The 288,358-nt window shown below is 45.1% G+C and overlaps 3 protein-coding genes across 6 annotated transcripts in view; 1 reads left to right on the top strand and 2 right to left on the bottom strand.

The window, feature by feature from the left end:
- CMTR1 (cap methyltransferase 1) overlaps positions 1 to 126,338 on the bottom strand; it is a gene marked incomplete at its 3' end in the record, with an annotated part of 151,237 nt that extends 24,899 nt beyond the window's left edge. Inside the window, 13 exon segments of the mRNA XM_030195764.1 lie at positions 2,121 to 2,300; positions 15,932 to 16,064; positions 22,892 to 22,988; positions 23,147 to 23,265; positions 47,584 to 47,782; positions 57,944 to 58,016; positions 62,028 to 62,122; positions 77,018 to 77,089; positions 82,472 to 82,564; positions 84,990 to 85,148; positions 88,827 to 88,975; positions 100,172 to 100,306; positions 126,229 to 126,338. Of these exon segments, the coding sequence (XP_030051624.1) occupies positions 2,121 to 2,300; positions 15,932 to 16,064; positions 22,892 to 22,988; positions 23,147 to 23,265; positions 47,584 to 47,782; positions 57,944 to 58,016; positions 62,028 to 62,122; positions 77,018 to 77,089; positions 82,472 to 82,564; positions 84,990 to 85,148; positions 88,827 to 88,975; positions 100,172 to 100,301 (1,499 nt within the window).
- A 16,206-nt stretch (positions 126,339 to 142,544) lies between these two features.
- Positions 142,545 to 188,794, bottom strand: RNF8 (ring finger protein 8). 3 transcript variants are annotated; one of them, XM_030195761.1, is made up of 8 exons: positions 188,482 to 188,793; positions 183,799 to 183,927; positions 176,152 to 176,895; positions 170,181 to 170,243; positions 167,762 to 167,851; positions 166,320 to 166,427; positions 158,445 to 158,649; positions 142,545 to 144,968 (listed from the first exon to the last, which is right to left on the bottom strand). In XM_030195761.1, the coding sequence occupies exons 1-8, from the start codon at positions 188,587 to 188,589 to the stop codon at positions 144,844 to 144,846; spliced, it is 1,572 nt and encodes a 523-aa protein (XP_030051621.1). In that variant the 5' UTR covers positions 188,590 to 188,793; the 3' UTR covers positions 142,545 to 144,843. The 3 variants fall into 3 exon arrangements, with proteins under 3 accessions (XP_030051621.1, XP_030051622.1, XP_030051623.1); XM_030195762.1 differs by having other exon boundaries at positions 176,173 to 176,895; XM_030195763.1 differs by having other exon boundaries at positions 144,842 to 144,968; positions 158,438 to 158,649; positions 188,482 to 188,794.
- A 611-nt stretch (positions 188,795 to 189,405) lies between these two features.
- Positions 189,406 to 263,669, top strand: AARS2 (alanyl-tRNA synthetase 2, mitochondrial). 2 transcript variants are annotated; one of them, XM_030195759.1, is made up of 22 exons: positions 189,406 to 189,626; positions 195,390 to 195,578; positions 204,940 to 205,085; positions 214,093 to 214,284; positions 215,166 to 215,310; positions 217,584 to 217,729; positions 218,427 to 218,535; positions 218,880 to 218,918; positions 219,857 to 219,968; positions 223,619 to 223,746; positions 226,686 to 226,830; positions 227,558 to 227,727; positions 232,553 to 232,666; positions 233,685 to 233,825; positions 244,468 to 244,605; positions 250,718 to 250,827; positions 254,219 to 254,327; positions 258,933 to 259,055; positions 260,905 to 261,015; positions 261,690 to 261,773; positions 262,310 to 262,420; positions 262,998 to 263,669. In XM_030195759.1, the coding sequence occupies exons 1-22, from the start codon at positions 189,411 to 189,413 to the stop codon at positions 263,160 to 263,162; spliced, it is 2,943 nt and encodes a 980-aa protein (XP_030051619.1). In that variant the 5' UTR covers positions 189,406 to 189,410; the 3' UTR covers positions 263,163 to 263,669. The 2 variants fall into 2 exon arrangements, with proteins under 2 accessions (XP_030051619.1, XP_030051618.1); XM_030195758.1 differs by having other exon boundaries at positions 226,683 to 226,830.
- Positions 263,670 to 288,358: the final 24,689 nt, after the last annotated feature.

Raw genomic sequence — 288,358 nt, 5'->3', positions numbered from 1 at the left:
CCACCTAATCTGTACACATGCAACATACCACCAACTCCCCACACCCCCATCTTGTCCTTTACCTGGCATCTCTGCCTTCCCACCATCCTCCACAGCTGTCTACAGCATGCCCAAAATCTGTTAGTGATGGCCTTCATGGTTAGTAGACCATTTCAAGCCTTTTCATCTTTAACTTTGTTTCGTATAAAACCATTAAGTTAAATCAAATTCCCATACCATCTTCTACATCTTATTACCAAATTTTATGATTAATACTCAAGATACCAAGATTTCATGGTTAAAATAAAAAAAAAATCCTACCTCCATGCTCACTTAAGTTTGGACTTCAACCATGGAATCCCTGTGTTCTTCTACCACCAATGTTTAGGGTTGTAACCACTATTCTGCACCACAAAGGTTACCCCCAATACCCTCACAGAATCGCCAAACAGTAATACAATTGCTGTTTTGGGCTGAATTGCCACTTATTGCACATTACCCCTGCACTTTTATTTTTCCATCCATGTTATAAATTTTAAGAAGTTACATTATTGGGCTCATTTTCGAAAGAGATGGACGTCCATCTTTCGACATAAATCGGAAGATGGACGCCCTTCTCCCAGGGTCGTCCAAATCAGTATAAATCAAAACCCGATTTAGGACATCCCCAACTGCACTCCGTTGCAAGGACGGCCAAAGTTCAAGGGGGCATGTTGGAGGTCTAGCGAAGGTGGGACTTGGGCGTGCCTAACACTTGGACGTCCTTGACCCATAATCAAAAAACACAAGGACATCCCTGACGAACACTTGGAGGTTTTCCCCGGACCTGTTTTTCTTACGACTAAGGCACAAAAAGGTGCCCGAAATGACCACATGACCATTGGTGAGAATAGGGGACGACTTCCCGTTACTCCCCCAGTGGTCACTAACTCCCTCCCACCCTCAAAAAACATCATTAAAAATATTACGTGCCAGCCTCTATGCCACCCTCAGATGTCATACTCAGGTCCATGACAGCGCATGCAGGTCCCTAGAGCAGTTTTAGTGGGTGCAGTGCACTTCAGACAGGCGGACCCTGGCCCATACCTCCCCCCCTTTACCTGTTGCTTTTGTGGAGGAAACAGCGAGCCCTCCAAAACCCACCAGAAACCCACTGCACCCACATCTAGGTGCCCCCCTTCACCCGTAAGAGAGCTATGGTAGTGGTGTACAGCTGGGGGTAGTGGGTTTTGGAGGGGTTTGGGGGGGCTCAGCACACAAGGAGTGGAGGAGTGCCTAGTGGTTAGGGTGGTGGACTCTGGTCCTGGGGAACTGAGTTCGATTCCCACTTCAGGCACGGGCAGCTCCTTGTGACTCTGGGCAAGTCACTTAACCCTCTATTACCCCAGGTACAAATAAGTACCTGTATATGTAAGCCACATTGAGCCTGCCATGAGTGGGAAAGCGCGGGGTACAAATGTAACAAAAAAAAAAAAAAAAAGGTAAGGGAGCTATGTACCTGGGAGCAATTTATGAAGTCCTAGGGTGCCCGGTTGGTGTCCTGGCATGTCAGGGGGACCAGTGCACTACAAATGCTGGCTCCTCCCACGACCAAATGGCTTGCATTTGGTCATTTCTGACAAGGACCTCTTTGGTTTCGAAAATCACCAAAAATCAGAAACATCCATGTCTAGGGACGTCCAAATCTAGGGATGGCGAAATTTAAGGATTTGGACGTCCCTGATGGTATTTTCGAAACGAAAGATGGACGTCAGCGTTTTGCAAGGACTTCCAAATCGCAACTTGGATGTCCCTTTCGAAAATGCCCCTCGATATCTTCCTACAAGCTTAAGAATTCTGTATGTCAAGTGGCAAGATAAGAAACCAGTTAGTAAGATACAGCAGCAATGGTGACCTGGATGGTTTGAGCACCTACAAAGAAAGGCACATAACAAGGCACACCATGAAAGGAAAAGAGGTCCAGGAAGATCAAGTCAAATGTGGCGTCAAAAAGATGAAAAGGGCTTCACTGAGCTGGATATCAATTGGTCAGAAGCAGTTGATGAAAACATAAGACCAACAAGTGAGCAAGATGAAGGCATAATAATAATAGTATAAGTTATAAAAGCTTACATCATCTGCAAACATTTGCTAATACTCACTTCTCATTTGATTTGATCATATACTCAGAAAACTCAAGGTCTTCCTTGATGACTTTGATGGGAGTAACGAGATTGACATCTTGATCAGAATTGCGTAGGTGGTTAAGTTTCATATTCACAGAGAACAGATAATCCCGCACATCGTCAATGCCCATCTTCAAACTTCGACACACTATGTACCTGCCAAGCAAAGAAACAAGACAGACATAAGGAAATCTGAAATGCTCCCAAACTTTTCTGAGACTCGCTAACAGCAGAAACTGGGTTCTCTCCTACTGTAAAACAATAACTGGAATCTGTGAATTCTTAGGCCTTTTCTCTTTCTCTTCTGAGTACATAATTAAAAGCCTTTCCTAATCAATCAAGAGAAATATTTCCATGTTCTATAAAACCTTGGAGATCTATAACCAGAAGAGCATCTTGCTTTTGTACAAAAGAAGGACATTTGAGTTCAATACATTAACTGTCTCTCCTCAGAAGACATGAGAAAAAATGAGAAAGGATATACACCAATGTGCAAAAGTAACAACTTAAAATATTTCCATTGTATTGTCAATGACTAGTTATATGCTTAAGTCTAGAAAGTTATTGAGAATTTTTCTTTACTTGTATGAGCTTATGTTTGTTAGATGGCATCACAGCCTAGATAACTGCAAGATGATTATACAAATTTTCAAATATCAAATATCAGTCTGCTGCCCCTCACTATCTTTCTACCCTCATCTCCCCTTACATTCCAGCCCGTAACCTCTGTCACAGGACAAATCCCTCCTCTCAGTACCCTTCTCCACCACCGCCAACTCCAGGCTCTGCTCATTCTGCCTCGCCTCACCCTATGCTTGGAACAACCTTCCCGAGCTCTTACGCCAAGCCCCCTCCCTGCCCGTCTTCAAGTCTTTGCTTAAAGCCCACCTCTTCAATGCTGCGTTCGGCACCTAACCCTTACCGTTCAGTGAATCCAGACTGCCCCAATTTGACTGCCCCTATCGGACCGACCGTTCACTTGTCTATTAGATTGTAAGCTCTTTGAGCAGGGACTGTCTGTCTTTGTTAAATTGCACAGCGCTGCGTAACCCTAGTAGCGCTCTAGAAATGTTAAGTAGTAGTAGTAGATCAATGTAGTAATATCACTATGAGTGTAATTAATCTTGTATAGTCATCAATCACTCTTTCATTCGGCCTTGGCATAGGCTTTTTCATTAGTAGTAGCATTCAGGTACATTAGGAATTTCTCAGTCTCCAGAGGGCTTACAATCACATCATGTCCAATTTATCTATTGTCGTTATAATGGAGTGCACCAGCAGCAAAATCACAGCTGTAGCCTTCTGCCCAATCCCAGTAGTGCTGTCACAGTACAGCAGGTACATAAATCTTTCTCTTGTACCATTACAAAAGGAATTAATACAAATATTTCCACACACAAATATCATCCTATATAATAATTCTCACCATCAACGTTCTAAAGTAGCTGCCTGTGTCCGTGGCTCCTGAGCTAGGCTCCATAGCTAGGCTGACGTCACTCACAGCTGATTCCCAGGCAAGGGGAGGAGTAGGGAAACATTGGAAGTGTGTTTCTCTACTCTTCCCCCTGCCTGGGAATCAGCTGTGAGTGTGCCGCTCCTTGCAACACAACAAGCGCGGCACCGCAGACAACCCCCCCTCGGTGAATCACCCAAGCCCCCCCCCAGGCACCACCCAAGTCCCTCCCCCCAAGCACATCAACAGCCCCCCCGGGCACCACCAAAGCCCCTCCCACCCAAGCACATCAACCCCCTCGCCACCCGCAGCTGCCAGTTCAAGACCCCAACTCCCTCCCTCCGATTTCCAGAGCCCCCCTCGGAGTTCCTGACCCCTGGACCCCCCTACCGCGACCCTCTCGAGCCCCACTTCCCGCCACCAACCCTCCCCCGCCGCAGTCGCTTACCTGTGCTGACTGGGGACCCGAACCCCTGCCAGCTGAAGTCTTCTCGGCTGCGCGGCGTGGGCGAATGACATGATCAAGTTGGAATCAGTTTGTGTTCGTGCATCTGACGTCAGACGCACGCACACAACCAGATTCCAACTTGATCACGTCATTCGAGAAGAGGACTTCAGCTGGCGGGGGTTGGGTCCCCCGCCAGCACAGGTACGTGACGGCGGCAGGGGAGGGTTGGCGGCAGGAAGGGGGGCTCGAGAGGGTCTGTAAATCGGAGGGAGGAAGGCAGGGAGGTGGGGTCTGGAACTTGGAGAGAGGGAGGGGGGTCTGCAAATCGGAGGGAGGGAGGTGGGGTCTGGAACTCGGAGAGTGGGAGGGAGGGGTCTGGAATTCGGAGGGAGGGGACGAGAGGGGAGGAATGCACCACCTGTACAAAAACTTTAAAAAAATAAAACCCGGGGGGGGGGGACGACCCTGGAACTCGGAGGGAGGGACGACGGCCCTGGACCTCGGAGGAAGGGGGAACACTGGAACTGGGTGGGGGGGGGGGGGGGGCCCAGGCACACACACTCTCTCTCTCACAGACACACACTTGTAAATTCACTCTCTCTCTCTCATACAGTCACTCTCACACACTCTCTCTCAAACATACACACTCCGAGGAAAACCTTGCTAGCGCCCGTTTCATTTGTGTCTGGAACGGGCCTTTTCTACTAGTTAACAATAATAAGGAGGAATATAACAATGAACTGTAGGTGTATCTATAAATAGATGGAAATACATACATACATAAAGATATGTATAGAGGTTATCTCCTTGGAAATCAAACCCAAATATAGAAAATAAGGGGATATCAAATAAAGAGCATCTATGCATCCGAGTGTAGAAAAAGACTTCAATATTATTATTGAGGAAAAGGCCTCGAGAAGCCCCCAGCCTAAGTATTAGCTTTGGGGACTGGACTTCCTCATCATCGGCCAAAAACCTCTTTTCTTTATGACTTGTCTGTTGTAACTTGTCTGTTATAATAGGTTAGTTAGCAAAATTACTTAGCTTTCATAAATTGTTTTTGCTTGTGGGGGGTCTTTCTTGCACCACTACTCTCGGATGCATAGATGCTCTTTATTTGATATCCCCTTATTTTCTACATTTGAATACATACATACATTCAGAAATACCACCCTTCACTCCTCTCTGGAGGAGGCGGCTGCAGAAGGGTGTATGGAAGGAAGGTAGGCAGGGTGGGTTGGGAGGAGGGATTGGGTGGCTGGTTTGAGATGAGTAGGTGTTTGAGGATTTGTCTTATGTATAGTTTCTTGGAATGGGGTAGATAGGTGGCACCGTTTTCTTTGGGGTATTATTTCTGAGGGATGTTTGTATAGTTCTCTTTATATCTATATTGTTGTTTCTTTTTTTGTTTGTTGCCTGAAATAAATATTTAAAGTAGAAAAAAAATATCACCAAGTAAGAATGTACAAAATGTGAAAAAAAACCCAAAACAAGGACCAACTCGGAAAAAAACACAACACAGAAAAGGGAAGATTAATTTCATGGTAGTGCATCACAGATGAAAGTTAATTTTTCCCTAAAATTGTACTGTTTTTGTTTCATTTATTTATGGCATTTGTATCCCACAATATTCCCGCCAGGAGGCAGGCTCAATGTGGCGTACAATAGTCTATTAAGCAAAACAATAGTACGAAATACAGTATTCAAAGTCATAAGAGGGAGAGAGAAACAACTGAGGGAGGAAAGGGAGAGAGGAGGGGTAATGATATGTCGCTGAGATAGCCGTGGTTCAGAAGGATGCGGTGCCAAGCGGGCTTTTGGCGTATGCTCTGCCAAATAGGAAGGTCTTGAGTCGCCTCTTGGTCTGATGATCTGGAGTGAATTTGACCTCTTGGGGCAGCCCGTTCCACAATTGAGTACTGAGATAGGGGAAAGAGGAAGCATAGACGGTCTTATATTTGAGGCCACTAAAAGCTGAGTAGTGGAGATTGAGGAATGAACGAGCTGACTTGCGGGAGTTCCTGAGCGGCATTAATGAACTTCTTTCAAATTTCCATTTCTAGCTGCTCTGACTTTTCAATTCTTTTCCACACTTTTTAAGTTGCAACAGTCTTTCTTGATGACACACCAAAATAATGAAACAAACATGTAGGTACAGAAATCGTCTAGAGTAAAGCACAACAAGAAAGAAGCAAGCTGCAAACTGTCATCAAATTCTCCCCCCCCCCCAAAAAAAAAAAAAAAAAACCTCCCTCTCCCCCCTCACCTCCTGCCCCTCTCCTTCCCATGCCCTACCCTCCCAAAGTCCATCAAATCAACATCCAGATGAATACCACTGATTACAGGGAGCGCCAAAGAGTACAACCAGCAAACTAGAAACATTCAACTCTGAAACCTCATGTAAGAACAGATATATCCATGTTAGTCACACTTTTTAAGTGTAGAATCTTTTTTCAAAATGTTGTTCTCTCTCATATATGAATATACAAAATCAATATTTTAGGGTAGACATTGAGCCGGCAGGCAGTCTGTGGTTTTTAAGCCACTTATAGCCACAGGATAAATTAACCCCAGACACTCAATGCCAGGCCATGTCTGGGCTCTAGCATTGGATATCTGGGTACGTGTGCTCAACTAGAAGTTAACTGGGCACCAACCAATATTCAGACTGGTGCCTGGTTAGCTCAGCAGATAAAGTTAAGAGGGCCTTTTTGCTATTCTAACTTTATCTTTACTTAGAGGCAGATGCAGCAACCAAACGTAAAAAAATCTAAATCGTTAAAGTCCCTAACGATTTTTAAAAAATGAAGAATGCACCAAAAAAAAAGTCACACATGCTCAGATCGGTATTGAAATGTACAATGTATCAAAGAATCACAATACACATCGGTAATCGGCCCCTAAATCATGCGCAGAGCAGCCAAGCGTTTTGCTGCCTGCTCTGCGCATGCTGCAAACGTCAAAACAAACAAACAAAAAAGCCACAACACATACACGTGGTTACCCGGTCAGCAAAATACAAAAACAAAGGATCAGCAGGGGGCAAGGGCGCTCGTCCGGAGCGTCCTGTATGGATGGCCTTGCCCCCCCCCCCCCCCCCGCCGCTTCCCCCCCCCCCCCCCCACACACACGAGAAAGCGAAATTCTAGCAGCCCCGGTCCCCCTCCCTTCCTGTTCTTCTGCTTTGCAAAAGCTAACTCCGCCTCCCGTCATTCTTCCGCCCCCGTGCCCTGCCCCCGCTGACGGGAGGCGGAGTTAGCTTTTGCAAAGCAGAAGAACAGGAAGGGAGGGGGACCGGGGCTGCTAGAATTTCGCTTTCTCGTGTGGGGGGGGGGGGGGGGGAAGTGGCGGACAGTGGGGAGCAGGGGGGGGGGCATGGCCGTCCATACAGGACGCTCCTGATGAGCGCCCTTGCCCCCTCCCGATCCTTTTTTAATTTTTTTTATTTGATGTGTTTTCTGACACCTTTTCTTTAAGCTTAAACACAGCTCTTTTGGACATATGTAATGCTACGTCCTTTGGACCAATCACAGCGCTTTTAGCTCTGCTAATGCGCTGGGATTGGCTCAAAGTTTGTTTATTTTTTCACGTTACGATTTTTCCTGGCACAGAGCTCTCCTAACGAGAGGTCCAGACCTCTCGTTAGATTTCCTGCCTTTTTCCTGCGTAAAGGCAATCGGAAAAGGTTAGTGCATCATGTTTCAATGGGGTTTTTACACTAATTGCTCATCTCCATTCCATTTTCGTTAGCTGCTAGCTTCCTCGGTAAAAGCCCTTTGATGCATGCAACGGATCAAAATTTCCTCGTTGGAGAGTCATTAAAGGCTCATTAAGCTTAAGTGCATCTGCCTCTTAGCTAAGTAGTCTGAATATCCCCACTAACTGGTTAAGTAGCTGCTGGGCGGGATGAGGCAATAGTCAACGGTACGACCAATTTAAGTGTCACAGAATAATGCCAGCTCAGCAAGGTTTCACTAGGTAGGAGCCTCTCATGCCAGGTTAAACCCTTTTGAAGAGGTCAGTCATCCAGCTCTATGTCATAGACTAAGTCATTCACATCATACTTAGATACACACATCAGGGTCAGTGCCGGGATAGAGTCTGTTTAATGCATTTGTGAGAGACATTGTTGAAGGGTTAGAAGGAAAAGTTTCTCTTTTTGAAAATGACACGAAGATGCCCAATAGAGTGGATACCCTGGAGGAAGTAGAAACTATGAGAAGAAATCTCTAAAAACTAGAAGAATGGTCAAGAGTCTGGCAGATAATTTTAATACGAAGAAGAGCAGAATGATACGCTTAATGTGAGCAAGTGCAAAATGATGCATGTGGGGAAGAGGAACCCAAATTATAGCTACGTCATGCAAGGTTCCACGTTAGGAGTCACCGACCAAGAAAGAGATCTAGGTGTCTTCGTTGATATGTTGAAACTTTCCGCACAGTGTGCTGCGGCGGCTAAGAAAGAAAATAGAATTTTAGGTATTATTAGGAAAGGAATGGAAAACAAAAATGAGGGCGTTATAAAGTCTTTGTATCGCTCCATGGTGCGACCGCACCTCGAATATTGTGTTCAATTCTGGTCGCCGCATCTCAAAAAAGATATAGTGGAATTAGAAAAGGTGAAGAGAAGGGCGACGAAAAAGATAAAGGGGATGGGATGACTTCCCTATGAGGAAAGGCTAAAGCAGCCAGGGCTCTTCAGCTTGGAGAGAAGACAGCTGAGGGGAGTTATGATAGAGGTATATAAAATAATGAGTGCAGTGGAACGGGTAGACGTGAAGCGTCTGTGTACGCTTTCCAAAAATACTAGGACTAGGGGGCATGCCATAAAGCTACAAAGTAGCAAATTTAAAATGAATCGGAGAAAATCTTCACTCAACATCTAATTGAACTCTGGAATTCGTTGCCAGAGAATGTGGTAGCTTAGCAGAGTTTTAGAAAGGTTGGACGGCTTCCTAAAGTAAAAGTCCACAGACCATTATTAAATTGGACTTGGGGAAAATCCACAATTTCTGGGATAAACGGCATAAAATGTTTTGTACTTTTTTGGGATCTTGCCAGGTATTTGTGACCTGCATTGGCCATTGTTGGAAACAGGATGCTGGGCTTGATGGACCTTTGGTCTGTCCCAGTATGGAAGTACTTATGTACTTATGTATTTATGATACACTTGGGCTGCAAAAATCCAAAGGAGATGTATAGGATAGGAGATGAGAGATTGATAAGCACAGCTCAGGCGAGGGACCTTGGGGAGATGGTGTCTGAGGATCTCAAGGTGATGAAACAATACAACAAGGTGGTGGCCACGGCCAGAAGGATGCTAGGCTGCATAGAGAGGGGTATAACCAGTGGAAGAAAGGAGGTGTTAATGTCCCTATACAAGTCATTGGTGAGGTCCCACTTGGAGTATTGTGTTCAGTTTTGGAGGCCGTATCTTGCTAAGGATGTAAAAAGACTTGAAGCGGTTCAGAAAAAAAGCAACAAAACTGGTATGGGGCTTGTGTAGCAAAACACATGAGAAGAGATTTGATGACCTGAACATGTATACTGCGCAGGAAAGGAGAAACAGGGGCAATACGATATAGACAGTCAAATATTTATTAATCTACAAACAAACCTTTTCCAGAGACGGGAAGATGGTAGAACTAGAGAACATGAATTGAGGTTGAAGGGGGCCCGACTCAGGAGTAATAACAGGAAGTACTTTTTCACCGAGAGGGTGGTAGACACCTGGAATACCCTCCCACGGGAGATGGTGGAGATGAAAATGGTAACGGAATTCAAAAATGCTTGGGATAAACACAAAGGAATCCTATTTAGAAGAAATGAATCCAAAGAAGCTTAGCAGTGATTAGGTGGCAACATCAGTAATTTGGAAGCAAAGCCAGTGCTTGGCAGACTTCTACGGTCTGTGCCCTGATCGTGGCTGAACAGATTTGAATGGGCTGGAGTGGGGCTTTTCAGGGGCTTCTATGACAACTTCAGTAGTTTTAGAACAAGCACAGTGCCAGGCAAACTTCTATGGTGTGTGCCCTGAAAATGGCAAGGACAAATCAAGACAAAACAAAGAGAGAGGACAAATCAAGATCAGGTATGCATATGAAATATCACATAATACCTTATGCTAGGAATGTAACTTGTTAGGCAGACTGGATGGACCGTACAGGTATTTATTTGCTATCATCTACTATGTTATATACTATTGTTTGGATGAGGACAGACTAAATTCCATGTTATGGCATTTCATATCTCCTCAATAAATGTGACTGATGAGAAAAATTTCCATAGAGTACACATGATGTATATGAAGTTCCTTCATACACATTCATTTGTGGATATTCTGAAAACCTGACTGGGTGGGAGTTGACCAGGACAAATTTGGTAACCCCTAGTCAGTAAATTCCTTCCTAAATAGCAGATGGATTTGAGACACTAAATTGCAAAGCAGAGAAGAACAGATTACTTTTCTTTCAACATTCAAGCCATGAGAGAAAGAAGTTGAAAGTTAGAGTGAAGCAGTACTCCTTGATTCTGCAAAATTGGAGTTGGAAAGCTCTCCATGTTGACAAGTCCTTCAACAGATAGATCCTAGAGGAATGAAAATCAGATCTCTCTTGGTCCTTTGTGAGTTTTATTATGTTTGTTCCTACCAGAAATCCTTGAACTTCTACCATGCCCACTGAGGAAGCAGAGGATTAAGTAGGACATCCTACTACAGGAATTGCCTGCAGGACAAGACCAGATGGTCAGTCCATCGATCTTCTAGACATATGTGGCGCCATGGCGGGACTTGGCCTCATGAACAATAGTGTGGCACAATGGGTCCGCTACACAGTCAGCCTCCCCCACAGACTTAGACACTGCATTGCCACCACACAAGCAAACCTTTTAGCAACTGAGAATTCCTAGGACTTCCATCAGGCCCACTGAGAAAGTGGAGGATCGAGCAGGACAGCATGCCACTGAGATTACCAACAGGCAAAGACCAACTGAGCAGTCCACCAAAAGACGACCACAAGACGTCATCACCCATAGAAGAGCAAACCAGGGACCTTTACCAGAGGCTCCAAGCTGCCTCCAGGCGACGAACCAGTCAGCACTGCTCTAAGACAGTACAAACTGTCCTCCCCTCACCCCCACCTTCCAAAGCATGCGAAGAAACCCCACTGACACTGCCATCACCAAGGACTGAGTAGAACAACCACATCTGGCCGAAACCCCTAACAAGGAAAGACCAGCCGAACCAATGAAGCAATTTTCCGAGAGGCGACCGTGAGACCATTGAGAAGAGTGTAGACCAATCCCCCCCCCCCCCCCCCCCCAAAAAAAAAAAAAATAAATTCCAGATTCCAATAAAAAAAACCATGCAGTTTGGCTGATCCCTAAGAACCACTGGATGCTTACTCCATCTCTCAATAGCTTGTAAAGATGACACAGAATTGAACTAAAAAAAAAAAAGATGACTCAGTAAAATCAATCCTGCTGCTGAAGCAATCAACAACAAAACTGAGAAACCAATTGAATCACATGATCAGAGGACCTGCCACTTATCTCGTGTAAAACAATACAAGCAACCCTAAAAGATCACAGGCCCTAACAATAAAAAAGTTCTCTTCAGCCCACTAGACGCATGCCCAAACTATATCATGAAAACACCCCCCAACCAATAAGCTGAAGACCTTACATCCCATCTTAACTTTATGTTTGGCGAAGGAAAATTCCCAATGGATAAGGGAAACATCCTACTTACACCTATCCCAAAATATCTCAAGAAAAAAACCAATGATATCACAAACTACAGACTAGTTGCACAATACTATTAATGACCAAGATGATGGAAGTTATGGTAGCCAAACAACTAATTGACTACATCAATCATTTCTCAATACTACATGAATCTCAATCAGGCTTTAGAGCCAACCACAGCACTGAAACGGTCCTAATCTCATTACTGGCCAAATTCAAACAGGAAATTGCAAAAGGCAACAACATCCTACTACTCGTTCAACATGGTGGACCACCACATTCTTCTAAGAATACTAGACAAGTTAGGAATCAGAGAAAAAAATACTCTCCTGGATAAAAGGATTCCTGACCACCCAAACTTGGAAATTCCCCCCCCCCCCCCCCCCCCGGAAAATGGAATGTGGGGTAGTTCACCACTCTCTCCCCCATTTTATTCAACCTAATGATGATCCCACTAGCCAAGTCCCTATCAAACCAAAAGCTCAATCCGTTCCTATATGCCAATGACGATACAATTTACATCCATTTCAAAAACAATCCATCAGAAATCGACTCCGAAATCACAACCTGCTTGAACATCATGGAAGCTTGGGCATCTGCTTTCAACTAAAACTTAACAGAGAAAAAACTCATTGCCTTGTAATCTCGTCCCCGTACGCTACACAATTTAAACCAATCAATGCACTGGGTTCATCGCTCCCAATCTCAGACAACCTGAAAATCCTAGGCATCTTTAATGACTCCCTATCCGCTTCCATATACAGTTCAAACTCTTTTTACAAACTTTCAAGCGCATTCATTCTGCAGCTCCTCAGTATCTCTCCTCCCTCTCCATACATCCTTCCCTGGGAACTCCATTCGTCAGGTAAGCCTCTCTTATCTGTACCCGTTCTCCTCCACTGCCAGCTCCAGGCTCGGTTCCTTTTATCTTTCTGCACCATATAGAAGGAATAGATGTCCTGAGTCAGTACATGTCTCTGTTGTATTCAAATCTAAGCTAAAACCCCACCTTTATAAGGCTTTTTAACTTTTAACCCCCTGAGGATCACGTGATGTGTTGAAGAGAGCGGAGGTGGTACAACTCTCCTCCTAGGCCGAACCCTCCCTGCCGACTAGAACGATTAAAATTACATTCCAAACGAATAAAAATTCAAAACGCGAAGATTGCGCGAGTGCATGGACAACTTTGTTACTCGCCTTGTTTCGAAGATGCCGCCGAAAACTGTAAAGAAAGATGTGGCCTCGCACGGAGGAAAATAAGATGGCGACAGATCCGCCGACAGAAACGCCTGCTACGTTGTTCACCACGCTGCAACTGGAACAAATAACTGCGGCGGTGAAACAAGCGCTGGACCCACAGCTACAACTTTTAACCCCCTATTCACCTTTTCAGTACCCATTCCCACAATAAATAACTCCATAATCCCTTATTTGTCGTTTGTCAGCCTTGAATAGGTTGAGCAGGGACTGTCTCATACGTTGTCGAGTCACTGGTCCTTGTCGAGAATGCTCCAATTGCCTCGCCATATTTGTCCCTTGCCCAGTTTTTGCCCTCGGTCCATTTCTAAAAATCCCTCTGGGTTCCCTGATGAAGTACTTCTCCTTCTCCTCCACTGGAGTCTGAATCACATGAATAATTCAAAAACGGAGCTAGTTTGGAACGGAAGGCTCTTACTTGTTTATTCAGCCATGAATCCCTCTCATCTCGAGTACATTTCTTATCATAATCAGCCAATGTTTGTTTCAATTTTCCTCCTGCACCAGAATTTCTTCCTTCAACGCCACCGTTTCCACAAAGCCATCAAAAGTCAGTGGCACACTTGTTTAAAATAGGGGAAAGGGAAAGTGGGACTTGATATACTGCCTTTCTGAGGTTTTTGCAACTACATTCAAAGCGGTTTACATATGTTCAGGTACTTATTGTGTACCAGCGGTCCATAAAGGTTTGGGTTTTTTGAACTGAAGGTTTGTATAAAATGCTGGCAGCCATCTTTGTTCATTTAGTCTCCATAAAAGAGTATACAGGGTGTAAATGAGCGAGTGTTAAGGATTTGGGGATTTTGTATTTAAGGACATTTAGATTTAGATTGTTAAGTTAATGCATTTGTACTTTTCTGTGCATTTTGTATTGCAGACTAAATGAGTGCTTGTTGAAACAATAATGCAGAGCTGTTACTGACTCAAAACATGATCGCACTGGTTGGTTTTCGGAAATATAATAGAAGCAGCTGGCATGATCAGATGAGTGCTAATACGATAAAGTTTTTTGCATTCATTGTTTTACAAGGGATATATTCAGTGATGTACACGTAATTACGTAGTACGTAGTAATGGTCTATGGACTTTTCGTTTAGGTAGCCATCCAAACCTTTTTTTAAACCCCGCTAAGCTAACTGCTTTTACCACATTCTCTGGCAACAAATTCCACAGTTTAATTACACGTTGAGTGAAGAAACATTTTCTCTGATTCATTTTAAATTTACTACTTTGTAGATTCATTGCGTGCTTCCTAGTCCTAGTATTTTTGGAAAGACTAAACAAGCAATTCACATCTACCCATTCCACTCCACTCATTTTTTTATAGACCTCTATCATATCTCCCTTCAGCCATCTTTTCTCCAAGCTGAAGTGCCCTAGCCACTATAGCCTTTCCTCACAGGGAAGTCGTCCCATCCCTTTTATCATTTTCATTGCCCTTCTCTGTACCTTTTCTAATTCCAATAAATCTTTTTTAAGATGCGGTGACCAGAATTGCACACAGTATATTCGAGGTGCGGTCGCACCATGGAGTGATACAAAGGCATTATTATGTTCTCATTTTTGTTTTTCCATTCCTTTCCTAATAATACCCAACATTCTATTTGTTTTCTTAGCTGCCGCCACACACTGAGCAGAGTTTCAACGTATCATCGACGACGAGTATCTAGGTAGGTGATTTTAATTCTGGAAGGCAACAGAGGAAGTCTCTATATACTTGAAGCCAGCCTCTTGCCTCGTATAGGATTATCCCAGAACTAGAAAGATACTTCTCTCCATTGATTAAAGAACCACTTGACTAATATGGAAATATCTGATATTTTTTAAAGAATATTGTTCACAGTATTGCTTCCTTTTGGATATTTGGTGTGTGTTTTAAAGGTAGCATAGGTGGGTGTCTGTCTCTTTACAAAATAGGCTCTCAGAACCATTCTGAGAAGTGCACAAATGACATGTTTCAATGCAGATGTAAACATTACATACATCTTTTAAAAGATACGCAAGTATACTGCAAATCCGCTCCAGTCCCACTCAAAATACTCCCTAGGAATCCATACACACAGCTCACGTAAAAGCAGACACTATCTTTCACTGCATTTCTGTACACTTTTAACAGCCATTTTCCACATGTAACAAAATGCTGTACACACAAAAAAGCCTTTATAACAATAACACAAGTAATATCTCCTTAATGTTTCCCTGTATTAAAACACATTCCTGTTACACCAAGCACATTAAAAATTTATATTAAAATAAAAATGTTTTTTAGAATCTACCCTCGGATAGAAGACAGATATCCATAAATGTTTCCATTCTGGGACAAACCAAAGGTCCATCAAGCCCAGCATCCTGTTTCCAACAGAGGCCAATCCAGGTCACAAGTACCTGGCAAGATCTCAGAACAGTAAAACTTGATTTTATGCTGCTTATCCCAGGAACAAATGGTGGATTTTTCCTAGTCCATCTTATTAATGGCTTAGGGACTCTTTTTCTAGGAACTTGTCCAAACCTTTTTTAAACCCTGCTAAGCTATCTGCTTTTACCACATTCTCTGGCAACAAATTCCAGAGTTTAATTACGCATTGAGTGAAGAAATATTTTCTCCCAATTGATTTAAATTTACTACTTAGAAGTTTCATTGCTTGACCCATAGACCTTGTATTTTTGGAAAGAATAAACAAGCGATTCACATCTATTTGTTCTACTCCACTTAGTATTTAAAATACTTTATTAAATAGTAGGATTCTAATAGAAAAGAAATGGCAAACAGTTGTTTCACTTAATTTAATATATGCTCTGTAGTGCGATGGTAAAGAAAAGCCCCTTCCTACTGTGTTTTTGAAACAAAAATTAAACAAGTATAAATTTCCTTTTTCAATCGTACCTTTCTGAGTTGGCAGGACGGCTGGTAACAGGTTTAAAAAGAGACACTCGCTCGAAACAGCAGTACAATAAATACACAAGGCCCACACTGAATGGCGTGAAGAGGTCAAACGTCTTACAGACAAAATGTCCTCCTGAATCCAAAGAATGGAGAGAGTCAAGTTGATACACAACAGCAAAATATAAACACACACACGCTGCTGGATACAGTAAAGAGGAACAAACAGTACACAGTTAGAAATCTGCATTCAATATTTTAAATTGAAAATAGGAAAAGCTCTTAATAAGCCAAAGGAATCATTTCAAAATTCTTATTTGAAGGCTATAAACGTGAAAATGAGAATGAAACTGTGGATGTTAAGTAAGTTGGGGACATTAATGAAAGATCAAATTTGCATGACTACATTGGATTCATCATTTGTTGTTGCTGATCGATGGACAGAATTCATATCTGTAAAAGTACTGATTCGATCTGTGATCCTACTGGAGCTGTGTCTGATCCTCAGATATATTGTGGGTATTATCAAAGGAAATCACCCCTATGATTCAGTATATATATAGTGAATATGTCTTTGCAAGAGGGAGTTTTTTTTCCCACTTCTTGTAAGCAAGAGACTGTAAAACCTCTGTTGAAAGGCTTGGGTATATTAAGGAACTGAGTAATTACCGGCCTCTTTCTGGTTTACTATTTGTTGGGAAGATTACTGAAACAGCAGTTTGGAAACAGCTTGATGAATTCATAAAGTTGAATAATGTTTTGGATTCATATCAATTCGGATTTCGGAAGGCACATAGAAGTCGAATCCCTGTTGGTCTCTACTGTTGATGTGATTAAGAGAAAGATAGAACTTGTTTCTGTTTGGTTTCACTAGATACCTCTGATGCCTTTATAATTAATTGATTTGATTAATTTAATTAATTGATTTGATTACTTTATTTTTTGTCTATTAGATTGTAAGCTCTTTGAGCAGGGACTGTCTTTCTTCTATGTTTGTGCAGCGCTGCGTACGCCTTGTAGCGCTATAGAAATGCTAAATAGTAATAGCAGGTGGGGGGGAAGAGGGGTTGGTGGTTGGGAGGCGAGGACAGTGGAGGGCAGACTTATACGGTCTGTGCCAGAGCCGGTGATGGGAGGCGGGACTGGTGGTTGGGAGGCGGGAAATACTGCTGGGCAGACTTGTACGGTCTGTGCCCTGAATAAGGCAGGTAGAAATCAAGGTAAGGTTTACACATATGAGTTTATCTTGTTGGGCAGACTGGATAGACCGTGCAGGTCTTTTTCTGCCGTCATCTACTATGTTACTATGTTAGTAGTAGTAGTAGTAATGCCTTTGATTCACTTGATTTAAGAGCTTCTGCTTGTTAAATTGAAACATTTAGGAATAAGTGGGCAGCTGATAAAGTGGTTCCAATCTCATTTGTCTGGAAGAACTCTGGTAGTGCAATGCTGGCTTTCAGGTTTCTGTCGTAGTCGTGGAGCGTGGTCTACTGCAGGGTTCAGCTCTATCGGCCTCTTTATTTAACATCTTTTTGGCACAGTTAGGTGCAGTGTTTGAATTTCTAGGTGTCTTTTACCGTTTATTATTATTATTATTATGACATTTGTATCCCATTATCCCAAACAAGCTCAGGTTCAACGTGGCTTATATTCAAGAAAAAGGTTGAAAATATACAATCAGATAATTATAACATTTCATATGCTGATGTCCAGTTTTCTTTTCCAGTAAAGGCTTCGGGTCATAGTTAAGCGAGGAATTGGATGACGATGAATGGTTTGCTTTTGAATATTGCTAAAGATCGAAGTAATGATTGTGGGAAGAAGTGAGCAAGATATGTGGCCTGATTGTGTGAACTTACGGGATAGATATATTGCTATGCAAAAAGAGATGAGGTTATTAGGAATTTATTTAGATAGTACACTCAATGTGAGTGTGCAGGTTTCTAAGGTAGTACAAACTGGTTTTATTCAGCTACACCTCTTCCACAGATTAAGCCCTACATTACCTGCATAATTATTATTATTGTTACATTTGTATCCCACATTTTCCCACCTATTTGCAGGCTCAATGTGCCTTACATATTACCGTTAACGGCGATAGCCGATTCCGGCATGAACAAATACATGGTGTGAATAATACAAAGTGATATTGTGGTGGGATGAAGTACATGTATGGTAGGTTGGATTGGGGGGTCTTAGAGAGGGAGAGGGGAGGAAGAGTCAGGTAATGTTCATTAAGGTCTTTGGTTTCATTATGACGTAGGTGTCCAGGTATTTTATGTTGAGACGGTGGGGTATGCTCTTCTGACCAGGTCTGTCTTTAGTGCTTTCCGGAAGTCTAGATGGTCGAGCGTAGTTTTTACTGCGTTTGGCAGTGCGTTCCATAGTTGTGCGCTTAAATAGGAAAAGCTGGTTGCGTAGATGGATTTGTATTTGAGTCCTTTGTTGCTTGGGTAGTGGAAGTTCAGGTATGATCGTGTAGATTTTCTGGTGTTTCTGGCTGGCAGGTCTTTGAGGTCTGTCATGTATCCCGGTGCCTCGCCGTAAATTATTTTGCGAACAGTCGTGCAGATTTGAAAGTGATGCGTTCTTTGATTGGTAGCCAATGCAGTTTTTCTCGTAGTGGTTTGGCGCTGTCAAAACGCGTTTTTCCAAATATTAGTCTGGCTGCTGTGTTTTGGGCGGTTTGAAGTTTCTTTATGACTTCAGAACTGTTGTGCAAAGTTTGATTATTGTCTCAGTTGGATTATTGCGATGTCCTCTGTCTTGGTTTATCATCTCCATGACTCAGGGCATTGCAAGTGGTACAGATGCTGCAGCATTTTATTGCTGATTTATCAAAATTTTCACATATATTACCAGTTCTTAGGAATTTGCATTGGCTACCCGGCATATTCAATATACATTGTTGGTCTTGGTTCATCAACCTATTTACGCCCAGTTCTTAGGAATTTGCATTGGCCACCCGGCATATTCAATATACATTGTTGGTCTTGGTTCATCAACCTATTTACGCCCAGTTCTTAGGAATTTGCATTGGCCACCCGGCATATTCAATATACATTGTTGGTCTTGGTTCATCAACCTATTTACGCCCAGTTCTTAGAAATTTGCATTGGCCACCCGGCATATTCAATATACATTGTTGGTCTTGGTTCATCAACCTATTTACGCCCAGTTCTTAGGAATTTGCATTGGCCACCCGGCATATTCAATATACATTATTGGTCTTGGTTCATCAACCTATTTACGCCCAGTTCTTAGGAATTTGCATTGGCCACCCGGCATATTCAATATACATTGTTGGTCTTGGTTCATCAACCTATTTACGCCCAGTTCTTAGAAATTTGCATTGGCCACCCGGCATATTCAATATACATTGTTGGTCTTGGTTCATCAACCTATTTACGCCCAGTTCTTAGGAATTTGCATTGGCCACCCAGCATATTCAATATACATTGTTGGTCTTGGTTCATCAACCTATTTACGCCCAGTTCTTAGAAATTTGCATTGGCCACCCGGCATATTCAATATACATTGTTGGTCTTGGTTCATCAACCTATTTACGCCCAGTTCTTAGGAATTTGCATTGGCCACCCAGCATATTCAATATACATTGTTGGTCTTGGTTCATCAACCTATTTACGCCCAGTTCTTAGAAATTTGCATTGGCCACCCGGCATATTCAATATACATTGTTGGTCTTGGTTCATCAACCTATTTATGCCGTTACCTCTTTGTAACATGTCCTCAAAGTGTACCATCCAAAAAGGAATTTAAGATCAGAAAACGCAATGCAGCCATCCTTAGATCCAGTGGCGCAGAAACGCTATGTGAAAACTAGAACTTCTTCCTTTCTTGTTGCCCTTAAGCAACTGTGGAACGCTCTTACAGGACACTTGCGGCTTTGAGTAATGTGATGAAATTTAAGAAACTTCTCACGGTTGTTTGTAGCTGCATTTTATTGAGTTTTTGGCATGTTATACCCTCTGATGCAACATGAATTGAACTGTGGTTTTGTATTAAAAACGTGTCTGTCTGTATGTATGTTCTTTTGTAAACCACTTTGTCAATTAAGTGGTATATAAGTTTTTAAAATAAATAAAATAAAGCACGTCTTAATTCTGTCTGGTCACAAAGGCAAACATGATGCTCAGCTTGAGAAACTTTTGGCACAATGTGCAAGACGATCACATGACCAGGGGTTATGAATCCACTGACAGATCATAAACACATTAATAAGACTGGGCTACAACAATATAGAGATGGGTGTCCTGCAAGTCCAATGAAGAAAGAAAAACTGTTTGACCTCTCCCCAGTCTGCAGAGATTCAGTCTTAAAATCTTTAAACATTGCAAACCTGTTCAGGTTCTTTTGAGATTCAGAATTTTACAAAATGCTCATGTTCTTCAGGACAATAAAACAGTTTGCATATGTACCTTTGACCCTCTCTCCCTGGTGCTTTTTGAACTTTATACTTAATTTCCAACTGTCTAGAGATTGACAATGCTGAGAAAGGCGATTGCCAGTTGGACAGTTTAAGGTCCTGGTGCACCTGGTGGACTGGTAAGATGATCGTCTGTTTGGCAGGAGCCATCGAAGATTTGAGCACAGCCAGGAAATCTATTGAGCTTACTGGTGTTAAGTTCCAGGAGGTTTTACAAATTTTCAGCAAGAAATGGGTGCAGGAAAATCCTCCTCTGTCTGTTCCTGGATGGACTTAGGGCATCTTTTTTTTTTTTTTTTGGGGGGGGGGGGGTGTTAGCAGCTGTGGTCTGAGGCTGCAGCTCTTCATCATGGTCCAAAACAGCATCCTAGGACTGAATAAATGGATAGGACACAGTTCGGAGAGGGGTCGCTGGAAGATTGTGAGAAGGCGCATACTAGCCTGACCTGGATTAGGGAAGTGAATCCAGCAGGTGAATGGAGGTGTAACATGTACAAGAAAGCTGAGGTGGCACCATGTAGGAATGTTCTGTAATACAGTGGAGGGCACTGATGGCTGTGTCCGATAGCTGTCCAGTGGGGATAAGCCATGAGTCTGAAGCTGAGGAATGGGAAGATGCGGCGAGTTGCTGGAACAGGACTGCACTATCCTGCATAAACCTCTGCAGCAGAGAGAAGAGGCAACTTCATCCTGCATGTGTGCAAAGGTTTGGACAAGTTCCTGGAGGAAAAGTATATAGTCTTCTATTGAGATAGACATGGGGAAAGCCACTGCTTGTCCCTGGGATCAGTAGCATGAATCCTGCTACTATATGGGATTCTTTCAGGTACTTGTCACCTGAACTGGCCACTGTCGGAAGCAGAATACTGAGCTAGATGGGCCAATGGTCTGAGCTATTCTTATGTTCTTACGTGTGGCAGGGATGAGGGCTGAAGAGTAAGAACAAGCATGGACACTGAAGGGTTAACTTTGGAGGGCAGAGCCTCTGTTGGGGGGAGGGGGAACACATCTGATGCAATCTTGGTAAGATGAGAGGGCTTCTAGTTCCATAAACTACATAAAGTCAAGTTTCATAATAAAGAAAATTACTGAAAGCAAGGCTCAAAAACTTAAAAAAAAAAACAACCCAGAAACCTTACTGGCTGCCAAATGTTTTCAAATTGCCAACTGTAAACAGAATATCAAAAATCCAACTAAGCCATCCTTCTAGCCCCTAGCCCCCTTCCCTTTTTTCTCCTATGCCCCTTCTTTTCACCTCCTTATACCTCTTTTCCTTTCTTTACCGTTCCACTTATACCTTCCTCCCTATATCTCCTCTTCTATCACCTCCTTCCTCTCTGTCTTCTTTGCCTCTTGCCTTCCATCTCTCCCTTGTTCCAGCTCCTGTCTTACCCCCCTCCCCCCAACATACACAATCTCTTCAATCTCTACTACAGCTATCCTTCTCCCCCAACCACAGGCCTTCCTGTCCCTTCTCAAAAACCTCTCCATACCCCTCCTCTGGCCCAGGCAGCCAAAGTTGCCAGGGCTACGGGTTTCTCCCCCAATTGGGCTCCTTTCCGCGGCCCACTGTGGCTTTTTCACGCCGCATGCGGATTGCGGGATTTTGGTCGGCATTTTTTTGCCCTGCCGCGATTTTTTCGCCGGCTGTGGTTTTTTCGCACGGCCACAGGTTGGCTGGTTTTCCCGCAGCCAATAGAAGCCCCACGGAGGCGGGCTTAATGACGTCATTTGTATGCAAATGGACTCATCAATATTTATTAATGATATCACTCATATGCAAATGACTTTATGCGGTTTTTGGGATGGTTTGGTGCTGGATTTGGGCGTGGAAATGTTTTTCCATCTGGCAACACTGCAGTCAGCTCCTGTGGCTTCTTAGGGAAGGTAGGTGAAAAAGGAGAACTGCAGTTTCTTGGAGTTGGACACATAGAAGAGGGAGAACTGCTTCTCTTCAAGGTGGGGAGGGATGCCAGGGTGGAGAGCAGGCTGGGTGTGGCAGGGAGAAAGGGAGGACTTCATGAAGCATGCTGGAGAATGTTGAGCAGACAGGCAAGCCTTTCCACAGCATCGCGTGGATGGTCAGTCCTAGTGGAGGGGAGTGAGAAGGATGCCTATGCAGGTCAAGGAGTGCATTTTTTTTTTTAAGCCCTGGCTGACTATAGAAATTAAGTTACTCTAAAGCATAAGAAACAGAGCAACTGAGATTTTGCACAATTTAAAAGCTAAAGCATAAAAGATGCACTGTCATGCCCAAAGTCATGTGTTAGTAGTAGAGTTGAGATTAGAACTCAATATGGTAAGCAGAGTGCTTAATTCCAGTCCTAACATTTAATTTCCACTGCCTGTCACTACCTTTCAACAATAGCCTAAAATGTCACTTAGTAAATGTAGTGGAGCTCCTGTACACCAGTTACATATGGCTCTACACGGTGCTAGAATGTGCTAGAAGAGATGAACTGACTAGGAAATTCAAAGGAAGGAGAAACAGTAAAAGAGGCATTGGGCGAACTCACCTGTCCGCACCACCGACAATCCCATGAGGAACTGGCAAAGCAATAGCTGCTTGCTAAGAATTTCTTGGAGGTTCTCCTGACCCTCCACAGAAAAACCCTGAACAAAACACACATCACCACACAGTTTAAGCAATTAGCTAAAAAAACACTCTATCAGAAACCAACATTACAGATTGAATAACTGCAACACTAAAAGCATTCAGACAATTAAACAGGAGGGAACAGGCAGCAAAGACAAGGAGGAAAAACACTTACCCCGTCAGCCATTAAAAAATGCACCCCCTTCCGTTCTGTGTTATCTAAAACAAAGTTGCGAAAGGCTGTGATGTTTTCTGGACGTGTAATATCTCCATCTCCATCGATCCCTCCCTCACCTGTCAGGAAGATTAGTTACAGCTACAATAATGCAACAGCTGTCACAGTTCCTCTGTGAAATACTGAAAGAACACTCCACGAAAAAACAGTAAATGAATCACTCCAAATCTGAAAAAATTGTTACAATCAATTTCAAAACCTCAAAAAATTCAAAATGATGGAGGAAAAGACCTTAAGCAATTCTTCACAGAGACATTACTTTTTAAAAAATTTATTTTCTAAAAAAGTTAATAAAATGCTAAAGATGAGAGCAGTGGCGTGTTTGAATGCTAAAGGAGACTATTGTTAAGTCAGCACATTTCAATCCCCTGAAGAAGCCTTGGTGAAACGGGACCCCACTGGGATTTTTCTGAATAAGATAAATGTGCGCTTTTTCTTGCATGCAAAAAGGGAATGAATTTTGAATAAAAGACTGAGAATATGCAGTACAAAATCTCTCTATATAAAACGCACCTCCAACGTTCTAATGAAGCCGGAAGCCTGAAGTAGTCTGTAGTTGTGTAGATCGCTGTTTGCCCATGAGTGTCTGTCCCGCCCTCGGCGTAACAACGTGATGATGTCGAGGGCGGAGCAATGACACTCACCGAATTGCATCGCTCACCCTATGCACGTCACACGCAACAGCTGACCAACCACAGGTGGGAGGGCAGGTGCACAGCGGCGAATCGATGCGGCAGGGGAGACAGCAGATTCACCGGGTGCCTGGAAGGGGGGGCACGGCCCAGGGAGAGAAGAGCATCAGTGGGGACAAGGGAAAATGGAGGATGGCTGGAGAGGGGCCACAGGAAAAACTAGAATCACTGGGTGTCTGGGGGGGGGGGGGGGACAGGGGAGAGAGGACAATCGGTGGGTGGCTGGAGGGGGGAGCCGGGGAGAGAGGAGAATCACTGGGTGGCTGGAGGGGGAACAGGGGACAGAGGAGACTCGCTGGGTGGCGGGAGGGGGGGGCAGGGGAGAGAACAGCATCCCTGGGTGGATAAGGGGGGGGGGGGGGCAAGAAAAAAGGATAATCGCTGGGTGGCTGCAGGGGGAGCAGGGGAGAGAGAATCGCTGGGTGGCTGCAGGGGGGGCAGGGGACAGAGCACACACACTCGCACCCAGCAGTCTCACTCTGTCACAAACACATTCACTCTCTCTCTCACACACACAGTCACTCTCACACATACACACTCCGACAAAAACCTCGCTAGCGCCCGTTTCATTTGTGTCAGAAATGGGCCTCATATACTAGTATAAAATAAATTAATAAAGTAATGAACTGATTCTATGGAGGTTTTTGGCCAATGATACATAGTAACATAGTAACATAGTAACACAGTAACATAGTAGATGACGGCAGAAAAAGACCTGCATGGTCCATCCAGTCTGACCTACAAGATAAACTCACATGTGCTACTTTTTGTGTATACCTTACCTTGATTTGTACCTATCCTTTTCAGTGCACAGGCTGTGTAAGTCTGCCCAGCACTATCCCCGCCTCCCAACCTCCAGCCATGCTTCCCACCACCGGTTGAGTTGGTTGTCTGTTGAGCACTGTGTCTCTGTAAAGAATCACTGAGTGCAGCAGACTATTGAGGTCTTTTCCTCCACAATTTTGGATTTTTTGAGCTTTTGAAATTGCTTCCAGTACTTTTGTGCTTATGACCCACAATTTTTGAGATTTTGACAGTTCCTCTGTACCCACACAGGATTACAGCTATTCTGTCTGAGAAACAAGCAGTTATTTCATACCAAAAACTCCAAGAAGTGTCCTAGTAGAGAGTAACTATTCCCAATACTCATAAACCTGAGCTGCTGAGTACAGCAACAGTACTGCTTTTGACCAGCTTTTCTTCAAAATTCTAGATTTAGAAATATAGGCCGGCTTGCTGGCTTAGGTGGCTAGTTGCATGCACTGCCACGTGGAAGGTCCCTGATCTGATCCCCGATCCAGGGCTGAAAAAAACACACAGCAAAACTCATTCTAAAAAGTCTGGAAATGAACATCATTAAAAAGGAGCCCACTAGTCTTTAGAGGGGTATGGACGAGAGGTACAGGCAAGCAACTTTGCTCTCCTGATAGTAACAGGTGTTCTCTGAGGACAGTAGGATGGAAGTCCTTACAAGTGGGTGACATCATCTGACGGAGCCTGGGCTGGAGAAATGTAAACAAAGCTGTCAAACTGCCAGAGCTTTCTAGAGCTTCTATATAAATTGTTCCTATGCAGTCCTCCTGCACTGGCATCATTGTACAGGGACACCTCAGTTCCATATATAGCAAATACTCCTAAGGAAGGCAGATGGGCAGGTAAGCAACTTCGTTTTCTCTGAAGGCCAAGCAGAATATATACTTCTCACTAGTGGGAAGCCCTAGCTAAAATCTGTCTTTTAATAGAAAAAGGGGACAAATGCAAAAACAGAATTCCAACAAGAAATAAACTGTAATTTTGGTGACATAGATTTTTTACGAACAAAGGCAACCTGAAAATAATTTTTAAAATAGGCCCTGGGGAATAGCTAAGGAACCAACAGCATATATATAATGGGAACATGATGCGTGGTATAGGGTCAGTTGGGATAAGTTGATGGTTAGTTAAACTCAAGGCAAGTAATGGCACATGTACAGAACAATTCCCAATTGAACGAAGCACCTACCAGGGTTGCCCCCTATCCCTGCTCTTATATGCATTGTACTTAGAGCCCCTCTACAATCTAATTGGGTGCCTTAAGGCAATGACAGATAAAGGGGGCAGTTCTATAACTGGGTGCCTGGATTCTAGAACTTCCTGGCTCCAACATTCCATTTACTAGTCCTATATAATAAAACGCACCTCCAACATTCTGAAACTGACTGCATGGCTGAGACATTCCTGCTCTCTGTATCCATCACGTACTTCCGGGTTCGTCACAAGCAGAAGTGACCAACCACAGTAACGCTCATACACCAGAGAGAGGGGGGGGGGGGCTGACACCAGAGAGGTATCTCTGTCACACACACACTCTCTCTCACTGTCACACACTGTCTCTCACACACTCTATGTCTCACACTGTATCACATTCACTCTCTATGTGTCACACAGTCACTCACACACTCTCTTCGTCTCATACACTCAGTCTCACAGAGTGTGTCTCACACACACTCTCTCTCTCGCACACACTGTATCTGTGTGAAACACACTCTCTCTCTCTCTCTCTCACACTGTGTCTCACATATGCACTTGCACACACTCTCATTCTCATACACACACCTCTCACAGACACACTCGCACCCAGAATCACACTCTCTCTCTCTCACACACACTCGCACATTCACTCTCTCTCACACACAGTCACTCTCACATACACTCTCTCAAACATACACACTCCGAGGAAAACCTTGCTAGCGCCTGTTTCATTTGTGTCAAAAATGGGCCTTTTTTACTAGTATTCTATAACTTTGCCTACAGTCAGGCTCACACACTGTGCGTTATCAGAAAGTTTTTCAACCTCCCATTTTTTGTTTGCTAATGCAAGCACTAGTATTTTTGAAGATATATTACTGCAATATTGTGTATTTAGGTCTTTTTAAGACTTCTATGAAAAAAGTTCAAACAATTCAGAATGCAACCATTCAGCTGAATTACGCAGTTTCAAAAGCTGATAACATTTCTCCGCTTTACACTCAACTGGTTACCAGTTCAGGCATGAACAGAGTTCAAACTCTGTATAACAATTTTTAAAATTTTTATTGGTTTTGCACTCTCTTATATGCAGTCTTTCATTAATTTTTCTAGAGGCAGAAACATTTATTTACTTTGCCATCAGTTTAAACTTTGCTTTCCCGCTGTTCAGAATGTTAAATCATTTAAACAATGGTCATCTTCCATGTTTTATCAGACTTTCAATATGGAATTCGCTGCTTGTTTCTCTCAGACTTGCCCACATGCTTTTCGTAGGAAAGTTCTGAAAACATACTTATTTAAAAAATTTGTTTTATAACAAGTTTAATTATTACATTGTTAAATACTGTGTTATTAAGATTTTAATGTGTAAGCTCTTAGGAATGCCTATCTCTTGTTATCCGCAATGAATTGCATAGGTGTTTACAGAATAGAAGTACTTTTAATATAATTAATTAATTATTATGAGATCCAAAGAACATATAACATTCTTATTCTGTAGTTTGAATATCCTTTCCTGGGTTGTCACCACTTTTTTGACTGGGGTTATCTAGTTCCACATTCTGACAGTCTCCCAGTATAGAAGCAACAGTCAATTTCCTCCCTGCTTGTTCATTGTTTAGGATGATTTTGCTGGACAGCTGTTTTCTGAAAGTCTTTAGAGCATTCCAGATCATCCTTCGCTCTAGGAAGTTTGAGAACACTAGAGGCACTGGATATAAAGACCTTCTATACGAGTTCTCCAGCCAAATTTGGGTGCATCCCCATGGTCAGGACAATTTGGGTTAGAGAAATCTGGCAAAATTTACATTTATATTTATTACTAGTAAAAGAGGCCCGTTTCTGGAGCAAATGAAACAGGCGCTAGCAAGGTTTTCCTCCCCAACACCCCCCCCCCCCTCTTCTCCCTCCCTATCTACCTACCAACCCCTTCGTCATTCTGACACCATTGCTCCGCACCTCCTGAACGCACCGTACGCCATTGCTCTGCCCTCGGTGTGTGACGCCATTGCTCCACCCTCGACGTCACGTTTGACGCGAGGGCGGGGCCCCGAGACTTGGTGATTTCGGTGGCTTCACCACCACAAACCCTTCGAACCCGTCTTGAAGGAAGTGACGGAAGTGACGACAGTGTCTTCAGAACGTTGAGGGTGAGTTTTATTATATAAGATATCTCTATATATAAAAGGCACCGCCAACGTTCTAAATGAAGCCTCCAGCCGGAAGTGTGAAGGGGGAGAGATATCCGGTTTCCCCATGAGTGTCTGCCCCGCCCTCGCTCTCTCTGTAACACAAACAGTGAAGGAAAACACAGCAAAGCACGAAATCAAATCGCTCTCTCTGTAACAGTGAAGGACTCAGAGGGGGGAGGGGAGAGAGGGCAGAAGCCCTCACTATCTCTGTAACACAAACACAGCACAGCAGGAAACTTAACACTGAAGGACTCGACTCACTACGAGGGGGGAGGGGACAGAGAGCAGAGGGGAAGGGAGAGAGGGCAGAGGGCAGGGACACACACACTCCCATATGCACACAGAAGAAAACCTTGCTAGCCCCTGTTTCATTTGCATCAGAAACTGGGCTTTTTTACTAGTTTCATTATAAACTCAAACCTACCAACAAAAAAAGTCCCACTCACAACCAGAGAGAAAAAAATTAAAGGAAAAGGGAAGGAAAAGCCTCAAAGAGCTCCAAGTCACCGAAGACCTATAGAGCTAGATAGATTGATCAAACAGATCTACTCTTCATCATTGGCAAAAACCTTCCATTTCAGGTGTATAGTCCCAGCATACAAGACCAAAAATCAAAAACATCCGCAAACAGTGTGAAATATCATCAAACATCTTCATCTCAAAAATAACAATAATATTCACTCAAACAGTTAACTAGATGCACACTTATCTTGTGAGAACCAGTTTCGTTCATTTCAAATGAGCCAGCTTCTTACTTCAGACGTTCACCGTGACCGACGATGGCCAGCGTTTCGCAGCTGCTGCATCAGGGTCGAGTCTTCTGGGGCTGTCAAGAAAACAAAACATCAGAAGAAATCAGGCTGTGTGTGCAACAGTAACACCAAAAACATTGCACTTACTTCCCTTAACAGCACGCGCACTTTGAGCCGCTAGCAGACGGCTCACAGCCATAAACAAAATGGCACTCTTTAAAGAAAAGATGACATCAGATGCCTATAAAAATGTCAGCCAATCAGTCTCTTCCAAAATGTCCTCAAACGAAATGGCACCATTCAATTCGGGAATTTAGACCCCCCTCCCCCCCACACCGTTTCCAAGGAGTTTAAATAAAAATCCACCTCTGTTCCTGCCTTAATGGAACTTTCGTACAATCACCTCCTCTCTCTAGAAGAGTGATCCACTGTAAGATAACACAGCACAGATCACTAAAACTATGCCAGATGAAGTGGGGCATGTGAATGCAGTAAAAACTGATCTGCTCACTAATAAGCAATATGATTTGAGGACCAAAACAACATGCAAGTCTGACTATGTAGTGTATTGCCTGATCTGTCCATGCAGTAAATCATATGTTGGACAATAAGATTGACTGAACACAGAAGTTCTCTGCAGACACGTGGGCTGGGGACTACCAGTGGCAGTCCACTGTTCCCAAGCTAACCTTATTTTTAGTGACCCACGTTGTGTTATCTTACAGTGGATCGCTCCTCTAGAAAGGGGAGGGGATTGTAGGAAAGTTCTATTAAGGCAGGAACAGAGGTGGATTTTTATTTCAAACTCCTTGGAACCGGAAAGAGACTGATGGCTGAAATTTTTATTGGCATCTGACATCATCTTTTCTTTATGCCTGTGAGCCGTCTGCTAGAAGCATGGAGTGTGAGTGCTGTTAAGAGAAGGAAGTGCAATGATGTTTTTGGTGTTACTGTTGCACACGTAGCCTGATTTCTTTTGATGTTTTGTTTTCTTGACAGCCAAAGAAGACTTGACCCTGATGCTGCAGCCAGAAAATTGATATTTGCAAAATGCTGGCCAACGTCGGTCATGGAGGATGTCTGAATTAAGAAGCTGGTTCATTTGAGACGAACGAAACTGGTTCTGACAAGATAAGTGTGCATCTAGTTAACTGTTGGAATATTATTTTGAGATGAAGATGTTTAACATTTTTTGACACTGTTTGGGGCGTTTTTCATTTTTGGTCTTGAATGCTGGGACTATACACCTGAAATGGAAGGTGTTTGCCAATGATGAAGAGTAGGTCTGTTTGTTTGATCAATCTAGCTCTTTAGGTCTTCGTTGACTTGGAGCTCTGAGGCTTTTCCTTCCTTTTTATTTTAATTTTTTTCTCTCTGGTTTTGAGTGGGACTTTTTTTGTTGATTATTTATTATATTTGCCATATATTCTTTCAACTTAAACAATGTGGTTTACAAAAGACTACAAAATAAAATTACAAATATGAACAATAATTCTATTGGGACAGGAAGGAGAAAACAGCAATAAGGACAAAGCAAACAAGATGGACAGACATTAGGCCACCAATGCCAACCACAACTTCCCTGACCATAGCTTCACAGAACCATCAGCTCTGAATGCCACGGTGAAGAAGTATGTTTCGAGGTTGGCTTTAAATGTCTTCAAGAGGACTCTGTCTATAATTAAGTTTTATTTCAGGTATATTGCACTATTTCCCATCCCCTAAAACTCTTTTTTTCCTATCAGCTACATGAAGGAATTTCTGGCTGGTCACATGCTCTGATGGGGTCTCATGTTGCTAAGGCAACTCAGATACCTGGTATATCCTGTTACAAAAGTTATAAGGTGTGGCAAGGACAAATTGCAAGCTTCCAGCACATATGAAAGTCCCAATTACAAGTCTGCAGCCCATGTGCAGCCCCTATAATTGGTCCAGGTAGAGGAGAGGTGGATGTTCCCAACAGCCTATAAAATCACACTGCTGACAAAGGAACTCTGAAAAACTAGGCATGGAGAGAGAGTTTCAGATCCGTCCAATGGCCTATGTTTTTCCCGAAGGGGTCAGCTTCCCCCCCCCCCCCCCCTTCATACCTGATAGAATCTAATTCTCTACAGCTATGAATCTTTCTTTCATTCATTCTTTCTGTCTCTGCCTTCTCTCTGTTCTGTGACCTTTTTGTGAGGAAAGCGAATGCTACATACCTGTAGAAGGTATTCTCCGAGGACAGCAGGCTGATTGTTCTCACTGATGGGTGACGTCCACGGCAGCCCCTCCAATCGGAATCTTCACTAGCAAAGTCCTTTGCTAGCCCTCGCGCGCCCGCGCGCACCGCGCATGCGCGGCCGTCTTCCCGCCCGAAACCGGCTCGAGCCGGCCAGTCCAGTATGTAGCAAGACAAACTCTTAAGGGAAGACACAACTCCAAAGGGGAGGCGGGCGGGTTTGTGAGAACAATCAGCCTGCTGTCCTCGGAGAATACCTTCTACAGGTATGTAGCATTCGCTTTCTCCGAGGACAAGCAGGCTGCTTGTTCTCACTGATGGGGTATCCCTAGCCCCCAGGCTCACTCAAAACAACAACCATGGTCAATTGGGCCTCGCAACGGCGAGGACATAACAGAAATTGACCTAAAAAAATTTACGAACTAACTGAGAGTGTAGCCTGGAACAGAACAAACAGGGCCCTCGGGGGGTGGAGTTGGATCCTAAAGCCCAAACAGGTTCTGAAGAACTGACTGCCCGAACCGACTGTCGCGTCGGGTATCCTGCTGCAGGCAGTAATGGGATGTGAATGTGTGGACAGAAGCCCACGTCGCAGCTTTGCAAATTTCTTCAATGGAGGCTGACTTCAAGTGGGCTACCGACGCAGCCATGGCTCTAACATTATGAGCCGTGACATGACCCTCAAGAGCCAGCCCCGCCTGGGCGTAAGTGAAGGAAATGCAATCTGCTAGCCAATTGGAAATGGTGCGTTTCCCTACAGCCACTCCCCTCCTATTGGGATCAAAAGAAACAAACAATTGGGCGGACTGTCTGTGGGGCTGTGTCCGCTCCAGGTAGAAGGCCAATGCTCTCTTGCAGTCCAATGTGTGCAGCTGACGTTCAGCAGGGCAGGAATGAGGACGGGGAAAGAATGTTGGCAAGACAATTGACTGGTTCAGATGGAACTCCGACACGACCTTTGGCAGGAACTTAGGGTGAGTGCGGAGGACTACTCTGTTATGATGAAATTTGGTGTAAGGGGCCTGGGCTACCAGGGCCTGAAGCTCACTGACTCTACGAGCTGAAGTAACTGCCACCAAGAAAATGACCTTCCAGGTCAAGTACTTCAGATGGCAGGAATTCAGTGGCTCAAAAGGAGGTTTCATCAGCTGGGTGAGAACGACATTGAGATCCCATGACACTGTAGGAGGCTTGACAGGGGGCTTTGACAAAAGCAAACCTCTCATGAAGCGAACAACTAAAGGCTGTCCTGAGATCGGCTTACCTTCCACTTGGTAATGGTATGCACTGATTGCACTAAGATGAACCCTTACGGAGTTGGTCTTAAGACCAGACTCAGACAAGTGCAGAAGGTATTCAAGCAGGGTCTGTGTAGGACAAGAGCGAGGATCTAGGGCCTTGCTGTCACACCAGACGGCAAACCTCCTCCAATGAAAGAAGTAACTTCTCTTAGTGGAGTCTTTCCTGGAAGCAAGCAAGATACGGGAGACACCCTCTGGCAGACCCAAAGAGGCAAAATCTACGCCCTCAACATCCAGGCCGTGAGAGCCAGGGACCGGAGGTTGGGATGCAGAAGAGCCCCTTCGTCCTGCGTGATGAGGGTCGGAAAACACTCCAATCTCCACGGTTCTTCGGAGGATAACTCCAGAAGAAGAGGGAACCAGATCTGACGCGGCCAAAAAGGAGCAATCAGGATCATGGTGCCTCGGTCTTGCTTGAGTTTCAACAAAGTCTTCCCCACCAGAGGAATGGGAGGATAAGCATACAGCAGGCCCTCCCCCCAATCGAGGAGGAAGGCATCCGACGCCAGTCTGCCGGTGGCCTGAAGCCTGGAACAGAACTGAGGGACTTTGTGGTTTGCTCGAGATGCGAAGAGATCCACCAAGGGGGTGCCCCACGCTTGGAAGATCTGGCGCACCACTCGGGAGCTGAGCGACCACTCGTGAGGTTGCATAATCCTGCTCAATCTGTCGGCCAGACTGTTGTTTACGCCTGCCAGATATGTGGCTTGGAGCACCATGCCGTACCGGTGAGCCCAGGTCCACATGCTGACGGCTTCCTGACACAGGGGGCGAGATCCGGTGCCCCCCTGCTTGTTTACATAGTACATGGCAACCTGGTTGTCTGTCTGAATTTGAATAATTTGGTGGGACAGCCGATCTCTGAAAGCCTTCAGAGCGTTCCAGATCGCTCGTAACTCCAGAAGATTGATCTGTAGATCGCGTTCTTGGAGGGACCAGCTTCCTTGGGTGTGAAGCCCATCGACATGAGCTCCCCATCCCAGGAGAGACGCATCCGTGGTCAGCACTTTTTGTGGCTGAGGAATTTGGAAGGGACGTCCCAGAGTCAAATTGGTCCAAATCGTCCACCAATACAGGGATTCGAGAAAACTCGTGGACAGGTGGATCACGTCCTCTAGACCTCCAGCGGCCTGATACCACTGGGAGGCTAGGGTCCATTGAGCAGATCTCATGTGAAGGCGGGCCATGGGAGTCACGTGAACTGTGGAGGCCATATGGCCCAGCAATCTCAACATCTGCCGAGCTGTGATCTGCTGGGACGCCCGCACCCGGGAGACGAGGGACAACAAGTTGTTGGCTCTCGTCTCTGGGAGATAGGCGCGAGCCGTCCGAGAATCCAGCAGGGCTCCTATGAATTCGAGGTTCTGCACTGGAAGAAGATGGGACTTTGGGTAATTTATCACAAACCCCAGTAGCTCCAGAAGGCGAATAGTCATCTGCATGGACTGCAGGGCTCCTGCCTCGGACGTGTTCTTTACCAGCCAATCGTCGAGATATGGGAACACGTGTACTCCCAGCCTGCGAAGTGCCGCTGCTACCACAGCTAGGCACTTTGTGAACACCCTGGGCGCAGAGGCGAGCCCAAAGGGTAGCACACAGTACTGGAAGTGGCGTGTGCCCAACTGAAATCGCAGATACTGTCTGTGAGCTGGCAGTATCGGGATATGTGTGTAGGCATCCTTCAAGTCCAGAGAGCATAGCCAATCGTTTTGCTGAATCATGGGGAGAAGGGTGCCCAGGGAAAGCATCCTGAACTTTTCTTTTACGAGATATTTGTTCAGGGCCCTTAGGTCTAGGATGGGACGCATCCCCCCTGTTTTCTTTTCCACAAGGAAGTACCTGGAATAGAATCCCAGCCCTTCTTGCCCGGATGGCACGGGCTCGACCGCATTGGCGCTGAGAAGGGCGGAGAGTTCCTCTGCAAGTACCCTCTTGTGCTGGAAGCTGTAAGACTGAGCTCCCGGTGGACAATTTGGAGGTTTTGAGGTCAAATTGAGGGTGTACCCCTGCCGGACTATTTGCAGAACCCACTGATCGGAGGTTATGAGAGGCCACCTTCGGTGAAAAGCTTTCAACCTCCCTCCGACCGGCAGGTCGCCCGGCACGGACACTTGGATGTCGGCTATGCTCTGCTGGAGCCAGTCAAAAGCTCGCCCCTTGCTTTTGCTGGGGCGCCGCGGGGCCTTGCTGAGTCGCACGCTGCTGACGAGAGCGAGCGCGCTGGGGCTTAGCCTGGGCCGCAGGCTGTCGGGAAGGAGGATTGTACCTACGCTTGCCAGAAGAGTAGGGAACAGTCTTCCTTCCCCCGAAAAATCGTCTACCTGTAGAGGTAGAAGCTGAAGGCTGCCGGCGGGCGAATTTGTCGAATGCGGTGTCCCGCTGGTGGAGAGACTCTACCACCTGTTCGACTTTTTCGCCAAAAATGTTGTCCGCACGGCAAGGCGAGTCCGCAATCCGCTGCTGGATTCTATTCTCCAGGTCGGCGGCACGCAGCCATGAGAGCCTGCGCATCACCACACCTTGAGCAGCGGCCCTGGACGCAACATCAAAAGTGTCATAAACTCCTCTGGCCAGGAATTTTCTGCACGCCTTCAGCTGCCTGACCACCTCCTGAAAAGGCTTGGCTTGCTCAGGGGGAAGAGCATCAACCAAGCCCGCCAACTGCCGCACATTGTTCCGCATGTGTATGCTCGTGTAGAGCTGGTAAGACTGGATCTTGGACACGAGCATAGAGGAATGGTAGGCCTTCCTCCCAAAGGAGTCTAAGGTTCTAGCGTCCTTGCCCGGGGGCGCCGAAGCATGTTCCCTAGAACTCTTAGCCTTCTTTAGGGCCAAATCCACAACTCCAGAGTCGTGAGGCAACTGAGTGCGCATCAGCTCTGGGTCCCCATGGATCCAGTACTGGGACTCGATCTTCTTGGGAATGTGGGGATTAGTTAAGGGTTTCGTCCAGTTCGCAAGCAATGTCTTTTTTAGGACATGGTGCAAGGGAACGGTGGACGCTTCCTTAGGTGGAGAAGGATAGTCCAGGAGCTCAAACATTTCAGCCCTGGGCTCGTCCTCCACAACCACCGGGAAGGGGATGGCCGTAGACATCTCCCGGACAAAGGAAGCAAAAGACAGACTCTCGGGAGGAGAAAGCTGTCTTTCAGGAGAGGGAGTGGGATCAGAAGGAAGACCCTCAGACTCCTCGTCAGAGAAATATCTAGGATCTTCCTCTTCCTCCCACGAGGCCTCACCCTCGGTGTCAGACACAAGTTCACGAACCTGTGTCTGCAACCTCGCCCTGCTCGACTCAGTGGAGCCACGTCCACGATGGGGGCGTCGAGAGGTAGACTCCCTCGCCCGCATCGGCGAAGCTCCCTCCGCCGACGTAGTCGGGGAGCCTTCCTGGGAGGTGGCCGCTGCCGGTACCGCACGCGGTACCGACGTCGGGGACCTCAACCTGGGCGATGGGCCAGCCGGCGCCACGCTCGACGGTACCGGAGGCGCAAGCACCGCCGGTACCGGAGGGGTAGGGCGCAACAGCTCTCCCAGAATCTCTGGGAGAACGGCCCGGAGGCTCTCGTTTAGAGCGGCTGCAGAGAAAGGCTGTGAGGTCGATGCAGGCGTCGACGTCAGGACCTGTTCCGGGCGAGGAGGCTGTTCCGGGCTGTCCAGAGTGGAGCGCATCGACACCTCTTGGACAGAGGGTGAGCGGTCCTCTCGGTGCCGATGCCTGCTGGGTGCCGAATCCCTCGGCGACCCAGAGCTCTCGGTGCCGACGCGGGGAGGAGACCGGTGTCGATGCTTCTTCGACTTCTTCCGAAGCATGTCACCGGAGCTCCCCGGCACCGACGAGGAGGACGTAGAATCCATCCGTCGCTTCCTCGGGGCCGAGGCCGAAGAAGGTCGGTCTCGGGGGGGCTGTACCGCAGGAGCCCTCAGGGTGGGAGGAGACCCACCCGAAGGCTCACCGCCACCAGCAGGGGAATGGACAGCCCTCACCTGCACTCCTGACGATGCACCACCGTCCGACGACATCAGCAGACGAGGGTCCCGGTACCACCGACGTCGATGCAGCTATCCGATGTCTCGGCGCCGATGCAGAGGCCCGATGCCTCGATGCACTCGATGCAAGGGCGGCCGAGGAAGATGGTCTGGACGCTGACGACGTCGATGCACTCGAAGATCCCGGTGCCGATGCCGACGAAGAGCCCGAGAACAAAACGTTCCACTGGGCTAGTCTCGCTACCTGAGTCCGCCTTTGAAGCAGGGAACACAGACTACAGTTCTGAGGGCGGTGCTCGGCCCCCAGACACTGAAGACACGACGAGTGTCGATCAGTGAGCGAGATAACCCGGGCGCACTGGGTGCACTTCTTGAAGCCGCTGGAAGGCTTCGATGTCATGGGCGGAAAAATCACGCCGGCGAAATCAAAGTCCGAAATGACGGAAAAAGAGCACCAAAACTTTAGAGGGAGAAAATCTCGACCGAGGCCGAAAAGAGGCCTACCCCGACGACGAAAGAAAACTTATCGGGGCCAAAAGCTGGAAATACGGGGAGGATTGAAACGAAACCCGGTGGAGGGGTTCCGGAGCACTTCCCGAGTACAAGGAAAGCTTTTATGAAGAAAAAACACGTTCAACAATATGGACGCGTGAGGTCGACTCTCCGGGGCTCGACACGGCGAAAAATACGACCGTACCGAGTGCGGACAAAAGAAGACTGGCCGGCTCGAGCCGGTTTCGGGCGGGAAGACGGCCGCGCATGCGCGGTGCGCGCGCGAGGGCTAGCAAAGGACTTTGCTAGTGAAGATTCCGATTGGAGGGGCTGCCGTGGACGTCACCCATCAGTGAGAACAAGCAGCCTGCTTGTCCTCGGAGAACAAACTTTATAAGTAATTAGACTAATTAGATAAAGAAGAGAGAAAGGAGGAAGAAAGTTTGTTCCTCACAAACTTACAAAATCTAACATCAGTACCTCTGGTAATTATAAGTAATTAGACTAATTAGATAAAGAAGAGAGAAAGGAGGAAGAATTACCAGAGGTACTGATGTTAGATTTTGTAAGTTTGTTGAAACTGATGTCTGATGCTGTGATGGTGGGTGAGTAATTAAAGACTTAATTCTCTCTAATTCCTGTACAATTGTTCCTATAATATTTGATACAATTCGTAAGTGTTTTAGCGAATAGCAAACCAAATCGCGCAGCCTAGAACAACTCTTTCCAAAGTGATACTTGAAGAGCATTCCAGAAAGATGGAGCAAGAAAGCAAAAGGCTGAATTCTTTAGCTGAATCATGATAAGCATGAAAGAGATGGATTTGACTAGACAAGCCACCAAAACAGAGTGCCAGAGCTGTTGGGTGACTTGTATGGCTTCTCGAAAGCTGAGCATCTTGGAGATATGGTCCAGTGTACAATATTAAAAACCATAAATGAAGAAAGAAAAGAACTCCATTATAGTACAGGAAAGAGAAAACAAGAGAGAGGGAGAGATTATGAAAGAAACAACACCTTAAATAATGGCTTAAAGTCATTAACTAAAAGTCAGTAACCAGTTTCAGCACTGTCACCAGCCAGTCTATTCTGGGCACATTAATTTAGGGGAAAAAGCCATCAATAAATAAAGTTTTTAAATCAGCCTTGAAATTTGCTAAGGATTGTTCCATCCTGAGGTGGGTAGGTAAATCATTCCATAAAGTGTGACCAATGACACTGAAAATCCTAGTACGGACAACATCAGAACAAAGTTGTGGGACAATTGGTAAGTTTGCTTGGGAGGACCGGAGGATTCTGGAGAGACACTATGGAATAAGCGCTCGGAAAAGGTATAGTGGGGATCCAGAGTGATGAACTTTATGCACTATCATCAATATTTTATGAGTAATTCTATGAGTTACCGGGAACCAATGCTCTTCACGTAATAGAGCAACATGATCGAATTTGCCTGAATCTATAATTACTTTAACTGCCATGTTCTGAACACTGGAGACGTCGGATATCAGTTGCATGAATTCCATATAAAAGACTATCACAGTAGCTCCAACTTATTAGAATTCTCTTCCAATTGTTCTTGGATTAGAATACTCCTATCAAAAATTTAAGAAAGGACTGAAAACTTGGTTATTTCAGCAATTATTTAATGTATAAAGTATTATAATTTAGAATTTTAGGAACAAGTAAGAACATGTAACTTGTGTGTTCTGGTTAAACAGTGTCTTTGGAAACAATTGTTGTGCAATTCACTTCCCTTTCCTTTTTGTTTCACTTAAGTGTTGTTGTTTTTTTTAACGTTCTGGATGCTAATTAATCTAATCTACTGTAAACAGCTTTGGTATTTATTTGAAAGATGGTATAAGAAATGTACAAATAAATAAATAAAATCTAATCTTGCAATAATGAGTGAATGATCAAGGAGAATTAGGAGGTTTTGGTGGGCAGCCAGAAGATTAATAATGCTGATATTTGTTTTTCACCATGGCTACCAAGGTGATTTTTTTCTAGTAGAAGAAAGGCTTTTGCCCGAGTCATGTCTAGCAGAGCTCCTATAAATTTCACTTGAGATAGTCAACAGTGGGATTTAGGGTAATTTATGACAAACCTAAATCATTCCAACAGCTGGATGGTTGTGGTCATTGATTCTATGGCTCCTTGAGATGTGCTCTTAATCAGTCGGTTGAAGAGGTACTTATGTTCCACATTAGGAATCACCGACCAAGGAAGGGATCTCGGCGTCATTGTTGATGATACGTTGAAATGCTATGCTCAGTGTGCTGCAGCGGCTAAGAAAGCAACTAGAATGTTAGGTATTATTAGGAAAGGAATGGAAAACAAAAGTGAGGATGTTATGATGCCTTTGTATCGGTCCATGGTGCGACCGCACCTTGAATAAAAGATATAGTGGAATTAGAAAAGGTACAGAGAAGGGTGATGAAAATGATAAAGGGGATAGAACGGCTTCCCTATGTGGAAAGCAGAGGGTAGATATGATAGAGGTCTATAAAATAATAAGTGGAGTAGACCGGTTAGATGTGAATTGTTTGTTTACTCTTTTCAAAAATACTAGGACTAGGAGGCATGCAATGAAGCTACAAAGTAGTAAATTTAATACGAATTAGTGAAAATGTTTCTTCACTCAACGTGTAATTAAACTCTGGAATTCGTTGACAAAGAATGTGGTAAAGGTGGTTAGCTTGGTGGGGTTTAAAAAGGGTGTGGACATAGACCATTATTACATTGACTTGGGAAAATCAACTGCTTATTTACGGGATAAGCATCATAAAATGTATTGAGCTTTTCTGGGATCTTGCCAGGTACTTGTGACCTGGATTGGCCACTGTTGGAAACAGGATGCTGGGCTTGATGGACCTTTGGTCTGTCCCAGTGTGGCAATACTTATGCACTTATGCACTAGTAGTGGTCTAAATTGGGAAACACAGTTTTATTAGATGAACTGCTACCAAAGCTAGGCATTTTGTGAATATGCAAGGTGTAGACTCTAGGCCAAAAGGCAGAATGCAATATTAAATGTAGTGTTTCTTCTATTATAAATCTAAAAAAAATTCACTGTGATTTTTTATTAGAAAATTATCTGCAATTAAAAAAAAAAAAAAGATAAGAAATAAAAAAAGCTAATCACATAATACAAACAAAACATCATATAGCCCACTTCAAGGAGATAAGCTGCAAATCAACTGGGAGAAAAACATCCATTATCAAAATAAAATAATCAGGTAGTAACAGACACCAACATTTTTTCTACAACTGATGTTAATCAAACAATTCCAACCACATTCATAAGAGCTTAAGAATAGCCACACTGGGTCAGACCAATCGTCCATCTAGCCCAGTATCCTGCTTCCAACAGTGGCCAATCCAGGTCACAAGTACCTGGCAGAAACCCAAATAGCAGCAACATTCTATGCAGAAACCCAAAGAGTAACAACATTCCATTCAGAATCTCAAAGAATAGCAAGATTCCTGAATCCCAAAGAGTGAGAAGATTCCATGCAGGATCTCAAAGAGTAGCAACATTCCATGCTACCAATCCCAGGGCCAGCAGTGGCTTCCCTCAAGTCTATCTCAAGAACAGACTATGGACTTTTCCAATAGATCCCTCACCTTCTACTTTATCTTTAACTAGCTTATTCACTAAAAAAAAAAAAAAAAAGATTCCAATTGTATGGGATCAATCCTATATAATAATTTTCACCTCCAACGTTCTATTCTTGCTGCCTGTGTTCGTGGCTTTCTTCGGAGTTGGTCTGCTAGGCTCCGTAGATCAGGCTGACATCACACGCAGCACTGACCAACCGCACGATACCAGCACGAGGCCCTACCCCTGCCGCCCTCGCCACCATGCCCCCCAAGGTCGCCGCCGCTCCCCCCTCCACCCCCCCCCCCCGAGGTCACCTCCACCCCCCCAGGGGTGCCACCATTTCCCCCTCCACCCCCCTCCCAAGGTTGCCGCAGCCACTGCTCCCCCCTCCACCCCCCCCCCCCGAGGTCACCGCTGCTCCCCCCCCCTCCGTCTGCCACCCGGCCGGGCCTCCTGCATTGCAATCCCCTCCAGCCACCCATGCCCAGCGACCCTCCTCTCCCCCTGTCCCCCCTCCAGCCACCCATATCCAGCGACCCTCCTCTCTCCCCTGCCCCCCTCCAGCCACCCATGTCCAGCGACCCTCCTCTCCCCCTGCCCCCCCTCCAGCCACCCAGGTCCAGCGACTCTTCACTGCTAACTTACTCTATTCAGAATGAAAGGTAATTAATAAAGAAGACCACTTATTTGCTTTACTCCTTTAGGTAAATAATAAATGTTATCAGAGAGTTTGGGTTAGGAAATTGTAGTACATCTCTCAAGTGGGAGACAAATACTGAGTTACAGGAAAATGTAACAATCACAAATTCCGTGCCCTAGCTGAGTTTTCCAAAGATTCCATCTGCATATGAATTAACAAATTATCCTTTGTAACCACACAGACTGCAGATTGAACAGTTTTAAACTGAGAATCCAGTCTCAGTCCTTGCTGTTGTTGTAGGAAGCGGAAGGCCTCAAATTATTTAATATATAGAATTAATTCCTCATATTTCTGGACAGAGAGAAATGAAGGTTTCTCTCTTTCTAATCATGGGAAAACTTGCTGGAATAGCAATTACACTCTACCCCTCCTCTTGCCAAGTCAGGTGATTGAACCTGATTGCCCAGGATCTCTCCCATTGAATATGGTCAGGCCCCAGGGAGTTCAGGAGACAGAATTCTTTCCCATGCCCTTTGAAGTAAGGCTACTTCAATCCAGGAGAGAATTACTCTTTTTGTTGTAACCATAAGAGGACATAACACATAACACTTGCAGAAGACATCTTTTTGTCTAAAACAAAAGATCAATACTGTATCTCACAAAGGAGAGGCAACTGAACTTCTCTGAGAAGCTCTTGTAGCTTTCTTTATTATGCATTTCCTTGTAAAACAAGAGAATCTATGTTATGACATAAACACAGGGTCTGAGCTGACAGAGAGATGTAACACCTCTAAAGGGAAGCAGTTTTTAACTCTTGTCTTTAGAATAAGAATGACCTGGGCTGTCAGAAGGAAAGTAATTAACTCTTGCCTCCTCTTTTTAGAATTTGAATAAAAATAAGAATAAAGGGATATACTAAGATAAATAGATCAAAAGTTCTGAGAAATATACTCTTGTGTGAGAAAAGCTGTAAAGATGAATAGAAGAGATATAATATCCGAAACATTTGGACAAGAGACCAACTGCATCTTCAAAGGAAATGTAAACAGATGCTAGGTATTTCTTTATTGATAGGAGCCTGACTGACTGTGATGCTAATTAAGGGGGTGAGAGAAACCCTCCTCCTTCCTGTGCTCCTTTTGTATTGAAAGGGAAAAGAAACACTATATAATATTTCTCTGCCAGATAGGAGGGTGGGCAGTGTACATCTCTTTTGGCTCCCAAGTTTGAAAGAATGTCCTGTTTCCATTTTCCATTTGTAATTTCATTTTCTGTAACATGTTCTTCTTTTCTATTCTATACTGTATCTATATTTATTCCTTATTTTTCCTAATCTTGGGAAAATAGAATAAACTTGTGTTTTTCCCCAAAGGAAGCTTCCTTGGTTCTGTTCTTTGTTTTATAGTCCTTAATCCACCTGTCAGAGTTTCTTAAAGATACAGTTGAGAGGATTGTTTTGCGTGACTAATGCTGGCTGAGTAACGGCTCTGAAGCGCAGCATGAAAGGCGCTAACACTGTTCAATTATATCCAAACTATTGTCATGTTTAGACAGTTTGGAAGAAGCAGCTTCTGAGAATCTAGCCAAAGCAGCATGATTATCCTGAAGCACCTTCTCCATCCTGAATACTGCCGAACCAATGTCAGACAAGAAAAATACCTCAGGTTGAGTTAACAATTCTTTAACAGGCAAAGAGATAAGTGCAAGAGAGCTTACAATATTTACCTGCTCAGGAACAGGAAGAAACACACAAAAACTCACTGTGATTTGACTGTGATGGTATGTATAACCTTCTTTAAATTTTAGCAGCACAACCAGTCTCCTTTCTGGAGGAAAAGGATTAAAGTGCAGAATTATGAGCACAGTCATGCACTATGGAATGGGTCAAAAGGCCAGAGATAGGTCTGTGTGACTCTGGAATTTATGATCTATTATGATACCCTTACGGGCAAGCAGGCTTGGGAAAGAAACTGGTGTAAACAAAAGGAAGAATGTGGTTTAACAGGTTTAGTAAAGCAGATGGTGAGAACCAGATAATAATCTATGAGAAGGATAATTTGCAGAAAAAGTCATGTAAATCATTGTCTGAAACAAATGATATAAGCTGCCGTCTCAGAACAGTATTTCAGAGACGCAGTCACAGTGAACATCTTTTTATGTAACTGTACTGATCTCTCAAGAGAAACTATAATTGTATCTGTATTTGGTAAGTAAATAAACAATTGACTTTCTCCGAACTGGCGAATGGCATTACGGTACTGTGTAAGCCATATTGAGCCTGCAAATAGGTGGGAAAATGTGGGGTATAAATGTAACAAATAAATAAATAAATATGCACATAGCCCTGGTTTCTTATATCCCCCCCCCCCCCCATGTTGTTGATGGCTGGTATATGCTAATTTGGGAGGGGTACAAGGGGCCTAAAAACAAAAGGTGCCCAGGGAAACCTTTTGAACTTTTCTCTTATAAGGAATTTGTTCAAGGCCCATGAGTGTAAGGCAGAGTCAGCAACAGAAAGCAAAATTCCCTCCCTCTTTCACCTGCATTGGTCTAAGAGGAAGGAGAGTTTTTATGGAAGTGCATCCCGGGGCTGAGCACTTGATCATACTCTTGGTAGGGAAACTGGCAAGATTTCCAATAGATGTAGGTTATAACTATTCCAAAATATGCTGAAAACCTAAGTGTCTGAGGTTATACATAAAACCTTAGCCTTCCCCCCAAAGGGAAGGCTCTCTGGAACAGATACAAGAATACTGGCTATGTTTGCCTAAATCCAGTTAATGAGCTTGCCTAGGGTGCTAGATATGGCTTTTAGACCGTCTGATTCTGGGATAAAAGAGAGATCCCTATTGTTGATGGGACCAAGGAGGTGGAGAATAACTCCTCTACAGTAAACAAAAGCATTTCCTCAGCATCATATTCGAATATCTCCTGGATATGGAGAGAGGGAGAAGTGGTTGCAGAAAAGGATTGAAGTACAGCATAGTGACCTTCAATGTGATCTACTACCCCTTGACCTTCTCTAAAGAGATTATCTCCCTTGCAGGGCACATCAGCAAGATCTTTTTGCGTGTTATATCTGAGGTTCAAAGTTCGCAGCAATGAGAGTCAGCAGGTACCAATAACCATGGCAGAAGCTCTCAATGCCATCAAGAAAAACTTGTAGGACAACTTGCCCACATGGTTTTTATACTCCTTTCCCTTGCCACTAGTGATCCAAGGTCATCACATTTCCCTTGAAAAACAAACCATGGCAGACCTACCTTGCCAAGAAAGTTTCATATATATTAGCCCATGAAGGGCTGGTGAGTAGCTATATGGGAGGTGAATATGCTGTTCTGATAAACTTTCCTCCCAAGATGGTACAGGGTACATACATCCCTTCCAGGGGGCATGGAAGAATGTATTCTTGTCCAGTTAGCTTGCTTTTTTTGATAGCAGGATTCAACCACCATCTACTAGTTTGGTCATTGGTGTTTCTCAAATCCAGGAATGTTCTGGAGTTTATACATAGTCAGCTTTCTTGTTCACAAGTTTCACAGGGGAAGGTTTGTATGTGTGGGGGGGGGGGGGAGTCTCCCATATTCTTATTTGCACAACCTTAAGGATGCTGTGAATGGACACTGTCATGCTTTCCTTGATGGGTGGGGGTAGGGGGGGAGAATTGAAGTCCAGGAACTGAAACATATGCAAAGTGTCTGCCCTAGGCTCAACTGTCTCCTCTAACGTACACTGAATTTCTCTACCATATTCCTATCAAAAATCAGTCCGCTAGCAGAGACTTCCTCCTTTTCCATAAATGAGAGGGGACTGAGAGGAGACCAGCAGACTTTTCCTGATTAGTCTTCTAATCCATATGCAGATTCCAAAGACTTCTCTGTATCAGAAAAATTCTGTAGGAAAATACTAAGCGTACACTTGATTAGCAGATGAAGCTCTGTGAAGGCTCTTCTTGTCTATGGAAGTGATGGGAGCCCGGAGTCTTGGCAAAATATCCTCTTCTAATGCATAAGAGTAGTTGGTATGGTACCAATAAACTGATGATGACTTTCATTGCCTCAGCATTAGCATTATGCCTCCATGACTAGCCACAGACTTCAAGATTGGCTGAACCTCCTTTGGCAGTGTTGTTACAGCAAGTCTTGTCAGATAGATTATTTTGTACAACTGCTACTGGCAGATCACTGATGCCATGGCTGCTTGGGATGCATGAGAACAGGCAACACTGTACTGGTATATTAGTGGCTGGACCCTGAACCCTTGAAGGCTACTGGATTCCTCCAGATGCCTTATAGGATCAGTAGTCCTCTGAGGAAATGTTTTGGGAGGTGGTATGACCATTATCAACATCTCTACTCTTGGCATTGTGTTCTGGCAAGAAACAAAGCCTCTGCCTTTCCTCAGCACCAGAATCTCTCGATGCTGGTGCTAATGCAGCAAAATCTTTCACATGTATTGGGAAGAATTTAGATGGTAGTCAGTCCCGATGGCCTCCTATTGATGATCAACCTTGAGGGGGACTGATGTTTTCTTCAATATCAGTACGTTCCCTGGTCCCTTGGGGATCAATGCTAATAAAGTTGATTGGCCTTAGAGGAACCAAAAAGGAGCTCCTTTTGCTCTCGACTACAATGAAGATTCCTAAAGCTGACCCAACTAAGAATTTTGTGTTCAGGGCATAAGTGACCAATGTCTTCCTGCTGTACCACCTGCAGTTCTTGAACCCACCGGGGGATCTTCAGCTTCTGGGACATTAACAGAAAAATAGCCAAAGAAAAATCAATGGCTCAGAAACATAAACTCTGACCAATGCCACTGAAAGCACCAATGCCATGGTGTGTCTATATGCTTTTCTATTAGCATATTTTTATAATTGTATTATTATATTGATTTTATATGTACATCGCTTTGATGGTATGTCCTTAGGCTGTTAATCAAATAAATGTGCCAAAATCAAGGACATTCAAAGCGCTCAAAAACCTGAGGGAGTTCCAAGAGAGGAAAAACAAAAACTTGAAGTAATGCCAAATGAAACAGCTTCCATGACCCAGTTGAAAAAGCCATACACACAAAAAGAAGCCCAGTCGGCTCCACAGAAAGCCTCAAACTGAGGTAGTCCCACACAATATCAGTACAGAAGATTCTACAAACATGAGGTTCACTACTCTAGAAAGCTCTGGCTCTAGAAAGATCCATCAGTGTGTGAGGACTATATATCCTGCTTGTCATCAGATAATGATAAGAAAAACAGAACTGGTCCTTCCACATCACAGAAGAAGAAGGTTATTAGTAGCTACTGGTACAAAATTAATTCATAACTAATTCCATCTCCTCTGCCAAACACCTGTGCTAGCTGGTGAACAGTCAGCCATAAGCGGTTTTACTACCCAGACCCAGTGAAATGAAAAAATAATCATCCCCATATATGCTCAATATGTTACAGAACTATCAAACATATAAATGGCAAGTGACCGACTCACCTGCAAATGCGCAGTAGAGACTTCCCTCTCTGTCCCGCCCTCGCGTCAAGACGTGATGAAGTCAGAGGGCGGAACAGAGAGGGAAACGGAGTCGGACTGTCGGACGCTGCTGCTGCAGCCTGGAAACGAACATCGTGCGCACCAACCTCCACCCCCATCCCCGCCGCCGCCCCTCTCCGTATCGGGCCCCCTGCACTGACCTGACAGCGCCTCTCACCTCCGTGTGGAAGCGCTGCAGGCAGCAGCAGAGCGATCTGCTGCTGCCTGCAGCGCTTTCACACGGAGGTGAGAGGCGCTGTCAGGTCAGTGCAGGGGGCCCAGCACGGAGGGGGGAGGGAGCGGTGGCGAGGAGGGTAGCTGGTAATCTCGCCCGTTTTAACGGGCTTAACAGCTAGTTATACATAGGAGTGGAGCAAGCAGTTAACTTTATTACCCACTTCTACCAATGAGCATCCTTGCTTCTAATTTGAGAATATGTCTCCACCCCATTACTGCAAGCACTATAGGAGAAGAGGAGGCCTCACTAAGAGCCTAAGATAAAATAGACACTCCCTGTTGATCATAGTAGCATAGTAGATGACGGCAGAAAAATACCTGCACAGTCCATCCAGTCTGCCCAACAAGATAACTCAGATGTGCTACTTTTTGTGTATACCCTACTTTGATTTGTACCTGTGCTCTTCAGGGCACAGACCGCATAAGTCTGCCCAGCACTATCCCCGCCTCCCAACCACCAGCCCCACCTCCCAAACACTGGCACTGGCACAGACCATATAAGTCTGCCCAGCACTATCCCTGCCTCCCAACCACCGGCTCTGGGACAGACCGTATAAGTCTGCCCAGTAATATCCTCGCCTCCCAACCACCAGCCCCGCCTCCCACCACCGCCTCCCACCATTGGTCATTCTCTTGACATACTCTAATTATGCTCTTGTTCTGTTTTAGACACTAACAGCTCATCAAAAGCTGAGGATTTAAAAATAATAAATTTCTACTCATCTATAACCTACCATAGTATGGTTCAAAGAGTTCACTGGAAGCAGAATAGAAATCTTCTAGCTTGAAATCATTTGGTCCTTTCAGCGTCATCCCAAACCCCTTTGCATGCCACTTCTTCTTCCAGAGCACATACTCCGAGAATCCCCCAGGTCCAGCACACACGTCTGCAAAATACAGTAGCTCTGTATCCCGTTCCTTCATCTGTGGCTTCTACAGCAAAGGAAAAGAGTCAGAAAAAGATTAGCAGCACTGGACAAAAAGGATTTCTACTTCTGATTTGATGACAGTTTTCCAGACACCGGACAGGAAAGGAACCTATTCTACATAACTCAATTCCCAGTCTAGAGGAACTTGTAATACAAAGAGGCCCAGAGCATTTACAGCAGTTCAGAATATGGTTACTATAAATCTATAGTTAAATACTGAACCTATGTAATATTTACTGGCTCACTGGAGGATAAAAGCTGCATACCTCTGTCATACAAGACCCGCACCTGTAGCTTTCAGAACCTACTTCATATGCTCTTAAGAGTTGCCTTAAAAGTGTTCTGTGATAGACAGTATCCAGAGCAAAACTGAGTGATATTACAATAGAACTGTTCACTATAAATTTATTTGTAGCATTTATACCCCGCTCTTTCCCGCTCGATAGCAGGTTCAGTGCGGCTTACAATGTAAGGGTACAAAGTATCACATAGATAACACAATGTATGGGTACAAAGCATCGCAGAGGTAACACAATGTATGGGTAAGAAGTATTACAGAAATAACACAATTGTATAGAGAAGGACAAGAGGAAGAGATGTGGGGGGAAGGATTGAGGTATGTTTAGTGTTAGTGGTGTGGGTTAGGTTCGTAAATTAAGTTGGGTCGTTTGGATAGGCTTGTTTGAGAGAGCTTTAGAAGAACCGTCTACCAAGCACAACCAGAGCCAGAACTCTATAAAGAAAAGAAGTGGGCTGGAAGTCCTGGGAGGAAAAGGGAAAAGGCTGAAGCAGACAACCTGAGGGATCAGAAACCACCCTCCAGCCCAGCGTCTCCAAGGAAGACATTGGAGCGATGGAAGCCCTCATCCCCATGAAGGCACCAGGCACTAGTGAGGTCCGATTTATCAATTCATTTTGGTCGAATCGATTCGTTTTGCAAAAAAAAAAAAAAAAAATCGGGAGTCTTGATTTGGGCTTTCCCCACCTCCCTCCCACCCACCCGCTGTCACCCAAGTCATTGCTTCCCTCCCTCCCTCCCGCTGTCACCCAAGTCACTTCCACTCCAGCCTATTAAACCTCCTTGGGCAGCTCTTTCTCCCTTCTCCAATCCCCCCCCCACCCCCACCCCGAATCTTACATCTTTCGCCTACTCTCTCCCGTCCGCGTGGTCATTTTCACTGCCCTAAAGAGTTCTCCCTCCGGTACCGGCGATTCACATAGTCAGCCTTCTGCCAGCGTCGGGGCCTCTCCTCAGGTGCGTCCCACCTCTGAGTAAAACAAAGTTGCATTACAGTACGCGCCTGAGAAGAGGCTTCGACGCTGGCAGAAGGCTATGTGATTCAACGGTACTGGAGGGAGAACGCTTCAGGGCAGTGAAAATGACCACATGGAGGTTTAATAGACTGGAGTGGTAGTGAGCCTATCTAGTCCACTGTAAGCAAGGAAACCAATTTGGTTAATCTGTTTCCACTCCCCTGCGCAGCCGTCATTGCCTTCACTCAGAACAAAGAAAAACTTATGAGCTGCTGCATCCACGTTGTCATTTTTTATTGTTGGTCTATCTGTAACAAGCCTAAAGCTGTTTCAGTTGGATAGGCAGTGCCTTAGAAGATGGAAGAGAAAAATAACAATTAAATATCACTAAAATAGCTTCAAAAATTATTATAGCCAATAGAAACCGCAATTATAAACTCTGTTGGTTGTGCACATTTTTCTTCACTGTTCTATACAGCACAGATGTTCAGATTTCAGTGAGGATAACCTGATTCCTGATGGGTTCATCTTAACTGTTGTTGTAATCTGCCTTGGCAAGCCTGGTGTTATAAAGGTGATAGAATATATTGAAATTAAATGGAAGTAGAATTAAACTCTCCTTTCATTGGGGCACATGGAATCACATCGTCATCTGTTTTTGTAGAAGTTTACCTTTTAGATAGACAAATGGATTAGTCTGTTTTTGAACGTGTTTCTGCTGCCGGACAAATTATAGCTGCAACACGCAGTTGTCTAAAGCCAGCCAAAGTGGACAAAATTATTTTTCTTTTGGAGTGGAGGAGTAGCCTAGCAGTTAGTGAAGTGGACTTTGATCCTGGGGAACTGAGTTCGATTCCCACTGCAGCTCCTTGTCACTCTGGGCAAGTCACTTAACCCTCCATTGCCCCTGGTACAAAATAAGTACCTGAATATATGTAAACCGCTTTGAATGTAGTTGCAAAAACCTCAGAAAGGCAGTACATCACTTCCCATTTCCCTTTCCCTATTTGAGATTCTGCCAGAACCGATACACTCATATCACCCCTCTCCTCAAGTCACTTCATTGGCTTCCGATCAGGTACCGCATTCAATTCAAGCTTCTACTACTAACCTACAAATGTACTCGATCTGCAGCCCCTTCCTACCTCTCAACCCTCATCTCCCCTTACGTTCCTACCCGTAACCTCCGCTCTCAAGACAAATCCCTCCTTTCAGTACCCTTCTCCACCACCGCCAACTCCAGGCTCCGCCCTTTCTGCCTCGCCTCACCCCACGCGTGGAACAAACTCCCCGAGCCCATACGCCAGGCCCCCTCCCTGCCCATCTTCAAATCTCTGCTTAAAGCCCACCTCTTCAATGTCGCTTTCGGCAACTAACCTCTACACCTCTACCCAGGAAAGCTATACTGCCCCAACTTGACATTTCATTCTTTAGATTGTAAGCTCCTTTGAGCAGGGACCGTCCTTCTTGGTTTATTTTGTACAGCGCTGCATAACCCTAGTAGCGCTCTAGAAATGTTAAGTAGTAGTAGTAGTAGAAAGGCAGTATATCACTTCCCATTTCCCTTTCCCTATTTGAGATTCTACATGGAATGTTGCTACTATTGAGATTCTGTTGCTACTATTTGAGATACTACTATTTGGAATGTTAATGTTGCTATTCCACTAGCAATATTCCATGTAGAAGCTTGCCCTTGCAGATTGCCCCTGGTACAAAATGCGTACCTGAATATATGTAAACCGCTTTGAATGTAGTTGCAAAAACCTCCAAAAGGCGGTATATCACTTCCCATTTCCCTTTCCCTATTTGAGATTCTACATGGAATGTTGCTACTATTTGAGATTCTAGATGGAATGTTGCTACTATTGGAGATTCTAGATGGAATGTTGCTACTATTGGAGATTTTACATGGAATGTTAATGTTGCTATTCCACTAGCAACATTCCATGTAGAAGCCTACCCTTGCAGATCAGTAATTTAGCCGCGCAGGCTTCTGTTTCTGTGAATCTGACGAGAGTCTCGGTATTGGTTCTCATTTAAGGTGGCAGCCTTTGATTACATACTTGTCCATTTAGTCCGTCTATGGCAATCTTTGGCTGTGATATTAGCTCTTTTTCAAGAATCTGGACACTATCCGGGTTTTCGTCTAAACCTTCAGAAGTCAGAAGCGCTGCCCTCTTCCCCTATAGTGCAACAACAGTGGGAGGGAGAGTTCCCATTACAATAGGCGCATCACTCCTTTAAATATTTGGGCATTCAGCTATCACCCTCCACTACAGATCTTTATCGCTTTAATATTTCAAAATTAAGGGCTGACACGGAATGCCATCTGTTTCAGAGGATGGATTTGCCACACTCCTTAACAGGCAGAATGAGTGTTATCTGCACGATTATCTTTCCTAAATGGCTGTACATGTTCCAAACTTTGCTGCTGCTGCTGCTGCAGAAGAACCAGAGACAAATAAACTCTTTGCTATCCAAATTCTGTTGGGCCAAACGAAAACTCAAATTGAAATTTAACTTTTGGGGGGCACATGGAGGTGAGGGGATTGGGGTTGCCCAATTTGCGTTTTATAATCATGCTTGCTTGTTGACATACATTCATGATTGGCTTTAAGATACTGAGTGCTATACACCCCTGGCTTTAGAAAGGGCCTACTGTGCTCCTTATCATTATCTTCTCCCTCTTACAAGTCCCACTCAAAAACATACCTCCTTTCATGGTTTCTAGACTTTTGTTAAGACCCTTGAGAAAGGCTTGGAAATATTTGATTCCCCACTTGGGAGGAGTCCCTTCCATCACCGATTTGATCCCTATTAGAGGAAATGTTGACTTTAACCACCTGGGCTTAGACAACATGAATTTTTAGCTTGGGACACTGCAAATATTACTCTGTTAGAGCACATTACTGTACAAGATAATTCTATTATCCCTTTTGAGGAACTCCAGTTATGTATTGGGGAGCGCAGGGGGAATAGATTCAACTATTGTCAATTGAAGCATTATGTGCTTTCCTTGGATTGGCGTGCTCTTAATCTCCAAGTTGGCAATAAACTACATGCACTTTTTCATGATATCTTGGAAGAGGGAATCTTGAGTTTCCATAATTTGCTCAATAAATTGGAGGCAGTTAAAGAAATGAGTGAAGTTCGGAGGCGATGGGTCAAGGGTTGAACGGTTGACTATTATTAAACAAGATAAAAGGTTGGGGATAACAGTTGAAGACAATGTAGAGGGAGTTCCAACAATAGGTTGGCTTTGTATTATCCCGCAGTAGCAGAGTGGAATGTTTGGAGAGGAATCAAAAGAGCGAAAACCATGAAGGTAGGGAAAAAAAAGGAGCGCGGCAAAACAAGTAAGGGGGGAGGGATAGGAAACCAGATAGGGTACCGTAATAATTATAGCATGGCCATAGGTTGGACAAGTCTGACTAATGTCAATGTGTCAGGTAGGAGTGGCCAAGGGAGCATTGTTGAGGAATGTCCGTGCTGTCTTCTTCTTCAGGTGTTGAAACCTGTGCTGTCCACCACAGCTCCTGTCCACCTGCTCTGTGTTTGCCCAGCTGTGCATGTAAAATCACATGTACAGAAAGACATTCTCATTTTTTGTTAAATGTGTCTAAAAACTATCCATATAGACATCAGGGGGTCAATATTCAAATACTAGTTATATGTTTTGTGCTGTGATTATGAATAACTGCTTTTGTCAATATCCAAGGGCTTTATACATATAGCTCTATATATAGAGACAGAGCAAAAGGGATAGAGCCACAGAAACATAAAAATGATAGGTACAGGCGCCAGTATTCTGCCTCTTATATTTATAGATTATACGTTTGACTCAAACATGGGAAAACCAAATGTAACTTGGGAACTCTGAGCCAAATGTAGAAATTATCTATACAGTGCCAACATTCAGGCTCTTATATGTGTATTTTATACATAGAGGGGCATAATCGAACGCGAACGCCTATCTCCATGGGGGTCTATCTCCGAAAACGGGTATGTGAAGAGGCGGGACAGACCGTATTTTCAAAAAAATGGACGTTTTTCAGCTGGGCGTTTTTTTTTTTTTTTTTTTTTAGTGATAATGGAAACTAAAAACACCCAGCTCAAAAACGTCCTAATCCAAGCCATTTGGTCGTGGGAGAGGCCACGATTCGTACTACACTGGCCCCCCTGATATGCCAGGACACCAACTGGCCACCCTAGAGGTCAGTGCGGTGGACTTCAGAAAAAGCTCCCACATGCATAGCTCCCTTACCACGGATGCTGAGCTCCCAACCCCCCTCACCCAAAACCCACTACCCACAAATGTACAACACTACCATAGCTCTTAGGGGTGAAGGGGGCACCTACATGTGGGTACAGTGGGTTTTGGAGGCCTCCCATTTACCAGCACAAGTGTTACAGGTGGGGGGAGGACGGGCCTGGGTCCACCTGGCTGAAGTGCACTGCGGTACCCACTAAAAGTGCTCCAGGGACCTGCATACATGCAGGCCTCTAGGACTTGTTGCTGCTGTATAACATTGGCACACCAGTTGACACCTGAAGACTAATCTCTCCAAAAACGTCCTTTAGACGGAATAAGCACGCTTACTCACAGTTAACTGCAGATCAGAGGTTGTGCCCCACTGGCAACGAGTCTCCCTGGTACTGAGATTAGCAGCAAGTCAGAGCTGGCAGAATGGCGTACAATGCCCTTTTTCAGCCACATTCAAGGTAAGAACTAAGTTCTGTAACGTGGCTAACACAAGAAAGGGAACTAAAACTGGCTTACAAAAATGGCAACTACCTCATGGACTACCGGAAACAAAACAGGGCACACTCTGACCCAGTCAGCAGGGGGAAAAGCACCATGGGAGTAGAGCCTACCAACTACCAACATCATGAGCATTTAACACAAGCTAGTGGAATCACGGAGCCCAATACCCTACACCCACCACAATGCATTGCTGATGTGACTCTGCAGTGCGCATAACAGAAAAGGTGTCATACTCACCCGACAGCCACATCAGAACCAGGGAAAGGCTGTCACAGGATAGAACACATTCTGCTGTCATGGAGGTGAGTACGGCATTTGAGGCTGGCATAGAGGCTGGAAAAAAAGTTTGTAAAGTGGGGTTTTTTTGGTGGGAGGGGGTTAGTGACCACTGGGGGAGTTCAGGGAGGTCATACCCGATTCCCTTCAGTGGTCATCTGGTCAGTTGGGGCACTTTTTTGGGACCTGTTCGTGAAAAAAAAGGGTCCAAAAAAAGTGACCCAAAATCACAGTAAAAACGCCTTTTTATTTTTCGATTATCAGCTAAAGACGCCCATCTCTCCTCGGCCGATAACCACGCCCCCGTCAACTTTACCCGTTTCCGTGACGGATTGCAGTTGGAAACGCCCAAAATCAGCGTTCAATTATACCGATTTGGGCGCCCACTGGAGAAAGACTCTCATCTCCCGATTTGGGTCGCAATATAGGCGTTTTTCTCTTTCGATTATAAGCAGGATAGTCTCTGCTACTCAGATATTCTACGTGTGCGTGCGTGCGTGTGTGTGTGTGCACGTGTGCGGGTGTGCGTATGTGTCATTAGCAGGACATGCCGAAGCCCTAGAAATCCCTTTCCCTAGAAAAACTGTTCCAGCATCCCAGAGTATATCATGAGTTAGGGAATGCCTGAGCTGGAATGGAAGGGGAGGAGAGGGAAGGTCACAAGTGCATAGGAGGGTGTGCAGGGGCAGGATTAATAAAAAGAGAAGCCCTGTAGAAAACGAGCCTCCCTGGATCCATAGACAGTATATAATTGCTCCAAGCATGTCCAAAGAGGGGGAGCTCTTGGCCGGTCCCGAGAGGTTTGAGGAACCCACTCCTATGGAAGTAGAAATGCCCGGGGTAACTGAGAAAGAGAATATGTCTAATTCGGAGTACATGGACTGAACTGAGCAGACGTTTTAATGGACCTCCAAGGTATGGAAATATGAAAAGGATAGAATGAATTCCCAGTTCACAGAGAGAGACTTACCTGCTACCCGTGCATGGCAGCTATGGGGTGGTAGATAGTGCCTAGAACGTGAGAAAAAATATCCCAAGGAGAGGAGCTGTCAGGGGTCCCAAGCCTACTGAAGCTGAAAAAGACCCCAAACTAAAGAAGAGACTGAGAGAAATAAAGTACCTGTCGGATTAAAGCAGTTTTGGAGGGCATTCTTCCTTTTTGCGATATTGAGACTAAAGGAGAGCTTTCTGAAAATTCCTGGAGGAAGCAGGACACCAGAGAAAGCACTGGAGTTTTCCAGAAGCTCGTTTGCATATAACTTGTGGACAGTTTAAACCTCTGGCTCACAAGTTGTGGGAAGAGCGATCCAAGTATCGGCCTGTTTATCCGACATTGCGGCATGGATGTCTAACCGCCACCTGAAGCTGAACATGTCCAAGACCGAGCTCCTCGTCTTTCCTCCTAAACCCACTTCTCCTCTTCCTCCACTCTCTATCTCTGTTGATAACACCCTCATCCTCCCCGTCCCATCTGCCCGCAACCTCGGAGTCATCTTCGACTCCTCCCTCTCCTTCTCTGCGCATATCCAACAGACTGCCAAGACCTGTCGCTTCTTCCTCTTCAACATCAGCAAAATTCGCCCTTTCCTCTCTGAACACACCACCCGAACTCTCGTCCACGCTCTCATTACCTCTCGCCTGGACTACTGCAACTTACTGCTCACCGGCCTCCCACTCAGCCATCTATCCCCCCTTCAATCCGTTCAGAACGCTGCTGCACGTCTCATATTCCGCCAGAACCGATATACTCATATCACCCCTCTCCTCAAATCACTTCATTGGCTTCCGATCAGCTATCGCATACAATTCAAGCTCCTCCTCCTTACCTACAAATGCACTCAGTCTGCGGCTCCTCACTACCTCTCCACCCTCATCTCCCCCTATGTTCCCGCCCGTAACCTCCGCTCACAGGACAAAGCCCTTCTCTCAGTACCCTTCTCCACCACTGCCAACTCCAGGCTCCGCTCATTCTGCCTTACCTCACCCCATGCCTGGAACAATCTTCCTTTACCCATACGCCATGCCCCCTCCCTACCCATCTTCAAATCTCTGCTTAAAACTCACCTCTTCAATGCTGCCTTCGGCGCCTAACCGCTCGAGATATATAGAATGCCCCAATCTATCCACCCTATCAGATTAACTGTTCACTCGTCCTCTAGATTGTTCACTTGTCTTTAGATTGTTCTCTTGTCTTTTAGATTGTAAGCTCTTTGAGCAGGGACTGTCCTATGTTTAAATTGTACAGCGCTGCGTAACCCTAGTAGCGCTTTAGAAATGCTAGTTAGTAGTAGTAAGTTGGATTTATGTTATAGATTAATGCCAACATATTTTGGACATATACAGTATTTATGAGGATGTCTATTTTGAACTTGTCTGTTCACCCTGAGTATGAAAGGGACCCTTAACAAGGACCTTGCTGAGGAGGCAACAAAATAAACAATAGAGGCCCACTGAGACCCACCTGGGTGAAGTAGAATTCTCTACCTGTTATGGAGTACTGTGCCTTCCTGTGGGAACCCCTTTTACAGACACAAGACCCCACTACCTACTACAATATGTATGTTTACATACAGCTAGCCCTGCTAAATATGTATATGTTTCACTAAATATAGGAATAACTGAAAAGATTAGACATTTCCAATTATTCCTACTACTACTACTTAACATTTCTAGAGTGCTACTAGGGTTACGCAGCGCTGTACAAATTAACAAAGAAGGACGGTCCCTGCTCAAAGGAGCTTACAATCTAAAGAACGAAATGTCAAGTTGGTGCAGTCTAGATTTCTTGAGTAGAGGTGTAGTGGTTAGGTGCCGAAGGGGACACTGAAGAAGTGGGCTTTGAGCAATGATTTGAAGATGGGCAGGGAGGGGGCCTGGCGTATGGGCTCAGGGAGTTTGTTCTACGCATGGGGTGAGGCGAGGCAGAAAGGGCGGAGCCTGGAGTTGGCGGTGGTGGAGAAGGGTAATGAAAGGAGGGATTTGTCTTGAGAGCGGAGGTTACGGGTAGGGAACGTAAGGGGAGATGAGGGTAGAGAGGTAAGGAGGGGCTGCAGATCGAGTGCATTTGTAGGTTAGTAGGAGAAGCTTGAACTGTATGCGGTACCTGATCGGAAGCCAAGTATCTTGGACAGGAAAGGTAGGAGGGAAATGGGGCGGTAGTTGGAGGGACAAGTAGGGTCAAGTGATGGTTTTTTGAGGAGTGGTGTGACTACGGCCCAGAGGTTTCACTGAAAATAGATCTGCAGCAAATGAACTTAAGTATTTAAACAAAAGTCTTCAATACAACTGATATTTGGCAAATATTAAGGACAATACGTAAATTTGTATAAATACTAGGGCTACATTTATGAAGTAGGCTGTGAAAACTTTAAGGCAGTTTATAGCTATTCTGCATGCTGCTTTAGATTCTTTTAATTTGTAATTTTTCAATCTGTATTTTGTATTTCTTATCTTTTCATTACTTTTTATTCTTTAATTTATTTAGGGCCGCAGATTGTTTAAAATTGTAACTGTGATTAATTGCATATTTAAAGGTATGCTATGTATTTATTCCGTCTCCCCCCCCCCCCCCCCCCCCCCCCCCCCACTACAGCTCCTTGTACCTCTGGGCAATGTAGGGTTAAGTGACTTGCACAGAGTTACAAGGAGCTGCACCGGGAAAATAAACAGACCCATTGTTAATCGCAATTAAATTTGTAATCAAAACGCAGCTCTAATAAATACAAAACATTTTCTAATCCTTACTGCATAACCCATCCCTGAACTGTGGCAGCAAACCAGTTACCTTCCTCATGGTCAACCTCTGTTCTAGAGACAGGGAACCATACAATTCAACAAAAAACATGAACTACAGGACATGGAGACACTCACCCCCTCAGAATCCTTGGGATTTGTAAACATGTAATCAAACACATGATCTATGTTTGCCATTTTCACTGCAGCTCTGGAAAACAAACAAAAAAAAATACCACAGTTACCCTCAGTGTTCTCTTGGGTATCTCTCAAGAACCGACTATATGAAGACCCAGCAATACCATCCCCAAGCAAGCACCAACTTCACTGGAAGTTGCTGGGGGCAGACACAATATTATAGCAGTCAATTTACATGTTGGCTAGATGGAAGCAGCTCCATGGATATGGGCATAAAAATAATCCTCAAAAGAAATGTGCCTTTTAATAAACTTATTTTCAGGTCAGCCCAGAGGCAATAAATTTGGTTCATTTTACAGGTTAGTTAACACTAGGAACAGAGCTGCCAAGGGGTCCTGATTTTTGAAAGGGAGATTTCAGTACACGCTCCCAGCCCCCGCTCCACTGTACCTCATGGTCCTGGCACACCTCAATCCCACAGCCATTGCAGAAAATATTTTATTTACACCAGTGACAGCGGGGATAGGGAGGGAGTGTTTCAGTTCACTCTATTATACCCCCTTATCCAGCAGCTATTGCCTCCAGGGGCATAACCCCTTTCAGCTTAAGCACACTCCAGGTCGAATCGCTGGCGGAGATGCCTAGCCCCGCTAGCTGAAGAGGATCATTACATGAGCCCCCTACTGTGCTGTTTGAGTAGTGCAGCAGTTGGCAGCGTGCTTCAGCCACCAAAGCTGGACTTTCTGCATACGCTCAGTTCAGGCACTTGAAAATAGAAAATAAGATTACACCTTTTTATTGGACTAGCCTAATACCTTTTTCCATTAGCTTTCAGAGGCCAAAATCTCCTGCCTCAGGTCAGGGACTGCTATTATAGTATCCTCTCCTTGAGGAAAAAGTGTTGGTCTCTGAAGACTAGTCAAAAATGTATTAAAATTAGTCCAATATAAAGGTATCATCTTATTTTCTATTTTATTTGTATTTATTAACCTTTATTAACACAGCTACATTACTTTATCCTAAATTAATAATAAAATTATTTTCTCTACCTTTGTTGACTGGCCATTTACTTTTTCCAATTGTGTTGCTCCTGTTCTCGTTTCTGCTTTCCTTTGTCTTAACTCTTTTGCCAGGGTTTCCTATCCATTTGTCATTTTTCTCCCTCTTGTTTCTTTCAGTTTTTTTCAATTTATTTTTCCGCCTCTCTGTCCAGATTTAATTCATTCTTACTATCCAGTCGTTAATTTCCCTCTTTTTCCTTAATCTACCTATGGCTTTTCATCTTTCCCTCAACCTTGCTCTCCCCTATGCCCCTTCCTCTTATTCTCCAGTCTTTCACTAACTCTATCCACTCCCCCTTTCCATCCAGCATCTTCCCTCTTTCCCCCCATTCTTCCAGTGTCTCCCCCTCTTTCTCTTTGCATCCTTCAATCCAATGTCTTCTCTTCATACCCTTCCATCCAGCATCTTCCTTCTCTCCCTACCCTTCCATCCAGTGTCTCCACTCTTTCTCTCCCCATCCTTCCAGTGTTTTCCCTCTGCATCCTCCCATCCAGCGTCTCTCCTCTTTACATCCCCATTCCTCCAGTATCTTCCCTCTTTCTCTCTCCCTCCCTCCTTCCATCCATCATCTCTTTCTTTCTCTCTCCATCCTTCCAGCCAGGGTCTCTCCCTTTCTCCCCATCTTTCTTTTTTTGTTATTTGCATGAAGCCTTTATTTAATGTTAAAACATGACATAAAGCTCATTGAGCAAAACTAGCAGTATACTATAACTTGATTTATACAAACAAAAGCACCTTGTGCACCGCTGTCCAACAGTTTCAACGTCTATAAAATACCCCCAAAGAACTTCAAAGTTTTAAATTTTATCATTAAAATATATCCCCCCTCGGTACCCACTCTTCCCCTTTCTCCCCATCTTTCTACCCAGAATCTTCTCTAGCCCTTTTCCATCCGTGTCCCCTCTTTCTCTTCCCATCTTTCCACTCATCATCTCTCTCTCATCCTGGTCTCCACGTATCACCTCTCTCAACCACTCTTCCATCTTGGTCCCCACTTTTCTATCCTTTTCCTTCCCTCTCGCCATTCAGTATCTCCTCCTCTTTATGCAGTGTCTCAGCAGTGAGCTGGAGAATGTCCCGCTTTGGCGGGAGTGCGGGAATGCTACTACTACTACTTATCATTTCTATAGCACTACTAGACGTTCGCAGCGCTGTACACTTGAACATGAAGAGACAGTCCCTGCTCGACAGAGCTTACAATCTGCATGGACTGCATTTACAGCTCCTGGGTGAGGGGGAGGTTTTCAGGATATCCACAATGAATATGCATGAGAGAGATTTGCACACCAAGAAGGAAAATCTCTCTCAAGTATATTCATTGTGGATATCCTGAAAAATGACTGGCCAGGTGGTCCCTGAGGACTGGGTTAAAAATCACTGCTCTATATGTTTTCCCAGTTTTTTGGCTTGTTAGTTTTTCTCTCCAAAGATGAGTTTTTTTTATGAATGTCACTTTATAGAAATGGTCAAACTCCAACTCAAGGGAAAAAAACAGGACTATTTACACAGTCTCTAAGGAAACAGGTTCATTTCACAAGTCCCCAATGGTTTTTCCAAGTCTGTCCTATCCTGGTCACAAGTCTCTAGTTAGGGAGATCCTTCTTGTGGGCCACTTCCGGTCCCACTCTCGTTCCTCAGCCTGGGGCCACTTCTTTCCCACTGTGCTGTTACCATCCACTTCGGCTCTTGCCTGCCAGCGGGGGCCGAATCAATGCTTCCTCCCAGCAGAGTCTCTTTGATCAAACCAGGATCCTCCTCTGTTACTCCAGAGCCTTGGCAGGGGCTGGGCAACCAAAAGCCCCACATCTTTCCCGCTCAATAAAGTTACAGCCCAACCTCTATGGGCAGAGTTTATGAAACATCCCTCCCTCCTCCTACTCAGGTTCTTCCCTTTAGTGACCTCTGAGGAGAGAACACGACTTTCAGAGGGGGTTACTTATGTTTATGGTATGATCACTTACACCAGCACAACAATTGGTGTAACGCCAATGACTAAATGTTAGGCGGAACATGCATAAATTATAGACTATAATTTATGCATGTATTAGCACACTCAACCCATGTGCACAACCAATGGCAAAATGCACAACATCAAAACATGGCACATACTTTTCTGTTAATTAGTATACTAGCAGAGGCCACTTACTACTGTACCTGAACGTACACCACTTTGACAGTGTTTGGGCTTGCAGGCAGTATATATAACACATTAAAAGGCCCTTTTACTAAGCTGTGTTAGATTCTAATGCACGCCTAATGCAGCTTATAATATCGTACTGCGGAGAGTGCTCAAGCATCCTGCAGTAACTGTCAAATGTGTGTGGTAACCACATGAGCTATAAAATATTTTTATTTCAGGGGGTGTGTGAGGAGGAGGAGGGAAGTGGACATTTCTGTGCTAACCAGTTAGCACAAATACATTACTACACGCTAACCAGTTACCACACGGATTTCTAATGAGCTCTTACTGCCTACAAAATGAGTAGTGGCAAGTGCACACGCGGTAATTTGAAGAAAAAAAAAATCACCATGTGCTAACGGCAACATTAATATAAAAAAATAGGACAAAGCTGCAGTAAAGTGCACAGGAAAGACACCACTTTTTACCACAGATTAGTAAAGGGATTCCTAGATAAATAAATGCATGTAAATTACAAGAATACCACCATTTACATGCATTCTCTGCCACCTAAAATTATCCCCTTAAAAATGTACTTTGAGTCCAACTTCCCATTATAATTTGGTTCGCATTCCACTGGAAGCCTACAATCCGTGCATTTCACTTGCAGGTAATGCTTTTCTAGACATTAAACTAATGCAATCTCATTTCCCAACATCCAGCTCTGCGTTCTGAGGAGATCACACTCTCTGTACTCAGGTACTAGTAACTCATATGAACATGCACATGGCCCTGGGGAGAACACTGCTTTACTACTTCAATCTCTGGATGTAAATTAATGTTGCAGTTCCATTAAGAAGACCAGCTGCACCACAGGCTGTCAACCTTAGCAGCCTTTCAGACCTGTTCAGGAAGAAAACTCCACGAATTGTCTCATACGGATTGGATCTTGTTCGAGCTCGTCGCATCTCCTCTCCATCCAGCTCATCAAACACACTCTGCAGATTTAAAAACACTTGTCAGATACAGTGGGACGGCGAAGTCTCTGAACATTCAAGTAGGAGGCAGCTTCAAAGTACTCAAAAACTACTGTCCATCTATGATTTAAGTTTCATGACCTTTGGGGGGGGGGGGGGACACTCATTTTACAAAATATTTTCCACATCAAAGGGCTTTTACCTGCAAAACGTATCACTATTATATTATACGATGGCAAATGAGCACGACAGACACATTCCTCGGGGAATTCTCTGCAACCGTGCCACAAAGAATTTGGGCAAAACTCCCCTCATGTACAGAATTCTTGCATAGGTGCAGGCTTCAGTAGCTCTCCCCAACCCCCACAGATCATGCAGCCAGGAGTTGATGAATGACTGCACACCAGGCTGCAATCCTCCACCATCCAGTTACCAAGTAGTACATTTTTAAAAAATAGCAGAAATTCACTCAAGACATAGTTAAACTCTGGAACTCGCTGCCAGAGGATGTGGGAAAAAGCAGCTAAGGTAGCTATGTTTAAAAATTCCTGGAGGTAAAGTCCATAAGGTGGTAGTGGGGAAAGACACAGCTTACCTCTGGGGGTAAAATCGCATAGAATCTTACTACTTTTTGGGGTCCTGTCAAGTAATTGTGACCCGGATTGGCCACTGTTGGAAACAGAATACTGGGCTAGAGGGACCTTTGGTCTGACCCAGCATGGCTATTCTTATGTGAGTAAACACAACATTTACACCTGCCTAATCATTTCTATAGCGCTACTAGATGTACACAGCACTGTATATATTATATGCAGGTACTTTCTCTGTCGCTAGAGGGCTCACAATTTACGTTTTTGGTACCTGGGGCAATGGAGGGTTAAGTGACCTAACCAAGGTCACAACGAGTTGCAGTGGGAACTGAACCCAGGTTGCCGCTGCACTAACCATTAGGCTATTCCTCTACTGTTTATAAAGATAAGTGGCAAATACAACGAAGTAGAAACCCCCCCCCCTTTTTTTTAAACCACAAACCCTGATACATCGTTGTCCCCTTCCCAAACAAGAAATAACCCATCCCTCCCATCACCTATGGTTGGTACAGAATGTAAAGTAAATTACATATTTAGCAATCTACTGCGAGCAACTAGAGAAAATGTACTAAAAAAAGGAGTCCAAATATTTTGAAAATGTAAATCTTCTGAGGAGGCTATATCTTGGACGGCTAGACGTTCCATGCAAAGGATGAAAGACATATGAGTAAGGAGCCTACTTATAAAAGGCTCATAGGTGCCTACGCTGCCTTTATAAAGTAATCCCACATCAATTATCCCCTAATTATATGAATGTTTGAAAATAGTTGGACATTGGTCCAATCAGAAGGGCTAGATCAAATGATCGTTTTCCTCATTAGGCAACCATCACATTTCCTCATAGGTCCGATTTTCATTTTCAACTATTAAACTTTCTTCTTAAAGTGTTTCCTAAGTTTCCTTCATCATTTAACATTATTCATTCCATCCACTTTTTCCAAAATTATAACATGAGTGCTTCTCTCAGTTGATCAACACAATGTGTGAAGTCTTAAGCGACAGACATTGTGTTGATCAAATGAGATAAGCACTCATGTTATAATGTGGACAAATGCAAAGCGATGCACACTGCGAAGACTAATCCAAATCATAGTTACCTGATGCCAGGGTCCACCTTGGAAGTCAGCACCCAAGAAAAAGATCTAAGTGTCACTGGAAACAAGTTAAAATCTTCTGCTCAGTGTGCAGCAGTAGCCAAAAAAAAAACAAACAGGATGCTAGGAATTATTAAGAAAGGTATGGTAAATAAGACCAAGAATACTGTCATCCCAGGAGGTGGTGAAGATGAAAACAGTAACGGAATTCAAAAATGCGTGGGACTATATTTGCTTGATGTCAAAGCTTACAGCTTTGTGCACAGGACATTTACTGCAACATCAGTCACCCTCACAGAACACCTCTGGCTAGATATATATGGCAATATAAGGGAGAAGGTTGAGTCGATAGTTATTTGTGGGGGAGGGGCTAGGGGAGGGGAGGAGGGGAAGGGGTGAAGGGGAGTTATAGGACATGAACATATGAATTTGTCATGGATGGTCATTGTATAGTACACTGAGTGTATCAGAAATGTTCTTATTGTCACTGAATTTAATACTGAAAACAATAAAAAATGCATGGGAGGATAGGCCTGGCAGCGGCAAAAACCACGATAGTTGCGTTTTGGAAGCAGACCGGGGGGGGGGCCAACGGTGCAAAATTGGAAGGGGAAAATTAGGGTAATTAGATTAATGGAAGAACTGACGGATAAAAGGCGGGGGAGGTACAACTCAGATGCACAAGAATGGAAACATTTAGACCAGATATTGGGGTATGATCTGAAGGGGGAGGAGGGAGTGGGAGGTCAAGAGAATAGGTCTGGAATGGGAGATGGGGGGGATTGGGTAAGGGATGAGGGTGGGGGGCAAGGGGGGACAAAAAGGGAGAAAAAGGAAGTGGAAATAGATTTTGATGTTATCTCATGATTCCATGTTTGTATCCCAAAGTTTGCTGAAGTTAGGCTTGATGTTAAAGTTGAGTGGGAATTGGAATTGTAAGGTTTCTTTATGTATGCGGATGATTCAATAAACTCTACAAAATTAAAAAAAAAAAATGCATGGAAAAAAAAAAGGAATTGGGAGTCCCCTCGTTCAGTCCCGGTATTGCCCAAGATCATCAATACTATGTACCAGATCCACAGTAACATGGATTTGATAAGCCTCAGTTTGCCTCACAATTCTATGGTGGTGGAGTCCGCTCTCAAAAGAGCAAGGATTTCCAGGGACTGTGCCTCGGTTCCCCCAGGTAGAGAAGCTAGAACCCTGGATTCTTTTGGGAGGAAGATATTCCAGGCCTCAATGCAAACTATCCCCATTAACTTCCTTGTAAATGCAAGGGAAAAAGACAATTTGAAGTGTCTATATAGAAATGCTAGAAGACTTAAAAATAAGATAGGAGAATAGGAGTATATAGCACTAAATGAAGAGATAGATATAACAGGAATTTCAGAGACCTGGTAGAAGGAGGACAATCAATTGGAGCCCTAAGCGCTTTAGACTTTCCTCATAGGGAAATCATCCCATTCCCTTTATCATTTTTATCACCCTTCTCTGTACTTTTTCTAATTCCACAGTATCATTTTTGAGATGTGGTGACCAAAATTGCACAAAGTATTCAAGGTGCGCACCACAGAGTGATACAGAGGTATTATAATTTCCTCATTTTTGTGTTCCGTTCCTTTCCTAATACCTAACATTCTATTTGCTTTCTTATCCATAGCCTCACACCGAGCAGAGGGTTTCAACATATCATCAACGATAACACCTAGATCCCTTTCCTGGTCAGTGACTCCTAATACGAAACTCTGCATCATGTAACTATAGTTTGGGTTCCTCTTTCCCATATGCATCACTTTGGGAGACTGGGCATCCAAATGGCAGATAACGTTTAATGTGAACAAATGCCCAGTCTCGTAAGGTCCTCTTGTAATTTTTCACAATCTTCTTTCGATTTAACAACTTTGAATAACTCTGTGTCGTCAACAAATTTAATTACCTCACTAGTTACTCCCATCTCTAGATCATTTATAAATATGTTAAAAGCAGCAGTCCCAGCACAGACCCCCTGAAGAACCCCATTATTTACCCTTCTCCATTGAGAATACTGACCATTTAACCCTACTCTCTGTTTTAACCAGTTTTTAATCCATAATACGACACTATCTCCTATCCCATGACTCTCCAATTTCCTCTGGGGTTTTCATGAGGTACTTTGTCAAATGCCTTTTGAAAATCCAGATATACAATATCGACTGGCTCACCGACATCAGGCTCTCTTGAAGGAAAAACTGACAGCCCTGTCTGAATCAAGCCACAAAATATGAGTGGTACTGGAGTTCTCTCCAAGGTTACTTGGATGAGCTTTAAAACTTGACTCATGTGGATTAGTCTACAGCTATATCAACTGGACCTTGAACAGCCTCTCACGTTAGGGATGGGGTTCTTTTTTCCCTTTGTAATGTGGAAAAAAGGTTGGGATGAAGTAGCTTTGTATCTTTAGTAATACTGTCTTGTTAGAGTGTTCATATATTTAAAATTTAATAGAAGTACAAGTTTAAAAAAATAAAAAGCAGTGTCTACACAGTAGCCTGTTGCCAGATATCCAAAAATCCGTTAGTAACTGAGATTAACGATGCACATATGAGTCAAGAGTGGGTTTTGTGTTTTAGCACGGAAGCTATTTTATTTATTGGGATTATGCACTTTTATATCAGACTAGACTTTAAGCCCGTAAAAACGGGCTATTATAGGAAGGGGGGGTTGAAAGGCCCGCCCCCACCGCCGAGTTCGCCGCTGCCCCTCCCCCTCCGAGTTCGCGCCCCCACCACCGAGCCATCACCACCCACCTTCCACCCGGCCGGGCCCTCGCTCCGCTATTGAAACAGCGAGGGTCCGGGAACGCAGCACTGAGCTCTGCTGAGCTGCCGTCGGCCTTCGTTCTTCTTCTCTGCCTGCAGCTGCCTGTCCCGCCCTCGGGTGACGTAACGTCGTCGAGGGCGGGACAGAGGCAGAGAAGAAGAAGGAAGGGCGATGTCGGCAGCTCAGCAGAGCTCAGTGCTGCGTTCCCGGACCCTCGCTGTTTCAATAGTGGAGCGAGGGCCCGACCGGGTAGAAGGTGGGTGACGGCGGCGACTCGGGTGGGGGGAGCGTTAGACAGCGGTGTCCCTCCCTCAGCAATGCGCAGTACAGACCCTCTGTGTTCCGCCCCCCGTCATCACGTATTGACGTGGGGGCGGGGCAGAGAAGGTCTCTATTGCGCATTTGCGAGTGAGTACGGTCACTCGCCGTTTATATGTTTGATGTTTGATGCTTACATTACTTGCTGTTATTTTATTGCATTCTTATAGTTCTTTTTATATCACAATATTACCTTTTAGTTTAGTGGATATGATTTATAGTATTTTATCTTTATTTTCAGATTTATTTCACCTGTCACAAATCAGGTATCATGAAAGACATTCTTGCTATTACAGAACATATGTTACAGTACGCATTCGCAATTATTTGCATTACCTTGTTTTACTAGGATATCTGATAGCGTATGTATTTGGCCCCATGACTTTGCAAAGAGAAAATAGCAAAGAAACCAAATGATCCTGAGCACTGCAGACAAGTGTCACACACAAAGTCCATAGCTGAGGCATCGGCAGCTACTAGACAGAGGCTCTCACTACTTGAAAACTAAAACAAGAACACGAAAAGAACTAGAGATGCCCAAGGTCAGTTGAAACAGAACATAAGAATTGCATTACTAGGTCAGAAAAAAGGTCCATCTAGCCCAGCATCCTGTTTCCAACAGTGGCCAATCCAAGTCACAAATATCTGGCAGGGTCCCAATCATTAGCTACTTAATTCCAGGGATAAGCGGTGGCTTTCTCCAGGTCTACCTTACTAATGTTTTATGGACCTTCCTTCCAGGAATTTGTCCAAACCTTTTTCAACCCTGCTACACTAACTGCTTTTATCACATCCTACTACTACTACTTATCATTTCTATAGCGCTACTAGGCGTACACAGCGCTGTACACTTTCAAAAGGGCAAATATGATAAAATGAGGAAAGTTATTTAAACAAACAAAAAAGCTAATGGAACAGCTGCAATATTCAGACTGTGGGAAGCAGCCCGCATAAGTGCCGTGATCAGCGCTGATCCCAGATATTCAATGCCCGTTTCCAGGTTTCTTTTGGTTGGCTGAAACTTAACAGGCTAAATGAATATTCAGCACTAGTCGGTTAAGTTTATAGAAATCAAAGATAGGACTGCTATTTAGGCAGTCCGATTTGGCCGCTAAATTTAGCCAGCCAGCACTCAAATATTCGTGGATAGCCGGCTATATCACACAATACAGCCAGGCAAATATTCAGCAGAGAAAAAACTGTCTATCTCATCTCTGAATAACTTGAAGAGAACAAGAGATATGCATAAAGCACCATATGCACCCCTCTCCTCAAGTCGCTTCACTGGCTCCCTATCCGTTTTCGCATCCTGTTCAAACTTCTTCTACTAACCTATAAATGTATTCACTCTGCTGCTCCCCAGTATCTCTCCACACTCGTCCTTCCCTACACCCCTTCCCGTGCACTCCGCTCCATGGATAAATCCTTCTTATCTGTTCCCTTCTCCACTACTGCCAACTCCAGACTTCGCGCCTTCTGTCTCGCTGCACCCTACACCTGGAATAAACTTCCTGAGCCCCTACGTCCTGCCCCATCCTTGGCCACCTTTAAATCTAGACTGAAAGCCCACCTCTTTAACATTGCTTTTGACTCGTAACCACTTGTAACCACTCGCCTCCACCTACCCTCCTCTCCTTCTTCCTGTACACATTAATTGATTTGCTTACTTTATTTTTTGTCTATTAGATTGTAAGCTCTTTGAGCAGGGACTGTCTTTCTTCTATGTTTGTGCAGCGCTGCGTACGCCTTGTAGCGCTATAGAAATGCTAAATAGTAGTAGTAGTAGTAGTCTTTGACCCATTACTTCGCACTCCCAGTGTCTGAATGAGCCACCTCAGCCATCAGGGCTGATGCTTCCTATGCCAACATCGATGGACCGGACTCGGCACAAAAAATATTTGCTCAGTGGATCTCCCTGTTTTTCTGGGTCACCTTTTGCATGTGCAAGCAGAGGACACAGGAATGAGTATTGTGGTCTGGCCCCAAGCAATGGAGACACCAGTTATGGGGATCATTCCCAGAGATGACCTGATCACATTGGAAATAGTGCTTAAAGCCACTGGGAACCTTCTGGGACACGGAAGGAAAAACAGCTGACACCAAATCAAACGGCTCCAATGGTGAGTGTGAAAAAAGGCCACTCACCCCCGAAAAAGCTTGATGCTACCCGGCCGGAGTTAGGGCCTAAGGGGGCCAACAGAACCGAAAAATCAAGGAAGCAATGAAGAAAAATTAGAACCCCTCCCCCCACACACACATACCCACAGAAGGAACCACGAAGCTAAATGCACCGAGAGACCAAAACCACAAACTCTCTTCTCTGAAAAAAGCAGACTGCTAGTCCAATGCTCGTACACGCACAGTGGAATGCTGCCAAAGCCCTCTTAAAGAGACAGAACGATGGGCAGCCTCCGCACCAGGCTCTGTCAGATGATGTCACCCAGTTGTGAAAAAATATGGCCTGCTTGTCCTGAGTATGCATATTATCTGTGTTTGGAAACTCAACAACAAACTAAAGGCTGGCAGAGCTGAAGCCTGATAGCCATTTGGTAACCTACCAAAAATGTTGATAGGTAAATTATTTTATGGTTGCCAGTAACCTCAGGATTTCTGTTTAATACGTTGTATTATTTTGTCATACAGTACTCTGATTTTTCTTTCCTACACAACTCCCTGGAGTATATGCAGTGCACATAATACCATCAGTAACAGAGGTACTAGGGGAAGCAGCTGGTAGGCAGTGAAGGGGTCCTTCCGTGCTGTGTTCAAAAGTGCCCCTATTGTCCCCCTCCCCCCCATTTTTTTAAAGCATGGTGTACAGGGGGAGCAATGTTCCCTCTAAACTGTGCTAAACATCCATAGCTCAGTAAAACTTGGACTAGCTATAAACATATAGTTAAACTACAGGCAAACAAGTAGGGAAAGCATATAGAGTATGGCTCGTGAAATTCTTTCCAATCTCGTTCACATCAACTCAGTCCTTAGAGAGAACATTACCTATTGCATCTTCCAGGTGCACCAAGATTTGTTTCAATGGCTTTAAAAGCCATCTCTGGCATCCTCTTCAGAAAAACAATCCTAGGAGGAACCAGACCTACCACTACAAAACTGGCAATGGAGAACAAATCAACAAAGGGTGGGAATGACCACAGAAAAGCTGAACCAGGATGAATAGCCAGAGCCTTTATTCAGAAAAGTGAAGAAGGTAAAATTACGTATAATCATACCTGATAATTTTCTTTCCATTAATCATAGCTGATCAATCCATAGACTGGTGGGTTGTGTCCATCTACCAGCAGGTGGAGATAGAGAGCAAACTTTTGCCTCCCTATATGTGGTCATGTGCTGCCGGAAACTCCTCAGTATGTCGATATCAAAGCTCCATCCGCAGGACTCAGCACTTAGAGAATTACACCCACGAAGGGACACTCTGCCCAGCTCACCACCGCCGAAACGGGGGAGGGGAATTAACCCAGCTCATCCCCACACAAGTGGGGGAGGGGAATCCGTCCAGCTCATCCCCGCGGAGCGGGGGAGGGACACCACACCCGCCGATGCGGGGGGATCTGGCTTATCCTGCAACCGCAACCGCGGGAGGAGCTGACTGACCCTAACACCGCCGAAGCGGGAGGGGTACAAAGCTGCCCTACAGCCGCACGAAGCGGGAGGGAGTGCCGGCAGAATTTATGTCTCAATCCAGCCCCGTAAAACGGAGGGGAGAGGAATGCAGCAGCTCACTGTAACACAAACTCGTCTCAACTCTTGAAGAATCCAAGTGAAAGAAAAACTTGAACACGAAGTCCTCCTGAAGTAACTGAAGGCTAAACTTGAACCTAAAATTCAACCAGAATATAAACAGTACAGATATCTGGGAGGGGCTATGGATTGATCAGCTATGATTAATGGAAAGAAAATTATCAGGTATGATTATACATAATTTTACCTTCCATATCATCAAGCTGATCAATCCATAGACTGGTGGGATGTACCGAAGCAGTACTCACCCAGGGCGGGACATAGAAATCCCTGACCTCAACACTGAAGCTCCAAACCGGGCCTCCGCCCGTGCAGCCACAGTCAAACGGTAATGCTTGGAGAATGTATGAGCCGAAGCCCCCGTTGCCGCCTTGCATATCTCTTCCAAGGAGACGGATCCGGCCTCTGCCAACGAGGCCGCCTGAGCTCTCGTGGAGTGAGCCTTCAGCTGGATAGGTGGCACCTTCCCCGTGGCCATATAAGCCGCTGCAATGGCTTCCTTGACCCATCTTGCCACTGTAGGCTTAGCAGCCTGCAGACCCTTACGAGGACCTGCAAACAGGACAAACAGATGATCCGATTTCCGGAAATCATTGGTCACTTCCAAGTATCTGATGATGACTCATCTCACATCCAGATATTCAAGAGCGGAGTACTCCTCTGGGTAGTCCTCCCTACGAAAGGAAGGGAGACAGAGCTGCTGATTCACATGGAAGCGAGAAACAATCTTGGGCAGGAAGGAAGGCACTGTGCGAATAGTCACTCCTGCCTCAGTGAACTGCAGAAAAGGCTCTCGACATGAGAGCGCCTGGAGCTCGGAAACTCTTCTGGCTGAAGTGATAGCCACCAAAAAGACTGCTTTCAACGTCAGGTCTTTCAGAGATGCCCTCGACAAGGGTTCAAAAGGCGGCTTCTGCAATGCTCTTAGCACCAGGTTGAGATTCCACGCAGGCACCACTGAGTGCAGAGGAGGGCGCAGGTGATTAACTCCCTTGAGAAAGCGCACCACATCTGGCTGCGAAGCCAGGGAAGCACCCTTCAGGCGGTCCCTGAAGCAAGCCAGAGCCGCTACCTGGACTTTAAGGGAACTGAGCGACAGGCCTTTCTCCAGACCTTCTTGCAGGAACGCCAACACTGAAGAAATTGGAGCAGTGAAGGGAGAAAGTGAGCCTGCTTCACACCATGCTGCAAAGATACGCCAAACCCTGGCGTAAGAAGTAGAAGTAGAGCGCTTCCTCGCTCTCAGCATAGTGGCGATGACCTTGTCTGAGAAGCCCTTCTTCCTCAGACGCTGCCGCTCAATAGCCAGGCCGTAAGACCAAAGGGAGAGGGATCCTCCATCACCACGGGACCCTGATGTAACAGGCCCTGCTCCACTGACAGCCGCAGAGGATCGTCCAAGAACGCCTGAGCAGATCGTTGCCACTCTCCGGGCTCCAAGGTATGGCGACTGAGAAAGTCCGCCTTGACATTCATGACTCCGGCAATGTGGGCCGCTGAAAGCTGCTCCAGGTTCGCTTCCGCCCACTGGCAAAGACTCATAGCCTCCTTGGCTAGAGGGGCGCTCTTGGTACCTCCCTGGCGGTTGATATAGGCCACAGCCGTGGCATTGTCCGACAGGACCCGTACAGGCTACAACACCAGTACCGGGATGAACTCCAATAACACCAACCGAATGGCTCTGAGTTCCAGGAGGTTGATAGACCACTTGCCTCTGCAGGAGACTAGAGCCCCTGCGCTGTCCTTCCCAAGCAGTGGGCTCCCCAGCCCATCAAAGAGGCGTCTGTCGTGACGACAATCCACTCCGGGGTCACCAGAGGCAATCCTGCAGACAACTTGTCTGTCTGCGTCCACCAGCTCAGCGCCTTGCGCACTGCTGGGTCCACGGGAAGGCGCACAGCATAATCCTCCGACATCGGAGTCCAGCGCAGCAGCAGAGATAGCTGTAGTGGTCTCATATGAGCCCTGGCCCAGGGCACTACTTCCATCGTGGCCGTCATAGAGCCCAACAGCTGCACGTAGTCCCAAGCCCGAATAGGAGAGGCTACTAGGAACTAGTCCACCTGAGCCTGAAGCTTGACAATCCGATTGTCTGGCAGGAACACTCTGCCCACTTGGGTGTCGAATCGAACTCCCAGATACTCCAGGGACTGAGTCGGGCGCAGCTGGCTCTTCTTCCAGTTGATGATCCATCCCAGGGAGCTCACAAGAGCAACTACCCGGTCCATAGCTTTGCCGCACTCTGCATAAGAGGGGGCTCGGATCAACCAGTCGTCCAGATAAGGATGGACTTGTACTCCTTCCTTTAGCAGGAAGGCCACTATGACCCCCATTACTTTGGAAAAGGTCCGCGGAGCAGTAGCCAACCCGAAAGGGAGGGCTCTGAACTGGAAGTGTCGTCTCAGGACTGTAAAACGCAGAAAGCGTTGGAGAGGAGGCCAGATGGGAATATGCAGGTACGCTTCCTTGATGTCCAAGGAAGCCAAGAACTCTCCTGCCTTCACTGCCGCTATAACAGAGCGGAGAGTCTCCATGCGAAAGTGCCTCACTTTCCAGGCCCGATTGACCCCTTTGAGGTCGAGGATAGGCCGGACAGAACCTCCTTTCTTTGGAACCACAAAGAAAATGGAGTAACGTCCCTTGCCAATCTGATTTTTTGGCACCGGAACGACCGCACCCAGGCGGATCAGGTTGTCCAAGGTCTGCTGCACTGCCACAGCTTGACCGGAGACTTGCAGGGAGAGAGTACAAACCCGTCTCTTAAGGGTTGGCAGAACTCTAGCTTGTAGCCGTCTCTGATGACTTCCAGCACCCACGCGTCTGAAGTTATAGTGGTCCACTCGCCCAGAAACGAGGACAGCCGTCCTCCAATCTGCACTGGGGCGTGGACCAAGGCCCCGTCATTGGGTACGAGACCCTGGGGGAGGACCGGAGGGAGCACCTCCGGGACGGCGGTCTCTGCGAAAGGAATGCTGCTTGGGGGAGAATTCCTCTTGAAGGAAGAGGGGGCAGAGGAACCCGACTTGCCCGGGCGGTACCGACGGGCTTCCAGCAACCGTCCTCTGGAGGTACCGGGACGAGTACTAGCCCGAGCCCTGACCTCTGGTAATTTCTTGCCCTTAGACGTGCCGTTTTTTGATCGGTCACGATTTTGTCCAGCTCGACCCCAAAGAGCAGCTTGCCTTTAAAAGGCAATCTAGCCAGGCGGGATTTAGAGGCGTGGTCAGCAGACCAATGTTTCAGCCAAAGCCACCGCCGCGCAGAGACTGTCTGAGCCATGCCTTTAGCTGAGGCTCTCAAGACATCATACAGCAAGGCTGCCAAATAGGCTAAGCCCGATTCCAGGGCCGGTCAATCAGCCCTCAAGGAAAGATCCGAGGGGGAAGCCCGCTGCACCATAGTCAGGCACGCCCTGGCCACATAGGAGCCGCAAACTGAGGCCTGCAAACTTAAAGCAGCTGCCTCAAAGGACAACCTTAAGGCCGCCTCCAATCTTCTGTCTTGGGCGTCCTTTAGGGCCGTGCCACCTTCCACCGGCAACGCCGTTTTCTTAGTCACCGCAGTGATTAAAGAATCCACGGTAGGCCACAGATAGGCCTCACGTTCACTCACAGCCAAAGGATAGAGGCGGGACATAGCCCTAGCCACTTTAAGGCTCATTTCCGGGACATCCCATTGAGCCACAATTAAGGTGTGCATGGCATCATGCACGTGGAAGGATCTAGGCGGGCGCTTCGTCCCCAGCATAATGGCAGAGCCAACAGGGGCTGAGGGAGAGACGTCCTCCGGAGAGGAAATCTTCAAAGTGTCCATGGCCTGTAACAACAGGTTGGGCAAATCCTCTGGGCTAAAAAGCCGCGCTGCAGAGGGGTCATCCGCTCCATCCGAGCGGGGATCTATCTCCTCCAAGGAATCCGCAAAGGACCGTTGGGAGACCTCAGACACGCTGCCCTCATCTACATCGGAGCAGACAAAGTCCTCCAAGGCCTGAAAATCAACCCGAGGGCGTTTACCTCTGGGAACCTCAACCTCTTTATCAGAAGAGGGAGCAGGGGCAGCGTTTTGCATGAGGAAAGCCTGATGCAGCAGCAAAACAAACTCGGGGGAGAAACCTCCCAGACTGTGCACTTCCGCAGCCTGGGCAACAGCCCTAGACGCACTCTCAACCGGCGCTCGCAATAGCGGGGGAGAGACAAGCTGCGCATCCAAAATGGCGTCCGGCGCGAAACTCCGCGAAGGAGCCGCGCGGGAAGAACGGCGCTTAACTTTAGCCGCTTTGTGCCGTCGCCCAAATTAAGGGCGTTCATGGCATTAATGTCTCCAACCTCAAGGGCGGCCCACGAAGAAGCCGTCCGAGCCGCGTGGCCGGCCAAGATGGCGGAGGCGAGGAGCGGGGGATGGGCGTTTATGGTGGGAAAAAACCGCCACGCCGGAGGAACGACCGGGACATTCATCGGTCACTAAACTGTCACCCATCAAGGGCGAATCAGGTTGTAAAACCCCCGCATCCCCTCTAGAAGCGCTCCAGCGATCTGGGGAGCGACCCTTTGCGCCCTCGCCCTCCGACGCCATATGCCACGAGGAGAAGAATCGGGGAACCCCCTGCCCGCTATAAAAAGGTAAAATTACCTGCTTGCCGCTCCGAGCTGTAACGAACTGGTGTCCCAGTGAGTAGCTGCAATGAACGTTTAAAGAAACGTCGAATTAAACGCCTTTAAAGACGTTTAAAATTTTTTTTTTTTTTTTTTTTTTTTTTTAAACGGAGCCAGCGGGAGGGGGGAGAAAAGGAGGGACCTGGCACCACCAGGTTTGCACTTGCTCAAAAGAGCCCTCAACCCCAGGCCTCAACAAAACCTAAGGATTAGGCTTGGAGGCCTAGCCAGAGCTGCTGCTGTGTGTGACCACCACCTGCTGAGATAGAGAACATACTGAGGAGTTTCCGGCAGCACATGACCACATATAGGGAGGCAAAAGTTTGCTCTCTATCTCCACCTGCTGGTAGATGGACACAACCCACCAGTCTATGGATTGATCAGCTTGATGATATGGAACAGGCAAATATAATGAACCTAACACGGGCTGTGTTTCGATGATTGGGCCTTCCTCAAGGGTCCTCTGAACAGGCTACTACTATTTATTTATTTGTTGCACTTGTATCCCACATTTTCCCACCTATTTGCAGGCTCAATGTGGCTTACAATGTTCCGCTATGGCGTTCGCCATTCCAGAGTAAAAGATAACAATTGGAGTTGCATAGAGAACATGGATGATATAATAGGATTAAGCAAACAGATATAGGAAGGAAACAATTCAGAATATAAGGTAGAGTGGTAATGTGTTACATTACAGTTATTGGTCGATGTGGTATGCCTTGTTGAAGAGATAGGTCTCCAGAGATTTACGAAATTTAATTAGTTCGTAAATTGTTTTTAGTTTAAGTGGCAATGCATTCCACAACTGCGTACTCATGTAGGAGAAGCTAGACGCATGTGTTAATCTGTATTTTAGTCCTTTACAGCTGGGGAAGTGCAGATTACGGAATGTGCGGGATGATCTTTTAGCATTCCTGGGTGGCAAGTCAACCAGGTCTGACATATAGGCCGGGGCATCTCCGTGAATGATTTTATGGACTAGAGTGCAGACCTTGAACGCAATGCGTTCCTTAAGTGGAAGCCAATGTAGCTTTTCTCTTAGGGGTTTTGCACTTTCATATTTTGTTTTTCCAAATATGAGTCTGGCTGCAGTGTTCTGGGCTGTGTGAATATTGTCAATAAAAATGGCTCTGGGAAAATCGCAAAATGCACAGGTATCCAAAACTGACGTTCCAAAGCATAATGCCTGTAAAGGCTCTGGCTACTCATCCTGCTTCAGCTTTTCTGTGGTTATGTCCACTATGACCTTGTTCTCCTTGAGTGCCTCCTTTGCTCCATGATAATCTAATAGTCCAACCGACTCCCTCATAAGCTTCTTACTTCTAATGTACCTGGAAAAAGGTTTTCAAATTCTCTTTTTAACTTTCTTGCCAGTGTTTATGTGTTGTTTCTGGTTTTCTTTATTTGGATCCCTTTTCCACTTTTTTGAAAGATGCTCTAACCCAAAAAGGACTTTTTACCACACTGTCCTACTGGGTCTCATCATTAATTGGCACATTAAAAAAAAAAATCACATTTCCTAATTTAACATAACATCTCTATTTTTTCAGCTTTATGTTTTTAATGCAAAGTGCTCATGGTTCCCTTTCTGGAGGAAAAAAAAGGTGGTATTTAAGCATAAAAATAGATCTTATATGAGTTCATTCAGTTCTCTTGTTTTCTCAGCTCTTATGTAGCTCAAGACTGGTCCAAGTTACAAAACCTCACCTTACACTGCAAGACACTGTGAAGAAGACCTTCACTACAAAACTCCGTCTCATCCTCAATCACCATCTTCCTCTACAAGAAAACAAAGAACACAGGAAAGATGAAAACAACAAACTGACATCCAAAACAAAACTGACAACATGTAACAGTGTTCTCAGATGACAGCAGGATACCAGTCTCCACACATACTAGATGACGGCAGAAAAAGACCTGCATGGTCCACCAGTCTGCCCAACAAGATAAATTCATATGTGCTACTTTTTTATTTGTACTGTCCTCTTCAGTGCACAGACCGTATAAGTCTGCCCAACACTATCCCCGCCTCCCACCACCAGCTCTGGCACAGACCGTATAAGTCTGCCCAGCACTATCCCCACCTCCCAACCACCAGCCCCGCCTCCCACCACCGGCTCTGGCACAGACCGTATAAGTCTGGCCAGCATTATCCCCGCCTCACAACCACCAGCCCCGCCTCCCACCACCGGCTCTGGCACAGACCGTATAAGTCTGCCCAGCACTATCCCTGCCTCCCACCACCGGCACTGGCACAGACCGTATAAGTCTGCCCAGCACTATCCCCGCCTCCCACCATCAGCTCTGGCACAGACCGTATAAGTCTGGCCAGCACTATCTCCGCCTCCCAACCACCAGCCCCACCTCCCACCACCAGCTCTGGAACAGACAGTATAAGTCTGCCCAGCACTATCTCCGCCTCCCAACCACCAGCCCTGGCACAGACCGTATACACGGGCGATGTCACTGAATAAAGATCGGGGAAGGAGAGCTGCAGGAGAGTCAATACAGGATAATTCACAGGGGGTACATATCACAATCACAAGCAGTAAGGGCAGGCTGGATATCTGATGCTCAATGTCCTAAGTGTCAAAGAGATAATAACACTTTTTTGCGTGCATTTTGGCGATGTGATCGAATAAAACACTTTTGGAAAATGTTACAGAAATATCTTGAACAACTATTGGGACATGGACTGCTTCCCTCCTGGAGGGGAGTGCTTTTGAATAAAAGCAATGCTTATGGGATCTCAGCCAAAAATCAGGAGTTATTCTTGTGTAATGCCCATGCAGTGGGGAAAAAATGTATACTCAGACATTGGCTGCAGGCTGAGCCACCCTCCTTTTGGTACTGGAGAAATAGGTTCCACGAGCTAATGCTCTGGGAGGCCAGGGAGGCTTACGGTAACCCAAAGAAAAGAAAGGTCTTTGTTAATATATGGCCTAAATATTTACAAAATATCTCCCACAAGGCTAGAACTGCAGTGCTTAACAAATTGGATACGTCCTAGATAGTGAGACATCCAGCAAATATTGGCTCCGGATTTTGGACCGGTTAAGACCTGTAATAGATATTGCTAGTATAATTACCATGAAATAAGTAGATAAAGGTAAAGGAGTAAAATAAAGGGGAGGTTTGGGGGGGGGGGGGGGGGGGGAGGGGGAGGAAAGGATGTAAAATAATGATGATGATGTTAGACTAGATGCATATGTACAATTATGATATGACTGAATGTTTACAAAATGTTTGACTTTATTGGTTTTGTTTGACGTGGTACATCATCAATAAAAACCGCTGAAATATAAAAATCGGGGAAGGTGTTGTTCCTTTGTTCTCCTCAGAGATGATTCAAAGTTTCCAGATCCTTTTTAAGGTGCTTTAAATATGTGTGGGACTGCAGTTAGGTGAGCCCTCCCTCGATTCTACTATTCTGGTAACGCCAACTCTTTAGGGAGGCAAGTAGATTTGTGGAGGCTTGTATCCTCTTGTCCTTTGAAACCACCATTTACTACTAAACAACTTGGCTTTTTCAGAGGACGTGAAAATCCGTATGTGTTTCCTTACAAGAAATGCTGGGAAATACAGAATGATGCCTTTATTGGCAACAAAAAGAGAATCCACGGAAGTAGAGAACTCAAGAAGTCCCACGGAGTAACTCAAGATAAAAAGGGGAGTGGAAATAAAAACCAGGATTCCCAAAGACTAGACCACATTGATAGTGAAAACAAAGCAAAGTTTACTGAATGACTCGACACAACGTTGTGTTTCGGCCACAAGGCTACATCAGGAGTCTGTAAGTATGAAGCAAAACTCAATGATGGATAATGTTGATTTGTGGATTGAGTCCAAAGTAGATGAGAATCCAGAAATGATAGATTGTAGTGGTCTTAAAAAAGACCGTTGTGAAATATCTATCTCGAAAAGAAGTGTCGCTCTTTTTTAAGACCACTATAATCCATCATTTCTGGATTCTCATCTACTTTGGACTCAATCCACAAATCAACATTATCCATCATTGAGTTTTGCTTCATACTTACAGGACTCCTGATGTAGGCCTTGTGGCCGAAACACAACGTTGTGTCGAGTCATTCAATAAACTTTGCTTTGTTTTCACTATCACTGTGGTCCAGTCTTTGGGAATCCTGGTTTTTATTCCCACTCCCCTTTTTATCTTTATTGGCAACAAGCCACATTTACATTTTATACATACATACATATTTAATTATTGGCAATCTGCAAATCATATAACGTAAGTACATAAGTATTGCCATACTGGGAAAGACCAAAGGTCCATCGAGCCCAGCATCCTGTTTCCAACAGTGGCCAATCCAGGTCACAAGTACCTGGCAAGATCCCAAAAATGTACAAAACATTTTATACTGTTTATCCCAGAAATAGTGAATTTTCCCCAAGTCCATTTAATAACGGTCTATGGACTTTTCCTTTAGGAAGCCGTCCAAACCTTTTTTTAAACCTCCGCTAAGCTAACCGCCTTTACCACATTCTCTGGCAACGAATTCCAGAGTTTAATTTACACGTTGAGTGAAGAAACATTTTCTCCAATTCAATTTAAATTTACTACATTGTAGCTTCATCGCATGCCCCCTAGTCCTAGTATTTTTGGAAAGCGTGAACAGATGCTTCACTAGGGTGGAGTTGGATTCTAAATAAGAACTTAAGAACATTATAAGCCTGTTAGGTGTGTGGCTGGTTATGAGTGATAGTTTGGTATTGCAATGTCTGTTGTTGAATTGTCAGTCTGTAAAAAGTAAAAGAGGTATGTTGTTGGATTTGATGGATGAGGTTACGTCATTGCTTGTTTTTATGATGGAAACTTGGTTGTAAGATGAGAAGGGTTCTTATTTGGTCCAATGCATGTCTCAGTAGGTGTTCTCCTTTTCAAGGTCATCAAGAAAGGGTGGGGGCATAGCTGCTGTGGGTTGTATTACGGACATTCCCATGGTGCAGCTTTCTGCTTTGAATTTGGCTTACAAGGGTGGTGACATCTATTTATGCTGCAGGATTTTTTTTTTTTACTGTCCACCAGGTTTATCTATTTCAGTATGGAATGATATATATCAGTCCATGGCATTTGTTGGTCCACTATTCAAAATTAGTTGATGTCGGAGATTTTAATATACGTGTGGATGATGCTGACTCAGCCAAAATGCAAGATTTTTTGGCTGTTTTCGTAGGTTTGACACAGTGGGTGAGCGCTCCTACTCATGGGGAAAGGGCACACCTTGGATTTAGTTATTTCATCTTCAGATGTTTCTCTTTATCGGATGTTTCAACGCAGTTATTGTCTTGGACGGATCATTACGCTATGCAGTTTCAATTGTGCTGTGAAGAGAGCGAGTGGGGTTTTTCTGATTCTCATTGTTACTGCTCTCACCCGGTGGGTTCAGTTGATCCAGAGGGGTTATATCCCTTGTCAGTGGGATTCCTGGAAAATTTTGTACAATTGTCTTTGTTGGAGCAGGTGGTGGTGTGGAATAGTGAGCTGTGTCACTGTGCCAATGTGTGTGAAGAGTTTGCAGGTTCAGTCTAAGCCTTGTTATCATAAGGGGTTATATTTGACGAAAAACCCGCTGCGGAGAACAAGGAGACAGTGGAGAAAATATGGGTCTCCAACTACTTTGGCCTTGTATACGGGGATGCAGCGGTATTACAATCGTCAGCTGAAGTTAGCAAAGAGGCAATATTATTTGTCTCTTATGATACCCGCAAAGAGGTGGTTTTCTATTTTTTTTTTAGTTCTTGTTCGGGGGATAGGGGGCCTCATTGAGGCTTATGTCGGCTGTGAAGGATCTTGCTCAGTTCTTTTGTACTAAGGTTGTCACCTTGCAAAAGGTTTTTCCTACTTCTGATAAGGGGGTGGTTGTACAGGTATGGATGTTGTACAATGGAGTGAATTTCAACTGCCCTCTTTGACATCTTTTGAGAAAGATATGAAGGATAGGCATATTATTTATCGTAGGCTGGATCCCTTACCATCTCAGTGAGTGCTCGTCTCAAAACATGGATTGTTGGCGTATTTGATGATTATGCAGAGTTTGACCACTGGGTTGCTTCCTGTTTGTTGGAAGCAGGCGGTGGTTACACCTATTCTGAAGCAAATTCCTCAACCTGAACTTCCCCAGTTGTAAAGGAATTAAATACAAACAGTCATATGCCACTACTTTTGCGTACAAAAGCACACAGATATGGAACGCATTACCCATGGCCCTGAAAACCATGGATAATCCAACCAACTTTTGCAAATCTTTGAAGACACATCTCTTCAACAAAGCCTACAAAAGTAATCCTCAATGAAACAAATCATTCCTTAAACCACTCATGTGCATCAAAAAAAACACCTCTCACACTACCTTACCTAACACCTTTCCATCTAAATCCCCATTTACCTTCAGCCTATTATCGATTGTATTTAAGATCTTGTAATGACTACATCATAATCACACTCTGTGAGCCACATTGAGCCTGCAAAAAGGTGGGATAATGTGGGGTACAAATGCAATAAATAATAAGTTGTTGGATAGGTTGGCAGTACCTTTACCTACATCTGCTGTAAGTTTGGACTGGTATAGTAGGATCAGTAAGGAAGCACCAATTTTAGTCTACTTTGCTTCCTAGAAGTCATTCCAACAAGCACGTATTTTCCACTAATTAGCATGGAATGTTCACTAAACTTAAAGCACACTTTTTTCCACACTAATGCGTCATTAAATATAGGAGTAAAATTAACACTGAAAACAAAAATGCTGAAATCTGACTAAATAAGTGAACCAAGTCTGGTGTGCTTTAATATATCAGGGTCAGATCTTCAAGTCTCACTTCTTAGGGTTTTTGGTGCCAAGTCCTACCTAGGTTTAATGACCCTTCTCTGGGCCACCACCATTCTACTTCTTTCAGAGGTACAGCCTCCAAAACTGGAAACAATACTCCATATGAGCTATCACCAACAGTATTGTACAGAGACCATCATCACAGCTCCAAGTGTCCAATACTAACCCTCTGGTAAGCACAATCTGTAAGAAAACCAACTTTTACAACAATTGGGTGGTTGGAAACAGTGATTGAATCAGTAGACTGACCAGAAGAAGTTGCATTCTTTACAGCTAAAAGTAATTGGTGAAAGAAAGTTCAAAGCTGGAATACCTTTCCCACGGTCATCCAATCTTTCAGCTCCTCGGCATCAGGGATTCTTGTGGTGCACTCTGGGAACCAATCCACCTGCTCATAAGCGCTAGCCTGAGAATATAAAATCAGAAAAATGAGACAAGATATTCTGTCTCTCAAACTGATCAATAGCCCTGCAGTAAAAAAAAAAGAACCACATTTAGTTTTTAAAATGCTCTTCACACCATTCACTGCACCTAAATGCTCCATATACATCTGTTATGTTATGAGGGCCAGCTCAACCTATAGACTCAGGGCGTCGGTGATTTAGCAAGTGGACATGTTGAGTTATTGTGGGACACAAAACGTTCCCCGATATAGAGGTCATTGCCTAGTGAGTAAAGTGAGGACTTCCTTTTTATGTATCACCATAATGTATTCTTTATGTGATGTATTTTAGACTATTGTATTTACAACTTGATTGAACTGCCTTCGGTTAAATATATTTTTAAGAGGGCAATATAAAAGTATACAATAATAACCAGGGTTGGCACTCATCCCCACCCCCCTGCAATCTGGTATCGGTCCCTCCACTCCTCCCCTGGCTTGTGATCCAAGTCTCCTCCCCCCCCCCCCCCCCCTTGGTAGACCAGGCGAGGCACTGCTCAGGGTGCTGGTGATAAAGGGTGCCAAAATCAAGGGACAGGGATTTTGGACACTCTTGTATGAAAGGACTAGTTTTCTGTTTCTTTTCTCCTCCACCTTTGAAGTGAACAGGACCCCTACCTGACACTTTAAATAAACATTATTTTGTTCACCTTAGCCCGCTGTGTGGCTCCAGTTTGTCCCGCTCTCACTTACATTACCACAATAACATTATACACATAATGATGCTAATTTCAAAAACCACTTAAAGTATATGCACAGCCAGTGTTTGAAAACGTATGCCAATTTTAACATGATGTACAAAGTAACAAGGCTTTTAGATACACTACCGAAAATTCAGCTTGAACAACTCAGTTCTGCTATCAGTCAAGAAGCTGATTTCAGCAGAAGGAAGACAGTAGTTAACAACCGTGCAATAGAAATGGAGGACAGTAAATCACCCATGGACAGAGAAAACATTCACCGTAATAAAATGGGATATAATCAAGGGGAGATAAAAGAAAAAGGAAAGCATAAAATATCCTTGTTATTTAGAGAAAATACACTAAGTTTATTATTTCTGCTCGATTTCAAGTATCAAGTCATAGAGCAGTCAGATCCAGATGGTTACCACTGCAGTAGCTGAGATTGTCTTTGAACGAGTTCCTCTGAATTCAGCTCTGTAACTAGATAGAAAATAACACCAAGAGTATCCAAAACCAAAATCAGCTTTTGTTAAATACTCAATACTAATTTAACAAGAACCCAGGCCAGATTTAGACCAAGGCACCAAATTTTGATAGGCGCCAAAGTACTGCTATTATGTCTCCCGCTAGGCCTGTCTTTGTCTTCCTGTACTGGTTGCAGCAGTAGCAGCAAGCCTGAACTGAAAAGTCACCGTAAGACCTACCTTTCTGCTCTTAATAGGCCCCGCAGCTCCCCACTTCTCCCATGAATTTACATAGCTATGGGAAGCCCGTGCACATAGAAGAAGCAGAGCACCACAGGGGCTCGTCATAGCAAGAACGCAGGCTCCATGTTGAATTTTCACTTTGAGTTTGCTTCTACTGCTGCAGCTGGCACAGGAAAATATACAGCACTAACTTGAATGCGAGGGAGGCAGCGAGTAAAGAGGAAATGGGAAATCCTTCCCTCCACCTCTTGCCTCAGGGTGCGTAAAACGCAATCTGACCCTGCAGGACTCAACAAGAAACAAATGTAAACCACTAAGGGTCACAGCCCTTAAGCTAAGGAAGTTGGAAACTACCACCACTTATTTTCTCTCTCATAAGTACATAAGAAATGCCACACTGGGAAAAGACCAAGGGTCCATCGAGCCCAGCATCCTGTCCACGACAGCGGCCAATCCAGGCCAAGGGCACCTGGCGAGCTTCCCAAACGTACAAACATTCTATACATGTTATTCCTGGAATTTTGGATTTTTCCAAGTCCGTTTAGTAGCGGTTTATGGACTTGTCCTTTAGGAAACCGTCCAACCCCTTTTTAAACTCTGCTAAGCTAACCGCCTTCACCACTTTCTCTAGCAACAAATTCCAGAGTTTAATTATACGTTGGGTGAAGAAAAATTTTCTCCGATTTGTTTCAAATTTACTACACTGTAGTTTCATCGCATGCTCCCTAGTCCTAGTATTTTTCGAAAGCGTGAACAGACGCTTCACATCCACTCCACTCAACATTTTATATACCTCTATCATGTCTCCCCTCAGCCGTCTCTTCTCCAAGCTGAAAAGCCCTAGTCTCCTTAGTCTTTCTTCATAGGAAAGTCATCCCATCCCCTCTATCATTTTAGTCGCCCTTCGCTGCACCTTTTCCAATTCTACTATATCTTTCTTGCTATACAATGTACTACTGGCCTTGCTCTCTTATTCAACAATAGTAACCAAGCAGTCACCTCAGGTTCATCCTGCCAATTGATGTTCAAATCTCTGTCAAATCCTTTTAGCGTTAGTCCTAGTCCTCTCCGTCCCTTCTGAGTAGAGGTTTCAACAATGTCCTTCCGTCCCTGGTTAAACTTTCCCAGACCTTCGCCTTCTCGGTAGCCCATCTTGGCCTGCAAAAGAAAACAAAATCATGCTAGTTGACCTGAAATAAAAGTTACTGTGCTGAAAAGTTACTATAGGCAGTCAGTGACTCCGCTATTTGGGGGAGGCTAAGACGGGGCACAGCAAATTAACATTTTTAGCATTGGGGGGGGGGGGCAGCACCTCTGTCAGCAGTGAAGGGACAGTGAAGGGACACTTTTGAACAGAGCCAGGAAGGAATCGTTCACTGGGTGGTTCTAGTGCATCTGTTCCCATCCCTCAGTACCTCTTGTTACCAATGGCAATATGCACACTTAAGTAATGAACCAACATAATACAACATATTAAACATAATAATATTTGCAGTATTCTGGAAATATACAGAGATAATTGGCGAGCGATTTGGTTTTTTTTTTTTCTTTTGAGTCGTGAGAAGTGCAGATGGTGGTACTGCCCCTGAAGCAGCCCCTGCTGGGCGAAACACGGCCTGTGTCGGGCTAATCTTTTATATGTATTTATGTGTTTTTTTAAATTGTATTAATAAATTACGTTCTTAACGATCTGCTTTGTACATTTTCCATTTGAGAACCATGGAAGTCAGGGTTCAAACCCCACTGCTACTCCTTGAGATCTTGGAGAAGTCATTGAACCCTCCATTGCCTCAGGTATAAACTTAAGATTGCAAGCCCTACAGGGATAGAAAAATACCTACTGTACCAGAATGCATCTCATACAGAGCTACAACTGAAAAAGGCGTGAGCTGAATCCAAATCCAAAACCCAGTACCAGGCATGTTGTGAAGTAATGCAAAACCCTACAAAAGTCACTCAGGGCTTGTAAATCAATTCTGCTATACCATAACAATACTAACTTCCAGAAACCACACAAGGAAAAGTAGGATGAACAAGTCCACTCTGGTCTGGAGACACCAACCGGCTTATTTTTGAACGAGAAGGCCGGCGATCTTCCGACACAAATCGGGAGATGGCCGGCCTTCTCCTGAAGCCGGCAAAATCGGTATAATCGAAAGCCGATTTTCACCGGCTTCAACTGCTTTCCGTCGCAGGGCAGGCCAAAGTTCAAGGGGGCGTTTCGGCAGAGTATGGAAGGCGGGACGGGGGCGTGGTAATGAGATGGCCGGCTTCGGACGATAATAGAAAAAAGAAGGCCGGCTCTGACGAGCACTTTGCCGGCTTCACTTGGTCCATTTATTTTTAGGACCAAGTCTCAAAGAAGTGCCCCAACTGAGAAGATGACCACTGGAGGGAATCGGGGATGACCTCCCCTTACTCCCCCAGTGGTCACCAACCCCCTCCCACCCCAAAAAAAAAAATTAAAAATTATTTTTTTGCCAGCCTCAAATGTCATACCCAGCTCCATGACAGCAGTATGCAGGTCCCTGGAGCAGTTTTTAGTGGGTGCAGTGCACTTTAGGCAGGTGGACCCAGGCCCATCCCCCCCCCTACCTGTTACACTTGTGGTGGTAAATGGGAGCCCTCCAACCCCCCCTCCCCCAAAAGCCCACTGTACCCACATGTAGGTGCCCCCCTTCACCCCTTAGGGCTATGGTAGTGTTGTACAATTGTGGGGAGTGGGTTTTGGGGGGGATTTGGGGGGCTCAGCACACAAGGTAAGGGAGGTATGCACCTGGGAGCAATTTTTGAAGTTCACTGCAGTGCTCCCTAGGGTGCCCGGTTGGTGACCTGGCATGTGAGGGGGACCAGTGCACTACAAATGCTGGCCCCTCCCACGACCAAATGCCTTGGATTTGGCTGGGTTTGAGATGGCCGGCATTGGTTTCCATTATCGGCGAAAACCGATGCCGGCCATCTCAAACCCAGCCATCTCTGACATTTGGCTGGCCCGAACCGTACTATCGAAACGAAAGATGGCCGGCCATCTTTTTCAATAATACGGTTTGGGACTGCTCTTTGCGGCACCGGCCATATAGATGGCCGTCGCCGTTCGATTATGCCCCTCCAAGAGACCAAATGAAAAAAACAGCAAACTAATATCAGTATGGCAGAGAGAAAATGTATTGACACCCAACATGCCTGATGCGGCCTCATTTCAGCTGATAACCTGCATCAGGGACATCAATTCATCACTAAGAATAGCAAAATCATTGGTTTGAGTCAGCAACTAACACGACTGTGGCTCTGAACTGTCTGTCTTCATACCGCGGCGGCATGTCAGAAATGCTTTAATTCCAGTGTGTCATTAATTTTGTTCACGTTCGCTATTCTTTGCAGCAAGGAATAGATACTCCTGATGCAGGCATCCACCAAAATGTGGCTGCTTCAGATACTTCTATGTTAATACATTTTCTCTCCACCATACTGGTGTTGGCTTGCTGTTTGTTCCTTTGGCCTCCCTTCTTTATCTTACGGATGGACTTGTTGCCTCTCTGATATTCTCCTACCTAGGAAAAAGCTGCACTGTAAACACTGCGATAGGCTGTAGAACAAGAATACACCTACCGGAAAACTAAACAAGCTGGATTAGTACAGATCAATCCTACACAGCCGTTCGATGCTAACAGAACAGAACAGATCTTTCCCACAAGCAGAACACAGGTAGACCCTCACCAAGTTAAGTAACCACAAAATAAAAAGAGAAATATGAGAAGTTCAGAAAGAAGAGGACATTTCTCTGGTAAGAGAACATTATTTTGCTCTATGCTTTGGGAAGCAAGATTTTTATTTTTGTTACATTTGTACCCTGCGCTTTCCCACTCATGGCAGGCTCAATGCGGCTTACATGGAGCAATGGAGGGTTAAGTGACTTTGCCCAGAGTCACAAGGAGCTGCCTGTGCCTGAAGTGGGAATCAAACTCAGTTCCTCAGTTCCCCAGGACCAAAGTCCACCACCCTAACCACTAGGCCACTCCTCCACTGTTGCTACTATTTGAGATTCTACATGGAATGTTGCTATTCCATGTAGAAGTCGGCCCTTGCAGATCACCAATGTGGCCGCGCAGGCTTCTGCTTCTGTGAGTCTGACGTCCTGCACGTACGTGCAGGATGTCAGACTCACAGAAACAGAAGCCTGCGCAGCCTTCTACATGGAATGTTGCTAGTGGAATAGCAACATTCCATGTAGAATCTCCAATAGTAGCAACAGAACCTCAAATAGTAGCAACATTGCATGTAGAATCTCCAATAGTATCTATTTTATTTTTGTTACATTTGTACCCCGCAGTTTCCCACTCATGGCAGGCTCAATGCGGCTTACATGGGGCAATGGAGGGTTAAGTGACTTGCCCAGAGTCACAAGGAGCTGCCTGTGCCTGAAGTGGGAATTGAACTCAGTTCCTCCGTTCCCCAGGACCAAAGCCAACCACCAGGCCACTCTTCCACTCTAAATTGATTGGGGTTTAAAGGAAGAATTGTAGGTTATTGATAGGCAGAAAAAAAAAAAAGAAAGAAAAGAAAACTTTATCAACTAGTCTCTATACCCTTTTCCCCCCTAGTTTTAAAACTTGAACTTTGTACCACAGCATTAACAGATCGACTCTAACAGGCACAGTAGGACTCAGTTCAGTTTTCATTCCCAGCCCCCTCCCCAGCTCCCACCCGCCGCTAGAACAATTCTCCGCTAAACATATGTTCACAATTTTGTTCACCTGTATTTCTGCGATTCCTCCACCGAAGTTCATTATCCATAAAAAATCTGTACATAGGTTTAACAAGGAACTCTTTACTTACCATAAGTTTCTGAGAGACGCTGTTATACATGGAATAGCGAGAGGAAGTCCCCTCCACAAGCGAGTCCATGCTGGCCTCATTTCGGGAAGTACCAAACACAGGCTTCTTCTCATTCTCACTATCAGATCCACTTTCACTTGTGGAAGACTCTATTAAAAAAAAAAAAAATCCAGTCAATAAATTCATAAGACCAGAACTTTACATGTTACTGGTGTCCAGCAACAGAACAGTACAATAAAATCTCCTAAACAAAAATGAATACCTCAATGTAACTAAAACAAAAAACAATTAGTACATTAATCCTGGCGCTAAGAGGTCTAGTCTACAGCCATAGCATATAACTAGAATAATTCAGTGATGCTCAAGAGGCCTAGGTTCATTTCTTTTTTTTTTTCCATATCTTTTTTATTATACTTTTTAAGATACACAACAAAAAAAAACCTTGAATTACAACTTATCATAGAACTTTAGTACATAAGTACATAAGTAGTGCCATACTGGGAAAGACCAAAGGTCCATCTAGCCCAGCATCCTGTCACCGACAGTGGCCAATCCAGGTCAAGGGCACCTGGCACGCTCCCCAAACGTAAAAACATTCCAGACAAGTTATACCTAAAAATGCGGAATTTTTCCAAGTCCATTTAATAGCGGTCTATGGACTTGTCCTTTAGGAATCTATCTAACCCCTTTTTAAACTCCGTCAAGCTAACCGCCCGTACCACGTTCTCCGGCAACGAATTCCAGAGTCTAATTACACGTTGGGTGAAGAAAAATTTTCTCCGATTCGTTTTAAATTTACCACACTGTAGCTTCAACTCATGCCCTCTAGTCCTAGTATTTTTGGATAGCGTGAACAGTCGCTTCACATCCACCTGATCCATTCCACTCATTATTTTATACACTTCTATCATATCTCCCCTCAGCCGTCTCTTCTCCAAGCTGAAAAGCCCTAGCCTTCTCAGCCTCTCTTCATAGGAAAGTCGTCCCATCCCCACTATCATTTTCGTCGCCCTTCGCTGTACCTTTACCTTTACAGCTTATGAAACTCTTAATTCCCTTATCCTCCCTCCCCTCCCTACCCCCCCCCCCCCCCCCGTATCATGGTGGTGCTGTACTCTGTTCCCGAAATTGTTCATAATGTTGCCACAGTCTGTCAAAGGCTCCCATTCGCCCTCTTCTGATCGCTGTCAGTTTTGCCATTTGGTACATAAAATCCACTTTTTGCATCACCCTCTGCATGTCTGGCGGCTGCTGCTGTTTCCAATTTCTGGCTATTGCTATTTTAGCTGCTACCAGGTATTGTGTGGCCAGCTTGTGCTGGAGTCATGTCGTTGATGCCGGTTGAAGGTGTAGCAGACAGTGCTCTGGCTGGCATGGGTAGGGGTCGTTGAAGCACTTTAGTTATCAGTGATATATCACTGTCCTCCAGTACTCTGTTATCCTTGGACAGTCCCACCAAATGTGCATAAATGTTCCCCTGGCTCCACAAGTCCGCCAGCACTCCGCAGATATCTCTGGGTAAATACGTTGCAGTCTATCTGGCATGTAATACCACCAATAATAAATTTTAAAGCCATTCTCAATTGCACTCTGAGCCATCGATGGTTTAAATAGATGATATCCTCTCTTCCAGCTCTCTTTGGAGACTGTGTTTTGTAGGGCTCCCTCCCATCTATTAACATAAAATGTCTGGGGGTCTGTGCGTTGTAACAATGCTAGGTAGATGCATGATATGCTTCCTCTACCCCCTCCCTTTCCCAATGCTACTTCCAAGGATGTGGCCTAGGTTCATTTCTCAAGACCTACAATACAAACTCTCAACAGAGGCTTAAGGCACTCTTTCGGCTAATAGCATCCAAGGTGGACAAAGTGCTGTGTGTCACTCAACATCTAACAGGTGAATTAAGAGCAAAGTTGTACCAGATTCTGTAGGCGTCATAATCCATGTCCCTTAGTCGGACTGTCACATCAGGCTGACAGAAGGGCGGAGATTTCCTCTACAAATACATGCTTGTGCTGAGAGCTGATGTAAGATGCTCTTGGTGGGCAATTTGGCAGTCTTTGTCGACAATTCAGGGCGTAAATGAGGTGGACTATTTGAAGAACCCTCTGATTGGAGGTTACAAGCAGCCACCTGTGATGATAAAAATTCAGCCTCCCCTCTACCAGTAAGCTATCTGGGACGGTTACTTGGAGAACGGCTATGTTCGTTGGGAACCAGTCAAAAGCTCATCCCCTGCTTTGACTGGGGAGCCTGCTGGGGCTTCTGGGCGTGGGGTTGGCAAGACCTAGACCTGGTTAGAGCAAGGAGGTGACAGGAGCCTATGCCTTTGAGAGTTAATAGGTCCGCTGCCTAGGCCCACTCAAAAATTCTTTTAGCAGAAGGATGTAGCAGATGGAGGGTGCCAAGATAAAGTTTGGAAGGTGTTGGTATGCTTCTTAATGCGATCAGCAACTTCGTCCACCTTACCCCCAAATAATTCGCTCCCTCGGCAAAGCACATCCGCTAATCTATCTTGGACCGTTGGTTCTAGGTCAGAAACATACAGCCATAAAAGTTTTCGCATTATCACATCCATGGCAGAAAAGTAACATCAAAAGTACAGTTAGCACTCCTGGCCATTTATGCTCTGCACTTCATCTGCTTGTTGGCCAACTGGCAAAGCTCTGCAGCCTGCTCCTGTGAGAGTCCGCCAGACTGAGTGTTCTGTTAACCAAAGATTCCAAGTATAGGCTCGTATAGAGCTGGTAGGACTGGATGCGTGCAAGGAGCATCGAGGCCTGAAAAGTCTAAGATCTGAGCCTCTTTACCAGGGGGCACGCAGAGGAATGAGACCTGGAACTCCTATTTGAGAGCGGATTTGACCACCATAGAATAGTGCGGCAATTGTGCCCTCTAGGAGCCTTTTGGATATGGTATTACGTATCCACCTTCTTGGGTTGTGACCTGCACTGACAGGGGAGATTCCCAGTTCTTCATCAGTGCGTCCTTACGGATAAGGTGCAATGGTACAGTGACCCCTTCATTAGAAGGTGACTTCTAGCCCACAACAGTCAAACATCTCCATCTTGGACTCTATGTTGGAGATATTAGTCAGCTCCTGGTCTGTCACAGGAGTGTGCTGTAACTATTGATTGTCCAGGGGTAAGGATGTAGAATGAAGCAACGAAAGTACTAGATGTGGAGGTGTATTCTCACAGATTGGTGACATCATCCGATGTCACAGGAGTGTGCTGCAACATACCTCCCATTCCTGCCTCTTTTCCAGGGTATAAATGTTTGTATCTTAAGTCTATCCCCCTATGCTATATGATGAAGACAGCTCACCATTTTAGTAGTTGCTCTCTGAACCGACGCCATCATCTATACCTTTTTGAAAGTGTGGCCAGCAGAATTGTACACAGTATTCCAAACGAGGTCTGACCAGAAACTTATACAGAAGAAAGGAATGATACTCACGAGAGAGTGATTACCAGCAAGATGAAGGATGTGATATAAGTCTGTATAAAATTCTGAAGACCATACCTTATGAGGACAAAGTTCTAAATATGTATAACTTCAGAGGAAAAGTGGAAGAGGGAAGATTCGATAGAGACAAATATTTCCAAGGTATAAATGTGCAGGAGGCAGGCCCTTCCCAACAGAAAGGATAATTTGAAATGAGGGGGGTCACAGGATAAAAGTAAAAGGGGGGCAGATTCAGGGGTAGCTAAAGCAGTATTTCTTATAGAAAGGGTGATAGATGTATAGGACAGTTCCTCAGTAGAGGTGTTGGAGGCTAAGTCAGCATCTGAATCCAAGAAAGCCTGAGACAATAGATGATCTCTGAGGAAAAGAAAGAGGGATTGCAGACGACGTGTCCAATGGTCATCTGTCTTCAAGTTCTAGGTTTATGTTTCTGTGCTGGACAACTGGTATTACTGTAAGGGCTGTACATAGTGCATGGCTTTTCCACGTTGGTAATCCAAGTCATACTAGTAAAGAACAGTAGTTTGAGAAAGAAACTGAAAATTTTGCCTCCTGCTCGACCATGTACAATGTTAACCACTAGATCATCAGATGACTGTAGGGTGTAAAGCCGCCTGCAATGATTTAAACTGCGTATTACACAGCTTAATTTAACCAAGCTTATGGTGCTAGCTTGTGATGTCATATGGATTGTCTATTACCCCTACCTTGCATCAGATAAGGGTAATGGCTATGACGCTGATGAAACTATGTTGACCCAGTCTGGAAGAATGAACACAACCGTGTAAGGACTATTTTTTATGCAGCCCCAGATCAATTGAAGCCACAAGATTTGGGGATATCCTGAGCTGACATGACAGATTCCTGCAGTTGGGCCTAGACACAACAGTATGGCTCCAGCCAATTGCATGCTATCATGATATGAAGAACATTACTGATAAACCGTATGAAGGTGCACACGCAAAGGTAGAGGGCATGACCATCAACAACAAGAAGCGAAGAAGATCAAAGGCAAGAGAACCATCATATCCTGACTTGAGGTGCCCGTGCCCCCTTCCGCACTGGCACATCCTGTTGTTCCAGGTCTTATTGGGAGGAAGAAGATTCATACAAAGGTCATATGTTTTAAAACTCTGTGATCACAAATACAGCTGGGTTGTCAGGTGGCTTTTGCATTAGACAGCGTGTGTTAAAATCATCTAATCCTTGTTCTTTTCAATACCTTAAACGTTAATTTATTTCTTAACTTTTCAGACTGTGTTGTGGGAGCAAAAGACCCCTACAGGAAGCTATATATATATATATATATATATATATATATATATATATATATATTGTATAATTATACTACAGCAAGAGGCCCTCACTGGATGCCCACCGGAAGGGTGGAAGGCCAGATTTTAGGACTCAGGCTGTAAAAATACCAGCTAGGTTTAAAAATCTATGACTGGCTGAGCAAGGACGTGCTTTTCCTGCAAGTTAATATGTGTTCTAGCTTAAGACCTATCCACTGGAATAGTGGTGGGCCAAGCTACATAGCTTTGAACAGCTGAAAAGCACTGACTAGGCCTGATAACAAGCTGATGGCCTTATAGCAGAGAGCCTGCAAGAGCAGGACTGCTTGGTGAGTCCTAATGAAACCTGGTGCAACTTCCAAATTGAGTGTAACACACATGATGCAGAAATTAAAGACAGAAATGATAAGAAGATTGGTTCATAACACGGAGTCTGTCTTTATAAGATGGCACCCAGATCACAAGATGATATGAGACAGATTTGTCCATGTTTGGATGTTTGGATGTCCGTATCTAGGGAGATGTTGACAAAAAGGGAAATTGCACAATAACTTGCAATAGCTAAAACGGAAAGATGGGCACCTGACCGGTTGTAAAGTATGATTCAGAGGTTATGCAAGATTAAGGAAAAAAAAGTGTCTTGCCATAGACTTGTATTGAGACCAGCTCCTATAAAAGAGATGAGAATTAGACAGATTTTTGGAACATTCCCCAACGCTTCTCCGACGGCAAGGCTCTGTCCAGTTGAACCTAGAATCTGTCCGATGAATGTACCAGATTGATGTCTTAATTTTGGTAAGAATAAATACATTATTTCGGCAAACTATTTCTGTCTTTATTTCTATTCATTCTTTACCTGTCATTTGTTCTACAAAATACTCCACATACGAGTAAGATTCCACACTGAATCAATTAGGGTTGATTTCTGATAGCATATATGTGGGAACATAAATGGCCAAAGATTCACTTAGATCCAAAGAGACAGAAAGCTGTGGTCATGGGAATAAGATTTGAACTGCGCCTTCTGATGCCTCCCCAGCACCAATACCCATGGGAAGGGGTGTCATTGGAATTCAGGGAGGCGGTTAGAAAGATATTCGAAGACCAGACCCTCTGTACACCTCCGTGTGGAGGGATCCCACGGGGGTCTATAGAGGGGTAGGCTAAACAATATATATATATATAGCAGTATACAGCATCCCTAACCTGACTTTACATATACAGACTCTGGCTATCTTCATCTTGCACTGCCAAGGCCTGTTGCTTGTTAGGCCTCAGACTTGTGTGCAGTCAGCAAGGGCACTGCAAAACATTACCAAGGCTGACGGTGAACAAGGAGAATAACAACCACATTACATCACCACAAGGGGGAATTTAAAAACCTGTTGTTCCAGACTTTGAGGTTCCTTTTCTCCCAAGGAATGCAAATTGTTTACTGGAACAGTGACTTCATGGTTAAGGTGCCCCTTCAGCACGGTGCCAGCGGGACAATATTGTGGCCCCGCAATATCAGAGACAAAGCTGTTGTGCATCGACAAGGCCAGGAATTACGTCACCAACCCAGCTGCAGCCTGCAGTTTCTGCATAAAAGAGGCTCATAACCGAGGCAAAGGGCTGTTTGCTTTGCATCTGATCTGTTAAGTGCAGCTGCCTGCTCTGCTTGCTAACAGACCTGCCCGAGGAACACTCTGCCACCTGCTGGACGTCTTATGCCATCTCCATCCAAGTTGTATAGCTGCCATGTAATTGCTGTGTAGTGCTATTAGGCTAGGATGTGGCTATACTAGAAGCCTACCTTAGGGTCTGATGTGCATTTGCTCTGAGCTGTATTCATGATAGTATCATCTTTGTCATTATTCTTGCCTTTCCAATTTGTTCTTGCTGCTATGTAAATAAGCAAGCAATCTATTTTTTAAATAGCTTGGGGTGTTGTATCAGTATTTCTTAGTATAATTCTGAGGATTTAGATCTATAGCTAAAGGGAACATCGTTACTTTCCAAGCAGTATACTTTTAATACTAAAGTGCTGCTGTTTCTTTTTTTTCCATAATTCATACTTAAATTACCTCAACAAGAGTATAATCTTTGTATTTGTTTGTTTATTTATTTGTTGCATTTGTATCCCACATTTTCCCACCTCTTTGCAGGCTCAATGTGGCTTACAATACATCATGAATAGTGGAAATAAGAAGAGAATAGACATTTAGTATTACAGAGGTATTTTGGGTTACATGATAATGAATAAAGCATAGTAGCGAAATAACAAGAAAACATTATAAGACCGTTCTGGATACATGTGGGGATTTCACATGTGTTGTTCTTTGTGATATGTCTTGTTGAAGAGATGGGTCTTCAGTAGTTTGCGGAAGTTGGTTAATTCATAGATCGTCTTTAGGTTGCGAGGCAGTGCTTTCCAGAATTGTGTGCTCATTTCTTTTTTTTCCATAATTCATACTTAGATTACCTCAACAAGAGTGTAATCTTTGTATGCCCCACAGTGTTGACCTCACATGTCCTTGGTAATGATTCTTCTCAATAATGCTGGAAAGCAAATCCTTAGAAGGCAATTACTCTGTTAACACCAAGTGAATGAAGGCAGTGACCACAAAGAAAGCTACAAATGGGACTAATTAAAGCATATTGCCCTAATCTGCTTCAAATGAGCCTCTTTTTGAAGAATGCTTACACTTTTCTTTGCTATATAAAGAGACTTTTCTTCAGGCAGGCTTAGGTTTACCATTCGTCCAGTTTTACCTGGACATGTCCTCTTTTTGAGGACACGGCCAGGCATCTAGGCGGGTTTTACCAGCCTGCCTGCTTGTCCGGATTTGCGGACGAGCGGGCAGGCAGGCGACCTATCCTCCCCTCCCCTCCTTTACACCTTGAAGTGTGGTGCCCTGGTGGTCTAGTGATCTCTTTGGGGAAGGAAAGAGCCCCCTCTTTCCTGCCTGGCGCGTCTGCAGACTGTCTTGCTCCTGGTGCTGCTTCAAAATGGCTGCCGAGAGTTTACGCGGCGAGAATTCTGCAGAAATCTTACAGGCCGCTGCTTGAACTCTCAGCAGCCATTTTGAATTGGTGCCAGGAGCAAGAGATGTCTACAGCCACGCCGGGCAGGAAAAAGGGGGCTCTTTCCTGCCCCGAAGAAGCCACTAGCCCGGGCACTACAATAAGGTACAGGAGGGGTAGTGAATGGAGGCATGTGGGTGAAGGGATGCTGGAAAATTGGGGAGGGGATATACATGGGGGGAGAAAGAGGGAATCTGGCTTTCTTTAGGAGAGGGGTCAAAGTGACAGTGTGGGACGGGGGTGTGATGGGGCAGGGGTGTTACAGGGGCAGAGCATGTGTCCTTTTTCCTTAGGGTAAATATGGTAAACCTAGGCAGTCTTATTGCTAGAGATGTGCTGAAAATATATCATCCAGATACCTGTCAGCTCAGGACAGAACATGTTCAGACATGTGTTATGATCCATTGAAAAGGGACTACTGGTAATTAAGCTAGTTGCTCTAGACAGTGAGAACCTCTATTAGCCAGTTAGCTTTAGGAGCAAAGACGGGGCATCAAAAAAAAAAAAAGGGGGGGGGGGGGGAAATCTCTGCATTTCAAGTCACTTAGGTAATTATACAACAGTGTATGTTTTGCCCACAAAGCTTAAAGGCCCCTTTTACTAGGCTGCGTTAAGAAGTGGGCTTAGTGGACCCTTATGTGAGTTTTTCCCATGCACTAAGCCCCTTTCTAGTGCAGTCGTAAAATTGGAATTAGCGTGCGGCCCTTTAAAAAAATTAACACAGATGCACTTACCGCCTCCTATTTTGGAGACAGTAAATGCTCCCGTGTTAAAGCTCCATTATTCAATTAGTGTACGCTTATGTTAGTGTGCTAGCTGAATAGTGCATCCACACCTATTCTCCACCCCTGTCATGCCCCCCTCCAGGGATCAACCACCAGGGTAAAGAAACTGGATCCACTATGGTGAGAGCAATACAGAAGCAAAGGAGTAGCGTAATCAACAAGACTCTTCCAAAAACCAAAGGAGACGAGAAGAAAATGTAAGAAATGGGTCCTTTATTAAAGTAGACTCGACATAGCACTGTGTTTCGGCAATAGTTCCTGCCTCTAAAAATTTTAATGACAACCGGTAAATAAATATACATAAAAAACCAATATACAAAAAACAATATGCACAAAAAATGTATGAATACATGATAAAATATATAAACAAGAAAATTCATAACATATATAGAATGACTAAAAAAGCTTGCATACATATGTAGTAATAAAATGTTTTTGCAAAACAAGGATTATAAAAGCATGAAAAGAAAGAATTGCAAAATTACACAGTATGCAGTATAAATAGCAGTGCGAAAGTCTATCTAAAAAGGAAAAAATATATATATGTCTCTATAAATCTGAATAGGAAAACAGAAAGGAAAAACCGCAAAACAAAATGACAAATACAGGCTGTCTGCGCTTTGGCCCAATCCCTGAATCTTGCCTGTATTCACCAGCTACATCTTCCATAGGCTGGATTGCCAATGGTTTTATAGTCTCTCTCACTAGTTCATCAAACTAGCGCTATGTCCATGAAGATATGCAGATGTTTGAGAGAGGGACAGCATAACAGGTTCAGATGCAAAATGCTTAACTATCTTTCTCCAAACAGGTCTAGTAAAACGGTATCCAGTGAGTAACCATCTGGACAATTCCCCCCATACAATTGCCCTCTTGTCAGTTCCCATCTAGGTCAAATCCCCCCTAACAATTTCCCACCTCACTTCCTGCCTCCCTCTGAAGAGTTATGCTAGCCCCTGCTCTCAGTAAAATACAGGCCAATGGCTCATAATAAGAGCTAGGGTTCTTTAAATCAAAATCATCTCTGATACAAAAGAGAGCTAGCTTGTAAGAATCAGAGATCACCTTTGACACAGTTACATTTTACTGTGGCAAGTGCTGAGATGAGGTCATTGAGAACTGGCAAGGGTGGGGGCAATCTACTCTATAAACAATCCTGAGACTGGCACCTGCAAGACGTCATGAGCAAGAGTTGCTATGGTTATGTACTGGGTCAGCTGCACCCCGGGTGAGAACATCCAAAGGGGGGGGGGGGGGGCTAGAGGAAGGTTTGGGAACATGTGAAGTCATTCTGATCAACTGATAAGAAACAAGAGCCCTAGTGAGAAAGACTGGGGTCCATTGAAATGAATAGGGCCAAAATGGTATATAAGGACCAGTCTGGAGAGTATTAGATCACACAAGAGGAGAAGGAGAACAGAGAAGGAAGACTCCAGAAGGCTAGAGAGAGAGAGGACGTGCCATGTAATGCTGTTCCACCATGTGACTGTCTGATTTGCTTGTACTGCTATTGGTAAGATTGTAATAAACTATCTTATTATATCTACTGAATACTGGGTTCCTTTCTAATTACAGACCTAGCTATAGCCTGGTCTATGCAGACCTGCCATGCGCAGATACAGGATTGGGGTAATTAAGCATCTAGAGGGGATTTGCAGTTCTCTCTAGGATAGTACAGAGAGCCCATGGCTTCCGCTGCCCAAATGGGTGAGGCAGACCTAATTATATACACCTCCCACCACCATCCAGGCACACTGACAACCGCCCCTGCCTCCCCCACCACCACCACCACCACTCAGGCACACTGACAACCGCCCCTGCCTCCTCCCACCACCACTACCCGGACACACAATCACTCCCTGCCCCCTCCCCCACCACCACCAGCACCCAGGCAAACAGACATCCACCTCCTGCCTCCCCATCACCACTCAGGCACACAGACACTCCATCTTGTTTCTGCCTGTCCCCCCACCACGCAGCCCCAGACCAGTGCTGATAAGAGATGTATGGAAAGAGCAGCTGTGCGTCAGGCCACAGCTGCTTCCTCTGCTGCCTGACGCTAAGCATATAGGAAGTGGCTCTTTCCACACACCTATCAACGCTGGTGTGGGGCTGCAGGGGTGGGGGAGCTGAATGCGTGTAGATGCGCGCAAGCCTGCACCAACTCCCGAGTCAGAAGTGCAGCACTGGGGGCGTGGAGAAGGTGGGAAGCGTGCAGATGCCTCTCCTTTACTGCTTGCTGTGCTTCTGCTCAGGGTTGCAAACTTAAGACACCAGGTTCCCAAGTTTTTAGTTGCCTTGGCGACCTGGTCCCTTCGGTTTGTCAAGCCCTGATTAAAGTTGACTTAGTTAATTATATCTTATTTTTGGTAATTCTGTATTTTCATTTTTGTTATTTCATTACTGTTTCATATGTTTAGTAAAGGATTTGCTGGCATTAGGTAGTAATTTCTTCTTATACAGAAGTATATTTGGCAGTATAGATGTTATGGGGAGGGAGGGGGCTGTCCTTGCTGGAGAGGTGGGAATTGGTTAAGGGGAAACTGACTTAGGTGGTAATTATCCAGAGGGTAAATTAGTGGGTGAGAACTGTCCAGTGGGAATTATCCAGGTGGGAGCTCACCTAAAACCCAATGAAACAACAAACTCAGAATAACACCACGGTGTGTTTCATTCCTGTCCCTCAAATAAGCACAACTCACCCTATGTGGCTTCTTTTATCATCTTTACCTTGAGTAATATGATTATTGCACTGTACATCGTCATCAGATGTGGAACTTAGATTCAGTCCCAGCTCTTCAAATCTTTTCTTCTTATTGGTGTGACTGCTTTGGGGTTCAGAATCTAATCTTCGCTTCATTGTTACTACAAGAACAATAAATAGTAGCATTCAGTGAATATCCCCCTATTTCAAAAGTGGGAAGTGTAAAAATTACTTTCATTCTAACGCATTGAGGCTCATTTTCAAAGCACTTAGCCTCCCAAAGTTCCATAGAAACCTATGGAACTTAGCCTCCCAAAGTGCTTTGAAAATATGCCTCATTGTGTACAAGGTAAACACAGTAAGCACTGCACGTGCAAGTCAGATCTTTTGAAAATCTAACCTGTATGCTTCAGTTTAAGACTAAAATGTGACCAACTCTGGGAAAAGGTAACTAAATTTTCCAGAAACAAAAAAAAAAAAAAAGAGGGTTTTAATTAATTCTGTTAGAGCAAATAATTTGTAATACAGCAGTTCAAACCCATCCTTTTATGTGAAAAAAATTAAACTTGCAGAAGTTCAAACATGTACCTTTTTCATACTGCTTATGGACCCATGACATGAAAAACTGGCCACTCTCAACATTTTGGATCTGACACTTTAGCCAGAAATGGTCACAAATTTGCAATTATTGCTATAAGCCCTCATGTATTTTCATGGGTTAGGGCACATTTTTTTTTCGCAAAACGTAGCAATGGGATGCAATGAGCTCCTGACTCATCTGCATCCTGTAACTAAATTTCACAAGTAAATTGTTCATGTTACCATGACAAGAACATTGCACATTCCCCAGCTACAGCAACATGAAAAAAAAACCCCCAAAACTGAAGGGCTTCTGTTGCTATTTAAAAGAGCCCTCATGGCCCACTTTGGAGGCTCACCTACATTCCCCTCACCTGTGTCCAGGGAGGGGTTATTTCCATTGGGCTTAGCACCACCAATAATTTTGAAAAGTTGGCTCCTATGCCCCTCACCCCAGGATTCTCCTTCCTGTTATTTCTTTTTTTTTTTTTTTCTGCTTTGGCTTTAGTGTGGGGGGAGGGGGTTGGGTGGATGGGATGGATATTAATAACAATCAAAACAAAATGTGAACCTTGTCTTGGATTTGTTGTACCTTTACTACTACTATTATTTAGCATTTCTATAGCGCTACAAGGCGTACGCAGCGCTGCACAAACATAGAAGAAAGACAGTCCCTGCTCAAAGAGCTATGTAATAAAAGAGAGCCAAGTATAGGACAATCAAGCCATTGTGACATCACTGATGAGGTTGGCTCTTATTGGTGGACTGAGGCATTATGACATCACAATATTAGCTCTGGTTACAAGAGACTACTACTACTACTATTTAGCATTTCTATAGCGCTACAAGGCATACGCAGCGCTGCACAAACATAGAAGAAAGACAGTCCCTGCTCAAAGAGCTTACAATCTAATAGACAAAAAATAAATAAAGTAAGCAAATCAAATCAATTAATGTGAACGGGAAGGAAGAGAGGAGGGTAGGTGGAGGCGAGTGGTTACAAGTGGTTACAAGTCAAAAGCAATGTTAAAGAGGTGGGCTTTCAGTCTAGATTTAAAGGTGGCCAAGGATGGGGCAAGACGTAGGGGCTCAGGAAGTTTATTCCAGGCATAGGGTGCAGCGAGACAGAAGGCACAAAGTCTGGAGTTGGCAGTAGTGGAGAAGGGAACAGATTACTACTATTATTTAGCATTTCTATAGCGCTACAAGGCGTACGCAGCGCTGCACAAACATAGAAGAAAGACAGTCCCTGCTCAAAGAGCTTACAATCTAATAGACAAAAATAAAGCAAGCAAATCAATTAATGTGTAGAGAAAAGAGGAGAGAGGAGGGTAGGTGGGGGCGAGTGGTTACAAGTCAAAAGCAATGTCAAAGAGGTGGGCTTTCAGTCTAGATTTAAAGGTGGCCAAGGATGGGGCAAGACGTAGGGGCTCAGGAAGTTTATTCCAGGCGTAGGGTGCAGCGAGACAGAAGGCGCGAAGTCTGGAGTTGGCAGTAGTGGAGAAGGGAACAGATATGCTGGCTACTCTAAGTCTGGATATTCCTTTTATATTGTGATGCCTTCATAATAATTTTTTTTTTTATTGAAATCTTTTGTCCAGTGTGCGGCAGCAGCAGCCAGAAAAGCAAACAGTTTGTTAAGAATTCTTAGGAAAGGAATAGAGAATAAAAGAAAGAATATCATAATGTTTCTATGGCTCCGTGGTGAGACCATACCTTGAATACTGTTTGCAATTCTGGTCATCACATCTCAAAAAGAGATATGGTTAAATCATTCTTACTTCCTAATTTTCTCTTTGAGTCCTGCTAGACCAGCCCAGATCAATGGGTTGTGTTCTCACACCAGTAAATGAGAGGCAGAGAAATCTGAATATTCTGGTATCCTCAACGCTATAAGGAGATGTGTGGCCTGAAACAATTCAGTATGCCCATGTCAAAGCAAAATTAAATAGGTCAACCAAAAAATGAAAAAAGAACACTCACAGTAATCAAACTTTACATACATACACACACACACACACATCTACTATAATAAAACTCACCCTCAACGTTCTGAGGACACTGACGTCAGTGAAGCCAAGCCCTGACTTCCTTCAAAAAGGTTCGAAGGTTCGTGGTGGTGAAGCCACCAAAATCGCTCTGGGCCCCACCCTCGAGGGCGGAGCTATGGCAGAACAACGAAGAGGTAGGGAGGGAGGCAGGGGGGGGGAATCGCTCCGGGCCCCGCCCTCGAGGGCGGAGCTATGGCAGAACAACGAAGAGGTAGGGAGGGAGGCGGGGGAAATCGCTCTGGGCCCCGCCCTCGCGTCAAACATCATGACGCTGGGGGCGGAGCAATGGCAGAACAACGAAGGGGTTGGCCAGGGAGGGAGGGGGGGTGTTGGCGACGAAAACCTTGCTAGCGCCCGTTTCATTTGCTCAGAAACGGGCCTCTTTTACTAGTACATATATATTTCAAAAATAAAAATAAACTTATACATGCTTGTTTTCTGCATAACTGTCAAAATTTGAACAATTTCAATACAATTTGGGATATATTATCCTGAATAAGTTTGCAATAAGCGTTACACTCACACCGGCTACCTCACTTAAACGTTACCACCACTTAGCAATTAAAGTCATGATACATGCAGATGCCATGTTGCTTTTAACAGAGTTACCGTGGTTTCCAGGCAGGAAGATCTGATCCTAATTAAAAATTGTATCTGGAGAAAAGTTATGCTTCTCATTGACTGGGTCAAGAGTTTCCAGAAAAGAGGTGGAGGGGGGGATGTTTTGAAGCTAGTCAGGAAGCAGCAGGGCCCAGTCAGTTCACACTGAAGAAAACATCGTGACAGTTGGAGAACTAGGTAGTGCAGTGTCGCCACTTAGGCGAGGTGGCTGGCGTGTGTGTAGGCTTATTGCAAATTTATTCAGGATGATGTATCCAAAATTTTATTGAAATAAGTCAAGTTTTGACAGTTATGTAGAAAACAAGCTTTGTATAGTTTCTTCTGAAACTCAGAGAGTGTATTTAGATACACATGTACGAAGGTATGTATACAGTCAGAAATATGAGCAGGGAATTTTTATTTTTATTTATTTTTGTTACATTTGTACCCCGCGCTTTCCCACTCATGGCAGGCTCAATGCGGTAGGCAGTGGAGGGTTAAGTGACTTGCCCAGAGTCACAAGGAGCTGCCTGTGCCGGGAAAGCTCAGATATCCCAGGGCCACAGTCTTCTCAGGAGGGGCACTGGACTGATCTAGCAAGACTCAAGGAAAGGAAATTAACAGGCAAGAATTTCACTTTCCTTATCTTTCTAGACCAGTCCAAACTAATGGGATGTACCAAAAGTTTATCCTTCAGGGAAAGAAGACATGGCCACCTTCATGACCATACTGCCAGTGCCATTATTTTCTGAGCCAAAACATCGATCCTGTAGTATTTTTAAAAAGGAATGCAGCAACAACCAGGCTGCTGCCCTACAGATATCTTGTCCTCCTTCCAAGAAAGCACTTGTAACATCACTGAATGAGATCCAAGGCTTTCTGTATCCACCTTGTGGTTGGAAATGTATGCCAACTCAATTGCAACTTTAATCCAACAGGTAATAGTTGCTGCTTGTCCCTTACACGGGCCTCTGAAAAGTGCAAATAAATTGTCCAATCTTCTGAAGCTACTGGGGACCTCCAGATAGCAAAGAAGCGTTCTGCAAGCATCCAACTTATGAAGCATTCTCCCATGACCCTGCTTTTTGTCCACCTTGAAAACAGGAAGAAAGATTGATCAAGTAGAAAAATTACACCACTTTCACTACAGTCTGAATAGAAACTCCCACTCTCCCGGATCCAGTATCTCATAAGTGAGAAAGTCCACTCATCTGTTTTTTTTGTCCTTGCAATGTGTGCCACAAAGAGCCAGAAAATGAGATTCAGCCCAACCACACAGCTGTGAGACCTCTTGAGCTACTGCTGCACTTCTGGTAACTCCTTGCTTGAAGATATAAGCCACCACCTCGGCACTGTCTGACATCACCCAAATCACCAACCGCTCCAACAGGGGAAAAAAAAGAGGAGAGCCAAACGAATGGCTCTCCCTTCTAGGTGATTTATCAATTATGATGATTCCAGAAGTGACCAGCCACCTGACTGAGACAGTGGGCTCTCCAGCCCAAAAGACTAGCATCCATTATCACCACTACCCAGTCTAAGGGATCCAGAGGGATTCTTCTCCAATGGTGCCACCAGGAAAGCTGGCCCTTGAGATAGCTCAGGACTAGGTCCCAACTCAACATTCTGCAACTTGGGAGTCCACCAGGACAACAGAGCCTGTTTGAGTAGATGCATATGTGAAGGAGTGGAACGGTACTACCTGAATACTACTGAGCAACAGGACAATCTCATGTTTTGTGCCTACTGATGGACTTTTACTTATGCACTCTACCTCTGCTTTTGGCTGTTTGGCCACACCTTATTACTGCACTGGACATTTGTGCCTTATCCAGTTTTACTGTTTACTAATGAAAGAAGTTGCTGTTTACTAATGAAAACACAGAATGCAGGGCTATTAGACATATAGCTTGTAACAGTAGTTAGCAAGGCCTATACAAGACCAGCTTGCCTGTAGCAACGCCATCTGAATAGACGACCTTGGAGGGTGCTGACACCCCCCTGCATTCCTGAGCCGAACCTTATCTCCTGTGCTAGAAAGGAGCATTGTGTGTGTGTGAAGAATAAGCTGCTAAGTTTCGTTTTTCTTGCCAGTATCATTTCAGTGTTATGACGTGTGTACGTACTGGGACTACAATTTTGTACTGTAAGAACTACAGATGTTTACTGCGCATGACAGGTATGACGTGTAAGGGGCCAAATGCGCAGGCCCAGTAGGGAAGTATAAATGTAAGCGTCAGATGATTTATGACACACAGTGTCCCGAGGCTACTCGGTGCTGTTCACTTGCTAGCAATAAAGTTGCCTTGTTTGGAACCAAAATTTGCCTTTCGTCTCCTGATTTCCCACCTGTTTCATTGGCGACCCAGGGGACAGAAGTAGAAAGGGGAATCGGATTATATTCTTCCCCTCCCCCACTGCAGTCGGATCGGGTCATCGATTCCCACCCGAGGAGGTGGTGAGTGGCCACCGCTGATTTCAGCGTCCATCTCCCGGAGGAGGGCCGATCAACTCTGCCTGACTGTAGAGGGGGCTGTGTGGTTCCGACAAGGCACCTTTTCTATTTCAGGGAGAAGCGCACGACGGCGCGGCCTGCGACCCCGGCGGACAGGCGAGTATACTCTACGTAGTGACCGGCCCAGTAAGGACCGAAGAAGAGGCGTGATCACCCTCTTTCAGCCAGTGACTAATACGGACTATTGGTATCCGACTAGGTCCCGAAACTCACTAGGCTCCGGCGACGAAACCGAGCGGCGAACGAACGGGGGGGTTTCTTGTGGCGTATGAAAGTGTGTGAGTGGGCTTGCAGTTCCAGGCCGGGCGACCGCGTCCTGGTCAGGCCGAGTGTTGACCCTTCTGTGTCTGGTGGAACGAGACCCCTTACTCCTCCACCTCCCCTTTCCCCCTTTGTCCGTCACCTGTCCTCTGGCACTCAGGTTAGGATGGGCGGGGGTGGGTCTTCACCGTTAGATTTAATGGCGGAACACTTTAGCGAAGTGTTCGACCTAGATAAATGTAGCAGGGCCGGGATGATACAGAGATGTCAATTTATGTGGCCAGGGCTAGGAATTGCTGGATGGCCCCCGGAAGGGTCATTCGAGTATGAAAAAGTGGCGGCGGTCATGAATATTGTTATAATTGAGGGAAACCCCGGCTGTCCCGAGGACATTCCATACATAGAAGCGTGGTTGGATGTAGTCCGGGATCCGCCGGCTTGGGCCCAACGGAAGGTAGAAAAGGCCGCCCTTATGTTGGTAAAGCAGAGAAAAGGCCGGAAAACCAAACTTAGAACCCTGCCGACCCATGCCTTCGCTCTCCAAAGCTCGGCAACCGCTGCCGTCCCGAAGGCCGCAGGGACCGCCCCCATACGGCCTACCGCCCCTAGCACTGAAGCCACTGAGGCCACGCCCCCTGCTACCAGAGTTAAGGCAGGAACTACGCCCAGTACTACCAACACACTTTCTAGGAAGAAACCCCCAAAGAAAACCGCAGGGAAAGTTCAGGGTTCGGCCGAGAAGAAGCCTCCAAAAGCCCCGATACTTGCTACGGCGGAAGCATACGAAGACGACATTGCGCCGCCGCCCTATGCTCCTATGTACCCTGACCTTACGGGCCTAGCCGGGACTTCCGGGTCAGAGTCGGATGCCGGGGAGACGTCCCGCCCAGCCTCACCTGAGTCACCTGGCCTCGCAACCACACGGAAGAGTAAACGGGTTGTGAAGAATATTACTCGGTTTCCCCAATCGAGTCCGCAACAGGCCCTTCCGTCCAGCCGAAAGGGGGAAACCTCTCACTTATTCCCGGTCCGACAGTCCACCACCTATACCCCTAACCCGGCAGAAGGGGGGGGGCCAGCCCATCGAATCGACAGTCTATAGCCACGTTCCCTTCTCAAGTGCCGACTTGTATAACTGGAAGTTCCATGGGCCGTCCTACGACCAGAAACCCGAGCAGCTGATAGAGCTGGTGGAAGGCATTATATACAGCTACAATCCAACTTGGGCCGACCTTAGGCAGTTGAGTGCCCACATCCTGACCTCTGAAGAACGCCGCCTTTTACAACAAAATATGGAGCAAGCCATCCGGGATGCGAATCCGGCCCATGCCAATTTACAGAACCTACTAGAAACGGAGGCGCCCATCGCTGCCCCCACGTGGGATTACCGAACCGCCGAAGGCCAAACCTTTATCCGCCGATACCAACAGGCGTACCTGGCCGCCTTAAAGAAGGGGAAGCAGAAGGTTACCAACATGGGAAAAATCCACAGTGTAGTCCAACAAAAGGACGAGAGTCCAGGGGACTTCCTTGAACGACTTATGGAAGCATTCAGAAGGCACAGCCCGATAAATCCCGAAGACCCTAAGAACCTCCCAACCGTGGTTATGAGTTTTGTTAGCCAGTCAGCACCGGATATACGAAGAAAGCTACAGAGAACGGAGGGGTTCGAAGGGATGAGCCTAAGCCAACTGAAAGCTATAGCTGATCGCGTATTCGGATATCGCGACCAGGAGGAGAAGGTGGAGGCCCGGAAGGAATCGACCAGACGGATGCGGGAGAAGGCAGATGTCTTGGCCACGGTGCTGGAAGAACGAATGAGGTCTAGACCAAAGGGGAGGGGCAGGAGAACAAGAGGAACGCGGTCCCCCATAGGGCGTAACCAGTGTGCAAATTGCCGACAAGAAGGACACTGGTGGGCTGATTGCCCAGAGGAGATACGGGACAACCCGAGAGAAGAGGAATCATGGGACCGGCAGAGAGAGGAGGAGACCGGCGACCGCACGGGGGCCCCTAGGCGAGGCCGTGGAAGGGGCCGAAGAGAGAGAGGACGGGATGACCGGAGGGAATGGCAGATGGCTGTGGACGCTACCCGAGACGGCACAGCATGAAGAGACCGGGAGGGCAGAGTCCCCACTGACCCTCTGGTGGAAATTCGGGTGGGGACAGAATCTATGAAGGCCTTACTAGACACAGGGGCCCAGCGATCTGTTATCACCACAGCCATAGCCCCAGCCACGAAAGAAACTATACCAATTGTGGGAGCCTCCGGGAAATCCCTTGCGGCCCCCCTCCTCAAAGAGCGCCAAGTCCAGATCGGAGGGACGATGGTGTCCCATCAGTTCATACACATCCCTGGATGCCCGGTCCCCTTGATTGGTCGAGACCTACTCTGTAAGCTTCAGGCCACCTTGAAGTTCAAAACCACGGGTGAAGTGGAAGCTCGCTTTGAAGATCGGCCAGTGACCCTTATCTGTCCAGTAAGAGAGGAATGGAGACTACACGTTCCCCCAACTGTAGGACCCGGCGACTGCCGTTACGACCAGAACACCCCTTTCGCCCAGCAGAGGCGAGCCATAATGGATGAAGTGCCTGATGTATGGGCAGAATTGAACCCCGGCGGACTGGCCGTTAACGCTATCCCCATCTGGATTGAGCTCAAACCAAATGCTCAAGTTGTCAACCAAGGACAATACCACATCCCCTATGCAGCCCGGCATAGTATGCATACACATCTACAGAAACTCCTTCAACAAGGAGTCCTTAAACCAATCAGATCCGCATGGAACACCCCATTGTTGCCCGTTAAGAAACCAGGAACATCCGAGTACAGACCCGTCCAGGACCTGAGGAAAGTCAACAACCAGGTAGCCGACATAGTTGCCCTCGTACCAAATCCATACTCCATCCTAGCCCAAGTGCCATCTCAGACCAAGTGGTACAGTGTCATTGATTTGAAGGACGCCTTCTTCTCCATCCCCCTTGCTGTCGACAGCCAAAAGTTGTTTGCCTTCACGTGGGAAGACTTGCAGACAGGAACCAAGCAGCAATATACATGGACCCGTCTTCCCCAGGGGTTCAAGAACTCGCCTACCCTCTTCGGCGACCAACTCGCCCAGGACCTGAAGACGTATCAGGACGAGTATGGGCCGGTCGTCCAATACGTGGATGACCTGTTGGTGGCCCGAGAAACGTACACGGACTGTGCAGAAGCCACCCTTTACCTCTTGAAGACCCTGGAAGCCCAGGGGTACCGGGCCAGTCGCAAGAAGGCACAGATATGCGAGATCGAAGTCGAGTATCTGGGGTTTCGCCTCCGAGAAGGAACCCGAAGGCTCGGTATCCCCCGAACCCAAGCCATCCGCAACCAACCCACTCCTGCAAATAAGAAGGAACTACGGGCACTCCTCGGAGCCGCTGGATATTGCCGCATTTGGATTATCAATTTTGCTGTCCTGACCCAAGACTTGTACGCCAAACTGAAAGGACCTGAACTCGAGGGCCAAGATCTCCGGTGGGAGAAAAGCGAACTGAAAGCCCTTCAGGACCTTAAGGATGCCCTTGCGGCCCCACCAGCGCTCGGACTGCCAGATGTGACTAAGCCGTTCCACTTGTTCATCGACGAAAAGAAGGGATTGGCACTTGGAGTCCTCACCCAACTGGTCGGTACCTGGCAACGCCCTGTAGCATACCTCTCCAAGAGCATGGACAACGTGGCACGAGGATGGCCGGGCTGCCTACGAAGCATTGCGGCTGCTTGTCTCCTGATACACGAGGCCAATAAACTCACATTCGGCCAAACACTTTTTGTGACCACACCCCACACCATCCGCGGCCTACTCGAGAGCCACGGACCCAGATGGATGACCAACTCCCGATTGGTCAAATACCAAGCCCTCCTGTGCGAGAATCCGGAGGTGCGGATCCTGGACACGACCAACCTCAATCCTGCCACCCTCCTTCCGGCCCCTGAACCACCACTCCACGACTGTGAAGAGGTAATGGCCACTGTGCACTCGAGCAGACCTGATCTGAAGGATCAACCCTGGCAAGGGGGCATCACCCTTTTTACCGATGGAAGCAGCCAGGTGATAGAGGGAATTCGAAGAGCTGGCTATGCGGTGGTATCTGAGGACCATGTGATCGAGGCTATGGCTCTGACACCCGGAACATCAGCCCAGAAAGCGGAGCTAATCGCCCTCACCAGAGCCCTCCTGTGGGCCGAAGGAAAAGTTGTCAACATTTACACCGACTCCAAATACGCTTTCCTCACCCTCCAGGTGCACGGAGCCTTGTACAAGGAGAGGGGATTTCTAACAGCTGAAGGGAAAGGACTTGCAAATGCCGCTGAGATCTGCCAATTACTCGAGTCGGTATGGAAGCCGAAGAAGGTGGCTGTGATGCACTGCAGGGCCCACACTGGAAGAACGGACCCTATCGCCCGGGGAAATCAGCGGGCAGACGACGCTGCAAAAAGGGCAAGTCAGCTCCCCTACTCCTCTCACCCTCCTGACCCCGTACTCGTCGTCCAGCTCCCTACGGAGACCCCTATTTACACCCCCCAAGAAACGGAATGGGCCCAACAAGAGGGTCTACAGTCACGCAACGGCTGGTGGATACTACAGGATGGGCGCATATGGATCCCCGAAGCCTTGGCCTGGACGGTGGCCAAGGAGGCTCACGACCGCACACACCTGGGAAGGGACGCTCTGGGGCGTTTACTTGAGAAGACCTACTACATCAACAAACTATCCCTGTGGACCAAAAACGCTTCCAGCCGATGCACGACTTGTGCCCGGAACAACCCTCGAACGGGGCCCGGCCCTATGCCAGGACATGTTCTCCGAGGCACCAGCCCTTTCCACGTGTGCCAGATTGACTTCACACACATGCCCCCGGCGCGCGGCTACAAAGCTATCCTCGTCGCCGTGTGTACCTACACCGGATGGATTGAAGCCCAGCCTACTAGAACGGAAATGGCTAAAGAAGTCACCTCCCTACTGCTTCATCAAATCCTACCCAGATACGGCCTCCCCAAGCAAATAAACTCTGACAACGGTCCCGCCTTCGCTAGCGAAGTAACACAACAGCTCAGTACCAGACTGGGCCTCGATTGGAAGTTGCATTGTGCCTGGAGACCCCAAAGCAGTGGAGTAGTGGAGAGGGCTAACCGATCCCTGAAGAACCAGCTAGCCAAGCTATGCCAAGAAGCAAAAGCCAAATGGCCCGACCTGCTTCCACTGGCCTTGCTGCATCTTAGGTGTACCCCCAAGGCTACCGGCCTTACTCCCTACGAGATGATGTATGCTAGGCCTCCACCACTACCCTCCTTTCCCGACTCCTTGCAGATACAGGGTGAGAGTTCCTTAGTGAAACAGATGAGAGCCTTACACCAGGTAGTGCAAGATATCCAGCAGTACACTGAAAGAGTAGCTCCCTTGGTCCTCACCAATCCTACGCACAGGTTCAGGGTGGGAGACGAGGTCTGGGTAAAAGAGTGGGATGAATCTGACTGCCTAAAGCCAAAATGGAAGGGGCCCTCCCTTGTTCTCCTAACGACCTCCACCGCTGTTAAAATTGCAGGAAGCCCAGTGTGGATACATTGGACCCGATTGAAGCCTGCTGCTCCCACTAGCAGCACCCTGAAGCGTTGGACTGCGCACCAACATCCTGACGCTCCATTACGGCTGACTCTAAGAAAGACGTGAACCACCAGATTCATGCCTGCCCAGCAACAGGAACTCAGTTTCTGGACCCACTGCGTTTTTGGCTCTCTCTTTATCGCAGCCATCATCGTGGGCCTCATTATCTTCTTGCTGCAAAAGCTCGGATACCTCCCACCACATATATAATGCTGACCATCTTCCTTCTCCTGTGTGCAGCTCCGAGCTATTATCCTGCCACCCTGAGCCTGAATTGCACTGAATGTTTGCGCCTCGTGCGCCACCGTATAGAGGGAGGATATCACCTGGTCACTACCCTCATTCACCAGACGCAGCCCCCGGAAGGCGATTGCCAGTTTCTCCCGACTTGCGCCCTCATCACTCCGAATGGCCTCCAACAGTTCCACAGATGCCTCCAAGGAAATCTCACTATCTGCCACAGCCCTACCAAACCAAGATACTACAATATCACCCTCAGCGTAGGACTACCTGCGTATGTGGCCGGACCTCCGGGAGTCGAGGGAGATGGCATTCTGTATTACATTAATTCTACTCGTATCCTTGTCGGAGGCATCCAAACTGTAGCAACCCTCACCTTCGACGTCTGTGCCGCCATGGACAAGCACCCTTGGTCTCGCAAGTGTGGTAGCCAGAGTTGGCGAGAGGCATACGTTAAGGACCACAAATATGTCTGCCCCTTCAGTCCAGACATGAGATGCTGCTCCCCGTGGGTGTGGCTCCCATGCGCCGGCGACACTCGAGCCTCGGGCTGGGACCGAGTATGTGCTTATACGGGAGGAGGATATGCCGGATGCGCCGGCCTGGGCGAATTTCGTCGAGGTTCTGGTAACTATGTGTCCCTAGACTGGCCCATCCGAGGACACGACATGCCCTGGAGAGGAACGTGGGGCCTCGGCATTGACGGCGGAGGAATGGATCCGTTGACATATATTACCATATATCAGAGTCTCGAAACGAAGCCTCCTACGCACTACCAGACTACTGTTGTCGGCTACCAAGACGTATTTGATGAAATTGCTCGTGCTGAGCAGACCGAGACTAAATTCCCCATCTCCCCAGAAGCCCGAAATATGTTCCTCAATTTGGCTGAAAACATCGCCCTCTCCCTCGGAATTGCCAACTGTTTCGTCTGTGGAGGCACCGACATGGGTGAACAATGGCCCTGGGAAGCGAGAGAGATCCGACAACACACATGGGATGCACTCAACACCACTAACATTACCTTTCCCCAACGACCGAAGCCGTACGAATGGGCCCTGAGAACAAATATCATAGGTACCCTCTGCGCTAGTCGAGCGCCATCGAAGCGTTACTCTGTACCAGTGGGAGACTCTGCTTGTACGGGGGTTCTTCAGTATAATGGCAGCCGGACGACCTGGTGGCAAACGGACAACCTGCCCGCCCCGGAGCCTATCTGGACAGAACCCACCTTAAACACGACATGGACATACGGAGGGAACGCCTCCCTCAAGTGGGTAGCCCCGGCGGGCTACTACTATATCTGCGGACGCAGGGCCTATGAACAACTCCCGACCCGCTGGTACGGTACCTGCCTCTTGGGCACGGTCCGACCTAGTTTTTTCCTTCTGCCCATACAAGTCGGCGAAACTTTGGGAATCCCCCTATACGTGGAAAAGGGGCCTGATAACCCTACCCGACGAAAACGGTCTTTCCCAATCATCAAGCCCAAAGTCCAGATTGGAGACTGGAAGGACAACGAGTGGCCGCCTGAACGTATCATTCACTACTATGGACCGGCCACATGGGCTGAGGATGGTACATACGGGTACCGCACCCCTATCTACATGCTGAATCGCATTATTCGTCTACAGGCCGTACTCGAAATCCTCACTAACGATTCTGCCCTGGCCCTCAATATCCTAGCTCGACAGAACACTAAGCTCATTACCGCCGTCTACCAAAATCGCTTGGCTCTTGACTACCTCTTAGCCCAGGAGGGCGGGGTGTGTGGCAAGTTTAACCTCAGTAATTGCTGCTTACAGATTGATGACCAGAGCCATGTCATCAGGGAGATAACTGACCGGATGGTCAAACTAGCCCACGTCCCCGTCCAGACCTGGAACAGTGCGTGGGATTGGACTTCCTCCCTCACCAGCTGGCTCCCAACCTCCGGGAGCCTGCAAGGCCTCCTCGTCATGGGTGGCCTGTTCTTGCTGTCTTGCCTAATAATACCTTTGTCTCTCCCCTTAGTTTTCAGGTGTCTCCGCTCCACCATGGAAAGCATCGCTGACCGCCGTGCTGCTGCCCAACTTATGGCTCTCCAGATGTACTCCCCCATTCCCCAGTCTGATGAAGCTGACGATGAAGCACCTTGTGGCTGATGTGCACTTTGAACCCCCTGAGTCACTCAATGGGCCATCACCCTTGTGCCAGCAAAAGACCGGCTACAAAGGGGGGGGGGATTCCACTAGGGGCCCTCCGTCTCAACCCCGGCGAATCAACCACCGGCTGCGCAAGGGCTTAGGGCTCGCTTGTTGCCTCCCTCGCTAACTATCCTTGTCCTTTCTTTCCTTTTCAGGGTTCATGGAGGTGATACTCTCCACCAGAATGGATGTTCAAGTATCAAAAGGGGGGAATGAAGGAGTGGAACGGTACTACCTGAATACTACTGAGCAACAGGACAATCTCATGTTTTGTGCCTACTGATGGACTTTTACTTATGCACTCTACCTCTGCTTTTGGCTGTTTGGCCACACCTTATTACTGCACTGGACATTTGTGCCTTATCCAGTTTTACTGTTTACTAATGAAAGAAGTTGCTGTTTACTAATGAAAACACAGAATGCAGGGCTATTAGACATATAGCTTGTAACAGTAGTTAGCAAGGCCTATACAAGACCAGCTTGCCTGTAGCAACGCCATCTGAATAGACGACCTTGGAGGGTGCTGACACCCCCCTGCATTCCTGAGCCGAACCTTATCTCCTGTGCTAGAAAGGAGCATTGTGTGTGTGTGAAGAATAAGCTGCTAAGTTTCGTTTTTCTTGCCAGTATCATTTCAGTGTTATGACGTGTGTACGTACTGGGACTACAATTTTGTACTGTAAGAACTACAGATGTTTACTGCGCATGACAGGTATGACGTGTAAGGGGCCAAATGCGCAGGCCCAGTAGGGAAGTATAAATGTAAGCGTCAGATGATTTATGACACACAGTGTCCCGAGGCTACTCGGTGCTGTTCACTTGCTAGCAATAAAGTTGCCTTGTTTGGAACCAAAATTTGCCTTTCGTCTCCTGATTTCCCACCTGTTTCATATGAACCCTACCAATGTGGCTCAAAGTACTAGGTGAAAGTAAAAAATAAATACATGCTTAAATGTTAAATAGTAGTAGTAGTAATACTTAAAAGTACAGTGAAAAAACATGTTACTTAAGTAAAAAGGTTATTGCCTAATACTTTGTACCAGGGGCAATGGAGGGTTAAGTGATTTGCCCAGAGTCACAAGGAGATGCAGTGGGAATCGAACTCAGTTCTCCAGGATCAAAGTTCACTGCACTAACCACTAGGCTACTCCTTCACTCAAAAGAATCAGTTGGACCACTAGATGACAGACAGAGGGGTAAAAGGGGCACTCAGGGAAGACAAAGCCATAGCAGAGAGATTTAATTAATTATTTGCTTCGGTCTTCACCGAGGAAGTTTGGGCGAGATACCGGTGCAAGAAAAGAAATTCAAAGCTGAAAAGTCAGAGAAACTGAATGAAATCTCTACAAACCTGGAAGATGTAATGGTGCAAAATTGAAGAGCAGAAAATCGCCTGGACAAGATGGTATTAATCCCAGAGTACTGAGAATTGAAAAATCTTATATATATAATAATTCTCACCTCCAACATTCTATGCGTCTGCCTGCCTGTGTCCGTAACTTTCTTCACAGATTATAATGCGCCCTATATAATAATTCTCACCTCCAACGTACAATGGCGAAGAAAAGGCTCATGCCATAACCAAAAACATTCACACCTCAAGAGGCCAAATTGATCCTACAACATTCTGGCACCAGCTTTACGAGGATGAATAGACAATACAAACAGACTCGAATAATTATCTACAAGATTGGGACAATAGATGCAGAAATACACTGGACATTATAGCACCTTTACAAACAAAAACCTCACGAAGACAAAATTCGATACCTTGGTTTAATGAAGATCTGAAAAAACTAAAAACTCAAGTTAGGAGACACGAACGAGCATGGAACAAAAGGAAAGATGAACACACATTAAATGCATGAAAACAAGTACAAAGGACATACAAATATGCTATACGACATACCAAAAGATCTTACTACAAAACCAAAATTGGACCAGACTACAATGATACGCACAAACTTTTTCTGCTAGTGAACAAACTACTAAATACCACCCCAGTCACTACAACTACTATAGATACCCCATCAACAGATAGTCTTGCTAAATACTTCAATGAGAAAATTAAGATTTGACTCACATTATTATCTAAGACCACCGACCACGAAATGTTCGATTGTTTAGATCCAATTCCAGAGGAATATCTGGCTGAAAGAAGCTGGTCTAATTTCGATATCCTTACTAATGAATCAGTCTCTCAAGCGATCAACAAGTTTTTGCTAAGTCCCATTGCAAGCTTGACACATGCCCCAACAACCTAATAAAATTTGCCCTGCAACGCTTCATAACAAACCTTACGAATCACTTAAATCATATGCTACAATATGGACTCTTCCCTAATGATAAAGAAAATATATTACTTACACCAATACCTAAGGACATAAAGAAAAAAAGCTAGTGATATAACCAACTATCGCCCAGTAGCATCCATCCCTTTAGCAGTCAAATTAATGGAAAGTATGGTAACCAAGCAACTTACCGATTACTTATACAAGTTCTCAATATTACATGAAGCACAATCAGGATTTCAATCCAACCATAGCACAGAAACTGTACTAATCACCCTCCTAACCAAATTTAAGCAAGCAATTGCAACTGGAAACAGTATACTTCTCCTGCAATTCGACATGTCCAGTGCATTCGACATGGTCAACCACAAAATACTACTAAACGTCTTAGAATATTTTGGAATGCAGGAAACGTACGGTACTTAATTGGATCAAAGGCTTCCTAACAGAACATACCAAGTAATATCTAATTCGATTATATCACCACCTTGGAAACCGGAATGTGGAGTCCCTCAAGGATCACCACTCTCACTGACCCTTTTCAACCTAATGATGACACCATTAGCCAAAACGCTATCCAATCAAGGCCTCAATCCTTTTATCTATGCAGATGATGTCACGATCTATATCCCGTTTAAACATGACAACAGAAACTACTAAAGAAATCAATTACAGCTTCCAGATTATGAACTCATGGGCGGACGCTTTCCAACTAAACCTCAATGCAAACAAAACAGTGTCTCACCCTCTCATCACAATATAACAAGTATAAACCTACCATTCTAAGTACCCCAAACTTTACCCTTCCTGTCTCGGAGAGCCTGAAAATTCTGGGAGTCATTATCGACCGATACCTTACACTGGAAGACCATGCGAAAAACACAACAAGGAAGATGTTTCACTCAATGTGGAAACTCAAAAGAATAAAACCGTTCTTCCCAAGAGAAACATTCTGTAGACTGGTACAGTCATTGATATTAAGCCAATTAGACTACTGCAATGCAATATATGCCGGTTGCAAAGAACAAATTATTAAACTCCAAACTGCACAAAACACGGCAGCAGCTAGACTTATATTTGGCAAAATGAAATATGAAAGCGCAGGACCCTTAAGAGAGAAACTACATTGGCTCCCACTAAGAGAACGCATTGCCTTTAAGGTCTGCACCCTGGTTCATAAGATCATACATGGTGAAGCTCCGGGGTATATGTCAGACCTCATGGATCTACCAACCAGGAACTCTACTAGTTCATCACGTACGTTCCTGAATTTCCATTATCCCAACTGTATGGGATTAAAATATGTTAACATATGCATCCAGTTTCTCCTATATAGGTACGCAAATATGGAATGAATTACCAAAATATATAAAAACAACCCACGCCATAATTTACGTAAACTATTGAAAACCAACCTATTCAAGAAAGCATACCACACTAATCCATCCTAAATGCCAGCTAAAAAAATTTACACTTGGATCCACACAACACGTAATTTTTATTCCCTAATTGTCCATACTAATTTTGATATGATTTGAATCTTAATATTACTGATTGTCCAAACAAATGTTTCACGATATAGAAGATTAATCCAATATCACTTATTTGCTGTTATACAATGAATTTTAGTACATGAATACCTAATCCTCTCTGTCTACTATACCTCAACTATGTATTTCTTTTTTTTTCCGGAATTGGTACTCACCATTACGGAACAATGTAAGCCACATTGAGCCTGCAAATAGGTTGGAAAATATGGGATACAAATGCTACAAATAAAAAGACCGACTGGAGCCACAGACTGCCGATATTGGGAAACGGAAACCTGGAGCAGAAGGTACCACTGGTAAGCAGCAGTTTATACAAGTGGCAGGACAGCTAGTATCTATGAGCTGGGGGTGGGAGGTAGAGATTTCATGAGCTGGGGGGGGGGGGGGGAGGCTCAGGGATGTATTGGGATAGAGGGGTTTTAAGGGGAAAAAAAAACAGGACAAAAATATGTACCCGAAGTAAACCATGGTTTGATAGTTTGTAATCAAGTTCATGTTGGTTGGATATGAGATTAGTTCAGAACCTTTTTGTATGTGCTATTTAAAAAAAATAAAAAGATACCACATTTTTTTTTGGCTTAATACATTTTTTAACTAGTTTTAGAAAGTCAAAACTTTATTTCTCATGGCACACTACTTTATCCACAAATCATGAAGACGTCTTGCAAGCTCCTAGATAAAGCACCTCTCAAGTTGTTCTTATGGAAGACCTTCTTCCTAATCTCTATCACAACTGCAAGGAGAATGAGCAAGATTCACGTCTTTGGATGCTACTTCCTCTGCATACAATTCTACTAAAACTCAAATACCTCACACCCATCCAAGATTTCTGCCAAATGTAGTCTCCATTTGCCACTTCTTTCCTTTCACAGTAAGAATACTGAAAGGTAATTTTAAAACAATACAGGAACGTAAGACCTTTGAAGTAAGAATGATTGAATATTTTAACACCCAACAGACAGGACTTAATAAGGATCTGGGTTTTCTAACCCATTATAAACCATAAAGTTGTATTTCTCTGTTTATCACCCTCCTCTCACCTACCAACACCCATCCTGTTAGAATATCAATGAAATGCTTTGATGTCCCCATGCATACCCCCACCCTCCCACTCTGTCAGACTGTCAAAGTAATGCTTTGATGTTTCTCTTATATATACTATCTGCTACCACATTTGCTTATTTCCGATCTGACGAAGAAGGGCAACCATCGAAAGGTAATCAAGAAATGTATTAAGTTATGTCCAATAAAAAAGGTATCATCTTATTTTCTTTTACATGTTTTATTTAGTTTGATTTCTATTGATAACCACTTCTTTCCAAAACCACATGTACACAGTGCTGAAACAGCTCTTCATGCTCTGAACTATAAAGGAGACTCGCTATATTCTCTCTACCAAGGAGTACAGAAAGTGCGCCCAACACAGTTTCTATCACTTGACCTCAACAGGCTGGTGGCGTTATCCAAATGAAGATAACATGCTTGGTATCAAATTGCATTGTCTCCTGTCACAACAAAGCAGACATATTAGGTCCCGAGAAAATCAGCTACAAGCAACATTAACTTCCATAGTCAATCTGGGGATGGGTAAAAAAAGGACCCAAACTCATAAATAACCCTCATGAAGGTAAGACATTGAATGCCCCTATAGAAAATGAAAAACAGAGTAACATCTGGAGAGCCTTGTATACCAATCCCTGCAGTATGGGAAACAAACTTCTAGATCTAGAGGCTACAATGATAGAAGCAGACTTGGATTTAGTGGCAGTCACGGAGACATGGTTCACAGAGAACCATGACTGGGATATACCTATACCTGGCTATAATCTAATCAAGAAGGACAAGGTAGGAAAAAAGGATGAAGGAGTGGAATTGTATGCTAAGAATAATATTAAAGTGACAGAACTGCAGGACACATGGGGTACGGAAGAAGCACTGTGGGTTAAACTGGAAAGAGGGAAAGGAAAATGTATCTACATTGGACTAATATACAGGTCACCTTCGCAGGCAGAAGAAATGGACAGAGACTTAATTGAAGACATCCACAAAATAGCTAGGAAAGGGGAAAATACTGCCGATAGGTGATTTTTAATATGCCGGATGTTGATTGGGGCATCCCTGATGCCGGGTCATCCAGAAGCAAAGGGATCTTGGATTCCCTACAGGAAGAATTGTTTCAGCAGTGGATATTCTGGACCTGGTGCTTACAAACGGAGAGAATGTTTCTGATGCCACGGTGGAAGACCATTTGGCATCTAGTGATCACTGAATGGTGTGGATCAATATTAACACAGAGGAGAGGACTTATTTAAAACTGAAGGCCCTAGATTTCAAAAGAACTAACTTTGCTGAGATATGGGAATTTCTAAAGTAAGAGTTAGTAGGATGGGAACAGCTGAAGGAAGTAGAACAGCAGTGGACAGGACTGAAAGGAGCTATTTGAAAGGCAACTAACCTTTATGTAAATAAACTACATAAAGGAAAGAGGAAAAGAAGGCCACCATGGTTCTCGAACATAGTAGCCAAAAAGGTAAGGGAGAGGAGGTTAGCCTTCATACGTTATAAGATGACTCAGAAAAAAAGAAAACGGGCAAGAATATCTGGATAAGTTAAGAGAAGCTGGAAAAACTGTCAGGAAAGCGAAGAGGCAAATGGAAGAAACAATAGTTAATATGGTAAAATTGGGGATAAGACTTTTTTTAGATACGTGACAGGAGGAAGTGCTATAATAGAACTGTGAGGCTCAATGCTGAGGGGGAGGAATACGTAGAAACTGAAAAGGATAACACTGAACTGCTAAACAATTATTTCTGTTCTGCATTCACGGATGAAAGGCTGGGGGGGGGGGGGGGGTAGGACCGCAGAAAACAAATGCAAATGGGGATGGATCTACGGTAGACCAAGCCCCATTCTCAGAGGACTGTGTCTGTGAGGAGCTACCTAAACTAAAAGTGAACAAAGCGATGGGGCCTGATGGGACACATCCGAGGGTGCTCAAACTCGGAGAAGTTCCGGCGACTCCGCTGACTGACCACTTCAATTCTTCCTTATAGTCCGGAGTGGTCCCGGAGGACTGGAGAAGGGCGGATTTGGTCCCTTACACAAGAGTGGAAGGAAGAGGTTGGGAATTACAGGCCTGTCAGTCTGACCTCGGTGGTGAGTAAACTAATGGAAACGCTTCTAAAGTGGAGGATTGTGAGGTTTCTTAAATTGAATGGAATGCAGGACTCGAGGTAGCATGGCTTCACTAGAGGTAGGTTGTGCCAGACTAATCTGATTGATTTCTTCGACTGGGTGACCAAACAGTTGGATGTGGGAGGGGAGCTAGATGTGAGGAACTTAGATTTCAACAAAGCCTTTTGACATGGTTCCACACATGCAACTCATAAATAAACTGAGTACCCTCGGTATGGGACCTAGAGTAACTGACTTGGTTAAAAATTGGTTGAATGGAAGGAGACAGAGCTTGCTCTGAAGATAGGGATTTTAATCAGTGGAGTACCACAGGGATCAGTACTAGGGCCAGCTCTTTTTAACATCTTTGTGAGTAATATTGCAGAAGGGCTGCCTGGTAAGGGTCATCTCTTTGTGGATGATACCAAACTCTGCAAAAGGGTGGACACCCTGGGGGGTGTGGATGACATGAGGAAGGAACTAGCGAAGCTTGAGGAATGGACCAATATTTGGCAACTAAGATTTAATGCTAAAAAAACGCAGGGTCATGCACTTGGGTCACATGAATCCGAGGGAACAGTACAATACAGGGAGTAAAGTGCTTCTGTGTATAAAAGAGCGAAGCTTGGGGGTGATCACGTCTGATGACCTTAAAGTTTCCAAATAGGTAGAAAAAGCAACAGTTATGCTTGGGTGCATAAGCAGAGGGATGACCAGCATGAATAAAGAGGTGATAGTGCTCTTGCATAAGTCACTGGTGTGCAATTCTGGAGACTGCACCTACAGAAAAATATAAACACGATGGAGTCAGTCCAGAGGGCGGCTACAAAAATGGTATGTGGTCTTGGACATAAAACATATAGGGACAGGCTTACGAACCTCAACATGTATACGCTGGGAGAGAGGAGATATGATATAGATATTTAAATATTTCAGGGGCATTAATCAGGGGAAGTGATCCTTTTTCAAGTGAAGAAAAACTTTGGAATGAAGGGACATATGATGAAGTTAAGAGGAAACAGGCTTAGGAGGAATCTAAGAAAGTATTCATTCATGCAAAGTGTGGTGGAAGCGTGGAATGGCCTCCCACTGGAGGTCGTGGAAACAAGGACTGTATCAGAATTTAAGAAAGTGTGGGACAAGCACGTGGGATCCCTTAGGAAAGGAAAAGTAAGTGGTTACGGAGGATGAGCAGACTGGATGGACCATTTGGCCTTTATCTGACGTCATGCTTCTATGTTTCTATCAACTCTGACAGATGTCTGCAAAGTTTCAACTTGGCCATCAACTCACTACCTCAAAACACTACTGTCTTGACTAATCTTCCAGAATGGATGGCACCCGGACTGTTCTTCAAAAGCCATTTACAAGAATTGCTACTAGTAATCTGTCTGTAACCTATCATTAAAATACTGGAGGATATGAAATGTAACACCAATTTTAAAAGAGCTCCAATGGTGATTCAGGAAACTACAGATCAGCAAGTCTGATGTAGGTGCCCAGCAAACTGGACAACACTTGCATTACTACCTATAAGTCAAGGGATTCCAAGTTTTTTTTCAACAGTCTGATCCAGTATAGCTATTCTATGTTCTTATGATCTGTACTACAACCAGTGCTTTTTTATATCTTTCAAATGATCTGGAAAAGGTGAGATGATCAGATTTGCAGATGAGAAAATTATTCAACACTGTTAAACAACAGATTGTGAGGAACTACAGGAAGATCTTGTGCGGCTAGACAAGAGAGCATCAAAATGGCAGATGAAATGTATTTATTCAATGTATTCATTTCAACAGTTATATAAGACGGCAATTTTAAAACATATTTATCCAAAGGGGGTTACAAGAAAAATGTGGGCAAATGGAAAATGATGCACATCTTAACTATAGGTAGCCTGGGGTGGTTTCTACAGAAGGAGTCACCCCATGGAAAAGGATCCTGGAGTCAATTGTTGATAATAGATTGAGATCCTTAGTTCAGGTGTGCTGTGGTGATGAAAATATGATGTTTATTTGTATCTTGCTAGTAAGGAAAGCAAGCAAGCATGCAAATGTAATGTTACGAATTATCTATAAAAGAACGGAAAAGAAAACAGAGACCATTATGAAGTCTCTGGATAGGTCCATGGTGCTGTATAGTGTTATGGTTTCCCAGTCTCAACAAGAATACATCAAAACCAGAAAATGTATAAAGGGCAACAAAAATAATAAAGATGATAGAATGGTCCTTTTATTACAAAATAAATAAATACAACCTAAATTAGGTTTCTTCAGCTCGGCGAGCAAATGGCTAAGGGAGATATTACATGTTTACAGAGTGGAGGAGTGGCCTAGTGGTTAGTGTGGTGGACTTTGGTCCTGGGGAACTGGGTTCAATTCCCACTGCAGGCACAGGCAGCTCTTTGTGACTCTGGGCAAGTCACTTAACCCTCCCATTGCCCCAGGTACAAATAAGTACCTGTATATAATATGTAAGCCGCATTGAACCTGCTATGAGTGGGGAAAGAGCGGGGTACAAATGTAACAAAAAAAAAAAATCATGAGTGCGGTGGAAACAGATAAATGTGGCACTGTTTATACCAAGACTAAAGGACACACCATGAAACTAACATGTACCAAACTTTGGAAAAAGTATATTTTCACTGATCACACAACTACACTGATTTAAAAAGCCTTTCTGGAACTTTTAGAAAAGCCCTTAAACAGACGTTACCCATCTAAACTTGGGCATGCCATCGCTTACTCATGGGTATGAGCCTAGTCCTTGTGACCTGGACCATAGGAGCCAACTTTTCATGATTGTACCCCGCACCCTACGCCTGGAATAAACTTCCTGAGCCCCTACGTCTTGCCCCATCCTTGGCCAACTTTAAATCTAGACGGAAAGCCCACCTCTTTAACATTGCTTTTGACTCGTAACCACTTGTAACCACTCGCCTCCACCTACCCTCCTCTCTTCCTTCCCGTTCACATTAATTGATTTGATTTGCTTACTTTATTTTTTGTCTATTAGATTGTAAGCTCTTTGAGCAGGGACTGTCTTTCTTCTATGTTTGTGCAGCGCTGCGTACGCTTTGTAGCGCTATAGAAATGCTAAATAGTAGTAGTAGTAGTACATGGAATGTTGCTACACTTTGAAATTCTGCATGGAATCTTGTCATTCTTTAGAATTCTAGAATCTTGGTGCTCTTTGGGGTTCTACATTTTTTTGTCTATTAGATTGTAAGCTCTTTGAGCAGGGACTGTCTTTCTTCTATGTTTGTGCAGCGCTGCGTATGCCTTGTAGCGCTATAGAAATGCTAAATAGTAGTAGTAGTAGTACATGGAATGTTGCTACACTTTGAAATTCTGCATGGAATCTTGTCATTCTTTAGAATTCTAGAATCTTGGTGCTCTTTGGGGTTCTACATTTTTTTAGTCTATTAGATTGTAAGCTCTTTGAGCAGGGACTGTCTTTCTTCTATGTTTGTGCAGCGCTGCGTATGCCTTGTAGCGCTATAGAAATGCTAAATAGTAGTAGTAGTAGTACATGGAATGTTGCTACACTTTGAAATTCTGCATGGAATCTTGTCATTCTTTAGAATTCTAGAATCTTGGTGCTCTTTGGGGTTCTACATTTTTTTTGTCTATTAGATTGTAAGCTCTTTGAGCAGGGACTGTCTTTCTTCTATGTTTGTGCAGCGCTGCGTATGCCTTGTAGCGCTATAGAAATGCTAAATAGTAGTAGTAATAGTACATGGAATGTTGCTACACTTTGAAATTCTGCATGGAATCTTGTCATTCTTTAGAATTCTAGAATCTTGGTGCTCTTTGGGGTTCTACATTTTTTTAGTATATTAGATTGTAAGCTCTTTGAGCAGGGACTGTCTTTCTTCTATGTTTGTGCAGCGCTGCGTATGCCTTGTAGCGCTATAGAAATGCTAAATAGTAGTAGTACATGGAATGTTGCTACACTTTGAAATTCTGCATGGAATCTTGTCATTCTTTAGAATTCTAGAATCTTGGTGCTCTTTGGGGTTCTACATTTTTTTTGTCTATTAGATTGTAAGCTCTTTGAGCAGGGACTGTCTTTCTTCTATGTTTGTGCAGCGCTGCGTATGCCTTGTAGCGCTATAGAAATGCTAAATAGTAGTAGTAGTAGTACATGGAATGTTGCTACACTTTGAAATTCTGCATGGAATCTTGTCATTCTTTAGAATTCTAGAATCTTGGTGCTCTTTGGGGTTCTACATTTTTTTAGTCTATTAGATTGTAAGCTCTTTGAGCAGGGACTGTCTTTCTTCTATGTTTGTGCAGCGCTGCGTATGCCTTGTAGCGCTATAGAAATGCTAAATAGTAGTAGTAGTAGTACATGGAATGTTGCTACACTTTGAAATTCTGCATGGAATCTTGTCATTCTTTAGAATTCTAGAATCTTGGTGCTCTTTGGGGTTCTACATTTTTTTTGTCTATTAGATTGTAAGCTCTTAGAGCAGGGACTGTCTTTCTTCTATGTTTGTGCAGCGCTGCGTACGCCTTGTAGCGCTATAGAAATGCTAAATAGTAGTAGTTTCCTTGCCCCCCCTCCCCCCTCGGTAGTTGGTTCACCGCCCCTCCTAGTTCTCCTTCCCTCTTCCTCACCCCAACCTTGTGATTCCCCCCTCCCTCCCTCAGCTCTTTGAGCAGGGTCTTTCTTCTATGTTTGTGCAGCGCTGCGTACGCCTTGTAGCGCTAGAGAAATGCTAAATAGTAGTAGTAGTAATTGGGGGGGGGGGGTGCTAAACCCAATGGAAATTACCCCCCTCCCTGGACACAATAAAAGAGTTTGCTTAGTATTGGGGGAGCTCAAGCTCCTATGACCTGGACTAACCACGGTCCGAGACAGCACGACAGTATGACGAAGATACCGAGTCACACGCATTCGAGCGCGTAATCTGCCGTCTCTCCTCCTTGTGCGCGATACGGCCCCTCCCTCAAGCCCCCCCCCCCCCCCCCCCCCGATCAAACTCCTACCTGAGGTCGCCCACTAACAATCCCACAGCTCTCCTCCTCCGGTGCCCCGTTTCCTAGGATAACACTACCACACACATCGCACAACTTCCTTGCTGGTCTCCCTCTACATCATCCCGCCGTGCCGGAAACAGGAAGTTACGTCACAGGAGAGCGCAGCAGCACGTCCGAAATCAACAAGAAATCCCCACCCCCCCGCCACGTGATCAATTCAGCGCAGGCGCACTTGCTTTCCGGGGCTGATACATAGACCACCTTGCCTTGGATACCCAGGAGATTTATTATGACCCAAGGAGGGCGCAGCAGCCAAACAATCAGAAAAGAACGAGCAGGAGTCAGTAGTCTTCCAAAAGGTTTATTCGCTTTCAAAATTAATTTTGAAAACAATTAATTAAGCACTACCACTTTAATCTTTCTGTAGAATAGGATCTCTCCATAGTCGATGACCTAATATGTATGCTACAATCCAATTTATTACTCAGGAACCTTCGTGCATTACCATAATATATTCTTCCTTACCACGTATACATGCACATGACATATATCTGTTCCATGTATGTTATCGTGTATGTATGCACCTTAACGCAATACCATTTGTAATTCTGTTACCCGGAAATGGCAACCGCCATTACGGCAAATGTAAGCCACATTGAGCCTGCAAATTGGTGGGAAAATGTGGGATACAAATGCTACAAATAAATAAAAAGTCACAAAAGTGATCTGGACCCGACACGGTCCGTGTTTCGGCTGTACGCCTTCCTCAGGGGTCACAGCTGTATTACAAATATATAAACATGAACATAAATATGAACATATACCAAATGTTATGTTATGTATGCATTTTATTTTTAAAAATTGTAAAGCATTCATGATAAAAACAATTTTTTTTATTTATTTTTGTTACATTTGTACCCCGCGCTTTCCCACTCATGGCAGGCTCAATGCAGCTTACATGGGGCAATGGAGGGTTAAGTGACTTGCCCAGAGTCACAAGGAGCTGCCTGAGGTGGGAATTGAACTTAGTTCCCCTGGACCAAAGGCCACCACCCTAACCACTAGGCCACTCTTCCACACAATAATAAAGTATTCTACTTATCTTCCTGAAGCAGCAAGTTTTGACAAAAGGTAAAAAAAAACGTATATAGCGGGATCCTCGGAATCTTCCCAGATTCGATCAGAAAACTTTTAAAAGTTCATTTTTTTTTTGGCAATCGTTTAGATATGGACATTTTTACATATATTCTCCGAAAAAATTTTTTCAGAGTGCCTTGTTTTTTTGCGAAACAAGGCACTCTTGTAGAAGATGAAGATTGCAATTTAATGCCAGTGAAGCAATGCCTGAAGATATAAACAACAGTATTGCTTGAAAAGATAGACGGCAGCCGGCGGAGGTAGTTCAACGGCCATTGCCTACAAAAGAAAGATTAAGCAACAACCTTGTGATACAGATACCAGAACCTGGGATTTAAAGAAATAAGTGGATCAGTACACCATTTGGCAGAGGGTTGTTGATATTTAGATACATTTGTAAATTCGGGCTTGCTAGGGGTTGGTTATTTGAATTGGATTACAAGGTTTTTGTAGTAAAATATTGGGTACTTTTTCACACAGTAGTTGAATGTATTTAAACAGGTTTTTTTGAGAAACCAATGATTTTTCTCCATAAAGGGAGTTTTTTTACATTGGTTTGTTTTTTTACCCAGTTTAATAAGATTATATGGGCCAATGATAGGATTTGCTCCAAACATAGTAAAGGTACTCTCTGTATGGGAGCAGTTATTCAAGTTGGAATAGCCTTACCTGGAAGCTTTGAGGCCCATTGTTGATAAGTAATTTTCTTTTTTCACACTGGAAGAAAGTACCCAAGTCCAACCTGATTTCAAATACTAGTAGTTTTGCATTAATTACCAGTTGGTCCCCCTTTTGTATTGTTACTGTATCAGTTTAATTGTCAGGATTATTGAAATATATGTAGCATAATTATTGATTATGCTGAATCAGATATACCAATACAGCTTTAAAAATGTATTGAAACTGCAGCAATGAAACTGGCTTTCATGTCAAGTCCCTCTTCCCCCCCCCCCCTTTTCCTGGGAACTTCTGATAGCAGGACTAGTCAATTACAAACACTTAACAGAGACAAAAGGGCACTGCTCCAAAGAGATATAAAACTTCCTTCTCCTCCCACCTAACAAGGACTGATAACAAAAGCATGACTAGGTGGATACTTGAAGGCTCATCAAGACTTCTGCAGAAATTAAACACAACTGCAGACAGAGGGGTCTGGAGAAGTGTAAATCCAGGTACTGAAAACAAAGGACTCAAAGGAAAACCATAAACAAAACATTTGCTTGTCATCAGAAGTATACCTGCCCCCTCCCATCAGCTATCAGACAAGAAGACGCCAGGACATGTGCAGAAAGGAAAGACTTATAATGTGAACAGACTACATTAACCATAATGCCTTGGCATTATCCAGTGCAAACCAGGAAGCAAGTGCTGAGGTTCATGTGATCATATCCTCCTGCAACTTGCAATGTATAAAAGACAGAAGCTGTTCCACACACAGAGCTCTTCTATCCTGCTGCCACTGCTACAGAGACTCTCCTTCCTCCTGCAAACACGTGCTTACCTCATGCCGCTCATGCTTTGTAACAAGGAGTTGTAAGTAACTTATAACTTTTGATTTAAACCTGTTGCCTGACTTTAAGCACAGATTCTCTGTAAGATCTCTTAAAAGAACTACCTCTTGCAATATTATTTACATGATTTGTATATTAAATAAACCTTTTCTGAAGCTAAATAGATGGTCTTTTGTGTCCTGGGTACACGCTTTTAAATCTTGCAGCGCAGGATACTGCATTTCAACAGAGATAATATTTAATTCATTGCAATTGTGAATCTTGTTGCCTTATAGGGCAACCGGTGGAGAATTATTCAATATATATATATATCTTAAAACTTATAAATATTAGCTAGTGCTCTGGAGCAATATCCCCAAGTATAAATTATTTCTTGCTACAGTATTACTTGAGAAATCACAAGAAGTATACTACTACTACTTATCATTTCTAAACCGCTACGAGACGTACGCAGCGCTGTACAGTTGATGCCATACTTAACATAGTAACATAGTAGATGACGGCAGAAAAAGACCTGCACGGTCCATCCAGTCTGCCCAACAAGATAAACTCATATGTGTATACCTTACCTTGATTTGTACCTGCATTTTTCAGGGCACAGACCGTACAAGTCTGCCCAGCAGTATTTCCCGCCTCCTAACCACCAGTCCCGACTCCCATCACCGGCTCTGGCACAGACCGTATAAGTTTCCCCTCAACGATCCTCGCCTCCCAACCACCAACCTCTCTTCCCCCACCTGTATTGTTATTTGAATATTTTTACTTTTGTAATTGTCTGTTGCTAATGTTTGATTTATTTTTACTGTACACCGCCTTGAGTGAATTCCTTCCAAAAGGCGGTAAATAAATTCTAATAAATAAATACAATATCAAATGGTAGTTGCCTGTTGGTGTGCGCTGGTCAAATTATATCAATGTGATGAACCTGTGCATTAGTTATATGTAGAAGATCATCAGTCAAACTATTATAGATGTAATAATATATCGATATGTGCATGCTGATAGAAGCAGCAACTGAATGGTAAAGATGCTAAAATAAAATTAAAAATTCAACTATAAATGAAAAACAATTAGATCTGTCTCTAACTGGCAGAAATTAAAATACAAAACAAGTATGGGAATGTTAATGTGTTTGTGGTCAGAAAAAATTCCAGTCAAACTTAAATCTAAAACAGAAGGAACTGGTGCAGAAAATTATATTGTGTGCTGAAAGGATACGATAATTATATGCTGGAAATAAAGGGTGAAGGTGTAAAAACTAACAACAGCACTGATAATAACTGTGTCGCCAACAACAAGTACGCTATGAGGCATATAGTGGAGGAGTGGCCTAGTGGTTAGGGTGGTGGACTTTGGTCCTGGGGAACTGAGGAACTGAGTTTGATTCCCACTTCAGGCACAGGCAGCCCCTTGTGACTCTGGGCAAGTCACTTAACCCTCCATTGCCCCATGTAAGCTGCATTGAGCCTGCCATGAGTGGGAAAGCGCGGGGTACAAATGTAACTAAAATAAATATTTTCAAAGCACTTAGCCTTCTAAAATTCCATAGAAGCCTATGGAACTTTGGAAGGCTAAGTGCTTTGAAAGTACGCCTCTATGTATTGCTATGCTGCCGACATAAAAGCATATGTGTTTCATTCATTTGTTCATACAATTCTTGCACTGTCTCCTTTAAATCATGATTACTCATTTTAAACCACTTTATTATTTTTATCATTATTAAAAAAATTAAATGCATACTTTTATACATTTCAATTTTTTATATGTTCATATTTATATATCTGTAATATAGCTGTGATCCCTGAGGAAGGCATACAGCCGAAACATGGACTGTGTCGGGTCTGTGTGACTTTTTTGACTTTTCAAGGAGAATAAACTTTTTTGAAGACTAAGCTAACTGCTTTTAGTACTTTCTCTGGCAATGAATTCCAGAGTTTAATTACATGTTGAGTAAAGAAATATTTTTTTCTCTGATTTAAGTAGTAAATTTAAAACAAATGGGAGAAAATATTTCTTCTCTCAATGTGTAATTAAACTCTGGAATTCATTGCCAGAAAAAGTACTAAAAGAAGTTAGCTTTGTGGGATTTTATAAAGGTTTGGATAACTTCCTAAAAGAAAAGTCCATAAGCAATTATTAAAATTAACTTGGGAAAATCCACTGTTATTTCTGGGATAAGCAGTATAAAATCTGTTTTACTCTTCTAGGATCTTGCCAGGTACTTGTAACCTGGATTGGCCATTGTTGGAAACAGCATGCTGGGCTTGATGGCCCTTCACTCTGTCCTAGTATGGAAATACTTATGTACTTATAACTTATGTGGGTCCCAATTCTATTTGTATAGGACTAGGGTGAACCAGGTGGGAACAATATTCTTCTGTCACAGAACCCAGGAATGGTGAGCCCTTGGACCAAAGCCTGAGCTTTGGCAGACAAATCACCGGGGCTGGCACAGGCAGGAATCAGAACAGACTAGACTAGGATAAACTAACAGGCTCAACAAGGCATGACAGAGGGAACTAAACACAATGGACAATACAAGAACCGGATTCAGACGAGGCAAGGAAAAGAAGGCAAAGGGCCAGAACTGGAACCCAGGCAGGACAAGGCAAGACTCGGAACTGGATTAAATCTGGGATGGACCCAGAAATGCAAGTCAAGGCAAAACACGGAAGTAGATTAAAACTGGGTCCAGAAAAGGGCAAGACAAGAACAAGGCAAGGACTGGATCCGGACAGGACTAGTGTGATAAACACAGTGACCGCCCTACCCTGAGGAGACCGCCAGAGGGCGTTCTCCATCTGAAAACCTGGGATATGCCCATTCTGGTCACTAGAGGGAGCCAAAGGGGATATACCAGTGTAGTGACCTGAAGGTACAGCTAGGGGGTGCTCGTGGTATAGGACCTGTCCTTCACTGAAGAGGCCACCAGGGGGAACTCTCAGAGTAGAAGATGGAAAGTTGGAGAGAGTTCTGGGTCTGGACCTTTCTGGAAGTAGGGGGGGGAGAGGCCTATAGAGGTGGCGTGGATTATTGGCCACCCTATATAAAGCACCCTCTAAGCCAAGGAGGAGGGAGACGGGACGAGAGGAGAGCCTGGAAAGCCTGCTGGAGGAGGAGTACCGAGAAGATAGAAGAGAGAGAGAAAGAGACTCTAAAAGTCTAGGAAGGTACTTACCAGACCAGGTTGTTGATGGACTTGTGAACCAGGCCATGTTGTTGAGGGACTTGTGACTTATGTAAAATGAACTAACAGCCGTGGGGTGGAGGGTAGGACTGTAAGGTCAATGAGAGTGAAGAGTGTCCTATCCAGGGGTGGAGGCTGTTAGACACTGAGACCCAGGTTCCACACAGGAGATGGGCTCAGTGAGAGAACTTGTGCTAGATGACTAACGGCTGGAAAGAAGTGAGTTCCACAAGACTGCAGTATAGTCTAATAAACTGAATTTGCATTTTGATGACTGTCTCATTTGCATATCTGTGAAGGCTGGAGAGGCCTAGTTGAAGTTCCAGGAGAGTGCGAGGGGGCACGTCCCGTGGATCAGAGGGGTGACCGGGGCACACTGGACTGGACAGGGGAGGATTTCCAGCTGAAGGAAGGCATGCCCGAGCAGTCACTCTGAGTAAGGCAGGAGCCCCAGATATAGAGGTAGGTGCTTGCAAGGGACTGGGAGAAGACCAGCTGGAGACCTGCTCAGGAGCCCTGGGCTAGTGAGGCTGGAAGGGCATGTGTCTTTACAGATTGCCCTGAAGCCAAGTGCCAGGGAGCCTCAAGGGGGCTTAGTTCAAGAATACCCTGAGGAGAGGAAGATAAAGGAAACCCCTTTGTTTTGAACTGTTTGCTTATGTGCTGTTTGGCTGGAGTTACCAGGGATCTACCATAAGTTGTTTTGAACTGCCTGTGCTGAGCAGTTTGCCTGGTCAATTGCAGTATGTAGCTTGGCTTGGGAGTCAAGGGAACTCCAAGGAGACTGGCAAGTGAGACCCCGGCCAGCAGAGGGCTGCATTGCAGAATCACCCAGTGGCCGGGAGCTTTACACTATACTGAAAGAGACAAGACAAAGCACAACTAGACAGGCAAGACAGGGTAGGAGCTAGGCAACAAGAATAACAGAAGCAAGACAATAAACAAGGCAGGGACAGGATTCAGGATTCTCAAACAGGATGGGCTGGAACAGGATTCAGGATTCTCAAACAGTCTTGGCTGGAACAGGATTCTGGAATGGGCTTGGCTTAGCTGGAACAGGATTCTGGAACAGACTTGGCTTGAACAGGATTCTGGAACGGGCTCGGCTTGACTGGAACAGGATTCTGGAACGGGCTTGGCTTGGCTGGAACAGGATACTGGAACAGACTTGGCTTGGCTTGACTGGAGCAGGATACTGAAAGGGGCTTGGCTTGGCTGGAACAGGATACTGAAAGGGACTTGGCTTAGCAGGGAACTGGGACAGAACTAGCTCAAACATAGAGCAGGAGCAGAATCTGGCTCAAACACACAACAGGAACAGAACTTGGCAGAAACAGAGCCAGTAAGCAAACACAGCAGGCAAAGGATTAAGCAGACTAAGGGAAGTCAAACAAAGAAGCAATGTGCTTACCAGCACCCACAGCTGGAAAGGGAAAGGCCAGGCAGACTGAGAGGCAGCAGACACAAGTGCATAGCAGTGAAGTAATCAGGGACAATGTTGGCTTCTACAGACTCTCAGAATTAACAGACAAGAACTACACACACAGGAAACAGGACAGGGAAAACAAGAACAGAGCATGGCTAAACACAGAGATTGGCTTAAGCATAGAGCTTAACTATAGCAAGAGTCAAAAGCAGGGCTAGACTTAAAGCTGGAGCCAAGGGTAGAATCAAACAGATACAGACACCAAGAGCAGGGTGTGGCTCTAGAGCCAGGCTTTCAGGATCATGGTACAAAAGCAAACACACAGAAACAAAGCAAAGCGTTGAAACACAAGACTCAAAGAAACACAGAACAGACCTTCAGGAGCAAGATTCTCAGGAACAAAGCCAAGCAGGGAAATGCTCTAAACAGATTAACACAAGATTAAGAGACCTCTTGCAAAGGCCACGTAGGAAAGCTCCCTAGGTCCTTATAAAGGAGTAGGCTGATGATGTCACAAGTAGGAAATGAAGCAGGGAGACCAAAGTGAGGCAGTGTTGCCAGATGGGTGTTTTTCCCGCTCAATTGGGCGGCTTTCTGCGACCGGTTGCGGGGAATTTTCGCGGGCTGCGGGAAATTGGGCGGCTCTTTTTGCGGCCGCCATGCGGGTTTGGGCGCTTTTCCCGGGGGCTTCTATTGGTCCAATTTGGTCCAATAGAAAACCCCGCTTAGGTGGAGTTAATGACGTCGGAGGCGACGTTGGAAGCGGGGTTAAAGACGTCGAAGGCGGGGTTTTACTTTGTGCGGGTTTGGGCTGGTTTTGGGCGGGGATAATTTTTTCAATCTGGCAACCTTGGCGAGGCTTGGCTTACAGGAAGAACAACAATAGGGAAAAAGGCAGACTGGAGAGGTCACAGAGCTAGATACAGAGAAACAGTAGGGTCTAAACATAAGGGCACGGCCACAACCATGACATCTTCATACAGTGGCAATAGTTACAGTATGGATAACCCAGGCATGTATTTCATACCCACTGAATAGCAGTCCTAAAGTGAAATGCTGAAGCGCTCTATATAGTGGCCATGGCTTTAAAAATCCCACTGACTGCCACTGCTAAAAATCCCGCTCTGTAGCTCTGAAAAGAAATCGCTGATTTAGAAAGATAAATAAATAACCTGAGATATAGCTCATGGGAATTTATGTAATTATTCTATTTTTTAAATCTGGAAGTTGTTGCCTTGTTTGTCAAAGATTTGTAAAGTTGTGTGTCTTGGTAAATGGTATTGTTAAAAAAAACACGTATTCATCCATATTTATTAATTTATTGGGATTTATTAACTGCCTTTGGGCCCTTTTACTAGAGCTTAGAGCATACTAATTGTCACACGTCTCCCGGAAGCACTGGGTTGTGAGCCCACGGCAGTGGCAGGCAAAATCACCTCCAAACCAGAGACAATGCAACACAGGACTGGAACCCTGGACTGGAGTTGCAGTAGAGGCAAACAAGCTGGAACAGGCAGAGCAGAAACAGCTAGACTTCACCTGCGCTTGATCTCCATTCCCTGTGAGTTGAGCCCCCAGGTGCTGGCGGCCGGCAGGACTTTCAGGACAGGGCAGGAACTGGATACCAACAGGAAACCCACGGGATCTAGAATACCCAAGGGAGGCTAGGCAGAATACTAGACTAGGACCCTCAAACAAATACCATACTAGGTAGAAGCAGACAGGGTTGGAATCAAGACAGGGGTGCAGGGCTATGGCTGGAGCTCCAGTAGCGGAGAAGTACAGGCAGAGACTAGGACTATGGCTGAAGCTCCAGCAGCTAGAAATACAGGCAGAGGACAGGACTATGGCTGAAGCTCCAGTAGCTTAGAAATACAGGCAGGGAGCAGGACTATGGCTGAAGCTCCAGCAGCTAGAAATACAGGCAGAGAACAGGACTATAGCTGAAGCTCCAGTAGCTAGAAATACAGGCAGAAAACAGGACTAGGGCTGAAGCTCCAGTAGCTAGAAATACAGACAGTGAGCAAGGCAGGCAGAGAACAGGACTATAGCTGGAGCTCCAGTAACTGAGAAATACAGGCAGAGAACAGGACTATGGCTGAAGCTCCAGTAGCTAGAAATACAGGCAGGGAGCAGAGCAATACTGAAAGCTGCCAAGCAGCCACTAAGAAAGAAACCCAAGCCAGGAATACAAACCAGAGGCAAGACTAGGAAATGAGCAATAGAACCAAAACTAGCTACACACAGACTAACTAGAATTAAGCTACACACAAGCTAACTAGAATACAAGCAAGAAACTCAGACTAGAACTGGACTAGGCAGAAGTGCACAGCGCACCCCAACATACCAGGGACCTTAGACGATGCAAAGGCAAACACAGCAGTTTCTAGGTGATTAATAAAGCCCATCTGCAGCTGAGGCTCACTGCAGCAATCACAAGGCAGCTACGGGTGCTGTTCAGGCACAAACAAGAAAGACAAGTCTGGCAGCCTGGAAGATCCGGAGGGACTGAAGTCTGGAAGGGGTAGGGACAGCAAGACAGTCCAGGGCAGCCACCGGTTCTGGCCACCAGAGGGCGAGAGGAGCACAAACCAAGAAGCAGGCAGAAAGCACACTGAAGCATAGAGAGGCTCAACATATACAGGTGCAGCACAGAGGAGCAATCAGAGCCATGCTGGAAGCAGCCACCACACAGAGACAGAGCAAACTTAGAAAGAACAGACAGAGGCCAGCTTAGAAGCCGACTGCCAGAAATAAGGTCAGCCTGAGAGGGGTCACGACCATAGACGTGACACTAATGGACATTAGCACGTGCAATGTGTGTGGGGGGGAGGGTGTCCTGGGGGTGCTATTATTACGCTTTTGTTCTACAATTTCCAATTGCTTTCTATTCTGCTGACCTTTCAAACACACATATCCCACCCATACAGAACCAACTCTTGAGGCAGTGGTGGCATATTTCCTACATATTCTCAGAAAAACCTTCTGTGTTTGTCTGAGCTGCTCCATGTCAGTGCCCTTGGAATACAACACTCATTCATACAGTATGTCTGACTTGTCCTGTTGCCTGTGGAGCAGCACTTTTCAACCGGTGTTCCATGACAGCTCCCCAGATGTGCCACGGTCGAGAGGGGATCCTGCAGGAATCCCCTCCAGGTCCACAGGAATCTCTTCTGGCCTGCCCTGCCCTTTCCTGGCTCTGCAGCAGTGTGGGCTTTCTTCCTCTTTGCAGCTCCATGTGGCTGGAACTCTCTGTGTGCAGCCAGGGTTGGGGGCACCACTGCCCGGACGGTGATGCCAGAGGTGTGGATGGGTTACCAAGGCCCAAGCAGGTGTAGCTCCGTGGCCCTGAAGCAAGCTCTCAGCAAAGACTTGGCATGGAGAGGATGCCCGAGCGATGGCCTGGGTTCAAGCAGCACTTCCTGCTCCACCTCCTATGAGAGGCTACATCCATAAGTAAAAGCTGGGTCCTCCGCAGACTTTGACTGTCCAGTGGATCCAGCTTCTGCCTATTTTCTTCAGCCATGTGGTCTTTCTCCTCTTCTCCTTTTCCCTCATCTCATTCCTCACTCTTCCCTCCCCTCCATCCGTGTCCAGCAACCCTCCTCTCCCCTCAGCCACCCATACCCAGTGATTCTCCTCTCCCCTGCCCCCCCCACTCCAGCCACCCATACCCATCGATTCTCCTCTCCCCTGCCCCCCTCCAGCCACCCATACCCAGCAATTCTCTTCTCTCCCCTGTCCCCCCTCCAGCCACCCATACCCAGCGATTCTCCTCTCCCCTGCCCTCCCTCCAGCCACACAGGTTGTCCAGTGGATTCTTCGGGGCAGGCAGGAAAGATCCCCATCTTTCCTGCCCGCTGCCAGTGCTGACTCTCCCGCGGCGCTACTACATCGCTCTTCAAAATGGCCGAGACTTACAAGGGCGGCCTCCAAGACTTCAGCAGAAGTCTCGTGAGGCCGCCACTGGAAGTCTCGGCGGCCATTTTTAAAGAGCGATCCGGCAGCGGGCAGGCAAGACTAGGGATCTTTCCTGCCCGCCCCGAAGAATCCACTGGACAACCAGTCTCTGCAGTCGCTCCTCCTCTCGCCTGCCACGTCACTGCCCCTGGAGTAAGACCCCGGAGGAGCACAGTGACGTGACAGGCGAGAGGAGGAGCGGCTGCAGAGACTGCGTTGTAAGACTCGAGCATTTGCGAATGATTTGGGCTGGGTTTTAAAACATTTATCGCTTCTTTTCTTTTTGTAGTGGCCGCTGCTGCTCAACAGGGGAAGCAGCAGCGGCCAGACAGCATTACCACTGGCAGCTGCAGGTGGCGAGGGGGTTTGATGTGCTTTGAATACCATTTCCGGCACTGGTATCCCAGCCAAATCTTCCTCAGTGAAGACCGAAGCAAAGAATTAATTTCTCTCCGCTACGGCTTTGTCTTTCCTGATCGCCCCTTTTACTCCTCGGTCATCTAGCAGTCTGATTCTTTTGCCGGCTTCCTGCTTTTAATATACCTAAAAAAAGATTTACTATGTGTTTTGGCCTCCAATGCAATCTTTTTTTCAAAGTCCCTCTTAGCCTTCCTTATCAGCGCTTTGCATTTGAATTGACATTCCTTATATTTAAGGGAAATGGGACTTGATATACCGCCTTTCTGAGGTTTTTGCAACTACATTCAAAGCGGTTTACATATATTCAGGTACTTCTTTTGTACCAGGGGCAATGGAGGGTTAAGTGTAAATTTGACAGGGTTTCGACGTTAGCTTCAGAACTTAAGTACAGTGCTGGGCAGACTTCTATGGTCTGTGCCCTAAGAATGGCAAGGACAAATCAAACTTGGGTACAAAATATCAAATACCATGTAAAATGAGTTTATCTTGTTGGGCAGACTGGAAGGACCATACAGGTCTTTATCTGCCACCATTTACTATGTTATATGTGGTAAGGCTCATGTGTTATTCCTGCACTAATTAACGCAGTGATGCCCATTCTCCACCCCTACAAATATTTCAAAATATTTTCAGCACGTGGTTAAATACGAGTGTTATTACTTATTCCTTCCCAATGCTCAGCAGGAGCCGGACCAGACCAGATCCCTCCTCCAAAGGCTAGCCCTGATGGTTTAGTAACTGGGGGGGGGGGGGGGGGGGGGGAAAGAGTCCAAGTTTTAGAGGCCCAGGAGAAAATCCTGGACCTGTCAAAACTCTTCTGCATGTTGGACAGGCCCTAGAAAAAAAATCCCTGACCTGTCAAACCTATTCTGCGGGAGGATTGTGCCAGAGCACATGCCTAAGCACAAGCCTCCCACAGAAGTACTCCAATGATCAACGCTAATAGTGCACATAAATTTGCATGCTATTAGCATTGATCATAGGGGAGTTACTTCCCCGCGTTGTTCTGGTGGTAACTTTACTGCACTATTCAGAACAGCACAGGGAAAGTGGTCATTGGCCTGTCACTGATGAGGTCTGGGAAGACATCTTAAGGCGGTTACACCATATTGCCAAGCATCACAAATACTGGAAAATGCCCTTAAGCTGTTGGCCCATTGGCACAAGACACCGGAAGTTCTGGGCAGGGTTTTGGGAACAGGGGAGGTTCACTGTTGGAGGGGATGTGGGGAGATTGGTACCTACCGCCATATGTGGTAGAGTTGTCCTTCCTTCAAGAATATTGGAGGAAGTGTTATTCAGTATGTACAACAATTGGTGGAATGTAAGGTTTCTATGCCCATGGAAATGGTACTTTTGAATACAAGGGTGAGCGACATTCACAAAAAGTTGATGATGTTAGCGTTTACTGCAGCTGGCATGGTTACTGCGCAACAGTGGCAACAAAAGCAACCACCTAGCTTTTGCAATATGCCAGCACATTTGAGTTGGGTGTGTAAGCAATATATAGTCTCCAAGCGATTCAGAACTGCACTTGGCCACATTATAAACATAGGTGGAGTCGTTATCTGGAGAAGGTAGTGGGCCAAGCCTGGGTTTATAGCGGGTATCACTGTATTGTTTGTATCACTGGATGTTTTGGAAGCATTGCAATCTATTTGAGTTGAGTGTGTAAGCAATATATAGTCTCCAAGTGATTCAGAACTGCACTTGGCCACATTATGAACATAGATGGAGTCGTTATCTGGAGAAGGTAGTGGGCCAAGCCTGGGTTTATAGCGGGTATCACTGGATGTTTTGCAAGCATTGCAATCTATTTGAGTTGGGTGTGTAAGCAATATATAGTCTCCAAGTGATTCAGAACTGCACTTGGCCACATTATGAACATAGATGGAGTCGTTATCTGGAGAAGGTAGTGGGCCAAGCCTGGGTTTATAGCGGGTAGCAATGTATTGTTTGTATCACTGGATGTTTTGCAAGCATTGCAATCTATTTGAGTTGGGTGTGTAAGCAATATATAGTCTCCAAGCGATTCAGAACTGCACTTGGCCACATTATGAACATAGGTGGTCGTTATCTGGAGAAGGTAGTGGGCCAAGCCTGGGTTTACAGCGGGTATCACTGGATCTGTTTTGGCAGCATTGCAAATCTGTTGCACTGTTGGTATTCAGCTTTGATATATGTGGGGAGTTTGTATTATTTAAAGGGGATAAGAGGTCCCTGAGGGATAACGTACACTATTTATTTATTTATTGCATTTGTATCCCACATTATCCCACCCCTTTGCAGGCTCAATGTGGCCCACAATTCATCATGGATACTGGAAGTAGAAGAGAATCTACATTTGGTTTACAGAGGGTTATGTGTTACATGGTGGTGAAATACATAATAGTGATAAAGCAGCAGACATTATAAGACAATTCTAGAAGTTTTAACGGTTGTACAGTTACACATGTTGATCTTTGTGATATATCTTGTCGAAGAGATAGGTTTTCAGTAGTTTTCGGAAATTGGTCAGTTCATAAGCCAAGCATATCTGACATGCTTGGTGAAGAGGGTGGGTGGGGTTGTTTGAACATCTTTGGTTTGCTGTAAATGCTTTCTACTGCGGAAGGATTGAAGAGTCAACTACACCTCAGATGTTTTCCGATTTATGATCATGAAAACTAAATAGTTACAAAAAAAAAAAAAACTAGATTTGAGGAATATGTTTTACATCAGAACATGTAATTGGTTTTATGTTTAGGTATGTAACTATTACAGATGGGAATGGGACTTATATACCGCCTTTCTGTGGTTTTTCCAACTACATTCAAAGCAGTTTACATATTATATACAGGTACTTATTTGTAGCTGGGACAATGGAGGGTTAAGTGACTTGCCCAGAGTCACAAGGAGCTGCAGTGGGAATTGAACCCAGTTCCCCAGGATCAGAGTCCGCTGCACTAACCACTAGGCTACTCCTCCACCTGTAATTCCTGGACAAGTGGTCTGGCTCTTGTTTTTGTAATCCGCTGGAATATGAGAGACATGTATGTAATGTAACGCTGCACATACAGAAAAATAATCCCAGGTACAAAACAGTGGGATCTGAGTTTGGACTTCTTGTGGACAGTACATCGAAATTTTAAACCCAGGATATCAAACACAAGGGATTATCCAACGAGATGGAGAACAAAACCAATTTGCTATGCCTTGGTATACGTCCTTGGTGCGCTCACCTTTTTTTTTTTTTTTTTTGAGTACTGTGTGCATTTTTGGCTGCCCCATCTCAAAAAGGATACAGTGGCTCAGAGTAGGGAGACATGATAAAGGGGACGGAATAGCCTCCTTTACGAAGGGCTAAAACAATTTGTATAAAGGTTTTTTTTTTCCCCATGAAAAGCACACTAGAACTGAAGAATCTGTTGCCACATATGGTCAAAGTTACATTTATGAGAGCCCTTATTCACCTCTGCAAATGATTTATAAGAAAAAGATCTTTTATGAGATCTGCTGCTACTTGTGACCTGTACTAGCCACTTCTGGTGGGCTTGATGGACCTCAGCCTAATCTAGTATGGCTTTTATCTCATGCTCAAGCATGATTTCTTCAGGAAAAGTTTGGCAAAGGCATTTTATCAATAAGTTACAGCTCGGCTTGCAGCTTATGGGACTTGGTATCCTGTATCCGATACTGTATCCTACCAACATGCCCTCTACAGCTTTGTATCTCACTTTGGACCTATTCTCACTCAGGGCACATGTGTAGATATCAAAGTAAACCTGACCAAAGGTCCACTTGGGGCAGTGAACAGTAGGTGCTCAGAGGAAGGGTATAAAACAAGAGGTGAATGGAGTAGTTCACCTTAGCTTGTTAGCCGTAGATTGGGACTGGCCTAGTTTCCGTAGCAGTTTTAAGCTTGCTTTCTTTACCATCAGAACATCCTGTGGCAGTGAGTTACTTTTATTTCATGATGTAATAGGACAATGTTTTCACTGTTTTTCCATTCATACCCTTCTTGTATGATTGCCCACACCTTCTTCGATGATGGTGACTCGACCACAGTCCTCAAGGGCCACAGCCCAATCCGTAGGAGCCAACTTTTCAAAATTATTGGGGGTGCTAATCCCAGTGGAAATAATCCTTCCTTAGACACATACCATGAAATTTCTCAATATTGGGGGTGCTCAAGCACCCACAGAGTTGGCTCCTATGACCCAATCAGGTTTTCAAGTTTCCAAAATGAATGTACTGCTTCCATTATAAACAAATAGATCTCATGTATATTCATTGCAGATACCTTGAAAACCTGACTGCATTGTGGCCGCCCATCCCAGGTCTAAAACGGAAAAGCCACCTACCATGAGGAGGAAATATACAGCTCTGAAACTTTGTCTGCTCATGGGTGAGGTTTCTAATGTTTATCCCAATGACCCTTCTCTCTTTGTGCAGCAAACTCAGAAGGACCTGAAATGGTTAAGAGGTAATTAACAGCAGACAGCAACTCCTCCTTGACTGCCACCATGGCAGGCTTTTTTTAAGGGCCAGCAGGAGGACAGTGTCAAGTTCTACACTGCTCTCAAAGGGCTGTAAGAGACTAACTCATCAGTGTTACCTAGTTCAATAAGTATCATCCCTGCCACTGAAATCCACACCCCTCCCCTCTGACACAAATGCATGTAAAACACACAGACACCACACACAAGGAGGACAAATAGATTTAATAAAGTCAAATGGTCAGAACAATACAAGAACAACATTATTCTTGCAGTACTGCAAAACTTATTTTCCAACAATCCCATTTCCCGCTAAAAATTATCACTGTCTCCCTCAGAAAAGCCTGGAGTCCTCTGAATGTGTAAGAGGAACATGCTTCTTTCGGCTGCCTGCTATCCAAAGAAATATACAGATACAAAGCAGCCCCAGAGACTCCTGGATAGAAGGCACAGACAGAAGCAGACAACTGGTGCAACTAAAAAGGAACACAACAGAAACAGTAGCCTTTTGGTCTCTACCCTAAACATCTGCAAATGTCCAGAAGCATCAGGTGCACAGAACAGTCGTAGCTCTGGATCACGTGTTACTGAAAAGGCTCTGGCACCTTTCCCTCCAGTTACAGGATCCTGTACATGATCCAGTGATTGTGGAAAAGGAACAGTGTGGTAGGTGGGGTGATGATCCTCTAGATCTGCAGTTTTCAATCTAGTCCTCAGGGACTACCTGGCCAATTGGATTTTCAGGATATCCACAATGAATTTGCATGAGAGAGATTTGCATGTACTGCCGTCTTGATATGCAAATCTCTCTCATACAAATTCACTGTGGATATCCTGAAAACCCAGCTGGGTTGGCTGAAAACCACTGCTCTAGGTTACTACTTAGAGGGACACGAACAGGGATGCAAGAATTGACAACAAGCATTCATTTCTTGTGACATCACGCACAAATATATTGTGTTCATTGTTTTCCCTGGTTGCTTTGCTCTAGCTGAAAAGGTGTGTAAAAAGTTAGAATTGCTGAGGTTCAGTTTCAGCCTGTTTGTGAAGTGCTGCACAGTCAAGACAGTTCTGCCCCAAGCTGCAACCCGCACCGTGAGCTTGCAAAAGCTTTGCATTATAAATTAAATCACATTAAAATATGGGAACATGCTGAAAAAAGAATAAATAAAAGGCTGAACCATTTTACATCTCTGCTGCAGCAGCGCAGATATGCAAAGACAGGAGAAGGGATTGGTCCATGGGCTTCAACTGCTGTGCTGATTTCCGTATTTTGGCTACTGCCTCAATAACTGTTTTCCACATATTGCATTACTCAAGCCACTCCTTTTGAAACCTCTGAAATTCCTGCCCGAATCTCTAATTGCTTTGTGCTGCATTTCTCCTATCAGTCAGTTTAAGCATCCCCCAGACTCAGCTGCAGGTGGGATTCATAGAACACATCTCTAAAGATCCCTTTTTCCCCTTTGGAAGGGGGGTGGGGTCTGGTGTTTTTAAGTAGCTTCTGTTCTGGTGCTAGCTTCGCTCCTGTGGAAGGGATGTGATTATGGCAGATTAATTTAGTGCCACAGCTTTGAAAAGTGGATTTCAATATAGCAACAAGAATGCAATGTGTTTAATAGACCCCATTCCTACCAGCTAAGGATGACAACATGCTGCTCGGGTTGAAAGGACTCACTCTGCTGTTAATTTTTTTCTTCTTACCTTACTCTGCTTGGGTGTCAAGAAACTCCAGACTCAGAGGAAGCAGTGATGAGTGCTGGTGCTGCCAAATTTCACATTCCAGTGGCATCACCTTGTGAAACAGCCAAGGGATTAAAGGGCAGGACTTTGGGGCTGAAAGGTTTGCTGAACCTGTCTTCAGTACTAGCCCAACTGATGCTACTGCTCACTGCTCTGTCCATTCTCAGAGAAGAGAGTGCACGGTGGCTGGGCGTTGTGCAGGCTGTCCTCGTCAGAGACAAGTCGGCTCCCTTCCCACTCATCCAACAATACATATGGGAGGAGGGTGCAGAAGGTCCTTTTACTCCTGCTTCCCGGGGTACTATGGTGGCACACTCTCTCATATAAGATTATGGGCTACTATGGGGGCTGACTGTGCCCTCTATTAGCATAGCTCACAGGCAAGGGGAGGAGCAGGAATTGTTTGCTTCCAAGTTCTTTCACCTCTATTCTCCTAACCACGGAGAGTGTGTACCCCGTTCCACACTGCTTCATTTTCACTTCCGTCAGCAGAACACAGCTAAGGCTCTGATGAAGAAAAGCTCCTCCCTCATGCCTTAGTATTGGCTAATACATATAGACTGGCACAACTGCTCCAAAGTCCCGAGCATCCAGTACCGTGAATGAGAATGGGCACAGAACCAGACACTTCGAAAGAGATCACTAAATGTGCCGTCCCCCAGAAACTAGACTCAGTAAAAGGCCAAAGACTTTCCAATTTATTTGGTAGAAACACTCAGGTCTCAGACCCTCCTTACAAGTACCCTGCGGTCGGCGGTGGATTCAAGTATCAGATGAGTCATCGTCATCACTGTCAAAGCTGCTAATGGACAGGATGGAGGAGACAAAAGAAAGGATGCTGTCTTCGCTGTCTGATTTAGGCGGGGTTGCTATGGCCTTCAGTTGCTCTGCAGAGAGAAACAAATAAGATAGTGAACCAGCGAGGGTTGTTTCACAGTGAAACCACACACACATACACGCAAGCGAGGAGATGGCTGTTCCACAGTGACACACAAACAGACTCGCAAGTAAAGAGGAGATGGCTTTTCCACAGTGACACACACATGCAAGCAGAGAGGAGAGAGAACAGGAGAGGGCTTTTCCACAGTGACACACACACGCAAGCAGAGAGGAGAGGGAACAGGAGAGGGCTGTTCCACAGTGACACACACACACACACACACATATATATATATATACATAAAGAGGAGAGGGAATAGATGAGGGCTGATCCTCAGCAACACATACACACACATACACGCAAGCGAACAGGAGATGGCTGTTCAACAGTGACACACAAACAGACTCGCAATTAAAGAGGAGAGGGCTTTTCCATAGTGACACACGCACACACGCAAGCAAGCAAGCAGAGAGGAGGGAACAGGAGAGGGCTGTTCCACAGTGACACATACACACATATACATAAAGAGGAGAGGGAATAGATGAGGGCTGATCCTCCGCAACACATACACACGCAAGCAGTGTGTGTGTGTGTGTTGCTGTGGAACAGCCCTCGCCTACTCCTTCTCTCTACTTGTGAACAACTAGAGGCTGAACAGAGATGGGCTTACCTTCTACATGGGAATGGTAAGCGCTAATTGCACCGAGATGAACTCTTATAGATCTGGTTTTCAAACCAGACTCAGAGAGGTGGAGAAGGTACTCAAGCAGTTTTTGTGTAGGCCAAGTGAAAGTATCTAGGGACTTGCCCTCACACCAGATGGCAAACCTCCTCCATTTGATAGTATAACACCTTTAAATGGAGTCTTTCCCAGAAGCCAGCAGGTCCTTGAGGGCCAGGGATTGGAGGTAGGGATGCAGGACAGACCCCTTCTTCTATGTGATGAGGATCAGAAAACACTCCAACCTCCAAGGTTACTCAAAGGACAACTTCAGAAGATGAGGAAACCAAAACTGTCATGGCCATTAAGATGTGATGAGGATCATAGTTCCCTGGTCCTGCTTGAGTTTCAAGAGTTTTCCCTATTAGAGGGATTGGAGAATATGCATACAAAAGGCATCTGATGCTAGCCTGCCATGTGATCTGAATCTGGAGCAGAACTGAGACACTTTGTTGTTCAGATGAGTGGAAAAGAGATCCACTGAGGGGGTGTCCTACACTCAAATGATCTTGTAGGCTACGCCTATACTGACAGACCACTTGTGCGGTTCCATCACACCGCTCAGTCATTCCGCCAGACTGTTCTTTTCCTGCCAGATGTTGCTCAGAGTACCATCCATTGCCACATCCTGACTGCCTCCTGACACAAGGGGCAGTTGATTACGAAGCTTAGTAGCTCCAACACTCTAATAGTTCTCTGCACTTATTTCTGAGCACCATCCTTTGATGTTCTCTTTACAGCCAATCATCTAGACAGGGAAACACACCTACTCCCAGTCTACATAGCAATGCTGGGACTATTGGAAGATACTTTGCAAACACTCTGGGAGAAGACTCAGAATTAGATACTTTCTATAAATGGGAAGTATCCATATGTGGGTATAGGCATCCCTTTAATCCAGACAGCACAGCCAATCGTTCGTCTAAATTATGGGGAGAAGAGTGTCCGGAGAAAGCATTCTGAACTTTTCACTGTCCAGTATTTATTCAGGGCCATTAGGTCTAGGATTGGACAAAATCCCCCCGTCTTTTTAGGCACAAGGAAGTACTTAGAATAAAATCCTTTCCCTTCTTCTCCTGATGGAACGGGTTTGACTGCATGGGCCCGTAAAAGGGAAGAGGGCTTTTGAGAGTACTTCCTGGTGTTGAGAGCTGAATTTTGAAGCTCTTGATGGGCAATTTGGAGGTGGTTGACACCAACTGAGGGTCTAATCCACCTGGACTATTTTAAATATCCACCAGCCTGAGGTTACAAGTGGCCAACTTTCTTGGAAAAGAATTCAGCCTCCCTTGGGGACAGGTACTTTTATGTTGGCTTTGCTCTGCTAGAGCTAGTCAAAAGCTCGTCCTTTGCTTGGGCTGGAGAGATGGCTGGGGCTGTCTGGGCCCACTGCTGCCGAGAAAAGGAGTGCGGAGCCTGGGTCTGCTGTGGAGGGTATCCTGCTTCCAACAGTGGCCAATCCAGGTCACAAGTACTTGGCAGAATCTCAAAGAGTAGCAACATTCCATGCTACCAATCCCAGGGCAAGCAGTGGCTTCCCTCATGTCCATCTCAATAACATACTTAAACCTCTCCAAGCATACAGGAGAGGGAGCAGGCGAGGGCTGCTCCACAGTGACACACACACACAAGCAAGATGAGAGGGAGCAGGCGACAACTGTTCCACAGAGACACACACACACAAACCACAAGAAGAGGAGCGGGAGCAGACGAGGGCTGTTCCATAGAGAAACACACACAAGCAAAAGGAGAGGAAGCAGGCAGGCGAGGGTTCTTCCACAGACACACAAAGTAGAACCAGGCTACTGGCATCAACATTTAAAAAAGGAGATAGAGCAGATTTAAACTAGAAACTGGGGAAGACCAACAGTCACTCAAAAGTGCATGGTTTGGAACAAGGCATCTTTGAAGCATATCACCAAAACAGGGAAGACAGGATATTCTGAAAGTGATGTTGCCATAAAGGCCATAGCTGACCAGGTGTCTTTAAATAAAAAGCAGACAGATTTTAAAGATTGCAAATTATCACCGTCACTGCTGAGCAAATTGAAAATAGAAATTTAAAAAAAAATAACATTGTCTGAGCTGTCTGTATGCTAATGCCAGAAATCTAAAAAATAAGATGTGAGCATTAGAATATATTGCACTAAATGACGAGATAGATATAATAGGCATCTCTGAGACGTGGTTGAAGGAAGATAACCAATGGGACACTGTCATACCAGGTACAAATTATATCGCAGTGGTAGGGAGAATAGAATAGGTAGAGGGGTACCATTATATGTTAAGGAGGGCCTTGAATCGAATAGACTAAAAATTCTGCAGGACACAAAATACACCTTGGAATCCTTATAGATAGAAATTCCATGTGTAAAGGGGAAAAGAATAATCTACCGTCTACCTGGCTAGGACAAACATAACGTAAGAACATAAGAGTAGCCATATTGGGTCAGACCAATGGTCCATCTAGCCCAGTATCCTGTTTCCCAAACAGTGGCCAAGCCAGGTCACAAAGTACCTGGCAGAAACCCAAATCGTGGCAACATTCCATACTACAAATCCCAGGGTAAGCAGTTGCTTCCCATGTCTGTCTCAATAGCAAACTATGGACTTTTCCTCCAGGAATTTGTCCAAACCTTTTTTAAACCCAAATACATCAACCGCTGTTACCACATCCTTCGGCGAAAAGTTCCAAACCTTAACTATTCATTGAGTGAAAAAAATATTTCCTCCTATTTGTTTTTTTAAGTATTTCCATGTAACTTCCTCTCCTAGTGGAACGAGTATAAAATAATCAGATTTGATATAATCTCTGGACTAAGTTCACACAGGAAATCTAATACATTAGCATTTAACTTTCAAAAAGGAGACTATGATAAAATGAGGAGGATGGTCAAAAAATAAAAATAAAAAAGAGGAGCAGCTGCAAAGGTCAAAAATTTGCATCAAGGGTGGATGCAGTTCAAAAATATCATCCTGGAAGCCCAGACCAGATAGATTCCAAGTGTTAAAAAAGGAGGAAGGAAGGCCAAACAGCCACCAGCATGGTTAAAAAGTGAGGTGAAGGAAGCTATTAGAGCTAAAAGAACATCCATCAGAAAACATAGTAACATAGTAAATGACGACAGGTAAAGACCTGAGCAGTCCATCCAGTCTGCCCAACAAGATAAACTCATTTTACAAGGTATGTGATTTGTCCTTGCCATTCTCAGGGCACAGACCATAGAAGTCTGCCCAGCACTGTTCTTGTACTAAAAGCTCTGAAGATTCTGGAATCCCAATTAGTAGCAACATTCCATGTAGAACCTCAAAGAGTAACATAGTAAATGACGGCAGATAAAGACCTTATGGTCCATCCAGTCTGCCCAACAAGATAAACTCATATACATGACAGCGGCCAATCCAGGCCCCAAGAACCTGGCAAAAACCCCACATTTAATAATGATCAATGGACTTTTCCTTCAGGAATCTGTCCAGACCCCCTTTAAACTCAGCAAGGCCAGCTGCCGTCACTACCTTCTTAGACTCTGGAACTCATTGCCGGAGAAGGTAGTGACGGCAGCTGGCCTTGCTGAGTTTAAAGGGGGTCTGGACAGATTCCTGAAGGAAAAGTCCATTGATCGTTATTAAATTTGGGGGTTTTGCCAGGTTCTTGGGGCCTGGATTGGCCGCTGTCGGAGACAGAGTGCTGGGCTTGATGGACCTTTGGTTTTTTTCCCAGCGTGGCAGTGCTTATGTACTTATACCTCAGTTTGATTTCTCCTAGCCATTCTCAGGGCACAGATCGTAGAAGTCTGCCCAGCACTGGTGTTGCACCCAATTTCCGCTAAGATTCCGTGGATCCATTCCTTCTAAATATGATTCTTTTGTGTTTATCCCACACATGTTTGAATTCTATTACCGTTTTCATCTCCACCACCTCCCGCAGGAGGGCATTCCATGTATCCACCACCCTCTCCATGAAAAAAATACTTCCTGACATTACTCCTGAGTCTGCCCCCCCTTCAACCTCATTTCATGTCCTGTAGTTCTACCACCTTCAAGTCTCCGGAAAAGGTTCATTTGCGGATTAATACCTTTCAAATAGTTGAAGACCTGTATCATGTCACTCCTGTTTCTCCTTTCCTGAAGACAGGAGGCTGGCCAATGTAATGCTGATTTTTAAAAAGGGTTCCAGAGGCGATCTCGAAAATTACAGACCAGTAAGCTGGATTTAAGTAAAACTATGGAACACAGACAAACATGGTTTAACGGGACAGAGTCTGCATGGATTAAGCCAAGGGAAGTCTTGCCTCACCAACCTGCTTCATTTCTTTGACGGTGTGAATAAACATGTTGATCAAGGTGAGCCGGTTGAGGTAGTGTATCTAAATTTTTAGAAAGCTTTTAACAAAGTTCCTCACGAAAGACTCCTGAGAAAATTAAAATGTCATGGAATAGGAGGCAAAAAGATCTTATTGGACACAATTTCAGCAAAAAAAAACTTTCACCGTAATAGCAATAGTGAGCTGAATATTTTTGAACATCTAATCAATATATTATGTATAAAGCGGTATCCATTCTGTTAATCCTACTTATCTTTGTCTTTTTTATTTCTTTTTTCTATATTAAACTCAAAGCAGAGAAAAAGACCTCATCAGTCCTTGCATGGCGTTACTGTGCTTAATGTGCTCAAACGCCAGCGTTCCTTGGACTCCGTTATAATCCTCGGTCTTAAAAAAACTCTGCTTCTATATAGTGGATAATGAATATAATAATCAATAATAGTCAATCGTGATATTTCTTTCCTCTAAAATCTAATGTTGTAAACTATACTTAATGTTACTTAGGGCAAGATTAAAAGCTAAGTAACATTAAGTATTGTTAACATTAAGAACTAAACATGTATACTCTGGAGGAAAGGAGAAACAGGGGTGATATGATACAGACGTTCAAATATTTGAAAGGTATTAATCCGCAAACAAACCTTTTCCGGAGAGGGGAAGGTGGTAGAAATAGGGGACATGAAATGAGATTGATGGGGGGAAGACTCAAGAAAAATGTCAGGAAGTATTTTTTCACGGAGAGAGTAGTGGATGCTTGGAATGCCCTCCCGCGGGAGGTGGTGGAAATGAAAACGGTAACGGAATTCAAACATGCGTGGGATAAGCATAAAGGAATCCTGTGCCGAAGGAATGGATCCTCAGGAGCTTAGTCAGGATCGGGAGGCGGGGCTGGTGGTTGGGAGGCGGGGATAGTGCTGGACAGACTTGTGCGGTCTGTGCCGGAGCCGGTGGTTGGGAGGAGGGGCGGGTGGTTGGGAGGCGGGGATAGTGCTGGGCAGACTTATACGGTCTGTGCCAGAGCCGGTGGTTGGGAGGCGGGGATAGTGCTGGGCAGACTTATATGGTCTGTGCCGGAGCCGGGGTTGGGAGGCGGGACTGGTGGTTGGGAGGTGGGGATGGTGCTGGGCAGACTTGTGCGGTCTGTGCCGGAGCCGGTGGTTGGGAGGAGGGGCGGGTGGTTGGGAGGCGGGGATAGTGCTGGGCAGACTTATACGGTCTGTGCCCTGAAGAGCACAGGTACAAATCAAAGTAGGGTATACACAAAAAGTAGCAAATATGAGTTATCTTGTTGGGCAGACTGGATGGACCGTGCAGGTCTTTTTCTGCCGTCATCTACTATGTTACTATGTATATTCATTATCCACTATATATAAGCAGTTTTTTTAAGACCGAGGATTATAACGGAGTCCAAGGAACGCTGGCGTTTGAGCACATTAAGCACAGTAACGCCATGCACGGACTGATGAGGTCTTTTTCTCTGCTTTGAGTTTAATATAGAAAAAAGAAAAAATAAATAAAAAAGACAAAGATAAGTAGGATTAACAGAATGGATACCGCTTTATACATAATATATTGATTAGATGGAATAGGAGGCAACATTCTGTTGTGGACTAGGAACTGGTTATGGGACAGAAAAACAGAAGGTAGGGTTAAATGGCCATTTTTCTCAATGGAGGAGCGTAAACAGAGGAGTGCCACGGGTATTAGTACTGGGACCATTTGTGAATGGTCTGGAAATCAGAACGAGTGAGGGGAATAGATTAGCAGATAACACAAAACTGTTCAAAGCTGTAAAAACACAAGCGGATTGTGAAAAATTGCAGAAGATCTTAGGAAACTGGAAGACTGGTCATCCAAATGCCACATGAAATTTAACGTGGACAAAAGCAAAGTGATACACATTGGGAAGAATAATCCAAATCATAGTTAACTGATGCTGGGGTCCACCTTTGCACTCAAGAAAATATCTAGGTGTCACTGTAGACAATATGCTGAAATCTTCTGCCCAGTGTGTGGCGGTGGCCAAAAAAGCAAACAGGATGCTAGGAATTATTACGAAAGGGATGCAAGATAAGACCAAGAAAATTAAAATGCCTCTGTATTGCTCCATGGTGCGACCTCACCTTGAGTACTGCGTTCAATTTCGGTTGCTGTATCTCAAAAGGTATAATGGAATTAGAAAAGGTTCAAAGAAGAGTGACCAAAATGATAAAGGGGATGAAGAGGGAGAAAGCGGCCTCTCTAAACCAGCCACTGTTATTATTTAAATGTGTGCTGCCTCTTGAGTTCTCCGCCTGCTCCAAGTTCTGTCTGCCAGCTCCTTTGTACATCTGGAGAGGAGTTTCCAGCACACAGACAAAACAGGGAGAAAGCGGCCTCTCTAAACCAGACACTGCTGTCATCTACCAACAACTGCGGCCTGAGACACGCTGTCGGGTGCTGACATCAGTGCCCAGTGGACTCAAGGGAAATCAAGCTCCGAGGTGGCAGTTTAAACAGCTTCTCACTTCAAAGGACTGCTGCCTCTCTCCAAGCTATCATCTACCAACAATCACAGCCTGAGTCATGCTGTCGGGTGCTGATGTCAGCATCCAGTGGGCTCAAGGGAAATCAAGCTCTGAGGTATCGCGCCTCTGGCGTCGTGCCAAAGGGGCACCAGGACACTCCGCATCGGAGACATACATCTTTATCAAATACCTGCCTTAAGTTCATCATATGCAGTAAGTCTACTTCCAGACATTATCTCACACTACTCTCAAAATGTTCTTCCAGTTATTCACAGTTAATTGGCTATGTATTACTATTCTATGTCACATTTTACCTGGTTCTCCCCCTCTATTGCTTTAGAAACCTACTTTAACATCCCAGTCATTATTTCTAACAGGTTTAAAGATAAAACAGGAAACCACAAAGCACAATATGACAAAATTCAATTATTGTAATCAAGTAAATCATACACACATCAATCAAAAAAACACCTGACTGAAAGCCACCCCACTCAAAAACAAAACACAACCCTTTCTCCACAAGAAAACATCTCATAAATGTTAAATGCAACACTCATAATTCATTCTCACTTACACCAGTCCCAACTGAATATGTTGATGCCAGACCTATAATAAACAAAACACAGAAAATCAGAGAATGGCGAGAAAAAAACAATTAGACCTCCTACTGATTACTGAAACCTAGTTAAACGAGCAAGACGATCCAATATTAAATCACCTATGTCTCCCAAGTTACAAAATTCTTTGCCAAGCTAGAAAAGGGAAAAAAGGAGGAGGCACTGCCATAATATATAAATCCTTTTCAAAGTATAACTGATATCTCATATTAACTCCCCTACTCTCGAAACAATTGCTTGCAAACTCGACGACGATAATCTATCTTCCAAAAAAAAGAAAGCGGTGCAAAGAAAAGCTACGAGGATGGTATGGGATTTACGTTCCAAGACATATGAAGAGAGGCTTGTTGACCTGAACATGTACACCCTGGAGGAAAGGAGGAACAGGGGTAATATGATACAGACGTTCAAATATTTGAAAGGTATTAATCCGCAAACGAATCTTTTCCGGAGATGGGAAGGCGGTAGAACGAGAGGACATGAAATGAGATTGAAGGGGGGCAGACTCAGGAAAGATGTCAGGAAGTATTTTTTCACGGAGAGGGTGGTGGACGCTTGGAATGCCCTCCCGCGGGAGGTGGTGGAGGTGAAAACGGTAACGGAGTTCAAACATGCGTGGGATATACATAAAGGAATCCTGTGCAGAAGGAATGGATCCTCAGAAGCTTAGCTGAAATTGGGTGGCGGAGCAGGTGGGGGGAAGAGGGGTTGGTGGTTGGGAGGCTAGGAAAGGGGAGGGCAGACTTATACAGTCTGTACCAGAGCCGGTGATGGGAGGCGGGAAATACTGCTGGGCAGACTTATATGGTCTGTGCCCTGAAAAGGACAGGTACAAATTCAAGGTAAGGTATACACATATGAGTTTGTCTTGGGCAGACTGGATGGACCATGCAGGTCTTTTTCTGCCGTCATCTACTATGTTACTATGTATATCCTATCTGCACCATCCTTTTTTTTTATCGCCCACCAGGAAGGTGGCAATCAACAGAAAATATCTTAACTGAATTTGTATCTACTGTATGCACTAAATTTGACAACGTCCCACTAATAGGGGACATCAATTTACACCTAGATAATCGGAATGACAGTAATACAAAAAAATTACTTGATTTTTTTAAACTACTGGCAACTCAAATAACCATTCAGCCATACCTCTCACAATAAAGGTCACTTACTTGACCTATAAGCCTATAAATTTACAAACAAAATTTGCAAACAATAACTTTTATCTAAGTAATCCTGAGTGGAGTAGAACGGGTAAAAGAAAATTGATTTTTCACTCTTTCAGGAGTACAAAAACCCAGGAACCTCAATAAAATTACATGGAAAATACTTTTAAAACAAATAGGAGGAAATATTTTTTCACTCAAAGAACAGTTAAGCTCTGGAACTCATTGCCAGAGGATGTGATAACAGCAGTTAGTGTATCTGGGTTAAAAAAAAAAAAAGAGGTTTGGATGAGTTCCTGGAGGAAAAGTCCATAGTCTGTTATTGAGATGGACAAGGGGAAAGCCAGTGATTGCCCTGGGATTGGTAGCATGGAATGTTGTTACTAATTGGGTTTCTGCCAGGTACTTGTGACCTGAACTGGCGACTGTTAGAAGCAGGATACTGGGCTAGATGGGACCACTGGTTTGACTTGGTATGGCTATTCTTATGTTTTTAAGACGTGGAAGAGATACTAGTGCCAGAACAGTATTTAATGCCGAGGAGTCAAAGAAACTGAAACAAATCTCAGCAGACGTGAAAAATGTAATGGGGCAATTTACAAAGTGAAGAGTAGCAAATCACCTGGACTGGATGGTACAAGAGATCACAGAATAGAAGACAGATGACAATGTCTAGAAAAGCTAAACGAAGCTGGTAGAGCAGTCAGGAAAGCAAAAGAGACAAAAGGAAGAAAAAAAATAACAATTATGATAAAATGGGGGGGGGGGGGGGGGAGACAAGACCTTTTTTTTTTTAAGATAGGTTAGTGATAGGAGGAACTGGCATTGTGAGATTCAGGAATATGCAGAAGCTGGAATTGCTTAACAAATATTTCAGTTTTGTGTTCACAAAACTGAGAGTAGGACTGCAGAAGACAAACACAAATAGGAATGGCTGGAGGGATGGAGTCCCTGAACAATTTTCAGAGGACTGTGTTTGTAAGGACCTGGCTAAACTAAAGGTGGACAAAGCGATGGGGCTGGATGGCATACATCTGAGCAGTGTTGGAGACGGTTCGCACCAGCTCACCAGTGCAGTTAGGGCTTGGGCACCCTCCTGGCATCAGTGTCCCCTGCGGCTTAGGCAATTTCTTCTCCACCCCCCCCCCCCCCCCTTCACTCGCTCTTTGTCCTCCACCTACCAGCACACCTCTTCTTGTTCTGCCAGTGCCACGATTAATTTTTTTTAACGCAGTGCTGGTGGGGAAGGGAAAGAGGGAGACGGACACATCAGTAAGAGCAGATTGCTTCAGCCAATCTCAGGGGTCTTCCTTCAGCCCTCAGGGATGGGACAGGCTGAAGGAAGAAGGAGAGAGAGGAATGTGTTGCCTTCCTAGTCCATCTCGAGGGCCTCCCCAAATTGCAGGGCTGGCCATGCCTAGAGAGACAGCCTGTTAAAAATTTCCCAGCACACCACTGCATCCGAGGGTACTGAAAGAACTTAGGGAAATTCTGGTGGCTCAAAAACTGATCTTCTAGAGAAGCAGTGAGAAGTGGCCCCAGAGGTCTGGAGGACGACAGATATGAACCCACTCCATAAAAGCAAAAGGTTGGGAACTATAGACTGGTAAGACTGACTCCTGTGGTAAGTAAATGAATGGAAACACTATTTATTTATTGCATTTGTATCCCACATTATCCCACCTCTTTGCAGGCTCAATGTGGCTTACAATTCATCATGGATACTGGAAGTAGAAGAGAATATACATTTGGTTTACAGAGGGTTGAGTGTTACATGGTGGTGAAATACAGAATAGATTTAAAGCAGCAGATATTATAAGACAATACTGGAAATTTTAGAGGTTATGAAGTTACTCATGTTGATTACAGGAACCGAGGCAACATGGTTTCACTAGAGGAAGGTCTTGTCAGACAAATCTGATTAATTTCTTTGACTGCATGACCAGAGATTTGGATTGAGGGACAGAACTAGATATGGTGTATTTAGATTTCAGCAAAGCCTTTGACATGGTTCTGCACAGATGACTAATAAACTGAGTGTCCTCAGTATGGGCCCTTAAGTGACTGTCTGGATTAGGAATTGGTTGAGTGGAAGGTGAAAGAGGGGAGTGGTAAATGGAGCCCACTCTGAGGAAAAGGATGTTACCAGTGAAGGTTTGATTCTTGGGCTAGTTCTTCTTAAAATTTTTGTAAGTGATATTGCTGAAGGGCTGTCTGGTAAGATTTGTCTCTTTGCGGATGATGCCAAAATCTGCAATAGGGTAGATATCTCTGTTGGTGTGGATAACATGAGGAAGGACCTATTGAAGCCTAAGGAATGGTCCAGAATTTGTCAGCTAAGATTTAAAGCTAAAACATGCAGGGTCTTACATCTGGGCTGCAAAAATCCAAGGGAACAGTCCAGTTTAGGGTGTGAAGAACCTTTGTGAACGGAGGAGCAGGATGGGTGTGATCATATGTGCTGATCTTAAGGTGAACAACCACGTAGAAAAGGCAATGGCAAAAGCTAGAGGGACGCTTGGGTGCAAAGGAAGAGGTAGGAAAAAAAAAAGGAGGTGGTGATGTCTCTGTATAAAAAACTCTGGTGAGACCTCATTTAGAATAGTGTGTACAATTCTGGAGACCAAACCTTCAAAAAGATATAAACAGGATGGACTCAGTCCAGAGGGTGGTCATCATAAAACATATGGGGATAGACTTGAAGATCACAATATGCAGGGCCACCGAGGGGGGGGGAGGGGGCAAGATTCCCCTAGGCCTGGCGCTGGGGTCTCTCTCTCCTCTGCTCCTCTTGACGGGACATCTTGGGTGATCGCGTCCCAAAAAGAGCAGGAGAGAGAAAACTCTGGTGATGGGACCCCCCCTTAGAGGATGGGAAGGAGCAAACACAGGGCTTCGGGGCCTCTGGTTTGGCTGGAAGGGGTCCCCAGATCCCACCAGCAGAAGCAGCCTTCCTTGAGCGCTGTTCTTCACTCTGCTGCATTGCCTGCCCTACGGCTGCTTTTCCTCTCATGTTGCGCATGCTCGGTTTTGATGAAATTAAGCATGTGTGACGCGAGGGGGAAAAGAAGTCGCAGGGGCAGGGCAGGCAATGCAGCGGAATGAAGAACAGCGCTGGAGGAAGGTTTCTGCTGGCAGAGCTTGGGGACCTCCGCGAGACTAGGTATGTGGAGTTGTATTGGAGGGGGGGGGGGGGGGGGGGCGCCACAGCAGCGACCCTTCCCCGGGCCCAGCTCAGTCTCTCGATGGCCCTGTCAATATGTTTTTGCTTTGGAAGAAAGGCAGGAGAAGGGAGATATGGTAGAGATGTTTTAAATACCTATATGGCACAAATGCACAGGAAACGAGTCTCTTTCAATTGAAAGGAAGCTCTGGAATGAGGGGGGCATAGGGAGAAGGAGAAAGCGGTAAGCTGAGGAAATACTTCAAGGAAAAGGTGGTGAATTTGTGGAACAGCCTCTTGGTGGAAATAAAAACTATATCCGAATTTAAGAAAACTTAGGACAAGTACACATAGGACCTCTAATGTAGTGAAAGGGAGAGTAGATGGCCTGGATGGGCAGACTGGATAGGCCATATGGTCTTTATCTGCCTTCACTTTTCTCTGTTTCTATGTTAGAAAAAGCAATTTGCAGGGTTTGCTGCTTTGTTTTCTATCTTATGTTTGCACCTCACATTTTCTTAACACAGTTACCTATCCATCCACCCCAATTAAACACTGAATAAGAGACCAGAGGAATCTCTGTCTTCATCTACAATCCACATACTGCACATCAAAATCTGCTCCTTGCACTGGCTACAACTAACTCTTCTGCAAGTCCATTTACTTAGCAGGAAGAATGCACTCAGCCTGTCAAAGTGTATTTCAGGAGCCGATTTCCTACTATGCAAAGATTCTGTTTAGTAGACAGCCCGGGTATGATGCTCCTGCACCTAAAAGTCGTCCCGTCTCATTTTATTGGTATTCATGAAAGGATTCACTTGTCTGGAATGTTTTTGCGTTTGGGGAGCGTGCCAGGTGCCCTTGACCTGGATTGGCCACTGTCGGTGACAGGATGCTGGGCTAGATGGACCTTTGGTCTTTCCCAGTATGGCACTACTTATGTACTTATGTACTATCCCAATGTGGCCACCCACCTCTCACCTTTGCGTTCCAGGATGAGGGTGTCACGGCGCTGCTTCATTTCTAGACTCAGATTCTCCACCATCCGGTCGATGCAGTTGTCCAGGACAAGGGACCGGGTCTGAGAGACAATCTCCTGCCGACAGATGGGACACTCTACTTTGCGCTTCATCCACTCCTTTATGCAGTAAGAACAGAAGCTGTGTGCACAGTTCAGAGTGACAGCCTGAAAGGAAAGACAAAGGCAAAGCACCGCTTAATTTCCGTTTCTCAGCTTGCAATTCACCACCCACATTCAGGAACCTCAGCAGAGGACAGGAAGGCTCAGAATGAGTCAGGCAAACGTTTTTAGAACCTACCCTGGACACCTCTCACACACCAGCTGTAGTACATCTGAGGCTGGGTGCCAGATGAAAGTCATAAGTACATAAGTAATGCCACTGGGAAAAGACCAAGGGTCCATCAAGCCCAGCATCCTGTCCACGACAGCGGCCAATCCAGGCCAAGGGCACCTGGCGAGCTTCCAAAACGTACAAACATTCTATACATGTTATTCCTGGAACTGTGGATTTTTCCCAAGTCCATTTAGTAGCGGTTTATGGACTTGTCCTTTAGGAAACCGTCCAGCCCCTTTTTAAACTCCGCCAAGCTAACCACCTTCACCACGTTCTCCGGAAACGAATTCCAGAGTTTACGCGTTGGGTGAAGATAAATTTTCTCTGATTTGTTCCAAACTTACTACACTGTAGTTTCATCGCATGCCCCCTAGTCCTAGTATTTTTGGAAAGCGTGAACAGATGCTTCACATCCACCTGTTCCACTCCACTCATTATTTTATAGACCTCTATCATGTAATGACGCAAAGTATACTGTTGAGGATGCTCCACTAAACTGCATCAATTGTAAGATAATCCCAAACAGCCAAAGTGGGGTAAGTGACTTAGGGACACAGCAGGTGGTTGGAGTATCTCCGGCTGGTGTAATGGGAAACTGCCTGAGAACAGAAGATGGAGCTTGAGTGGACACAGTGAGCCTGAAGAGGTTAGTCAGGTCCACAGCCACTCCTTTGTGTTCTGAATGCAGCAGCGAAATCTAGAAAGGAGATTGTGAGAGTCTTTGGCACTAAAAGTGATGCATGTGCACAGAATTGGAATAGATTTTTTTTTTGTTACATTTGTACCCCGCACTTTCCCACTCATGGTAGGCTCAATGCGGCTTCCATGGGGCAATGGAGGGTTAAAGTGACTTGCCCAGAGTCACAAGGAGCTGCCTGTGCCTAAAGTGGGAATTGAACTCAGTTCCTCAGGACCAAAGTCCACCACCCTAACCACTAGGCCACTCCTCCACTGTTGCTACTATTTGAGATTCTACATGGAATGTTGCTATTCCACTAGCAACATTCCATGTAGAAGTCGGCCCTTGTAGATCACCAATGTGGCCGCGCAGGCTTCTACATGGAATGTTGCTAGTGGAATAGCAACATTCCATGCAGAATCTCCAATAGTAGCAATATTCCATGTAGAATCTCCAATAGTATCTATTTTATTTTTGTTACATTTGTATCCTGCGCTTTCCCACTCATGGCAGGCTCAATGCGGCTTACATGGGGCAATGGAGGGTTAAGTGACTTGCCCAGAGTCACAAGGAGCTGCCTGTGCCTGAAGTGGGAATCCAACTCAGTTCCTCAGGACCAAAGTCCACCACCCTAACCACTAGGCCACTCCTGCACTGTTGCTACTATTTGAGATTCTACATGGAATGTTGCTATTCCACTAGCAACATTCCATGTAGAAGTCGGCCCTTGTAGATCACCAATGTGGCCGCGCAGGCTTCTACATGGAATGTTGCTAGTGGAATAGCAACATTCCATGTAGAATCTCCAATAGTAGCAACATTCCATGTAGAATCTCCAATAGTATCTATTTTATTTTTGTTACATTTGTACCCCGCGCTTTCCCACTCATGGCAGGCTCAATGCGGCTTACATGGGGCAATGGAGGGTTAAGTGACTTGCCCAGAGTCACAAGGAGCTGCCTGTGCCTGAAGTGGGAATCCAACTCAGTTCCTCAGGACCAAAGTCCACCACCCTAACCACTAGGCCACTCCTGCACTGTTGCTACTATTTGAGATTCTACATGGAATGTTGCTATTCCACTAGCAACATTCCATGTAGAAGTCGGCCCTTGTAGATCACCAATGTGGCCGCGCAGGCTTCTACATGGAATGTTGCTAGTGGAATAGCAACATTCCATGTAGAATCTCCAATAGTAGCAACATTCCATGTAGACTCTCCAATAGTATCTATTTTATTTTTGTTACATTTGTACCCCGCGCTTTCCCACTCATGGCAGGCTCAATGCGGCTTACCTGGGGCAATGGAGGGTTAAGTGACTTGCCCAGAGTCACAAGGAGCTGCCTGTGCCTGAAGTGGGAATCGAACTCAGTTCCCCAGGACCAAAGTCCACCACCCTAACCACTAGGCCACTCCTCCTCCAACTGATACCATCCTAGATGTGTGTGGGGAAGACCAATGTGGAATCCTTGTGCATAGAAATTCCATGTTTGAAGAGAAGGAGTATACTGCTAGGGCTCTACTACCATCCATCAGGACAGAACAAACAGACAGATGAACAAATGTTTACAGAAATTAGTAAATCTGGCAAGATCATCAAGGGTAGAGCAGAAATAATTCAAAATACTTCACCAAATCTACTTTCATCTACTCTGCCCCCGGGAATGGTCAGCCTCAAATATATAAATAAGTGGAGAAAAAAAAAGAAATCCTCAGAGGACAACAAACTACAAACACACAGCTGAATTAAGTCAGCAGATCACAATAATCATAGGTCATATAAAAAAGTCACAGACTCAGAGCAGGCAATGAACAAAACTTCTTCTAGCCAACGATAAAGTCACTTAGCAGCAATTCATTACAAGTGGAGAAAATCCACAGTAATTTTCTTGTTCAACTGCAAAGTTCACATAATCCCAACAGGAGACCCTGTTTCACCCGAAGGCATCACCAGGGGAAGACACGCCAACTGGGAACATCCAAATCCATACTCAGAATGGCTGTGGGGAAAACTATACACCCAAGGATATGGGCCATGATTTTTCCTCATTTTGCTGCATAGTCTTGGATCAGATATCTAGGTGATCACCGTTTTTCGGTGTCTGAGGCAGGAACAGCAGCATTGGATATATCTCCTGTGAACAGTCTCCCCTGATGGGTATAAATTTTGTGCTGGAATGGAAGCTTTTCCTTTAATTGGTTGTTTTTTGCTGTTTGTCTTTTTCCATTTGCTGGATTCTGCAACATACTGACATCTTTTGCGCTGTGATTTTTTCAGTTGGGGTGTATGATTTCCCCCGCAGCCATTCTGAGTGAGGATTTGGACGTTCGAATTCTGCGGCTCTTCCCCCGACGATGCCTTCGAATATTGACTGGATAAATGCTACATCTGGGAGCGCTAGGGAGGTAAAATTCTTGATGGCTCAGACCAATGGTCCAAATAGCCCAGTATGCTGTTTTCCAAACAGTGGCCAAGCCAGGTCACAAGTACCTGGCAGAAACCCAAGTCGTGGCAACACTCCATACTACAAATCCCAAGGCAAGCAGTCGCTTCCCATGTCTGTCTCAATAGCAGACTATGAACTTTTTCTCCAGGAATCTGGCTAAACCTTTTATAAACCCAGATGTGCTAACCACTGTTACCACATCCTCCGGCAAAGAGTTCCAGAGCTTAACTATTCGTTGAGTGAAAAAAATATTTCCTCCTATTTGTTTTAAAAGTATTTCCATGTAACTTTCTCGAGTGTCCCCTAGTCTTTGTACTTTTGGAACGAGTAAAAAATTGATTTACTTCTACTCGTTCTACACCCCTCAGGATTTTGTAGACCTCAATCATATCTCCCCTCATCCGTCTTTTCCAAGCTGAAGAGCCCTAACCTCTTTACCCTTTCCTCATATGAGAGAGGTGTGGTAACCGTGTTAGTCCACTCTTAAAGGTTATCAATAGAGATCAAACAAATTAAAACATGGAAAAGAAAATAAGATGATACCTTTTTTATTGGACATAACTTAATACATTTCTTGATTAGCTTTCGAAGGTTGCCCTTCTTCATCAGATCTGACGAAGAAGGGCAACCTTTGAAAGCTAATCAAGAAATGTATTAAGTTATGTCCAATAAAAAAGGTATCATCTTATTTTCTTTTCCATGTTTTATTTTGTTTGATCTCTATTGATAACTCATATGGGAGGAATTCCACCCCCTTATTATTTTGATTGCTCTTCTTTGAACCTTTTCTAATTCCAATATATCTTTTTCGAGATATGGTGACCAGAACTGAACGCAATACTCAAGGTGCGGACGCACCATGGAGCGATACAAAGGCATTATTGTATTTTTGGTCTTACTCACCCATCCCTAAGGTCTTCCTGCAATATTTCACAGTCTGCACGTGTTTTAACAACCTTGAATAGTTTTGTATCATCTGCAAATCTGATCACCTTACTCATCTTTCCAATTTCCATATCATCATTTATAAATAGGTTAAATAGTACCGGTCCCAGTACAGATCACTGCGGTACTCCACTGTTCACTCTCCTCCATTGAGAGAAATGACCATTTAACCCTACCTCTGTTTTCTGTCCAATAACCAATTCCTAATCCACACCACAGACTTGCCTCCTATCCCATGACTCTTTAATTTTCTCAAGAATCTCTCATGAGGAACTTTATCAAAAGCTTTCTGAAAATCTAAATACACTACAGCAACTGGTTCACCTTTATCCACGTTTATTTACGCCTTCAAAGAAATGAAGCAAATTGGTGAGGCAAGACTTCCCTCGACTGAACCCATGCTCTGTCCCATTAAACCATGTTTGTCTACGTGTTCTATAATTTTATTCTTTATAATAGTTTCCACCACTATTTTTTCCGGTACTGAAGTCAGGCTTACCAATCTGTAATTTCCCGGACCATCCCTGGAACCTTTTTTAAAAACTGGCGTTACATTAGCCACCCTCCAATCTTCAGGTACTATGGATGATTTTAATGACAGGTTACAGATCACTATCAACAGATCAGCAATTTCATGTTTGAGTTCTTTGTTTTTGTTACATTTGTACCCCGCACTTTCCCACTCATGGCAGGCTCAATGTGGCTTACATGGGGCAATGGAGGGTTAAGTGACTTGCCCAGAGTCACAAGGAGCTGCCTGTGCCTGAAGTGGGAATCGAACTCAGGTCCTCAGTTCCCCAGGACCAAAGTCCACCACCCTAACCACTAGGCCACTCCTCCACTCAGTACCCTGGGGTGTATTCTGTAAGGTCCAGTTGATTTCTCACTCTTTAACTTGTTAATTAGCCTCATTATATCTTCTAAGTTCACAGAGATTTGTTTCATCTGCATAGTCACCCTTGAAAACCATTTCCAGTACAGGTAGATCTCTCATATCTTCTTCCGTAAAGACCGAAGCAAAGAATTTATTCAATCTCTCCACTTTGGCCTTGTCCTCCCTGAGTGCCCCTTTTGCTCCTTCATGATCTAACAGTTCCACAGATTCCCTCACAGGCTTTCTGCTTCTGATGTACCTGAAAAAGGTGTTACTATGAGTTTTTGTCTCCATGGCAAGTTTTTCTTCATATTCTCTTTTAGCCTTCTTTATCAGTGTTTTGCATCTAGCTTGACAGTGCTTATGTTGCTTCTTATTTTCTTCATTCAGATCCTTTTTCCATTCTTTGTAGGATGCTCTTTTGGTTCTAATAGCCTCTTTCACTTCACCTTTTAACCATGCTGGCTGTCGTTTGCTCTTCTTTCCACCTTCGTTAATAATGTGAAATACATCTGATCTGGGCTTCCACGATGGTGCTTTTAAACAACATCCACACTTGATTTAAAATCCTAACCTTTACGGCCGACCCTTTCAGCTTCTTTTTAACCATTTTCCTGCTGCTACAGTAGATTTCTTTAGTGACTTCACTCCAGATATCAGCTCAAATCTGATCATGTTATGATCACTGTTTCCCAGCGGATCGTACCATGCCCTGCATTCTGCTAAAGATTAGATCTAAAATAGTATGGCTACTCTTATGTTCTTAAGAAGAGGGAGAGGTGTTTGGACCCAGGGGAGGAGGAGTATCAAGAGAGCTGCTGACTCGTGTTCAAGGAGGGAGGGAGGGAAGGAGAAATGCAGCATGAGGGAAAAAAGATGCAGCTTTAGAAAAAAAAAAAAAAAAATCGGGCGATGTCACAGGGCATGGCACACTGATTGAAAAACGCTGGTTTAGTGTTAGCAGCATACATATTACAGAGTAGTACTAGGGACTTGCACTACATAATAGCCAGTATTACCCCAGAGCGTCCTTCTGCAGAAAGAACAGAAGGCCTTTCCAGAATAATCTCTCTCCAGCCTTCCTTGCCACAGCTGGGGTCTCAGTATAGTCTCCCATGTTGCTCTAAACTCAGATGAGTTTCTTGAAGTAAGCCTAAGGAGGGTCTTTTCCTATTTAGTATTTTATATTGTTTTATTAAAGATAGGCCCCCTACATTCCACAACATGATGTCATGTTATCCCCTCATTTAGGGCAGCCACTAGACTATGATCCCCCAATAACCAGTGGTAAGGCCATCCCAGCCTCTGACTTTTCCCATACCATCCTACCTCTTCCTCTTTAATAAACCTCCTTTCCTTATCACCTCCTGTCCTATTTATTCCCTGACCATCTCCATTAACTCATATCCCTCCTAATTCTAGCCCTTCCCCTCCCATCCCACCCTGAATCTTATTTAATATGCCAAATTTCAACCCATTACCTCTTCCTCCCTGACATATGTAGCCTTAATCCCAGATACACCAATTAACCCCTCCCTCCCAGGGCTCAAACAACTTTTATTCACTAATCTCATCCTATATCCATGAGGATCAGTTCACCTCCATGCAATCAAGAATAGATGTCATCTGGGGTCAGAGGAGATCAGGAGCTTAACCGAGATTGGTTAGCAGAGCCAGTAGTGGGAGGCGGGGCTGGAGGTTGGGAGGCGGGGATAGTGCTGGGCAGACTTATATGATCTGTGCCAGAGCCGGTGGTGGGAGGCGGGGCTGGTGCTGGGCAGACTTATACGGTCTGTGCCAGAGCCGGTGGTTGGGAGGCGTGGCTGGTGCTGGGCGGATTTATACGGTCTGTGCCAGAGCCGGTGGTTGGGAGGCGGGGCTGGTGCTGGGCAGACTTATACGGTCTGTGCCAGAGCTGGTGGTTGGGAGGCGGGGCTGGTGCTGAGCAAACTTATACGGTCTGTGCCAGAGCCGGTGGTTGGGAGGCAGGGCTGGTGCTGGGCAGACTTATACAGTCTGTGCCAGAGCCGGTGGTGGGAAGCGGGACTGGTGGTTAGGAGGCGGGGATAGTGCTGGGCAGACTTATACGGTCTGTGCCAGAGTCAGTGGTTGGGAGGCGGGGCTGGTGGTTGGGAGGCGGGGATAGTGCTAGGCAGACTTATACGGTCTGTGCCAGAGCCGGTGGTTGGGAGGCAGGGCTGGTGGTTGGGAGGCGGGGATAGTGCTGGGCAGACTTATATGGTCTGTGCCCTGAAGAGCACAGGTACAAATCAAAGTAGGGTATACACAAAAAGTAGCACACATGAGTTGTCTTGTTGGGCAGACTGGATGGACCGTGCAGGTCTTTTTTCTGCCGTCATCTACTATGTTACTATGTTTGCATTTTCAGCTCTAGTCAGGATATCTCCCCGCTCTATACTGAAGAGGTAACTTACTTCAGAAGTTTCTTTTTCTGTTATGGGAAGAGGAAATGCTAAAAGTATTAGACACAAAATGTAGCCCCTAGCTCAGTGTCTAGATTGCAGTAAGTTCCCTTAGATGCCGCAGCCCATTCTTACCTCAATAAAGTACTCCGAGCAGATGATACACTGCAACTCGTTCTCGAGCACATCGTTCATCTGACTGAGGAACTCCTCTTTCTGTGCTCTCACCTTCTCCTTTTCCTCCTGCAGACAGAAGGCAGGCAAATCAGGCACAGAAAGCTCTCTGCAGGTTTGGATGTATGGAGGAGGAAGAGAAACCTGATAGCCCAAGAAAGCAGCTGAGTAAATGTCACTCCTGTTCTCTGTCTGTGCCACAAGTGCAATAGAAAGACCATTTTCTAGATACACTGCTGGCAATTCCCTAAATGGACTGAATCAGACTTGGAAAAAGGAGGCTTTAGGCCACCACACAGCACAAAGCTTGACCCCTACATACAAATGAATGGCCCAAAGCAAAGGTTATGAAATTCCTCTGCTACTACAAATACCCTTCTGCTCTGTAAAGCCTTCCTGTTTACGAAAAATAAGAAACCCTTTCCCTTCTGTGCTGTGAAATGATTTCCAGGGCACCAAGAAAAAGAAATTAGCTCAAAAATGAAAGTTCAAATTAAAAAAAAAGCACGAGTATAATGCAAAACCTATTGGACCAACTCGCTGTTATCACCTTAACCCTTTATCTTCCTAATTCCTGAACACATATAAAAATAAGTTTGCCTGTGTTACTCATAGCCTTTCAGACTAAAAGACAGAATGAACACAGCTTTTCGAGATCTGTAACAGGCAGTTTCCGAGTTAGCAGTTCAAATTCAGTTTGAATCCCGGGATGCCGCACAGAACAGAGAGGAAGTGTTGGCAGTTTAAGAAGCGTACAGAAGGGGGCATGCCAGCTCTGGAGGATCTCCAACGGCAAATCAAATCCATCTTTCAGGTCCCTTCACTGTGAAAGCATCAATGCTCAAGCTTGCTAAAGTGTGCCTTGCAGCTAAGCAGAGAGCATCTTGAACCCCTAAAAACTGCTGTACAAGGCAGAGGGCTTAGTACATATTCTGCTATGATTGTAGCGGTTGTCTGGGCGTTGCCACATCTGAGTAAGTGGAACCAATGCTTCAGCCATTTTGCTGTGTGTGGCCTTCTCCAGGGTATTCTGTGAGGTCTGCAGTTTGTCTTTATATATAGTGGGTTCTCAGACCTGATTGGCTGGGGTTTGAGATGGGCGGTTTCCACAGGAAAGAGGGAGGATTTTGGAGGGAAAGTTCATTGGTCACAAATTTTGGAGAGAAAGTTCAATGGACAACTGCAACAATCATAACACCAGGCGCAGAAGCCAAAGAGAACATTCTGCTATCTTAGAGATAATGAGATTATACCCACAAGATGTGACTAGCACCTCCTGCATGACTGGGATTGTGATCTGTAGAACTTCTGCTTAGGTACACCTGCCAATTCATACTGACTCTGGAACTACGGATAGACTAACAAGTTCAAAGGTCAAGTAGTGCTATTTTGATTTTTAGTACCTTGGTCTCCTGGAGCTCTTTATTCTTGGCCTTAATTATCTGTTCAAAGTCCTTCTTGTTCCGATTTAGCTCTTCCATTAAGAGAATATGCTGCAGGATTAAAAGAAAGGCCATCAAGGCTAGATTAGAACAGAAAAGATACTCATGTCAGAGCGAAAATAAATGCAATTCAGAATTATTCCTGGCAGCTTCAGAAGCCAAAGAAAGGGGTTTATGTTCAAACACTGTTATTGAATAAAAAGTAGAAACACTATATTGTAAGCCATTCGGCATTTTTCAGAAGTCTTATAAAACCCCCTCCCATCTTCCCACAGCAGAAAACACTCCACACGGACCAAATACGGCAAAAAAACTCTGAAATATAAATGAAATCAATACAAAGAATAGACCAAGTACCCCCAATGTACCCAAAAATCACCCAATGGCCACAGGCAAGCCAACATGTGACATGCGAAAATAGTTGAATCGAACAAAGACCAAAAAGAGTTGTACCCAAAAAGGGAGGAAAGAAAGGGGGGGAAAAAACCCCATAAAGAAAGGGCAGCATGTGGATCCCACCCCCACCTTTGTATAATCTCATTAGGAGTTAAGAATTAAGCTACGCGCTTTATGAGGTGGCGATACGTATGCACCCCAAACGGACAACAAAAACTCCTTTTAAGAGAGGATTTAGCTTGACCCTGCTCCAGAAGCAATAGCCCATGAAAGCGATTCTGCCAAGCCCAAAAGGAGGGCACCCCTCCACTTGTCCACACTCCAAGTATATATTTTGAAGTAGAAGGCAGGGACCATGATTTTGGATTCTAAAAGCTTCCTATCGTGTCCCAATAATCTTTCTAAATAGCTTGTTAAAGTTCACCAAAAAACTTTTTATCATAGAGAACAGCCAAAAAGCATGTAAAAGTCAATTAATGCTGCTTTTGACACTGTCGATCACAGCATACTTCTAGATACCCTGTCCTCACTTCCAGGGCTCTGTCCTTTCCTGGTCCTACCTCTCCCTCCGCACCTTCAGTGTTCACTCTGGTGGATCCTCTTCTACTTCTATCCCTCTGCCTGTCGGCGTACCTCAGGGTTCTGTTCTTGGTCCCCTCCTCTTTTCTATCTACACTTCTTCCCTTGGTTCATTAATCTCATCCCATGGCTTTTCCTACCATCTCTATGCTGATGACTCCCAAATCTACCTTTCTACCCCTGATATCTCACCTTGCATCCAAACCAAAGTTTCAGCGTGCTTGTCTGACATTGCTGTCTGGATGTCTCAACGCCACCTCAAATTAAACATGACCAAAACCGAGCTTCTCATTCCCCCCCCCCCAAACCCACCTCCCCACTCCCCCCGTTTTCTATTCTGTTGATGTCTCTCATTCTCCCTATCTTCTCAGCTCGAAACCTTGGGGTTATCTTTGACTCTTCTGTCCTTCTCTGCTCATATCCAGAAGATCGCCAAGACCTGTCGTTTCTTTCTTTACAACATCCGTAAAATCCACCCCTTTCTTTCCAAGCACTCTACCAAAACCCTCATCCACACCCTTGTCACCTCTCGTTTGGACTACTGCAATCTGCTTCTTGCTGGCCTCCCACTTAGTCACCTCTCCCCTCTCCAGTTGGTTCAAAACTCTGCTGCCCGTCTCATCTTCCGCCAGGGTCGCTTTACTCATACTACCCCTCTCCTCAAGTTGCTTCACTGGCTCCCTATCCGTTTTCGCATCCTGTTCAAACTTCTTCTACTAACCTATAAATGTACTCACTCTGCTGCTCCCCAGTATCTCTCCACAATCGTCCTTCCCTACACCCCTTCCCGTGCACTCCGTTCCCTGGATAAATCCTTCTTATCTGTTCCCTTCTCTGCTACTGCCAACTCTAGACTTCGCTCCTTCTCTCTTGCTGCGCCCTACACCTGGAATAGACTGAGACCCTACGTCTTGCCCCATCCTTGACCATCTTTAAATCTAGATTGAAAGCCCACCTCTTTAACATTGCTTTTGATTCGTAACCACTTGTATCCACTCGCCTCCACCTACCCTCCTCTCCTTTACACATTAATTTGTTTGCTTTCTTTTTGTCTACTAGATTGTAAGCTCTTTGAGCAGGGACTGTCTTTCTTCTATGTTTGTGCAGCGCTGCATACACTTTGTAGCGCTATAGAAATGCTAAATAGTAGTAGTAGTAGTAGTTAATGTGTCCGCCCAGGATGCAACCTGAGCCCTGGTTGAGTGGGCCTTCAGTCCTTGAGGTACTGGACGACCCAAACCGATGTAGGCGGACTCACTGAGAATGGGGGCTCCTTGACCAGCTTACTTGCTAATCAGTAGGTGCAATGTGACATGTGTCATTAACTTTGACTAACAGCACTGGTCAAAGGGTCTCAACAGCACAAGTGATGGAACAGTTAACGCACTGGGCTCACATACTGTACCTCCTGCAGAGCCTGTGCCAACTGCTCCTTCAGATTCTCCTCTCCACTTGGCGATCTCAAACCCTGAGAAAAAAAAAATATACCAACACATTAGCGAGAAAGAATGGGCAACATGCAACAATACTCAGTTTTCTACTGTCCACAATTCTTTTGATTGAAAAAAAAACCCAAAACCTCCACAACATTACGTGCCCAGCTGTGTCTTTGAGCGGATCTGGAACCATTGTCACGATTTGTGGACTGGTCTTTGAAACTAAGTCAAACCAATTCTCTTGTATGGGACACTACACATTTTTTGTTTATCTTCCAGAAGTTACCAGAGGTTTCAACTTCTCATCATCGAGTGACTTTAGTCGTGCCATACAACATTCTACAATGAGCTACTTTTCACATCATGATGAACACCCTACACAATAGATCCATGCCAACAAGAGTACCTACAGTGTTTGTAATATAGCTATCTCAGTTGATATTGTCCCATAAATAATAATTAGTTAATTTTCATTCAGTGGTCAGTTTTTTCTGCAGACACATGGGGTAGACGTGGCCCTTAGTATCTATTCCTAAGAGTTTGACAGTCTAGGGGACATCTCAGAGGAGACTTTCTCTCCCTTTAACTCCCTCACCTCTTCTGCCTTTTTGTCAAATAAAATAAGTGCTTTGCTCAAACTTCTAAGCCTGCTACATTAGCTCTCCAACTTTGGAAGACAGAGGGACTTTCTCCTCAGTGAATTTCAGCCAACTATAAGTAATTTATTTGCCTTGAGCCTGGATTCTGCCACTTGTTAGCTCTTTTCCTGTGAGGCTCCTTTGGCAGCGGTATTATAGTTTATCGTCCTGCATGGATGAGATTGCCCACATTGCTTAGGAGCCTTGATAGCTGCTTAGCTAAATGGATATAATGCTTGAGTGAAGACTTCAATTTACAGTCCTGAGGATCCTGTACCGCCCTCAACCGGTAAAGTGGCATTTTTTGTGACCGCTGTGATCAAACAGTCTAGCGTAGGAAGTCTAAGGGACTCCAAATCCGACGCCGGCAAGGCATAGAGGCACGCTATTGCTCGTGCCACCCTCAGTCCCTCGTATCCCATTGCGCCAAGATAGGGACCTTCATAGCCTCATGGATGTGAAACGATTTTGCGGGCTTTTGTTCCCAGACATGATAGACGTGGCCGGCGGCCCAGCCGTGGAATCAGGAGAAGAGAGATATAAAATTTTGAACGCCCCGATGATCAGTGCGGGAAGTTCCTCCTTTCTAAGTAAACATGCCGCTGTGGAGTTATCCCTCTCTTCTGTCAGCAGTTCTCCCTCCTCCACAAGGTCTGTGGCCTCCGGAGGGGAGTCCCCAAAAAGGAGTACACTGTCTGTGTCCAACGCCAATGAAGCAGCATCCAAATCAAACGCCCGGGGGGCCGCTTGGCCAAGAGCATCTGTAGTGAGGAAAGATATCCCGGAGGGGAAGGGGGGGGTGTCCCGAAACTGAGAACTCCTTACCCATTTCAACATGAATGCTTTGTGCATAAGAAGCACAAATTCTGGTGAAAAAGGGGCACCATCGCTTCCAGGAGCATACGCCGGGTCTTCTGACAGATCGGGATCTGACAGCACAAAAGCCTGCTCAGACTGTGTCTTTCTTGCTGCTACGTGAAGTGCCGAATGTGGCAGCGCCGAGAAAATGGCACTCACAGCAGGGAATGCCACAGTCAGGCTCAATGTTCCCGCCAAAACTGAAATCAGCTTCTGTGTGTTGCTACTCACAACCGGGCTCTCTGGTATCAATGGCCTTGCGTTGCTGCGTGAATGCGTCACACCCTCCAGTCATTGCTCTCCAGCTCCCACACTGGAAGCAGGCATCTTGCAGCTTCAGACGGTGCTGACATCAGAAGCACTGAAGGCAAACACTTGTGCCCCCTCCCCCTCACACAGTTTCCAGTGCTGCAAAGTGCTCCTCCAACCAGTTCCCTTCTCTTTGTTTTTAAAAAAATTTTTAACTGCCCTGGTAGCGCTTACCTAAGCAACCTGTTGTAGATCTCTCTCTTTTTTTTTTTAATCAGGAGGCAGGAGAGAATAGCTGGGGCCAGATGCCCAGAAACAGAGAGAGGTCGTTGGGGGCGGGGGGCACCTGGCACCACCAGGTATACCCCAAAAATCCCAAACCAACTGTGGGACAGGCTAGGAGTCGGATCAATCCAAAGCTGCACAGTTATAACCATCCACCCGCTAGACAGAGCGAATGCTGAAGTGTAGCTGGCTGCACGTGACCACATATAGCTATCTCTGAAGTTCTCTCTCTAGCTCCATCTGCTGGTAGAGGGACATTACCCACAAGTCTCTGAATTGATCTGTGGGATGCTATGGAACAAGGTTTTAACACCTGTCTTCAATTTGGTGGAGGAGGTGTCAGCACAACCATCAGCTGGTAATGCATGCCACGGGGAAGGGGCCAAACAGGAGACAGCAGTCCCATGTTTAGATTCCAGAGCTTTTTTTTGACCACTGCAGCACAAGTTGAAGACTTCAACATATGGAGAACAACAATTCTAAAGATCCTTCTCTTGAATAGCAATTCCTAATGGAACCCAGCACTGGACATACTAGCTGACATCTGGTGAAATTCACTGGCACAGCAGCCTGTGCTAAATCTCCTCTCCCCAGCTTGGTACCATTACCTCTTTCCTGTCCTTTTGAGTGTATGTAGACATAACTACACAAAGTATGCATCCCAGAACACTGGAAGCTTTCCCAACTGCTTTATAACAGTGACTGACTCCCCTCCCCCATTTCTCTCCTATTTGATGATGGCATCTGACCCTTGGATTTGGAATTTTCGTGGATGAAAGCATTTTTCAACGTCTTTAAAGTCATATTTATTCTTTACTTCTGCTGACGTGTCTAGGTCTATTCTTGAGTCTCTACCTCAGCAAACAGGCATACCGTCTTCATACAGCATACCCCACTGATCACTAGTCTGAAACCTGCTAGTCAGGCAACTTCTCAGCCAGTTTCATTATTTGTCTTCTACCTCCTAGACTGGCTAACTAGTGGCTTTACCGAAATCCAGAAAGAAATTTTGACAGTACTGCAAGAGCGCTTCGAGATGCAAATTTCTGTGTAGCAGGATCTGCAAACACTTGGCACTCTCTGGTGATTACTAGGATTATTTCAATGCTCCAGGTATCAAGGGCTCTCCAACCAACACCTGAAATGGCTCCAACTTATTCAAAACATTGCTGCACACTTATTATTGGAGAAGAAGGGGTTTGATCATATTATTCCAGCTTTAGTACAGTGGAATTCATTTAAACGTACTGTGTCTGTGCTATTTAACTCATTGCTCAGTTATATTCCGGTATTAAAACTGTTCTTCACAACAAGCCTTGCTGTAGATCCCCGGCCTGCAGTAACTTTTGGATTTGGATGTTGCTCACATCTTTTTCAGTAGTAGCTTAAGGTGAGTTACATTCAGGTGCACTGGGCATTTCCCTGTCTATATATTGGAAAGGTTTTTACGTTTTATTTTTATTTTCTTATTATTTCCTTTTTAGCTAATGATATATTTTATGAAAACTCATTTCTGCTATTTCTGCTTATGCAATTCAAATTGATATTGCCCATACAAGAGTAACATCAAGCCCTAATACCATATGCTTTCCTGTTGTTATGTACATAAGTATGCCAACCCGCACAGAAGGTATATTCTCCACAGCAGAACAATGAAGCAAAAAAACAGTGGATCCAAAAAACCTCTCAGATGGTGTCTTCTTAAACAAGTCCTTGTTTAAGAAGACACCATCTGAGAGGTTTTTTGGATCCACTGTTTTTTTGCTTCGTTATGTACATAAGTACATAAGTACATAAGTAGTGCCATACTGGGAAAGACCAAAGGTCCATCTAGCCCAGCATCCTGTCACCGACAGTGGCCAATCCAGGTCAAGGGCACCTGGCACGCTCCCCAAACGTAAAAACATTCCAGACAAGTTATACCTAAAAATGCGGAATTTTTCCAAGTCCATTTAATAGCGGTCTATGGACTTGTCCTTTAGGAATCTATCTAACCCCTTTTTAAACTCCGTCAAGCTAACCGCCCGTACCACGTTCTCCGGCAACGAATTCCAGAGTCTAATTACACGTTGTTCCCCCAATGTTACACTGCTCTTTTCCATTGTTATATTCCTTACTGATACTCTTGAGTTTGTCTCGCTTAACTCCTCACTATGTAATCCATAACCGAGTAGTAACAAACTGTATTTCTATCACTCACAACTTATTGTAAGCCACACTGAGCCCGCAAAAAGGTGGGAAAATGTGGGATACAAATGCAATAAAATAAAAATAAATAAATAATATTGGCCACGATATCACAATGTGGGTGTAAACCCCGTTAATATTAGTCAGTTATGCCATTATTTAACTTTGGTACAGGCTTACTTAGTTGCATGTCTCGCTGCAGGTTTGACCAAGCTCCAAGTGGGGTAATGGTAAGGAATATATAAAACCCAGGGGTGCGCTTGTGCTCATATAAAGGAAAACTCCATGCTCCCCAGTCATTACGCCTATGTCAACGCTTATGTATGGCCCTTCTTAGTGTAAGTTCTCCTAAGTTCTCTTTCTTATCTTCCCATGCACTGGTTAAACCACTGTGCATCAGAAATAGAAGTCATAGAAAGACCTGCAACTATTTGAGATCACTATTATTTACAAAATAATACTGAATATAACCCGCGGAAATATGTACAATCAGTTCAGGTTGATACTTATACATGAAATTATGTTTGCTTAATCAATGGGATATGCCAGATGGATTTTGGTAGATAGGTCTTGCTCATCCATAAAGTATTCCTTACCACAGGTTTGAGCAAGTCTCAAGAGGGGTGACATCATGATTGAGGCCCAAAGGGTAATGAAAAGGGAATTCCATACGCACCGGAAGATATATCAACACTTGAGATTGAAGTTTCCTATTTTGTACCGATAATTCCTAAGACCAAAACACGCCCTCTCGTTTGATGGCTTGCCACCTTCTGGAATGGATGATGACAAGCTCGACGAGCTTAGTGTCACCCCATCTGATGGGGTGAAGTGGGGAATGATAAGATATAATATAGCCAGAGACCCACACTGGAATGGTGGAGGGCAGAGCCATAGAGCTCAGGCTACTAGGGACATAGGCCAAGTCAGAAATCTGATGGTTGACATAACTAGAAGCTTGCTGGAAAAGCATGGCTTAGTTTTTAGGCCTAGACTAAGACCAGAATGGCCTGAACTGGAAAGTTAGGTCAAGGAATATGAAAACAAAATGGAAGATTTAAAATATGAACACAAAATGGAAACTTTAATATCAGCTACAAAATGTAATTTTCTCTAATCTAAGTTAGAAAAACAAGTTGAGAAACAAATGCGTCATGCCAGGTAAGGAAATGATTGAGAAAAAGGGGGTGTCAACTTTCCAATTAAGCAAGATTGTGGTTAGCTAGTTTGGGATAAACAAGTTTAACACTGTAGCTTATGGGCCCCTTTACTTAGAATGGAGTTAAAAGGGTATATAAGGCAGGAGGATTTAGGGCATGTCAGAAGACCTTTTGACTTGCTACACGAAGTGCTGTCCGACTGTCCACCCATCTGCCTGTATTCCTGATCCCTTTGTATTATTGTGGTAAGCTATAATAAAGGTAATTATCCTTATAACTTTTCCTCTCACTCCTTTCTATGAAATATCTAGAGATAAAATGGTTAAAATGAATACACATATGTCCATGGACATTAGGAGCGAGTCAGATAAGCGCAACCATATCTTAGACAGCCTTCAAGGGGACCTCTCTGGTAGATGGCTGGTTTGGCAGCCTATTAGAGGGGGTCTTCATGGGTCTATCCATCCCTAGATAAAAAAACATTACTCACGTAAGGCATGAAAGCAGCATTCTAGGCACTGACCAATTCCCCAGGCCCTGTACTTAAGAAAGCCTTTGCTTACCTCTTCCTGCTGCTGCTGCTCCTCTTCCTCATTGTGGAAAGTCTTCTCTAGCTGCTTCACCCGCTGCAATTGCCCCTCTTGTTCTGCCCGCAGCTGCTCTTGGAGTTTCTGTAGTTCCTGCTCTAGGGCTGTCACCTGGCTTCTCTTTCTGCTTTGCTGCCTTATGCTCAGGATTGCCGTCTGCTTCTCCTGTACCTGTTGATTCAGTCTCTTAATCTCCAGCATGGTCTCGCGCATTTTGCTCAGCTCCTCTGTGCTACGAGACTGTGCCTGGCCGGGCAGTACTTGGCTTTCTGAGCCAGACACAAGTTCCCTGCAATCCTGGGTGCAGCTCTCAGAGACTATCCTCTCCCTGCTTGGCCCCGGAGAAGACAGCTTAGGATCCATTCTCTCTGTTGCTTGTTTGGCCAGTTGTGCCCTGCTTGAAGGCTTGTTGGCCTGCACATTGTCCGAGGACAAGCGATGCACTTTGGATTTGGAATAGGAGGGACCCTCAGCTCCAGATGCATCTGCATCTTCCACATTGAATTTCCGTTTTGATCTTGGGCCCTTTGCCTTGTCTGATGACTGTTCACTCAGAAATGGCTTGATCACCTCCAGTTCTTTAAGAGTCAGTTCATACTCGTACTCTGCTTTCTCAGAGTCTTCCAATGGCACACCCAGCTGAATGAAATCCCCCTCCACGACAGGGTATTCTTTGAAAGGCTCTAGTCGCTCCATGTTCAGCCATACTCCATTTAGACTCTGGTAAAGGGAGAGAAAGAGTGCTCTGAGTTTACAAGCAAACATAGAAAATAAGTCCAAACAGGGAAAAAAAAATGGAGGGTGAACTTCTTAGCTGTAAAATATGAGTTCACGGAAAACTGAGAGCTATAACCAACTCTGAAACCAAACGCTATTACACAAGCATCCAAAAAACACTGTATATGAGGACTACGGACCAAAAGAAAAAAATGTGTTAGTAATGGGAGAAAGATACTGCCATGATAATGGGCCTACTGTAATTATCTACATGATTTATTTCAGCAAAACATTCATAAAAATCAATCCAAAAATTATATACACTGCTGTATACCAAGAATTAGTACTGCTCATTTTGCTTAGCCACAAGGAAAAGCAAGAAGAAATAAATGGTGTCTTCAGATGCCTCTTAAAGTGCTTCCAATTCTCATACAGAATTACCCTGGCAAATGATTCCACAACAGTGGACTGGCTATCAAAAAAGCAGCCAATCTGGTTTCTGTATATTGCACACTGCGCAACCCTGAAGTATCCAACTGTTTAGTACTTCCTGATCTCAAGGTGTGTCCTGGACGATAAATTTTCAATACCTGGGAGAAATACCAGGGAGTCATAGCACAGAAAACGTCTAGCTCCATCTCTACTTGTCTTCAAATCTGTGCTGAAGGCTCACCTTTTCACTACTGCCTTTGGCTCCTAACGGCTACTCATTTGCCCTCCTCCTCCCCTGTTCCTTTTTACCCTGTAATTTCCTTGCCCGTAATGTCTTGTCTGTCTGTTTTACCTAGATTGTAAGCTCTTTGAGCAGGGACTGTCTCTCTATGTCAAATGTTCAGTGCTGCGTGTGTCTGGTAGCGCTATATAAATGTTGTTAGTAGTAGAAAACCTGGTGTTAACTGTCTCAAAATTGGGGGTCACATGAACAAACTTAGTAACACCAGACTCATTGAGTTCTGCAGAACCTTTAAAGCCTGGTACCTTAAAGCCAAAAGGCCTAAATACAGTGCTCTGTAATAGCCTAGCTTTGTTAACACCAAACACTGCACAACAATCCTGAAGTCATAGCGAGAAAGCATTGGTTTCATTATTCTCAACATACCTCTATCAACCACAAAGGAACAAGGATCCTGAACTGCTCATCAGAAGCAAACCGTGAACAACCACAGCAGCCTCCAACTCCGCTATTAACTGGAATTCCTGCAGCATCTTATCCTCTTCCCCAATAACCTCCCCAATCTCTGCTGCAATCCATCCATCTTTTCCTATCAAATGTTCACCAAAAAAATTTAGATCCCCCACATTCCGATTTTTACATCAGTAGTCAAATACTTCACGGTCTTAAACCGTTCCCTAGCTCTATTGGTCCAATAATATTCATTCTGCACCTGCTCGCAAATCCCCAAATATTCCACCAATCTAATCTCGTATGTTCTCCACACTCTTTCAGCCCCCCCTGTAACTCACGATGCAAAGTAACAAAGGACCTGATCTCCATGGATATGACACAATCTGCATGACCAACCACAAATCCAATGCCTCTGTCAAAGGTGCATGCCACCTATTCATTACCTCATTCACTGTAAAGGATTCAACACATCCCAATTTGGGCATCCTGCCACTCTCAAAATGTGAACCCACTGACCCCATCTGATGCTTCTGAACAGAAAATGCCCCACCATACTCAACCATAAACTATAAGGATCTGACCACCCAACCTCCGTAACCTTCAGTGACTGAAATACCTCCACTTTCAACTGCGATGATTAAAAAAAAACAATCAAATCAAATCCATGTGACAGTCCACACAACACCTAAAGCACATGCAGCAAGCGCAGTCAATAAAACATGATCTACTCCTCCCAACAAGTCTGGATCCAGGCGGATATTAAAATCACCCAACACACAAAACTGAGGACGTCCAGAGTAGGACAAATCTTCACTGGCAAGTTATTTTCTGGACAATTGCTTTTAAATTTTGGGAAAGGTAGATTTAGAGTTAAAAAGTTATCTGTGTCTTTATTTTTAAAGTTACTTTACTTATTTAACAAAGGCAGTTTAAGGAATAGGGTTTTCTTTGTTTAGCATTTAAAGTCTCTATTACAGTTACATAGGCTAGCAGTTAAGGGACTATTCTAGAGTTTACCATAGCATCAGTGTACAGCAGAACTAATAGTCAGAAGGAAACCCGAGTTTAGATTGTTAACTTGAGTTTGCAGAACAGCTTAGTTTCTTTTCCCTATAGTTTAAAACCCTTTTCTCTAAAAACTTGAATATTTTGCCAGTCAACATTAACAGATAGCCTCTAGAAGGCACAGCAGGGCCTAGTTCATTCTTCATTCCCACCCACCCTCCCTAACTGCTGCCCACCCCCTAGCATAACTCTTCATTTATAGTCAGTTATTCTAATTAGTATAACAAGAAAGGAATCTTCTTAGAGTTTTAATTACATTTCATTACTTTCTAAGAAGCAAACACTAAATAAACACAATATATATCTCTAAAGGCTCTTTTATATTAGTCTAATATCCTTAGTACCTTCAAATTATTAAACTGCTCAATAATACTAAGATGCAGATAGCAGTCCAGCAGCAAGAGGTACAATCCAGTCTTTTGCATGGAGTGTCATGTATGATTATCTCCTAGTTGTTGAGAGGTTCTATGTTTGTGCCTGATGCAAAGAGCTCCTAGCACTCAGAGGAACAACTCCACTCTCTTGAGGCTAGAGTAGCAGACTTGGAGGAGTGAGAAAGACAGAGAGGTACATAGAGGAGATCTACAGGGTCAATACAGTGAAGTCCCACCTCCAATCTGACAGCCCCTGTGTTGTCTTGAAGGAGGGAGGTCTCCTAAAAGGAGAGCATCACCATGATGAAATAGGAAGTACTCCTGTAGCCAGGGCCTGCCCACCAGGGGACGCGATATCCTCTCACACCAAGGATAGGTCTTCCAAGAACTCTTGCTCAGGCAGGAAGAGTTAGGACAGCTGTTGTAGTTGATGATTCCATCATTAGGCATGTAGACAGCTGGGTGGCTGGTGGACGTGAGGACAGCCTGTGTGAATATGGCAGACCTCATGTGTCACTTAGGATTTTAGATAAAGTTGGGGAGGAGAAGGCTGTCTTGGTACATGTGGGTACCAATGACATAGGAAAATGTGGGAGGGAGGTCCTGGAAGCCAAATTTAGGCTCTTAGGTAGAAAGCTGAAGACCAGATCCTCCAGGGTATCATTTTCAGAGTTGCTACCTGTTCCACACACAGGACCCAAGAGGCAGGCATAGTTCTAAAGTCAATGCACGGTTGAGACGATGGTGCAGGGATGAGGGATTTAAATTTGCCCTGGGATTAGTAGCATGGAATGGTGCTACTAACTGGGTTTCTGCCAGGTACTTGTGATCTGGATTGGCCACTGCTGGAAACAGGATACTGGGCTAGATGGACCATTGGTCTGACCCAGTATGGCTATTATGTTCTCATCCACTGACAAAGACAACAGAAAATCTATTAAAGAACAGATACCACCACCACCCCTGGTGAATATACTACACAAACCATGAAAAATGCATTCACAATCATCAAACTCCGAAGAATACTCAGAAAACCACGTAAAGTGAAAACATCTCCTATAAACCACCACAACTCCCCCTTCTGCCACCATTTATAACTCCTAGAAACCCACTCCCAGGAGTATTCAGCCAAACATTGTTTCGCCACTAAAACCTGCGAATTGATCAACCAGGATTCAGGCACAAACAAATTTTTCCACTGCTAACATATAAATGAAAAACATTTTGTTTCTTACTGAGCTTACATTCACAAGCCCTACTTTCAAACTATCAGTCTGTACCTGTTCACATTGCCAACCGTAAAAGTGGAGGAGTGGCCTAGTGGTTAGGGTGGTGGACTTTGGTCCTGGGGAACTGAGGAACTGAGTTCGATTCCCAGCACAGGCAGCTCCTTGTGACACTGGGCAAGTCACTTAACCCTCCATTGCCCCATGTAAGCCGCATTGAGCCTGCCATGAGTGGGAAAGCGCAGGGTACAAATGTAACAAAAATAAAATAGATACTATTGGAGATTCTACATGGAATGTTGCTACTATTGGAGATTCTACATGGAATGTTGCTACTATTGGAGATTCTACATGGAATGTTGCTATTCCACTAGCAACATTCCATGGAGAAGCCTGCGCGGCCACATTGGTGATCTGCAAGGGCCGACTAGTGGAATAGCAACATTCCATGTAGAATCTCAAATAGTAGCAACAGTGGAGGAGTGGCCTAGTGGTTAGGGTGGTGGTGGGGAACTGAGGAACTGAGTTCAATTTCCACTTCAGGCACAGGCAGCTCCTTGTGACTCTGGGCAAGTCACTTAACCCTCCATTGCCCCATGTAAGCCGCATTGAGCCTGCCATGAGTGGGAAAGCGCAGGGTACAAATGTAACAAAAAAAAAAAAAAAATGTCAAAGCATTAGCCACCCTACACTTACTGTTCCTAATAGAAGCCAGAAGCCAAATCCCCAAACACAAGCTCCACTGCTATTTGTCTCCCAATTCCACAAACTTCACTGCCATCAGGTGTTAACAAAATCCCTTCACCCAAAATTTGCCCAAAGGAGTATCCAGCTCCTTAGTCAAGCTCTTTTACAAGCTGAAACCTTTATGGACCTATAAGAAGGCTGTTACACACTAACACAGTAAATGATGGCAGAAAAAGAGCAACAATCCATCAAGTCTATTGAGGATTTTACCTGCCAAGCAGGGCAGGTTACTTTCTATGATTTCTCAGAAGTGCAAAAGCCATTACAAAGTGAACTGCTCTATGCTTGGTTTATATTCTCTTGTAGTGATAGATTCCTGTATTTATTTATGTTACATTTGTATCCCACATTTTCCCACCTATTTGCAGGCTCAATGTGGCTTACATAATACCATAAAGGCGTTCGCCAGTCGGTTGATAATAAATACAAGGTTATATTGTGGTCGAATGAGGTAGGTGTGTACCAGGCCCCATGAGGGTCTAAGGGAATGAAGATTGTATATTGTCCAGTACGATCATTGGTTATGTTGTGTTGCTGGGTGCGGGGATTTACGTTGGATCAGTGGGGTAAGCCTTTCTGAAGAGGGAGGTTTTTAGTGATTTCCTGAAGTTTAGATGGTCATGGATTATTTTCACAGCTTTTGGGAGTCCATTCCATAGTTGTGCACTTATGTAGGAGAAGCTGGATGCGTAAGTTGTTTTGTATTTAAGTCCTTTGCAATTTGGGTAATGTAAGTTTAGGTAAGATCGTGATGATCCGATTCTGTTTCTGGTTGGATCTATGAGGTCTGTCATGTATCCTGGGACTACGCCGTAGATACTTTTGTGGACCAAGGTGCAAATTTTGAGGGTCTCATTACAGGAAATGCACAAGTAAAAGCCATTTACAAGGAGAGACTAGGAGAGCTGAAAAAAACCCAAAACAAAACAGGTAGAGAAAGAAACAACTTTAGTAATATAGAGGCAGGATGTGGTGAAAAGATGAGACAGGAAGAGGGTGGGGGTGGAGAAAGGAAAAATATTACCAACGTTATCCCTGCACACACGTTTTGAAAATTTTTAAGTATTTACAAGTTGAACAATTTTGAAAACAAGGAGAATTTAGACTTTACCTTCTAATTTTCTTTCCATTAATCCCACCAGATCAGTGAAGTTTAACAATGGAGAAGGAGGAAGTGGCTGCACGTCAGGCTGCATCCTCTCCCCCTGCACATGAGCTTGACTGAAGTATCTGAATCATAGAGCACATCATAGCACCTCTCAGTTTAAAGACTTCACTCAGGCTCATGTGCAGGAGGGGAAGATGTAGCCCGATGTGAAGCCGCTTTCCTCCTCATCCTTTTGTTAACAAAATTTATTTATTTATTTGCTGCATTTAGATTAGGCTCCGTGGTAAGGAAAAATATCTGAAACAGCTTGTGGCGGGGGTCAGGCAGGAGAGGGGGGTGCTCTACAGAGGTTAGGGGAAAGAGAGGCTAAGTTCAGCTAATGCATGGCGGGGGGGGGGGGGGGGGGGACACACACCACATGATGCCTCCCAGGTCCCTGTGTAGAATTTTACACAGAAGGGGAATTGTGTTACTTCTGCCAGAGTAGTGCAGAATTGCCATGGGTATACAATGCTTAATAGTACACTGGCAACTCAGCCACTGCTCCCACCTTTGCCTATGCTCCACCTGCTGGGGACTATTATCCTGCAAACATCTATATAATGCAGAGACTAGTCCTTTAGTGGCACTCCTATCCTCACACAGGTCTTCCAGTTCTAAGCTGTCTCTTACAACTTGATACTTCAGCTCTCTCTTCTCTACCCAATGCACCAACTGCAAATGAGTAATGGTGACTAGTGAGATGAAATTTGCCATGTAAGGAAGATGTTTAGCTGTCCCAAAAAAGGACAGATGCACAAAGATGGGAAAGCTCCTTTGCTCCTACTGGTAATACACTGTAGATTCCAATCCCAATGAAAACATTAAATTAGTGGTTATTGGTACAAAGGGGATAATCCCACAGCTATGAAGCATTCATGCCACCAACAAGGCTCGATCCTTCTTTGAAAATGCTGAATTTGTCTTAGAATAATTTAACACATTTGTACCCCACATTTTCCCACCAATTTGCAGGCTCAATGCAGCTAACATCAAACCGTAAAGGCAGTCGCCAATCCGGTAACTATACAGATAACAGTGTAGAGGACAGGGAGATGAAAACAAAAATGGACACATCATCATTTCTATTTCTAAGCTCTTTTTCCAAATTTAGCTTACAAATTTTCTGGGGTAAAAGCTAGAATGATTTAAACTGGTTACACAATAGAGAGTCAATTATTCTGTATAGGTAGGAGATACTGCAACAAGCATCTGTTATACCTGGTTATCCATGATGGTCCACTGGCCCTCTGCATTCTGCTTGAAGGTGCAATGGTAGCGAGAAATCATGAGAGGACATAGTTTTGATATCAGCTGGTAAGTTACACCAAATCCCCGGCCTATGGTCACCTAAGGACAGAAAAAAAAATTGTCAGCAGTGTTATGTTAAATAAAATGCAGTCCCATCCTCTGCTGGGAGTGTAGCATTCTGCCTAACAACTCTACACAACATACACACATAACCCACGGCACAGAACCACACACCACATATTTCAAATCTAGGCAGAAAAAGATTAAAAAGATAATTTAGATATTACAAATGCAATAGAAAAAGCTGGGAATATAGAAGTGATTTTCAATTTTCAACTGACTGTCCAAATGCAGGTGCCAATATCCCCAATTCTTTTTATCCACAAAGACATAAGAACATAAGAGTAGCCATTCTGGGTCAGACCAATGGTCCATCTAGCCCAGTATGTTTTCCAGTGGCCAAGCCAGGTCACAAGTACCTGGCACAAACCCAAATTGTAGCCATTTACTCAGGTCAAAGTACGTTATATTTTGTGTGCGCGATGTAGTGTGTTGGTCCATGATCGCTGAGCCATTACGGGTTATCACATTGAAACCAGCATCCCCATCCCATAGGGGCCACGCCCGATAGCCATGCAGTAACAGCCACGGGTGGGTGTCTTTACTGCAGGATCCCAAGCCTGATTGTGGGTTTCTTTACTGCAGGATCCCAAGCCTGATTGTGGGTTTCTTTACTGCAGGATCCCAAGCCTGCCTTCTTCAGTTGCTTTCAGAATGATTAAGTATCATTGATCTGCAAGAAAATGGTTTCAGGTAAACTATATTGCCGACCAGATGTTGTCACCGATGGAGCTGGAATAACAGCAATGATAAGTTGTTCTGGGATCCAGCATCGCATCTTACCGGCCAATAAAATGAAGTAGTGGGACCATGAGGATGCATAAAGCTTATGAAAGCATCTTTCTGTTCAACTGACGTTTCACAAACGTTTCCAATCCACCATAACAGCGCACAATAAACAATTGGACAATTAACGAATAAAATACGAATGAATAAATAATTATATCAATACTTTTAAGCGACTATTAAGACATCTAGTAGCGCTTTAGAAATGATAAGTAGTAGTAGTAGAAATGAAAAAAATTAGCGCATCAAGCATACTAAATATACTTTGACCTGAGTAAATGGCTACTTAATGGTGGCATTGCAAAACAAAACATATCAGTGTTGTAGAGCACAATTTTCTCTCTCAGATGATACTGTTCACAAGCTGATTCAGGCAGACTCTTTTTTAATAATTGGCTTTGAACTTTGGTACATTTTACCATTTGCGCTGACAGTGCCAACTTTGAAGAGATCCTGCAGGGCGGTTATAGATGCTGGTTAGTTGCAAATCTGGCAGTAGTATGTCCAGCACAAGCATAATGCTTGTTCAAAATTTCAAGTCCGTATCTTTCTTTGCATGGAAGTTGTTGCGGTCTGAATATTGGTCCAAATATGTTCAGATGAGTCGCGACCAATTTTGATGCACACTTTGTCAACTTGTTTTACTGAATTTTGCATCCATAACGTTAAAATGTATTTCATCGGAATTAGCATCAAAAATTGTACAGGATTTGAATTTTTTAGCCATTCTTATAAATGTGTTTGGATTTTATTAGACCCCAAAAATGGCATTTTGGTCAATGTCGCGTGCTCATGGACTGACAACCTTTCAGAAAAGGGGGACTAGATCTGCAACTATTGCAGTTAGAGACCTCAAATTTTAGGAAACTTCGTTTAACACCTGACTCGCGCAACAGATAAAATTTGAACAAAATTGGAGACATGATGGTGGGAAGGTTTAGACCATTTGGCATGGAATGACCCTTATTTATTTGTTACATTAGGTGGACCTGCCCCATTGTCAAGACCTATTGGGGGGGCTGCTTTTGATTTGGTGCAACAGATATTGGGGATTCAGTACCTACTGAGAGTGGAACATTGCTTGCTTCATCACAACCCAGACTGGCTATCCATTTGTTCATGGCTGCTCACATGGCTTTAACAGCGGTGTGGAACAAGCCAACAATGCCAGATATGAAAGTGTTGCTGTGCATATTGGACTATCTCTGCTTAATGTCGGAATTGATGGCCATTATAAATGGGCATTATGCTACCATTCACAAGATTTGTGACTTATCAGGCCCAGAGAGCTAACACTACACGCTGAGTATTCCTTGAACACTCCCACGGTGACTTATTTGCTATTCAAAGACTTTTGGTTAAAACCAGTCTACATGAAACACAGAGTATGGTAACCTTTGAGCATCTCCCTGTGAGTTTCACTATTTCAAATTACGACATACAGTCTTTTCCATCCAAAATGAAAACCTTTAGAAAGAAAACATTTTGCTTTAATATTAAGGAAGATTGGGTAGTAAGATTTTTTATTCCACAGCCTACCAACAGAGGTGGTTTAAGTAAGCACTAACAGAAGTTAAGGATGTTTAGAATACAACAGGGAAGGAGCAAGGTCTAGGAAGTTGCATAAAAGACCTAGGAAAAGGAGGAATGAGCTGCTGTTAATTACAGTAATTTATATGCTCGTCACTCAAACATGTGCAACTTTCTTTAGTCACATTACTTTCTAACTCTTCTTACTCTCTTACCTATCTATACGTTCCATCTTTGCTTTACCCTTCAATTAAAATGTTCTGGTACGTATTGTGTTGACATTGTAAGTAGTATACTATGCCATACTTTGTATTATTCGATTTTGACTGCTGTAATTGCCTATTGCTCATGTCTGATCTATTCTTACTGTACACCACCTTGAGTGAATTCCTTCAAAAAGGCGTTTAATAAAGCCTAATAAATTGAGAATACACTTAGGCAGACAGTACCAACTGTTGTCATCTACTGTTTATTTTACTACGAAACCCATGTACTTAAAATGTGTAGAATTGCTCAAAGTCTACTTTTCATATTAAGCACCCTGTTTAAAAAGTTGCACGGCAATCCGACACAGCCCATTCAAAGTGGTTTTGTAAAAGGGGTGGGGGGGGGGGGGGGGTTGTTATATGTTTAGATATTCTTTGTTCTACTTTTGAACGAAAATGTACCAAGTTTCAACCCCCCTCCCCCCACACACAACAAAGCTGTGATTGGTAGAAACCGGCAAGGAATCAGGAGTAACAGGTCCTGCTAGATCAACCTTACTGAGGTTTCCAATAAAAATAACTGCAAACTTAACAGCACAAACCTGACAGCAAAAGATCTGTCCAACTCTTCCAGTACAATCTTCTACTCAGTGTGCAACAGTGGCCAAAGAAGCAGACGTTAAGAATTATTAGAAAAGGAATAGAAAATTTTTAACAATATATTATATTGTCTCTGTATTCCTCCATAGTTCAACTTCACCTTGAGTTTTGTGTGCAATTCTGATCACAATATCTCAAAAAAAGATATAGCAGAATTAGAAAAGTTTCAAAAAGGGGCGACCAAAATGATTAAGGAGATAGAACTCCTCTCATCTGAGGAAAGGCTAAAGAGGTTAGGACTCTTCAACTTAGAAAACAGACTGCTTGGGGTGGGGGGAGAATATGATTGAGGTCTATAAAATCCTGAGTGGTGTAGAACGGGTATAAGTGAATCAATTTTTCAGTCTTTCAAAAAGTAGAAAGATCCATGAGACAATTAAATTACATGGAAATACTTTTATTTGTTAATTTATATCCCACATATTTGTAGGCTCAATGTGGCTTACATAGTACTGGAGAGGCGTTACAGACTCCGGTGTAAACAAATACAAAGTGATGTTGTAGCAGTTCATATGGCACAGCCACACCTTTTAAAACAAACAGGAAATATTTTTTCACTCAAAGAATAGTTAAGCTTTGGATCTCGTTGCTGGAGAATGCAACAACAGTTAGCAGATCTGGGTTGAAAAAAAATGTTTTGGACAAGTTCCTGGAGAAAAAGTCTATTTGACTGACTGTACATTTGTCCTTTAGATTGTAAGCTCCTTGAGCAGGGACTGTCCTTCTATGTTAAATTGTACTGCGCTGCGTAACCCTAGTAGCGCTTTAGAAATGTCCCACTGCTTGCCCTGGGATTGGTAGAATAGAATTCTGTTGCTATTTGGGTTTCTGTCAGGTACGTGGCCAATGTTGGAAGCAGAACACTGGGCTATATGGACCATTGGTCTGATCCGATTTCTAGGCCACCTGTAAAAACACACACAATACAAAAGATATTTCAAGTTATGAAGACCTGGTAACACAGGCATAGAAATGAAACAAACGTCTGCAGCAACTCAGATCGGGACTGGCGTTACTTATACAGAGCTGCCAAGTTAACCCATTCCAGGAGGGAGACTGTTTGGCCGGTCCTGGATTTCTGCCAACCTCATCCTGGTGCATTATGGGACCTGCAGCACTGAGGTCAATGGATAGAATCATGGACTACAAGTCCCACACTGCTTTGGGATGCGAGTTTAAAACAAAAAGGCTCCCTCCAGGAATGGGTTAACTTGGCGAGGTAGAAATGAAAACAGCCAGGAAGCCAAACCACCAGGACGTAGATACTGCGCACTATTACAAAGAAACCCCGCCTAAAGGCGATCCTAAGTGACACTAAACGGACGAAGAAAATCCTCCCCGAGCCTCTCACCTCCGTGTTGTTCTCCAACAGCAGCCACTCACGGCTCAGCCCCAGGCGCCGAAGGCACCAACATTTGCCGCTGGCTGCAGCCATCCCCAACCCGGGCCTCACTCGCATTTCAGGCCCAGGCCGGCCGGGCCTCCTGTTCTCCCTCCGCCGACGCCGTGGTGGTTAGTCTTCTTCATTCAGCCCAAAGCAATCGCCTGACTCCACAGCCTCCCGCAACCTTTCCAGACCTAACCAATCCATTGCGGCACGCAGAGCAGAGCCCGCGCTCAGTCAGGACCAAACCCCGCCCAGCTACTGAGAAACACAGAGGGAAAGGGGCGGAGCGATGGGCCTCTGTGACTCTCTCTCCTCGGCGCCTTCGTCTCTATACTCCTCTCGCGTCACTTCCAGGACCGGAAGTCGTCGCGTTGTTGCCAGTCCGAAGATGGCTGCGCTCAGGCCCAAACCCCGCCCAGCTCCTGGGAAACAAAGAGGGAAAGGGGCGGAGCAATAGGCCACTGTGACTCTCTCTCTCTCCGGCGCCCTCGTCTCTATGCTCCTCTCTGCTGTCCTTCGTCACTTCCAGAACCAGAACGGAAGTCGTCGCGTTGTTGCCAGTCCGAAGATGGCGGCGCTCAGGACCAAACCCCGCCCAGCTCCTGAGAAACACAGAGGGAAAGGGGCGGAGCGATGGGCCTCTGTGACTGTCTCTATGCTCCTCTCTGCTGTCCTTCGTCACTTCCAGAACCAGAACGGAAGTCGTTGCCAGTCCGAAGATGGCGGCGCTCAGGACCAAACCCCGCCCAGCTCTTGAGAAACAAAGAGGGAAAGGGGCGGAGCAATGGGCCTCTGTGACTCTCTCTCCGGCGCTCTCGTCTCTATGCTCCTCTCTGCTGTCCTCTGTCGTCACTTCCAGGACCGGAAGTCCTCGCGTTGTTGCCAGTCCGAAGATGGCGGTGGCCATAACGGTGTGCCTGGGGTCGCGGAAACTTTGCGTGGCTCAAGTGTTTGTTCAGCGCGGAGTCCGCCGGCTGTTGTCTGCCCAGGTCCGAGAGACCTTCCTGCGTTTTTTCGAGCGTAGCGGAGGGCACTTGCGCCTGCCCTCCTCCTCCGTGCGGCCGCGGGGAGACCCCAGCCTGCTCTTTGTCAACGCCGGCATGAACCAGGTAGCCTTACACGCTGACTCCGGATTAGCCTGACAGGGTTCATCCAGCCACACTGCCTGCAGGGGTTTGTGGTCTTGCTTTTCTGGCAGAACAGAACTGAGGATTCAGCACTACAAGTCCCTGTGGAGTGAACCCAAGACTGGATCACACCCTATTGGTTAAAGTGTAGTCTGTACAAGAATATAACTCACCTTAGACCACTACTGAAAAGGAAAGGCATCAAACCCACAGAAAACAATTGGAAACCAGTCTCCCCTAGCTTGTCTGTATAGTTATTTTGACATTTGAGCTAGAATGATTTTTGACACCCACCACACAGGACTTAACAAAGATCTGGGTTTCTAGCCTATTATAAACCATAAAGTTGTACTGCTCTGTTTTAGTTGTTCTGTCTTATTTAGATTGTGAGCTCTTTGAGCAGGGACTGTCTTTTCATGTATGGTGTACAGTGCTGCGTATGCCTTGTAGCGCTATAGAAGTGATAAGTAGTGGTACTTATCATTTCTAATTAGGACAGACAGAACAAACAAGAGATAAGGGAATATTAAAGTGAGGATGATAAAATAAGGGTTCTGAACAAGTGAATAAGGGTTAGGAGTTAAAAGCAGCATCAAAAAGGTGGGCTTTTAACTTAGATTTGAAGACGGCCAGAGATGGAGCTTGACGTACCGGCTCAGGAAGTCTGTTCCAGGCACATGGTGCAGCAAGATAAAAGGAACGGAGTCTGGAGTTAGCAGTGGAGGAGACGGGTGCAGATAAGAGAGATTTACCCAGTGAGCAGAGTTCCCAGGAGCGGATTAGGTTGTCACTGAAATGCTTTGATGTTCCCATGCATATCTCCCGGTCTCTCACCTATCCACCCCCATCCTCTTTGACTGTCACTACTACTATTATAAATCATTTCTATAGCGCTACCAGTCGTATACAGCGCTTCACAAATGAACATGAACAAAAGACAGTCCCTGCTCAAAAGAGCTTACAATTTAAATTAGGACAGACAGGACCAATAAGGATAAGGGTAAGACAAACAGAAGGACACATAGGGAAAAGGGACTATTGGAGAGAGGAGGACAAGATAAAGGTTACCAGTAAGTCAAACAGGTAGGCCTGAAGCCGGAATTTGAAGGTGGCCAGGGATGGAGCTAGTTGTAACGGCTCAGGAAGTCCATTCCAGGCATACGGAGTATGGAGTTAGCGATGGAGGAGAAGGGTGCAATTAGGAGAGATTTGCCTAGTGAACGGAGTTCCTGGGAGGGAGTGTAGGGATAGATGAGGGTGGAGAGGTAGTGAGGAGCTGCAGAGTGAATGCACTTATAAGTCAATGAGGAGCTTGAATTTTATACGGAAACGGATAGGGAGCCAGTGAAGTGACTTCAGGAGAGGGCTGATATGGGCATAACATAATCGTGCAGCAGAATTTTGAACAGATTGAAGAGGAGAGAGGTGGCAGAGTGGAAGACCTGTGAGAAGCAAGTTGCAGTAGTCTAAGCGAGAATGCTAAAATGCTTTGATGTTTCACTTATATATACTGAGGCATATTTTCAAAGCACTTAGCTTTCCAAAGTTCCATAGGTTTCTATGGAACTTTGGAAGGCTAAGTGCTTTGAAAATATGCCTCACTCTCATCTACCAACACTTGCTTATTTCTGATCTGACGAAGAAGGGCAACCTTCGAAAGCTAATCAAGAAATGAATTATGTTATGTCCAATAAAAGAGGTATCATCTTATTTTCTTTTCCATGTTTTATTTCTATTGATTACCTTCATACTAAACAGAACACAGCACAATATAGTAGATTCGCTATCACCAAAATCGCAAGTTGTTGTTTTTTTTTTTTTTTAGTATAAAGACATAGCTACTTTCTGGAGTAAGGTGGGCTAGAAAAACATTCACCATGTGGCAACCCTGACATAGAAGTCAGGAGATAGAGGAAGGAGCATGGGCACAGAATATGTCGACATGGAGGAGGTGAGGGACTCCTGAGACAAGGGGGTGGATACAGCATACGGAGGGGAAAGTAGGAGCCACACGGCAGATGGATTCAGAAGTTGGTGATAGATGTTAGGTGAGTGTACTTAATGCCAGAGTTCTATTTTAACCTTTAAAGCTGTATTTAAACTTATTCTAAAACCATAAGAGTAGCCATACTAGGTCAGACCAATGGTCCATCTAGCCTAGTATCCTGTTTTCCAAACATTGGCCAAGACAGGTCACAAGTACCTGGCACAAACCCAAATTGTGACAGCACGCCACACTACAAATCCCAGGGCAAGTGTCTGTCTTAATAGCAGACTATGGACTTTTCCTCCAGGAATTTGTACAAACCTTTTTTAAACCCAGATATGCTAACCACTGTTACTACATCCTCCGTCAGAGTTTCAGAGCTTAACTATTCTTTGAATGAAAAACTATTTCCTCCTGTTTGTTTTAAAAGTATTTCCATGTAACTTCCTCAAGTGTCCTCTAGTCTTTGTACTTTTGGAACGAGTAAAATATCGATTTACTACTACTCATTCTACACCACTCAATGATTGTAGACCTCAATCATATCTCCCTTCATCCGTGTCTTTTCCAAGCTGAAGATCCCTAACCTCTTTAGCCTTTCCTCATTCGAGAGGAGTTCCATCCACTTTAACATTTTGGTTGCTCTTCTTTGAACCTTTTCTAATTCTGCTATATCTTTTTTGAGACACGGCAACCAGAACAGAATGCAATGCTCAAGGTGCGGTCGCACCATGGAGCGATACAAAGGCACTGTAGTATTTTTGGTCTTATTCACCATCCCTTTCCTAATATTTCCTAGCATTCTGTTTGCTTTTTTGGCTTCCACTGCACACTGAGCAGAAAATTTCATTGTATTATCTACAACGACACCTAGATCTTTTTCTTGCATCAGGTAACTGATTCGGATTCTTTCCAGTGTGCATCACCTTACATTTGTCCACATTAAATTTCATCTTCTGTTTGGATGCCCAGTTTTCCAATTTCCTAAGGTCTTACGGCAATGTTTCACAGTCCGCTTATGTTTTAACAACCTTGAATAGGTTTGAATCATCTGCAAATTTAATTGCCTCATTTGTGGTTCAGATTTCCATGTCATTTATAAATATGTTAAATATGATCGGTCCCAGTACAGATCCCTGTAGCACCCCATGTTTCACTCTCCTCCATCGAGAGAAATGACCATTTAACCCTACCCTCTGTTTTCTGTCCAACAACTAATTCCCAATCCACACCAGAACCCTGCTTCCTATCCCATGACTCTTTCATTTTCTCAGGAGTCTCTCATGAGGAACTTTATCAAACGCTTTCTGAAAATTTAGATACACTACATCAACCGGAATCTAGATACACTAACTGGACATACTTAGATTAATATGAAACTAGCTTCTGATAACTCCCCCCTCCCTCAGGAAGCCCTAAGGATGGCAAATGGACCAAATGTTGCCCAGCTGCCTGCTAGCCCTTTGTTTTTGCAAGTACCCCTAATTAACATACCTACCTTTGTCCTCTCTGGGCATCTGGGAGCTGTTTCCTAAAGTATGGTCACTACCAAATATCCAAACTGCTCTATTTGTTGCCAACCGCATACATGTGCTTAATACGTGGTTGGATATGCAGTCAGTCACACCCCCAGCCAATCCATCTAGATACAAGCGGGAATTATTGGACACCATTTTAGGGGGCACAGGAACTGCACTGAGAGCCATAAGTACATAAGTAATGCCATACTGGGAAAAGACCAAGGGTCCATCGAGCCCAGCATCTTGTCCATGACAGCGGCCAATCCAGGCCAAGGGCACCTGGCAAGCTTCCCAAATGTACAAACATTCTATACATGTTATTCCTGGAATTTTGGATTTTTCCAAGTCCGTTTAGTAGCGGTTTATGGACTTGTCCTTTAGGAAACCGTCCAACCCCTTTTTAAACTCTGCTAAGCTAACCGCCTTCACCACATTTTCCGGCAATGAATTCCAGAGTTTAATTACACGTTGGGTGAAGAAAAATGTTCTCCGATTTGTTTTAAATTTACTACACTGTAGTTTAATTGCATGCCCCCTAGTCCTAGTATTTTTGGAAAGCGTGAACAGACGCTTCACATCCACCTGTTCCACTCCACTCATTATTTTATATACCTCTATCATGTCTCCCCTTAATACAATTTATATAGAAGTGCTCCTGAATAAGATGGGATCCACAGCCCAACATGCTTCTGAAGGGTTTACCTCACAACATATTATTAGTGAGGCTTCAGCTAAACTATCTAATGTAATTGTAAATACCTTTGCTCTTATATCACCCATTATAGAACAGAAAATTGTGACTTTAGCACATGAAGCATACAGGTTGGGAAAGAATATTTCATGGGCTATGGCCTATGATCAAATACAGATCGAGCTTATTACTATCTTAAAGGAAATTCTGATCACGTTTAAGTTAGGCCACTGGCCACCATCTCTTGTTCAGATGGCTAGCACTAAATTACCGGTATTTGCTATAGCTCACCTTGATTGGTTAGTGTTCCAATCTGTTCACAACAAGGATGTTCTATCTATACTTTGATTCCATGGTCAGGACAACATACAATTATTTACCCTGTTGTTAATATTGGTGTGCAAGTTAATAATGTGATAATGTATCCTTTGGACAGATCAAGTATCCAGGTTTGCTTCCATCTTGCCTCCTTTCACAAAAAAAAAAAAAAAAAGTGGTGGAGATGTCAGGATTGCTGGACATACTTAGATTAATATGAAACCAGCTTCTGGTAACTCCCCCCTCTCTCAGTAAGCCCTGAGGATGGCAAATGGACCAAATGGTGCCCAGCTGCCTGCTAGCCCTTTGTTTTCACAAGTACCCCTAACTAACATACCTTTGTCCTCTCTGGGCATCTGGGAGCAGGGCTCTCTGAGAATAATGAAAGCCAGACAGAGAGGCTCCAAAACTAGGGACTTCAAAGACTAAAACCTGAGAAAATGCTCACCTTCCTTACATCAGGAAATTAAACTGGAGTTTGCAAAGGAAAGATCTGATAACAAAGGCTGGAAGGAAAGAAATTATTTGATCCCTCTCTGTTCCTGTTAGGTATAAAAATCAAAGCACATGGCTCTGGTGCTGTTGCTCTCTTTCTCTCTCTGCACACACACATCTTCAGCCACCAGAGCCCCTGGCTCTGGCCCCCCTTTATTCTTCAGCCCTACCCCAAAGCTTTCTCTCTGAGCACATGGCTCTGCTTTCTTAGGCTCTTTCTCTTTCACTGCACACACACATTTTCAGCCCTACCCCAAGGCTTCTCTCTTTCTCTGCACCCCCCCCCCCCCACCACCATTCTTACCTTTCTCTCATTGATTCCCATCTAAACCCACACACACAGTTACAGCATTGTAATATTTACCTGTACTAAGTGCTGTGAGCCTATATATGTAAATACATTATACTTTCTATATATATCCAAACCCGTGTGGATTGTGTGTTCTTGGGAACCCACTGCCTCTGTGAACTGGACCTGGGACCATACGCTAGACAACGAATGCTGACAACTACATCTTAAGATTATGTATTTCTAGTTATATAGGATGAAATGAGACTAGAGTGATTGTATAATTTGCATTCAAGTGGGGAAAAGTAACTTTGATGGGATCGGAGTGATTGTAGATTGTTGTTTTGCTCTTTATGTAAATTCATGTAGCTTGTTTTGCTGTTTATGTAAATGACTTCATGTAAATAGTAATACTGTTTAAGATATTGAATCTGCTTCTCTCTAGTTTAAACCTATATTTCTGGGAACGGTGGACCCACGCAGTGAAATGGCACAGTACCGCCGGGTGGTTAACAGCCAGAAGTGTGTGCGTGCTGGCGGGAAGCACAATGATCTTGTGGATGTGGGCAGAGATGTCTACCATCATACCTTCTTTGAGATGCTGGGAAACTGGTCCTTCGGAGATTACTTTAAGGTAAAGGCTCCGTCTTGTGCTTGGTTTTCTGTAGAGCTGTATGCATGTGTGGGTCTTGAGAGAACACCAGTTCTTTACACTTTTCTTCCCCCCCCCCCCCCCCTCTCACCAAGGTGTTAAGATTGGGCTGCTGTCCTAAAGATACCTCACGTAATGCACTTCCCAGGACTTTGTATTTTCAGTATCTTCTATGTTTTTTTATGTTTATCTCCTGCAATGCTGCTTTTCATTCTGCTGCTTTTTTTTGTCTGGCTTTCAGGAGCCCATTATTCATGGGCCTTCCTTCACATCACTTCCCATCTGGCTTTTATAATGGAGCCATCATACATACTTGTGTATTTTTCTCTATTTCTTCTACATCCCCATTTACGTATGGGTTAGGTACTATAGGGCCAACAGAGCAGGGCACAGGTAATATGAGAGCACCTTCCACTGTAGTTCTTTTGGTTGTTTTTTTTTTTAAGTCTTATTAAAAGCAGCATCTTCCATAGCGTCTAAATTTTATGCGGGGTTAACTGACCCATGGGACCCCTCTGGTATGCTGGTCAGTCGCCCACACACCAGAGAGGTCTTCTAGTAGGCTTCTCCTAATAATCTGACTCTGTGTTTGTGTAGGAAAATATAGGTGCTCCCTATTACCCATTCCAACCCAAGTGGTTAGTTATACCTCTAAATGTATAAGAAAGAGAGAAGATCGGTTTCAAAGATGGCTTTATTCTTACCAAAGCAATACAAGGCAATCAGTTACACAGGCAGGAGTGGAGGTCCGTCTGTCAGTATGGCAGCCTTGGAGATCTCCAACCCCACCTACATTTGATCAGTCTTTTATATCTTTTTGCTTGCATTCAAATCAGTGGGCTCTCATACATTCCTATGATAAACTTGTTTACTCCTTTTCATGCCCAACCGCAGATGCTCCTCAGGAAGTCTCCCTCCCTTTCGGACAGATGGTCCCACCCCTATCTTATTTTGGGACTTCCCTATTCCCCTGTTGCTACCTGAAGATCTTAAGATATTTCATCATTTTCCAACTGCAAAAACAAGTCTCCTCTAACTCAGATACAGAAGTAAAGGAAGCCATTTTACAGATGAGAGATTCCATTTTGATTCCAGATTCCTTGACCAATCTTTTTCCATTCAGGCCTCAGTCTGGGCTTTAGGCTGGGCCTTGCTTTTCCAGCAGGCCTCAGACTGTACTATAATTCTACACGTCCCTCTAGACCGGCACAGATGGGTTGTGCACTCCTACCAGCAGATGAAGACTGAGAACTACTGAGTTTCAGGTAAGCCTATAAGTGAGCTGTGCAGTCCCCTGAAAGTCAGTGTGTTCTCAGTTTCAGCAGATGGTAGCAGTGGTAAGTCTATGCAGTCCCTGTTTGCTTGTTTGTCCATGGCTGGGTCTTTGTCTGGCACAAGGAGGTTTAATGACCGGAGACAGCATGATCATATCTGACCCATTATACAGGCTGAAGCCAGTGGGCAGAGCTCGCTGCCATATTGATTTGTCCAAAACAATAGCAAACGCTATTGAAAGCAATAGCAAACATGAGGTTTTATTAAACCACCTTGGTTTTGGCATTCTCTTTCTTACGGGGGGGGGGGGGGATGTAAAGGGGGTTGGGGAGTTTTTGAGGAGTCTATAAAGTGGAGGAGGGGTTATATTCACATGTAGGACATCACTGGATAACATAGAACTATTCTTTAGGTGACTACTTAAGGGGAATTGTTCTGCCATTTTCTATTATTATTCAAGTTGCAGACAGAAAAGCTATTTAAATGAAAGTGAGATGTTTTTTTGTAAGTGCTGTAGAACTTGCTTTGTTATTTGCAGTGCAGTATTATGGATTTCAGTGCTGCACTGTAGGCTCTGGTGAAACTACTGCAGCTCATCCAGAAAAGCCAGTCCTTTCCTCCACTGGTTGGTTTGACTTTTTCCTGTTGAATTTGCCATATTATAAAAAAAAAAAATCCCAAAATAATAATAAAAGTAGAGGTTTGCGCTGCGTACGTCTAGTAGCGCTATAGAAATGAGTAGTCGTAGGTTTATAAAAGTCAATTAAAACATCCCACTCATTCTTAAAATACCAAGGCTCCCATACTCCGCCAGCATTCAGTCACATGCCAGAAGCTGAGTGGATTTAAAAAAAAAAAAAAAAAAATTAGAGATACGTGTGATAAATAATAACTACTAACCTACAAATGCACTCGATCTGCAGCCCCTCCTTACCTCTCTACCCTCATCTCCCCTTACGTTCCTACCCGTAACCTCCGCTCTCAAGACAAATCCCTCCTTTCAGTACCCTTCTCCACCACCGCCAACTCCAGGCTCCGCCCTTTCTGCCTTGCCTCACCCCATGCCTGGAATAAACTCCCTGAGCCCATACGCCAGGCCCCCTCCCTGCCCATCTTCAAAGCCTTGCTCAAAGCCCACCTCTTCAATGTCGCCTTAGGCACCTAAGGAAATCTAGACTGCCCCAACTTGACATTTCATCCTTTAGATTGTAAGCTCCTTTGAGCAGGGACTGTCCTTCTTTGTTAATATGTACAGCGCTGCATAACCCTAGTAGCGCTCTAGAAATGTTAAGTAGTAGTAGTAAGTAGTAGGAGAACCAGCCCTCTGTAATGTGCTTTTAGCACATTGAGCAGAAACAAAGCTGATTTTTTTTTTTCCGCCTGCTAATGAGCCTGAGCATAGCTCCACTTGCCTGAATGAATGGTTTGGGTTGATATGGTGTTGATCTGTCCAACAACAACAAAAAAAAACATCATTTTTGGAGAAGCATTTTATTTTTCTTTTTTGATAGTGTGTGCTACCAATGCAGTGGCTTCCATGCAGTCTCTCTCTCACACTGTACTGTGGTGGCAGGATTCACTTCTCTCATTCTCACACACACATAGACTGTAACTGATGAAAGAGTATTCCATTTTGATACTTCCTCTGTGTACATCCATATGCTGCACAAGCTGGCATGTTTCTAACTATAACTGAGATAAAATAACAATGAATGTTGACAGCATGGGTGCATCAGCTGCTAGTTTGTTTTGGACAAACCAAGATGGCTGCTGCGGGGAGAACCAGCTTCAACCTTTTGATGTCATGCTGTCTCACAGGGTGGTGAGATGTTGAAAGGAGTAGTGACCTAGTGGTTAGAGTGATAGATGGAGAACCAGGGTTCAAAATTCACTTTATGCACTAATGCGTCTTATGAAGTGTAATCAAACAAAACCCTCTAAAGTAGACTGATATGATAAGGAATGAAAAAATCTAAAATAAAGATGAGAAAATTCTCCTACCTAAAGCACAGAAAGCCAATCGGGGACCAGCACATGCTGTGGGGTAGGCCTCTGTGGAGGTGTGTGCAAATATTTGGTTCTAGGACAATGAAAGGCTGTCTGAGTTAAACTTGACATCTAAATTAAAAAGCAAAGATAAATGAAATGAGTAGGGTCATAAACTGTATAAAAGGACCAGCTCTTGATATTGATCACAAATTGAATTCAATATTAAGCATTTAATTCATCCACACTAACTGCTGATCTCTCCCGGTCTATCATCAGAAGTCCTTTGTGCTTGTCCCAGTCTTTTCTTGAATTCAGATGTAGTCCTCGTCTCCACTGCCTCAGCTGGAGGCTGTTTCTTTCATCCACCACCCACCCTTTCTGTGAAGAAATGCTTCCTTAGATTACTCTCAAGTCTACCTTCTTTTACCCTCATCCTGTGACCCTCTGATTCCAGTGCATTGTGCCCATTGAGAGAGGCTTTCCTCCTGTGCATTCGTAATTTGGAAGTATTTAAATGTCTTTATCAGATCTCTCCTATCTCGCCTCTCCTCCAGGGTAGACTCATTTCGATCTTTATACCTGTTTGCATTATGATGCAGACCATCATCTTAGTAGCTGCCCTCTAGATCAACTCCATACAACTTGTATCCTTTTGAAAGTGTGGGTCACCAGAATTGTCTTCAGTACTTTATATTTCATAATTTTTATTAATTTACTTTAAACTTAAACAGAAAAATTACTGTTAAGTAAAAAACAGCCACAAAATAGAACATTTCTTACATAATCTTTTAACATTACACTTTAAAGGGCTTTCTTAGACCTCAAAAAGTTGGGGGGTTTAGAATAGGTGAAGCTACCTTTGCATTAACAATTTCTATAAGAAAATGGTGACACCGCATTTCTCAGTCTACTATTTTGTTATCTCTATCGTTGTTTTGAATCTAGGAGCAACTTAAGCTGATCAGGAACATAAAAAACATATTTAGTATTATTAAACCTCACAATACATTTGCATGGATATGCTAACAGAAAGGAACCTCCCAATTCTATTGTTTTTAATCTCATTGAAAGAAACTGTTTTCGCTTTTGCTGAGTCACTTTTGTTACATCTGGATACAACCATATTTTTTCTCCACCAAAATTGTGATTTGTTGTTTTAAAGTAAAGTCTCATTACAGCATTCAAGTCCTGTTGAAAAAGAAAAGACACCAACAAAGTCGCCCTTTCAGTGGCAGTTTCTATTGACTGTTCCAAAATCGCTGTTAGATTTTCCACGTCCATTTCATTTCCAGGTTGAACATTTATTGCCTCATCTGTTTTTTTAATCGTATTTGGTATAAAGTAAATTTTTTCTAATGGAGGAATTGCTTCTTGAGGATATTTTAAATTTTCTTTAAGAAATCTAGTAAATAAATCTTGGGGAGAAACCCCATACAATTTAGGAAAATTAAGCAGGCGCAAGTTCAATCTCCTATTGTGATTTTCAATATGTTCAAGTTTTCTCCTGATATCCACGTTGTCTTTTATCACAGCAGCTTTAAATTCGTTTGTTTGTACCACCTCATTTTGTAAATTCTCAATTTTCTGTGAAAAATCTTGTTTAATCGTATCAACAGAGTCTTTCAATTCTTGCATCTTAACACCTAAGGTTTTTACCTCTCCAGACGACTGTTGAAGGGTTTTTTCCATTTCTAGTAATTTCAGCCATATTGTCCCCAGATTAACCTCCATTTCCTTCCCAGCAGATTTAGATGTTATCGGTGAGTCGGTCACCCCACTGGGTCCGCCAACTTCCACTCTTCCGGTGTCCGTCAGCTTCTCCTGCCGGCTCACCCCGACTGCTGGGCTTGGAGGAATCTTAGAGAGCGGCGGGGGGAAAGAGATATTTCGCATTCCGGCGAGGGTTCTGCTTCACCAGATACTCCCGCCAAGGAATCCACCCCGCTTACTGCCTGAGAAAGAGCGGGGAAGAAACGCTCCAGTCCCGTTCTCGCTGGCGTGGACGTCCCAGTAGGTGGGGGAACTATCCGGACTGCTCCCTTTCTTTTAGAATGAGGCATAATTCCCGACAAAACAAAAATTAGCAGAACTGGCTGGAGCGATCTCACCGAGCGTCCGCTCTCGGCGCTATCTTGACACGCCCTTTGTCTGCAGTACTTTAAATGAAGCCTTGCTAGAGACATATATGGAGACACTGCGGTACTCATTTTCAAAAGAGAAAAAATGTCTCAAAAGCGTCACAAAGCACCAGATGGAAAACAAGAAAACGTCCAAGTTGCAGTTTTCAAAACTCAGATTTGAGACTGATTTCTCCACAGTTTATCTAAATCACAAGGATGCATGTGTTGGGTGGGGTTTGGGCAGGCTCAGAATTTGGCTGTTTTCCTGAGATAATGGATCAAGATAAAAAATGTCTAGGGCAAAAATTGGGATTTTTTAAATCTGGTCCTGTTTCAATCATGACTAAGTCACAATAAGGTGCTTTAACTGACCAGCTTGACTACTGGAGGGATTAAGGTATAACTCCCCCTTAATCCCCTAGTGGTCACTGACCCCCTTCCACCCCCTGAAGATGTCACAGTACAGAACAAGATCTGTGACAGCTTCAGATATTATGGCCATTCCTATTAGAGCAGCAAGCTGGTTCCAGGAGTAGGCTAGTGGTCAGTGCAGTGGACTGTAGAGAGAAAGGGACCCAATCAGTGTTTAAATTTTTAAGAAAATATTCCATTTTTCAAGAAAGAAAGAAATACACAAAAAAGAAAAACAAAGTTTACATCGCTCTATTTTTGAAATTTGTTAGGAGGTTTTTTAAGGAGAGCCTATGATCGAACAGCCTTGTGTTGCCGACTAGTATATGTGCTTTATAGCAGGATGTTGGCCAGGGCATCTACTGAGGCCCTTTTTCCTCCATTTTTTCCATTATAGAGTGGTATGTCTGCATGCTTTGCTATTCTGGCTGGTTTGGATGTGTTTGGGATAAGAATTTTAAGCATTTTCACCAAAACCTCTACAATTGGACTTGGATGTAGTATCAAAAGTGCTCCTCTATCTCTTCCTTTTTCCTGAGGAAAAAATTCTTAGATCAAGTCCAGTTGTTGGAGGAGTTTCTGTGGATCCAGAATTCCTTTTTGCATATGTGGAAGAACAGGGTTTCTGTTGTGGTTCTTGGGTTGGTTATAGATTTGATAGGCATAGGCAACTAAAAATAATCAGAGCACTCTTGGTCAAAAGTGACTGACTGGGTTAGAAACGGATTGAGTGGGAGGTGAGCGTTCACACTGACAATAATTGCATTATCAGTGGAGGTGGTGTTTATTTATTTGTTTAGTAGGATTTATTGACCGCCTTTTTGAAGGAATTCACTAGATCAAACATGAGCAGGAGGCAATTAGAGCAGTAAAAATATTCGAACAACAATACAAAGTATGGTATAGTATACTACTTGCAATGACAACACAATATGTACTAGAACATTGTTTGTTTTCTGTTTTAAAGCTGTTGCAGAAAAGACTATTTTTTTTCTTTTCAGTTTAAGCCCTGTGGGAAGGCAACCTGCAGTGCCATTGGACAGATACTTTCAAAGTTGGTGCTCTGGGCTTTGATTGGAGGTACTAGATTTTCCCCATTCTCAGCTAGGGAGTACAGAGGGTAAACATTTCTGCTCTGAGGCCCTATTTCAGAATTGTGAGCAGTTTGTTTCCTGAAACTCCCCAGGTGCTACTCAGGTAGTGACAAAGTGTTTAGATAGTTTTAATATTGATCCTTATTTAGTTATCTGTTATTGCTTGTTGTTTTTCCACCAGTTTTAATGTTGTCCACTGTTCTATTTCTTTGATATTAAACCCATTAGTTTATTAGCTCTGATGTCTTGGACTTACTAAGAATCCTGATGGTTTGTGTTTTGGGTCTGTGAGTGCTTTCGAGGAACTGTGGAACCTCTGGGAGTGTTGCCCCAGTGTCCTAGAAATCACAGGGAGTGGGAGACTCACCCTGAGGCAAACGGGACCTAGTCAGTGGGAGGAGGGTATCGGTATGAAGCACAGGTGCAGGCGGGTTTGAGCAGTGCTGGGGACAGAGTCTCTGAGTGGCCGCAGGGTTAGCCCCAGGTGGGGTGCTAGGTGTTCCGTGACAGGGGGATGAAATACTTCAGTGCACACAAGAAGAGTAGGACCTTGGAGTGATCATATCTGATAAGCTTAAGGTGGACAAACATAAATAGAAAAGTGGAAGGGAAGGGATTTTGGATTTAGCTCATACCTTTTTCCAGTTGTAATTCAAAATGTTACTGTAGGTATTTCCTTATTGCGGGAGGGTTTACAATCTAATTTTGTTCCTGATGCAAGAGAGGATTAAGTGACTTGCCCAAGGTCATAAGACGCTGCCGTAGAATTTCAACCTGGCATCCCTGGTTCTGGGACCACTGCTCTAACCATTAGGTGAAGGCAAAAGCAAGAAGGATGTTTGGATGCATAGGTGGGAATATAGGGGCAACTATCATCTCCTTTTTTTCCTGCTGGCTATAAGCCTCTAAAGAACCCTTATTTGTATCGTTATGGTGACCATATATGGTGCTCAGCCATGATCTTTGCTATAAATCATATGGAAACAGACTTAAAAGACCTAAACATGTACGTCCTGGGGAGAGGACTGAACAGGGAAAAAACACATTGTCTCATTCTCTCGTCCACGCACGCTCATGTAACTGATACAATGCTTCCAGTCCTGGGCTCTGCTCTCCCGATTGCAAACAGCCTGAGACTTTTAGGAGTGCATCTGGATTCACATCTCCAGCTGGTTGATCATGTACACTTGGTCTCCAAAAAAATGTTCCAGGCCATGTGGAGGATTCGACGCATCAGATACCTCCTTCCCAGAGACTTGTTTCGTACCCTTGTCCATTGGCTCGTCCTATCCCACCTGGATTATTGTAGTGGTATTTATGTGGGCTGCCAGGCCTCCTTATTGAAAACTTTCCAAACGGCTCAGAACACTGCGGCGAGGCTCATCCTAAACGAAAGGAGATTCGCACACGCCGACCCCCTGCGATTTAAACTTCATTGGCTGCCGGTACAGGAGCGCATTGCTTTTAAGATCTGCTCCCTAACACATAAAATCATCTATGGGGCTGCTCCGGAATACATGCTCCCCTTGATCGATCTTCCGCCTAGAAATGCCAACCCTGCTGCTCGGTCCTATCTCCACCTCCATTTTCCGAATTGTAAGGGAGTTAAATATAAGAAAATCTTTGCCTCGTCTTTCCGTTATTGGAGTCCCAAATACTGGAACATGTTACCTCGTCACCTTAAAACTCAAGTGGACCATGCCCTTTTTAAGAAGTTGTTAAAGACATTCCTCTTTGCTAAGACTTACCCCTCAATTTACCATGTTGATTAAAGCATCCCTTGTTCCTTACCCTATCTAGTTCACTTTGTTAGTTTCTTCCCTCCTACTTACTTCTTTATGCTTGCCTAAACTGTTAAGTCTGTACTCTTATTTAATTCTCTGTAAGCCACATTGCGCCTGCATGTGTGGGAAAATGTGGGATATAAGTCATAAATAAATAAATAAATAAAGAGGAGATATGAGAAACATTAAAATACTTCTGTGGTATAAAAGCATGTCTCTCTTTTCCCAGGGGGAGTCTGACCTCTTTGACTAGGTGTTTTGGAACAAGAGAGCATAAGATGGAGGTGAAAGATGGTAGAGTCAGAAGTAATAGAAGGAAATATTTATTTGTGGAAATGGTGGTGGAACATTAAACAGCCACCCAAAGAATATGGTGGAGATGAGAACTATATTTGAATTTAAGAAAGGAGGGGATAAACGCAGAGGATTGCCTCACTAGGTGTCTGTGTAAGTTGAGAGTGGGTAAGGAGGAGTTGTTTTGAAGGTTAGGGCTCTCTGTGTTTGCATTCAGTGTTCCTCTACTTTTCACCTTGCTCTGTGCCTTAATTATGAGACACACTGAGCTTTGGCATATGGCTGTATGAATGTGAGTTTAACCAGCTTTCCTACCCAAGGGTTGATGGATGTAGATGGAAGTCTGTGATGCCCTTTCTCTGTCCTCCTTCCCCAGGAAGAAGCCTGCAGCATGGCATGGGAACTTCTTACCCAGGTGTATGGAATCCCTAGGGACCGACTTTATGTGACCTATTTCGGGGGAGATCTATCAGTGGGACTGGAAGCAGATGATAACTGCAGAGAGATATGGCTCAGTTTGGGGTAAGTTTTTTTTTTTTTTTTTTTAAAGCAGTGAATGAAGCAAGTGATGCTGAACTTCATGTTCTGGGGCTCCGCTTCAGGCCTAACTTTTGGTTCCATTACGTAGCTTCCCACTATTCAAGAACCTGTGGGATAATTGTCCATCCACCAGCAGGTAGAGATAGAAAACACAGAACTGAGCTGAGACATATACCTGTAGCTAGATCAACCAGCTCTTCAGTATTTTCTATCTCCAGCAGGTGGATGGACATGCTGTTTAGCCTCTGGTTCTGAGTGCTTCGCTCCTGGTCCAGTTGGTCAACAGGTTTCCAGTTGAGCTTTGCAGGTGCCTGGTTTCCGCAAGGTCATATCTGGAGGTCAGACCCGCACCCCTCTTTTCCTTTCTCCTTTGTAAGCACGACAACCTTAAAAAAATAAATAAATAAAACTCACAAACTTACATTAAAATATAAAGCTTACGTCATCTGAGCTTTTATCCTGGGAAGGAACTGGCAGTGCTAAGTCCAGCTGTATGGGTGCAAGGGAGGGGGGGGGACTTGGCTTAGGCACCTGCAAACTACTTTGGAAGTGCAACAGCTGCAGTCGAGGGAATGGTGGCTTCCTCAGAGGTGGTAAAGCAGTGTTCCCACTGAGCGTCATCGGTGCACTGTGGAGTGTGCAAGGTGAGAAACCCTCAGGACGCGGGTGAGAATAGCAGCAAGGGCATTTCGGGAGACAGTGTGCAAAGTACCTCACGAAAGACTCCAGAGGAAATTGAAAAGACATTGGATAGGAGGTAGTGTTCTATTGTGGATTAAAAACTGGTTAAAGGATAGAAAACAGAAAGTAGGGTCAGTATTCTCAATGGAGAAGGGTAAAAAGTGGGGTTCCGCAGGGGTCTGTGCTGCGACCGCTGATTTTTAACATATTTATAAATGATCTAGATATGGGAATAACTAGTGAGGTAATTAAATTTGTCAGTGACACAAAGTTATTCAAAGTTGTTAAATCGCAAGAGGATTATGAAAAATTACAAGACGACCTTACGAGACTGGGAGTCCAAATGGCAGATGACGTTTAATGTGAGCAAGTGCAAAGTGATGCATGTGGGAAAGAGGAACCCAAATTATAGCTATGTCATGCAAGGTTCCACATTAGGAATCACGGACCAAGAAAGGGATCTAGGTGTCGTCGTTGATGATACGTTACATAGTAACATAGTAGATGACGGCAGAAAAAGACCTGCACGGTCCATCCAGTCTGCCCAACAAGATAACTCATATGTGCTACTTTTTGTGTATACCCTACTTTGATTTGTATGTTGAAACCTTCTGCTCAGTGTGCTGCTGCGGCTAAGAAAGCAAATAGAATGTTAGGTATTATTAGGAAAGGGATGGAAAACAAAAATGAGGATGTTATAATGCCTTTGTATCGCTCCATGGTACGACCGCACCTCAAATACTGTGTTCAATTCTGGTCGCCACATCTCAAAAAAGATATAGTGGAATTAGAAAAGGTGCAGAGAAGGGCGACGAAAATGATAAAGGGGATGGGACAACTTCTCTATGAGGAAAGGCTAAAGTGGCTAGGGCTCTTCAGCTTGGAGAAAAGGCGGCTGAGGGGAGATATGATAGAGGTCTATAAAATAATGAGTGGAGTTGAAGGGGTAGAGGTGAAGCGTCTGTTTACGCTTTCCAAAAATACTAGGACTAGGGGGCACACAATAAAGCTACGAAGTAGTACATTTAAAACGAATCGGAGAAAATTTTTCTTCACTCAACGTGTAATTAAACTCTGGAATTTGTTGCCAGAGAATGTGGTAAAGGCGGTTAGCTTAGCGGAATTTAAAAAAGGTTTGGACGGCTTCCTAAAGGAAAAGTCCATAGACCGTTATTAAATGGACTTGGGGAAAATCCACTATTTCTGGGATAAGCAGTATAAAATATTTTGTTTTGAATTGGCGCCGAGATCAGCAACAGGAAGGATGCATGCAGGGCAGCACTCCGGGCAGGAAAGAGGGGGCTCTTTCCTTTTTCTTAATCTGTACAGCACTGTGTAACCCTAGTAGCGCTCTAGAAATGTTAAGTAGTAGTAGTAGTTTCCTCCCCCGAAGGCGGAAGAGGTTACTAGACCACCCGGGCAGTAGTAAGTAAATATAAAATGCCCCAATCTATCCACCCTATCAGACTAACTGTTCACTCGTCCTCTAGATTGTTCACTTGTCTTTAGATTGTTCTCTTGTCTATTAGATTGTAAGCTCTTTGAGCAGGGACTGTCCTTCTATGTTTAAATTGTACAGCGCTGCGAAACCCTAGTAGCGCTTTAGAAATGTTTGTTAGTAGTAGTAGTAGTAAGTAAGGGGAGGGGAGGCTAGAGATTGGCAAAACCCGCCCGGTTGGCTGGACATGTCCTCAAAAAGAGGACATGTTCGGGTAACTCCAGACATACAGTAACCCTAACTAATATTAGCTAAAATAATGTAATACATAGGAATACAAAGCTATGCCTAGGCACCAGCTAAACAAGGTTACTGGACTAATAACATTACAAATTAGGATACATGTGTATATTTTATATACAAGTCAAAAACAGGCAATTTTACTTAAGCAATTGTCTAACTTCCACATATTTTGATTTTTTGCGGTTCGCACCTTCTGACTCCCTATGTTCCTACTCAGACCCTTAAGCGCTCTAATCCGCTGTGCAAAGGGTTCCATTTACCAGGACAAAAAAAGAACTAGTGAAAGTGGGCACCCCTACCTTGTACCTTGGCCCAATTTAAGGCTGCTAGTGTAGGTCAAATAGATTTGTATTTATTTATTTATTTGTTGCATTTGTACCCCACATTTTCCCACCTATTTGCAGGCTCAATGTGGCTTACATTGTTCCGTGATGGCGATCACCATTCCCGGCATGAGAAATACAAGTTGGTATTGCATTACAGATCATAGGTGATAGAGTAGATTAAGCAGTCAAGTATAGAGCATTCATTTTCGGGAAGAGAAATAAAGAGGTGGTGCGTTAAAGTTCTTTCGTGTCGAAGTACCCGATGCAATTTTAATATGTGCTGCTTGATTTGCATACAGGGCAGCTAACCACGTTATAAAAGCTGGCCAATTCCCACCTTCCTGAGGGTCACAAACATAAAATCCCCGTGCACTCGATGGAATGCTTTCTCAGCATTGTCTGCTATTAACATAGAAGGTACCCATGAGCAGCCCATATTAAATGAATAACTCTCTTAATGCTATCTGTAGTCTGGCACACTGCTTGAAACCTGCCTGATCTGGATTAATCAAATTTGGCATCTGGGGGGGACCAGTCTATTTGCTAGGATCTTGGCTAAGATCTTCAAATCCACGTTAATTAATTAAAGAAATTGGACAATATGAACCACAGCAAGTATCATCCCATCCTGGTTTACAGAGTAACTTAGTAACATAGTAGATGACGGCAGAAAAAGACCTGCATGGTCCATCCAGTCTGCCCAAGATAAACTCATATGTGTATACCTTACCTTGAATTTGTACCTGTCTTTTTCAGGGCACAGACCATATAAGTCTGCCCAGCAGTATTTCCCGCCTCCCAACCACCAGTCCCGCCTCCCATCACCGGCTCTGGTACAGACCGTATAAGTCTGCCCTCCCCTATCCTAGCCTCCCAACCACCAACCCCTCTTCCCCCCACCTGCTCCGCCACCCAATTTCAGCTAAGCTTCTGAGGATCCATTCCTTCTGCACAGGATTCCTTTATGCATATCCCACACATGTTTGAATTCCGTTACCGTTTTCGTCTCCACCACCTCCCGCGGGAGGGCATTCCAAGCGTCCACCACCCTCTCTGTGAAAAAATACTTCCTGACATCTTTCCTGAGTCTGCCCCCCTTCAATCTCATTTCATGTCCTCTCGTTCTACCGCCTTCCCATCTCCGGAAAAGATTAGTTTGCGGATTAATACCTTTCAAATATTTGAACGTCTGTATCATATCACCCCTGTTCCTCCTTTCCTCCAGGGTGTACATGTTCAGGTCCACAAGTCTCTCTTTATACGTCTTGGAACACAAATCCCATACCATCCTCGTAGCTTTTCTTTGCACCGCTTCCATTTTTTTTAACATCCTTCGCAAGGTACGGCCTCCAAAACTGAACACAATACTCCAGGTGGGGCCTCACCAACGTCTTATACAGGGGCATCAACACCTCCTTTCTTCTGCTGGTCACTCCTCTCTCTATACAGCCTAGCAATCTTCTAGCTATGGCCACCGCCTTGTCGCACTGTTTCGTCGCCTTCAGGTCCTCAGATATTATCACCCCAAGATCCCTCTCCCCGTCCGTGCCTATCAGACTCTCCCCGCCTAACACTAGCTAAGTGCTTTGAAAATATGCCTCAGTGGGAATAGTGATTCCCACTGAGGCATATTTTCAAAGCACTTAGCCTTCCAAAGTTCCATAGAACTTTGGAAGACTAAGTGCTTTGAAAATATGCCTCACTGTATTCATAGCGGGTGGGAGGTTCTGTCCACTCTTTAAAGCATTTAATACCCCAGCTAGTAAGTACCCCTACCAAATGTCTTGTAGAAACTGTTGGTGGAACCATCTAAACTTGGAGGATATTGCCAAGGGGAGATCTTTAATGACTGACAAAATCCCAGTCATGGAAATAGGAGCTACAATGTAGTAAATTTAAAACGAATCGGAGAAAATCTTTCTTCACTCAGCGTGTAATTAAACTTTGAAATTCATTGCCAAAGAATGTGGTAAAGGCGGTTAGCTTAGTGGAGTTTTAAAAAGGTTTGGACGGCTTCCTAAAGGAAAAGTCCATAGACCGTTATTAAAAGGACTTGGGGAAAAATCCACTATTTCTGGGATAAGCAGTATAAAATGTTTTGTACATTTTTGGGATCCTGCCAGGTATTTGTGACCTGGATTGGCCACTGTTGGAAACAGGTTGCTGGGCTTGATGGGCCTTTGGTCTTTCCCAGTATGGCAGTACTTATGCACTTAGGGGATAATCCCTATGAGCTTTTCCTCAAGTGGATTTCCTGAAGAAAAACTATCCCTAGCATTAATCTCAGTTTAAGCCCTTCACATTGGCACAATCAATGTAAACATATGAGCTAATATTGAAAACTTTTCCAAAACAATGATTCAAACAGATATGTCTATTATGTTTCACATAAATAGCCCCAACATACCAAGACCTAGCCCTGCCCCTCCTCTCTACTCCCACCCCTCCTTCCCTTTCCATTTTTTTCATATGGGGGTGGGGGTGTGTGTGTGTGTGTAGTGAGGAAGTAAACATTAACTCCAGGGCTGTTAAGACCTCTTTATTTTTATATACGTTCACCCCAAGAGAGTTATCGTTTCAACTTCAGCAAACAGTAATGGTGCAATTCCCAATCAAATTGAAATACAAGGTAATGTGGATGGAGCAAGAGACCCTGAACTTGGCTAACAAAGTAAAGCACTGTGGCCAACTCCCGACCAGGTCACCGAGTCTGCATGCACGGTGTGTGCAGGTCCTTCCTCATGCCTAAGAAAGGATAAACCCTCAATCTTAACTGCCCTGTTGCTCAGGGTGCCGAGCTGGTGTCTCCTGCGGTACGTCTAGTAGCGCTTTAGAAATGATAAGTAGTAGTAGTAGTATTCGTGGTTTCCAAGCAGTGCCAGGAGGCCGTTTGCTGCTCTTTGTTCTATGCCATATCGTAGCTGACTGATTGCTCTTCTTTAGCAATGCTGTAGTCACATCCTGTGGAAGATTAGCCACGTTCAGCTGTTGTAAAGCCCCTCCACGTGTCATCAGGGGTTAGGGTTCTCTTCATCACCCCGTTTGCCGTAAATTGTAATCCAAATGGGAAGCCCCACTTATATTTAATATCAACGGTACGTGGAAACATGGTAACTACAAATTATTTGCACCTGTGAAAAATGTTAAAGCAAAAATTTCCTGGAATATCTCAGTTCTCAAAGACTTCCACTGCAGGGGTTTTTTTCCCTTAGCTGGAAGTTGTGCAGACAAACAACAATATCTCTAGGTTTATCTCAAGAAAAATGTCAGGAAGTATTTTTTCACGGAGAGTGGTAGATACTTGGAATGCCCTCCCGTGGGAGGTGGTGGAGAGGAAAACGGTAGCGGAATTCAAGCATGCGTGGGATAAACATAAAGGAATCCTGTGCAGAAGGAAGGGATCCTCAGAAGCTTAGCCGAGATTGGGAGGCGGGGCTGGTGTTTGGGTGGTGGGGCTTGTTCTGGGCAAGACTTCTACGGTCTGGGTCCTGAAAATGGCAGATACAAATCAAGGTAAGGTATACACAAGAAGTAGCACATATGAGTTTATCTTGTTGGGCAGACTGGATGGACCGTGCAGGTCTTTTTCTGCCGTCATCTACTATGTTACTATGGTATCTCTTTTAGGGTCCAGCACTTGATGTGCCCTATCTAGCTTGATCACTGCAGGCTCTGCCTCTGTAGAATCTCCCGTTTGTAAAACATGCCAAATAATATCCCGCACCGCCTTAGTATGCTGATTCCTCTGGAACCACTCGGAAGTGCAATTTGTTTTTCTTAGACCTGTTCTCAAGAACCTCTACATGTTCCCAAAATGCTTTAGTGTCGACACTGCGATTCATAAAAGGTCTGGATTCCTTCCACGTGTTCCTTGCATTGTCCGAGCCTCCCTTTGAATTCCTCCTGCTTGGTGGTCATTGCACTAATTTCTTTTTTAATGTTATCTAAAATGTCCTTCAGATCTTGGCGTAACAGCTTAGTCTGATTTCAATTCTGTTTTCCGTGTTTATTTTATTATTTTCAATTAAAAGCTGAACATCATAGAAACCGTATCATTATACAAAATATGATTTACAACACTCCTTCTTACTCCATTCACATGTTTCCATCTTTCCTTCTCTCATATGCTTCCCCCCTTAAGTCTGATTTCAATTCTGACATCCATTTATGGATGTCGTGTGCTCTTACATCTTCACTTGCGCCATCAGTATCTGAGCCAAAATCAGTCTCCATCTCCGACTCTCCCACCGCCGTCTTGTTCACCCTGCTTTCAGGAGCTCTGAGTCTCCTCAAAACATTTTTCGCATTGGGTGAGCATGCTATTTAGCAGTCTCCGACCTCTTACATGCATCCATGACTCGGGGTGCCAGCAGCACTTAAAATCATCATCTGGGAGTCCGATTGAGGGGAAGAAAAGCAGATAAATGAATCAGCCCATATGGAACATCAGCCCTGAGCTGTCATTCCAGCAGTAGCCTATCCAGGTCACAAGTACCTGACAGAAACCCAATTAGTAGCATAGATCGGACAGACTTTATGTCCTTTTTGACAAACAGAAAAGGAGCCTGACGGTGTCCCAAGTCCACAATTGTGAGGTGGCTTAAGGAGACGATTGCATTGGCTTACCTACTTGCGAGGAAGCAACCCCTTTCCGTTTTACGAAGCGAATGGGCACATCATAAGCAGAAGCCTCCATTATCGGGTGGATGTTGCAGCTCGCTCTGGGACTGTTTTTTGAGCTTTGGTTGTGCAGGTGGCAAAATGCCAGGGGAATAGTAGGAAGTGACATAATGGAAGGAGAAATTAGGACTTGCCTGATAATTTTCTTAACATTAGTCCTTCCCACTTTTCCAGGAGCTTGCCCGTGGTTCTGAAGGTTAGGCAGTGCAAGGAAATATGTGTATTGTGTGCCGCCCATTGGGAGTGCAAGCTTTCAGAGGACTGAGTGCTTCACAAGTTTTCCTCTTTCTATTACAGTTGTTGTTTAGGTGTTTGTTTAGTGTCCAATGTTCCCATCAGTCTGTTCCCATATGACTTATTACGGGAACATTGGACACTAAAGGGTTATTAAGTTTATTTATTTATTTATTGCATTTCTATCCCACATTTTCCCACCTCTTTGCAGGCTCAATGTGGCTTACAATGTGTCGTTGATAGTAGATTAAGAGATAACAGTGTTACATAAAAAGTGGCGTAATGGAAATTTAAACAGGTAATTATAATAGATATTACTGATAGTAGGTAAGGTGGAGATGTCATAGAAAATAGCGTGATCGAAATTCAAACAGATAGATATACACAAGAACATTGTTGGTAATAGGTGAGGTTGTGATGTATTACATTTGTAGTTGCTGGTCTTGTTGGTATGCCTTGTTGAATAGGTGAGTCTTCAGGGATTTGCGAAAGTTAGTTAGTTCATAAGTAGTTTTTAAGCTGTGCGGCAGTGCGTTCCACAGCTGTGTACTCAGGTAAGAGAAATTAGACGCATGCGTTAGTTTGTATGCTTGGAACAACCTTCCTGAGCCCTTACGCCAAGCCCCCTCCCTGCCCGTCTTCAAGTCTTTGCTTAAAGCCCACCTCTTCAATGCTGCATTCGGCACCTAACCCTTACCGTTCAGTGAATCCAGACTGCCCCAATTTGACTGCCCCTATCGGACCGACCGTTCACTTGTCTATTAGATTGTAAGCTCTTTGAGCAGGGACTGTCTCTCTTTGTTAAATTCTACAGCGCTGCGTAACCCTAGTAGCGCTCTAGAAATGTTAAGTAGTAGTAGTAGTATTTTAGGCCTTTACAGCTGGGGAAGTGCAGATTAAGGAATGTTCGAGATGATCTTATAGCGTTCCTGGGCGGCAGGTCTACCAGATCTGACATGTAGGCTGGGGCATTTCCGTGGATGATTTTATGAACTAGAGAGCATATCTTGAACATGATACGTTCTTTAAGTTGAGTTTTCTCCTGAATTTTTCCATACTGCTTGTCTACGTAAATATGGAAGAGCTGGATGATCTTGCTACAGGTATGTCTCAGCTCAGTTCTGTGTTTTCTATCTGTACCTGCTGATTGATGGATATAACTTTTCCACAAGTCCTGGAATAGTGAAAAGGGGGGACTAATGGAAGGAAAATGATCAAGTAAGTCCTCATTTCTCCTTTACACGCCGAGACCCAGTGACACATCCCAGATACCTGAAGAATCAGCAGAAGGATCAGACAGTAACCAGGACACTGCTCTCTCTTACAGGGTGCCTGCTGGCCACCTGCTGCCATTCGGTATGAAAGAGAACTTCTGGGAGATGGGCGAGACAGGCCCCTGCGGTCCCTGCACAGAGATCCACTTTGATCATGTGGGTGGGCGAAATGCATCTGCACTAGTAAACCAGGACTGCCCAGATGTGGTGGAGGTTTGGAATCTTGTCTTCATGCAGTATAACAGGTGACTGTGGGATGGGAGAGATCTGGAACTCTATCGTTCTGGGGGTTTTTTTTCCTTGATCATAGAACTTTTATTTTGAAATATCTTTATTGTCCAATGCAACAAGAAGAACAAACAATATGCAAACCATCATATAAATGCAAACAGGTTGATCATGAAGAAATACAGCCAAAAGGACAATACATTTTATCGTTTACTCCCACCCCACTTCTCTATTCCTCCCCCCCCCCCCCCCCCCACACACACACACAACCCATCTCTTTTCATGTTTATATATAAACATTTTTTTTATTGATGACTGAAGAAAAATAACATGATCAGTCATGCATTGCACAAATATGCAGATAATATAACTGAATAAGATAATTTACATCCTGTCATCAAAAGATTTTGCATTATAATCTCCCGCCCCCAACCTCCCTTTGATATGTATTTAATAATATAACAATTACACAGATAATTCTCCCCCCCCTCCCTCCCCAGAACCATTCTAGTACATAATACTAAACAGATCAACCAAACGTAGGAGAAGCTCTCCCCTTCTATAAGAACTACAATAGTCCCCAAGCCACCACCCCCCTATTCTCCCCCCCCCCCCCACCCTAATAGGTTTTCCTATAATACTGGAGCACAACGACCATAAGTGGGCTTCCACCAACATGCCTATAGAGGCATATCATTCTGCTTTTTAATAGTGATCTTCCAGGGATTGGGGGGGGGGGGGGGGTGGAATCTTGCCTTTATGCAGGGTAACAGGTAATGCTGTGATATTGAGCATGTTTCTGTAAGAAGGCACCGAGTATTTCTGAAGTATTCCTATGTGAGGGCATTTGGGACAGCAGGCTGACTCTGTCTTCTCTCCCTGTTACATGTGGAATCAGAGAAAGGAATGGGAGTCTGCTTCCTCTTCCCCAGCATCATGTGGACACAGGAATGGGCTTAGAGAGACTGCTGACAGTCTTGGAAGGCAAACGGTCCAACTATGACACAGACCTGTTCAGCCCCATCCTGACTTCCATCCAGCAGGTATGTGCTGGCCCAGAGCCACCCATGTGAGAATTCCTTCCATTTCTCATCACGCTTGAGCCATGACTCTTGAGTGCTGTGCTGAACCCCATGCTTAGGGCAGACCCCTGTCAAGAGGAGAGGCTGAGTTAATCCTGTTCTTACTACTTTCTTTTCTATAGCACTTCTAGAGCACATCGCAGGTCTGACTTCACTGGCAAGCATATTTGGTAAACTGACTTCTTTAATGTTCATGACAAATACAGTTCGTGCCGTTCCCTTCCACTATGCCGGTCCACTTGGATTCTGTTTGTTGCTCATCATTTTCATGTTTAGGGTTGGTTTTTTGAAATATGCTTCCACTACGGAGAAGGGCATAATTTCAGATTTAAGGAAGAGCTGAAAGCCTTTTTGTTGTGCGTATCACTTTCTAACAGAATAGTTTTTGTCTTAAAGACTGCTGTGACCAAAGCATCTTCAGCAGCTTCATTTTCTCTTTATCCACTGAGGTAAGGGGTAAAGGCCTGTCCACGGTCCTGCTCAGCATGAGGCCGGCCTTTGGAGCCTTCCACTCTGCAGAGATGATGGCTTGAATCACCTGGTGTGCCGAGAAGTCTTTAGTGGACTTAAGATCCCTCCCAAAATAAGGTCTTCTACAGTCCCTGACTCCTTGCGGCTGGAGCTCTGAAATACTCAGCATTTCCAGGGCCTGAGAAATCTTTGCCAGCTTTTTCCTCCAGAAGAGATAGACTGTTGTGTCATCGCCTTCCTCCAAAGGGTTTGCCACTGAAGATCATTCGTTAACCACACTCTAAACAAAATAACTCTCTTAACGCCAAATTAAATGTCAGACTGCACCTCAGTCCGCTTGATTCTCCAAATGGGGTCTCTTCACCTATGAGGATGCCCTTGTATGCGTAGGTTGCTTCCTGACATCCAGAGCGACTTTGGCTCCTTGAACTTGGCTTTGATAAAAAGGCCTTATGTAGCAGGAATTCAAACTCCGGGAAAAATATCTGACCTGCCCCCGATCCCTCTCAGGGAGATTCCGGAGCTTTCTTCAGGCCCAGGCCAGAATGTGAAACAGACTCTATAGTCACCAGCTGCTAAAGAGACAAGGTGGCAATCTCTCCTGTGTTAGGCCACGCAAGCCTTGAAGAAGCAGCTGCCTCCTCTAACACCCGCCTCTCCTGTGACTCAGTCTTTGAGGTTGCCAGTAGAGAACACTGAGTGGAATGATCTAAGCCCACCTTCCCCCCCCCCCCCCCCCCCCCCACCACACCCTGTTGAACACTACATTGTCCCGAATTGTTGCAGCAACTTCAACAGGAATAGCACTTTTTACACTTGGTCAACCTATGGTGGCCAGCGAGCAGCATCCGTGACTAACCATGCCCGCCCTAAAGTCTCTTTGATTCTACAACCAGCCAAAAACAACGACTCGGCAGCCCTTTCCTTTGCTGCTTCTGGCACAAACAAAGCTGTAGGTGGGAGGAGAGGGAAAGGTGGGGAAAACTCTTACCTCTGAGCTGCCCTTAATCTCTTGAGATCTTGGAGCTGTCTCGCTGCTGGCCTGGCACTTTCCCACGGGGATGCAAGACAACACTTGTCTGAAGAAGTTCTCTCCCACCACTGTACCACGCTGCCACTCTGACCTAAAGCACACAATCAAATGCTGCAGACAGGGGGGGGGGGGGAAGTCTTTTTTTTTTTTCTTAAACAGAAAAAGGGGGAGAGCGGGATGGAGGAAGACGGGTACTAGAATCCTGGATCCTCCCTTCAACAAGGCTCGCTGGGTGATCAGGTCTCCAGAATACTAGAGAGCTGGTGCTGCACGGTGTCTCTTGAAGGGTACAGCTCACAGATCTGTCCATCTATTGGCTGGCAGGCATGACGCATGAGCTCTGGACTGGTCTGGTGGACAAAAAAGGAAAATAAATTAGAAGTCTATAGGTATACCAACTCTCATATTCTCTCTGCTTTTATCTTTAATCCTGCTGTACGTCCTGCCTTTTGCTTTGTATGTTTTGCAGGTCAGGACACAAGTATTATTGCAGGAATCTAGGGTTCAAAAGTCTGCTGTCCCTATCAGGCAGAAGTCTTTATTCCCAGTGCTTGTATGTCTTCCTCTGAATGCAGCCACCATGGAGTTGGGGACAGTCTCTTCTGTGTATGTGTGCGGCACATTGAGTTTTTAGTAACGCTATAGAAATGAGAACCTGCAGCATAACAATGTTGTGTAGTCATGCTTTTCTTCATTGATACCTTCTCTTCTCACTCCACCCCTGCGGCAGGGCTCTGGGGCCCCCCCGTACCGAGGTCTGCTGGGGAAGACGGACACAGGACACTTGGACATGGCATATCGAGTTGTGGCAGATCATGTGCGCACCCTGGCTGTGTGCATTGCTGATGGCGTCTATCCAGGCATGTCTGGATCGGAGTAAGTATGTGGTCTGGATCTGTTATAACAGTGAGATTAATGATAATCTTGCATTATGGTTGAGTGGGGATGTTCTTGGAAGATCTAGTGGTCACATCGAGGAGGGCGATCTAGCGCTGGCTTTAGCAGTGTCATGGAAGGTAATCTTTTATTTTATTTCCTTTGGCTTGAAGAGTGGTTTACCGTATTTTTGCTTATGTACTCCATGGGGAATACACAGTTTTACATTTTACTGCAAGAGGTGCAGAGCATGCAGGAGTGCGGGCAGTACATGATTTTACATACAAAATAATGGCGAAGAACACCTTAACTAACCAGATGTTCAGAGTTTATATTATACAATCAAAACACTGGAATTTATTGGAATTGCGAGATATACAAAGATGCAGGCTATCTATCTACAAAACCAGTGTTTCCTGGCAGGTTATTCACAGGTGCTTGGTATTATACGTGAAAATATGGTAGTCGCTTTACCCTTTTTCTTTTGTGAGCGCGCACTGTAAACTGGGTAGGAGATCAGAGCATGTGACATGATGGACAGATTCGCCCCCGTGCAGCTCTCTGGCTCCCTGTCCCAGGTGTTGTGTGATCTGCATAGCTACCTCTCCACCCCTCCTCTAGTGTATAGTGCGTTAGCTGAGCTGCTCCTGAGGGTGATGGACAATTGACATTGCTTTTCTCATTTGATTTATTACAGACTGGTGCTGCGTCGTATTCTGCGCAGGGCAGTCAGGTTTGCCACCGAAGTCCTGCAGGCACCTCCAGGGTTTCTGGCCAACCTTGTCCCCACTGTGGCTGAAATTCTGGTAAGAGTCTGTAGTGTGGTGGCCGCCCAGCTACTCCTCTCCCTCCTTATGCCTGGGGGGGGTTCCTGTTGCAAATTGCAGTGACCGTGCCAAACGGCTGAGGGAACTGTAACGGATATACCAATCTCTGTAGCTCTTGCTGTTTCTTGGCAGATCTACGTATAATGTTCCCTGGTGCGGGAATAAAGAGAGAGGATGAGTGTGGTGGCCCCTAAGGAGAGCTGAATGGAAAGGAGCTGTGCATACTGATGTCCTGATGAGAACTGAATGATATGGTGTAGGAAGAGGTTGTATGTGGTGGAGTGGCTTGCAAAAATCTTCACTGTCTGTCACTGTTTTCACAGGGACCTGCCTACCCGGAACTGAAGCAGAATACAGACAGGGTGAGCCATGGTCATGCTGGGATCTTCTGCTAGACAGGTGGTAGACAGGATCAGCTGTAACTGGGAGGGCCTCACCCCTCCCCCTGCAGCTGATGGGCATATCTGCCTGTAACCCTGACTTTTTCTGAAGACTTCATTTCATACATAAATGTTTGCAATGAGTTAAGTTGCCCTCGGTGCAGGTCTTTGGTGAGTATGACAGTTTGAAGCTGAGTGCTTCCTGTGGTTCAGTGAAAGGGATCGGAGGTGTTGGGGGGGAGGGCAGCAGATACTGAGCACAGTGCATGTGCTTGCGGGGAGAAGAGGAGAATGAACACAATGTGTACGAGGGTTCAGGCTTCAATTCAGTGAGAAGGAAGGCAGAAAGATGAAGAAACTAACCGAACACACATGAGACAGGCAGAGAGACAGTGACTGGGGTGGGAAACATGGGCCATGAGGGGATCAGAGATAAGGGAGAAACATGTTGACCTGAGAGATAAAATGCATATGACACTGTCATAACAAAACTATGTAAGCCACATTGAGCCTGCAAATAGGTGGGAAAATGTGGGATACAAATGCAATAAATAAATAAATGATGGTGACAAGGGAATCAGGGAGACAGGAAGAGATGGCTGTGGGGAAGGGATGCAGGTATATAGCAATGGGGAAGATTGCGCGAAGAAGCATCTAGCATCAAGAGAGAGTAAGAAGGATGTGGAGAAGCCGGTGGCAGTGGACTTCTATGGTGAAATATAACATAGAGTATTTTTCCTATTACACTGCACGCTCGTTGGTGGTTCCACTTCTCACATTCCGTTGTGGTGGTGTTGACTCTTGTCTGGTATGGTTTTCCTACATTAAGACTCCTGCACACCAGGAAGTGAAGTGTGTGAGAGATAAGGGGTCCTCGGACATTCCTTCTGCAGTGATTTGACTGTGCTTGTTCTATGCAGATTATGGACATCATTAATGAGAATGAGACTGCCTTCCTGTCGTCGTTGCAGCATGGACGCCGAATCATTGACCGCACATTGCAGCAGGCACCACATGCTCGGGAGTTCCCAGGTGAGGCTGTGCACAGCATCCAGTCAGTGGCAGCAAGCATGCGAGATTGAGGGAAGGCCTCCTCAGCCCTCAATTTAGCTGTGGAAGGACTAGCCTGACTCAACAGAGAGAGAAAACAGCAGGTGGACATCCATTCCATGTCGCAGAAATTCCCATAGTTTTAAGTGGTTCCGATGTCTCAGTGGCAGGTTGGTGTGGGGAAACCCAGGTTCATTTCCTGGGCCCAGCCAAGACTGCTGTAAAGGGGAGATGGTGGAGAGTCCCAGCCACGGAAGTACCATCCCTTATTGGCCAGACGGAGGACACACATGTACTGGGTTTAGGAGATGGCCATGCTTTTTGGTTTTTGGCTAAAGGGAACTCGGTGATAAGGCTGTAGAGAGGAAGGAGTACAAATGGGGGAGAAGACCTATATACATTCTTTTTTTTTCCCCTGTGGTTCTCATGGGTGAATCCAGTGGTTTGGCTGTCAAATGGCAGTGCCCCCTAGTAGCTGAATCCAGTGCCCTGCAGCTGGTTGCCAGAGACACATGCGGTTTGTTCACTCCTGGTCAGAGAAGTATTGCTGGGATAGATGGAAAATGATTACTAAAGAGAATCTCCAGGTAGCTGGGCTGTAACTCAGCAGGGTATTGTTCTCATTGACCTGTCTGCTGCCAGGCCACAAAATGAAATCTGACAGTGAAAGATGTACATTGTGTTAGCTGTACTGCTATGAATTTACAGCCTGTCTCACTGACACAGACTACTCAATAATTACTGTGGATTCTTTTGGATTCGTATTAGGTAAATGAGACCTTTATTAGAGGTGCTAAAATCTACAATGATTACATAAGTAATGCCATACTGGGAAAAGACCAAAGGTCCATCGAGCCCAGCATCCTGTCCCCAACAGCGGCCAATCCAGGTCAAGGGCACCTGGCAAGCTACCCAAACGTACAAACATTTTATACAAGTTATTCCCGAAATTGTGGATTTTTCCCAATTCCATTTAGTAGCGGTCTATGGACTTGACTTGTCCTTTAGGAAACCGTCCAACCCCTTTTTAACTTCTGCCAAGCTAATATACAATGATTAAATCATCTAACTAAAAAAAGCTATAAGACAGATATATACATATTATGCATACAACATCACTGGTCAGGAATATCAGGCCCTTATCTCATCAGCTGGGAGGCCCGTTGCAGCTAAAGCCCGAAGTCTTATGACCAGGAACAAGTCTTTTCTACACGATGCGTCCACCCACAGATGAGCCTCAAAGCTCTGCTGCAACAAGCCCCCCTTGTTATTAAGCTAAAGCTTATTTTTCAGAGCCAAGGAAAATTACAGAATGCTTGAGAATAGGTAAACAAGCCATACTGTGGGAATGTGGTCACATGTTTCCATGGTCCAGGTGGCCATTCTGAACTTCGAAAACAAGCACCATCCTCCTCTTCACATACCAAATTAATTAGAGCTGTGTCTTATCTTCTGCATTCCAACTTATTTTCACAGAATCAAAGTTAAACAATCATTTTTAAACAGAATTACTTCTAATCAAAAATACAGACCCCAAGAGCACTTGTTAGTCAAGGCAGATAGAGTTGAAAAGCAATCTCTAAAATCCTTTTTATTACAGTTGTCATGGCAGAAATTGGTGTTGGTTCCCTTGGGTACATCACTCTTAGTTTCTGAATATATCTTTTTCTCATTTACAAGCAGGTCCAGCAATTAGGTTTTGTCGTGCTCAAAAATGTGATTGTACTTCCCCTCTTCTTTATTGACTACATTGGCTTCCAGTAAGTTTTCGTTTTCGATTCAAGATTCTCACTTTAGCCCACAGGGCATTGGATACAGATTCTCTTGCATATCTGGTCACAAGTGTTACTCCTAATTGTCCTGCACGACATCTGTTTCTCTACTGAATATATATATTTTTTTCTCCCTCTCCCCCCCGTATCCTGCGCCCACTTAGACTTTGTAACAGTAAATGATGGCAGATAAAGACCTGAACTGTCCATCTGGTCTGCCCAACAGACTCATTATCAATTCATGATTAAACCAACCAACAACGAATGTGATATAAAATACTTGATTATGGTCTTTCTTTGGCATTTATGGGACATCGACTGTGGAACTTGTCCTTACGTTCCAACTAAGTGGGGACTTTATGGTTAAGTGGAATACAAATGACAAAATTAAAAATTAAATTAAACTACTGGAGTTGCCATCAAAGCCCACTCCAGCCTATCCAATTACATGTTGTCATTTGTTGGACACAGACTTTACAAGTTTGTCTGACACTGTCCCTCATGTTCCAGGTACTGAAGTTGCTGACAAAGCCCTTCTCTAGCCCATCCTAAACTGGCTTGCCATATACGGGACACAGACTGTACAAGACTGCCCGGCACCGGCCTTAGTTCTTCAAAGCCAGAGTCGCCATCTAAGCGCCTCGCGACACATCTACACACGTAAAACGATTTAAGTCATTTAACGTGAGATGCTGCATTCTTTTTCTTGGCTCCCAAACTGTGGAACTCCTTTCCCCCCAGGACTAAGATCTGAACTTTCTTATGTGAAGTTCAAAACTGGATTAAGGCCCATCTATTTCATCATTCTTTTCAATGACTTAGGGTTTGTGGTTGGACTTAAAAAGTTCAGGTTCTGCTACATGGTTCGTTTTGTCTCCGTAATACATTGACTGTTTTTTTTGTATTTAGTGTATGTGTTTGTTTTTTTCCTGACTGATAGTGGCGTTCCTTTCCCTGTCTTTTTAGTCTGTCAGCAGCTTTGTTGTGGTAACACTAAAGGTGGTATAGTAAACCTCTAATAAACCATTGGGAGAGGAGGGTTATCTATCTAGGGCAGTGATGGCAAACCTTTCAGAGACCGAGTGCCCAAACAGCAACCCAAAATCTAATTATTTATCGCGAAGTGCCGGTACTCATTATGGGCGGGGTCACCACATATGACTCCACCCCTATGATAGCCACACCCCCTTACACCAGCCATGGCACATATAAACAGAGATTGAGAGCGAGACAGAAGGGAAGCGCGCCGAGTGAAGACTACGCTTTTCGTTGCCGCTGCCGACGCTGCCTTAACCCGGTACGTTTTTTCAATTGCAGAGGAGGAGGAGATGGGGGGCCATGGTGCTGGGAGGGACGGAGGAAGGACGGGCGGGCTGATGTTTGTTTGGAAGAGGGAGGGAGCGAGGGCAAGCGGCGTGGTGCTTGGTGGGAGGGAGGGAGGCCAGCCTGGTACTCGGTCGAAGGGAGGGAGGGAGAGTGGGCGGAGCGGACCAGCGTCTGGTGTGCGTGCCAAGGGAGAGGGCTCTGCATGCCCTCTCTGGCACGCGTTCCGTAGGTTCGCCATCACCGATCTAGGGGATGGAGGTTGGAGGAGAAGGATAACTGCACAAGATAGTAGAGGAGGTGGTAGAATGGAGAAACTCCAGTGCCTTGGGGGCATTGGAGAGGATTAGTACCCCAAGGGCAGGAGGATAAGAAAGGTTTAGTGCAGTAAGGTACAGTACAGCTGGAAACTGGACAGTTGTTAAACCTGAATTCTTCCTGGCACAGTGATGTTGGTGTTTCTTGAGTTGATGTGGGGGGTGGCTCTAATGCATACGGTTTTTCATATCTTTTTTCTTTTTTTTTTGTATGCTATAGTGGATGTGGCATGGTCTTTGCACAGAAACCTGGGCTTCCCCTTGGATTTGATCAGCCTGATGCTGGAAGAGAAGAGCGTAGGACTCAATTCAGCAGCGCTGGATCAGTTAGCAGAGGAGGAGGCTCAGGCAAGTTAGTGGGAGAGAGGCTGCGCATTAGGGAGTCCATGTAAGGGTCTGAGTGAGACTGCCTTGTAGTGTCTGAAACCAGATTGAAAATTTCATTTTTGAGTTAAGTGGCTAAAATCTGCCACTTTCAAGGACCTTGGGCAATATATGACACGTTGACGGCAAAATAAATGACTATGTCTATGTCTCAAAGCAAGTTTCAATCACTGTTTTATATTATTATTATTACTGTTAGCATTTGTATAGCGCTACCAGACGCACGCAGCGCTGAACACCTGACATAGAGAGACAGTCCCTGCTCAAAAGAGCTTACAATCTAAATAATACAGACATACAACGCTTAACAATAGGAGCAGTGTATAATGTATGAGAAAATACCAAATCACTTGCAAAACACAATTCCCATAGAACAATTCTGGTCGCCGTATCTCAAAAAAGATATAGTGGAATTAGAAAAGGTGCAGAGAGGGGCGATGAAAATGATAAAGGGGATGGGACGACTTCCCTGTGAGGACAGGCTAAAGCGGCTAGGGCTCTTCAGCTTGGCGAAAAGGCGGCTGAGGGGAGATATGATAGAGGTCTGTAAAATAATGAGTGGAGTTGAACGGCTAGATGTGAAGCGTCTGTTCACGCTTTCCAGAAATACTAGGACTAGGGGGCATGCGAAGAAGCTACAATGTAGTAAATTTAAAACGAATCAGAGAAAATTTTTCTTCACTCAACCTGTAATTAAACTCTGGAATTCGTTGCCAGAGAATGTGGTAAAGGCGGTTAGCTTAGCAGAGTTTTAAAAAGGTTTGGACAGCTTTCTAAAGGAAAAGTCCATAGACCGTTATTAAATGGACTTGGGGAAAATCCACTATTTCTGGGATAAGCAGTATAAAATGTTTTGTAAATTTTGGGGATCTTGCCGGGTATTTGTGACCTGGATTGGCCACTGTTGGAAACAAGATGCTGGGCTTGATGGACCTTTGGTCTTTCCCAGTATGGCAATACTTATGTAACAACAATTAAATATTATGTTTCACATATTGCTTCAAAATGAACTCCCTGGCATTTATTTTCAGTTAGTAAGAGAAGTATTAGGGTTGCCTGCAGTCGTTTTGGAATATCTAAGTTGGGTTCCTTGAAACGGCAAGTTTGCGAAACATGGTCCCTGTTGGGACCCATTCAAATTGACTCAAGTTAAGTGATTTTAACGTATTTTATAATAAGTAGTAGGTTATGGCACAAAAGAAAAAGTTGAATAATGTGCGATGATTAGTTGCCTTGGGATGTTTTTAAGACCAACGCGTCTGTGATAATCCCACTGAAAACACATCAGCACATTTCTTATATTGGATGGAGTTCATTTTGAAGTGTTATGTGACGCATCATATTTAATTGTTCTATGGGAATTGTGTTTTGCAACTGTTTTTATACAACGCCACACAGGGTGTCATTTTGAGGAAGTTCTGCTAAGTCACTTATGGACTGATGATCAGAAGCAAATGCAGGCGTTAGAGGCCAATAGCACCTTACTAGCGCCTGTGTTCGCTTCTGCCCGATGATCAGAGCCGACGACAGGGGCGTAGCCAGAAAACAGATTTTGGGTGGGCCTAGGCAAGAACTAGGTGGGGCACCAAGTGTTCTCCCCCACCCCCACCACCAAAAAAAAATCTCAGCTGGCAGGAAAATGCTTCTTTCCACCATGCGCAGGTACCGGTATCGTGGAGAATAACGTTTTCGTTACCATCAGAGGAAAGCCTTCAGCTGGCAGAGCTTGGGATCCCCACCAGCTACCACTAAATATGTGCTACTGTTGGGTGGGCCTGAGCCCTAAGTGGGTGGGCCCAGGCCCACCTGTGGCTAAGCCACTGGCTGACGAGCTTGTGCAACAATGCGCTCACTGGCTCTGAAAGCAATGAGCACGCAAATGCATTCTAAACAGGGCATTACCTATTCCTCCCCAGTGCTCCAGCATGCATTTTCATGCTAGCAGGCTCCCCCATCCCCCCCCAAAAGGACCAGAACCCAAATGCCTCCCCAACCCTCCATACCCAAAAAATAGGCCCTGGTGTCCCAGTGGGCCGCAAGCCCCACCCCCACCTGCTGGTCTAGCGGCCTTCCCCCCCCCCCCCCCCCCCCCCCCACTCGTACTTTTGTGGTGCAAGAGGGAGTAGCACACTCCCTCCTCTTCAGTGCCACCTTCAAAATGGTGGCACCCAGCCCTGCCGAGTGGATCCTAGGATGTGCTGGGCAGGGCTTCTCTACCATTTAAGGGAGTTTTGAAGGCAGCACTGAAGAGGAGGGAGTGTGCTACTCCCTCCTCCATCGTAAAGGTATGGGGGGGAGAGGGGAGTGCTATACCACCGGGGGGGGGGGGGGGGGGGTTGGGTTGCGGGCCACCAGGGCATTATTTTTTGGGTGTGAGGGGGGGTTAGAGGGGCTGGAGATCCACTGGGGAGGAGAGGTGTTGGGGCTTGGGGGGGGGGACTCTGGCCACCAGGGCCTTGCAGAGTTGGAAGGAGCCCCTGTTTTGACAGGTCCGGGCTTTTGATAGCCTGGACCTGTTAAACAATGTGGGAGGATTCAGACACAATCCTCCTGCTCTTTTACTCCATGATTAGAGATAATAACTTGCTTAAATTTGCATGCTATTATCTCAGATCATAGGGGAGTATAGCCCCGCGCTGTTCCAGTGCTGATTTTAGAGCGCTGTTTGGAACAGCGCGGGGCTTCCGCCTGTTAATTTGTTCTTGCGCTTAGAAATGTGAGAGACGCTATCTGGTGTATGAGGTCAGTGTCAGGACTAAGGAAGATGGTTTTGCTGTGCATGTGAAGGAGACTCCTGGCGATGTGTGATGTCGGTAATATGAGTGTGTTTGCACTGAGTGAACAAAATGCTTTTAGTAAGAGAAACTTGCTCTCATATTGCCCTTCTGATGTGTGTGTAGCAGCAAGCTGAGAATCGGCAGGGGTTAGATGCAGACAAAGGTTTGCTTCTGGATGTTCACTCCCTGGCTGAGCTGCAGAGAAGAACCGTTCCCACCACTGATGATTCTCCAAAATATGCCTACACCCTGGGAGCAGATGGCAGATATGGTGAGAAGGCTGCTGGTGGCGCTGTTGGGGGTAAAACAGATTTACTGTATAGTTACGGTGATTTACTGCTTTTCGGTAGGAATCTAGGTCTGGGATATATTCAAGAATAAACATGGGCAGGAAGGGATGGGGGGAACAGGGTGAAACTGGGAAAGGAGAGAACTGATGTTTAAAGGAACAATTTCATACCAGTGTTATGTAATTAAAGCACCCCCCCCCCCCCCCAAAAAAAAAAAAAAAACACATAAGAACAGCTCTACTGAGCCAGACCATAGGTCCATCTTGTTTCTGTGGCCAATACAGGTCACAAATACCTGGCAGAATCCCAAAGCTTCCATGCTACCAATCCCAGGGGTAAGTAGTGGCTTGCCCCCATGTCTGTCTTAATAATGACATAAATGGTTCTTCTAGGAATTTGTCCAATACTTATTTTAAACCTATGTAGTTCAGAAGGGCATTAGTCCTGGTTGAAATGTAGCCCTCTAAACTGTGTTTCCTATGATACTTAGACCTAAAGATTCTGCCCAGGTGGTGAGGTTGGATCGACCCAGTTCATGTCAAGTCAGAGAATGGGGCCAGGCTAAAATGGAACTTGGGTCACTCTGGGGTTGGATCATCCCCTTCTGCCACCCTGAAGAAAGGGAAAGCAGGTGAATAGCGAGAGGGACAGGAAAAAAAAGTGGTTTTTTTTTTTTTTTTAAAGCGTGTGTGTTTTATTTACCACCAGTCTTCAGTCCTTGCCAGGCCACCATCCTAATGCTATATAAAGACCAGTCGCTACAGTCAGAGGTCCCTGAAGGGCAGCGCTGTGGTGTTATCCTGGACCAGACTAACTTCTACACAGAGGAGGGTGGACAGTGCCATGATAAGGGCTATTTCATCCAAACTGGCCAACAGGTGAGCCCCTCACTTGATACATGACCCTGATATCTATTCTAGGCAGCAGCTGACGCTGATGTCTCTCCTCTTCTTTCGTCCACTGCTTCAGCTAAGCAATGTACAGTAGAAGTCCAAAAATCCAGACTGCTCGGGGATTGGATCAGTCTGGATTTTCTGGGTTCTCAGGCAGTACTTTCAAAATGTTATATTTAAGGAAGAATAAAGAGCTGAAAAGTCCCCATGCTGCTTCTCTTTTTTCCCATGCAGTATCTCTCTTCCTCATGCAGCGTCTCCTTCCCCTCCCAGGGTCTCACTTACCCTTCTAGCTTCTCTTGTCTTTCCTCTCCCATGCAGCATCTTCTTCCCTTTCCAGCGTCTCCAGTGTCCAAAGGAGGGGCCCAGGCCCCCCCATGGCTATTCTTCTCCCCCTTCTTCCCACCCCCCCCCCCCCAACATGGTCTGGCATCTTTCTTCCCACAACCAGCCCCGCCCACTTTCACTCTGAGGCCTCCAAGCCCCCCCCCCCCCCCCCCCTCGGTGGCTATTCCTTCCTTCCATTCCCCCCCACCCTGCGTGGTCCAGCGTCTTTCTTCCCACACTCAGCTCTGTTGGCTTGCTGTCATTCTCTCACCTATTCCTGAAGTCTTCGGTGTTGCAGTGCCATCAGCAGCCTTACTCACAGGCTACCTCCGGCATGCACTGTGCCTTTCCCCTCTGACCCATCCGGCCCTTCTGGCAACAGGAAGTTGCATCAGAAGGAGTGGGATAGGTCATATAGGAAAGGCATGGTGCATGCCGGAGGCAGCTTGTGAATAAGACTGCCGCACCGAAGAATTCAGGAACAGGTAAAAAATTAAGAGCAAGCAGGCAGAGCTGGGTGTGGGGAAAGAGATGCTAGACTGGCGGGAGTGGGGAGAGACAAAGGGGAGCCGGTTGATATTGAGTATCTGGATTTTCAAAAGGCGTTTGACAAGGTACCTCATGAAAGGCTACAGAGGAAATTGGAGGGTCATGGGATAGGATGAAATGTCCTATTGTGGATTAAAAACTGGTTGAAGGATAGGAAACAGAGAGTGGGGTTAAATGGGCAGTATTCACAATGGAGAAGGGTAGTTAGTGGGGTTCCTCAGGGGTCTGTGCTAGGACCGCTGCTTTTTAATATATTTATAAATGATTTAGAGATGGGAGTAACTAGCGAGGTAATTAAATTTGCTGATGACACAAAGTTATTCAAAGTTGTTAACTCGCGACAGGATTGTGAAAAATTACAAGAGGACCTTACGAGACTGGGAGACTGGGCTGCTAAATGGCAGATGACGTTTAATGTGAGCAAGTGCAAGGTGATGCATGTGGGAAAAAAGAACCCGAATTATAGCTACGTCATGCAAGGTTCCACGTTAGGAGTTACGGACCAAGAAAGGGATATGGGTGTCGTCGTCGATAACACACTGAAACCTTCTGCTCAGTGTGCTGCTGCGGCTAGGAAAGCGAATAGAATGTTGGGTATTATGAGGAAAGGTATGGAAAACAGGTGTGAGGATGTTATAATGCCGTTGTATCGCTCCATGGTGCGACCGCACCTTGAGTATTGTGTTCAATTCTGGTCGCCGCATCTCAAGAAAGATATAGTAGAATTGGAAAAGGTGCAGCGAAGGACGACTAAAATGATAGCGGGGATGGGACGACTTCCCTATGAAGAAAGACTAAGGAGGCTAGGGCTATTCAGCTTGGAGAAGAGACAGCTGAGGGGAGACATGATAGAGGTATATAAAATAATGAGTGGAGTGGAACAGGTGGATGTGAAGCGTCTGTTCACGCTTTCCAAAAATACTAGGACTAGGGGGCATGTGATTAAACTACAGTGTAGTAAATTTAAAACAAATCTGAGAAAATTTTTCTTCACCCAACGTGTAATTAAACTCTGGAATTAATTGCCGGAAAATGTGGTGAAGGCGGTTAGCTTAGCAGAGTTTAAAAAGGGGTTGGACGGTTTCCTAAAGGACAAGTCCATAAACCGCTACTAAACGGACTTGGTAAAATCCAAAATCCCAGGAATAACATGTATAGAATGTTTGTACGTTTGGGAAGCTTGCCAGGTGCCCTTGGCCTGGATTGGCCGCTGTCGTGGACAGGATGCTGGGCTCGATGGACCCTTGGTCTTTTCCCAGTATGGCATTACTTATGTACTTATGTAGATGGGAGGAAGGAGGGAGGCATAGCAACAGGGGGGGGGGGCTTGGTGAGTAAGTGAGAGGAAGGGGGCAGGGCCAGGTGTAGGGAGAAAGACGCTGGACCATGTGTGATTGGGGGCGGGAGAGAGTCTGTATTCTCAGGCGGTCTGGAATTCACAATTTTTGGAGGTCTGGATTCTCGGGTGGTCCAGATTTCCAGCATCTGGATTTTTGGACTTCTGCAGTACTTCCATTCTCAAGTGGCTACAAATGTCACTTTATGCTACTAGAGGGTACTTGTTACACACTTTTCATTTTTATTCTTTCCATTCTAGTGTAAGTTGGAAAGAATTATACAAAGGAGGTAGAGAATGGCTGTCTGCTTGTCTGGTGGCAAAATGATGCTCCGGAATGTTGTATGGAATGGGATGAAACTTAGCATGTGGGGGGAAAACTAGTAAAAAGACACACATCGAATTTGAAAATGGATCAAATCGGACCAGGGGTTGCATAGAAATAAGCCCCCTGTCGCCTCCTCCCCCCTTGCAAAAAGTTCAGTGTATCTCTATGGGAGCAAGAGTTTTAGCTTTTGTAGCATAAAAACATAACATACGGTAAAACACAGCGGTTCAAGAATTCCTCCTTTCAAACTCACTCTCTTATGTTCTGTACAACTCCAGTCCCCAAAAACTAACTCCCTGTACAAATGGCCCACCATCCTGCAAACTCCCCAGTCCCCCAAAAAAACTGTCCACCAAAAGCGGGCCACCATCCTGCAAACTGCCCTGACCCCCAAAACCCGCCCATCTATCTTTCCCACTGCCCTGACTCCCAAAAACTATCCCTTCAAATCTGCCCCACCATCCCACAAATGGCTTCTTCTTCCACAATCTATCCTCCTGCAATTTCCCCATCACCTCGTGTGTAAATTGCTAGACAATATATGACAGGAGTGGAAATCTTTCACGTGTAAAGAGCCACAAACCAATATTTTCAGCAACAGAGAACCTTCTCTCCCCCTCCTCACTTCCCACCACTCTCTATCTCGGCTCACTTCTCCCTGTCACCAACAGCATCGCAAACAGCTCCTCCATCCCCTGCCGTCTTTTTCTCATACACCCCCCCTCCCTGTCAGCCTTCTTTTCTTTGTGGTGAGTTCTGAAGGGAATAGAAAGCCAGAGAGGATTAACAGGGCCCCAGACAGAAAACGAGTGTGTATGTCAGTAGCATTCTGTGACTGGTACTTCTGTGGTGCTGTTGCTCTGGCAGGAGGACACGGAATGGCTTCTCTTTCCCTGGTGCTGAAGGTCGACCAGAGCTGCCCTCTGACAGCAGTGCCTCCTTGTTGCTCTGGGTCTGATGGCCTTTTTTTTTTCTCTAGGTGCAGGTGTACAGATAGGGAAGTGTAGCCAGTGATGGACTGAGACAGCGCTCAAAGGGGCCTCTCTCTCTCTCTCTTAGTTTTCCTCTCAGAAGGAGAATGATAATTCTGTTTCATAGCTGTGTAGGCCTCCTCTGGTAGTGCTGTTCCACTGTTGTGATGTGAATTTCATGGTACTCCACAGTCTAACAGAATCTGCTGACATTGCACAGTTAGAAACATTGAAACAGAACCCACCCGTACCAGTGTGCAGCTCTACAATCCTTTCCTCTGTTTCAGAGGTCCTCTGTACTTCTCCTATGCTCTCTTGAATTCAGATGATAGTCCTTGTCCTATATAATAAAAGGCACCTGCAACATTCTGAAGCTGACTGCATGGCTGAGGCATTCCTGCTCTCTGTATCCATCTCCTGAATTGACATCACGTACTTCCGGGTTCCTCACAAGCAGAAGTGACCAACCACACGAGGTTTCTCGGCTTCAGAATGTTGGAGGTGCATTCTATTAAATAGGATTGGATTGGTCAGTTCCTTGAAGCACATCCAGAGCTCAGCGTCCTGCACAGTAACGCTCAGACATCAGAGAGAGAGAGGGGGGGGCTGGCACCAGAGAGGGGGGGGGGAGGTATCTCTGTCACACACACACTCTCTCTCTCTCTCACAGTCAATGTCTTTCTCTCATTCTCACACACTGTCTGTCACACACTCTATGTCTCACACTGTATCACATTCACTCTATGTGTCACACAGTCACACACTCTCTTGGTCTCATACACTCAGTCTCACAGAGAGTCTTTGTCTCACACACTCTCTGTCTCTCGCACACACTGTATCTGTGTGAAACACACTCTCTCTCGCACACTGTGTCTCACATACGCACTTGCACACACTCTTATTCTCACACACACACTCTCTCTCTATCACAGACACACTCGCACCCAGACTCACTCTCTCTCTCTCACACACATACACACTCGCACATTCACTCTCTCTCTCACACACACAGTCACTCTCACATACACTCTCTCAAACATACACACTCCGAGGAAAACCTTGCTAGCGCCCGTTTCATTTGTGTCAGAAACGGGCCTTTTTTTACTAGTTTCTAATATTTTCACTGGAATGAGGCAGAAAAGGCTTGACATTTACATGGGTGTGAAGGATTAAGGGTGGGATTGGAGTATCAGTACAGGGAAGGCCTGAGGACAGGGGGAGAGCAATTTTTTCTTGTCAGTGGTTCTTTGGCTGTGGGCAAGTAGAGAGCTGTTTAATATGTTTGGTCTTTGGCTACAGGACATCATGTTTCCAGTGGAGATGGTACAAAAATCTGGAGGATACGTAGTCCATGAGGTTGTAACTTTGGCACCACTGCATGTTGGGGACCAGGTCCAACTCTTCATTGATGAGGTGTGTTGGGATGAGGTCTGGGTGATTAAGGCAGTTGGGATCCTTTTTCTGATCTGTGTTAAGCAGAGGATTTAGGACCCAGTACTTTAAAGCAAATGAAATGTTATTTTGCAGGTAATGTACAGAGGCTTTTGGCTACTGCTTTACCATGCACGAAAGCAGTGACTGAAAGTCACATGTTATTGAGCTCATTAGCGATTCCATTCAGTGCACAGAGAAACTGCACGGAAAACCTCTACAACTAGAAATTACTGACAGCACTTAAGCTGTCGATAGTTTTCTGTGCTAACTTTCTTGTCAGAGCCTGGGCGCTGATTGGCTCAGGCACTGACAAGAAAGTCACGCTGTGGCCCCTTGTCCCCAAACCTTTCCTCGAGCCTGAGCCTCCATCCCCAACCCCTAAAAATCCTTCTGACCCCCTTCCCCCCAATAAACTGGTGATCCAGTGGGCCCACTAACCTGACCGCCTCGCCCCCCTGCAAAAAAAAAAATTACCCTGGTGATTCAGCGGGCCCACTGATTCTCCCCCACCCCCAATGAACACTGATCCTGGTGGTCTAGTGAAATCCCCCCCCCCCCCCCCCAAGGCCCTGTGGGGTGGCAGTTCTGGGATGCACTGGGAGGGGCCTAAGTACCAAGCTGGGCACTGCTGTTTTGACAAGGGGGGCCCAAAGGCAAGAGGAAGTAGGCAGTCATCCTGTCTTCGACTAAAGTTTTTTTTTTTTTTTTGGGGGGGGGGGGGGGAGGATTTCACTAGACCACCAGGGCCCAGTGTTCTCTAAGGGTGGGGGTCGGTGGGCCACCAGGGTATTCTTTTTTTTTGGGGTGGGGGGGCAGGTTGGGTCAGTAGACAGAGCTATCCTACAGGACTAATGGAAAGAAAATGATCAAGTAAGACCCACGTTCTCCTTTATTTGGTACAGCGTGTGATTCAGAGGTCTTTGGGAGAGGGATGTTGTATGGTGCTGTAATTCTTGCTGCCTGTGTGACTCTAGCTGTGCCGTTTTATTCTTTCCAGGCGCAGCGGCTGGCCTGCATGGTGAAACACACAGCCACCCACTTACTGAACTTTGCCTTGAGGCGAGTGCTGGGGGAGGGGACTGAGCAGCAAGGGTCACACGTTGCTGCCACTCGTCTACGCTTTGACTGCATTGTCAAGGTAAGCACGCTTTTTGGTATCAAAGGATGGGTCTGCTCTTGGGAGAAAAATCTGGGAACAGCAGATGCTCCTTCTCCACTGAAAACACTTCTGCTTTGAATTGGAGAGGGATAATGGGGTAACTTCATTATTTTTTTTTTCTATGTGTAAAGCTTTGCCAGTTTGTGTGGAACTGGGAATAAAGTTGCAGTGTGCACACTTTAATTTCCAAAAATCTTACTAAGAACAAAAAAAGAGGCGGAAAATACTCTATGTTTAAATATTTTTATTGTCAATACTGGAAAGAAAAGACATAAGCACAACAAGAGACAACCAAGCCAAGGGTAATGAAAAAACAGTATTTTGTGGTTAAACCCTGCCCCATCCTCCTCTGCCCATCCCAAATCCCCCAAAACGGTCTAGAAACCCTTCCTACCTCCCCTTCCCCAATCCCAATGCCTTTATGTCCAAACAACGCTAGAAAATACCATGCAACAAAGCTATTCAAAGCCCCCAAATGGTCAGATGTCCACTGTATTCTATGTTTAAATCTGTTGTATTGATGGAATTACATCAGATACAACAATTGAAATCACGATATAACATTCCTTAAACATGTAGCTCCATACAATTTTCCCCCCCCTTTCATCCCCCCAAGCCATCCCCTCCCTGTACCCCATTCCAACCCCAACTTTATGCAACAGCTTCAACAAGTGCTTTCCAATATATGTCCACTGTATTCTAAAAGGTGGAGCGTACCCAACTGGTAAGGCTGTTCAGATATGGGGTGCACATCTTTAAGCCCCTAGTGTCCATCGAAAGTCTCTCCATATGGAAAAGATCATGCATTTGGTTCCACAATAACATCAGTGAGGGAGGGGTATCCGTGACCCAGTGCAAGAGCATATGGGAGGCCATTCCACGCCTCCACCACCCTTTCTGTGAAATAATACTTCCTTAGGTTACTCCTAAGCCTATTCCCTCTTAACTTCATCATATGCCCCCTCATTCCAGAGCTCTCCTTCAGTTGAAAAAGGCTCTCTTCCTGTACATAAATGCCCTTCACATATTTATACGTCTATATCATGTCTCCTCTCTTCCTGCGTATTCATGTTGAGGTTCATAAGCCTGTCCCTATATTTTTTGTGTTCAAGACCGTTTACTAATTTTGTAGCCGCTCTCTGGACAGACTACATCCTGTTTATATCTTTCCGTAGGTGTGATCTCCAGAACTGCATACCGTACTCTAAATGGGGCCTCACCAGAGACTTATACAAGGGCACTATCACCTCCTTTTTCCTGCTGTTCATCCCTCTTTTTATGCACCTGAGCATCCTTCTGGCTTTGATTGTCACTTTTTCTACCTGTTTGGAAGCTTTAAGGTCATCAGACACAATCATCCCCACTCTTCCTTCGTACACTGAAGCACTTCACTCCCTATGCTGTACCGTTCCCTCAGATTCTTGCGACCCAAGTGCATGACCCTGCATTTTTTGGGATTAAACCTTAGTTGCCAAATATCGGTCCATTCCTCCAGCTTCACTAGGTCCTTCCTCATGTTATTCACACCCTCTAGGGTGTCCACCCTAGAGCCCTTTTGCAATATCGCTCACAAAGACGTTAAAAAGAGCCGGCCCTAGGACTGATCCCTGCGGTACTCCACTGATGACATCCTTTTCTCCAGAGCAAGGTCCATTTACCACTACCCTATGTCTCCTACCATTCAACCAATTTTTAACCCAATCAGTTACTCTAGATCCCAGACCGAGGGCACTCAGTTTATTTATCAGTCGCCTGTGCGGAACCATGTCAAAGCAATTAAAAATATTGTGGTTAATAAAATTAATCTCCCTGAGTTACCTTGTCTTTTCCCCATGCGGCTGCCATTACTTTCTCTTTCTGTTCCTCTTCTCGTTGCGGTCCGTGTTCTTTCATTGGCTGTTGTTCCCGGGAGCGTCTGATTGGTTCTTTGTCCAGGGAGCCAATGAGGAGTGCCGCTATTGGGGAGCATGCTGAATATCAGCACGTGCTCCCTACAGGAGCCCCCTCTGCTCCTGCGTGCCTGCCCGCTGATGCCTGCCGCTGTTGCCTGCCTTCCACCGCTGCTGATGCCTGCCCGCCCGCCTACCCACTGGTGCTTGCCTGCTGCTGCTACTGCCTACCTGTCCACTCGTTGGTGCTTGCCTGCTGTTGTCTGCCTGCCCGCCCACCCACTGGTGCTTTCCTGCTGCTGCTACTGCCTGCCTGCCCATCCACTGGTACTTGCCTGCCCGCCCATCCACTGGTACTTGCCTGCCCATCCACTGGTACTTGCCTGCTGCTACTGCCTGCCTGTCTGCCCGCTAGTGCCTTCCTGCCGCTGCCGCCCGCCTCCACTGCTAAGTAGTAGGCCTGAGGGTGTCCTCCAGCCTCCCCCACCCCCCCCCCCCCCCCCGCATCCTGTCTTCTCTCCTCCCCTGCTTTAGTCCCACATCCTCCCCTCCCCCCGCTGCAGAACTGCATCCTCTCCGGGCCCCCTCCTCACTGCAGTCCAGCATCCTCTCCTCCTCCTCCACTGCAATCTGGCATCCTATCCGTGCCCTCTGCTGCAGTCCGGCTTCTTCTCAGGCTCCCCCCCCCCCCCCCCAACTGCTCCTGATCTGTGACTCAGGCATGCAGCACACTTTGTTGGGGGGGTGGACAGGAGGGAAACAGATGCAGTGAAGGGAGGGGGGAAGATATGCAGTCATTCAAACCTGTGTGACTGCCTCTGTTTCCTCCTGACCCCCTGTTCTTGGTACGGTTATTTTATTAATAAATCCAATATTGTTGTTTGAAACTTTCCCTGCTTCCGTTATTTTTATTAATCGCACAGTTAAAAATTGTAATCAAAATGCAGCTCTACCAAAAAGATTTAGCTTCAGGGCTCAGCCACTATATGTGACCCATAGTGCCCTGCTGCCGCACTTCCGCCAGCTTGTCGAGGAAGCAGTGGTTAATGTGAGTGGGGGTTAATTACATAACTTTAACATTACTCTCATGAACATTAGTTGCAATAACTATTTTAGCCAAGGCAGATTCCATAGCTGCCCAATCAGTGAAGCCATAACTCACCCCCAGTTCCTCTTCCCATCTCTGATGATGTCTCAAATCTGAGAGCAAGTCACGCAGATATCTATACAGGGCAGCAACCAGACGCTCGGTGAAAAAAATTTCACAAATATCTTTCAAACACGTGGCTTCTCTCACCAACTGGGATTTAATAGATTTGCTGGACAGTAAGTGGGAAAAATGATGGGCACTCGGCAACTGATAGTCCTGTCTGAGGTAGTCAAACGAAATGAGAGCAGATTCCTCAAAAGGTTGCCACCAACTGGCTAAGCAATGAGCTTCCCATATTCAAAAAACAGGGGATGATGTGCCCTTGTGAAAACACCAGTATGAGACATAGGAGAGTGACACTGAAACTCCTGGGAGGTTCCCATGATGTCCCAAACCCAAAGTGCATGTTCAGTGACAAGACTGACCTCAGGGTCCACAACTTGACCAAACCCACCAGTCTCTGTTCAAGCGAAATCCATAGCTTATACGGGTGATTCTGAAACCATTCATTGGCTTCCCTTGCTTGCGCCTCTTTATAGTAAAACTTATCAATAGAAATCAAACAAAATAAAACATGGAAAAGAAAATAAGATGATACCTTTTTTATTGGACATAACTTAATACATTTCTTGATTAGCTTTCGAAGGTTGCCCTTCTTCCTCAGATCGGAAATAAGCAAATGTGCTAGCTGACAGTGTATATAAGTGAAAACATTCAAGCATTACTATGACAGTCTGGGAGGATGGGGGTGGGTAGGAGGTATGCATGGGGACATCAAAGCATATCATTGATATTCTAACAGGATGGGTGTGGATAGGTGAGGGGTGGGGTGATCAACAGAGACATACAGCTTGACTGTCATAGTAATGCTTGAATGTTTTCACTTATATACACTGTCAGCTAGCACATTTGCTTATTTCCGATCTGAGGAAGAAGGGCAACCTTCGAAAGCTAATCAAGAAATGTATTAAGTTATGTCCAATAAAAAAGGTATCATCTTATTTTCTTTTCCATGTTTTATTTTGTTTGATTTCTATTGATAACCTTAAGAGTGGACTAACACGGCTACCACACTCCTCTAGTAAAACTTAAAATGCCCTCGAGACCTTTTCAGTTCTTGTGTTCTGTAGTTAGTTGGAAGGGAAATAAGAGATTTTATTTTTATTTTATTTTTGTTATATTTGTACCCTGCACTTTCCCACTCATGGCAGGCTCAATGCGGCTTACATGGGGCAATGGAGGGTTAAGTGACTTGCCCAGAGTCACAAGGAGCTACCTGTGCCTGAAGTGGGAATCGAACTCAGTTCCTCAGTTCCCCAGGACCAAAGTCCACCACCCTAACCACTAGGCCACTCCTCCACTGTTGCTACTATTGGAGATTCTACATGGAATGTTGCTAGTCCACTAGCGAAGTCGGCCCTTGCAGATCACCAATGTGGCCGCGCAGGCTTCTGCTTCTGTGAGTCTGACGTCCTGCACATACGTGCAGGACGTCAGACTCACAGAAACAGAAGCCTGCGCAGCCTTCTACATGGAATGTTGCTAGTGGAATAGCAACATTCCATGTAGAATCTCCAACAGTAGCAACATTCCATGTAGAATCTCCAATGGTATCTATTTTATTTTTGTTACATTTGTACCCTGTGCTTTCCCACTCATGGCAGGCTCAATGCGGCTTACATGGGGCAATGGAGGGTTAAGTGACTTGCCCAGAGTCACAAGGAGCTGCCTGTGCCTGAAGTGGGAATCGAACTCAGTTCCTCAGTTCCCCAGGACCAAAGTCCACCACCCTAACCACTAGGCCACTCCACTGATGTTAGAAGATAACCAGTCTACGCTGACTGTCCGGTTACTCCTCTGTGTGCTGTTAGGGATATTTCCCAGCTACAGAGCATGACCTCTTGTTGAGATCTCTGTTTATCCAGGAAAGTTTTTGTCATCTTTCCCCTTTGCACTCCACCTTGATCAGATCAGCATATGACGTCATAAGAACATAAGAATAACCATACTGGGTCAGACCAATGGTCCATCTAGCCCAGTTTCCTGCTTCCAACAGTTGCCAGTCCAGGTCACAAATAACTGCAGAAACCTAATTAGTAGCAACATACCAAGCTAACAAGCAGTGACTTCCCCCATGTACATCTCAACAACAGACTATGGACGTTTCCTCAAGAAACTTGTGTAAACCTTTTTTTTTAACCCAAATTCGCTAACTGCTGTTACCACATCCTCCAACAGCGAGTTCCAGAGCTTAACTATTCTTTGAAAAAATATTTCCTCCTATTCATTTTGAAAGTATTTCCATGTAATTTCATTGAGTGTCCCCTGGTCTTTGTACTTTTTTGAAAGAGTGATCAATAGAAATCAAACAAAATAAAACATGGAAAAGAAAATAAGATGATATCTTTTTTATTGGACATAATACATTTCTTGATTAGCTTTCAAAGGTTGCCCTTCTTCGTCAGATCAGAAATAAGCAAATGTGGTAGCAGATAGTATATATAAGAGAAACATCAAAGCATTACTTTGACAGTCTGACAGGGTGGGAGGATGGGGGTGGGTAGGAGGTATGCATGGGGACATCAAAGCATTTCATTGATAGTCTAACAGGATGGGTGTGGATAGGTGAGAGGAGGGTGATAAACATTTGCTTATTTCCGATCTGAGGAAGAAGGGCAACCTTCGAAAGCTAATCAAGAAATGTATTAAGTTATGTCCAATAAAAAAGGTATCATCTTATTTTCTTTTCCATGTTTTATTTTGTTTGATTTCTATTGATAACCTTTAAGAGTGGACTAACACGGCTACCACACCTCTCCACTTGAAAGAGTGAAAAATCGATTCACTTCTACCCATTCTACAGTGCTCAGGATTTTGTAGACCTCAATTACAGTGGTGGAAATAAGTATTTGATCCCTTGCTGATTTTGTAAGTTTGCCCACTGACAAAGACATGAGTAGCCCATAATTGAAGGGTAGGTTATTGGTAACAGTGAGAGATAGCACATCACAAATTAAATCCGGAAAATCACATTGTGGAAAGTATATGAATTTATTTGCATTCTGCAGAGGGAAATAAGTATTTAATCCCTCTGGCAAACAAGACCTAATACTTGGTGGCAAAACCCTTGTTGGCAAGCACAGCGGTCAGACGTCTTCTGTAGTTGATGATGAGGTTTGCACACATGTCAGGAGGAATTTTGGTCCACTCCTCTTTGCAGATCATCTCTAAATCATTAAGAGTTCTGGGCTGTCGCTTGGCAACTCGCAGCTTCAGCTCCCTCCATAAGTTTTCAATGGGATTAAGGTCTGGTGACTGGCTAGGCCACTCCATGACCCTAATGTGCTTCTTCCTGAGCCACTCCTTTGTTGCCTTGGCTGTATGTTTTGGGTCATTGTCGTGCTGGAAGACCCAGCCACGACCCATTTTTAAGGCCCTGGCGGAGGGAAGGAGGTTGTCACTCAGAATTGTACGGTACATGGCCCCATCCATTCTCCCATTGATGCGGTGAAGTAGTCCTGTGCCCTTAGCAGAGAAACACCCCCAAAACATAACATTTCCACCTCCATGCTTGACAGTGGGGACGGTGTTCTTTGGGTCATAGGCAGCATTTCTCTTCCTCCAAACACGGCGAGTTGAGTTCATGCCAAAGAGCTCAATTTTTGTCTCATCTGACCACAGCACCTTCTCCCAATCACTCTCGGCATCATCCAGGTGTTCACTGGCAAACTTCAGACGGGCCGTCACATGTGCCTTCCGGAGCAGGGGGACCTTGCGGGCACTGCAGGATTGCAATCCGTTATGTCGTAATGTGTTACCAATGGTTTTCGTGGTGACAGTGGTCCCAGCTGCCTTGAGATCATTGACAAGTTCCCCCCTTGTAGTTGTAGGCTGATTTCTAACCTTCCTCATGATCAAGGATACCCCACGAGGTGAGATTTTGCGTGGAGCCCCAGATCTTTGTCGATTGACAGTCATTTTGTACTTCTTCCATTTTCTTACTATGGCACCAACAGTTGTCTCCTTCTCGCCCAGCGTCTTACTGATGGTTTTGTATCCCATTCCAGCCTTGTGCAGGTATATGATCTTGTCCCTGACATCCTTAGACAGCTCCTTGCTCTTGGCCATTTTGTAGAGGTTAGAGTCTGACTGATTCACTGAGTCTGTGGACAGGTGTCTTTCATACAGGTGACCATTGCCGACAGCTGTCTGTCATGCAGGTAACGAGTTGATTTGGAGCATCTACCTGGTCTGTAGGGGCCAGATCTCTTACTGGTTGGTGGGGGATCAAATACTTATTTCCCTCTGCAGAATGCAAATAAATTCATATACTTTCCACAATGTGATTTTCCGGATTTAATTTGTGATGTGCTATCTCTCACTGTTACCAATAACCTACCCTTCAATTATGGGCTGCTCATGTCTTTGTCAGTGGGCAAACTTACAAAATCAGCAAGGGATCAAATACTTATTTCCACCACTGTATATCCCCCTCCAGCCATCTGTTTTCCAAGCTGAAGAGCCCTGACCTCTGTAGCCTTTTCCTCATATGGAAGAAGTTCCCGTTCATCATTTTGGTTGCTCTTCTTTGAACCTTTTCTAATTTCGCTATATGTTTTTTGAGATACGGCAACCAGAAATGAATGCAGTATGGAAGGTGAGGTCGCACCAAGATGGCAGCACCTACCGAGTGAGCAGCGTGGCTCTGTCTCCTTGTTCCTTGAATTTGCTTCTTACTTGATTTCTTGCAACCTGCTTCGCTATGGTGATGCCACATATGAAGAGGAAGAGGGGGTGGTGTGACCCACTCCCCCCTCCAGTGTTTACTTTCTCTCCCATTCAACAGAAGATAGTGCTGTGCTACCAGAGCTGCTGTCACTTTTATCAGGGTTGGAGGCTCCACGTTGCGACAGGTAGAAAAAACTGCCGCTTAGGAGCTTGAAAGAACCTTATTTCCCCTGGAGCTCAGTCATCTGCCACAGTGATGGGCCTAAGTAACTGAAAGCAGTCTCACGAGAGTGGAACAGTTCGGAGAACAGAGGGGGAGGAATTGAAAGGAGGTTGCCTGAGGAAGGACGAAGGGTGAGAGAGGGTGAGTAGGGGACTAGAAGCTTGCTTAAATAATCCGGAACAGGGGGGCCCGGAACTTAAAGACAAGCTTTTGCTTTGACCTAGCTATGTAGAAACAGGAAGTGATGTCAGTGGAGGCAGGACAGGCCAGAGGGAAAGCTTTGGAGCAGGTTGCAGGCCAGTGGCTTAGCTACGGCTGGGCCTGGGTGGGCACAGTCCCACTCAGCTGCAGCGCCACACTGCTCTCTTCTCCCTTGTCCTCCGTGGCATCCTGGCATCTACACTCTGGTCTCTGAACCCCTTCCCTCTCTGGTGTTGGTACAGGTGTCCTTGGTGCCTGCAGCGATTCACTCTCGCTGCTTGCGCCAGCCCCGCAGGCTTCCATCTGCCGTGTTCTGCCAGACAGAAAATAAGCAGTGATATCAGTGAGGGCGGGACATGGCAGATGGAAGCCTGTGAGGCCGGCGCAAGCAGCGAGAGTGAATCGCTGCAGTCGCCAAGGACACCTGTACTGACATCGGAGAGGGATGGAGTTCACAGACAGGAGTGCAGATGTCAGGATGCCGCAGAGGAAATGGAGAAGATGTGGGGTAGGTGAAAAAAAGAAAGTCTTATGTTCTTAAAAAATAACTCCATTTAGGCTTCAACATTTTAACATTGTAACATTTTATTTCCCTCCAATGGATTGAGTTTATTAGGTGGGGAGAGGGGGGGGGGGGGATAAAACGATAAAAGTTTGATGACTGTACATGGCAAATTGCCTTGTTTATTTTTGTTTTGAAGTGTCATCAATAAAAACGTTGAAATATAAAAAATATCTCCAGGAAGATATTATATGCAGCACTACTGGGGACGAATAGGTTTAAGGTAGGCTGGTTGGAAGTGGGGGGAATTAAGAGGTAGGGAAGATACCAAATGGGGGAGTCAGCTGTAGACCTGAGAGCAGAACTGGAGGGGCTACCGGTGGAAGCTATGGCCAAGGCAGTGAGCTCCCAACAGCCATGAGAAGAGCTTAGTGCTGCTCACCACCAAGTTTGTGTTGCTGCTCATGAGGGTGGAGGGGAGGGAGGGAGATATGCTGGACAATGGGAGGGAAGGAGGAAGGGAAGAGAGAGAAGAGAGATAAGGACCCTGAGAGAGAGGTAGTGGACTCTGAGAGATAGTGAATCTGGGGGAAGAGGAGAAAGGGAAATGGGACTTGATATTCTGCCTTTCTGAGGTTTTTGCAATTACATTCATAGTGGTTTACATATATTCAGGTACTTATTTTGTACCAGGGGCAATGGAGGGTTAAGTGACTTGCCCAGAGTCACAAGGAGCTGCAGTGGGAATTGAACCCAGTTCCCCAGGATCAAAGTCCATTGCACTAACCACTAGGCTACTCCTGCACTCATTCCACCAATAAGAGCCAACCTCATCAGTGATGTCACAATGGCTTGATTGCCCAATACAGTTCCCCAGGATCAAAGTCCACTGCACTAACCACTAGGCTACTCCTCCACTCATTCCACCAATAAGAGCCAACCTCATCAGTGATGTCACAATGGCTTGATTGCCCAATACAGTTCCCCAGGATCAAAGTCAACTGCAATAACCACTAGGCTACTCCTCCACTCATTCCACCAATAAGAGCCAACCTCATCAGTGATGTCACAATGGCTTGATTGCCCGATACTTGGCTCACTTCTGATATTGTGATGTCATAAGGGAAAGGGGGGAAGGGAAATGGGACTTGATATACCGCATTTCTGAGGTTTTTGCAACTACATTCAAAGCGGTTTACATATATTCAGGTACTTATTTTGTACCAGGGGCAATGGAGGGTTAAGTGACTTGCCCAGAGTCACAAGGAGCTGCAGTAGGAATTGAACTCAGTTCCCCAGGATCAAAGTCCACTGCACTAAGCACTAGGCTACTCAGAAGGAGGGAAGGGAGATATGTTGGATCCGGGGGGGGGGAGGGGGGGGGAGGAGGAAGATGGATCAGTCCTTTAGGGAAGGGTTAGGGAATGCAGTTTGATATACTGCTTTTCTGTGATTACAGTCAAAGCAGTTTACATATTATAAACTGATACTTATTTTGTACGTGGGCAATGGAGGGTTAAGTGACTTGCCCAGAGTTGCATGGAGATGGAAATAAGTAAAATAACATTAATTATGCAATTTATCAAGATTACAAATATTAATCGAAATGCAGCCCTAATATAGATAAATATTTCTAAATAGCTTCAAGTTGAAATAAATAGAGCTAAGGTATACTGGAAATGGTCTCATTCTTTAATATGTGTTGCTGGTGCTCTGCTTAATACTTGCATTGTGCCAAGGTCAGCTCCCTTCTGGAGTTCATAAGGTGTAATATGTACAGGCATCATCATGTAGAGAGCCTAAGAGAAGCCTGGGCTAGGATGAAGCACTGCTTTACTACCCAGCGTGATTTTGGGTGTCCCTGTGCATCCTTGTCTTAAGATAAAGCACTGCTTTGTGGATTGAGAATGTCACTTTCCTTTTCCCAGGGTCCATTGAGGCCTCAGCAGCTCCGGGAAGTGGAGTGTGTAATCCAGGAAGCGATTGCGAAGGATGAGGAAGTCTACACAGCAGAGGTGCCTCTCAGATTGGCCAGCAACATTCAGGGCCTCAGGATGGTGGATGAGGTGATGCAGATGTTTCACATCAGGGCTTCATGGGGAGCAGAGGGCATGTGATACGGCAGTGAAATAGTATGTGAAGATATGGGCAGAAAGCTTAAAGCAGTGTCTTTCTAGGTTGTAAATCCCTAATATTGAAAAAGCTCCAGACTTCCCAGACACGGCAGCCAGACTTATTTTTGGTAGATCAAGATTCGAGAGCGCAACACCTCTTCGAAAGAAACTTCACTGGCTTCCTATCAGAGAAAGAATTAACTTTAAAGTCCATACAATGATTTACAGGATATTACACGGAGATGCCCCCACCTACATGAATCATCTTATTGACCTCCCAACCAGGAATAGTTCAACGTCTTCTCGTACTTACCTTAATTTACACCTCCCCAACTGCAAAGGTACTAAGTACAAATCCTTCTATGCATCCAGTTTTTCCTTTTTAGGTAGCCAGCTTTGGAATGCTCCTCCAAGATCTATCCGTACCATCAACGGTCTTCTGCCCTTCAGAAAAGCACTGAAGACCCATCTCTTCAAGATTGCTTATCCCAACGATCCAACCTAACCAAATCTTGCCCATATGATTCTTATTGACAACAGTTATATCTTGACCACGTTCCCCATTATCCTTATTGCTACCCCATACCCATTCCTTGCCATCTTTCTGCGCCTACCTCCCAACGCTCTTTTCCTTCTGAACCCAATTCCTCCTATGTTTAACTTACTTTCCGCTAACCCCATTAGTTTTTGCGATTAACACTAACTGTATATTCTTCTTACAACTTTGTAATTATATACATTGTTACTGTGTAAGCCGCACTGAGCCTGCTATGTGCGGGAAAGCGTGGGATACAAATGTTTTGGACGTGCGGTGGTTTCGGTTTTGTCGTATGCTCTTTTCCCATCACATTGAGAAAAGACAACCCTCTCCTCTACACATTAATTGACTTGTTTGCTGTATTTTTTTTTTTGTGTCTATTAGATTGTAAGCTCTTTGAGCAGGGACTGTCTTTCTTCTGTGTTTGTGCAGCGCTGTGTACGCTTTGTAGCGCTATAGAAATGCTAAATAGTAGTAGTAGTAGTGGGAAAGCGCGGGATACAAATGTAATAAATAAATAAAAAGACAAAACTTAAGATTTTCCTCAGCCATACGCCAAGATCCATTTTTCGCAACCTGGTACAGTCAATGGTACTAAATCACCTAGACTATTGCAACGCACTCTACGCTGGCTGCAAAGAACAACTTGTCAAGAAACTTCAAACAGCCCAGAATACCGCAGCCAGACTCATATTTGGAAAAACAAAATATGAAAGTGCAAAACCTCTAAGAGAGAAACTACACTAGCTCCCACTTAAAGAACGGATCGCGTTCAAGATCTGCATGATTGTGCATAAAATCATTTACGGAGATGCCCCCCGGCCTACATGTTAGACCTCGTGGACCTACCTCCCAGAAATGCTAAAAGATCTGCCTGCACATTTCTTAATCTGCACTTCCCCAGCTGTAAAAGACTAAAATACAGACTAACACATGCATCTAGCTTTTCCTACATGAGCACGCGGCTGTGGAATGCATTACCAACAAACTTGAAAATAATCAACGAAATAACTAACTTTCGCAAATCTCTGAAAACCTATCTGTTCAACAAGGCCTACCACGAGAATCCCTAGCTTAATTAAAACACTTCAACACCCACCCATACTCGGAAAGTCTTCGCTCTATAACTGATGGCTCAGCTCTTTTCTTTCAGCCTTAATCTTTTTGTAACACCAATTGTATCTTTTGTACCCTGAAATGGCGATGCCATAACAGGTCTCTGTAAGCCAAATTGAGCCTGCAAATAAGTGGGAAAATGTGGGATACAAGTGCAATAAATAAATATTGGGGTGAGTCCCTTTTGCCTCGGTTCCAATCCTTGTGCATTCACTGTTTCCCACTGGAGAGGTTAATCTGACTTTCCCAGTCAGTACCTAAAAAATGTTGTGGAGTATCTCTTCTCTTACCTCACTCTGCCTTTTTCTTTCCCTTCCTGCTCTCTTCCTGTTTTACAGCATCCTATGCCCCCATATTTCAGAGTGAAAATGCAGGTGTATTTCTACTGGAATTTGTCAACTGCCTTTTTAGTAGGTGGAATTTTGCTGGAAAAGTAAGCACATGGAGTTGAAAATGCAGTTTTACACGTGTGTTTTCTCCCTTGGACCTAAACAAAGCCCCTGCACCAAAAATTATTAGTGGAGGGCAATTTCCATGCAGTTAATTTACACAACTAAATAATTTTTAACTCTTGCAGACGGGGTGTAACCGAAGCTGTTTACATGTATTATATACAGGTACTTTCTCTGTCCCTGGTGGGCTCACATAGAAACATGACGGCAGATAAAGGCCAAATGACCCATCCAGTCTGCCCATCCTCTTGTAACCCCTAACTCTTCCTTTTCCTAAGCAATCCCACGTGCTTATCCCATGCCTTTTTAAATTCTGAAACAGTCCTCGATTCCACCACCTCCACCGGGAGGCCATTCCAGGCCCCCACCACCCTTTCTGTGAAATAATACTTCCTTAGGTTACTCCTAAGCCTATTCCCTCTTAACTTTGTCATATGCCCCCTCATTCCAGAGCTCTCCTTCATTTGAAAAAGGCTCTCTTCCTGTACATAAATGCCCTTGAGATATTTAAACGTTTCTATCATGTCTCCTCTCTCCCTCCTCTCTTCCAGCGTATACATGTTGAGGTTCATAAATCTGTCCCTATAATTTTTGCATTCAAGACCACTTACTAATTTCGTAGCCGCCCTCTGGACCGACTCCATCCTGTTTATATCTTTCCGTAGGTGCGGTCTCCAGAACTGCACGCAGTACTCCAAATGGGGCCTCATCAGAGACTTATACAACAGCACTATCACCTCCTTTTTCCTGCTGGTCATGACTCTCTTTACGCACCCAAGCGTCCTTCTGGCTTTGGCCGTCGCTTTTTCTACCTGTTTGTGTCTGACGACCTTAAAGCTTTCAATCACCCCCAAGTCCCACTCTTCCTTCGCACACTGAAGCACTGCACCCCCTATACTGTACCATTCCCTCGGATTCTTGCGACCCAAGTGCATGACCCTGCATGCTGGTTGTCTAACAGTAGATGTATTTGTCCTGAATGGAGTCTTAATTTAGTTCTCTGAGCTCTTCAAAAATCTCCATTCGAACCTCTTCAGAAGGCTACACTATAGGCCCTTGCTTTGAATGCAGTGTTATGTCTTCAGCCAAGAGTGTGTCTGAAATTCTATCTTGTAGAGATCTTTTTCTCAGATTTTCAGAGGCTGGTGTTACTATTTGCATGGTTCCGTCTTTTCTTCCTAAGATTATTTCTTCTTTTCGTCTTAACTAGCCTCTTTATCTTCCTTCATTTCGGAGGGAATATTATGGTGCTAAATATTCTTCCTTAAAATGTCTTGATGTTAAGCGGGTTCTGATCCACTCTTTGGAGGTCAATAATGACTTCAGATGTTCTGATCATCTGTTTGTTCTCATTTCAGGGCCAAAAAGGGGTATGACTGCAGCCCCTCACTACTTCTGTACCCTCATCTCCCCTTACGCTCCTACCCATAACCTCCGCTCACAGGACAAATCCCTCCTCTCAGTACCCTTCTCCACCATCGCCAACTCCAGGCTCCGCCCTTTCTGCCTCGCCTCACCCTATGCTTGGAATAAACTGCCTGAGCCCATACGCCAAGCCCCCTCCCTACCCATCTTCAAATCCTTGCTCAAAGCCCAACTCATCAATGGCGCTTTCGGCACCTAACCATTGTACCTCTATCCAGGAAATCTAGACTGCCCCCAATTTGATTGACTGCACTTTTTTGTCCTTTAGATTGTAAGCTCCTTTGAGCAGGGACTGTCCTTCTTTGTTAATTGTATAGCGCTGTGTAACCCTAGTAGCGCTTTAGAAATGTTAAATATTAGTAGTAGTATGACTGCATTGCTTGCTGGTTGAAGGATGCTATCTCTTTACCTTATCTATTGGCAGGAAAATCATGTCCTTTAAGTGTAAAGGCCCATTTTACTAGGGCCCTTTCCACATCCTTTGCAGAATCGCAAGCAGTATCTGTAGATGAGATTTGTAGATCTGAAACGTGGTCATCTTGTCATTCATTCTCAAAACATTACCTTCTAGATGTTGTAGCGGGGATGTCTCTTTCCCAACTTGAGAACTGATTTTCTACATCTTATTAGTCTGGACTGATGTAAGGAAAAATTAGATCTTACCTGCTAATTTTCTTTCCTTTAGTCCCAAAGGATCAGTCCAGAATCTGCCCTACTCTGTACATAGTTTCTGGTTTTATTCACCCCGACGCCGCTCCCGCCCCCCTCCTTATCGGGCCCCCTGCACTGACATGACAGCGCCTCTCACCTCCATGTGGAAGCGCTGCAGGCAGCAGCAGAGCAATCTGCTGCTGCCTGCAGCGCTTTCACATGGAGGTGAGAGGCGCTCTCATGTCAGTGCAGGGGGCCTGGCACGGAGGGGGGAGGGAGCGGCGGCGAGGAGGGTAGCTGGATATGGGGGGAGGGCAGGGGGGAGAGAGGAGGGTTGCTGAACATGGGGAGAGAGCAGAGCAGAGAGGAGGGTTGCTGGGCAGGGGAGAGAGCAGGGTGGGGGGAGGCCAAGGGAAAGAGGAGGGTTGCTGGATATGGGGGGAGGACAGGGGAAAGAGCAGGGTTGGTGGACAGGGGGAGGCCAAGGGAAAGAGGAGGGTTGCTGGATATGGGGGGAGGGCAGGGGAGTAGTAGTAGTAGTAGTAGAGGAGGGTCGGTGGACGGGGTGAGGCCAGGGGAGACAGGAGGGCTGCTGGACATGGGGGGGAGGGCAGAGGAGAGAGCAGGGTTGCTGGATATAGCTCGATGGAGGGGAGGGCAGAGAGGAGGGTTGCTGGACATGGGGGGAGGGCATGGGAGAGAACAGTGTTGGTGGATGGGGGGGGGAGGCCAAGGGAAAGAGGAGGGTTGCTGGATATGGGGGGAGGGCAGGGGAGAGAGGATGGTTGGTGGATGGGGGGAGGCCAGGGGATACAGGAGGGCTGCTGGACGTGGGGGGGAGGGCAGAGGAGAGAGCAGGGTTGCTGGACATGGATCGGGGGAGGGGAGGGCAGGGGAGAGAGGAGGTTTGCTGGACATGGATCGATGGAGGGGAGAGAGGAGGTTTGCTGGACATGGGGGGGGGAGTGCAGGGGAGAGAGGAGGGTTGCTGGACATGGGGGGAGGGCAGGGGAGAGAGCAGGGTGGGGGGAGGCCAAGGGAAAGAGGAGGGTTGCTGGATATTGGGGGAGGGCAGGGGACTAGTAGTAGTAGTAGAGGAGGGTCGGTGGACGGGGTGAGGCCAGGGGAGACAGGAGGGCTGCTGGACATGAGGGGGAGGGCAGAGGAGAGAGCAGGGTTGCTGGACATGGATCGATGGAGGGGAGGGGAGAGAGGAGGGTTGCTGGACATGGGAGGAGGGCATGGGAGAGAACAGTGTTGGTGGATGGGGGGAGAGGCCAAGGGAAAGAGGAGGGTTACTGGATATGGGGGGAGGGCAGGGGAGAGAGGATGGTTGGTGGATGGGGGAAGGCCAGGGGATACAGGAGGGCTGCTGGACATGGGGGGGAGGGCAGGGGAGAGAGGAGGTTTGCTGGACATGGATGGATGGAGGTGAGAATTATTACATTTTACAAAACACAAATCTCGCCCGTTTTAATGGGCTTAACGGCTAGTTACACTATAAGCCACAGCAGCAAAACAAAGCAGATGTAGTCCAAAGAAGAAAAGCGTCAAATGTAGCTATGAGTCTGTCTAATCTCAATTAGTATCATAATTGGACCCAGATTGGTAATAGGAACTATGTGAGAGATCCATATGGAGAATCCTGAAAACTCTACAGCCTTGACCAATTCTGATTGACCAATCCAAGGTGGTCCACTCGGATATGAAAAGCGGACTCTAGGCAAATGCTCAGAATTAGAGAGCTAACTGGAAAGTATCTGTCACCAGGAGTGCAAAAAAAAAAAGCTTACAAGCCAAGGTTTTATACTGGGTAGCTGCTGGATGGTCTTTCAGAATTGGCTAACCTTGACACACACTTTTTTCTACATCTCTCCTGCAGATATACCCGGACCCTGTGAGAGTGGTGTCAGTGGGCGTCCCTGTGAGCAGTTTACTGGAACCAGTCTCAGCAGCAGGAACGCTGACCTCTGTGGAGCTCTGCTGTGGAACGTAATAAACAGCTTCTATACTCTTTACTCAAGGAACAGCTGAGGTTTTTCTTTGGAGCTGTCTTCTTGTATTCCTTAGAAGTCTTTGTAAGCTGTGACATGATAGTTTACTTATATGTTTGCAAGTTTGCATTTCTTTTTCTCGCATGGTAACATGCTTCTTGGTCCTCTTCCCTGGCCCTGCCCTGTTCTGATAGTTGTGTCATTGAATGCGTCCCGTTGTCAGCTTAGTCTTAAGGTCCTTGAATGTTTCAAGTGGTCCTGTCCTGGGATTGTAAGTAGTAAGAAGTGGTAGCCGGTCTTCCCCCCCCCCCCCCCCCCCCTTTCTTTGTACCTGTCCCTTTCTCTGTGTATTAGTACGGTTTAATGCTCATGGCTCCCAGCATCACTTTCATTCCACAAGGTTGCTTTGCCACACTAAAAATGACAATGGGATGTGTGTGGGTTTTTTATTTTTTTTTTGGGGGGGGGGGGAGATATATCTGTCTCTGTGCTGGCACTAGGCATAAACAGATTACTGTTTAAATTTCTTTATTGATGAAAGTACAGCCAAACAAGTTAGCAGAAATACATAAGATTAGTCAAACGATAAAGTTTTGCAATTAGAAATTTATTCTAGACGAGAAATGTAAGCAAAGTTTAATGTCTTTGATGCTGTAGATCGATGTTTTGTAGACTTGTTATAATGAAATAAAAATAATTACTACTACTATTTAGCATTTCTATAGCGCTACAAGGCATGCGCTGCACAAACATAGAAGAAAGACAGTCCCTGCTCAAAGAGCTTACAATCTAATAGACAAAAATAAATAAAGTAAGCAAATCAAATCAATTAATGTGAACGGGAAGGAAGAGAGGAGGGTAGGTGGAGGCGAGTGGTTACAAGTGGTTACGAGTCAAAAGCAATGTTAAAGAGGTGGGCTTTCAGTCTAGATTTAAAGGTGGCCAAGGATGGGGCAAGACGTAGAAGCTCAGGAAGTTTATTCCAGGTGTAGGGTGCAGCGAGACAAAAAAAAAAGATTAGTCAAACGAAACAATGAATACAGCATTCCTTAGACAACAATCCAAACTTGACTTTCACCATTTTCAACCCTTCTTACAATTCTGCCCCCCCCCCCCCCAAATATCAACAGATGATTCTGCCATCCCCTCTGAACAGGTAAATGGTCACTTATTAACACAGATTCCGGAAATGAAGAATAGATGGTCAATAACACCCCATCTGAATTCCAATAACCCCTGCCCACCTAACTGTCCTCCATTGTGAACCTTAATCAAGCCCATGGAAGGTTTGTTTCCTATACCTTCCATGGAAACCTACCCACTACCCCTTACCCCCTATCTCCTAACCCCCCCCCCCCCAAACCACACCTGAAACCACCCCTCCTACACTAGTTACTTTGAGAAATGATGAGTAACTGCTGTTAAGGTGGTCTCTCCACATGCAGTTGTAACATCACCTAGCTTATTCAAGACTAACCTACATGCTATAAAGAGTTTGTATACAAGGGTCCTATACCCTCAAAAGTGTTTCCTCTGTTTAAGGGACCACCTTGCATCGTCCAGCTCCAAAATCATGAGCCCATGAAACATATTCCTCCAGTATCAATGGGTGGGAGGCTCTTCCCATGTCCAGTATTTCAAAATACACTTTCCCCTTACTATTTTTTTTTTTTTGTTACATTTGTACCCCGCACTTTCCCACTCATGTCAGGCTCAATGCGGCTTACATGGGGCAATGGAGGGTTAAGTGACTTGCCCAGAGTCACAAGGAGCTGCCTGTGCCTGAAGTGGGAATCCAACTCAGTTCCTCAGTTCCCCAGGACCAAAGTCCACCACCCTAACCACTAGGCCACTCCTCCACTGTTGCTACTATTTGAGATTCTACATGGAATGTTGCTATTCCACTAGTCGGCCCTTGCAGATCACCAATGTGGCCGCGCAGGCTTCTGCTTCTGTGAGTCTGACGTCCTGCACGGCCTGCACAGCCTTCTACATGGAATGTTGCTAGTGGAATAGTAACATTCCATGTAGAATCTCCAATAGTATCTATTTTATTTTTGTTACATTTGTACCCTGCGCTTTCCCACTCATGGCAGGCTCAATGCGGCTTACATGGGGCAATGGAGGGTTAAGTGACTTGCCCAGAGTCACAAGGAGCTGCCTGTGCCTGAAGTGGGAATTGAACTCAGTTCCTCAGGACCAAAGTCCACCACCCTAACCACTAGGCCACTCTTCCACTGTTGCTACTATTTGAGATTCTACATGGAATGTTGCTATTCCACTAGCAACATTCCATATAGAAGTCGGCCCTTGCAGATCACCAATGTGGCCGCGCAGGCTTCTGCTTCTGTGAGTCTGACATCCTGCACGTACGTGCAGGACGTCAGACTCACAGAAACAGAAGCCTGCGCAGCGAATGTTGCTAGTGGAATAGTAACATTCCATGTAGAATCTCCAATAGTATCTATTTTATTTTTGTTACATTTGTACCCTGCGCTTTCCCACTCATGGCAGGCTCAATGTGGCTTACATGGGGCAATGGAGGGTTAAGTGACTTGCCCAGAGTCACAAGGAGCTGCCTGTGCCTGAAGTGGGAATCGAACTCAGTTCCCCAGGACCAAAGTCCACCACCCTAACCACTAGGCCACTCCTCCACTCCCGCATTCCCTTGATCATAACCTACAGAGCCAGTCAGAAGACATCAGTAATACTGTAACCTGACCTTTTTTGAAGGAACTTTTTATAAGACAGAACAGTCCACTTTCTTCTAGTGCAGTTGTTGAAACTTTTTAGCTGCACTGGTTTAATGACGCATACTCACACTCACGTGAGTGACAGTCATTTTCAAAAATGTAGTTTTACTAAAAGCAAAGTGGGTTGAATTGTAGAGCAATAAAGTTGTTGGGATGAAACACATTAACAATAGTTGCATTCTTTGTAGTTGTGGTACTTTTACTTTTTACTCAAAAAGTGTTATATTAGGCAATTACTTTTTTACTTTCTCTTAAGTAAATATTTTAATGTGTTCTTCACGATACTGTTTACTTTTACTTAAGTATTAAAATATACATTTATTTTTACTTAAGTACTTTGACCTAGTACTTTGAACAACATTGCGTAATATCAGTAGGAGTTGGAGTCAAGACAGTAGAAATATAGAGAAGTCTGAGTCAAAGTTTTGGTGTCCCAACTCCATGGTCTTGTTGCTAACTTGGGGTAAGATAACGTGTCTGTGCATTATTCTACCACAGGATTCAGTATAATTCTGTGGCACATTTATTTTTGTAATTCTTGCAGCCAAGAATATCACGTGGTCTCAGCCACAGCAATTCAAAGGTACACTGACCCTTCCTGATAACTGCACTTGGTTTTCTGCTTTGTTTTCTTAGGCACTTGCTGCGGACCGGGGCCATACAGGACCTGTTGATAACCTCACAACGACAGCTGGTGAAAGAAGTGGCTCGCTTCGTTGCCATCACAGGGGAGGAAGCAAAACAGGTCAGTAGCTCCTCACGTAGTCAGTAGCGGTGTTCTCTAGCTGTCCTCCAAATCTCATACTTAGATTCACTTCACAATAGAACATCTCCTTCCACATATTCAGAGACCCACCCTGATATGGGAACACCTCCTGTGATGCAGAAGGAAAGGACCCGAGTTTGAGTCCCAGCTATGGTTTTCCCAGGGGGTAGAGAGTCGATCATTGTGCAATGGTACCACCTAGTGGCCATATTTAGGGTCCTTGATTGTAGATTAGAAAATGGCACGGGAGGATGTAGCTGCGGCAAACCGCAGTTACACTAGGAGAACGGCAAAAATTTTCATTGTTTTACCGCAGATGCAAACTGCAGTTATTTCCCCGCCCCGCGGGAGTGGTAATGATCCCTGTACCCGTGGTAAAACTGACGCTTACTTTTTACTGCTGTTTTACCACTGTGACAGGGTAACTTCCATAATCCGGCTTCCGGCCTCATCTTCGTCCATTCTAATCTGCTCTTCCCAACCTGCAGTTTACGCGTTTAGGCACGCATGCACACACACGTCTTCTTCCAGAACTCCTCCCTGAAGCGGCACATGGCACGTCATAGTCCCTCCCCTTCCCACCCACCATGTATGACATCACCAGAAGAGAGGACCCTGATTGGCCTTTTCCTCTTTTTTATTTTGCGCTACTGCTACCACACTGTTAAATAGTGTGCCATCACAGCACACCCTTTTGTGGGTTATTTTTCAGTGTGGTGGCGTCAGTGGTGTGGTGGCGTCGTACTTTTCTTACGCGGAGTCGGAGAGTGAGTAGCGGCCACAAGCAGCACAGTAATAGAGGAGGATTGAGTCGGGGCTCAGCTAGAGGAGGACTCAGTGAGTCCAGGAGGAACATGATACACCGTCGGACATTGTGAAGAGTGAAGCCATGGTAGGGTACACCTCCCCCCCCCCGACATGCCAGCTTGTGCAGCATACGGGTGTACACAGAGTTAATATTAATTGATTTCTTCGGTTAAAGTAGTAAGTAGCTCTAATTTTAAATCATGTCATTTGGAGGGGCTGGTTATAGGGAATCCCTGCTTCCTTATCATGTTGTCAAGACCATTCCCAACGAGTGGGTAATATGCACTCCTACCAGCAGAGGGAGACAGAACTATTGAATAGTGACACCTGTGCAACCCTGACCTGCTCAGTATTTCTCACTCTCCCATCAGAGGTGGGTTTGTCCCTGCTCTTATTTAGTTGGGTGTGCCGTTTTGGCGCCATTCAAAAAAATAAAAAAACTAGTAATAAAGGGTTTTCTTCAGGAGTGTCCTGGAGCAGACAGGACAAAGGAAAACAGGCAGCAGGTGGACAGTCTCTGTCTGGCCTCGGGCTTGGGCCCCTGTGCCTTTGGAGGGTGTATCAGGCGTGGATGCTGTTTAAAAACACCATCCTGGAGGTTCAGGACAAATATATTCCACGTATTAGAAAAAAGGGAAAAAAGACTAAACGTCAGCCGGCGTGGCTAAACAGTAAGATAAAGGAAATCATTAGAGCCAAAAAACAATCCTTCAGAAAGTGGAGAAGAGAACCAACTGAAAGTAACAGGATAGATCATAAGGAATGCCAAGCCAAATGCAAAGCGGAGATAAGGAGGGCAAAAAAGGACTTTGAGAAGAAATTAGCGTTGGAAGCAAAAATACATAGTAAAAATTTTTTTAGATACATTAAAAGCAGGAAACCGGCCAAAGAGTCGGTTGGGCCGCTGGACGAAAATGGTGTTAAAGGGGCGATCAAGGAGGACAAAGCCGTAGCGGAGAAATTAAATGAATTCTTTGCTTCGGTCTTCACCGAGGAGGATTTGGGGGGGACACCGGTGCCGGAAAGAATATTTGAAGCGGGGGAGTCGGAGAAACTAAACAAATTCTCTGTAACCTTGGAGGATGTAATGGGTCAGTTCAGCAAGCTGAAGAGTAGTAAATCACCGGGACCTGATGGTATTCATCCCAGAGTATTAATAGAACTAAAAAATGAACTTGCGGAGCTACTGTTAGAAATATGCAATCTGTCCCTAAAATCGAGTGTAGTACCGGAAGACTGGAGGGTAGCCAATGTTACTCCGATTTTTAAGAAGGGTTCCAGAGGAGATCCGGGAAATTATAGACCGGTGAGTCTGACGTCGGTGCCGGGCAAGATGGTGGAGGCTATTATTAAGAATAAAATTGCAGAGCATATACAAAAACATGGACTGATGAGACAAAGTCAGCACGGATTTAGTGAAGGGAAGTCTTGCCTCACCAATCTAATGCATTTTTTTGAGGGGGTAAGCAAACATGTGGACAATGGGGAGCCGGTTGATATTGTATATCTGGATTTTCAGAAGGCGTTTGACAAAGTGCCGCACGAAAGACTCCTGAAGAAATTGCAGAGTCATGGAATCGGAGGTAGGGTATTATTATGGATTAAGAACTGGTTGAAAGATAGGAAGCAGAGAGTAGGATTGCGTGGCCAGTATTCTCAGTGGAGGAGGGTAGTTAGTGGGGTCCCGCAGGGGTCTGTGCTGGGTCCGTTGCTTTTTAATGTATTTATAAATGACCTAGAGATGGGAATAACTAGTGAGGTAATTAAATTCGCCGATGACACAAAATTATTCAGGGTCGTCAAGTCGCAGGAGGAATGTGAACGATTACAGGAGGACCTTGCGAGACTGGGAGAATGGGCGTGCAAGTGGCAGATGAAGTTCAATGTTGACAAGTGCAAAGTGATGCATGTGGGTAAGAGGAACCCGAATTATAGCTACGTCTTGCAAGGTTCCGCGTTAGGAGTTACGGATCAAGAAAGGGATCTGGGTGTCGTCGTCGATGATACGCTGAAACCTTCTGCTCAGTGTGCTGCTGCGGCTAGGAAAGCGAATAGAATGTTGGGTGTTATTAGGAAGGGTATGGAGTCCAGGTGTGCGGATGTTATAATGCCGTTGTATCGCTCCATGGTGCGACCGCACCTGGAGTATTGTGTTCAGTACTGGTCTCCGTATCTCAAAAAGATATAGTAGAATTGGAAAAGGTACAGCGAAGGGCGACGAAAATGATAGTGGGGATGGGACGACTTTCCTATGAAGAGAGGCTGAGAAGGCTAGGGCTTTTCAGCTTGGAGAAGAGACGGCTGAGGGGAGATATGATAGAAGTGTATAAAATAATGAGTGGAATGGATCGGGTGGATGTGAAGCGACTGTTCACGCTATCCAAAAATACTAGGACTAGAGGGCATGAGTTGAAGCTACAGTGTGGTAAATTTAAAACGAATCGGAGAAAATTTTTCTTCACCCAACGTGTAATTAGACTCTGGAATTCGTTGCCGGAGAACGTGGTACGGGCGGTTAGCTTGACGGAGTTTAAAAAGGGGTTAGATAGATTCCTAAAGGACAAGTCCATAGACCGCTATTAAATGGACTTGGAAAAATTCCGCATTTTTAGGTATAACTTGTCTGGAATGTTTTTACGTTTGGGGAGCGTGCCAGGTGCCCTTGACCTGGATTGGCCACTGTCGGTGACAGGATGCTGGGCTAGATGGACCTTTGGTCTTTCCCAGTATGGCACTACTTATGTACTTATGTACTTATGTACACCGGTCTCTGCATCCCTCCCTCCCTCCCCTCCTTCTCCTCCTCCTGCTCTCCTTGGGAAAGTGGTGTGCTTCAGCCTTCTCCCGCTTGCCTGGGAGAAGTTACTTGAGGCAGGCCCATAGTCAGAACAGAGCACTGCTGGTATAAAAAAAGAAAAGAGATTCTCAGGCTCAGTTGTAGCCCTTCTGAGCAGGGGAGCACTCTTGCGGTGGGAAGCTTGTGGCTGGACAGCTCTGTGGTGCGGTGTGGCATGGCTTCCCAGGGTCAGAAGGTGCGCAGAAGCGTGGCCTGATCCACTCGGTGGGCAGTGTCTTTGTACAGTGGTCTTTGCAGCATGTGCGAGGAGACGGCGACGGGTGCTGACTCAGAATCGGTTGTTCCAGTAGCGGGGGATGCTAGCAAGGTCCCTCGGCAGAGTAAGGAGGCTACTCTTGGGGAAACCGTGCTCCCGGTGCGTGGCGCACCAGACGCCGTTTTGAGGTCATGCAATGAGGGGAGAAAGCATGTGTAGCCGTCATCATCAGATGGGCATGCCTCTGAGGACCAGAGTAGTAGGAAACACAAACCTGAAATTGCTAGAGCTGTGTTAGATTTCCCCTTATTTCTGGGGAGGGACTGCCGGGCTAGGCCACTTGGATAAGTGAAAGAAAGGGGTCATCAACCAAGCTATAGGTGACAGTCCAAGAAACATGGTGGCTGACTCTTCTTCCCTTTTGTCTGGATAATTGTCCACCTGATTGTGTTCCTTCCAGTTTGAGTACTTATTTCTGGAGTGCATTTATTTATTTATTGCATTTGTACCCCACATTTTCCCACCTATTTGCAGGCTCAATGTGGCTTACATAGTACAGTCAAAGGTGTTTGCCCAGTCGGTGGATAACAAATACAAAGTTGTATAGTGATCGTATGAGGTGTAAGTGGAGGGTCGGAATGGATGAAGATTGCGTGATGTCCTGTTCGATCATAGTCATGCTGTGTTGGTAGGTATTCATTGTCTTAATCTGGTTTTGCTCCAGGCTCGTGAGACAGGACAGTCCTTGGCTGCCGAGGTGGAGACTATCTCTTTGCAGCTGAAGATGGGGAGCTCCTGTATCCCTGATGCCCACAGACTCTCCAAGGAAGTGGGGGTGCTGACAGACGTGAGTAGGATTTGCATGCATTCCATGATGGGGTTATTATCAGAAGACGTTCAAATATTTGAAAGGTATTAATCCGCAAACTAAACTTTCCCTTGATGGGAAGGCGGTAGAACTAGAGGACATGAAATGAGATTGAAGGGGGGCAGACTCAAGAAAAATGTCAGGAAGTATTTTTTCACGGAGAGAGAGTAGTGGATGCTTGGAATGCCCTCCCACGGGAGGTGGTGGAAATGAAAACGGTAACGGAATTAAAACATGCGTGGGATAAACATAAAGGAATCCTGTTCAGAAGGAATGGATCCTAAGAAGCTTAGCCGAGATTGGGTGGCAGAGCCGGTGGCGGGAGGCAGGGATGGTGCTGGGCAGACTTATACGTTCTGTGCCAGAGCCGGTGGTGTGAGGTGGGACTGGTGGTTGGGAGACGGGGATAGTGCTGGGCAGACTTATACATTCTGTGCCAGAGCTGGTGGTGGGAGGCAGGACTGGTGGTTGGGAGGCAGGGATGGTGCTGGGCAGACTTATACGATCTGTGCCAGAGCCGGTGGTGGGAGGCGGACTGGTGGTTGGGAGGCAGGGATAGTGCTGGGCAGACTTATACGGTCTGTGCCAGAGCTGGTGGTGGGAGGCGGGGCTGGTGGTTGGGAGGCGGGGATGGTGCTGGGCAGACTTATACGGTCTGTGCCAGAACCGGTGGTTGGGAGGCGGGGATAGTGCTGGGCAGACTTATACGGTCTGTGCCAGAGCTGGTGGTGGGAGGCGGGGCTGGTGGTTGGGAGACGGGGATAGTGCTGGGCAGACTTATACGGTCTGTGCCAGAGCCGGTGGTTGGGAGGCGGGGATAGTGCTGGGCAGACTTATACGGTCTGTGCCAGAGCTGGTGGTGGGAGGCGGGGATAGTGCTGGACAGACTTATAAGGTCTGTGCCAGAGCCGGTGGTGGGAGGCGGGGATGGTGCTGGGCAGACTTATACGGTCTGTGCCAGAACCGGTGGTGGGAGGTGGGGCTGGTGGTTGAGAGGCAGGGATAGTGCTGGGCAGACTTATACGGTCTGTGCCAGAACCGGTGGTGGGAGGTGGGGCTGGTGGTTGAGAGGCGGGGATAGTGCTGGGCAGACTTATACGGTCTGTGCCGGAGCCAGTGGTGGGAGGCGGGGATAGTGCTGGGCAGACTTATACGGTCTGTGCCAGAGCTGGTGGTGGGAGGCGGGGCTGGTTGGGAGGCGGAGATAGTGCTGGGCAGACTTATACGGTCTGTGCCAGAGCTGGTGGTGGGAGGCGGGACTGGTAGTTGGGAGGCGGGGATAGTGCTGGGCAGACTTATACGGTCTGTGCCAGAGCTGGTGGTGGGAGGCGGGGCTGGTGGTTGGGAGGCAGGGATAGTGCGGGGCTGACTTATACGGTCTGTGCCCTGAAAAGGACAGGTACAAATCAAGGTAAGGTATACACAAAAAGTAGCACATATGACTTTTTCTTGTTGGGCAGACTGGATGGACCGTGCAGGTCTTTTTCTGCCGTCATCTACTGTGTTACTATGTTACTATTATCAGAAGTCTGTGTATAGTTTTTACTGTGCTCTCTGTTGCATATGAGGTGGAAGGAACAAGGTGGGTGTACAGCCCCTCCTTCTTGTATCTCTTATGCATATTTATCAATTATACCCTGGAAACCTAGTGGGAAAGTGAGACCTTGAAAACCAGTGCTATATAGGCATCAGAGGACTGGAGCAGAGTGCACATGGGGGTGTTTTTAAGGAGGCTGGTGTGGGGGAGCTGCTTTTATGACATCCTGCAGGTTTTCCTTAGAGCATGTGAATACTAATCAGGTGTCTTTTTGGATTTTTTGAGCTGTAGGCTGTGGATAACACCCCGATACCACAGTGGTTGAGAAAGGAGCTGCAGGGCACCCTAAAATCCCTGCAGCGCTCAGCTAACACAGCAATACGCAAACTGGAATCCAAACAGGTGAGAGCGGACAGGTACTGTAGGGATGTTCTTTGCATCCTGGAGCAGATACAAATGAATTTTTCATACTTGTCAGAACCAGAACTGAAGGAAAGAAAAGTTGAATGTTACTGGTATCAAAAATATGAAAAACACTGCCCAAGCATTTATGAAACACAGCTGTTATTGGGTGTATCTCTTTTCAGGGCAGGATGAGATTTGAGCCTGTAAAAAACCTAGATATGAGATGTCATGTGCAAGCTTCACAAATTTAGGAGAAACCTGTCAGTATTATTCAGTAAATCACATTATAGCAAGTATATTCTTCCTAAATGCAGAAAATAGAAAGAACTCCAAGAACTGCAGTAGATTGTGGGTTCGTTCCTGGGGTCTGATTTAGAGCCAGCTCTTCCTTCTCTTTTAAAAGCTATTCTTTAAGTAGACAGGACTGTGTTCTTGCGTGCTGTCACTGTCACGGCATATAAAGGTTGGATATACAGCAAAGGCCGCCTGCAACAGAGAAGAGGACTCACAGCAGGTTAATTCTTACCCAGATATTGGTGGCTGAAAGCACCTGCTATTCTGATTCCTTTAAGTCAGCCCTAAAGCCAGCAGCGGGGCCACTGCACCCCTCTGCCTTTGAAGATCTGCACTGCTCCAGTCCTAGGCTGTCACTGTCTTTGCTTTCTCTGCAGGTTGCACAGGTGGCCCAAAGCCTGCTGGAAAAGCATGGCAACAAGACACTGGTGGTCGACACAGTCTCCGCTCAATCTGCCTCGGTGAGTTTCCAACCCGGCGCTTCTGGGGGGCTACATTTTATCTTCCTTTCTGCCATAGTAGCCCTAGTATCTAAAGCGTACCTGCTATTTATGAGTCCTCATCCTATATAATAAAACTCACCCTCGACGTTCTGAGGACACTGACCTCAGTGTCACTTCCTTCGGGTTCGAAGGGTTCATGGTGGTGAAGCCACCGAAATCACTGTCTCTGGGCCCCGCCCTCGCATCAAACGTTATGGCGTCACAGATCGAGGGCGGAGCAATGGCGTCAGTGCCTTCACAACAACCAACAGGTGGGTAGGGAGGGGGGGCTTGGGGAGGAAAACCTTGCTAGCGCCCGTTTCATTTGCTCCAGAAACGGGCCTTTTTTACTAGTAAAATTATAAGCTCAAGTTTGTGCTCTGTTGGGTTACATTTCAATCTGTCATCACGGCTCTGTAGGTTGCTGAGATTAAATCCCCCCCCCCCCCCCCCCCCCCCACTAAGAAGCAGGTAAACAGCTGTGATTTCAGCAGCCCCTTTGCCTTTCTTTCCAGATGCTGGTGAAGATGGCGAACCAGCTGTGCGAGAAGTCTCCTGGCACATCTGTCATGCTCCTCAGCCTGCAGGATTCCGGGAAAGTCTTTTGCGCGTGTCAGGTTGCAAAGGTACAGGGGGACCCTGTCCCTTTCTTTGTCAGTTCCTTGATTTCAGATTCAGTTTGAAAGATGTTAGCAGTGTTTCCTCTTTTAAATGTAAACACCTTTCCTGGTACATTTTTTTGTAGAGGTCGATTGGTCATCTGCTTAGTGAACTGAGCTTTTAAGTGTGAATGTCTGACGCTCAAGCTTCTGTTCCTCACTGTCAGATGCAGAATCGAGACACTTATGAAAATGACAATTTGTCGCTGACTGTGTGAATGTATGCAAGTCACTGTGGAGTGGAGGAGTAGCCTAGTGGTTAGTGCAGCGGACTTTGATCCTGGGGAAACTGGGTTCGATTCCCACTGCCTCAGGTACAAAATAAGTACCTGTATATATGTAAACCGCTTTGAATGTAGTTGCAAAATACCACAGAAAGACAGTATATCAAGTCCCATTTCCCTTTCCCCTTTATGCCAGAGTTCTCTGTGATCCATCATGTTTCCCTTCCTGTCCTGTTCTTAGAATATGAAGTGCCTGGTCTCAGGCTCTACAGTATGTGTGCCCTCTCCCACTTCACCCACCTCCTCTCTTCTGTCTCCAGACTTCTACTGAGACACTGTCTGCTGCTGACTGGGCCCTGGCCGTCTGTGCCGAAATGGGAGGAAATGCAAGTGGTTCAAACATGGTGGCCAAAGGAACTGGGAGTACCACTGATCTGGACACAGTCCTATCCTCAGCTTCCACATTTGCACAGACTAAACTCTGAGAGGCATTGTTAACGCTGCTGCATAACCCTCCAATCGTGAGCCTCAGATGCAGACTGAGGGCACTGACCAGCCCGGAGTTCAACAGCGAAACCACAGAATCTGATGTGGAGGAGAAGCAGAGCAAGTAATGCAAGTCTTGCCCCCTCGGGATCTGAAGCCGGTGTTCCACCCGGGGCTTAGCCACTGAACTGACTGACTTAAGCAGCAGCTGTGACTAACAGTTAACACTGCCAAGCCAGCCGAGAAGTCTGCACCCCTTTACAGAAAGATCCAGATTTCTGCCTGGCTAGACAGATATCCCTGGAACAGCTGAGGAAAGGGCAAAGTGAGAAGGGTTTGATTCTTGCACCTGAGAATTTAGAGAAATCCTGGACCCCTTGGGTTTTAATCTCTCACTTTTAGCAATTTAGGCCTTCATTTGCGCACTTGTGTCTGTGTGATCCTCTGTAGATTAACACGTGCTCTGCCATTTGTCCCAAAGGAGACAGCACTGTGGCTATTTATATTGCAATAAATACAGTTTTCCCAGTGAGCTCTTGAATTTTATTTCTGTTTTCTGTTTAAGTTGTAAGAACAGCAGCTACATATGGTCTTCCATTGCCTTGGGTTATAGGGTAGGTAGAACCGGCCACCTGTTACTACACAGCACTTCACAGGCATATATAGCAGGCGATCCCGGCTTCTTGAAGTTTATATTCTAATAAAAACATAGACAGACAAATACACAGAGAGGGGGAGGGTCTTTAAGTTGAAATAATGTCATGAGCTTCAAGGATTTGAGGCCTCTCCAGAGTCTCAGAATTAGGATACTGGCTGGAGCCCAAATGGTGGATGAAGGGGGCAACCTGTCCTACCCAGTTCGATGAGCAGAGTAAGCGGTGGGGTGTGAGGGCCCTAATTAATAAATGTCACCAGTAGTTTGAGTCCCTGTCTTCTCTGAAACTGTAAGAATCTAAGAATTGCCATACTGGGTCAGACCAAAGGTCTATCAAGCCCAGTGTCCTGTCTAAGAGTGGCCAGTCCAGCTCATGAGTCCCTGGCAGGCTCCCACTCCTTAAGATTCATACTCAGAGACATGGCCGTGCCTTTTCCAAGCCTACCTGGTAATAATGGTTTAGGGGCTTGGCCTCCAGGAACTTGTCTAAACCATTTTTTAAAGCCAGTTATGTTAACAGCTTTCATCACATTCTTCGGCAGCAAATTTCCAGCACTTAATTGTGCAGTGAGAAAAAATAAAAAGCTTTCTCTGATTATTTGCAATCTGCTACCTGGTAGCTTTCTGCAGTGTCCCCTGGTACTTTTCAGGGTGCTGCTAGATGCTGAAATAACTGGTTTTACTGTCTTTATTTAGCTAGAGAACTCTAAACCAGAATTTCATAGCGTTCAAAGTCTGCACTCTAGTTCATAAAATCATTCACGGAGATGCCCCGGCCTACATGATAGACCTTGTTGACTTGCCACCCAGAAATGCTAAAAGATCAGCCCGTACATTCCTTAATCTACACTTCCCCAGCTGCAAAGGACTGAAATACAGACTAATACATGCGTCCTGCTTTTCCTACATGAGCACGCAGTTGTGGAATACATTACCACTTACCTTAAAAACAAATTATGAGCTAATCAATTTCCGTAAATCTCTGAAGACCTATCTATTCAACAAGGCATACCACAACGAGTAATAATTTAATTATAACACAACACCACTGCAACTTTACTCTGAATATTTTCTCGCTCTGTCCGTCTGCTTAATTCTACATTGTCATCCATGTAACACCAATGTATCTTGTACTCCGGAATGGCGAATACCATAACGGAATATTGTAAGCCACATTGAACCTGCAAATAGGTGGGAAAATGTGGGATACAAGTACAACAAATAAATAATAAATCAATAAATAATGATGATGATAGAAAGCAGTTTCAAGGTTTAATGGAGGGCTTTGAAACTTTTCCTTGGAATTGACAAGTCAACACTAGTGCACTTTCTTTCCTGAAAATCACTCTTTATTTTGTCTCTCCAGAAGCAGGTGAGGCAGCCTAAAAGAACATAAGAATAGCCATACTGGGTAATGCAAGGTTCCACGATAGGAGTCACTGAACAAGAAAGGGATCTTGGCGTCGGTGTTGATGATACGTTGAAACCTTCTGCTCGGTGTGCTGCGGCGGCTAAGAAAGCAAATAGAATGTTAGGTATTATTAGGAAAGGAACGGAAAACAAAAGTGAGGACGTTTTAATGCCTTTGTATTGCTCCATGGTGCGATCACACCTCGAATACTGTGTTCAATTCTGGTCGCCGCATCTCAAAAAAGATATAGTGGAATTAGAAAAGGTGCAGAGAAGGGCGCCGAAAATGATAAAGGGGATGGGACGACTTCCCTATGAGGAAAGGCTAAAGCGGCTAGGTCTCTTCAGCTTGGAGAAAAGGCGGCTGAGGGGAGATATGATAGAGGTCTATAAAATAATGAGTGGAGTGGAACGGGTAGACGTGAATCATTTGTTTACTCTTTCCAAAAATACTAGGACATGTGATGAAGCTACAAAGTAGTAAATTTAATACGAATCGGAGAAACGTTTTCTTCACTCAACATGTAATTAAACTCTGGAATTTGTTGCCAGAGAATGTGGTAAAGGCGGTTAGCTTAGCGGAGTTTAAAAAGGGTCTGGACAGCTTCCTAAAAGAAAAGTCCATAGACCATTATTAAGTTGACTTGGGGAAAATCCACTGCTTGTTTCTGGGATAAGCAACATAAAATGTATTGAGCTTTTTTGGGGATCTTGTCAGGTATTTGTGACCTGGATTGGCCACTGTTGGAAACAGGATGCTGGGCTTGATGGACTTTTGGTCTGTCCCAGTGTGGCAATACTTATTTATTTATTTATTTTAGATCATTTATACCCCGCCTTTTGCCACGGAACACAGCCCCAAAGCGGCTTACAATGAACTTAGAAGAGAATTACAATGACAGTTGATGGCAAGAGGGAAGGGAGAATAAATACAAAAATTAAACAGATGAGCAGCAGGGAGGGAAAAGAAGAGAGAGAGGAAAGAGGGCAAACTCCAGGAACTTGTCCAGATCTTTTTTTAAACCCAGATACACAAACCACATCCTCTGGCAATGAGTTCCAGAACTTAACTGTTTCTTCCTATTTGTAATTTCATTGAGTGTCCCCGTTGTTTGTACTTTTTGAAAGAGTGAAAACTCTTTTACCCATTCTACACCACTCAGGATTTTGTAGACCTCGGTCATATCTCCCCTCAGCCGCTGCTTTTCTTTGGCCTTTCCTCTTATGAGAGGAGTTCCATGCCCTCTATCATTTTGGTCACTCTTCTTTGAACCTTTTCTAATTCCGCTACGTCGTTTTTGATATACAGCGACCAGAACTGAACGCAGTACTCAAGGTGAGGTTGCACCATGGAGCAATACAGGGCATTATAAGAACATAAGCGTTGCCATACTGGGACAGACCAAAGGCCCATCACGCCCTGTATCCTATTTCCAACAATGGCCAATTCAGGTCACAAGCACCTGGCAAGATCCCAAAAGGGTAAAACAGATTTTATGCTGCTTATCTGCCATGACTCCAAACTTGACTAAAGTCGCCTGACATCCTGAGGCTTGAGCATGTGCGGAGGGAAGAATTTGCAGCTCACTTCCCTTCCTTTTTTTCCCTATATTTGGGTAATAGAGGAATTACAGCCACACTCGACGACCAGATAGGAGACGTCTGACGTTGAGTCTCATATAGCAGCCATCTTGATCCTGTTTATGGACTTTTAGGAAAATCCAAACCTTTTTTTTAAAACCCTGCTAAGCTAACTTCTTTTACCGCATTCTCTGGCAGCAAATTCCTTTGTCCCAGGTAGAAAACTTAGATTCTGAGCCCACCGGGGACAGAAAGAGTAGCTATATGTATTATATAAATTGCTTTGATTGTACCACAGAAAGGCGGTTTATCAAGTGCATTACTCTCACCCTTACCTCAGCACTACCCATAATAGTCATGGTTAACCCTGTGGACACTTGTAAAGCCCTGTCAAACTGCACAGGCCTCATCTATGCATGTGCCCCAACCCTGGCAACGTCCTGCCTGCCAGCTGAGTTCCCGCTTGCTTCTGGGCAAGCGCCCATATCGCAAGCTGTTCCCTGGTGGTGTCCAGAGCCGCTGAAAGCCTTTTAGAGGTCACACATTTCCTAGATATATCATAAAATTACTGTGGGTCACTGACAAGTCACAGAAGCAGGTCTCATAAAGTGAAATGTTTATTGACAAGAAACTGGAAGCACTGAACAGTGAAAATAAGAATTAACTCTGCAAGAACCAGCAGATAAAATAAGGATTCATACTTATCACTAGCTTGTCTCTGTACTTAGCCAGCACTTGGGGAGATTCAGGTGTGTAGCGCTGGGAGAGGATTTCGGCACCAATGTCCTTCCCCAGGTCAAGACTCGAGGTTAATTCTCCATTACTGTGTGAACCGCACCCATCAATAATAACTTTCTAACCAATAATACTATGCTACAATCTTACAGCTACTGGGAAGGAAACGTGGAGGGGCATAATCGAACATGGACGACTATCTCTAAGGGCGCCCATCTCTAAGGACATCCCGGCGAAGGGGCGGGGCATCCCGTATTATCGAAACAAGATGGACGTCCATCTTTCGTTTCAATAATACGGTTGGGGATGCCCAGATCTCCACATTTAGGTCGACCTTAGAGATGGGCGACCTCGGTTTTTGGCGATAATGGAAACCGAGGACGCCCATCTCAAAAACGACCAAATCCAAGCTATTTGGTCATGGGAGGAGCCAGCATTCGTAGTGCACTGGTCCCCCTCACATGCCAGGACACCAACCGGGCACCCTAGGGGGCACTGCAGTGGACTTCAGCAATTGCTCCCAGGTGCATAGCTCCCTTACCTTGGGTGCTGAGCCCCCCAAAACCTACTCCCCACAACAGTACACCACTACTCTTCCCTGGGCTCCCTGATCTCATCTCATGGTTTCCAGTATCATCTCTATGCTGATGACACCCAACTGTATCTCTCCACACCAGACATCACCGCGGAGACCCAGGCAAAGGTATCGGCCTGCTTATCCGACATTGCTGCCTGGATGTCCAACCGCCACCTGAAACTGAACATGTCCAAGACCGAGCTTATCGTCTTTCCACCAAAACCCACTTCTCCTCTTCCTCCACTTTCTATCTCAGTTGATAACACCCTCATCCTCCCCGTCTCATCTGCCCGCAACCTCGGAGTCATCTTTGACTCCTCTCTCTCCTTCTCTGCGCATATCCAGCAGATAGCCAAGACCTGTCGCTTCTTCCTCTTTAACATCAGCAAAATTCACCCTTTCCTCTCTGAACACACCACCCGAACTCTCGTCCACGCTCTCATTACCTCTCGCCTGGACTACTGCAACTTACTCCTCACCGGCCTCCCACTTAGCCATCTATCCCCCCTTCAGTCTGTTCAGAACTCTGCTGCACGTCTCATATTCCGCCAGAACCGATATACTCATATCACCCCTCTCCTCAGGTCACTTCACTGGCTTCCGATCAGATACCGCATTCAATTCAAGCTTCTCCTTCTTACCTACAAATGCACTCAGTCTGCTGCCCCTCACTACCTCTCTACCCTCATCTCCCCTTACGTTCCCGCCCGTAACCTCCGTTCACAGGATAAATCCCTCCTCTCAGTACCCTTCTCCACCACCGCCAACTCCAGGCTCCGCTCATTCTGCCTCGCCTCACCCTATGCTTGGAACAACCTTCCTGAACCCTTACGCCAAGCCCCCTCCCTGCCCGTCTTCAAGTCTTTGCTTAAAGCCCACCTCTTCAATGCTGCGTTCGGCACCTAACCCTTACCGTTCAGTGAATCCAGAATGCCCCAATTTGACTGCCCCTATCGGACCGACCGTTCACTTGTCTATTAGATTGTAAGCTCTTTGAGCAGGGACTGTCTCTCTTTGTTAAATTGTACAGCGCTGCGTAACCCTAGTAGCGCTCTAGAAATGTTAAGTAGTAGTAGTAGTAGTACCATAGCCCTTAGGGATGAAGGGGGCACTTAGATGTGGGTACAGTGGGTTTCAGGTGGGTTTTGGAGGGCTCACATTTACCACCACAAGTGTAACGGGGGGGATGGGCCTGGGTCCACCTGCCTGAAGTGCACTGCACCCACTAAAACTGCTCCAGGGACCTGCATACTGCTGTGATGGAGCTGGGTATGACATTTGAGGCTGGTATAGAGGCTGGAAAAAAATGTTTAAATTTTTTTTTGGGTGGGAGGGGGGTTGGTGACCACTGGGAGAGTAAGGGGAGGTCATCCCCAATTCCCTCCGGTGGTCATCTGGTCAGTTCGGGCACCTTTTCGAGGCTTGGTCGTGAAAAAAATGGACCAAGTAAAGTCGCCCAAATGGTTGTCAGGGACGCCCTTCTTTTTTCCATTATCAGCCGAGGACGCCCATCTCTTAAGCACGCCCCCGTCCCGCCTTCGGTACGCTGCCGACACTCCCCCCCCCCCCCCCCCCGGGAAATTTGGTCATCCCCGCGACGGAATGCAGTTGAGGACGCCCAAAATCGGCTTTCGATTATGCCGATTTGGGTGACCCTGAGAGAAGGACGCCCATCTCCTGATTTGTGTCGAAAATGCCCCTGATGGTGAGTTAGTGTTGCAGCGGTCAGAACAATGATACGCTGAAACCTTCTGCTCAGTGTGCTGCTGCGGCTAGGAAAGCGAATAGAATGTTGGGTGTTATTAGGAAGGGTATGGAGTCCAGGTGTGCGGATGTTATAATGCCGTTGTATCGCTCCATGGTGCGACCGCACCTGGAGTATTGTGTTCAGTACTGGTCTCCGTATCTCAAAAAAGATATAGTAGAATTGGAAAAGGTACAGCGAAGGGTGACGAAAATGATAGTGGGGATGGGACGACTTTCCTATGAAGAGAGGCTGAGAAGGCTAGGGCTTTTCAGCTTGGAGAAGAGACGGCTGAGGGGAGATATGATAGAAGTGTATAAAATAATGAGTGGAATGGATCGGGTGGATGTGAAGCGACTGTTCACGCTATCCAAAAATACTAGGACTAGAGGGCATGAGTTGAAGCTACAGTGTGGTAAATTTAAAACGAATCGGAGAAAATTTTTCTTCACCCAATGTGTAATTAGACTCTGGAATTCGTTGCCGGAGAACGTGGTACGGGCGGTTAGCTTGACGGAGTTTAAAAAGGGGTTAGATAGATTCCTAAAGGACAAGTCCATAGACCGCTATTAAATGGACTTGGAAAAATTCCGCATTTTTAGGTATAACTTGTCTGGAATGTTTTTACGTTTGGGGAGCGTGCCAGGTGCCCTTGACCTGGATTGGCCACTGTCGGTGACAGGATGCTGGGCTAGATGGACCTTTGGTCTTTCCCAGTATGGCACTACTTATGTACTTATGTAATGGCTACAGACTAGTTTAAGGGAAAAAAGGAGAGGATTTCTTGATTAAGGGAGTCGGACTGAGGATAGAAAATGTCTCAGGGCACATAAAAACCCATTTCATTATGCCAAACTGCTGTGTTTTTTCTGATGTTTTTGAGTTTCATATTATAACCTCTAGTTCTGTAATTTCCTTTTGCTGAGCAACCCCCCCCCCCCCCCCACCCCATGGGGGGATGTAGCCTACTATGGATCTGCCTTAGGGAATGGGAATTCAAGCACGCGTGGGATAAACATAAAGGAATCCTGTTCAGAAGGAATAGATCCTAAGGAGCTTAGCCGAGATTGGGTGGCACAGCCGGTGGCGGGAGGCGGGGATAGTGCTGGGCAGACTTATACGGTCAGTGCCAGAGCTGGTGGTGGGAGGCGGGGCTGGTGGTTGGGAGGCGGGGATGGTGCTGGGCAGACTTATACGGTCTGTGCCAGAGCCGGTAGTTGGGAGGAGGGGCAGGTGGTTGGGAGGCGGGGATAGTGCTGGGCAGACTTATACAGTCTGTGCCCTGAAAAAGACAGGTACAAATCAAGGTAAGGTATACACATGAGTTCATCTTGTTGGGCAGACTGGATGGACCGTGCAGGTCTTTTTCTGCCGTCATCTACTATGTTACTATGCGTCTTTCAGCAGAGCTTACCTCCTAGAATGGGATTCACTCCACCCACATCTTGACTGACCTTGTCTCATGGGATAGGATAGGCTCTACTTACATCTTACCAGTGCTTGGCCTGCAGGCTGGGATGTGCTCGACCCATGGGACAGGATGTTTTCCACATCTCACGAAAGCTCACCAAATGGAATGAGATGTGCTATTTCTTTTCTCAACATTGACTGGCCTGTTGGATGGGTTGTACTAACTAGCCTGGTTTGTCCTTCTTGATTTCCCTGTTAATTAGAAACACAGGTGAGGGGTAAAACATGGACTGGTCTAGCCTGTCGCTCAGGACTTGAACTTGCCCTTTTACCTCATCTACTTGGCCTGATATACTCACTGCCATGATAAAACCTTGTTTCTTGAGGATAATAAGAAAATATCCATATTCTTCCAGTGATTACCCAGGTGCTTTCACCTGGCTGGCCAAAAAACTGTGGTGAAAGTCTGACCTTACTATATATCTGCTCCTGTGAGTGAAGTGCACCTGGGATATACACATCGTCACATCTGATAATCCATTAATTCAGTGTAGTCACGGGATCGGGGGCAGCTTTCTGCTCTTCATGCCTTTTCTTCTCTCGTGTGCACTGTCCTCCTGTCAGAACACACAGAATCCCACATGAGAACTTATTAGCCATACATTACAAGTTACAGCTCTCACCCTCTGGTGATGTGGACTGGCTTTCAGTGGCCATGCTGTGGGCTTCAGCCCTCACTCGTCCTCCTCGCACTGCATCACACAGCTTGACAATGGACATCATGCCTATGGTATGCAGGGCCGTGCCTAGGGTCTCTGGCGCCCCCCTGCAGACCATCAGTTTGCGCTCCCCTGCAGACCATCAGTTGGCGCGCGCACGCCCCCCCCCCCCCCCCGCGCTTTAAATTTACCTCCCTCCGGCTCCGACATCTGCGCAGCGTCAGTGAAAGCGCTGCCTGACGTCTCTCCAGCAGCCTTCCCTTCACTCGTTCGTTCCCTCTGTGTCCCACCTTCTTCTGACGTCATTTCCTTGAGTGCTGGACACAGAGGGAACGAACGAGTGAAGGGAAGGCTGCTGGAGAGACGTCAGGCAGCGCTTTCACTGATGCGCAGATGTCGGAGGCAGAGCGAGGTAAATTTAAAGCGCAGGGGAATCGGGGATGGAGCGGAGGAGTAAGGTTTTTTTTTTAATACAACTTGACGGTGCGGCGCCCTTGAAGGCAGGCGCCCCCTGCGGCGCTTACCGCGCTTACTGTGTTGGCATGGCCCTGATGGTATGCACCAATAAGGAGGCAGGTACACATGCCAGCATTAGCACAGATGCTATGTGCAGCGTCTCTGTGAAGCTAGCCATATTCCATGCCATTGCCTGTTTTCCTGTCTCCCGAGCAGTCACTCCAAGGATGTGCTGAATTTCAGCTGGGGAGAGGGAAGTGGATTATTGTGGTCTGCAAGAAAACCCGGCTCAGTGAATTAAATAGGAAAATGATTCCAGCAGTACAGTATCAGCCCCATTCTCTTTGCATGGAACACTTCAACTCATCCTCCCATGAATGTATCATTTTTCTTTCTCCCCCATTTATTTTCCCCAAAGTTTATAATCCTCCCCCCCCCCCCCCCCCCCCCCCCCGCCAAGGGCTACACAACAGTGTACAACACAAGGAAACAGAAAATTAATTCAAAGACATCAAATTAAGCTGCCTCCCTCCTTGTCCTGTAGACCTTTGAGAGGTCGGCCTGTATGTGCAAAGTTAATGATATCATAATTGATCTGGAGAGAACAGACCCCTTAAAAGGGGGCATAAAGAAATGAGAAGGAGAGTGAGGGCACCAGTGGAGGACCCGTCTAAGTGGAGACCCCAAAGTATTTGGGACTGACACTGGGTGATCTGCACTTCTGCTATGTAGAGGTGGAAAGCATGCTCCACCCTTGCTTTTAGGATGGGTATTGTTTGCCCTCTGACCTTCAGTATTATGCCGCCGCTGATAGAGAAGTGGTAGGTGATTCCGGATTCTGCAGATTTCTCGTTTCTTGATAGTGGCTTTTTGGAGGGAAGCAGAAATAGTTGGGGAGGGTCTCTTGCTTGGGCAAAGTGAGCAAGTCTCCTCTTCAGCAGCCGCTGAGCCCTGAGCTCTGAGGAAGGAGAGAAAGCAGAGAGCTCTTGAACTCTGCAAACACCATACTGAGCGCAGAACGCAGCCTAGAAAACACTGTGTGCTCTTAAATAATCTTAGTCCTCTGCTGTATCTAACCCAGGGGCGTAGCCAGACCTCGGTGGGAGGGGGGGTCCAGAGCCTGAGGTGGGGGCACATTTTAGCCCACCTCCCCCAGCCGCTGACCTTCCCCGCCACTTTAGACCCCCCCCCCCCCCCCCGCCGCCACCACTCTCCTGCTGCCAGGTACCTTTGCTGGTGGGGGCCCCTAACCTCCGCCAGCCGAAATCTTCAGCACTGGTCTCCGGTCTCGCTGATCTGTTTCTGTGAGTCCAGATGTCCTGCGGGACGTGCATGCAGGACGTCAGGACTCAGAGAAACAGATAGCGAATTCGCCGGAGACCGGCACTAAAGAAGACTTTGGCTGGCGGGAGTTAGGGGCCCCCACCAGCAAAGGTACCTAGCGGCGGGAGGGGGGGTCAGGGCTAAATCTGTGGGGGCCCATGCCCCTGTGGCCCCACCTAGCTACGCCCCTGATATAACCTGCCTCGCCAGATCAGTTTCTCGCTACTGCTTTCCCTTGCTGCCTCGCCCTGCAGTTGTTCATGCACTCCTTCTCCTAGTAACTCTGGCCCTAACAGCAGAGATACCCTGGCACTAGAATCTCTTTCAGTGATCTCTACTTCTGGATAATGTCTCGGAGTTACCTGGAGGTCGCTGTGCACTGGCTGAAGTTTGTGACTGCCATGTCTTCCGAAATCCAGCCCAGAACGGCAGCAGACTGTGAAGAAGGACTTTGTGCAGCTCATCAAATAGAGATGGTGAGGTGATATTTTTTCCGAGTGAGTGGTTCACAGCCTTCATGGCATGCTCCAACTTCTCGACATTCAAAGTGATCTAAATAAGAGATGGACAACACAGTGATTTTCCCAGGATAGGCCCAGAATCCCCTCTGCTTTAGAAGGCCCGGCTCCTCAGTATCAGAATGCTCTTATTGAATGCAGACTGTCAGCTTATTTCTGTCGTATCCAAACAGGTTGGTGGTTGACCTTTCACTCCCTTCTAATCTGAATTCCTTTCTATCCAGGACAATTCTAAGAACCCAGTGCAACAAAGTACCAAACGCAGTCTGATTTCTGTACAAACTCCTAGATGTGAATGGTACTTTCTTCACCAGTGTAGACGAAGAAGGGCAACCTTCGAAAGCTAATCAAGAAATGTATTAAGTTACGTCCAATAAAAAAGGTATCGTCTTATTTTCTTTTCCATGTTTTATTTTGTTTGATTTCTATAGATTCTACATGGAATGTTGCTATTCCACTAGCAACATTCCATGTAGAAGTCGGCCCTTGTAGATCACCAATGTGGCCGCGCAGGCTTCTGCTTCTGTGAGTCTGATGTCCTGCACGTACGTGCAGGACGTCAGACTCACAGAAACAGAAGCCTGCGCAGCCTTGTACATGGAATGTTGCTAGTGGAATAGCAACATTCCATGTAGAATCTCCAATAGTAGCAACATTCCATGTAGAATCTCCAATAGTATCTATTTTACTGTCATAGTAATGCTTGAATGTTTTCACTTATATACACTGTCAGCTAGCACATTTGCTTATTTCCGATCTGAGGAAGAAGGGCAACCTTCGAAAGCTAATCAAGAAATGTATTAAGTTATGTCCAATAAAAAAGGTATCATCTTATTTTCTTTTCCATGTTTTATTTTGTTTGATTTCTATTGATAACCTTAAGAGTGGACTAACACGGCTACCACACTCCTTCACCAGTGTAAGAAGCTCTTGGGGGGTCTTATTTATTTTCCCTGCTGAGATGTTTTACAGCATAAGAGCTGCCGTATTGTGGACTAGAAACTGCAGGCAGTGGCTCTACTGAACAGGCTTAAGGAGAGCACCTGAAACTGGTTATTGTAGCGCTATAGAAATGATTTATAGTAGTAGTAGTAGTAATTTTGGTTGTCTTTCTTCAATAGTGTTCTAATTATGATTTGGGGAAGAGGGGAGGGAGAGCACTTGTTATACTACTACTACAAATCATTTCTATAGCGCTACCAGTCGTACGCAGCGCTTCACAATTGAACATGAAGAAAAGACAGTCCCTGCTCAAAAGAGCTTACAATCTAAATCAGGACAGACAGACAGGACCAATAAGGATAAGAGTAGAAGGACACATAGGAATGATTCTAAATGGAATGTTGCTACTATTGGAGATTCTGTTGCTACTATTTGAGATTCTAAATGGAATGTTGCTACTATTGGAGATTCTGTTGCTACTATTTGAGATTCTAGATGGAATGTTGCTACTATTGGAGATTCTAGATGGAATGTTGCTACTATTGGAGATTCTGTTGCTACTATTTGAGATTCTACATGGAATGTTAATGTTGCTATTCTGCTAGCAGCATTCCATGTAGAAGCCTGCCCTTGCAGATCAGCAACACGGCCGCGCAGGCTTCTGTTTCTGTGAGTCTGACGTCCTGCACATACGTGCAGGACGTCAGACTCACAGAAACAGAAGCCTGCGCGGCCGTGTTGCTGATCTGCAAGGGCAGGCTTCTACTACTACTACTACTACTATAAATCATTTCCACAGCGCTACCAGTCGTACGCAGCGCTTCACAATTGAACATGAAGAAAAGACAGTCCCTGCTCAAAAGAGCTTACAATCTAAATCAGGACAGACAGACAGGACAAACAAGAGATAAGGGTAGGACAGACAGATAGGACATATGGGGAAAGGGACTAATGAAGAGAGGAAGACAAGATAAAGGTTACGAGCAGGTGACAGGTTAGGAACTGAAAGCAGCATCAAACAGGTAGGCCTTAAGCCCGGATTTGAAGGTGGCCAGAAATGGAACTTGACACAATGGCTCAGGAAGTTTATTCCAGGTATAAGGTGCGGCGAGATAGAAGGAGCGGAGTCTGGAGTTAGCGATGGAGGAGAAGGGTGCAATTAGGAGAGATTTGCCTAGTGAACGGAGTTCCTGGGAAGGAGTGTAGGGAGAGAATGAGGGTGGAGAGGTAGTGAGGGGCTGCAGAGTGAATGCACTTATAGGTTAATAATAAGAGGAGCTTGAACTGTATACAGAAACGGATAGGGAGCCAGTGAAGTGACTTGAGGAGAGGGCTAATATGAGCATAATGACACTGGTGGAATATAAGTCGTGCAGCAGAATTTTGAACAGATTGAAGAGGAGAGAGATGGCTGAGTGGAAGACCTGTGAGAAGCAAGTTGCAGTAGTCCAAGCGAGAGGTGATGAGAGTGTGGATGAGGGTCCTGGTAGTGTGCTCAGAAAGGAGAGGGTGAATTTTGGCGATATTATAGAGGAAGAAACGACAGGTTTTAGCAATCTGTTGAATATGTGCAGAGAAGGAGAGGGAGGAGTCGAAGATGACCCCAAGGTTACGAGCAGACGAGACAAGAAGAATGAGCGTGTTGTCGACAGAAATAGAGAGTGGGGGAAGGGGAGAGAGGTTGGTTTAGGTGGGAAGATAAGGAGCTCAGTTTTGGACATATTTTATTTTTATTTTATTTGTTACATTTGTATATTGAGCTTCAGGTGGCGGTAAGACAGGCAGGCAGATATCTTGGCCTGGATTTCTGCCAAGATTTGTTATACTACTGGACTGTATGATTTGTTGAGACAATAAACCACTATAGCCAGGGGTGTGCTGGTAAATTTTTAACAACAGGCTCTTTCTCCGGACGTAGCCAGCTCTGCAGTTGGAAGGGCCAGGGGTGGCTGGGGGGGGGGGGAGGAGGAGCAACACTTGCCTCTCTCTCCTCCCTCCCTTCGTGGGGGCACACTAGGCATACCTTTGCTGGCAGCCAATAAATGGACTGCCACCACTCCCAACGTCTTGCTCTGAGCAGCATGCTGGAACTTCTCACACATGCTGGAGAAGTAAGTCCCAGCCTGCTGCTCAGAGCTGGAAACAAGGAGCGGGGAGCAGCAGTAGTCTATTTACTTGGCTGGCAGGGCTCAGCATCCCCACCAGCAAAGTAAAAGAGAATTCAGCAGGGGGCCCAAGCCCACATTTTGGAAGCCAGTTGTTAAAGTAGCCATGGAGGGCCCTACTTTAACAACCGGCTCCCAAAATTCTTAAAAACTTAACAACCGGCTCTTGCGAGCCTGTGAGAGCCTGCTCCAGCACACCACTGACTATAGCATAAAACGTAGTTACCTTTATGCATTTCTTACGGCAAAATTTCAAACTTTGCCTCCTTTCTGGACCCTCAAACTACTCGCCAACTCTGCAGGGTTTGATGGCTGCTCAAGGACCTAGGTCCACACTGAGAGGCAAGGGGGAGGAGACATAATGAACACACAAAATGCATCACATTCAGTGCAGTCTGAATACATGAACCAAGGCTAAAAGGGAAGAGCCAAAATCAGATTTCTGGAATTAATTCATGCATTACCTACATAGAGCATTTAGTTATTTTGCTCCTTCCTTGTGTAATTCAATTCCTTTAGAGCAGGGCTTCCAGAATGTGCACAATGAATATGCATGAGCTAAATTTGCATGCACTACAAATTTTATTTATTTGTTAGATTAGTATTCCACATTTTCCCACCTATTTGCAGGCTCAATGTGGCTTACAAAGTACCATAAAGGCGTTCGCCAATTCCGGTATGAACAAATACAGTAAGGTTGTGGTAGAATAAGGTTCGTGTGTACAGGCACATTAGGGAATCGTAGAAAGGAAGAGTTTATTATATGTCCATTACGAGCTTTGGTTTCATTGTGTTGCAGGGTACAAGCATTTAAGTAGAGTCGGTAGGGTATGCCTTTTTGAACAGGTTAGTTTTTAATGATTTCCGGAAGTTTAGGTGATCGTAAGTTGTTTTCACATCTTTTGATAATGCGTTCCATAGTTGTGTTCTTATGTAGGAAAAGCTGGATGCATAGGTTGATTTGTATTTGAGTCCTTTGCAGCTTGGGTAGTGGAGATTTAGGTATGTTCGTGTTGATCCTGTTGTGTTTCTGGTTGGTAGGTCTGTGAGGTCTGTCATGTATCCCGGGGCTTCGCTGTAGATAATTTTATGAACCAGGGGTGCAGATTTTGAAAGCACCCTGGTTCAATGTATGCAAATCTCTTTCATGCTTATTCATTTGAGAGATCCTGAAAACCTGACTGGCTATGTGTGTCCCGAGGACTGGGTTGAGAACACCTGCTTTAGAGCTGTGACTGGATGCTTACCAGTGCTTGGAGCATGGACTGTGCAACGCTGCTTTTGTCTATAGTGCGTTTGTTGCTGCTGGACAATCATATGACCCCGAATACCTCAATGCTTTGCTAACTGAGTACAATCTGTCCAGGCCTTGAGGTCTTCCCAGATGGGTTATTTGAGTTTGCCACTGATGTCTGTTACGCATCTAGAAGGTACTAGGCAATTGGTGTATTCATATTCAGGATTTGGAATCAGCTATCAGTGGCTATCTGTAAGGAGCAAAAACTATGGAGCCTTTAGGAAGAAAATGATGTGGCTCTCTGGTGTGAAGGGATTGCAGTGAACTGTGGGATGTTTCAGGTTCAGTGATTATATATATTTTGTACTTGCTTTTATGTTTTGATCCAACTATATAATTGTGCTTCAAGTCACTTGAATAGCAAGTATTAATTCCTCTCTGTCATTTAATTTACTTGGTTTTTGGACATATATAAATAATCGGAGTAAAAAAGACTTTTACTTATTCAATGTAAATGTCGAGTGAGCTTCCTCATTAGAAAAACCTCCGAGTATCTGATAATTTTTATTGTGTTATTTGTTAAATTATTTTCTTTGTCTATATCAATGACATTTTCTTTTTTAATAGTATTCATTAAATTCTAAAGGGCATTTAATCTTGAATATGGCACATATAAAGTGGTTTGCTGAAGAAGCTAGATGTGAAACGGAGGCTCTCTGTACAGCAAACCACTGCCCTTTAGAATTTAATGAATACTATTAAAAAAGAAAATGTCATTGATATAGACAAAGAAAATAATTTAACAAATAACACAATAAAAGTTATCAGATACTTGGAGGTTTTTCTGACTAATGAGGAAGCTCACTCGACATTTATATTGAATAAGTGAAAGCCGAGCACCTGAAGTCTTTTTCTCCGATTTTTTATATATGTCCAACAACCAAGTAAATTAAATGACATAGAGGCATTAATACTTGCTTTTTATGTTTTGATGTAATTTGCTTTGAGATTCTTGAATCAATTGTGTACAATCAAGTGTGGCATCAAACTAAACCAACTGGTTATCTTTTTGTAAAACTATTGTAATAGAAGTGAATTTTAAAGATTGTTTTTCAACTCTGCCACAACCGACAGTGGTCTCGGGGTCTGTATTTTTGATTAGAAGTAATTCTGTTTTAGAAATTTATTTTTATTTTATTTTTGTTACATTTGTACCCCGCGCTTTTCCCCACTCATGGCAGGCTCAATGCGGCAGGCAATGGAGGTTTAAGTGACTTGCCCAGAGTCACAAGGGAGCTGCCTGTGCCGGGAATCGAACTCAGTTCCTCAGTTCCCCAGGACCAAAGTCCACCACCCTAAGACACAGATTTAATTAATTTGGTATGTGAAGGGAGAGGTGGAGCCTGTTTCGAGTTCAGACTGGCCACCTGGACTGAGAAACATGTGACCACATTCCCACAGTATGGCTTGTTTACCAAAACAAAGAAATTCTCAAGCATTCTGTAATTTTCCTTAGCTCTGAACATGAGTTCTAAGCCTAATAAAAAAGAGAGGCCTCTGGCAGTGAAGCTGGAAGCTCATCTATGGGTGGACGCACCACGTAGAACCAGACTCCTGGTCAGATTCCGGCTTCACTGAAAAAGGGGCTTCTCTCAGCTGATATAAAAAGCCTGGATGTAGAGATTAAGGACCAGTGATGGATGTATGTATAATGATTGTTTATTGCTACTACTACTACTACTAACTAGCATTTCTAAAGCGCTACTAGGGTTACGCAGCGCTGTACAATTTAAACATAGAAGGACAGTCCCTGCTCAAAGAGCTTACAATCTAAAAGACAAGAAAACAATCTAAAGACAAGTGAACAATCTAGAGGACGAGTGAACAGTTCTTTTCCTGGTCAAGAAACTCCTAGCATTGCTTGTATGTAGGGACCAGTGATGTAATGATTGTTTATAGATAAGCATTGTTTAACTATAGATAGTTATTATTGTTTCTTTTCAGTTATATAGTTTAATCAGTGTGTATATATCTTAATCATTGTATATATCTTAATTATTGTGTATTTTAGAATCTCTAATAAAAGTCTCATTTACCTAATACAAATCCAAAAGAATCCACAGTAATTACTGAGTAGTCTGTGTCAGTAAAGCAGGCTGTAAAACCAGGTCAGAACAGCTATTCAAACTTTGTTGCTTTTTGACATTTTTGCTGTTATCAGGAATAGGAGGTAAAACTTGGGAGAGATTTCACAGGAGGGGATTACAAAGATGGGAAGATGTTTATTTTTAGTTTATTTCAAGAATTTTGATGATCTGAGTGGTCAATGCACATGGTTTTATTTTTTTAAAATGTTTTATAATGTAACTGAGAACTTTGACTAGGCATGCAGTCGGGTTTTATTATTAAATAATAAATAACAGACGATGTGGAAGTGGACTCGGGGAAATTTTTGAGGGAACTAGAACCTGAGCTGACGTGCTTGTTTGCTTTTCATTCCATCTGCCCCAAGCTTCAACCAGGGTTGGAAGCAATTTTGGGTTGTTGGTAAAAATTTATTTATTCTGACACCAGCTCAAAATAAAAATATATAAATAAATACGTGGTAAACATCATTCTATATCTATCTATACCAATATAAAATCTTTGTCCTGGATCTAAAGTAGTGGCAAATAGGTTATATTTATCAGTAGTTTAGATCCAGAACAAAAAATTTAAAGACTAATATCGGTAGGCATCAGAGTCAGACAGTAGTAAAATAGAGGAATCTGAATCGAAGGTTTGGTTTACTGACTCAACAACCCTGGTCTTGATTCTACACTGAATCCACTTCCAGAAGAATTTCTCTCTCACCTTCTTCCTCTACCTATCTCTCTTAATCTTCCATGGTAAAATCTCTGCCATTCCCTTCACATTGGTTTACCTGAAGTGGTGGTTCAAACTTGGTGGTGAGGAAGCAGTCTCGTATGACCTGAACCTTCTTCCTGAGCAAAGTCCTATCAGACTTGGCCTGGTGAGCATTCTTAAACTTGAGCACCTCCAGGCAGAAGAGCAGGTGATTCTCCAGTAGCGGCATTCCCTCCTTGGGACCATAGGTCTCCAGGTACTTCAGAAAATGGAGAATTTCCAAGGTTGGCCAACCTTCTGAAGCTGCCTCTAATGCCCTGAATAAGAATTCTTTGTCATCATTTGTGGGAACAGTCGTAATTCCCTGTCTTAATTTTCCCCCTTTGATTTTTAAGCACCGCAGGATCACCTTGGAAACCACAACATGGAGAAGGGGCTCCAACCGAGTCCAATCCTCTGGTTCCAGCTGCTCAGGTTGGACCCCACACCCTCGTAGACCTTCCGCCACATCCACCCAAAAGCGTTCAAATGAGTTGGCCAAGATGTAAGTCAGAAAATTTCTGATCCCTTCTAGACTGGCGTGGCTTATTTTTCCCTGGTTGATCTCTGCCTTTAACTTCTTGCTAAGAGCTTTTGGGAGAGGGCTTATTGGCTCGATGTTACATGCACCGTCCAGTCCCAAGAGCTGCATCACAAGGCTCAGCTGCAGCTTTGGGCATTTGGTGTTCTGGCAGCTGTCCAGTCTTTGCAGAAGGTCCAGCACTTGCAGAAGTTCCTTGTTCTCCGTTTCTTGCATAGTTTTCTTGTAGGCATTGAAAATTGTCTGGATACGAAGCAGCTCTAGAGGGACCCTGGGGGTAACGTCATCTCCTCCCATGGCAGGATCGCTGCTGGGATGCTGGAGCTGGGTTGTTCTAGCCAACTTTTTCTTTCTCTTCTTCTGCAGTCCTTGAGCCTCATGGGTGAAGATGCTATTCCTACCTCTCTTCTGGGCTCTGTGCACAGTAAACAAGTAATAGAATTATATTCCTAGTTACGTCAGGACAGAAATCCTCATATTTTGTATATAATATGAAACAAGAAAAAGAGAGTCTCCAGACTGAGATAAAGGATACCTGCTTACTCGCTGTTAGTCACACTCTGCTAGGTGTGGGACAAACCTCAAAGATACCCAGGCACATGCTGCCATGTGTAGGGTGGGTATCCCTGAGGAAAAATAAAAATCAGACATTGTGTAAGGAGAGACCTCAGAGAAACACGTTTAGAGCAGGCCTCAAAGATGCAATATCACACATGTCCACATGCAGGATGAAATAGCTTTAAAGACACAGGGTCACATTCTGCCACGCAGCACACCATCCCACTCTGCTAGGAGCAGAGGTCAGCCTGAAGCATTTCACTGTACATGTGAATTTGAAATGAAATGAGATTGAAGGGGGGCAGACTCAAGAAAAATGTCAGGCAGTATTTCTTCACGGAGAGAGTGGTGGATGCTTGGAATGCCCTCCCGCGGGAGGTGGTGGAAATGAAAATGGTAAAGGAATTCAAACATGCGTGGAATAGACATAGGGGAGTCCTATTCGGAAGGAATTTATCCTCGGGAGCTTGGCCGAGATTGGGTGGCAGAGCCGGTGGTGGGAGGCGGGGATAGTGCTTGGCAGACTTATACGGTCTGTGCCAGGGCTGGTGGTTGGGAAGTGGGGAAAATGCTGGGCAGACTTATACAGTCTGTACCAGAGCTGGTGGTTGGGAGGCGGGGATAGTGCTGGGCAGACTTATACGGTCTGTGCCAGAGCTGGTGGTGGGAGGCGGGGCTGGTGGTTGGGAGGGGGAGATAGTGGTTGGGAGGCGGGGATAGTGCTGGGCAGACTTATACGGTCTGTGCCAGAGCCGGTGGTTGGGAGGTGGGGATAGTGCTGGGCAGGCTTATATGGTCTGGGTCAGAGCCGGTGGTAGGAGGCGGGACTGGTGGTTGGGAGGCAGGGATAGTGCTGGGCAGACTTATACGGTCTGTGCCAGAGCCGGTGGGGGGGGGGGGGGGGGGGCGGGTTGGGCAGACTTATATGGTCTGTGCCAGAGCCGGTGGTGGGAGGCGGGGATAGTGCTTGGCAGACTTATACGGTCTGTGCCAGGGCTGGTGGTTGGGAAGTGGGGAAAATGCTGGGCAGACTTATACAGTCTGTACCAGAGCTGGTGGTTGGGAGGCGGGGATAGTGCTGGGCAGACTTATACGGTCTGTGCCAGAGCCGGTGGTTGGGAGGTGGGGATAGTGCTGGGCAGGCTTATATGGTCTGGGTCAGAGCCGGTGGTAGGAGGCGGGACTGGTGGTTGGGAGGCAGGGATAGTGCTGGGCAGACTTATACGGTCTGTGCCAGAGCCGGTGGGGGGGGGGGGGGGGGGGCGGGTTGGGCAGACTTATATGGTCTGTGCCAGAGCCGGTGGTGGGAGGCGGGGATAGTGCTGGGCAGACTTATACAGTCTGTGCCAGAGCCAGTGGGGGGGGGGGGGGGGGCGGGGTGGGTGGTTGGGGGGCGGGCTGGGCAGACTTATACGGTCTGTGCCAGAGCTGGTGGTGGGAGGCGGTACTGGTGGGAAGCGGGGATAGTGCTGGGCAGACTTATACGGTCTGTGCCAGAGCCGGTGGTGGGAGGCGGGACTGGTCGGAGGCGAGGATAGTGCTGGGCAGACTTACACGGTCTGTGCACTGAAAAGGACAGGTACAAATCAAAGTAGGGTATACACAAAAAGTAGCACATATGAGTTTATCTTGTTGGGCAGACTGGATGGACAGTGCAGGTCTTTTTCTGCCGTCATCTACTATGATACTATGTAATTTTGGGTAGTTCTATTTTTAACACTTCATTGTTCTGCTCCACCGTTCATAAAGCAGGGACATCTCTCTCTGTCTTGGACTCGATCACACACATTCTAAACCTTTCCTGACCTGGCAATTTGTTCACATGTTATCAACATAATACATGAATGCCTAGATTCTGCATAGGTTACCCAAATTTGGTTGCGGATCCCAGATCTGCACGTAACCTAGTTAGTCGATTAGGCACTGACAATTATTGGAGTTCCTAATTAATTGGCAGTAATTAGGAGTTGCGCGTGGATCTGCCCTACACTCTATTCTGTAACATGCACACCTAAATTTCATAGTGCACAACTCAAAAGGGAGGTATGGCTGCAGGTTGGGGGGGGGGGGGTTCCCAGAAATTAGGTGCGATGTTATAGAATATCTGCATTTGCGCACCTAACCGCCATCAGTTACGAAACATGGCCCATGTCAAGTAGTTGGTCCAGCAAATTGAGATAAGTGCCTTATATTTATTATTCATCAAGGAACAATTAAATATATATATTTTTAGAAAAATAAAAATATGAAGATGCTACATTTTGCTTCACTCAACGTGTAATTAAACTCTGGAATTTGTTGCCAGAGAAGTCATACATTTTATTGATACTTCTACAAGTTTAAATATTTTGTACATAAGTATTGGCATACTGGGACAGACCGAAGGTCCATCAAGCCCAGCATCCTGTTTCCAACAGTGGCCAATCCAGGTCACAAGTAGCCGGCAAGATTCCAAAAATGTACAAAACATTTTATACTGCTTATCCCAGAAATAGTGGATTTTCCCCAAGTCCATTTAATAACGGTCTATGGACTTTTCCTTTAGGAAGCCGTCCAAACCTTTTTTAAACTCCGCTAAGCTAACCTCCTTTACCACATTCTCTGGCAACGAATTCCAGAGTTTAATTACACGTTGAGTGAAGAAAAGTTTTCTCCGATTCGTTTTAAACTTACTACATTGTAGCTTCATCGCATGCTCCTAGTATTTTTCGAAAGCGTAAACAGACGCTTCACATCTACCCGTTCAACTCCACTCATTATTTTATAGACCTCTATCATATCTCCCCTCAGCCGCCTTTTCTCCAAGCTGAAGAGCCCCAGCCTCTTCAGCCTTTCCTCATAGGGAAGACTTACAGGACCAGTTTACACACTATGAGGAGAGGTGTTTTGGGGGGGCCAGGGTTGGAATGGGGTTTGAAATTACATGTATAATTTTGAATTTTCTAAAGCTTAGCCATGTGCAGATCCCTTTACTGAAATGAGTACCTGCATGCCTTTACTCTGAAAATCTGTCAAATTATAGCTGCTATTTCTCCTAGGATTATACAAAGTTCGTCCTGCTCATTCTTTGATTTTTCTGTCAGTTTTGGCAAATGTGCTTCTCTGATCTCTTTCTACTTTGCACAGTAGAGGAGAAATTGCTTTTTTTTAAATTGCATTTGCAGTTTTGCAAAGTTGCATTGCATGCATGGCTTCTGGAGTTTCTCTCTTTTGGTGCTTTTTGTGGGAGAACCTACCTTCCTTGTGTGCCCTCTTTAGTGCTTTGGTTTCTAGTTGAGGAGTCTGTAGCTGGCACACAGTACCTGAAAAAGATAGGAAAGCTTTTAGTCTCACCTCTATTCCTCAAACAAAGCAAAGGCCAGAAAGAAACACTGCACCTCCCCTTAGACACCAAGCAGGAGATGCTTCTGAATACATCTGACCCCGGGGTGTTCACAAGTGCTATTAAGAACTGATTCTAAAAGGTAGCAGGTTCACCTAGTCCACTTAGTAGTTCCCAACTAGTGTGTGTCACCAAAGTTTTGGCATAGTCAGCAAGGCTTTTCTTCCCTGAACAACCATCTGTGCCTGAAAGTTGAGGGAGGTCAAAGATTCAGAGTCAGGTTCTTGAAATCCCCATGACTGCTCCCTTTCTCTGCATCCCCACTGCCCCAATATTAAGTGCTCCAACCAGCCTCAACTGCAAATGTTGCAGGACTCCTGTTCATAGGTTCTGTTTGCTACATAGCTGGAGTGGCATATTTGCAGGGTTTTTGTTACTGTACCTAGGAGTGGAGGGATTTTGTGTTGCTGTTACTGAGGCGACACCAGAATTTTAATATATATATATATATATATATTTTTTTGTATGATAAGTTGAAAGGGGAAACATCTTAGCTCTCTGCTCTTTATAGAGAATGGGTAAAAATTTCCATATGTTGACAGCAAGTTTAGTGTAAATTTGCCCACCGTTCAATCCCATATGGAAAACTGTTTGCAACACATCAGTACCAGATTTCTCACTGACTGCATAAGTGAAGATTAAAAATTCTTTTGAGAAAATCTAAAATGTGGTATCTTTAAAGTTAACAACCCCCACCCCCCCCCCCAAAAAAAAAAAAAGTAAATTCTGTTTATATTTCCCTTGCATCGTTTTTAAGGATTTTTTGTTTTTTGTTCAGCTGTAAAATTTGTGTTCGGTGTAGCTTATCTGTCAGGTGTCTCACAACAGAAGGTACCACACATGCACTTGAAGCCTTTATACCAGGGGTTGGCAACCACTGTCCTCGAGGGCCAGGTTTTCAAGGTTTTCGACAATGACTATGCGTGAGATTGATTTATAAGTACTGCTTCCATAATATGAAAATGAATCTCATGCATATTCATTGTGGACTGGGTTGTGGCCCTCGAGGACTGTGGTTGCCCACCCCTGCTTTAGACCTTTCTATAAAACTCTGGAAGGATCCATTTTTTGGCGCCAAGCAGGGTCACATTAATCCTTTTGTGTGACCGTCAGAGGGTACTTGGTAAGCACCTCTGCATGCATATTCTCTTTAGAACATAAGAGCAGCCATACTGGGTCAGACCAATGGTCCATCTAGCCCAGTATCCTGTTTTCCAAACAGTGGCCAAGCCAGGTCGCAAGTACCTGGCAGAAACCCAAATCGTGGCAACACTCCATACTATAAATCCAAGGGCAAGCAGTCGCTTCCCATGTCTGCCTCAAAAGTAGACTATGGACTTTGCCTCCAGGAATTTGTCCAAACCTTTTTTAAACCCGGATACGCTAGCCGCTGTTACCATATCCTCCAGCAAAGAGTTCCAGAGCTTAACTATTCGTTGAGTGAAAAAATATTTCCTCCTATTTTAAAAATATTTCCATGTAACTTCCTCAAGTGTCCCCTAGTCTTTGTATTTTTGGAACGAGTAAAAAATTGATTTACTACTACTCAGGATTTTGTAGACCTCAATCATATCTCCCCTCAGCCATCTGTTTTCCAAGCTGAAGAGCATATCTCTGCACAATGTAATCCATAACCAATTTGTAACAAACTGTATTTCCATCATTCATCTCATATTGTAAGCCACACTGAACCCGCAAAAAGGTGGGAAAATGTGGGATACAAATGCAATAAATAAATAACCTCTTTAGCCTTTCCTCATACGAGAGGAGTTCCATCCCCTTCATCATTTTGTTTGCTCTTTGAACCTTTTCTAATTCCACTATATCTCTCTATATAAAATGCACCTCCAACATTCTGAAGCCTCCACAAGTCCCAACGTTCTAAATGCATGGTGGTGAAACCAGGAATTCGCCCATGAGTGGTGGCCCCGCCCCCCCGCATCAGACGTCATGACGTCGAGGGCGGACCAATGACACTCAACCAATCGCATCGTGAACCCGTTACTAAGCGACGGAACGTGACATAAGACACATCGCGGAACAATGAAAACCAGCAGCACACAGTTGCTACGCGACGTCAACAGCAACACTAAAAGGACCATATAGATCTCTGCTCTCCACACAAACAACGGACACAGAGGGCATAGGAGGGAAGGAAAAAAACCAGCACATACACACACACTCTCACTCTTAACTGGCTATAATGAGCAACTGACCTGCCACTATCACAGGGACTGCTAGCACCTCTCTCTCTCGCTCTCTCTCTCTCTCGCTCTCTCACACACACACACACACGGGACACAGAGGGGATGGAAGACAAGGAACGAATCGTTGGGTATGGAGGGGGCGACAGGGG

Source organism: Microcaecilia unicolor, chromosome 3, assembly GCF_901765095.1.
Source record: "Microcaecilia unicolor chromosome 3, aMicUni1.1, whole genome shotgun sequence".
Lineage (NCBI taxonomy): Eukaryota > Metazoa > Chordata > Amphibia > Gymnophiona > Siphonopidae > Microcaecilia > Microcaecilia unicolor.
Note: the sequence above shows the minus strand (reverse complement) of the source record. Positions and strands in the feature narration are given on the sequence as shown.

Coding starts and splice junctions, on each gene's coding strand:
- AARS2 (XM_030195758.1), top strand. CDS start 189,411: ATGGCGGTGGCCATAACGGTGTGCCTGGGGTCGCGGAAACTTTGCGTG. Junction 219,969..223,618: donor ACATGCTCGGGAGTTCCCAG/GTGAGGCTGTGC, acceptor TGTATGCTATAG/TGGATGTGGCATGGTCTTTG. Junction 261,016..261,689: donor GCAAACTGGAATCCAAACAG/GTGAGAGCGGAC, acceptor CTTTCTCTGCAG/GTTGCACAGGTGGCCCAAAG.
- RNF8 (XM_030195761.1), bottom strand. CDS start 188,589: ATGCGAGTGAGGCCCGGGTTGGGGATGGCTGCAGCCAGCGGCAAATGT. Junction 183,928..188,481: donor TGTTGGAGAACAACACGGAG/GTGAGAGGCTCG, acceptor TTCTGTCCTTAG/GTGACCATAGGCCGGGGATT. Junction 167,852..170,180: donor TGGCACAGGCTCTGCAGGAG/GTACAGTATGTG, acceptor TTAATCCTGCAG/CATATTCTCTTAATGGAAGA.